Genomic DNA, 278,640 nt, shown 5'->3' with positions numbered 1-278,640 from the left:
ATATAACTTTTAGAATAAACTTGTCTATGTCTACAAAAATCCTTCCTGGGATTCTGATAGGAATTGCATTAAAACTATAGATGGATTTGCGGAGAACTGACATTTTTACTATGTGGAACATGAACATGTATGTCTCTCCTTTTATTTAGATCTTCTTTGATTTCTTTCATCAGCATTTTGTAATTTTAAGCATGCAGATCCTGTACATGTTTTGTGAAGTTTGCGCCTAAGTATTTCATTGTGTTTGGAGTGATTGTAAGTGGTATTCTGTCTTAAATGTTGGTTTCCACATATTCATTGCTAATATATGGAAATGTGATGAAATTCTGTGTGTTGTGCTTGTATCCTGAGACCTTGATGAATTCACTTATTAGTTCTAGGAACTTTTTTGTTGTAAATTCCTTGGAATTTTCTATGTAGACCATCGTGTCATCTGCAAGTGCAAAATTTAACTCAAAATAATTATGGATTTACATGTCAAAATATATGAATCAATAAAACTTTTACAAGAAAAATAGAAAATTTTAAGGTCTGAGGACTTGGCGAAGAGTTCTTAGACATGACATGAAAAGCACAATCCACAAAAGAAAGAGATAGATTGGATTTTATCAAAATTAAAAACGTTTGTTTTGAGAAAGACTCCATTAAAAGAATAAAAAGACAAACTACGGACTGAGAAAAATTTGCAAACCACAAATTTGATGGACTAGTACCTAGAATATATTAAGAACTCTCAAAACTAACAGTAAAAAAATACTGGGCCGGCGGGTGGCACAGCGGTTAAGCATTTATGTTCCACTTTGGTGGCCTGGGGTTTGCCAGTTCGGATCCCAGGTGTGGACATGGCACTGCTTGGCAAGCCATGCTGTGGCAGGCGTCCTACATATAAAGCGGAGGAAGATGGGCACGGATGCTAGCTCAGGGCCAGTCTTCCTCAGCAAAAAGAGGAGGATAGGCAGATGTTAGCTCAGGGCTGATCTTCCTCAAAAAAAAAATAAAGAAGAAAAGAAAAGAAAAATATGATTAGGGGGCCTGCCCGGTGGTGCAGTGGTTAAGTTCACATGTTCCACTTCAGCGGCTTGGGGTTCGCCAGTTCAGATCCCAGCTGTGCACATGGCATCACTTGTCAAGCCATACTGTGGTAGGCATCCCACATATAAACTAGAGGAAGATGGGCATGGATGTTAGCTCAGGGCCAGTCTTCCTCAGCAAAAAGAGGAGGATTAGCAGCAGATGTTGGCTCAGGGCTAATCTTCCTCCAAAAAAAAAATACAATTAGAAGATAAGCAAATATGTGAAGAGATGTTTCATTGAACAGGATATACGGATGGCAAATAAGCTTGTGAAATGTGTTCAACATCACTGGCCATTACAGAGATGCAAATTAAGACCATCAGGGAAGCTAAAATAAAATAGTGGCAATACCAAATGCTGGCAATGATGTGGAGAAACTAAAGCTCTCATACTTTGCTGGTGGGAATGTAAAATGGTGCAGCCACTCTGGAATATAGTTTGGCAATTTCTTTAAAAATTAAACATATGCTTAATTATATTACCCAGCAACTGCACTGCTGGACATTTAACTCAGAGAAATGAAACTTATGTCCAGACAAAGGCCTGTACACTATTGTTCACAGTAGCTTTATTTGTAATAGTTCAAAACTGGAAACAACCAAAATTTAACCAATCCTACGGTGGATGAATGGTTATACAAACCACGGTACATCCACACCGCGGAATTCTCCTAAGCGATGAGAAGAAATATTGATATGCACAACAACTTGGATGAATCTCAAGGGCATTAGGCTGAGGGGGAAAAATATCAAAAAGACTATACTGTTATGATTATGCTGATATGATGCCACGTATGTAACATTCCTGAAATAACAAAATTATAGATATGGGAAAAAATTAATGGTTGCCAAGGGTTATGAATGATGGGGGTGGCTATGACTGAAACAGGACAGGACGAAGCAGGTCTTTGTGGTGATGGGCAGTTCTGCATCTTGATTGCAGTGGTGGTTCCGTGAATCTGTACATGGGCTAAAATGACATGGAACTGTGCACACACTTCAGACCAATGTGAGTTTCCTGGTTTTGATATTGTACTGCAGCTATGTAAGATACAACTAATGGGGGAAACTGGGGAATAATTAAATTAGCAAGAAAAGTGTGACAAACACTAAATCTAAATACAAACAGAAGCAAATGAGCCTAATTATATATTAAATTGATGGCATATCCATGCAGAAGAAAAACACTACTCTAAGTAAAATTTTTAACAGTTTTATAAGGTATTATTTACATACAATATAATTTACCCATTTCATGTGTACAATTCAATGATTTTTAAAGTAAATTTACAGTTACATTTACTACATTTTAGTAAAAAAACTGGATTTACTATGTTTAGTAAATAAAACTGAATTTACTACAATTCAGTTTTGAACATTTCATAACCCCAAATGATCCCTCTTGTCTATATGCATACAGTCACTGCCCATTCCCCCTTCTCTCAGCTCCTACCAACCACTAATCTATTCTCTATCTCTATGGATTAATCTATTACGGACATTTTGTACGAATAGGATCACACAATATGTGGCCTTTTGTGATTGCCTTCTTATTTACTTAGCATAATGTTTTGAGATTCATCCATGTCTTAGCATGTATCAGAATGCAGTTCCTTTTTATGGCTGAATAATAGTCCACTGTCTGGATATACCACATTTTGTTATCCATTAATTTGTTGACGGACACAATCCAGTGCCTCGAATGGCCTGGGCAATGTTCTGTGTGTAGGGGGTTAGATGGAGGAAGAGGAGAGACGAGATCCCCCACTCCAGTCTAGCTTCGTTTGTGTGGGAAATACCAGACATTCAGAGCAATGACTTACGTGTGTTGGAGTCAGAGGGCTGCCAGTTTCATGGGGTCGTCATTCATTCAGTAAGTATTCATTGTGGGCAACTGTATACAAAGTGGTATTTTAGATACTGTACACAATCCCTGCTGTCGTGAGGTTACACTCTGTCAGAGAACTAGACGACAAACACAGACAGGCAAGACAGGAAGTGATGAGTGAAGAGAAGGACCGGGTAAGGAGGGGTGAGGAGGCATGCAGCTATTTCAGACGGATGGTATGGGGTGGCCCTCTGCCATGAGTGTGAGCAGACACATGAATAAAGTAAGAAAAGGAGTCATGGAGGGAACTGTGGGATCAGGGTTGCAGGATCGGGAACAGCAAGGGAAACCATGTATTCAAAGGTTTCTCGACGAAGTCATCCTTTAGCTGAACTCACATGGCGAGGAGGCATGTGAAGCTCTGAGAGAAGAGCTTTACAAGGAGAGGGACGTGCACGTCCAGAGGGTCTGCAACGAGGCTGAGGGGGCAAGCCGCTACGGTCCGTCAGAGCGCTGGGAAGCCGTCTGATGTGTTTGAAGAGATCACTCAGGTGCCTTCCAGATGTGAGTTGTGGGGCAGCTTGAGCCTTGGGCTCTGCTGGCCATGGGCCTGAGGCTAAGGGATGGAGCACAGCGGGAGGGCTGAGGCCGAGTTCTGGAAGTAGTGCTCAGTGGACTTGCTTATTGGGGGCGGGTGGCACTGAGGAAAAGAGAGACTGAGGACAACTCCTTGGGGATCCAAGCCACAGATGGGGGCTGAGCCATTTTCTGAGATGGGGGAGACTGCGAGGATAGGCATGGAGGGACAGGGCAGGGCTCTGTGCGGGAAACAGAGTTCTTTTTGCCAAGTGGAGTCTGCAGGCCGGCACCTAGAGATGAGTATTTGCAGTTCAAGGGATAGGCATCTCCTACATAGATCCAAAAGCCACAGGGTGGAGGAGCATCACTGGGGAGCAGGTGTTGCTGGAGCAGGAGGGCTGTCTCATTCATCAGAGTGACCCCAGCCCAGGGTACATACTCAGCCACATCCCATCAACAAGCTAAGGTGCCCACGGGAGCTCAGGTGAGCATAGAATTCTCTACCTCTTACTGCAAAGCCTCAGAAAACACTGGACCCCTCCTGAACACTGAAAACCAAAGGAGAAGCGTGTTGCGGGGGGGGTGGGGGGGGTGGCGTATTAGCTTCCTGCAGCCGTGTAACAAATCACCAGAAACTTAGTGGCTTAAAACACATGAATTCATTCTCTCACAGTTCTGGAGGTCAGACATCCAAAATCAGGGTGTCTCAGGGCCGTGTTCCTTCCGGAGGCTCTGGGGAGTGTTTGTTTCCTTTGCCTTTTCCAGTTTCTAGGGCATCTCTGGGCTACTGGCCCCTTCCTCCATCTTCCAGAGCCTCACTCCAACCTCTGCTCTGTCACTGCATCTCCCACCTCTGACTTTCTTGCCTGCTTTATCAGGAACTTGCAATTACATTGAGGACCCACAGGATAATGCAGCATGATCTCCTCATCTCAAGGCCCTTAATGTAGTCAGCAAGGTCCCTTTTACTAGATAAAGTGACATATTCACAGGTCCCAGGGATTAGGACGTGGGCGTCTTTGGTGGCAGAGAGCATTGTTCAACTTTCCATAAGGTGTTAATAGTATGTAGGTTTTGCCAAGAAAAACCATGTGATTTTTATAAAACCCTGTGGAGTTGCACGTTTGATGATAAGTGTTATGGGCTGAATTGTGTCCCCTAAATGTTGAATGCTCTAACCCCCAGGACCTTAGGATGTAACTGTATGTGGACACAGGGCCTTCAAGAGGTGATTAAGGCAAAATGAGGCCATATGGGTGGGCCCAATCCAGTGACTGGTGTCCTAATAAGGGGAGATCAGGACACAGACACGCACAGAGGGACGACCACATGAGGACACAGGGAGGAGACGGCGTCTACACGCCAAGGAGAGAGGCCTCAGGGGAACCAGCCTCCAGACTGTGAGGGATAATTGTCTGCTGTTTAACCCCCTGGCTGTGGCGTTTCTTATGGCGCCAAGGAAAACACACAGAACTACTACCGAGAGGAACACTGCTCACAAGCCCACGCTCGCACACATGGCAGATGGCCATAACTCCTGGTCTGATTGACTTCCAACATTTCATTCCCACACTCGTTCGAGAGACGTGGACTACTGCCAGTCTGCTGCTCTAAGACACAGTCCAGGCTCACTGTCTTTAGAAGGAGACAAAAACGTCAAACAAAAATGAGAGCACGCATTAGGTTTAGCAGAGGCAAAGGAAAGAGCCGCCACCTGTGCCTCGGGGAGGACTCCCACTCAGTGGCGTCTAAGCTGGCCTTCACTGGATCTGCTCACTTGACCATCCGCGATCATCATATGCTGGCCACATCAGGCGTTCTGGCCGAGTATACAACAATGAGCAAGAGAGGAAGTCCCTGCTCTGGAGTTTTGAAGGGGGAGAAAAACAGTAAGTAAATGTTTACTTTCCAAAAATGACAGGCATCAGGAAGAAAACCAAACAGGTTGACACTAGAGTGGCTGGGTGGGGACCCATGTGGTGGAGTGGCCAGGGGTCCCCTCTGAGGAGCACATCTGAGCTGACCCTGAGTGATGATCCGGTGTCACCATCTGGTGCTCTGTAGGAGGAGCAGTAAGGAGGAACCGGCACACGCCAGGGCCCAGAGGCAGAAACACAGTGGAAGACTCTGCAGGTGGGGTGGGTAGAAGGGGAGGTTTCCTGGGGGAGGGCAGGGGCGACCCCATGCTGGGCCTTCAGAGGCCATGATATTGTCATTGGTTGCTATGTAACAAGCCACCCCAAACGTAGTGGCTTCAAACAACTCTCTTATTTCTCATGATTATATTGGTTGAGTGCAGTGGTGTACTGGTGTTTAACAACCTTCTCGCCAGAAAAGACAAAAACAAAATGACCCTGATCTGTAGCATTTACCCATTTCTGTGGTGTGAACACTCCCAGCAGGGCCGGTTTCAAGCTCCCAACGTAAGGTCCACAAATGGGTGGGTGGGAAGGGCTGTGCACCATCGTAGAGAACCTACACCAGACAGATGCACAGACGCAAGTGCCCACGAGAGCACAGGTGATGGTCACATGGAGTCAGTTCATTAGGAAGGAAGGAGTCCTGAGGGCTTATTACCTTTGTTTTTAATATGAGTTATGAAATCCAACTGTATATGACTTTTTAAATGGCTGTGTTTAGGTCATCAGCTCATGACATTCCTGAGACCCTAACAATTATCTCCTGGGAGCTGGCAGGTGGCTCTTCTGCAGGTCACCAGGACTTGTGGTGCACTGGCCTCCTTCAGCTGGCAGCTTTGTGGACTGGCCTCCCTCCCACTTCTCTGTGCAGCTGAGACAGCAACGGAGAGCAGGAAGGAAGATGCATGGCCTAGCACTGCTCCATTCACTTTTGCTGACATCACAAGAGACAGGATAGAAAAGAGGACATTTGAAGCAAGGGGCACACTCGGAACAAAGACACGAACAGCATGTGGCATGCCCAAGGACATGCCGGAAGATTCTGCCAGGAGATAGGGTAATTGAGACGCAGGCTGAGAGTTGCCTCCGTGCCAGGCTAGTCTGAGCCCTTCACTTCTCAACACCACCTGCGGTAAAAACTGTATTGCTTCTGTCTCATAGAAGAGGACACAGGCTGAGAGAGGCTGAGAAGCAGTGGGAGTGAGGAGACGAGAGTGACAGAGGCCAGATGGGGCCACACTCCAAGGGCACCCAGGACTTTGGAGTTAACTCTGCAGGGAGCTCCGAATCCCACCCCGAAAGTGTCTGGCTTCCTCCACATCCCCACCTACAGGCGGCCTGGCGTTTCCAAGGGGAGTACCTGACCTGGCTGGTGCTCCCTCCAGACCACCACCTGCACAGTCCCCATTTGGGTCAGGCCTGGGCGGGCTCTCTGGCCTGCCGGGTGTAAGCCCCGGCCCTGCTGACCCAGAGCCAGTCTGCTTTCTTCATGGAGACATTGCCCCTTCCTCTTCCTCTTCCTGGGTTGCCCCTGCCGTGCCCCACCTCCCTGGGGGTGCTAGTGCCCAGGGATGCAGTGAGAGGCTCAGGTCTGGCCCATCAGTGATGGGGTCTGAGATGAACTTCCCTTGGAACCAGTGGGGAGGCTGCCAGCTAACCACTTCTGCCTGCTAACCGCTTCTGCCTGACGGAAGCTGAGGTCTGGGGAGCAGCCATTACAAACAGAGGGAGAGGGGGGTCCCAGGACAGCATCCAGCCCTCTTGGTCCAGTCACACTTGGTCAGGTCTGCCCTGGGCTTTTCGATTAATTCCCCCTTTTTGCTTTTTTCCTCCAGAGAAGAGGTTAGTTTGCTAGTGCGGGCTGCTGATGTCCACTGCAGTGACGAGCCCACCTGATTCAGAACCCAGCTACTCGGGGCCTCTGTGCTGCGTGAGGGCCTGTCTAGCTGCAGGGCCCCAGCTGGTAGAGGCCCGCCTCAGACTCCACCTCCTCTCCCAGTTTGGGTACTTCCTGATGGCAAAATCCACGATGCCCCCTGCTGCTCTCGGCTCTGGGCCTGCAACCTGATCCTGCTATCTCCGCAGCATTCAAGATGACTTGCTGGGTGCCAGGTTGCAGCTCTGACAGATGCTGGCCCAGTGAGGCTTCCATGGCATCAACCGTGCACCTCAGAGCTCGGACCCACATGCCAGGAAGGCCTAGTGTGCAGCCCTTTGGAGGGTACATGGCAAATGGGAAGTGTGGGTAGGGATGGCCCCTGTTCTGTCATGGGGCACCAGGAGCCCAAGAGGGATGAGGGCCTGGGGACGGGCTGAGCAAGGCTGTGGAAGGACATGGGGGGCAGGAACCAAGCAGTGGAGACCCAGCTGGGCCTGCTCTGGGGCTTGTCCCAAGAAGCCGGAGATAAGTAGGTGGGTGTCTCCCTCTGCACAAGCCAGCCACACACCCCAAGGGAGCCTGTGCCACCAGGAGAGACACACATCAGGGCTCCAACCCAACTGTGGGCTGGCTGTGGGGTGGGGTGGGAGGGTGCTGAGGAGCAGGAAGTACAGAAAGTCATAAAAGCATTGCGTGAGAGCACACTCATTCAGCTCTGTGGAACAGCTTGTCGTCATCAAGCCTGGAGATCAACCGCCCTAGTCTCAAGGCTCCTCAGCGTGGGTTAGAGCCAACCAGCTCTGTGCTGACCCCATGTGCTCATTAGAAATGGGGTCCCCAAGCTCTAGCAGAGTCAGCTCCACACCATGGACCCTGAGTCTGATGAGCCATGTGCCCTTCCCTGCAGGGACAGACCCAGCACAGCCTGAGGAGAGGCGCACGTTCTGTTTAAACCTAGGCAAAAAAAGGCGGGTCTATCCTCTAAGGGGCCAAGACTTGGTTCTTACTTTTCAGGAGGGGGAGGAGGAGGGAGTGAAAGGGGTGATGAGGAGCGGAGGGCAGGCCTCACTCTGCACAAGCTGAGCCTGGGGCTTAGACACAGAGCCAAGGCTTCGACTCGACCAAGAGGCTGTGGCTCCCTTGGTGTGGGCGGACCTGAGACCCCAGGCCTGTCCCCAGGGCTCAGACCTGGGCCCCGACCCCGAGGCATGCCTGCCTGCAGGGCCCACTCATTCAGTGTGGCGGCCCTGCCAAGTGGCCTCTGGTGGCAGTAAGTAACTAGCGCCATCTGCAGCCTGTCGCACGGTGATGGGAAGGGGCACACTGCAGCCCTCACACAAACACACACACATTCGGGGAGAGAGACAGACACAGCTTGTTTATTAGGACGCGGAAGGGGGCTTCTTCCACAAACAGCGCTGCTTCTCAGAGTCTGATCAAGAGCAAGTCAACAGTGGAAAATTGTATTCCTGAGGAGAAGCAAAAGTTACAATTTTGCAAACAAGCTTAACAGGTAATTTCAACAGAAGATAAAAAACTTTTTTCCTTTTTACAAAGAATAAAATTTCAAGTATTATTCCAGATGACACGGCAAACCCCACGCAGGAGGAAAAGGCAAGGACTAGCAGAAGCAAGGCCCCTGGCCGTCTGCATGGGAAGGGGCGCTGTGGGCAGGCGGTGCCGCCAGGGCTGGCCTGCGCATGGCCCACGGCTGCACAGGCCCAGAGGGAACGGAGAACACGGGCACCGCTCAGCGGCCTGCAGCAAGCACCAGCGCTTTGCTCCTCCGCAGGCTCAAGACGGTGGCGACCCACCTATGCCTGCCGGGAGGGGCCACACTCTTAACGTCGGAGGTCTAGCGTTAGCAGTTCTGGACATCTGATGATTTTTTTTTAACAAACGCAAACATACATTCTTTCAAAAACCATACGATCCCCAATTTTAGTCAATTTGAAAATTATAAATTACGTTATTTGTGCTACAGTTTGTGATATTTAAATCTTATTAGAAGATAAGCACCAAACCTATTAAAATAAAAAACTATGAGACGCTGTGGCTGTCCTGTGGCAGGGCACTCCGTACGGCCCGTGGGCTGTAAACTGCTGCTCCCTTTCCTTAAACGGCAGAATGCTTCTGACAAACTTTCCTTCTCCCAGGAAGCTTTTCTTGAAGAGAGACATCCGCTGTAACCACAGCTGTGGGGAAGGTACAAAGAGCACACCTGCATGTCGCCATCTTGACAGGAAGGGACGGCTGAGGGCTGCTCTTCCAGCCGAAGCGCCCTGAGTGGCCCAGGGCTCAGAGGAAGTTGTGCCGCCCAGGCTGCGGGGGGTCTCACTGAGAGGGTCTCACTCCACAAAAGAAAGTCACACCAGAGGGTAGGACACAGAGACCCCCAGTGTCCCCTGAGGGGGACTGTGAAATATAAACATTTTAGTTTATATTCGGTATTTTCTGAAACATGCCATCAGTGACCTCCGATGCTGCCAAGCCATCTCGATGCCTCCCTGGATGCTCAGTTCTTGAACCTGGTCTGTTCACAGATGTGATTGAATTTCCTGCAGGGAGAAAAGAGTCACATTATACAATGGGGCATCAGAGAAGCCTTCAAATAAACCAATTCTGAAATTGCATACTGAAAGAACTACACGGACAATCAACTATGCGCGCACATAGGGGCTGCAGAGGCCTATTTTTAATACCATCAAAGAAACTAACCCCCAAAGGCAGCCTTCCTCTTTCCTTTTTAAATTTAAAGTAAAAGTCCAACATCTTAGGTAATTTTCTAGAGAAGACTTGAAGCTGCACCTCCCCAGCACCTCACGGTGCCACGAACCACCCGCGAGGCTGACGGGCGTGCCCACTGGGTGACAGTACTGTCACCTTCCTGTCCATGAAGAGCAGGGCACCCCCATGGGAGACGGCACGCCTCTGCTGCCCCTGCCCGAGTTTTTATTGACAGAGGCTGGTGGGTCAGCAGTGAAGTCTCCTTTCTCACAATGAATGGCCTCTCCCACGCACTGTGCAGCTCAAACAGGAAGCAGAGCCATGCCTTGGAAGGAGCTGCCTCTCCAGTCCTCACTGTGTCTCCTGCACTAAGGGCACTCTGTCAGTTACTTTAATTAGACGACACATGACGGGGATTACAGTTGCTTCAAACAGCATCAACACACGACACTGACTGATATGATCACTTCTCCTACGGTTTAAAAGCGGAGGTGAGCTTACTCCAGCAGACGACCCATGGCTGTCACCAGGAAGAGGCCTTTTATTAAAGACTCCGTGGGAAACACCTGGTGAGAGTGACCCACTCAGAGCCATCACAGACACCCACTCGTAGCACCAAACACAGACAAACACATGTGCACAGCGACATGTGCACGGGGCCCATGGCTCCGGAAGGACGTTCTCATTGACCACAGTCACTGATTTGGAAAGTGCTAAATGTCAAATGTGTCAGCTGGGAATGACAGGCTGTACTCTGGAGACCTGGAGGTGGAAGACGCAGGTGAACGTTGGCATGCAAACATCTCATGAAGCAAGGTAACAGAAAAAGAGCAGAATTTCTAAATGATAATGCTATTCTATACACTACGTGACTTTACAGATGCACAACCACTAAATTAATATGTTTTTAAGCAGATCATTGAACAGTTCATGGACATTCCTAAAAACTGAGATATCAACTTGGTGAAAACACTTAAACAAAAAAAAATCACTTTCCTGTTGATAAAAATGGCAAGCAATAGGATATATTGGAGTATATGAGGAAGCCATTTGGTGTAAAGCTGATTTGGCCTAACTTTATTTTTTTTCCCAAAAGGGTGTTGAGCACACATTGTATATCTGCTTTAAGCCTTTGCTGTCTCCCAAAGGCAAGAACAAATGCCCTTAAGATAAAGTTGAACTTCCCCCACACTGGCATTTCCTTAAGGATAAGCATCTCTCTCTAGGCTAGGAACTGATTGCTGTGCTCACCTGTGACCACCCAGCTCGAGACAACAGACCTGCCACGCTGCTGTGCCCACCGAGACAGCAGACCTACTACCTGCTGTGTCCATCAACGGCTGTGCCAACAGGGCAATCTTGTGACTATTATAAAAGAATCGTTTCAATCATGTGTGACACGTGCTCTTGGACAGTACATAACCACTCCATACACCCCACTTCTTTGGAGTGCTTCGTTCCTTTTTGGAAGGATTCTCCCAGGCTATACGGTCCTCATGTCTGGCTCATAATAAACTCATGCCAATTTTGATGTATAGACTGGTTATGGATTATTTGCGTCGACACTGTTAGGAAAAGTAGGGATTGGGGCCAGCCTGGTGGTGCAGCAGTTAAGTGCGCACGTTTGGCTTCGGTGGCCCGGGGTTCACGGGTTCAGATCCCAGGTGTGGACATGGCACCACTTGGCAAGCCATACTGTGGTAGGTGTCCCACATATAAAGTAGAGGAAGATGGGCATGAATGTTAGCTCAGGGCCAGTCTTTCTCAGCAAAAAGAGGAGGATTGGCAGCAGATGTTAGCACAGGGCTAATCTTCCTCAAAAATAAATAAATAAATAAAAGGAGGGATTGATTCCTGCAGGACTGTTTCAGCTCCCCATCTAGCATGAGGACCCGTGCTGACACTCCTGTGCCCAGCCCAGCAGAGCACGTGTCTGACTCACATTGCATGGTGGGCCTTCACCTGGGTACGGCAGTTGCGGCCCCAGTAGCAATCAGGACGGGACGTTACAGCCACTAGGAAGAGAAAAAATTACATATGTGTAATAATACATTTCACACTTACACACTCAGCTAAGTGAATTTAAGTAGAGACCCGAAGAGAAACAGCAGCTGAAACGCACAGCATTTTGTCATGCTTTATATCTAGTTTCCTTGGACTGCTCCAAGATTTTAGGAAAGGAAAGAAATGTTTAAATAAAAACGAATTTCGGAGTAAGACTACTCCAGTAGTCTATAGGATGTTTTTGAGCATCTTGTTTTAGAAACTCATGTCACAGCAGACAGGCCCAGAGCCTGAGCTGACAGCAGGTAGAGGACGGAACCCACGTTACGGCAGATGGGCCCAAAGTTGAGCTAACATCAGACAGACCATGGTCCGGAAATAAGCGCAGCCCTCACGCAGCCTCTCTGCCCAGTTTCCTCCTCGCTGACGCAGACATCAACTAAGGACGCAGAGCAAAGGCCCACGTCAAGTATCCATCCAACATGAAGGAGAGCAGGAGCCAATCCCAACAGAACACAGTTGGGGGCAGGGGGGGTGCTGCTTACCTGGCAACTCAGATGGAGGAATGTTCTGCCGATACTGGTAGGTCAGCTCGCGGAAGCTTCGCAGTCCGCAGCAGTAGCACAGCACGGTGTTCCCGGTGACCCTGTAGTCTGGAAGGGACACCCACGGGTGCGGCCAGCCATCAGGCAGCGCCACACTTCCAGAACAGCAGAACACACATGGCCTTGCAAACTAGTGGGAAACTAACATACTGATTCATAAATGGGTGAGAGACAATGCACTAGAGGCTTGAAAAACAAGAAGAAAACCAATTGAGATCTCAATTTATTTCCTTACAACAAAATAACTCCACTTGGAGAAAAAATTCAAATATTTTTAAAAATCCAAAAAAGTACTAAGAAAGATGAGTATTACTCTTCTCTTCAGCTATTTCTAAGCATGTCACGAAAACCAAACGGCACATAGGAAAGGATCTGTAAAATTAACTGCCTACAGCTTAAGCATCACAACGGAAACACACACAGCAAAGGTGAACTACTGATGAAGTGGTGCAAAATGTATCTGCAACACAAATGACAAGTGTTGTACCCTTAATTAACAAACACACCACCAAATCCATCCTCCCAAATCCAAATGGTCTAATATAAACATGGGCCAAGGTCACACATAAGCAAATGACCCATAAGACAACATCTTCAATTTTGTTAATAATCAAACATGGGCAGATAAAACAATGCTTTAGCACTGTCTCCCTGTTTCATACAGACAAGGCCTGAAAGGCAAACGCAGGGCTGCTGGGCTCAGGGGGCCGGCCCTCACGCCCCGAGGCACATCCTTAGGGAGGACAGTTCACATGACAAAGTCTCAGCTGTGTGTACCACTCTCCAATAAACCTATTTATTCACCCTAAGGAGACAACTCTTCAAATCTCCAGTACTGCAAGCTCAGCAGCTACAGTGTTGTCTCATATAGTGAAAAGCTGGAAGGGACTTAAAGACCCTTAACTAATGAACTGGAGGAATAAACTACATTAGTGTACTGAACAACAATTAAAATCAAGGTATAGAGGGGGCTGGCCCCATGGCCGAGTGGTAAAGTTTGTGTGCTCCGCTGCAGGCGGCCCAGTGTTTCGTTGGTTCGAATCCTGGGTGCGGACATGGCACTGCTCATCAAACCACGCTGAGGCAGCATCCCACATGCCACAACTAGAAGGACCCACAACGAAGAATATACAACTATGTATTGGCGGGCTTTGGGGAGAAAAAGGAAAAAAACAAAATCTTCAAAAAAAAAAAATCAAGGTATAGACCTTTATTGACACAGAAAGGGTCCCAGATATACTGTTGAGTCAACAGTAGGTTATAAAACAGCACATACGGTAGGATTTCACTTATGAAAATTGTGTACACGCATGAGCGTATGTACTCAGAAGGGTCATCACAAAAACATAATCACTGGGTACATCTTTAGGTGGTGGGATTTCCGATGACTTTTACTTTATCCTTCATACTTCCCTGTACCACTCACATTTTCTTTGTGAGTCATGTCATTCTTATAAAAAGAATGAGCCATTAAAAAGCAAAAAGAGGGGCTGGCCCAGTGGTGCAGCAGTTAAGTGTGCACGTTTCGCTTCAGCAGCCCAAGGTTCACCAGTTTGGATCCTGGGTGCGGACCTATGCACCACTCATCAAGCCAAGCTGTCGCAGGCGTCCCACATATAAAGTGAAGGAAGATAGGCACGGATGTTAGCTCAGGGCCAGTCTTCCTCAGCAAGAAGAGGAGGGTTGGTGGCAGATGTTAGCTCAGGGCTAATCTTCCTCAAACAAATAAACGAAAAAAGCAAAAAGAGTTAAGACCCAGCTGATAGATTTAGGCAACCCCACAGAGCTGCCCCAGCATCCGAGATACTCACTAGAATGTGTCCATGAGACAGAAACACCTTAGAAGATTGTAAGTATTCCCAGGAAACCTCTCAAGTCTTTTGTAATAATTTATGTCTTTGAGAAAAAGTCACTTGCTGGCTTTTCTGCAGCTTCCATCAGTGACAAGAATCACATTTCACAACGCACTGGGTGTCCCTGGGAGAGGACGTGAGCCTTCACCAAGTCACCGACACAGAGCAACAGGCCAATGAGGACCCTAAGGGTGTGGGAACAGCTAGCCCCCAGATCTCGGCGCTGAGCAGCGGTGGAGCCAAGGTCTCTCCAGAGTGCCCTCTCCTCCCTCGTGGAGAAAAGATCCTAGAATGCATCATGTGGGCTCAAACCCAACTTTCAAAAAAATTCTGAAAGTATGAGGACCTTTCTGTCTGTCTCTGCCAGGGTAGACAGAAGCTAAAGTTGTGAATGTGGGAAAGCAGACAGCAGTACTACCAAGGTGTGGCCTGGCAGGTGTTCCTGTATTATAGGAGCAAAGGCACCCCGGAAGTGCACATCACCCCAGAGGGGGAGCAACCACGACGCAGCTCACCAGACAGTAAGAAGAGTCCCCTCTGCAGGGCCACGAGGCTTTCAGCTAGCACGTTCTTCCACGTCAAACCCCTGGTTGCCAGGTAATTCTGCGATAGGGAAACAAGGGTGACAGAAGAAATACTATCTCGGAGAAAGAAATACTCAAATGACAAGAGGGTGAACATTCCAGAAAAGGCCCTTGAGGTTGGGTGAAGCCAAAGCATAACCAGCCTAAATGTGGCAGGCATTTGCAGAGGGCGGCAAGGCCGTGTACCACGTGCAGCTATGGGGGCCTCCTTCCAAGACCATGGCTGAGGACACCCGGGACAGCCCAAGGACCAGGACGCTTGGAAGAGGCCCAGGATGCCCGGGACTGATGTGGTAGCACATTCACAAACTGGTGCACAAGGATTCCTGTCTGAGATGCTTCTTTGGAGCCTCAAAAGGCAGGCCAGCTTTAGAACCTTGAGCGTAGGAGTTACCACTCTCTCTAAAATTCTGCAAAGACATTCCTGCACAGGAGTGGTGAGATATCCAGCCTTGGCCGGAGTGGCCACAGTGCAGCAACAGGCCCATGACCACGTGACAAGGGAGCTGAGGGTCTAGATCTGTGCTCTGCCCTTCAGACACAGGGAGATGCCTGGCTCCTTTTGTGCAAACCTACAACAAGTGCCCCTTGGACACCTAGCCAGAGTGTGGTAGTGCTGAGGAGCATGCCACGCAGGTGAAGAGGCCCTCAGTCCTGTGTGTGATGCTGGATGTAAACGGGGGTAAGGAAGCTTCTCAGCAAGAGACTGACATGCACATTACACACTGACATTCTAGGAGCCAGGCTAGTTTCCTGAACATGGGAAGGAAAACGGTCAGAAAGGAAGAGTCAGAGAGAGGCCCTGGTTCCACCCAAGAGCCAGCCTGTCCCCTGCCCTGACCCCAGAAAACCTCTGCGTGGGGCAGGGCAGGAGTCGGAGCCATGGGAAGCAGTTCCTGTGGATTCATGATGTGATGGGCATAAAGCAAGTACTGATTTTTTGGAGTATGAGGAAAACAGACATACATCAACGGGGTGCAGAAACTCAGTGGCAGCACTAGCCAGAAAATGCAAAAAGAATCATTCACGGAACTGACGAGTTCTGAGGAGGCCTCTTCTTGGCCTTCGTCTAACACACATCTGCATGCAAAGCCTGGTACCTTCAGGATGTCCGACTCATAGTTGTTGTTGCTCAGCACCCCGTCCAGACACCTGTCGCCCAGGTTGAGTTCTGTCAGGATGGAGGAAGGAACATTATCTGTTTTATAGACACTTGACAAAAGCATGGTTCACCCAACAGTTAACTAAATTTCCTTCATTATAGAGTTCAGAAAGAATAAAAAGTTCCATGACAAAATACTACTTTAAAGAGAGAACAAGTAAAATGACTTCTGTTCCACTGCCTCCTGAAACAGACAGCTCTCCAAGTCTCCTTAGCGCCTGGTCTGTTGTCATGGAGTCTGAACACTGAGCCAGACTGTGTGTTTTCAGTGGTGGTGTTCCTTGTGCATAACCCTCCTGACTGTGAAGTCAGTGTCCCCCTAACTGTTCTGTTATTGCTTGGTTTTGAGCTAACATGGACTGACGCTTCTAAATGGCAAAACCTACGCAAAATGTCACGAAAAGCTAATTAATTTGTGGTGACCAACGGTGGTCTCCCCTTCCTCGGGCACACGGAAGACCACACCACCCTGTCACCGCCCTCAGGTGCACCAAGGAAATTCGCAAAAGCCAAAGTGACTCAGCTGAAGAGCCGACATTACCACAGAATGGTGCCAGGCAGCCAAGGCAGCCGGTCCGGGCGCAGCCCCAGTACAGGTGGCAGAAGGGCTGCAGGCAGACAGCACCTGTGGAAACAGAGCACAGCCACCAGGCGGGCATCTCAGGGAGGAAGAAATTCAAATAACAGGGGCCAGCCCAGTAGCACAGAGGTTAAGTTCTCACACTCCGCTTGGGTAGCCCAGGGTTTGTGGGTTTGGATCCCAGGCATGGACCTACACACCACTCATCAAGCCACACTGCAGCAGCGTCCCACATACAAAACAGAGAAAGATTGGCACAGATGTTAGCTGACACAGATGTTCCTCTTTTTGGTGAGGAAGATTGGCAACAGATGTTAGCTCAGGGCCAATCTTCCTCACCTAAATAAATAAATAAATAAATAAAAGTAGAATTAAAAAAGAAATTCAAATAACCATGAAGTAAACGACAGGCTCGCTCTCAGCACTAATCCAGGAACTGTAAACTACACCATCGTAGTCCACCTACTAGATTTAAAAGCGACACAGAGAACTACTGTGGCCCTGATATGGGGACAGATGTCAGAAGTGGACTCCTGAAGGAGAACCACCCATTATGGAAACTCGGTGTGTGATGGGGGCAGCGTTACCAATTGGTGGAAAAAGATGGATAAGATGGATTACTCAATACAGTCACGTGGGGAAAATTATTATGCAGATGAAAAAACAGAACTGCATCCGCACTTCAAACCATAGACAAAAGTGGACAGCACTGTGGAACCCGAGCCTGGAGGGACACGGGCGAGGCTCTGTGGTGCGGAGGTTGCTCAGGAAGGCAGCGTGCACCCACACCCTTACTCACACTGCTGGGGGGCGATGCGGGGGTCCTGCTCGCGCTCCGCCCTTCGGTCGGGCATGGGCTGGAAGCAGCAGGTACATATGGCGTGGCTTCCCTGCAGGGTGCACACGTAATCCTGGGCTGCGGAACAGACAGGATGTCCCGGAGGTGCAAGTCAGGACACAGGCAGAAAGAGAGCAGGTTAGGCCCATATCTAGAGGACACCCACAAAGTATACATGAGGAGAGACAGACCTACGAGAAAACCCAGAGAGAACTCAGTCCTATTCTCCTAAATGGCCAAATGACAGTCTACCATTTAAACTAAGGAGTTGCTTTTTTTTTTAAGATTTCATTTTTTTCCTTTTTCTCCCCAAAGCCCCCTGGTACATAGTCGCATATTTTTAGTTGTGGGTCCTTCATGTTGTGGCATGTGGGACGCCGCCTCAGCATGGCTTGATGAGCAGTGCCAGGTCCATGCTCAGGATCCAAACCGGCAAAACCCTGGGCCACCAAAGTAGAGTGTGCGAACTTAACCACTTGGCCATGGGGCTAGCCCCTAAACTAAGGAGTTTAAATAGACCGAAAAATAGCCAAAGATATCTTTTGGTATAGTGGTTGTATCAAGATTTCAAAGATTCCTTAAAGGTTTTCTACCATTTCCTATAAGGGAAGGGCAGGCCATAAAGCACATACCATAAAACAATAAAGCAAGTTCTATATTTAATCTCTGCATCCTCCAAATAAGTAAGTGACAGACCTGGAGGGCAAGACTGGTGGACCCCGCCCCGGGAGCCACGTCCAGGTGGTCCAGCCCCAAGACACTCGTCCACCACCAGGAGGCTCTATCTCTGCATGCACACTGGCTACAGGCCCCATCTCAAAGGGACTTTAGTCTGCACTCTGCAAGTAATAGAGCCCACCTGTGAGTGGCAGAGCCAGGAGCTGGCCAAGCACTGCACTGCCTGTCCCCATCCACTGGGCCTACAGGAAGCCACCGAGAAAACCACGGCACACTGTCATGGCAGATGGTTAAGAATGTGGCTCTGGGTCACAATCCTGGGTCGGTGGCCTTGTGACAGGCTCAGGCCAACAGTGGCTAAGAGACTGGGCCCTTGTGGGGCCACTAACCACAGAATGGCCAAGGCTGAAAGCACAGATTGCACATGCCCACTTTCCCTTTCTTGATGGCACCTGAGGACTCACCCATTGGAAACAGGCAGTGACAGAGCTCAGGGAGGCTCTGTTAACACCACAACCTGCTGCTGGAAAGTGGCCAGTCTCTCATTCGAGCAGCCCATGTGTGCTGGTCATTTGCTTCGGCAAGCACCACTGGTGATGCCATCACCAGTGATTTGGCATCACCAGTGGTGTTTGCCAAATGCCCTGAAGCAGAGGGCTGGGGGGGCCAAGTGACAGAATCAAGACTGAATCCCTAGGGGTGTCCAGGAGCGGAGGCCCACAAGTGAACAAGCTAATTATCTGGCTTAAGAGCCCAAAACAGATTATGAGAAGCAACGAGCTACAAGAGGTAGTGGGATTACTTGAGGCAGGACAGGAGAGCAGGGGGAAGCCAGAGAGAGGCCAGCAGAAATGCCAGCCAGCATCCCAAATGGCGACAGCAGAGCAACAGCACGGAAGGCGCGGCTGTCTCACCTGTTGTGACACTGGCAGATGTTGACGGTGCGTCCCCCGGGGCCTGGGGTGCCCCTGGCTCGCTGCCGGGTCCTGGGCAGGGAAGGGGCTGCCCCGCTTGCCTTCGGTACTCGGGGCACTGTCTGCACACAACGTATGGCTGGCTGCAGGGAAAGAAGAGGCAGACCTGGAGTGTGCAGGAGTGGCGTGACAGCCGCTCTTGTGGGTGTGGGTGGTGGCGACCATGCCCCAGCCCTTACAAGAGCAGACCCAGACCCCCAGGCCCACTGGCCCCTCCTCACGCCTCAGCTCTGCACCATCTGCTGCCACGCAGTGTGTGCAGAGGGAAGGACAGAGCGTCCCCGCCTGGCACCCCGTCAGCGCTCCCTCCGCAACAGCAGCTGAGGGCTCTGCTCTCTGCCACCTCCCGGCTCCCCTCCCCTGTGCTTTCCAGAGCCCTCACTCTCTTCAGCTATGCTGGGGTACTGAGACATCTCCTGCCTGCCCTCACTGCGGCACAGCATCTCCTGCGGCTGTGCACTCAGTCCCCACATGGGGCAGGATGCACTCTCACAGGTTCGATGCTGGGGGAGCTACGAACCATGTCCAGAGGTGCACTCAGCCTGCCCAGTGCACTCAGTACTTGTCACCCTGGGCACCGACAGAGTGTCTGCACATCCTTCCCTTTGTTAGAGTCAGAGCACAGTGAGCACAGTTGAATGCTGCTGTCCTCAGTGAGCCTGCCAGCCGGCGGCAGAAGCCCTGCACCACGCCGAGCTTTAGGCACTTCAGCTGAGCTATCACAGTCTGCAGACGGTAAAAAAGAGCCCACAGGGAGGACGAACACAGACGCCTCCCCTCATCTCAGCCAGGGAACACCTTCCTGGGCCTGCCACCAACAGCAGGACCCAGGGAGGGAAGAGTAGGGAAGACCTGACTAGAAAAAGCAAAAACAGTGAAAAGACGTTCGGCCTCATTTGTAAGAAAAACATTCTGTAAATGGGCACGAGGCCACCTTCCTCTCCTGCTACACCATGTCAGCAGGAATGACAGAAATCCCTCCACGCACCCCTCAGAGAGCCAGTGAGCGCCTTTTTGATGCGCATTTGATGACACAAGTGTCAGAAGTCCAGCAAGGCATTCTCCAGTCAGACTTCGACCTGAGGCTTCCACCGGCATCTACTCATCTCCACGAAATAACTGGCCACGTGCACGAAACTATAAACGAAGGCCATGCACTGCAGCCCTGCTTCTCAATTAAAATTATCGGAAATAGTACAAAATCTTATGTACGGTATAATCCCATCTTCATAAAAATATTTATATTACATTCTACCTTGTTTAAAAAAAGTATGTATGACTATGTATATGAATGGCCAGATTGATATAAAATAAGGTGTTCACATGATTTTCAGTTTCCTTCTTCGTTTTTTTTGGTGAGGAAGATTGTCCCTGAGCTAATATCTGTGCCAATGTTCCCCTATTTTATATGGGACACCACCACAGCATGGCTTGATGAGCGGTGTGTAGGTCCACACCTGGGGTCCAAGCCCACAAGTCCTAGGCCACCAAAGCAGAGAATGTGAACCCAACTACTATGCCACTGGGCTGGCCCCTTGGTTTCTGTTCTTTTTGCTTGACCATTACTTGCTAAATTTTGTGAAAAGAAACAAGGTTTTGTTTCTTTGTCTGTTTAAATATCATGGCCTCGACTCAAAATCCTTGATTTCTGAGTCAGGAAACATCAGCGTTCCACAGCAGATGAACCAAGGTCTCCTAGGATCACATCCTCTCAGCCAGGTGACGGTGGCTTTTCTGTAATGACATCCTGACAAATGATAAACATTGCAACTTAAATGGCAGAACCTGATGGCCACTAGATAAGCTACAGAGAGTAAGGGTGCTCATGTGGGACAAGAACATATTAAATCATAATCATGACATTTGTCATAGCCCGTGAGTCAGGGAGCTGGATGAAGAGTCCGCAAATAAAAGGGTATCAGCTATGTGGTCATCATTTCTTAACAGATGTAAGTCAACCCATTATGGTGTCCACCTAAAACCTACACAGTGCTATATTTCAATTATATCTCAATAAAACTGGGAGAAAAGTGCAGATAAGCAGCAAAAAAAAAGAATAAATGTTCCATGTATATCTGGGGAAAACAAGGGTATTGGAGGAGGCAGGGCAGCAAATATCTTCAGTCACCTGGTCAGTGGCTGTCCTCAGCACCTGCCCCACTCTTGCCACACTCAAGGCAGGTGACGTCACTACCCAACATCACACGTCAGAAGTGAGTCCAGACCACCAGCTGGGAGGCAGGTGGGCTGCTCAGTGCAGAACCCAGACTCAGACACCATGCTGCCTGCCCAGCTCCTGACTCCACTCGGAGCCAGGTGCAGGCTCACCTAACATCCGAGGATTCACTGTCCACATCCGACAGCTCCAGCAGGTCCTCTGAACTCCCCTCCTCATCAGAGAAAGACCTCCTGACTTTGGGCTGCAGCATGTCTTGAGTGATCTTGTTCCTGGCAGCCATGCTCCGCACATCTTCCTCACTGCGACTCTTGTCTGCAATTCAAAGAACACAGCTCTGCTGGCTGGGGGCTCCTGGGGAGAGACGCCTCGGGCTCCTGGAGCTGGGCAGGCTGCCCCACTTGCCTGGGTGCTGGAGAAGGTATGCCTCCACCAGGTTGTTGAGAATGTGGTTTTTACAGATCCGCTCAACCGGACAGCGGCAGGTGGGACACAGGGCAGAGCGCTCCATCCAGCCAGAGTAGCAGGCCGCGCAGAAGGTGTGCATGCAGGGCTGCAGGCTGAGGGCACAAGGACAGGTGTCAGACACCCCCTGGGGCACTCGAGGGTAGAGGATCGGGCCACCGGTTGCAGCATGCCGGGGCACAAGGGGCATGGCCTGCCTAGAGGTGAGAAGCAGGGACTCCAGGTCACGCTGCTTCTTTCCCCAGAGGAGGATGTGGCCTTGCTCAGGCTGAGGGTTGGTTACAAAACAGAAAAGAGATCGAACTCCCTGCCCAACAAGCCCTCTTGACTCAGCGGAACCTCAAGCCCGTGCTCCTCGTGCGGCGCCCACTGCAGGCAGCATGTGTGTCCTCAGCTAACAGATGGGAGACGCCACCTGCCTTTCACAACCCACCTGAGAAATGGTCCCCGCACAAAAACACCGCATTCCACCTAAACTGCTTTAACTCAGTCCTTGTTAATTTAAAGAAGCCAGAGGCACGAGGCAATCCGTATTCCAGGAGGGATAGGAGAGGAGACTGTGACTTAGGAATACGAGGCACAGAGACACTGAGTGTAGGAAAGATCTGAATCTCCGCTAAAATTCGGACAGGCACTAACTCTTAAGTTCCCACAGACAAGCACGGAGGGCTCTCCCCAGGCACTCCTAGGCTCTTCACTCTGGGACACTTGCTGTACACTGACTGTCACACTTCCTCTGCTCGGTTAGTTCACCTGATCCATGCCTGAGGTGGCTCAGGCCACACAGGTTAGACGTGACCCATGTCTACCACAGCCACCCCCACATCAGCCTTGGTCCCGGGGCTAGGTTTCTGGCTAGTTGGCCACCCAAGTCAAATGACAATGGTAACCTCAGCAGACTCAACCCCAAACATGACTCAGAATTTGCTTCACCCATGGCCTCTGCTCCAGAGCCCACAGCCCTCCCTGGACGAGGTCCTGCGGCCATGGTGCACTACCTCACACAGTCGTGCAGCAGGTCCTGGCAGATGATGCACGTGAGCGTCTCCTCCATCTTGTCCGGCTTCACGGCCACAGTGCTGACATCCTCGAGGGCTGTGTGGGTGTCTCTACTCTGGTCCGCGACCAACATCTGCAGCTCCAGGTTGGGCTTCCCGTCTGCAAGAGAAAGGGACACGTTCTGACCGTCATGACCAGGGAGGAAACAGACGCTTGGTCTTTTGTTTTACGAACATCTGAACCTGTGGGCAGAAGACAAAAGTTCTCACTGGTGCTCGCATTTTAAACGGCATTTTTAAGGCCCAAAATCAGCCTCATATTCCAATATGCTTAAATTCTGTTTTAGAATAGTTAACGACACAAAGGACATTTAGGACACATGGTTAAGAGACAAAGGCCAGCTGTCAAAGAGTATCTGTGTATAATGTCACTTTCGTTTAAACAAACAACATGATTCTCGATTCATGGACACGCAGGAAGGCACAGGCCACAGACTCACCAGGAGCTTTAACAACTTGCTTCTTTTCTTCTGCTAATGTGTTTTAATTTTCCTACAATGCTCATGTGTTGTTGATGACAGATTTTTATCTTTAATTAAAGAAATATTTGCACACAATTTAAAAAGTCAAATATTTAAAAGAAAACGGAAGCAGCAGTTGTCTGTCACAGCCTCTCCCCACCTCCAAGCTCCCTCTCAGGGAGCCACTCTCACACCTTTCCAGTTTCTCCTGCATGCACTGCCGTGCCCTGACCTCTAACGCTGCACCTAGGTTGACCGACATCATCTCCCAGCCTCTATTATGGTGGAGAAGGATTTTGCCCCCAGGCCCCCTTCCTAGTACTGCTGTAACACGACTGCTGGCTCAGGATATGGTACTGCTGTTTATCATGCTTAAGTATTCACTGCCGAGACAAATAGAACACTAGAGCTAAGTTTTCTTTCTTACACAATTTTTCATTTTTGCTGGAGTTAAAAATGGCTTCAATTTTATACTTGCTTACCTTTTTCTGTACCTGTTGATGAGTCTTCCCACACCCTCCCCAAGCTGATAATTCAATTTCCCACTCAACACATCAGATAATCTCATTTTTGTCCCCCAGGCCCCTCCTGGAGCCATCCTGTCACACCGCTCCAATCTGAGAGCTGCTCGCAGGCCTGTCAACCAGCTACTGTCCTACCACAACATTCCCAAATATTTTTTACAATCTTTTAACTTTAGCTTTTAAAGTGTAGGTTTTTCTCTAAATCACCTTTAATGTGAAAGTTCAAACTATCACTTAAAGATAACTTAGTGTTAAAAACTAGTTGTCAGGGGCTGGCCCTGTGGTGCACTGGTTAAGTATGGTGCATTCTGCTTTGGCGGCCAGGGTTTGCAGGTTCTGATCCTGGGCGCAGACCTATACCACTTGTCGGCGGCCATGCTGTGGCGGCAACACACATATAAAGTGGAGAAAGACTGGCAGTAGATGTTAGGTCAGGGCTAACCTTCCTCAGCAAAAAAGAAAAATTGGTTGTCTTATCAGGATAGAGTGGCATTGTTTCCAGACTAGGAGTTTATCCTGATAGTAGACAATTTGATCCCAATGATGCAAACAGGAAAGAAGAGGCCCAGATTTCCATTTGGAAAATGTTGAAGTACCAAAGATGTCAGCCTGAGACAACGTCCTCATGCTTTTGCAGAAGATGAGGCCCCATTGGGGATGGACCAGACAGTCCCATTGGGGCCCCAAGGCACTCACAAGAGGGTGAAGGATACACAGAAACACGAGACTCTGACCTCCTTTCATTCTCTTCTTAATGGGTTCCAAATCTTCCTGATCCTGGGGTTCCAACAGAGAAAAGGATGCTCCCTCTCTGTCTGGGAAAGCTGAAGGGAGGCTGGAGATCTCATCACTTGCCTTGGAGGGACCACACCCTTTTGGGGAGACATCTGCATCTCTGGAGCCTGAGAAAGGGAAGGGACAAACAAGAGAGGTTCTGATTTATCTGCCTTGGAAGGAGAGAGCGTTTGGGGTAACGCACCACTGATTCAAACCAGGTGCAGGTAATCCACAATGCCTTATTTTGAAAATAAATGCTTACTAAAAATACTTGTTTACTCAACTCACATTTCTTAAATGCATTTGTGCCCAACGTTGTGCTCGGTAGAGCTGGGGGCAGGTAGCATCTTCACAGTGAAAAAAATGCAGAGATGTTTGTGATGGGGATCAGCCCTTGCACAGTCTAACATGGGGCCAGTCCACATGCTGGTAATCACGTCACACACACTATGCTCTAGACAGTGTTAACACAGAGGTACAAGTGAAGTCGAGAGCTTCCAGAAGAGGGATGCAGCAGGCTGCAGACTGCAAGGAGATGAAGACCAGAGAGGAGATGGCAATGATGACTGCGAACTGTTTTCCAGACAGTGTGATAAAGGGAAGGAAGGGAGAGAGTGACTCGCAGGGAAAGTACTGATCTACATAAGCAAGAAACTCAAGTCACACTGAAATGAACTGGGCACAAAGCTATGGAAACTTTCCAATAACTTTTATCTTAGCAAAGACCTAGTTTATAATATGACAGTATAATACATATCTAGTCTATAATATTCATATGGTGTTACTATTTTGAAAAAGCTAGAAACTGGCCTACAGCAGCTGAAAAAAAAAAGTGAGAATTGTTTGGGGACAAATGAACTCGGACACTAAGGGAGGAAAACAGGCAGCTTCCTGGGCAGGTTCTTGGTGCTGGTTTTCACTCCCGCTGTGGTCTCGAGGGCCTTCTGCGCTCAGGAGGGCTTCTCACTCCAGAAGAAGATTATGATGATGGTACCTCCCTGACAGCACGTGGTGAGAAGTAACTTCACACTTATCAAAAGCCCTTGGTGCCCTACCTCACATTTAGCAGGTAAGTATTAGTAAGTATTAACTATGGTTGTTTTGTTAGTATGCATACACTTAGGCACTCAGATAGAAACATTTCCCCAAGTTGTCATAATTGGAGCTAACCTTTCCATTTGAACAATTTGCCTACAGCAGTATTTTTTTCTGATCATGCTTTTATTCTTTTAAATTACACAAGTAATATACGAATGCATTGCCCTTTTACGGCAGAATATTCCATCGTGTGTGTAGGTATATGCGTGTATATAATACATATACATACTATACAACATATATATAATATACACACACATTTTCTTCACCCATTCATTCATCCATGGACACTTACGTTGTCTCCATATCTTGACTATTGTGAACAATGTTGCAGTGAACATGGGAGTGCAGATTTCTTTCAAGACAGTGATTTCACTTCCTTTGGATATATGTCAAGAAGTGGGATTGCTAAATCACATGGCAGTTCTATTTTTAACTTTTTGAAGATCCTCCATACTATGTTCCATAGTGGTTGCCCCAATTTACATTGCCAGCAAGGGCACACAAAGGTTCCCTTTTCTCCACATCCTCACCAGCATTTCTTACCTTTTGACTTTTTGACAATAGTCATCTAGCAGGTGTGAGGTGGTACCTCACTGTGGTTTTGATTTGCATTTCCCTGATGATTAGTGGCATCTTTGCATTGATCATCTTTTCATGTACTCGTAGGCCATCTGTATGTCTTCTTTGGAAAAAGGTCTATTCAGCTCTTCTGCCCATTCTTTAATCAAACTGTGTTTTTTGCTATTCAGTTGTATGAGTTCTTCATAAAGTTTGGATATCAACCTTTTATCAGATACACGATTTGCAAATATTATCTCCCATTCCACAGGCTGCCTTTTCATGTTATTGATGGTTTTCTTTGCAGTGCAGAAGCCTTTAAGCTTGATGTAGTCCCATTTGTTTATTTTCAGTTTTGTTGCCTTTGCTTGTGGAGTCAAAGCACTGCCCTTTTTTTTTTTTGAGGAAGATTAGCCCTGAGCTAACTGCTGCCAATCCTCCTCTTTTTTCTGAGGAAGACTGGCCCTGAGCTAACATCCATGTCCATCTTCCTCTACTTTATATGTAGGACGCCTACCACAGCACGGCGTGCCAAACGGTGCCATGTCCACACCTGGGATCTGAACCGGTGAACCCTGGGCTGCCGAAGTGGAATGTGCAAACTTAACCGCTGTGCCACCAGGCCAGCCCCAAAGCACTGCCCTTTTAAAGAAATTAGAACATCATCAAAAAATTATCAAAAAAAAAATTATCAAAACCTGACCATTCACACTTACATTGTGCTATACATAAAAAGAGAATAGAAAAAACTCTACTGCTAAAATAGGTTTTCTTTATAGGCCAGAGCTGTTTTGTGCTTCACTTCTGAAGAGTTACAATAACCACAAAACGCTCAGCTTAGGACCAGAGACAAGGCACATTTGGTCTGGTTGGAGATTTGTACTCAATCCCAAATGCCCATAACCTTCCATCTTATCTGAGCTTGTATGTGACACGCTCTGGGGCCACACTCAGGTATGCTGAACACTTCTCTCGGGGCTGCCATTACGTGGGGGGAGACTTCAGGTGAGCGGAACCAGCAGTGGAGCAGCACCCACCCCAGCTGTGTGTGCCTCTGCAATTGAAGGATCCCGGACAATGCTGTGAACGGTGTGTGGGCCTCTAGAACCTGTAGAACTTCAGCCATCCATGTAGTTTTTCCATTTCTGGCATGTTTTCATCTTGAGAGTGTGATTGCCTTTTCTTTCACTCAAGACTTTGAGGTAATGATGCTAAAACAGAGGAAAATCAAAAGGCCTCTGAGAAACTGGGATTACAGTTTAGGAGTTACCAGGAGACAGGCCAGTGGGCCTCTTTTTGTCACTGGTTTGGTCTACATAGCCCCTCTTCTCTCTGAGGTGCTGGGTGAGACTCACAAGGCACTCACTGTCCACAGCCTTTCTTGCTACTAAGCATGGCTAATGAGCATCTAAGAAGCCCTGAAAAGTCACAACCACACACCACAATGGTGTTCCTCAGACAGCAGGGGTGTCACAGATCTGGGAAAAGAGTGAAGTATGCTTCTTGGAGCGTGTTGCTGCTGAGGATTTAGGCACAGGTGGGCACAGGGGCCTCTGAACAAAGAAGGTGGGGGGTGCTACAAAGCCATAAGGAGGATAACAAACAGGAAGTGGAGCTGCATGCCTCAAAAAAGAGGAACAGTATTGGCAAGTAAAAAGCCAAATTCACAAAAAATCGATACAGGTTCAAACGATGTGGGAGAAGACCTTCACTCAAGGAGGCATACTGAGTCCTGCGTTTCCTGCCTCTCCTTCCCCACGTCCCACCAGAACAGATGTAAAACTAAGGACTATTCTGCAGCAGAGCAGCCAGATTGGCCAATGGGATGGATTTCTCCAGAAATCTTCTGGGAGAGAGTTCTTTGCTGCTGCTGAGCAGTCGACAGAGCCACTTGAAACAAAAGCCCTTTTCACAGAGGCTCCCCTGTCCTGCTTTTGAATGTGGTTGTGATGGCTAGAGCCCTGGCAGCCATCTTGCAACCACAAGATGAAAAGTAAGAGGACAAAGAGGCAACATGCGATGGACAGAAAGTGTCTGGTGACATCCTGAGCTGATGAGCCAGGGCTAAGCTGTGTATCTCCAGACTGTGTCTGGGAGCCAGGTTTTCTGTTACTCACATCCAATCACACCCTCACTGAGATTTAAGAGGGTCTTCTCTCCATAAAAAGTCTGTAGACGGGCCAGCCCCGTGGCCTAGTGGTTAAGTTCAGCAGACTCTGCTTCGGCAGCCTGGGTTCAGATTCTGGGTGCAGACCTACACCACTCATTGGTGGCCATGCTATGGCAGTGACACACACATGAAATAGCGGAAGACTGGCACAGATGTTAGCTCAGGGCAAATCTTCCTCCAGCAAAAAGAGGAAGATTGGCAACAGATTTTAGCTCAGGGTAAATCTTCCTCAGCCAAAAAAAAATCTGTAGAGTGCTCCACAATGTAAAAATGAGAGAGCAAGCATTCTAGGGATAAATAAGAATTATCCCAAAACTAGCTGAAGAAGGCTATAAAACTTCACTGAAGAACATCAAAGAGCTCAATAAATAGGGAAAAATACCATTTTCCTGGGTATTGTAAAAATGTCCGTTCTCCCCAAATCAAAATCTCAACACTTTTTAAACTTGAAAAGTTAATTCTAAAGATAATCCAGAAGGAAAATAGCTAAGAGAGTAAACTAAAACAATTAATACATAGAGTGTGATCCAATTTAGGAAATATATGTATACATCTATTCTACATTCTAACCCTACAAGGAAACATTCGCGTCACGCTGTACCGAGATGGTCTGAACTTCTTCTAGTGACCAGAGAGGAAAGTAAAGAATTCATGCTGTAAGGACCAGTATATGTAAAACTGGTTAAATCATATGCTCCTCTGGGTGAGTCTTGAAAACATGGTGCCGAGTAAAAGCAGCCAGATATAAGAGGCCACATAGTGTGTGATTCCATTTATACGCAGTGTCCAGAACAGGCACAGCCAGAGGGACAGGACGCAGATTACTGGCTGCCAGGGGAGGATGAGGAGTGACTGCTGGTGGGTACAGGGTCTCCTTTCGGGATGATGAAAATGTTCTGGAATTAGATAGTGGTGATAGCTGCACAACACTGTGAAGACAGCAAAACCAACTGAAGTGTACTTTGGGTGATTTTTATGGTATGTGAATCACATCCCAATAAAACTGTAAAAAATACCACAGAACTATGGGCCCTCACCTTCAGCATTTCTCTTGGGGATGGAACATGAAGACAATATTTACTACCACTGAGAGCCCGACGCCACCTCTGAATTCCTTAGTGGCTTATCCATTTCTGCGACAACACGGCTCAGGATTAGTGAACGCAGCTCCCACCCAAGATCCCCATCTCACCAGAGCTGGAGGGAGGCACTCGCCCTGCAGAGGTGGGCTCTGTGGAAGAGGTAGAGGCCGTGGGGAAGAGGGCCGACATTGACGTTGATGGCTGTGGTTCCTCAAAGCACACCTGAGTGGTGGGCGACGATGGCAGGACCTGGGGCTCGTCACCTCGCCCGGCCCCTGAGGTATCTTTGGTGACGTGGAACACGTTTTCTTTATTAGCTTCTGTAAGCACAAAAGGAGTAGGAGGAGCGCACTGAAGGCTCAGGTGGAGCACCGCTGCTCCCGGGAGGGCACCCCAGCAGATCAAGAGGTGCCTCAAACAATCGACAGCCCTTCACACGCACCCACTGCTTGGCTACGATCTCACTTACCAAAGCAGTCCTGTGTCATGCTTTGCTTCTCATGCAAAGATTCGTAGAGGTATGCCACATCTAAAAGGAAATTGACCACCTCAGTGCAGGGTCAGCCCACGTACCAGCGAGAACTCATTTTTTTCTTCTGTTGCCTCCAGTTACTTCGCAGTCACTCTGTCCCTGTTGACTATTTTGACTTACCAGCTAGTAACATTCACCAGTTTAAGGGATTTTAAAACCAGTGATCCAGACGACTTAACCAACATTAAAATAATTAAGCCTCAGGAGAAAACGTCTGGAACCAGGAGGCAGACTGAGGGAAGGTGAAGCGACAGCTGGGTGATGAATCTCTGCCTTGCTCATCCTTTCGAACGACCAGAATGAGCAGACATAAGGCCCGTCCGTGTGGCCAGGGGCTGGCTTTGACTGTGCCTGCGACAACCTCAGGAATATTGGTGCCTTCTTCCTGTTTCGGGGGTGGCCTTCAAAAGACTCCCCTAACTCTCCTTCTTCCACAAACAGACACTCACAGCTGCAACAGCCCTAACGGAAGCCAGTCTAACCTCTGCAGTCTCCTTAACGTCTCCAAAAGCGGAATGTCAATGCCTTCAGAGCCTAGAATAGGTCTTATCCCCACAACACAGACTCCTCTATGTCACCAAACCATCCTCATTCACGGCCCCTTGGCTGCCATTCCAAGAGCACGGCTCCTGACCACGTGTCATTTCTGACTGCAAAGCCAATGCTCCCATTCCTCAGCAGACAACACTCACACCCAGAAGCTCTGCCAACAATAAAGGAACGTAGCTAACACTGACCTTCCTACAGGCACTCTCCTTCCACGAGGCCAGCCGGCTGTGGCAGGACTTCCCCACCATACACCACCCACATGTCCACCCCAGCAGGTTTCCCTCTTTCTTACTGTGTTCTGGCTCATTCTTCCTGTACACCAAGTAGATGACATCCCCGGTCTGTAAAGGGCAAATCTGCTTCTTAACAACCTTCAGCTTGTTAATTACCGTTCCGTTTGTGCTGGAAAGACAACAAAAATGCAATTTATCCTACTTAAAATAACTTGGAGTTAAAAATGTCTTTTTCTAACACCGCTAGTGAAGCAGTTCAATACCACCACTTTGAAAATGATAAACACTCACAGGAATGACGTCACTACTTAATGAGGCACACACACAAGTGCTGCCATACAATTCTCTTGAGAACAGCCTGCCTGTGGCCCTTACTGACAGCCTGACAGTCTCATCAAGTGTTGAACACCTCCATGCTCCGACGCCACACTCTCCGCCCTCCGCCTCCTGGGGTCGCGGCACTGCTAAGTGCCACGCTCTGATTGCCAGCTTCTCTCCTGCTCCTGCACTCAGCTCTGCGCACTGCTCTAGCCCTCCCTCCCGCAGTCAGACGTGGGTCAGTTTACTCCTCACACACTGATCATGCCTATGAGATGGCTCCAGCAGAAGCAAACAAATGCTGGGCTTCTGATGGGAAGATGGCATGGTCCCTGCAGTTGGAAGGTCGCTCCCGTCAGTCAGGGACCCACTGCGGGTGGGACAGGCGCAGGGTGTCGCGGGATAGACAGAAGCCTGAGTCAGCAGGGCTGGGAAGTACTTCCCTGGGGAGGGCCTCCTGAGTGGACACCCGACACAACTTCAGAGGTGGGTGAGCACAGCCTGGGCAAGGGGACAGCGGGCAGGACAAAAGCACAACTCGGCAAGTGGGCAAACTGACGCAGTATCAGGCACTCAAACCACCCCTGCCTGAACCCTACGGATTCTCTCCTGAGGCCTCTGTGCTGAAGAGGCTTCACTTCTATGTCTGAGCACATGTCACCGCTTTCATTTTCTGTAAAGGGCCAGACAGTAAACAGCTCAGGCTGGGCAGTCACACAAGCTCTGGCCCAACTACTCAGCTCTGCCACTGTCGCATGAAAGCAGCCAGACTACGAACTGCAGGGCCGTGGCCACATCCCAGTAAAACTGCACTTACAAAAGACACAGGGCTGCCACCATACTGCCTGGCTTCCCCTCACAAGCCATCCTCACCCTCTTTCAAACCAAAAGTCTGATTTCACCCTTCTGCTTAAACCCCTCTGATAACTTCTCACTCTCCCAGGTTGAAGTCCAGACTCCCTAGCGTGGACACTGGGGCCTTCCTGCTCGAGTCTACGGCCCAGCTTTGCAATCACCACTCACTCTGACCACGCAGGGCCTGCTCATGCCCCTGGGCCTCTGCACCTGCAGCTCCTTCTGTCTGGAACAGCCCCTTCCCTCCAGCCACCTCAGCCAAGGCATGCAGCAGCCTCCAGCAGCGGGAAAAGGCATGGAAGGGATTCTCTCCCAGAGCCCCCAGAAGGAGCTCACCCTGCCAACACCTTGAATTTAGGCCAATGAAACCTGGGTTGGATTTGGGACCTCCAGAACCATAAGATCATAGATTTGTATTGTTTTAAGCCACTAAATTTGTGGTAGTTTGTTACAACAGCCACAGGAAGCTAATACCGCTGTAGAGGCAGTGTGGGGAAAGCCAGGACCTGACACAGGAGGATGGCTCTAGAACCAGCAGTTACTGTCCATTGCGCTGAGAAATAAAGAACTCCATCTGCCATCTACTAGAAGAGGGGGAGGAGCATCTGTTCTTCCTAATAAAACCTAATTCCTAGTCTTCCAAGAGCGCCCGACCTCTACAGAAATAAAAAAATCATTTGGTGGGAAAGGCACACTCTCAACGTACTGCGGGAAGGGCACCTGCCACCTGTACCAGGTTTAACGCAGGCACATTTGGACCCAGCACTCCTTCCCACAAACATATTCCAAGAAAATGATCAGACATAAATGCAAAGAGCCTTGGAGGAGAGTCACTGCAGTGTCATTTATAACAAGAAAAAGCCAAAACAATAAATTTCCATCAGTAAGGGAGCTGACAAATAAGTTGCTATATAACAATAACGAAAAAGACACGAGAGATCTAGACGTACTGACATGTCAAGCACTCCATAAACATGAGTGACAAAAGCAGAAACGACAATATAAATAGCATAACCTCACTAATACAAAATAAACATGTATGTATTTTTAATGGGTGAGTGGGATTTTGGAAAGCTTTTCACTTTTGTGTATTACTTATGTTGTACAAGAACTAAGGAAAAAAAGAAAGATTTTTTTGATCAGGGGAAATAAGTCTAACTTGAATAGATATGAATGAACCAAAAGTTTATTACTGCCTTTTAAGTCGTATTTCTGAGATATTTTTGCTTAAATCTAAATACATTCAGGAAGTGTCACAGACACCGAAGCATCACTGAGCTTCCCATCCTGGAAACCAGAGAATCCATTTCCTCACACCTCGAGAGCCCAGCAAACCACGGTGGCACAGAAAACGAGCCCTCGCTTCTTCCCCACAGTTACCAGCTTCAAGTCAGCTTCCTGAAGCAACACGAGAAAGCAGAAAAGAACTTCAGAAAGAGCTTACCTGGTATCCTCCAGTGATACCTGACCAGATTTTTCATCCACTGTAATTTTACAGTGATCTCCAGAGACCAGCTTATTGCCGGGGAACGAAAGGTCACAACCTTAAACAGACAGGGGACAGGCTGGTTACGACCGTGAGGAACATGCACAACCCGGCCCCTTGCTTAACCAAAGCACATGACTGGAAACCAGGACCCACACTGCACACACACAAGGAGACAACACTTAATCAAATAAGGTACAAAGAAATTTTTTAAAAAGCATTTAAGTGTTAATCCAAAACAAAGGGATAGGGACTGCGTCTTGAACCTTCCTGACTCTCATTACCTAGAGGATACCCCATCAACACCTACAGCTACACATCAAGAGCTTCTTGGTGACAATTTTACAATATGCACACATATGCAGCTAGCCTGGTAAATATTACAGAACTTTAAAAAAACTAAGGGGCTTAATTAAATAATCCTTCAGTATCTTAACTCAATCCTTAATTTCTTCTCTGTGTAATCTAAGGTTTCATAAATCATCACAAAATTGAAGCAATGACAGAGAGTCATAGAAAATATGACTGAGCAAATTATCATAGGCATACTTATGTTTAATAAAATTTAAAACAGAAGGGGGATGCGCCTACAGCTGAATACAATCACTCCATCTGCCTTAAATGCAAGGGACAAATTCTCAAATACTTTGCTCTCTCCTTATAAAAAAAATAAAGCTTTCAGGAGCTTTTTAATATCCCATATACAATATACAATAGGTTTATACTATATCTGCTAAGATTTACAGTAGCTTTATTTTTAATAACCCACAGTGGGAAGCAATATAAGTGTCCATCAACTGGTCGTCAATTAACAAACTGTGACACATCCAAACAATAGACCACTACTGATACACACAACAGCAAGGATGAACCTCAAAAGCATTACGCCAAGGGAAGGAAGCCAGACACAAAAGCCTGGTGGAATACTGTGAGTCCACTTAGATGACATTCTGGAAAAGGCAGAACTATAGGGATAGAGATCAGATTGGTGGATGCCAGGAGCTAGGGGTGAGGCAAGGGGACTGACTCCAAAGGGCCAGCAGTGAACTTTCTGGAGTGATGAAATGTTCTACATCTTGACTGTAGTGGTGGTTTCATTTCTCAAAACTCACTGAACACCTAAAAGAGGAGAATTTTAGGGGTTGGCCTGGTGGCACAGTGGTGGTTAAGTTCACGCACCACGCTCCAGCAGCCCAGGTTTTGCAGGTTCGGATCCCAGGTGTGGACCTACACACCACTTATCAAGCCATGCTGTGGCGGCATCCCACATACAAAGTAGAGGAAGATTGGCACAGATGTTAGCTCAGGGCCAGTCTTCCTTACACACCAAAAAAGGGTGTGTGTGTGAATTTTACTATATGTGAACTATACTTCCACGGACCTTAAGTATTAGAAATCTTATTTGCACAAACACTTTAAATTATGAGAAGTACTTTGTTACGTTTATCTAAGGCGAATTTCATTTGTGCTCAACATCATCCCAGTACACTGAGCATAACCACCAGGATAGTCTCCTTGCAGCCCCAAACCCAAGACTAGTCACTGTGTCACTGGAGTGGGTTTTCAACAGGCTTCTTCACACTGGAACTAATTTGGATTAGAGATACTTTGTGCTAAAGCTCTATTCTTGGCATTTGCCCTGCTTGTCATTCAGTTGGTTCAATCTCTCACATGCTTAGTACACATTTCTGCCACTCCCCTAGAGTGGGGACCTCTTTGGGAAGGCGAAGCCCTCATTTCCCTTCCCACATATCAGTTCAGCTCTCTTTTTTCCTCAAAATAATACCCTGTATATAGCAAGAGTGTAATCATTTTAAAATAAATATAATCAAGTTCTACAACTCTTACAGAATGTTTGTGTGCCACCAAAATTTCTATGTTGGAGCCCCAACCCCCAATGTCACTGGATATAGAGATATGGCCTCTGACGAGGTGACAAAGGGTAAATGAGATCATTAAGATGGGGCCTTAATCTGACAGGGCTGGTGCCATTACAAGAGGAGGAGACACCAAGGCTCTCTCTCCCCACAGTAGACACAGCAAGAAGGCAGCCGGCTGCAATCCAGGAAGAGGCTCTCACCAGGAAACAAATCCACTGGCACCTTGATCTTGGACTTCCCAGACTCCAAAATTGTGAGAAATAAATTTCTGTTGTTTAAGCTTCCTGGTCTGTGGTATTTTGTTATGGCAGCCTGAGCAGACTAATAAAGCAACCTTTACATTTTGCTGGAAAGGTTAATACATTCACTGGAAGCACTTCTATTAAGAAATAGACTAACTCAACAACACAGTTTTGCTCCTTGTATCAATGCGTAAAATGATGTTATTACAATGTTGTGTTATAGCAACAATGGCTAACATTAAGTGCTAACTCTAAGCCAGGCTCCTTCTAAGCACTTCACATGTACAATCTCATTTAATCCTCAGTGATTCTATAAAGTAGGTAGAAAGACACAGAAAGGTAAGTTGTTAGCCCAAAGCAAGTTACGTGGTGGTGCCAGGTTGGAAACACAGGCAGTTTGTCTCCAGGGCTTCTGCTCTTCACCAAACTTCCTATTACATCAATGAAAGACAATTAATGCATTTTTCAAGAGTTTCTAATGATATGCAGATATATTTTCAAATTTGTAAAGAAAGATTTTTTTTAACTTGATATGGGGATTTAAGACTGCCAAAAAAACCCTCCCCAGACAAAAACAGGTGCAGGTACATGATAAGGGGTAAAATAGAACCAAAAAACATTTACTTTTAAACAGGAATCTTTCGAATTCTTTCTTCTTTAAAGTATAACGTCAGAGAGATAATTAATTTTCAGACAAACAATATTTTTCTTGGCCTGACCAGTGCACTTTTCTCCCTGCAGGAAGGCTCCAAGCGAGGCCAAAGTACCAGATGGCTGTTCAGGAATTTAGAGCAGTAAGTGTGAGAGTGAGGGCACGTTTCTCACTAGCTGTGTGACTTTGTTCCAGTCTTTAGTTTCCCAGATTCACTAAATCAACAAACATTTGAGCAGCTCTACTCTAAGAGCTGAGACTTGAGATGTTTTTAATGTAGCCATCTACAGCTATAAATTTCCATCCGAGCACTGCTTTAGCTGCATCCCATAAGTTTGGGTACATTATATTTTCATTTATCTGAAGGTATTTTCTAATTTCCCTTGTGACGTCTTCTTTGACCTATTGGTTGTTTAAGTGTGTTACTTAATTTCCACATATCTGTGAATTTTCCAGTGTTCCTTGTAACTGATTTCTAATTTCATTCCATCAAGATCAAAAAAGATGCTCTATGTAGTAATGAACTTAAAAAGATTGCATTCTGGGGAAAAAATGCACCTACTGCAGAAAGTTGTAATGAGGATTAAATAATTTGCACGAAGCACTCAGAACTGACCGGGCAAACCCATAAGTGAATAAATGGCAGCTCTTACAGGACAGCCCACTCCACTGGAAAAACTGGATAGCACAGCGCGCCCTGCCCAGGGGCCTCCCACAGCCTGGTGGGCCCTGTCTCGCCCAGCCCCCGTCCCCAGGGCCCAGGTCCCCGCCCCTCAGCCCCTGTCCCACGTCCTCCGCCCCCGGTCCCCGATCTCCGTCCTCCAGCCCCTGTCCCACGTGCCCCACCCCACGTCCCCCGATCCCCGCCCCCAGCCCTCGGCCCAGTCCCGCCCCGCACCTCTCCTCCGCCCGATGGTCCACTCGCGTTTCCTCAGGAGGACGTGCGGCTCGCCCTCCTCGGCGCCCAGGCGGAGGAGCCTTCCCCACGGCTGCTGCTGCGGCGGCTGCTCGCCCTCCGCCGGCCGCTCCATCAGATTCACATCTGACGAAACCCGGAAACATCTGTGAGACTCGGGACCGCAGAGGGAGACGCTGGGCCCGCCTCCCCCCGCCCCGCGGCCCTCCGGCCTCGGCGCCCACGCCACGCCGCCGCGGGCCGGGCCGCACGCCTCAGGCCTCCCGGGTCCCGCCCGCCGGCCCGCAGCCCGCGCCGTCCGCTTACCCCCCGCCCCGCGCCGAACCCGGAACCGGCTGCGTCGCCGCTGTCAACAGACATTGCGGATCCCTCAGCTGATCCGCGGGGCGGGGCCAGCGGCGTCCGCGCCCTGCGATTGGCTGGCGGTGGCGCCCACCGAGCGCGGCGGCTAGAGCGGAACCGGGAACGACCATGGAGAGGGGAATGTGGGGGCTAGCGGAGCGTGCGCAGAGGGGAGGATGCGGTCTAGACGCCATCTTTGGTGCTGGTCGGGAGACTTCGTCTTAGCGGATCTCGGAAGTAGCTGCTGGCGGCGCCACGTTAAGTCGGGGCAAAGGGGACCGAGTAATTGGGAGGTTGGGCACCGAGACAAATGCTCAAAGCCGCGTTGCAAGTGCAGATGGCGCTTCGTTTTGCGAAGCGAAGGTCTGCTTTACATAGACGAGATAAAATGCACATCGAAACATTCGGATTTCCACAGGTCGGGGGGCGAAGATCGGAAAGTTTGAGGAGGCCCTGCAGAGCTCTGGCGAGTGAGGACAGCCCGGCCGTCGGCGGCCGGAGCGCGAGGCGGACACCTCCGGGCGTGTGCCGTGCCTCCACGTGGAACGCACGCCTCCTTCGACTCGGCTGGAACCCAGCGGCATTCCCGCTGCGCTCCGGAGAGGGAGGCCCCGGGTGGTCCCTGCCGGCGTGGAGGCGAACGTGGCTGGACACGGGCGGCCAGCCCGCGGCGGCTGCGGTCAGAGGGCGGGCAGGCGTCGGCGCTGGCAGGGCTCCGGAAGGGGCTTCTGAAAATGGGAAGTGGACGCCCGTGGTGTAAAAAGAACAAGCATATTCAAACTTTCCTGAAAAGATAGGACCTGCCAGTGGGTGCCTTAGGAAGAGAGTCTAGAAGTCAAGGGAGGGAGGGAGACGTCTTTCACTATATTCTCCTTGTGTAGTTTAAATTTTACACCATTTGTTATTTTTACCTTCTTCACTTACTACTGTGTTTTTCTCTAAATAAAAAAAAATGTGAACCTTCTATCCCTGACTGTTACTCAGTATTATTTTGTGGGGGACTGAGGTCTCTGTGCTTGCTCTCTGAACCAGGGCCTGTCTCAGTCCGCACGAGGCACACCGTTCACTGAAGCTGACCCAAAGGAGCAGCCCCAGGCTTCTTGGGTGGGAGGCTTCTGTACCACCTGGACAGTGAGCGAGCTCAGGCCTAAGACGCCTGGCAACTTAGCCTTGGTAAAGTGCGTCTCTCCTGGCCGTCTCAGATTCAGGACATAGGAAAGACCAGAATTTAAGATTCCTCTGAAGAAGTTTGGTTTAGAGGGAAAAAAACCAAGTCATAGCACCTAGTTGGACTCTGGGTGTTGGAGACGATATGTGCCTGGCTAATCAGGCCTTTTTGGTCAGATGGAAATAGTATATTCAAGAACACAGCTGGTTCAGCCCCAGCAACATCTCAGATTTACATGAAGAATTGGCAACTACTCCCTGGTTGAAACCTTATCCTCTCTGTCCCTCCCCATCACCTGAAGCAAATTCACTGGCTCAACAGGGCCCTTGATTCACCTACATTCCCCTAAAGTCTGGGCTTGATTCACTCACGGTTTGGTTTTGGTGTCCAACCGGTTGCAGTGGTTCTCCAACTGTGCAGACATAAAAACAGACATAGTCGCTCTACTCTGGACAGAACTGATGGCCATTCTCACAGCTCTGGCCAATACCTTGATTTTTTGACCCTTGAATTGTTGCCAGTGGTCTAGCTGTCTGTTCTGTCACTTTGAAAAATACTCTGACAGATTAAAGACATTACTCTTTGGGGCTACAGAATATAAAAACAATTTGTGGCTGCCTGTCAGACTGTCCAGGTCAGTCATATAGATGCCGTGGTTCTTTGACGAAAGCAAATAGAACTAAGCTATCAAGCCTACCCCTCCCAGATCACCAACTGCCACCTGCAACAATCATCACACTGGAAATTCCACTGTATCCTCTGTCACAAACTGGCAAAAGTAAAGGATTCTATGTCCCTGACATAGAAGCTAGCAAGTACCTTGCCAGATGGCAAACCTTATACCTTGTTCCATTGGAGGAGACTTGTGACTCCTGCCAAAAGTTGGCTCATTGGTTTCGTATTAATGGATGACACATTTCTCGGGGCATTGACCTCCCTGCTGCTGGAAAACTGACTATATCAGCCCTTTGATGCCTTCTCAGGGCTACCAGTGATGCCTCACCACTCTTGACACTTTTTCAGGATAGAGTATTGTTATTTCATCTGATCAGCCAACTCTGCACACATTGATTTGGCCCTTGAAATTAAACTAAACTCTTTCACATTTTCGACTGTCTGGACCATCTGCCATCTCACAGGGGTGCATCTTTTGTTACCAAGTCCATTTAATAATGACTTATAGTCAGGGTATTCCAGGGATCTGCCAAGATCCCTCATCGTTTCCCGTTCTACTCACCTGAGTTGGGTTGTTTGGTTACTGTATTAATTTCCCATTACTGCTGTAACTAATTGCCACAAAGTTAGTGGCTTAACACAAACTTGTTATCGAATAGTTCTGGAGGTCAGAAGTTCAAAATGATTCTCACTGGGCTAAAATTCATGTGTTGGCAGAATGCGTTCCTTCTGAAGATTCTAGGGGAGAACCTGCTTCCTTGTCTTTTCCAGCATTGTTTAGCTCATGGCTTCTTCCTCTTTCTGCAAAGGCAGCAGTGGCGGGTTCAGTCTTTCTCACCATGCTATATCTCTGTTTCCAACTCTTGTGCCTACATCTTTCACTTATAAAGACCCTTGTAATTAAATTTTGCCCACCTGGATAATCCAGGGTAATTTTTCTATCTAAAGATTCATAATTTAGTAACATATGAAAAATCACTTTTGCCATATAAAGCAACATATTCATAGGTTCCAGAGAATAGGAAGTGGACATATTTGGAGGTCACTATTCTGCCTACCACACAGTTAGTAAACTCTGTTGTCCCCAAATAGGGATCATCTCTTGTATGTTTCCTGGACAATGTTCAAGAAAGAGTGGTAGGAAGATATGTGAGATTATATAGACATATTTTAACACTTTAGGTTTCCACTCTGACCATTCCTGGGCATGATGCTTCCGTGTTTCACCCACGAGCAACAACAGACCAGCCTGATTGTAATCTCCTCCAGGTGGCTGTCCAGATGGCTGTCCAAAAAGAATCCTAAGGGATGGAAATAAAGTCAATTCTGGTTCATTCACCTGAATTTTCTTGTTGGGGTGACACAGTCTTGAATCACAAGACTGATAATCACTTGGTTAAGTATACTGCTTGCTGATTTCCCCTACAGTGGCCCACACAGACCAAAGTGGGAGATATCGTGAGTCTCTGAAATTTTTGTAAAAACACTTTTGTCACAATCCACAACTTCCAGATGAAAAGTCTGGGTGTGAATTTGGATTAATTGTTGAAAAGATGAAGGTAAAACTCCTGAGATAAGACATACTGATTCTGTAGCAGTGAAGAGTAAGCAACAATTGTGGCAATTCAGAGCAGGGTGAGGTAAATGGGACAGCTAACACACTCTTTGCCCCCCTCTGTCCAGCACTGCACGCTGATTCAACAGCTGCAGCTGACAATCTGGCCTGCTGCCAAATTTGTCATGCCCACCCACAGCCTAGAAAAACCAAACCAAATCTGACTTCCAGATTCCAGTCCAACATGTAAGTAGCTTGGAAGTATCACTCCCAGCCTCACAACGAGAAAAAAGCTGAAGAAACTGGAAATCAACAACTCTTCTTAGATTCATCAGATAACTGAGGTCACAGGGCAAATACCAGCCCCCCAAATTGTAGAAACAGGCAAATAGAGGGAATCACAGCTTACTGGAGCAGAAGCCACTGCTGGAGCCAGTACCAGGACATTAAAATGTAAACTGGATTGGTAAATTGCTGGAGGCTCCATGTGGACAAACTTGAAAGCTAAAAACTTCAGGGGGGCCCAGCATTAGAGGACTTCCTACAATTTGTTGAGTTTCACCACCAGCAACAAGGCTAGGTTTTTAGGGTGTAGATCAAAGACAAATCACCCTGTACTTCTGGCAGGGAGTGGGGAAAAGTAACCATTCTGAAAACACCTGGAGCATTCTGCCCTCCAGGGAAACTCCCTACCAGAACCTAACCTACTGGCTTTTGTGGGAGCGTGATGCTGGGGAGAGATGAACCCAACTCCAGCCTCCTCCGCCTTCCTGTCTCACCCAAGGTGGGGCAGCAAAGAACCAAACAACCTGAGAAGCACCTGTGAAGGTCACAGCCCAGGGACACAAGCTCAGTGTATGCTGAGACCTAACCCTAAGTCTGTAGAATGCTTCCCCAGCCCCCCACACTAAGGACACACCAGTAGAGCCCTGTGTAAAAAGGGGCGGTGGCTGAAAGAACTGCACAGCTCAGACTTTACTCAAGAAGGGGTCTCCAGGGAAACCCAAGACAACGGGGGACAAAGACAAGGACACCAGAGAGGAAATCTTAGCCTCTATCACCTGCACCTACGGCAAACAATGAGCAGTGTGACTCTTGGCCAGATACACATAAAATCTCACTCTAAAGGCCTATTTACCTCAATTCCTTTTACCTAATACATCATGTTGCACTTTCAATAAAAAAACTACAAGGAAGGCCAGCCCTGGTTGCCTAGTGGTTAAGTTCAGCACACTCCACTTCAATCACCTGGGTTCAGTTCCCACGGGCAGATCTACACGACTCATCTGTCAGTGGCCATGCTGTGGCAGCAGCTCACATGCAAAAAAGAGGAGGATTGGCAGTGGATGTTAGCTCAGGGTAAATCTTCCTTAGGGGAAAAATAAAAACAACTACAAAGAGTACTACAAGACAAAAACACAGTTGGAAGAGACAGAGCAAGCATCAGAATCAGACTCAGATATGGCAGAGATTTGGGAATTATCAAGAATTTAAAATAACTATGATTAATATGTTAAGGGCTCTAATGGAAAAAGTGGACAACATGTAATAACAAATGGGTAATATGGACAGAGAAATGGAAATTCCAAGAAAAAATCAAAATGAAATTCTAGAGGTAAAAAACATTAACAGAAATGAAGAATGCTTTTGATAGGCTCATCAATAGACTGGACACGCCAAGGAGAGGACCAGTGAGCTGGAGGATGTGCCCACAGAAACTTCTAAACTGACCTGCAAAGAGAAATTTTTTTAAAATTACACAGAATATCAAAGAACTGAGGTACAATTACAAAACGTGTAACACACATGTAAAATGAATACCAACAGGAGGAGAAAGACAGAAAGGAAGGAGAGAAGAAATATTTGAAATAATAATGCCTGAGAATTTCCCAAAATAATGACACCAAATCACAGATGCAGGAATCTCAATACCAAGCAGGATAAGAACCACAAAAACCTACACCAAGGTATATCATCTACACAGAAGCTCAAAGACAAGAGATAATCCTGAAAGAAGTCACAGGAAAAAACACCTTACTTTTTGAGGATTAAGGATAAGAATTCCATTCGATTTCTCCTCTGAAACCATACAAAGAAGAAGAGAGTAGAATGTAATATTTAAAGTGTTGAAAGAAAACACCCACCAAACTAGAATTCTGTATCCTGCAAGATTATCCTTCAAAAGTGGAGGAGAAATAAAGACCTTTTCAGAAAAACAAAAATTGACTTTGTTGGCCTGCCTTGCAAGAAATGTTGAAAGAAGCTCTTCAGAGAGAAGGAAAATTATAAAGGTCACAATCTCAGATCTACATAAAGAGAGAAAGAGTGTCAGAGAAGCAAAAGATGAAGGTAAAACAAAAACTTTTATTCTTCTACCCTTAATTGATCTAAGAGATAACAGTTTGTTCAAAATAATAGGAACAATGTCATCAGCAATTATAGCTGTTAGAAGGGCCGGGGAGAAGGAACTGGGGATATACTCTGAGATTCTTGTGTCACCCATGAAGCAGTATAGTGTTATTTGACAATGAACTTAGGGAGGCCTGCCCGGTGGCGCAGCGGTTAAGTGCGCACATTCTGTTTTGGCGGCCTGGGGTGCAAGCCGTGCTGTGGTAGGCATCCCACATATAAAGTAGAGGAAGATGGGCATGAATGTTAGCTCAGGGCCAGTCTTCCTCAGCAAAAAGAGGAGGATTAGCAGCAGATGTTGGCTCAGGGCTAATCCTCCTCAAAAAAAAAAAAAACAAAAGAAAGAAAGAAAATGGGTTAGTTGTAAATGTATTTTGCAAACTCTATGCACCCACTGCAGAAAGTTAAAAAAAAAAAAAAGTATAATTGACATGCTAAGAAAGGAGAGAAAATACAATCATATAAAACGCTCTATTAAAACCAAAAAAAGGTAGAAAAAGAGAATAAGATTTTTAAAAAGAAACAACAAAATCAATGAATAGAAAGCAGGAACAAATATGGTCAATATTAATCTAACTCTATCAATAATCACTCTGAATGTCAATGGTCTACATATACCGATTATAAGACAGACTCTCCATGCAGGTAAAAAAAGCAAAAAACCAGACCTAACTATATGTTGTCCACAAGAAACCCTCTTTTAATATAAACACATAGATACAGTAAAACTAAATGAATGGAGAAAGCTATACTATGCTAACACTAATCAAAAGAAACTGGGAGCAGCTGTATTAATTTCAGACAAAGCAGACTTCAGAGCAAGGAAAATTATCAGGGATAATGAGAAGCACTGCATGATGATAAAAGGAAGATCCTCCAAGAAGGCATAAGACTCCTTAACGAATATGCACCAACAACACAGCATCAAACAGGTGAGGGAAAAATGGAGAGAACTTCAAGGAGAAATTGACTAATCCTCTATTATATTTGGAGATTTCAACACTCTGTATTGTAACTGACAGATCTAGTAAGGACATGGTTGAGCTTAATAGCACCACCAAGCAGCTGGATATAATAGACATTTATAAACCACTTCATCCAAAAAGAGCAGAAAACACATTCTTCTCCAGCTTATGTAGAACATTCACCAAGACAGACCACATTATGAACAAAACACACTCAAACACATTTTTTTTTAAGATTAGCACCTGAGCTAACAACTGTTGCCAATCTTCTCTTTTTTTTTTTGCTTTTTCTCCCCAAATCCCCCCAGTACATAGTTACATATTTTAGTTGTGGGTCCTTCTAGTTGTGTCATGTGGGACACCACCTCTACATGGCATAATGAGCTGTGCCATGTCCGTGCCCAGGATCCAAACTGGTGAGAACCTGGGCCACTGAAGTGGAGTGTGCAAACTTAACCACTCAGCCACAGAGCCAGCCCCTGAACACATTTTTTAAAGAAAATGATACAGAGTATGCTCTCAGACCACATTGGAATTAAACTAGAAATCAACAGATAGCTGGAAAATTCCCAAACACTTGGAAACTAAACAACACACTTCTAAATAACACGATGGTCAAAGAAGAACTCTCTCAAGAGAAATTTTAAAATATTTCAAACTAAATGAAATTGAAAACACAACTTATCAAATATGTGAGATGCAGCGAAAGCAGTGCTTAGAGGGAAATTATAGCATTGAATGAATATATTAGAAAAGAAGAAAGACCTAAAATCACTAATCTAAGATTTCACCTTAGGTAACTAGAAAATGAAAAGCACATTAAACACAAAGAAAGCAGAAGGAAAGAAATAATAAACATTAGAGCAGAAATCAGTGAAATTGAAAACAGGAAAACAATTGAGAAAATCAATGGAACCAACAACTCGTGCTTTGAAAAGACAAAAAAAAACCAGATAAATCTCTAAACAGGCTATCTAAGAAAAAAAAAGAGAGGGTGGAAATTGCTGATATCAGAAAAGAAAGAGGAGCCATCACTATTGATCCCATGGATACCACAAGGATAATAAAAGTATATCATGAACAACTCTATACCTACAAATTTGGTGACCCAGATGAAATAGACCAATTCCTTGAAAGACAAAATCTACCAAAACTCACACAGGGAGAAATAGATGACTTGAACAAGCTGTGTGTATTGAAGACTGAACTGGGAGAGCCCCTCGGGAGGGAAGTCTGTCTGCTGCTGGGGCGTGAGTTCTGTTCCGCAGGGGAGACTTCCAATCAGCCAGGTGAGTACCCGCAGGGAACACTCCATCAAACATCCTTCTTCCCCTGGACCTGGGGGGATATGAAGGCGCTGAGACAGGTCTGTGTGGGCCATAGTAATTACTAGATGACCTTAATAAATCCATTGTTATAACCAATAATAGCATTCATTGATTGGGACCTTGTTAATGGTGTTTTGATTTAGTTCAAGTGTTTACTACATGAGAAATGAAATTTGACCATCCTATGCTCATGACACCTCCATACTGTATGCTTCTTATAGAGGAGTCCATTTTATCTCAATCGTATGACTTCATGCAGTGGTACATCTAATGCATATAACAGTGCGTATAAAGTATATTTTGTGGGGTTTTTTGCAACCAACCTGGTGTAATCTTGAATGTGTTGTCACCAGTGGCAGAATTTCTTTCTTTTTAAAGGCTGAATAACATTCATTGTATGTATATACCACATTTTCTTTATCCATTCATCTGTCCATGGACACTTCCATGTCTTGGCTACTGTGAATAACACTTCAAGGAACGTGGAAGTGCTTTTGGAAGGAGCGTGGCCCTGCTGACACCTTGAATTTGGACTTCCAGCCACTGTGTCACACTGCATTGTATAGGGAATAAAAGTTCAGGAAAAATCATTTGGCTGGTGTCTCTCCCTTGAGGTTCTAAAAATTCTCTCTTTGTGATGCAAAAATAAAGGATGTGAGACAATCCTGGGAAGAGAGGAAGCACCTAATTTCATCAGTAAATGTACAGTAAAATAATTGAAATAGCATTTAAATATCATTTCCTGTTTAATAGAATGAGAAAAATCAACAAGGGAGATAATATCTAATAATGACAAGAATTGGGAGGAAAGGTCATTGCACACATTTAAATGACAATGTGAATTACACAGACCTGTGGAAAATAATCTGAATACTTCTACTCAAATTCCTTTTTTTTTTTAAAGAGTGGCACCTCAGCTAACAACTGTTGCCAATCTTCTTTCTTTTTTTTCTGCTTTTTTTCCCCAAATCCCTTCAGTACGTAGTTGTATATTTTAGCTGTGTGTCCTTCTAATTGTTGCTTGAATTCCTTTTGACAAACATATTCCACAACTGGAAATGCACCTCCTAGAAATAAGAGCACTATCAGGTACAGGTATATGAAGGAAATTACTCATTTTTATAGCAGCTGCTTGTAGTAGCAAAAACTGGAAAATCTACAAGTTTCTGAGAATATGGGAATGTGATTCATTCAGTTCTCAGAATATTATTGTTCTATTAAAAAGGATGAGAGAGCTAAACAAGATGACTTGGCAAGGGGCCACCCCGGTGGCGTAGGGGTTAAGCTCACACGCTCCACTTGGGTGGCTCAGGGTTCACCAGTTTGGATCCTGGCCGTGGACCTACACACCCCTGGTCAACTCATGCTGTGGCAGCGTCCCACATAGAAGAACTAGAATGACCTACAACTAGGATATACAACTACGTACTGGGGCTTTGAGGAGGTGGAAAAAAAAGAGGAAGATTGGCAACAATGTTACCTCAGAGCCAATCTTAAAAAAATAAAAAGATCACTGCAGGATTTTCATGAGTTCTCAGGTTAGAGAATCAACACACACAATATATATATATATATATCTATGCACCATCTTAGAATAAAAAATGAAAAAATTATATGTGTATATTTATTTATGTTTTATTGTATAAGGCCAGAAACTGATGTGGCAGAATAAGATCAGGCTGCTAAAAGTGACTACCAAGGATGAAAAGGGAAAAGGTGCACAGAGATGTAAGCAAAAAATTTTAAGAAGAAAATTAAATAGTTTATGATAAATACAACATGGGTAATATATCATATGAAATGCAATCAGATTAAATGAGTATCTACAGAATATCATCTGTGGTGCCCCCTTTGTGCAGGATGTTGGGAAGTTTTTTTGTTGTCTGACCAATACTTTTCTGTATTGTTTGAATTTTAAACTATTAGGACATATTCTTTTTTTAGGATACAAAACGATGATTTAATATACATATACAGTCACGCGCTGCATAATAACGTTTTGGTCATCAATGGAACACATATGCAATGGTGGTCCCATAAGATTAGTACCACACAGCCTTGGTGTGTAGTAGGCTATATCATCTAGGTTTGTGTAAGTGCACTCTATGATGTTCACACAACAACGAAATCACCCAAGGACACATTTCTAAGTACGCATCCCTGTTGTTATGTAATACATGACTGTACATTGTGAAATGATTACCACAGTCAAGTTAATTAACATATCCATCACTTCACATTTTTACCATTTTTGTGTGTGGTGAGAACACTTAAGATCTACTCTCTTAGCAGATTTCAAGTATGCAATACAGTATTATTAGCTGTCGTCACCATGCTGTACATTAGATCCCCAGAATTTATTCATTTTATAATTGAAAATTTGTACCCTTTGAACAACATCTCCTCTTTTCTTCCATCTCCCAGTCCCTGGCAACCACTACTCTACTCTCTGGTTCTATGAGTTCAACTTTTTTAGATTTCACATATAAGTGAGATCATGCAGTATTTGTCTTTCTCTATCTGACTTATTTCACTTAGCATAATGTCCTCAAGTTCCATCCATATTTTCACAAATAGCAAGATTTCATTCCTTTTTATGACTGAATAATATTCCATTGTATATATATATATTATATATATATACCACATTTATATACTGTTACTCTTAAAACTCTACTCACAAGTCATTCAAATAATAGCTCAGTGTATGTAACTGAATATTTAATTTAGGAATCCTGAGAGAGCACACTATAGGAGTCAATGAAAGCAAGGTCAGTGCCACACTAGATGACCTTAAAAGAGGCTTGCTCACCAGACACACACTGAGAAGAACTCAAAGGATCTGGCCATTATCCAAAGGCAAATATAATCAAATGATGGCACCCTCTTTGTGACGCTCAATTCTTTGAGATGTAGGTCTGTTACTGCACAAAAGGGCATGATCTACTCTCAGCAAGACAAAAGCCAATTGTCAAGAGGCAAGATGGCGGCAGAGAAAAGGCATTTTATTACAGCTTACTAGCAAGAGGGAAGATGGCTGACTAACATCCAAAAGAACCATCTTAAGGGGGCACAGAATCTTAAAGCAGTTATACAGGCCAGTGGGTTATAGGGGTGGGGGTAGGAACATTGACCCTGTGGTGCTACAGACTGGGAGTTGCCACACTAGATCTTTCAGTTGTCATTGATGACGGCTATCAGCATAGACTCTCTGTTTGGGGGTCATCACATTCCTAAGGAACTCAAAAGAATGAAGTTATCGTCTTATCGCAGCTGGGAGGTATATGCACTAGCAGGGGTCATAAATTCTAGAGCAGGTGGATCTCCTGGAGGGTGCAAATCCAGCCGGGTTAGTCAGTCAGAGGTCATTCAAAGCTACGACATGGTGTCTTTTCTGCAATATGGCTTCTCTTATGCCAACCTTGAGTTGAGCCGGTTTCAGGTCCTGATCAAGACCCTGCCCCACCTCCCTAAGCCAGGGAGACAGAGACCAGGATTAGGGGAGAGGGACTGAGGATAAGGCACAGGAGCAGTTTACAGCTTTGAATTAAATAAGCCAGTAGGAAATTAACAGGGAAAAGGAACAAATGTGGGGCATGTGAGGCCGTGAGGACCAGCACAGTTCAGGTTTCCCAAGTGTAAATTTCCACATGTCCCCTAAGCACCTTCCATCAACCAGTCTCCTGAAACTCCTTCATGCCCTGGGCTTTCCACCTGACACCTGTGTCCAGGTGAGAAAACAAAGCAAGTGAAGTAAGTTGGACTTCCCTTGTAGACCCCAAGACCTTCAGCATTCAGTCTGTTCTAAGAGGAGCAATTATCAGGAGCAGCCCCTCCGGATCCCAGATCTCCCAACCTGTGGCAAGAAGCCAGGAACAACCAAACACTGTGGTGTCAAAGGAGCCTGTGTGGGTGACGGTGAGGAAGCATCACTCCCGAGTCGGGGTTCAGCAGAGGGGCCCCAGCCCCATGCTGAGATGGGGAGCAGCCCTGTGGGCCCCCTCAGGGGTCCTCATCACACATGTCCCAGCATCTCCCACCAGGCCGGCTCGGGGAAGTGGCAGGCACAAACAATGAAGGATGCAGGCATTGAATAGCCCTTAAAAACCATACCCAAGTTCAAGTGGGAAGAGAAGTAAACAGTTCCTATCTAATCTGAGGACAGTGACCTCAACTCTTATCTGGTACACAGGATACAAGACTACAAGCCAGGTCCTTTTCTTGATGCTAGGGATAAAACCATTAGGAGCACACGGCATCCAGTTGGGAGGGGGTCATTTAGGTGGGCGCTTCTGTCTGCTCTGCCTCCTAATTTCTCTCCCACATTCCCCAGACTTGCAGCTCCCAGTGTCAGGCTCCTCGCTGCCACAGAGACCTGGGAGGTGAGAGCATTGTCAGGGACTCTTCCCCGTGATCCCATTTCAGTGATGTAACGTTCCCAGGTCCTTGAGAAACACGTTCCTGAGTCCTAAAGCTGGCAAGAGGCTTATTTAGCTTTTAAAAAAGACTTACATACATTTCAAAGAGACAAAGAATTTACAATTACAAATTTTCTAAAGTAAATACTCTGAAAGAAAAGGGAGTCTCTGCCTTTTTGCACCAAGGCAAGTCCCCCCTCCCACCTTGCGTTTACTCTGGGGCAGGATGCTCCCCCTTCGCTGCCTGCAGTGGGCTTTTCCCTTGTCATTGACTCCTAAAAGAACTGCAAACTCTCCGACAATAACAGTTGTTCCATGTTTCTTCTTGATCTCAAGCTAAGCATCTTCCTTCTACATCTGAGGTTCTGCTGGCCTCATCGTTGCTCCAGTAACTTGAGCTTCATTAAGGGCAATTGGAACCGAAAGCAAAACATTCCCATTAATTAACTAATTTCCAAAAAAAGGAAAAAAAAGGTTACACCATTGCAAGTAGACATCTATCATTTTAAACTTCTGAGGTATGAAATATTTACTCTTTAACAAAGCTAAGGTATATAATGAAAATCCTGCAACAAATGTAGGCAGCTTCACCTCAGAAATTTTTGAGGCATTCATTGAAATAACACATTTTAAGTTCTCTGTAGATTTTTCTTCTTCCAACATCTGCATGTAGGAAAAAAAAACATGTGTTTCAGTATTTCAACGGAAACCCTATGCAATACACAAAGAAAAAGAAAAAGTATCAACAAAACATATTCTATAGCTAGCCACAATATTCAGATAAAAAGAGTTGCTCCACTGGGGGCCTAGAAGAAAATTCAGGTGCATAATGAAATGAGGAATGGGGGGGCCAGCCCAGTGGCGCAGCAGTTAAGTTCGCACATTCCACTTCAGTGGCCTGGGGTTTACCAGTTCAGATCCTGGGTGCAGGACATACGCACCGCTCACCCAGCTGATGCGGGCTCAGTGAGCTGAGGAGTTGAAAGAAAGATTTCTTGGACTCTCAAGGTCTGGTGGTAGTGCTCCTTTATTCAGAGAATAGCATGGAGTAGCATGGGGACAGGACCCACGGAAGCATAGGGGCAGGAGTTGCGGGCAGTGAAGAGCTGCAGCACAGGGACAGGACCTGTGCGTGGTGAAGAGCTGCAAACATTGGGACAGGACCCATGGGTGGTGTAGAGCTGCCCTCAAACATGGGTTGAGGGTAGGGCTAAATTTACAAGACATAGGTATGTGAGTGATTTCTTTACAGGACAAAGGAAAGATCATGTAAAAAAGTTGTTAAAATGGTATCAGTACAGGTGGGGTCTGGTTCGCAGGTGGTCCTATAACTTTGGATACAAATCAGGTTTAACCAGGTCGAATCAGGTCAGGACATCCTATACTTCCCAGAGGATGATACAGATCAGTATGTAGGGCAGGACAGCTTGGGCCTCTCCCTGGGACAGGCTTGACCTGTATTAAAGTCATGCTGTGGCAGGTGTCCCACATATAAAGTAGAGGAAGATGAGCATGGATGTTAGCTCAGGGCCAGTCTTCCTCAGCAAAAAAGAGGAGGATTGGCAGCAGATGTTAGCTCAGGGCTAATCTTCCTCAAAAAAACAAAAACAAAAAAAGAAATGAAAAATGGGGCCAGCCCTGTGGCAAGCGGTTAAGCTCGCCTGCTCCACTTTGGTGGTCCAGGGTTTCGCTGGTGGGGATCCTGGACGCAGACCTAGCACCGTTCATCAGGCCATGCTGAGGCAGCGTCCCACATAGCACAACCAGAAGGACCTATAACTAGAATATACAACTATGTACTGGGGGGTTTTGGGGAGAAGAAAAAGAAAAACGAAAAAAAAATAAGATTGGCCACAGATGTTAACTCAGGGCCAATCTTTAAAAAAACAAAACAAAACAAATGAAGAATGAACAAAATCCTTGAAAGCATAAATATTTTGTGTCAACCACCTCTTTCCTGCTTACAAGAGAACGAGGTAGATACCGGATGACAAGGGGAAACCTCTCAGGTCAAAAAGCTCAAATCAATGGTTTTTCTTAATGATGGAGGAAAAAATCCAAAGTTCACTCTGAAAATTCTCTCTTCTCAAATCCCAGTTCTCCCACTTCCTACATGGGTAAACTGAGACCGGTTATTTAACCTGTTTCTCCGTAAAACAGTGACGAGAACCACAATGTGACTATGAGACTAGCCTCAGCCCAGCTCTGTGCCCCAGGAAGCTGATACAAAAAAGAAAGAAAGGAAGAAAAAAAGCAAAATTCTCCCTTCTCCCTTAAGAAGGTCAGGCTGCTCAACTTAGCTAGAAATTTCACCAGTCATCTCTGTTCCACATTTCTCCAAGCACAGTGCCATGTGATGTGAAAATTACCTACTGTTGTGGGGTAAAAAAATATTTTCTAGGCTCTTAAAAATAATAATCCATTGTGGTATTAACACCTGAAATTTCAGATAATTTTTCTGAAGAAAGTACAGATTCTTAGACTCCCACTCTTAACTGTTGTTGACAGCATGAAAAATTGTAGGGCTAAACTTACCCAATGTACAAAATTCCCCCAATGTATAAAAGAAGCTCAGAGGCAACTCTGGCAACAGTCAGTAGTGAACCTGAAACGAGTAAACAGCTGGCCATTGACGATTAGGTAGCTAGTGAGACAGGAACCAGCCTATGAGACAGGGCCATCTGTAAGGCCCCCAGCCTAACAAGATAAGGCCGCTAACCGATCAGCAAGCTAGGAGAATCAGATAGACGCCACCAAGATCCACATTCCACAGTTCAGGGCTTTCCCCCGCTCACGCATGCGCCCTAGTACCCAGGAGTCCCCTGAAGGTGACCCTAGCCCCATCAGCATAGTAAACATCCACCCAGGGGTGGGGAGCTAGCATGCTAATGATACATCCGTCACATGTACTAGCATGCTATGTGACAGTGCAGGTGCAGGCACAGCGCCACCTCTCCATGCTGTGACAAGGCCCTCCTCCCCAGCCCTTGCCTAACAAAAGCCCCACAACCCTGCTCCCTAACGAGCCGGTCACCTGCTCCTCTCCTTTCCACACTGGCTCCCTTGTCCCTGTGTTGTGCACAAGCTAATCAACTTTTACTTTTCTACTTCTGTTTGTTGTCTCTCTTGATTTCCATCCTGGGGGACAATAAGAAGCCAATGTGCCAGTAACAGTAGTGACTACAGTTTTTCTGCAATTACTGATTATAGCTTTTAGTTGTTCACCTGCCCGTTGTTGACTGTGCTGTGTAGGGGAAGAGGGAGAATTCCACACCCCCACCCCACCCTGGCCCACCCTTTTCCCTAACCTTCTTACGGCTGGTCAAATAATTCAAAAGGCAGGTTAGCGGGAGAAAATCAAACAGAGTTTAATAACATGTATACATGGGAGAAACCCAGGGAAGCTGAGTAACTCGCCAGAATGGCAGAAGCTGCCACCTTAAATACCATCTTCAGCTAAAGACAAAGGAGGATGTTGGGGGTAGTGGTTTGGGATTTCAGAGGGGAGGAAGACAATATACATGAAAATGAAAATGTTTGGGTTTTTTTGGTGAGGAAGATTGGCCCTGAGCAGACATCTGTGCCAATCTTCCTCTACTTTATATGTGAGTTGCCGCCACAGCACGGCTGGTGAGTGGTGTGGGTCCATGCCCAGGATCTGAACCCATGGACCCTTGGCTGCTGAAGTGGAGCATGTGAACTTAACCACTGTGCCACCTGGCTGGCCCCACAAATGTTTGTTAAACAAGTTTTTGCTGGGCGAAAAATGGGCTTCTTGGTGCCTTTCTATTCCACATACTTTACCTTATAGTATAGCACGTTATCTTGTGGCATTAGCTCCTTCCTGGAACAGGCCTTCTATGTTAAATTCTTTTAGGCAGTTTGGGGGAAGGTCAAATGTTCTTTCTTAGCCTTTATCGTCTTCAGCTGGAAATAATCTGCATGCCAGGATGGCACGTCTTGGGGTTGCCTGCCTTGAACCCCGTCAGGAGCTTGGGCAATATGCTATCTGACTCCCACTAGGTTCCTACAGATAACATCTCCCTGGCACCTGGGTCATCATGGTAATGGGGGTTTGAGCTGTTTTTCAGGAATTAGGACCCTTTGTCCAGTTCAGGCCGGTTGAAACCACCAACCTATCAACCAGCCCACGCAAATGCTTGAAAAGTGACCTTTTGATGTAAAGAGGGTAAAAACTCCACCCTCAGATCATGCTAATGCCCCATTTGTGAACATGGGTCCCATGAAGAGGTATGCAGTCTGACTACGCTTGCGCAAATCATCAATTACCTCATCTCTCCTCACCTCCAATCATCTGTCTCTGTTACCGGCTCTTGATTAACACCGGCTCTGATATCGGTTCCCCTACACTGAGCCCCAAAGCACTCACCCCTTCCCCTGCTGTTTTAGTTATGCTCACATGTAAATATCTGTTTCTTTAACCTTTGACTCCCTGAGCTTTACAAGTGAGTAGAAGTTACAAATTGTTAAGGCCCAGATGGCCTTGCACTCACACGAACGTTTTGGCTAATCACAGGTCCTTGAAGTTTATCACAGAGAAGCTGATGTCCAGAGAATATTAGGAAACTGAAGCTTCCCAGAGCCCAACTCCTTAGCTTCCTGGCACCAGAATCCACCACCCACCAGGCAGACAGGCAGCCAAGGCCAGCCACCTGCGGAATCCATCCTCTCCCTGCTCCCTGCAAGCAGCCGAAGGCTGGTGGGAAAATGCAGGCCAGCAAGGCCACAGGCTTTGCCCTGCCCACATTCCTTGCAAACCTTTAAAACCCTTCACCCATTTCTTAACCAGGAGCTAGCAATTCTTAAGGCAGTAGCCATTGCTTTTCTCCCTCTGCCTGGCAAGAAAGTAAAGTTGTTTTTCCTTTTTACCCAAGACTCTGTCCTTATTATTTGCATTGGCACCGGGTTCAGAGACGAACGTTACACCTCCACACTTTAGATCACCTTGTCCCCACCCCATAAATACCCCTGAGTCCCCATTTCTGGGAGACAGATCTGAGATTAAGCCTCCTGCCTCCTGGCTTTACTGCCTTGTGATTAAACCCTTTCTCTCTGCAAACTCCTCATCTTGGCGATGGGTTTAATTGTGCAGCAGCCAAAACGAACCTGGTTCAGTAATAAAACTCTTACCAAAGCCTAATTCTTGACATTCTAATCTCCTCAGTTCCAACAGACCACACACACTTTCAGTGCTGTCACCAGGACTTGGCTACCACCTTCAAGTGTTCTGACGTTATCTCACAGAAAGTATACGGAGGTCAGTAATGATTACTCAGTACTTTTACTTCTCTGGTGAGGATATAATCCAGGAAAATAAAGGAGCTTTTGTCTTAAATTTACTTGCTTCATCAAAGAAACTCTTATTGACTTATACAGCATGTTTATTTGCTTCATTGATATACACAAATGTGTAAAAAAGGATTCAGAGTTCAAAATTAAAAATTACAGTGGGCATCAAAACCTACCCAGGGGCCGGCCTGGTGGTGCAGCGGTTAAGTTCGTGGGTTCTGCTTTGGCGGCCTGGAGTTTGCTGGTTCGGATCCCGGGTGCGGACATGGCACCGCTTATCAAGCCATGCTGTGGTAGGTGTCCCACATATAAAGTGAAGGAAGATGGGCATAGATGTTAACTCAGGGCCAGTCTTCCTCAGCAAAAAGAGGAGGATTGGCAGATGTTACCTCAGGGCTAATCTTCCTAAAAAAAAAAAAAACCTACCCAAAGTGGGTGGATCCTTTCCAGACTAAAGCTTGTGGGTCTGCTACATAAAATGCACAGCAACAGCAGATGTGTCAGCTAACATCTTCTGGAGAGGGCGAAACCCCAGTCATCCCCAGAAGACATCCTTAATTACAGGATAACATCATTCAGGCAGAACCATATTTAAGCACCATGTACAGTAAAAGTTTCTTGCCACCTAGAACATATTTTTCCCTTCAAATACTATAAGTAATGTTGAGGTTACCTGAAAAATTTGTCATCACAATGGAATATAATTGTAGTGGGGAAACACCTCTTATAATGTTACAGGAAAATGCACCCAGAAAGGCCCAACCAGGAAAATCATGGATATTCCTCAAACTTTGCATCCTTGCTCATGAGACAGCGAGTTTCCTCTGCCCCATGGCATCCAACCCAAAAAGCAGGGGCGACCAGGGGGAGCGATGGGCAGGTGAGTGGAAGTAAGCACAGGTTCCGAGCGGAGTGCTGCGGCTGAGGGGCACATGCAGAGCCTGCAAAGCCAGAGCTGGGGCCAGACGCCTGAGACCAGTGAGCCAAGGTGGAAATGCTTCCCCTGCCTCATCTGCCTCCACACTTTGTGCTGACCCTTCATCGGCCGGAGTCTCCACGGGAGCTGTGGGGAGGTGAGGGCAGGCGCAAGATGCTGAGCAGAAGACACTGCCTTTGCCTGTGTTTGGGAGGAAGAACTATTCCTGTACCCTTCTAGGTTCTTCTGGCTGGTCTACGAATTAAATCGACTTGAGACAGGCTAACAGGAGAAAACAAAGTTTAACAACATGGATTCATGGAAGAGACCCAGGAAAACCAAGTTACTCCCCCAAATGGCTGAAGTCATCTCCTTAAATACCATCTTCAGCTAAAGACAGAAGAGGATGTTGGGGGTGGTGTTTGGGACTTCAAAGGGGAGGAAGGCAATGCCCATGGAGATGGAAAAGCAAATGTTTGGTAAACAAATGTTTGCATGCTTTGCAGAGACAATGGTTCACGGAGAGGACTCTGCTCTCCAGGCCCTGCGCAGTCTCCCGCACTACACTCAGCCCATATTCTGTGTAGGTATCTCTGGCGATAGCTGTTCCTACTACAGGCATTTATCTAAATTCTTTTACGCAGTTAAGGGGGAGGTAAAAGAAAAGCTTCCTGAGTCTTCTATTTCTTAAATATAATCAACCTAAAATAATCAATACCCCATAGAGGCATATTTTGGGGTGGCATACTCTTTCTTTTGGATTCAATTAATTGCTTCATGAACTACAAGCTTTTGTTGTCCTTTATTGGGGCTTTGAGGTAATGACCTATTTTGATCATTTTGTCTGAAGATGCCTTTATTTCACTCATTATTTGAAGAACTTTTACTGAAGTACACGTGCAGAAAAGTGCACATTGGGTACAGAGCATGGACGCCTACACTGAACACATCCATGTAACCAGCACCGCCACCACCCCTTGACCCCATTCCAGACTCAAGCTCCTCTCCTAACAGTAATCACTATCCTGAGCGGACTAGTTTGGCCTGTTTTCAAACTTGTTATGAGTGGAATTATACATGTGTCCTCTTTTGGGTACGGTCTCTTTCCTCAGCGTTACGTTTATTAGATTCATCCGTCTTGTGCACATAGTTGTATTTGCAGCTGTGAATTCTCATCTATTTATTCCTCCATTTTACTGCTGGTGGATATCTGAGTCATTGCAAGTTTTGGCTACCACTAACAGTGTTGCCATGAACATTTTTGTCTAAGTATTTTGGTCAGCACATGTATGCATTTCTGCTGGGAGTACGATTGCTGTCTCTTTGGAAAAGCATATGTTACATTTCACTAAATATTGCCAAATAATTTTCCAAACTGGTTGTACTAATTTATACTCCTCTGGAAAGGAGGATACACACACACACACACGCACATACACTACAGAGCAATAGACACAGGAGAGAGAAAGATGAAGAAGGCAACCGCCATTTTTTTCATTAGAAATCTTACTATATTTTATCCATTGGTTTAGGCTTGGTAGTATATACCAGGGGGAAAAAGGTGATCTAAACAATATGGAAATTTCTTTCTCATGAAAAGAAGTCCATAGGCAGGCTGGTGTGCCGGCCCCATGAAATCATTAGACATTCCCCTACATTTCCACCACCCTAGTTAGCGGCTTTCATCTCATGGTCAACTTATAGTTCAGGATGGCTCCTTGAGTGCCAGACACTAATTCCAAAGTGTAGGAAGAAAAGAAGGACAAACAGGTCCTCTTATTAGCTGAGTCAATCTTCAGACCATTTTTATTGGGCAATTCACTTTGTATTGATTTATAAGACACATACGCATATACACACATATAGTATTAACCCTGTCATATATGCATGAGAAACATATTTTATAACTAATCATTTGCCTTTTAACTTGTAATTCAGAAATCAGAAGTGTTTACAGTAAAATCTGATAGTATTTCATTTAGAATTTTTGCCTTTTGTGTCATTCTTAGGCCTTTCCACTCAAGATTGTAAAAATATTCATCTATATTTTTTGTGACTGGCTTTATAAGATTATATATATATTAAAATTCAAATCCTTTTGGAATCAGTTTGTTGTCATATGTGAGAAAGTACTCAAATAATTTCCTAATGGTTAACAATTTGGACTAATGTCACTGATCCACAAATTTATTCATTCCCCACCTTCAGCATAAGAAAAAATCATATAAATGTTTTATCTGCATGTATCTTTTAAAATATTATTGAGGTCATATTGGCTTATAACACTGTGTAAGTTTCAGATGTACATTATATTTCAGTTTCTGTATAGACTGCATCGTGTTCACCACCAATAGTCCAGTTTTTATCCATCACCAGACACATGTGCCCCTTTACCCCTTTCACCCTCCCCTGCCCCCTACTCCTCTGGTAACCACTAATCTGTTCTCCTTATCTATGTGTTTGTTTATCTTCCAAATGTGAGTGAAATCATATGGTATTTGTCTTTCTCTGTCTTATTCCACTTAGAATAATTCCCTCAAAATCCATCCATGTTGTCGAAAATGGCACAATTTTGTCTTTTTATGGCTGAGTAGTATTCCATTGTGTATATATACCATCTTCTTTATCCAATCATTAGTTGATGGGCACTTGAGTTGCTTCCATGTCTTGGCTACTGTGAATAATGCTGCAATGAACATAGGGCTGCATAAGTCTCTTTGTATTGTTGATTTCAAGTTCTTTGGATAAATACTCAGTAGTGGGACAGTTGGATCATATGGTATTTCTATTTTTAGTTTTTTGAGGAATCTCCATACTGTTTTCCACAGTGGCTGCACCTGTTTGCATTCCCACCAGCAGTGTATGAGGGTTCCCTTTTCTCCCCACCATCTCCAATATTTATTTCCTGCCTTGTTAATTACAGCCATTCTGATGGGTATGAGGTGATATTTCATTGTATTTGCATTTTGATTTGGATTTTCCTGATAATTAGTGATGCTGAACATCTTTTCATGTGCCTGACAGCCATCTGTATACCGTCTTTGGAAAAATGTCTGTTCATATCCTCTGCCCATTTTTTGATCGGGTTGTTCATTTTTTTTGTTGTTGAGTTGTACGAATTCTTCACATATTTTGGAAATTAGCCCCTTGTTGGATATATGATTTGCAAATATTTTCTCCCAGTCAGTGGGTTATCTTTTCGTTTTGTTGATGGCTTCCTTTGCTGTGCAGAAGCTGTTTAGTCTGATGTATCTGCATGTATTTCCTAGCGATGCTCACACTATCCATTCTTGCATCTTTATAACAAGTATAAGTGGCTCTCAGGAGCTTTTTCCTCAATTTACTGCTTTAAAAAACCTCCAGGCTTTTCTCACAGTTATCACGTAGTTGTTATTTTTACAGAAAAACTTTAGAAAATTTTGGACAAATAAAAATCATGTTCATGACAGTGGCTTATGGGAAATGAGTCTTGTGGTTGGCAGGAGGCTCCTCTGACACTGTGGAGCTGGGTAAAGCGCGAGCAGGTGGAAAAGGCACTTTCCCTACATAGAAATGACAGCAGGTTTGAGAACAGAACCTGGGCCTGGAGACACTGCTGAGGTAGAGGAGCTGAACCCCAGACCACACATCCGGCCAGGATGTGGAGACGGGCCAGAGGGCTCTCAGGGGGGCAGCCCCCCAGACTTCAGCAGAATCAACAAAAATTGTCTCTGGAGGAAAACGTCCTCCAATTGATTCACCCAAGATGCCTACAGATTAAAGTAAACAAATAATGGTTCACCAAGATCACCAAACCCACAAGGAAACAAGCCATTATGAGGGAAAAGGTCATCCAATGAAAAGCAACTGATTTAGGCCCAAAAGATATCAGACATTAGAATGATCAGATACAGGCTATAAAATGATGATTTAAATAAATCAATTAGGAAATCACAAAGATAAATAAGCAACAGGAGACTATAAAAATGACCAGGCAGATTTTTAAAAGTTTACTTTTATTTATCTTAAATATGCATATAGCAAATTCACTCCAGTTGACGTGAAGTGCTACGAGTATTGACAAATGCATAGTCATGTGATTGTCACCACAATCAAGATACAAACGCTTCCCTCATCCCCCCAAAATTCTCCCCAAACCCTCTCCTGCTGCCCCTTCGAAGCCACTTTCCTTCCTCACCTCCAACCCCTGGCTATCACTGATCTCCCTCTCTGTAATTAAAGCCGTTTCCAGGATGTCACATAAATGGAGCATTTTGAGCACAGCTTCTCTCACTTAGCACAATGCGTACGACCCAGCCATGCTGTGCATATACTGGTGGGCTGCTCCTTTCTATTGCTGAGCAGTGTTCCATGATACGTGGCACAGGACATTTACCTATTCTGTTGGTTACAGTATGTTTATCCATTCACCAGTTGGACATTTGGTTTGAATCCAGTTTTTGGTGAATATACAAAAATGGCTATAAACATCTCAATACAGCTTTTTATGTGAAAATAAGTTTTCCTTTCTTTTGGGCAAAAATCGGCAATATGGTAAATGTATACTTAACTTTATAAGGAACTGCCAAGTTGCTTTCCAGACTGTATTATCTTGCATTCCCACTGTTCCAGTGGCTCCACATCCTCACCAGCATTTAATATTCAGTTGTTTGTCCGTTGTGAGCCTAAAAGATGTGTAGTGACATCTCACTGTAATAGTAGTTTCCCTAATAATTAATGATGTTGATCATATTTTCATGTGCTTATTTAAAATCCACATATTTTCTTGGAAGTTTTCAAGTATTTTGCCCACTTAAAAAATTGAGTTGTGTCCTTATTTTGAGTTTTGAGAGTTCTTTGTATATTCTGGATAAAAGATCTTTCTTAGATAAGTAATTTGCAAATATTTTCTCCCACTCCTGACTTTACTTTTTTAACAGATATTTCAATCGAACTGACTTTAAATTCATTAATCCTGTCTTCTGCTATATCTTCTCTGCTGTCAATCCCACTCAATGAGCTCATAATCTCAGACATCATATTTTTAGTTTTAGAATATCCCTTTTTCTACACATTCAGTTTATTACAATTCTACATCTTTTCATTCACTATGTCTACCTCTTCCTGTCTCCTTCTACTTATTAATGATAGTTATCTCAAGGTCCTTTTCTGCCAGTTCCAATTTCTGAAGCAAGTGTGGATCTGCTTCTTTCTCTTTTTTTTTTAAAGATTGGCACCCAAGTTAACACCTGGTGCTAATCTTCTCTTTTTATTTCTTCTCCCCCAAATCCCCCAGTAGATAGTTGTATATTCTAATTGTAGCTCCTTCTAGTTGTGGCATGTGGGATGCCGCCTCAGCGTGGCTTGATGAGTGGTGTCACATCTGCACCCAGGATCCAAACCGGTGAAACCCTGGGCCACTGCAGTGGAGTATGCAAACTTAACCACTTGGCCATGGTACCGGCCTGTGTGGGTCTGTTTCTATTGACTGTTTTTTTCCTTTGATTATCAGTAACATTTTCTTGAGTTTTGGCATATTTAGCCATTTTAAATTTTATATTAAATATTCTATAAATAAGAAATGTAAAGGCTCTCCAGATGATACTCTCTTAGATCAAAGAGGATTACCCCTTTCCCAATTCAGGAAAGTAATATAGGTTCTGTGCACTTCGATCAGAGATTGAGCTGTGTGGGGGCTGAGTTGAGGGTTTATCATTGAGGCATAATTTACATACAACAAAATGCATGTATTTTAATTGTGTGGTTTAATGAGTTATGATAAATATAGACCTGTCTCCAACACCCCAAGAGACAAACTATTTCCAAATCCCTCAAAATGTTCCCATTTGAGTTTTGTCAAAAATTTTTTTGCATATACTGAGATGATTTTTCTTTAGTTAATGTTGTGAATTACATCAATTGGTTCTCAAATATTCATTAAAATTTGCACTCCTGGGTTAAATGCCACTTGGTCATGATGTAGTATCACTTTCCTATGTTGCTATTATTTGTTAATTATGATATGCTAATATTTTGTTCAGGATTTTTGCATCCGTATTCATGAATTGGTCTGTAATTTTACTTTTCTTATAGTATCTTTGGCAGGTTTTGGTATGAGGGCTATGCTGGCCTTACGAAATGAGTTGGGAAGTATTTCTTACTCCTCTTCGTTTGTGTAGGATTCATATTGTTTTAATAAATTATTTCATAGAATTCCCATCAGTGAATTTTCTTTTGTGCTGAGGTGAATTTAATACATGCAATAGATATAGAGCCATATATTTTACCTTGTGTCAGTTTCATCTAAGTGTCCATTTCATCTAAGTTGTAAAATACATTAGGAAAAAATCTGTTTGTAAATTCTCCTATTTTTCTTTTAACATCTACAGGATCTGTAATGACAACTCTTCTTTTGTCCCTCCCAGGAGTAATTTGACTCTTCTGTTCTCTTCATTGGTCTAGCTGGGGTTTATCCATTCTATATTTTCAAAGAATCAATTACATTTTTGTTAATTTTCTCAATTTTTTGTTTTCTAGGTTACTGATTTCCTGTTTTGTCTTTATTGTTTCCCACCTTCTACTTTGGATTTACTTTGCTCTTTTTCAATCTCTGGAAGGCTGAGGCTTAAATCACTGATATTAGACTTTTCTTCTTTTCTGACAGGTTAAAGCTGTAATTTCCTTTAATGCACAGCTTCAGCCGCAACTCTTTAAGTCTGGTGTGTTGTTTTCCCTATCATTTAATTCAAACTATGTTTTTAAGTTCTCCTTTGATTTCTTCCTTATTTTATGTGTTACTTAGGAGTGTATTGCCTAATTTTCAACTATATGGGCATTTTCTAGATGGCTTACTATTATATTTATTTTAATTCTATTGTTACTATGGAATATATCCTACGATTTTTATCTATGGAGACCTGATTTATGGCTTCACATATGGTCTATATTAGTCAATGTTCCATGTCCAATGTTCCTTGAAAAAAATGTACATTCTGCAGGTTTTATGTGCAGAGGTCTGTAAATGTCAAAAGGTCAGGTTCGTTCATAAAATTTCCCAAATACTTTATATCCTTCTAGATTTTTTGCGTGCACTTGTTCTATTAGTAAGAAGGAAGTAAAAAAATCTCCAATTACGATTGTGCATTTTTCTACTTTTACCTTTAGCTCTACCCATTTTTAAACACCTTTATTGAGGTGTAATTCACCCATTATAAGTGTCCAATTCAAAGGCTTTCAGTAAATAGGTAGAGTTATGCACCATCACCATAATCCAGTTTTATCACCCCTACAAGTACCCCCATTCCCATTTGCAGTTGACCCCCAGCCTAAGGCAATCACATATCTGCATCTCTTTTGATTTGCCTTTTCTGGATATTTTCACACAAACAGAATATCTAGTCTTTTGTGTCTGGTTCCTTTCTTGCTGCAACTATGTCATAACTTTTTATTGCTGAAAAGTATTTTACTGTATGGGTATACCACATTTCCTTTATCCACCCAAAAGCTGTTTTGAATTGTTTCCAGGATTTGGCTGTTATGAATAATTTTGCTAGGAACTCATATACTCTGCAAGGTTGAGGTGCTGGCTCTGAACCTGCAACCACTATCTACTGTTTCTCCCACAGCTGTAACGCACAGGGTCCAATCTTGAAAATAAGAACTAGTCTAAGTAAAACAGAGGGAATTCAAGATGAGAAGTTGGTTACACAGGGATAGTGTTACAGGCTCCTAATTAACACCAGCCCTGCTATTGGTGGTTCCCCTACACTGAGCCCAGCATATACCAGGTTAAAACCAAAAGCACTCACCCCTTCCCCTGCTGCTTTAGCTACACTCACATGTAACTATCTGTTTCTTTAACCTTGATTCCCTGAGCTTCACAACCAAATAGAAGTTACACAATGTTAAAGCCCACATGGCCTCATGCTGGGCTCCCACTAAAGTTGTGGCTCATCACAGGTCCTTGAAGTTTAGGACAAAGAAACTGATGTTCAGAGAAGATCAAGAAGCTGAAGCTTCCCAGGCCCCAGCTCCTTGGCTTCCTGGCACCGGAATCCACCATCCACCATGGAGGCAGACAGCAAAGGACATCCCTCTGCAGATTCCCTTCTCTCACCACCGCCTCCCTGCAAACAGCCTCCCAAGGCCAAATGCAGGAAAGTGCAGAACCGGCAGGGCCACAGGCTCCCCCTCCCTACAAGAAGCCACATTCCTTGCAAATCTTTAAAATTCTCACCCACTTCTTAAAAGAGAGCCAGCAGCTCCTAAGGCACCAGCTTGTTGTCAGCTCCCTTTACCTGGTAAAGAAAAAAAAAGCTGATTTTCCTATTCACCTAAAACTCTGTTCTCGTTATTTGGATTGGGACCCAGTTCAGAGACTGAACTCTTGGTAACAATAAGAGAGATGGGAAGCCAATGAGGGTGGCAAGACATCAGGAATTCAACAGAAGCAAGAATTCATTACCAAGACTAGGCTGGAGGGGTCAGAGGAGGTGGAGGTATTACCGGAGCCCAGAGGCCAGGGTCATCCAGCGGTGCTGTAACCATGGTAGGCCATTTAGGAGGAGCTGGGGCTAAAGAGGGGACACGGCCTTTGCTGGAGAGAATGCCTGGGGCACAGACGGGAAGAAATACCCTAGTTTTTACTAATCTCACACCCTCCAATCTCCCATTAATACCTTCCACTAACCAAACTCTTCTAGAAGCACCTGACACAGGAGACTGGAACACATCCCATGAGGCAGACTTGCCCTGCCTGAGAGCAGAGCAGGCTGGGGGAGGACAGGGGATGGATCTGAGGACCAAGCAGGCCCAGGATCAGCACAGCCCACCATTTTGTTATTCAGCATCCTTTCTTCTCACACTTCTGTGATACACATGTGACACTTCTGCCTATTGTGAATCAACAAATCACACAATGACACTCACTCTCTCCCCCAGCAAGAGGAATACAAAGTTCTATAAGTTACTGTTCACATCTCAAGTCTAGGATGTCTAGACACAACATAACTTTTCTTGATCTCATGATCTATGAACTAAATTATAAAACAAAATGTCACCAATGCTCCATATCAAAACAAAACATAGGAAAAATGTGTTGAAACATAAGAAAAATATGCATAGCAGGTACATTCATCTCTGTACTTATCATACAACTCTGGTTATTATTATGATTTTTTTTGGTGAGGAAGATTGGCTCTGAGCTAACATCTGTGCCAATCTTCCTCTGTTTTACATGTGGGATGCTGCCACAGCATGGCACGATGAGTGGTGTGTAAGTCCACACCTGGGATCTGAACCTGTGAATCCCAGGCCACCAAAGCGGAGCACGTGAACTTAACCACTACACGACTGTGCTGGCTCCTGGTTGATTTTTTTTTATATAACTTTCTTCTGCCACCTGTTCCATGTTATGCTTGCCATTAGCCAGCTATCAGCAAGTCAAGGTTCTTTACCTGGTGAGGAAACCCAAATCTTCATTACTGAAGAATCTGAATTCCTAGTAATCCTATCCTCACTGAGGGGCTTTAGATTCCCACTGAAACTTACTATCTTACACGGAAACAGTAAAAGGCTCAGCAGCGAATCTGTTGGTTCCATATATGGTCCACCTGGCCCCAGCTGTGCAGCAGCAATGCCTAAACTCCACGGATTAAAAACTTCAGCAGTAATAGTAACCTCCTCTTCTGACTGTTGATTCACTTGCACAAGAAGCTGAAAACTTTTAACTTCCAGTGTCACAGAACTATTTTTGTGCCATTTGGTAGAAGCCTTCTTTCCTTGAGAATTAAGACCTCTAACCCAGAGGAATCCAAGCTTGTAGGGATGGAGAGCAAAAACTGTGAACGAATAATTACTCATTTGTCCATCTCACCACCCTCTCTGGCTTCTCACTTCTCCCATCACCTGTGTCATCAACTTCCTGTTGTAAAGTCCTTCTGTTTTACTTAGAGTAGTTGTTATTTTCAAGGTTGGGCCCTGACTGGTAAACCAGCCACCAATGTTCTCATGACACTTCAGAGTAATGGAGACCTCCTCATACAGGCAGCGTAAGAAATCTGGGGTCAAACCATACCCTACAGCGATACTTTGCCAACCTAGATCCTAACTTTAACTTTGAATACAACCCCATATGCACTTAATGTCTGCTCTTGGATATACAATCTAAAGAGTATTCCTTTCTCTAATGAAAACAGTTGGTTTTCTGTAATTCTGAATGTTACAATCATTCAAGAAAGGATTTGGCCATTGTCAAGCGATACCAAGGAGAGGAATTACTAAGAATTCTAAACAGAGGTAGGCACAACTTGCATAATAGACAGTTTCAACAAAGACAAATTTTTGTGTTGGCAATACGAGAAAAATCACACGTTTAGGGAATAGTGCAAATCTCTAAATTTCACCAACCATCAAAAAGGTTTTTGGCATTTTCAAGGCACATTATTAATAATTTTAACTTAAATAAAAGTTGGTGCATTGAAAAGCAAGATAACATCTTGCACATTGCAAGGTTTCTTGTAATTAAATAATTAAACAAAGATCTTTTACAAATAAAATAACTCAATTTCTAAAGCCTCATCTGTATGAGATCTCTGAATCAACCTGTCAAAAATCCTAATTCTCCTAGCAAAGTCTCTGCATGTAACCTTAAAGAATTACATGGCCCTTTAAAAATAAAGTGGGTTTCTTTTTCTAATTATCTGCAAAGGACTTAAGGAAAACATTAAAAGATTGGCAGAGAACAGATAACATGATGTCTTATCATAGTAACATAAAATACAGATAGTTTCTTGGCCATATTATATTTGATCAATGTACAACTGAACTTGCACAGAAATCCCACTGGAAAAACAGAAGGATATGCTTTGTGGGCCTTTTGTTTTTACTGCCTCCATTTTTCACATATTTAGATTGATGAGCAATACAAATCAGAGCTTCTCTTTTGCTCAGTCAGCCATGTTAACTTGCATTCTTGCCTTTTACGTATCTAATATGAACAGCAATTCTGTATATAAACTGGTGACTCAGAGGAAGCTGGAGATTTTATTTAAAAAATCCCAGCTCCTGTTATTGAAGACAGAGCATGGTAGAAGTTCTCAAACTCATTTACCTGTGCCAAGAAAGTATCTGGTAATACAATTTAGACTATTTTTTAAATAATAAGTCAATAACTTGACCTAGTTTACCTTCTATTGTTGTAGGACAAGGTAAATGATATTCTGTGTAGAACTCTTGACAGATGCCATGCTATGTACATGACACATAGCATGTTCATGGTTATATTCATTTCACATATGCTCTGAAAATATATAAATTTCATATTATGTAGCCATAATCAGGAATATAAGCCCCATATACCTCTGAAAGAATATGCTTCTTGTTCTGCTGTCATGACTATCGAACATACATATATAGACAAATATATAAATATCTTTAAAGCTTCACACACTTATGAGTTAGAATTGAATATATAATCTTTTCTTTAAAGATGCAGTATCACAGTTGTAAACTGAATTTCCTTTGAACATTATTTCTATGGAAATATTTTTCCATATTCTTTTAAGTCATGATTTTTCTCCTCAGTATGAATAGCCTGATTTACAATGAGCAGCTCTCTGCTCTCCTGTCTCTGCCACATTCACTGTGCACAGGCTCACTCTCCCAGCTGGCACTCTGACGTTTAAGGAAGTATAACTTCCATCCAAAGACTGTACTCATGACATTCACAGAATTTCTATAAATGAGTTTTAGGGTACAGAAAGAAGTGTGATTATTTTCTTAAGTTTCTCACATTCCCTGTATTTCTAGGGTTTCTGTTCTGTGTGAGTTCTCTGATGTATCATGAGGTATGACTTCTGGGAGAAGGCCTTCCCACATTCGCTGCAGCCATGGGGCTTCTCTCCTGTGTGAGTTCTCTGATGTATAATGAGCTGTGACTTCCAAATAAATGCTTTTGTACAGTCATTACATCCATAGGGTTTTTCTCCTGAATGAGTTTTCTGATGTCTAATGAGGAGTGGCTTTCCACTGAAAGCTTTCCCACATTCACTGCATCCATATGGTTTCTCTCCTGCATGAATCCTCTGATGCTTATTGAGACTTGATTTCTCTCTGAAGGCTTTCCCACATTCACTGCACTTATTGGGTTTTTCATCTATGTGGGTTCTCTTATGAGTAATAAGCTGTGACTTCCCACTAAAGGCTCTCCCACATTCACCACAGCCATACGGTTTCTCTCCTGTATGACTTCGCTGATGAATAATGAGCTGTGATGTCTGAGAGAAGACTTTGTTACAGTCACTGCATTCATAGGGTTTCTCTCCTGTATGAGTTCTCTTATGTGTAATGAGATGTGACTTTCGAGAGAAAGCCTTCCCACATTCACATCCATAAAGCTTTTCTCCTGTGTGAACTGTGTGATGTGTAACAAGGTGTGACTTCTGGGAAAAGCCTTTGCCACGTTCACTGCATTTAAAGGGTTTCTCTCCTGTACGTGTTCTCTGATGTACAACGAATCGTGACTTCCTGCTGATGACTTTTCCACATTCATTACATTCATAGTATTTTAATCCAATGCAAGTTTTTTCATGTTTTTTATAGAGAAATGATTTTTCATATCCATTTAACTTACAAGACTTCTTTCTTCCACAATTTCCATTCTGAGTAAATAAATCTAATGAATATTTCAAATGTTTTCCATTTGGGACACACTTACTGGCTTTTTGCTTTAAAAGTGAAAGGTTCATGCCTGACTGAACTATTTTTCCACTTGCACGACCTTCGTGGGCTTGTTCCAAACTTTTAAGCCTGTCTTGGATTTCTTGGTGCCAAGCTTTGTAATCATCCACTTTCCAGTATTCTAAAGAGTAGAACAATAAACATATTTTGTGAACCCTTCAATAACTGTGAACCCGATGAACTAGAACTTATGAGCTAGAAATGCAGAAATACTCACGCACAACTATATGCTTTTGTTTGGGAACTAAAATTAAGTAAAGTGCTCTCATGGAAACTGAGGTAGAAAACCAATAATAGGCAAGGAAAAGGAAAAAAATCTTTGACTAAATAGGCTGTTAGAGGCCAAGATATAATAATTCTTTCTAGGCAAAGGTACAATCAACTCTGAGATAAGGCAACAAAAAGTTGCACTAGACGGTAGGGAACGATGACACCAAAGCTATTCCTTTGGTTACAGGCATAGAAGGGGTAAACTATCATCAAAGAAATCCAGGAAAAATAACCGAGGACATCCAGTAGTAATCTGAGGGGTTCAACAATAGAAGGGAAAGGAAATAGGAGGGAATTAGAAAAGTGAGAGGAAAAAGTCACAATGAATCCATATACATGAGAAAAGAAAAGGAATCTATTGGCAGGTGAGAGTTTGGGGTGTGGAGAGGGAACATGAATGTACAAGATCCTACATGAGAACGACAACGCTAAGCTCCTCAGTACAGATAAGAGGAACATCTCTCACTCTAAAATCAAAGCAAAGAAGGACAGATTATCCTAATACGGATATGTGATATATATGATATGATATTTGGGTATCCGAGAAACTCACATCAATGGTCCTGAGTCACTTCCAAAGGCTGAGGACTTCAAGATTCTCTAAAGAACATTTCAAAGGTACCCACCCTTCACTATCTTCACTGTCCACTGCAAACTGGCATTTAAATTCCAGTCTCACATATGACAGGTTACCAATCACTCACCTGAAAATCTCTGACCTGTGATATCTTCATCTATTATCCATTGCTGCTCTTCCTCCAATTTGAAGATCACATCTGGTTTGATAACTTGAAACCCTGTACATGGTAAATCAGAGGACTTGAGCCCAGTTTCTTGGGCTTCAGCCTTCTAAAGAATAAATGAATGTTTCAGAGGCTTCACAATGAGGCCTTTCGTATGGGGTGTGAGTATGCAAAACTCTGAAGACAAAAAAGGACTAAGAAATTTTGAATTCTTAAACTAAAGCCCTAAATCTTTAAACACTTGAAGGCCTCAGTTTTTAGAAAGTGAATAGGAAAAGACAATTGGCGGGACAGAGTCTGAGTCCACACAGGAGCGTGTCCTTACCCAGCGACACAAGGCTGCTCCAGTTCTCCAACACCACACTTCTGTCCACACTCTTCTGAGCAGAGTCCAGCAGCTGCCACTCCTCCCAGGTGAAGACCACAGCCACATCCTCAAATGACAAGGATCCCTAAAAGAGCAGGTGCGTATTAAATAGGAAGAAATACTTACTGGAGCAAAAGATGTAAACAAACACTGTAGCAGGAGCTGGTTGCCTTCGAAGTAGCCATTTCCTCCTCCTTTCTTGCAAACCCCACTTATATTAGGGGTGAAAATGTGACCAGTTCGAAGTAACAAGTCATAACGGTTCTAAGCGAGTCTTGACAGTCCTATTTCCCTTTGTGCTTCTGTCTCTTACATCTAGATTTAGCCACATGATTCTGTTCTGGCAATGGGAGGGAAGAAGTGTGAGAAGGGAATTTTGGGGAAGCTTTTGCTTTTCTGATACAAGAGACAGATACTGATAGTGCCCTCTGCCCCCATCTACCATGCTTCCTGTTGTAATACAGACGGTATACTTGGAGCTGCAGCAGCCATCTTGCGCTGCGAGGCAATACGTGTATACAGAAAACCAACTTGTGTACAAGTACAATAGAGGTCGACACTAGAAATATCCTTAATCTTTTATGACACCAGTGAAGTGCTGTGCCAGGTATCTTATAGGAGACAATTAAATGGCCTTATTATTAAACTATTATTATTTAGGTTTTCTGTTACTTGTAAATGAAAGCATTCCTAACTGATACATTTATTCTGACCATTCTTATCAGGATTCCTTATATAGGCGCTCTATCATATACCTAGTCTTGCATTACACTTTACTTGAGAAACAAAAATCTGTTAAAATTCCTATTATTTTATTTTATGTGCTTTAAATAAGATAAAATGATCCAGAATATGTGTACTGATCAACAAATGTGTTAGGTACCACTGTAGGTGTCAGTTTAGACGAATAAAACACATCGTTTCCTGAGAGAGCTTTCAATCTTGGATAGCAAGTCCAATTTATACAAAGCTAGAATGGAAGAGCATGAGTGGAATAATTAAAACTACAATGAGTTATCATTTACACCCACTAGATTGGCAAAAATTAAAAACTTGACAATATCAAGAGTTGGTAAGGATGTGGATAAACAGAAACAAGCACACTGCTGGTGGAAGAGTGGATTGACGCAGTCTTTGTAAAACCATTTGGCATCATCTTATAAAGTGAAACACTCACAGTTCCTATGACCCAGCAGCTACATTCCCTAAGTTTATACCTTAGAGCAGGGTCTGCAGACTACAGACCACGGCCAAGTCTAGCCTAGCACTTATTCTTTAAGATAAAGTTGATTGAAAGACAGCCTCCACCTCTGCTCATGCACCGTCTGGGACTGCTCTCGCACTGCAGCAGCAGAGCTGACGAGGAGCCACGGCGAACTCAGAGCCTGAAAAGTCTAATGCATTTACCATCTGGTCCTTACAGAGAAAGTTTGGTGCCCATGCCTCAGAGATTTTCTTGCACATGTGTACCAGGCGACAAATATCAGCCTTTATAGAGCATCAATGTTTAAAACAGCTCAAACATCTACTGACAAGAAAAACAGATCATTATGGAGTCAAAAAATGGATTAGACAGCAGTGAAAACACGTGAATTCCAGCTCCACACAAGAACATGGACAAAAGTTAACAGCACATTTGCAAAAGCTTTTCCAACTCTGAGAATTTACAATCATGGATCTTTCTTCACACAGATATGTGGTTCCAATGTCTCCTACCTGCAAGATCTTGGAACTTCCAAGCTACGTAATTAACAAAAAAGTGGTCCCTGACCAGCAATTCCCCTGTTGGGTTACTTAGTAGAAGCAAAACAATTATTGATGAAGGGACACTCTCAGCCCAGGCTGCACAAGACTGACAGACAAACACGAAACCTTACTCTAAAATTTAAATGTGAGCACAAGCAAGAGTCAGCAGAAATAATAAAAAGTAGAATCTAACTTCTAAAAACATGAGAAAAAGGAATATTGGACATAAATGTAAAACAGGGATGTTAAAACTCTCAAAGTCACAATAAAAGGAGTGAAAACATGAGAAAGAAACATAGCAATGTTTAAAAGGCCAGCACATTTAAAAAACAGCAGCAACAACAATAAAACAGAAATAGCATAAGTGAGAACTATATCAACTAAAACTAAAAAATCTATGGAGGGATTAAAGGGCCAGTCACAGACAGATGAGTGAGACAGACCTGAGAGTGTAGGGAGAATGCTGCAGCCAGACTGAAACATGAACCAGAAGGTTTCCCCAGTTCGGATCCTGGGCGTGGACATGGCACCGCTCATTAGGCCATGCTGAGGTGGCGTCCCACATGACACAACTAGAAGGACCCACAACTAGAATATACAACTATGTTCCGGGGGGCTTTGGGGAGAAGGAGGAAAAAAAAAAAGGAAGACTGGCAAGAGATGCTGGCTCAGGTGCCAATCTTTAAATAAAATAAATAAATAAATACAAATATATTAAAGAATTTAGAGAAAACATGGATATTACGGGTGAAGGGATGGAATATTTCAGGAGAGAAAAGGAAATTAATTTTTTTTAAAAGACCCAAATGGAAACTCTAGACTGAGAAACATAACAGCTGATATAAAATACTTACTGAACAGACTTTGCAGATTTGACATTATAAAGGAAAAGGTTCATGAACTTGAAAATTGGTTAATAGAAACTATACGAACCAAAGCACAAAAAATTGGAAAAAAATTTATAGAGTATCTGTGACCTGTAGGATTATATAAAAGTGTTATACACTTGTAATTGGAGGGTCAACAGAAGAAAGCAAATAGGACAGAAAAAGAATTTGAGCAAATAACAGCTGAAAATGTTCCAAATTTGATGAAAAACACCATCCCACAGACCCAAGAAGCTCAGGGTATCCCAAGCAGGATACATGTAAAGAAAACCACAGCAGGCGCCAGCCCGGTGGCGCAGCGGTTGAGTGCGCACGTTCTGGTTTGTCGGCCTGGGGTTCGCCGGTTTGCATCCCAGGTGTGGACATGGCACCGCTTGGCACGTCATGCTGTGGTGGCATCCCACATATAAAGTAGAGGAAGATGGGCACGGATATTAGCTCAGGGCCAGTCTTCCTCAGCAAAAAGAGGAGGACTGGCAGCAGATGTTAGCTCAGGGCTAATCTTCCTCAACAAAAAAGAAAACCACAGCACGGCCCAGCAGCCAAACTGCTGAAAACCATAGAGAAAGAGAAAATCTTAAATCTGCCAAAGAATAAAAGACACATTACATTCCAGGGATCAAGAGTGAGAACTGACCTCTCACCGCTTCACAATGCAAGGCAACATATAATGGAATGAGATGTCTAAAGTGCTCAAACAAACAAAAAGTCCTAGAATTTTATTTCAGGAAAAATCCCCTTCAAAGGGCAGCTGCATGGAGATATGTCAGCATGTGTCCACCAACACTGAAGGACTCACCAAGGAGGGCGGGCCCCCCGCAGTGGGGGGAGCAGGGAGGGGGAAGCCCAGCAGAAGGGCTTCACTTTTGTGCCTGAGTGCTCGGGTGTGGAAAGCAGGAGGGGAAAGCCTCATGGAAATTCACGGGCGCATGTCCTCCGATGCCCAAGCACCGGGATCACCATGCAACCAATCCAAAAGATGAAAGGAAAGAGAGACAAGGGACAAATGGGACAAATGGCAAGATGGCAGACTTGAACCCAAACGTACCAATACTTACTTAAAATGTTAATGGATTAAAGAAACATTCCAAATAAAAGACAGAGATTATTAGACTGGAAAAAAGTAAGACCTAACTATAGGCTACTTACAGGAGACACACTTAATTATAAAGGTACAAATAGGGGCCGGCCTCATGGCCGAGTGGTTAAGTTCACGTGCTCCGTTTTGGTGGCCCAGGGTTTCACTGGTTCGGATCCTGGGCGCAGACAGGGCACCACTTGTCAGGCCATGCTGAGGCGGCTTCCCGCATGCCACAACTAGAAGGACCCACAACTAAAAATACACAACTATGTACTGGGGGATTTGGGGAGAGAAAGCAGGAAAAAAAAATAGGTACAAATACATTAAAAGTAAAGTAAAGGAAAAGATAATATCACACAGACATTTACCACAAGGAGACCAGAACAGCTATATTAGTGTTAAACAAAGTAGGTTTCAAGACAAGGAGCATTGCCAGAGATAAAAGAGGACATGTCATAATCACAAAAGGGTCAATTCATCAAGAAAACATAATAATCCTAAATGTGCATACATTTAATAATAAAGTTCAAAATACATGAAGCAAAAACTGACAAAAATAAACGGGTATAGAGTTTCAGTTTTACAAGATGAAAAAAGTTATGGAGAGAGATGGTCATGACGGTTGCACATTATCAAAGTATTTAATATCACTCAACTGTTCACTTAAAAATAGTTAACATGGTAAATTTTAGGTTATATGTGTTTTATTACAATAAAAAAACAGAAAAAAGATGATCACTAATAATTTAAAAATGTAAATTAAAACAACAAAGATGCCATTTTTCATCGATCAGACTGGCAAGGATAAACATTGCTAAGACGCAGTGCTGGTGAGGCTGTGGGGAAGAGTCAGCAAAACACTGTCGATAGGATGTAAATTCGAACAAGCTTTTTGGAGAGCAATTTCGTCATCTCTATTAAATGTACACTTGCATGGCCTTTGACCCAGCAATTCCACTTCTAGGAATTTATTGTACATAAACTCTTGAACAAATCCTCAAAAAAAAAATGGAATTAATAAAAGGCGAAATAGACAAACCTATAATTAGAGCTGGAGGTTTTCACATGCCTCTCTCAATGACTGATTGAGCAAGTAGAAAAAATCAGTAAAGATATAAAAGAAGTGAACATACTATCAACTGATTTAACCTGACTGACATCAATCGAACATTCCACCCAGCAACACATTCTTTTTGATGCACACGGATTATTCCCTGAGATGCTGGACCATAAGACAAGTCCCAAAGGACTGATGCCATAAGGAGATGTTCTCTGACCACAATGGAATAAAATTAGAACTTAATAACAAAAAGATATCTAGAGGGGGCTGGCCCCGTGGTCGAGTGGTTAAGTTCGCGCGCTCCGCTGCAGGCGGCCCAGTGTTTTGTTGGTTCGAATCCTGGGCACGGACATGGCACTGCTCATCAAACCACGCTGAGGCAGCGTCCCACATGCCACAACTAGAAGGACCCACAACTAAGAATATACAACTATGTACCGGGGGCTTTGGGGAGAATAAATAAATAAATAAATAAATACAATATTAAAAAAAAAAAGATATCTAGAAAAGTCCTCACCTCAAGTATCTAGAAATTAAGCAACACACTTCTACATAATACAGGGGTCAAAAAAGAAATTACAATGAAAATATTTTGGACTTAACTATAATGAAAGCAAAATAGACCAAAGAAACCACAGTCCTGGGGCACAGCAGCGAAGAGGAAAACCAACAGCTTCAGAGAGCTCTCAGGTGGTCCATTTCAGACACGCCCCAGCCATGTACCCATGGCTCCTTGCATACAAGACATGCACTGAACACATGTTCAGTTCACTGCTTTAACGGTTATCTGTATCATGTTGCTCATCTAACTGTAAGAGGAGACTCCAGTCAGATCAATTTGATACGTGAAGTAGCTAAACTCACGCATGACTTTTGAGAATGATTAGATAAGTAATGTGATCCAGAGTTACAATTAGTGGTGTGCTGATAAATCAATTTTTTTTTGAAAAACAGAGCCCTAATTTGTAGCATTTGCTAATATCTGTGTTGTAAATATTCCCACCATGGCTGATTTCAAGCTACACAAGTTTAATAACTGGTTTGCACATTCCTCAGTGTTTAACTACTGGCTCTTGCAAGCAGGTATGAGCTGGCTGGAACATACTACTGGTAATTTTTTAAAAAATGGTTTCAAGCTAAACAGAAGACCTGCATTTTACATCCAACATAGGTTATCACCCCTAGAAAAATCAGTATATTGATTTTGAGACAAATATCCTTTTTTTTTTTTTTTGCTGAGGAAGATTCACCCTGAGCTAACATCTGTGCTAATCTTCCTCTAATTTGTATGCGGGTCCTGCCACAGCATGGCTGCCAAGGAGTGGTGTAGGTCTGCGCCTGGGAACTGAACCCAGGCCACTGAAGTGGAGCCTATCAAACTTAACCACCAGGCCATAGGACCGGCCCCTGAAACAAATATCTTAATGCAAACAACACAAAAGTCCCACGTCTCTTTTCTTCAACCATTATATTGATCCATTAAAAGGAAACAACTAGAGTTAATATTAATACTTGAATGGAAAAAAAACCAATACATTGGCCACACAGCAGAATGAATCTGGGAGAAGAGGACATTTGTAGTCTGAATTACCAAACTGAGGAACTGCAAGAATGAAGATGAAAAGAAAAAGAAGTCAAATATATTAAAGTTTTTAAACTTGGAGGATAAATCTAGAAGAAAATATACATCAAGGAAGTATCCCAGAACTAGAGAAAATGAAGAATAAAGCGGAGGAAACAGTCAGTGAAATAAAAGAAGAAAGTTCCCAGAAGTTGCAGGCAGACAAGAGCCTTCCAGCTGAACTCAGTCAAGACTGTGAACAAAAATTTTACATGCAGACACATTGGTGTGAGATTACAGAGCATCAAGGATACAGAGAGCAGTACAAATCAAACCCACAATGGGTACCATTCACACACACTAGCACGGCTACAACCAGACAACAAGCGCTGGTAAGGAGGCGGAGACGCTGGAACCCTTGTACGTCGCTGGTGGGACTGTAAATCGAACAGCCACTTCAGAAAAACAGGTCATCAGTTCATCAAAATGTTAAATATAGTTACCACATGAAGCAGCAATTCCATTCCTAGGTGTACGCCCAAGAGAACAGGAAACAAAACATATACACAAATATTCATAGCAGCATTATCCAGAATAGCCAAAACACGGAAATAACTCAAACGTCTAGCGATTGATGAACTGATAAAATGTGGTATAGTCATACAAGGGAGTACTATTCCACAATAAAAAAGAATAAAGTATTGACACACGTCCCAACTTGAAATTAAGCTACATGAAAGAAACCAGTCACAAAAGACCACATATTGTATGATTCCATTTATATGAAACGGGTAGAATGGGCAAATCCACAGGAAACAAAAGCACATTTGCGGTTGCCTAGAGCTTGGGCATGGGGAGTGGAGGGACAAATGGGGAGTACCTGCTAATGAGCACAGGGTTTCTTTTTAGGAGGATGAAAATATTCTAAAATTAGATTGTAGCTGCACAATTAAATGGGTGCAGAACCCTCAAAATATACTAAAAAACATTAAATTGTTCATTTTACTTGGGTGAATGGTATGGAATCACAATTTAGGAATAAATAAGTAAATTACTCACCTGGGACCTGGTCATTTTCTGCTACTCGTGGGAAATGGCCCTGCTCTATCCTGTGAATCTTCTGGAGTGTCTTAATGCGCAGGTTAGAGGTCTCTGGTCAGAACTGTCTTTGCCAAGGTGAATCCCTGGTCCCGGGACCTTCTCCTCTTTATCTCAAGCCAGTTAGTTCATGGAAACTGGAATCTGTTGAATCAGTGGCAGATTCTCTTTGGTTGAGGCAGACTCTTTGGCATCTAAATCTCTCTCTTGCTGAAAACTCACCTTCATTTAAAGCCCAAATTGAGTTTTCTATCGACTCTAAACAGAGTTAACAAGTACCCCAAATACTGGAGTATGCAAAAAGAACCCCACGGCATTAACAGCAGTGTTTAACACAAGCACTCTGCAAAAACACCAAAAGCCCCTGTTAACTCCATGATCATCTGTGAGACTCACTCAATAGCTCCTCCATAAATACCTCCTGAAGATGCCTGGTATAAACTATTACACGCTGGGGATTAACTGTGTTTCAGGGAAAGAACCCGAGATATGGCATAAAACAAAGAAAGTTCAATCCGAGCTTTTTCTCTTGCTGGCCACGTGCTTCTAAGCAAGGCACTTCACTCTACAGAGGCCGCGGGTTTGGTTTTGTTTTCTTTTCAAGTGGTGATGGAACCACAGACCACGTGGGATGCTTGTAAGGATTAAAGGAGATATGGAGACGAAAGTGCCTACTAAAGACTTAAAATAAGAGGTGGAAGTAGAATGATTAACACAAGGGGTTTCTGGAGCCTCAAGGTGTATATGGGAATCCTGCCTTTGCCACTGGAGTCCCCGTCAACTCTTTAACTTGAAGGGACCAGCATCCCCTTCTTTCCGTGCTTGGATTGCAGTAGGGCCTCTGGCCTGGCCTGGCACCACACGGGAACAAGAGAAACAGCGCAAAAGCCAAAACCAGAAGCGCATGTGAGGGGATGGAGGGGATGAGTCAGGTGGGATGGTCTGAGAAAGGCCTGCCGCTGAATTCCAGAACTCTCGTCTCACACGAGCGTCCACAGCACAGCACAGCACTCCGGAAGGCCTGAAGACTCTACCTGATTTTCTTGGTGACAAGGGTGGGTGACCCAGAAAATTGGGTATTACTCTATCATCCTCTCTGAAAGTGAGTGAGGAAGACAGACTGTGTGTTTGTGAGACACAGAGCAAACAGGAAATGAGGACATCACTTTCACTGTCAAATAAAGGCAAGTAAAAGAGGAGAGTGAATCCATCAGTTCATTAAATGAACAATTCAACAGTTTCTCCTTAAAATACAACAAAAGTTCACTTTAACCTCATAATGTTCTCGAGAGTTCTAAATTAGTTAATACATGTGAAGAGTTTAGAACTGTGTACGGCACATAAACATTTAGTAAATGCTAGTTAGCGCTATTATATGATATGATTATAGAGAAATCAGAAAACACATATATGCTAAATAAAGAGACGGTTGTTATCCATAATCCCATTACTTCAAAGGTACCTCTCTCGTAAGGTGGCAGAAACCATGCTGACAGGGAGCTAGCCTCATGGTCGAGTGGTTAAGTTCGCACACTCTGCTTTGGAGGCCCAGGGTCTCCCCAGGTCGGATCCTGGGTGCCGACCTGCACACTGCTCATCAGGCCATGCCAAGGTGGCGTCCCACAGAGAAGAACTAGAAGGACCTACAACTAGAATATGCAACTGTGTGCTGGGGGGCTTTGGGGAGAAGAACAAGAAGAAAAAAAAGAAGATTGGCAACAGGTGTTAGCTCAGGTGCCAATCTTAAAAAAAAGAAACCATGCTGACATTATTACAAAAGTGTGATCTTATAGTCTTTTTAAATTTTTGAACCGGCTTGTGTGCTATACAGTGAATACATTTTCGGACCAAAAAATATATCCATAGACCTGTTATTATACCATATCATAGGCCACTCAATCGTTCTCAATTACTAACCTCTAAATAACTCCTAATTCCTCACTCCATACTCCGCCATGCATTATCTCTATGGGTCCCCCAACCATCAACTCCCATGGGTCTCCCTGGACATGAACTGCACAGGCCTTCAAAGACTCATGCCCAGAGGTCTCCCCAGCTGCTCCCTCCACAGTCAGCTCACTGACTCCCAGACCAACCAACACCTGGTATCCAGGCGTGCCTCGTCTCCAACCGCTGACCCCGACGCCACTCAATTATTATCCTCAAAGATGTCCCAATCACTTCCCCTAATCAACCACCTGCAAAGACGCTTTCATCACTTACTCCACCAGTCACATCCCCAGCAAGCCCTGCAATTCCCCATCACTCAGACCCAGTGTGCCCATCACTAACTCTCACACGATCCCACTACTTATTAACCCCACAGGCTTCCTAATGACTCATCCTATTGTCCCCACAAACTGTCTCCTCAACTGTCCATATCTACTATGTCCCCAAGCAGTCATTCCCATAGCCCCCAATTACTCACGGCCAAATGTCTGACAATCTGTGACCTCCATCCACAGGCTACCAAATCATTCAGCCCACCGTTCCCCAATCACTTACTCTTCCAATGCCTGATACCCAGGCCTCCTCAATCACTCAGCCTGATAAAGCTCCCCAATCAATTATCCCTAATAGTCCTCAATTCCTCACCCTTCAGGCATCCTAATCACTGGTCTCTCAATTCCCCAGCCACTACATAGGCTGACATCCAGCACTCACTTCCTCCATGAGCCTATAATTACTGATACACACAGCCCTCTCCCATCCCCTACCCCCACAGTCCTCCAAAGCCACTCAGCCCTGAGGCACAATAATAAGTTAATGAGAGAAAACCTCCCTCCAATAATGAAATCCATAGTCTCTCCATTCACAGAACTCTCACAAGACCCGGCAATCCCCAAACCATACAAAACCCCAGTCACTCACCCCACAAGGATTAAACTTCACGGTCCTTCCAAACAGCAAATTCCAGTTGCCCTTCACTGACCCCATGAGGCACTCCCCAGATGCCCCAACCACTGACACCCTGAAGGCATCGAAGTCCAGACCTCTCACCTCTAAATCACCGACGCCCTTAAACCAACTCAGACCCCTAGGCCCCAGTAATTCACTCCCCTCAGGCACCTGTAAAGCACCAATGCTCTGCGTCCCCCATCATCTATCCCGGGAGCTGTCCAATCACTGTCTACAGACGCCTGATTACAGACCCACAGACCCCGAACACCGGCCCTAACAAGTCCACATGCACGCATCCCTCACCACCTGCAGTCACCGAGAGCCACTCCCCAGTCTCCCCAGCTCCCCCAGTCATTCATCCCCACAGGCCCCCAACTGCGCACCTCACCCCATCCCGACCCCACAGACCCTTTCCGCACTCGGCCCGACCCAGCTGTCCCGCTCCAATTCATAACATCCGCAGTCCGACACTCAATGACCCTGCAAAGGCCGAATCACCCAACCCCCGGGGTCCTCGGCCAAGGTCTCCACGCTCTCACCCCCACTGCCCGCCGCCCCGGACCCCACTGACCCCAACGCCGCCCCACCAGCCGCCCGCAGGCCTTCCTCGGACTGGCTTGGGCGCGCCGGGGACACCGCGGGACCCTGGCGGACACGGAGGCTGCCCCCGCCCCGCACACCCTTACCCTGCGGCCCGCAGGCCGAGATTGACGCGGTCCCGCCGCGAAGGTGTCTGCGCAGAACTACATCTCCCAGAGTCCCGCTCGCTCGGGGACTGCATCTCCCAGAGGGCTCTGCGGCGCGCCTCGCCGTAAACCGCGGGCGCGTCTTGGCGCGGTGGGCCGGCCGCGGGCCGGGCGTCTGCCGTCCCTGCCCTGGGAAGTCCCGCGGCGGAGCTGACCTGCCGCCCAGAGACGGACGGTGGTGAGAGGTAGCGCAGGGAAAACGCTGCCTCTCCAGTGTGATTATTGATGTAAGAAATTTAGGTCCCGTACTGCGAAACGGAGTCCCCCACTACCTTAACAAAAAAGAGTAGAAGTAAATGAATTAGGCATTAAATTGAGCAAATTGGGAGAAAACAAAAGTCACCTCTGGGAAGCAGGAGGAATTCAGTTCATGAAAGCAGAAGTTAAAAATGAAAATGACTAGAGCTGATACATAAATCTAGCTCTTTGAAAGTTTATGTAGTTAAATCATTACAAATCCAAGTCAAGGAAAACGTGAAGAGCGCACAGATTCGCAAAATTGGGAATGAGAAAATGGACGTAACCACATAAAAATAAGATGCGGAGCACCTTTGCCTGGCTCAATACTATGCTGGAAATCAGTGTGAAATGAATTCTTTCCAAGGAATATTTAGATAACCATAGTTAAGTTAAAAGAGAAAATCTTACAGAACAGTAACTTGATAAAACGGAAAACGTTTTCAGACATACCCACCCAAAAACACCAGGGTCAAACATTTTAACTGCTGAATTTTTAAAAATCTTTAAATAGTAGGTAATTCTAACAATAAATTGTCGCAGTGAATGTAGAAAGAAGGAAAGCCTCCGTCCTCATGTTACAAAGCCAGGGTCAGCCGCGTCCACCTGACAAAGGCCCCAGCAACAAAGCCCAAACCAAAACCCACACCTACAGACACCTATAGACATTTATGCAGAAATAAGAGAAAATACTGACAAATTGAATAGGCGTATCTATTTAAAATACACCGTGACTAAATGGGGTCCACTCCAGGGATTCAAGAATTCTTCAGAACTAAGAAAACTATTGGGGCCCATTGATGGCATAGTGGTTAAGTTCACACCTCCCACTTAGGCTTCTGGATTTGCAGTCCATCCAGGTGGGGACCTTCACCACTGGTCAGCCTGCTGTGGCAGCGACCCACATATAAAATAGAGGAAGACTGACACAGCTGTTAGCTCAGGGCTAATCTTCCTCAGCAAATAAAATAAATAAAACTATTAATAAATCCACCATATTAACATATCAAGGGGGGAACCATATGATCACTTCCATAGATGGTTAAATAGGCATTTGATAAATTTTAATGTCCATCTAGATTTTTAAGCCCTTAAAATTGGAATGATTATATATTAGCTTAACATGATAAAAATAAATAAATGGAGCATTCCCATTAAATCACAAGCATTCCTATTAAAATCAGGAACCAGACACTATTGTCACTATTTTTCTATTTAATTTGTAAACATTTTTTTAACATAATTTTTTTTTTTTTGAGGAAGATTAGCCCTGAGCTAACATCTGCTGTCAATCCTCCTCTTTTTGCTGAGGAAGAGTGGCTCTGAGCTAACATCCATGCCCATCTTCCTCTACTTTATGTGTGGGACGCCTGCCACAGCATGGCTTGCCAAGCAGTGCCATGTCCACACCCGGGATCCGAACAGGTGAACCCCGGGCCACCAAAGCAGAACGTGTGCACCTAACTGCTGCACCACTGGGCCGGCCCTGTAAACATTTTTAAATCCACAGAAGTACTGAGAATAATGTACAGACACAAAAGTATCTATCACCCCCAAATTATTAAAAATATTTGTTCATATTTGCTTTTAAATATTTTAATAAAAGAAATGAAACATTATGTAATCAGCTGTTTATTAGCCCCAGACATCTGTCCCACTTATCAGTCCCATTCCCTTTAGCCGTCCCTCCCCAGCCCTTCCGTTCAGTGTATCTATAGCTACACTACATGTAGACTATATGTGATGATGTTGTCTCAGTCCATTCGGGCTGCTATAACAAAACACCACAGACTAGGTGGCGTATAAACAACAGAATTGATTTCTCACAGTTCTGGAGGCTGGAAGTCCAAGATCAAGGCGCCAGGAGATTCGGTGTCTGGCGAGGGCCCTGCTCCAGTTCGTAGATGCTGGGTCCTCACATGGCAGGAGGAGCAGGGAGCTCTCAGCCCTCTTTTCTAAGGGCGGGAATCCCGCTCACAAGCCTCCATCCTCAGGACCTGGTCACCTCCCAAAGGCCCCTCCAAGAACCATCACACTGGTGCTTAGGTTTCGATATATGAATTTTGAGAGGGCACCATGTTCAGTCTATAGCAGATGTTTTCTGTTTTAATTTACATGAATGATAGGTGAGCTGTAGCATTGTTTTGATCACTTTTCAAAACTCAACATTAGGTTTTGAGAATTGTCTATATGGATGATTATACATACAGTTCATGCCTTTTAACTACAGTATAGTGTTTCATTTTATGAGTACACCATAATTTATGATCTGATTGTTGGATATTTAGTGCTTTTTGTTTGTTTGTAGTTTTCAGTTTTGGTTTGTTTTTACTATGTCCTGGCCCAATCAGCCTACTTGTCCCTCACCAGTGACAAATCTGTAATTCAACAAACTTCTTTCATGAACTCATTGCAATGAGAGAAGCTAAACACCTGGGAAAATGTCGGTCATCTCTCGAAACAAAGGAAGAGATTAATATTTACAGGATTTAGGCAAAAGGTGAAATGAACTCAAGCAGTGTTTTTTTTTCCAAGCAAATTCTTTTTTTTTTTTTTGGTCAAGATTGGCCCTAAGCTAACATCTGTTGCCAATCTTTTTTCTTCTTCTTCTCGTCAAAGCCCCCCAGTACCTAGTTGTATATTCTAGTTGTAGGTCCTTCTGGTTGTGCTATGTGGGACGCTGCCTCAGCATGGCCTGATGAGTGGTGCCATGTCCGCACTGAGGATCCGAACCAGCGAAACCCCGGGCCGCCGTGGTGGAGCACGCGAACTCAACCACTTGGCCACAGGGCGGCCCCGAAGCAGTGTTTTGATAATAAAACAAGGCTCTGTGTAAAGGGTACAACATCGGGCCTGGAATGTCTGGTTTCCTAGGAGACTACAAAGTTAAGGTGACAATGGGTGGCTGTGTCCAGACCACACTTTACCTGAAGCTCTGCCCCTGGGCTGGGAATGAGGTTGCTTCTCTGGGTCAAAGTGATTTAGATCCTCCAGGCAAGAGCGGGACATTTTATTTTTACTGACACACTTACAAACAGCAAAGTTTATGATTTTAGAGAGAAAGTTTTCTCAGTGAGGAAGAAAGCAGCAGCTACTCAAAGTGGGCTCCTTATGAACATTTCCAGCTTGTCTGTGGGAGAAACACTGTTTCTTGCTAACTTTGCAGCTGGCTGAATGTATGTCTGCCCTGCCAGCCCAATGACTGGCAATCGTTTACTTTCTCGATCCAAACTAAATTTTATTTTTGCAACTTATTCAAACATTGCTTCAGGGAACATTCTTATACATATTTCCTTGTATTCACGTGGAAGTGTTTCTTTGGGGCACAAGTAAACTCCCGGCTGTATCATGTGAATATCCCCCGTTTCACCACATATTGCCAATTCCTCTGCAAAGTGCACTATGACCAGCAATGGACGAGAGCTCTTGTTAGGCCACTTTCCACATGTTCTGTGAAGAGCTTTGCCTATTTTTGTATTGGGTTATTTGACTTTTGCTTATAGATTTACAGGAAGTCTTTATTTAATATATTCTAGATACTAATTCTGTGTAATTATTCCAAGTTCCTTCTGATTGGCTGCTAGTCTTTCCATTTTGTTTGTGGTGGTTTTTTGTTGTACAGAAGATTTGAATTTGATACAGTGAAATTTATCAGTCACTTTTTTTTTTAAGATTTAATTTTTTTTCTTTTTTTCTCCAAACCCCCCTGGTACATAGTTGTGTATGTTTAATTGTGAGTCCTTCCACTTGTGGCATGTGGGACGCCGCCTCAGCATGGTTTGCTGAGTGGTGCCACGTTGGTGCCCAGGATCTGAACCGGTGAAACCCTGGGCCTTGAAGCAGAGCACGTGAACTTAAGCACTTGGCCACAGGGCCGGCCCCCTATCAACCAGTTTTTATTGTGAATTGTACTTTTTCTGACTTGCGTGGGAAATCCTTCTCAAGAGAGTTAGACAGCAGCATGCTAAAGGCAGATCTGACCCCTTCCTGTCTGGAAAGGCGGTATCTGAGAATGACATGTATTGTCAGCTTTCAGTACAAATACTTTGTCAGATTAAGGGAGTTTCCTTCTACTCCTAGTTTGAAAAGAATTTTCTTTCCTTTCATTTTTTGACATTGAATATTAAAATTTTCAGACTGCTATTTTCTGCATGTATTGAGAGGATCTATGAGGTACTTAGTGTAGTTAAATTCAGAGACAGAAAATAGAAGGGTGGGAGCCAGGGGAGGGAGATGGAGAGTTAGCCATCAATGTGGACAGAGCTTCAGTTTCACAAGATGAAGAGTTGTGGAGATGAATGGTGGTGATGGCTGCACAACATTATGAATGTATTTAATACCACTGACCTGTTAACTTAAAAATGGTTAAGATGATAAATTTTATGTCATATGTATGTTGGCACAATAAAAAAATGAAGAAAAAGAGGTCTATATACTATTTTTTACTTTGGTCTCATGAAGAACCTTGGAAACAGCTAAGGCAGGTGTCATTCCTACTTTAGTCAAAACTCTTGACTGCGGGGCCGGCCTGGTTCACACATTCTGCTTCGGCAGCCTGGGGTTCGCTGGTTCAGATCCCAGGTGCAGACATGGCACTGCGTGGCAAGCCATGCTGTGGTAGGCGTCCCTCATATAAAGTAGAGGAAGATGGGCATGGATGTTAGCTCAGGGCCAGTCTTCCTCAGCAAAAAGAGGAGGATTGGCAGATGTTAGCTCAGGGCTAATCTTCCTAAAAAAAACCCCCAAAAAACCCTCTTGATTGCAAGACACAGAAGGCAACTAAAGCCGAAAAGAATTAATTAGGAAACAAACAGAAAATTTGACGGTGGAGACAACCTGAGGGACAATGATCCGTACCTCAAGTGCCATCATCAGGACTTTTTCCTACCCACTCATTCATTCCTCTGCTTCCTTCTAAGGTTTGGAATCCCTCATCCTAGCTGAAGACACGGTTCTCCCTGCACGTAGTAAGGACGAACAGGAGCAGCTCCACCTTCTGGTTTTCAAACCCAAAGGGAGGCCACTTCTCCCCAGCATCCATTTACACGATCCGGGTAAATACACTTCCTGAGTCACACACAGAAAACCTGGGCAGTCACTGTGGCCAAAAGGAGAGGACACGCCTTCGACCAAGTGGGTCAGAGTCATACTTGCCATAAGGAGGGGGGCCATGATCAAGATAAATGGACTGGACAGACACTGTAAGACTACCATAACTCCATTTAAATTTTACCGATTGGGAAATTGGAGCTCAAAAAAGCTTAATTTGTCAAAAACCACACAGTAGTAAAATGGCTAACACTGCACATAAGGTATGCCTTCTGGGTTCCCGGTCTGTCCAGACCCTCAGTCCTTCTGGCTTTGGTTGGAGCTACTTGAAGAAACAGCTGTTTTAAACAGGGATGAATACAGGGTAGCAGTTGTATGATAAAGAGGTTCGTTTCTAGGGAGACAGAAGGGTTCCAACCCACTCTGCCACCTGGTAGCGGTGTGACCTTGAGTTACGACAGTAGCTTAGTGAGTGATAAATGAGGTGACAGTAAAAAATACATAAAGCACTAAGCAGAGAGCCGACCAGCACAGGCACCAAGGAGCCACTGCGTCAACAAGTGCGTCAGGGATCTCTCCTTCCTTTCACGAGAAAGCTTCTCCACAAGGCCGGAGGTGTGCCATGACACCCATTCAGGCATAACCAGAGCAGGCCTGCTTGCACGGGAACTGCGGTGTGGGAGGAAGGACGCCCAGGCACTTGGTCCCCTAGGCAGCGTCCTGGACACGCAGATGTGGAGTCCAGGCCTGGCACCGCCAGCGACTGTGATCTGTGGCAGGACACTGCCCCTCTGTTAAGTGGGGATTTGGATTAGGTGGAATCTCATGGAGTTTCCAACCTCAATGTCTACGGTCCTGCCCAGCCCCTCCTGTCCCGAGGGCACGGGGCAGACGTGGACCAGCCTGCACACTGTGCCTCATCACTGCGTTCCTTGAGGTTATGTGCTTGGTACAGCTAGGCTGTGAGACTCCTGCTCATAGAAGCTTCAGAGCGTTAGGGCAGTCCCGGTTTGGTTTGCAAACAAGCAGGCCCCTGGCCCTCTGCGCAGCCCCAGCCCCCAGGCCGGTGAGCGCAGGGCCGGGCAGAGTGTTGACGGAGCACCACCAGCCGCAGCTGAGCGGAGAGGTGCTCTTCTCTTTACGTTCATGACGTGCGGAAACTGGTGAGAGTTCAGATTCAGTTTGGATATCGAGGTGGAATGGAAACTAGAGTTCACTGTGCCAATGATCACACGCACACAGATTACCTCCAACAGTTTACTCAGTAACCACGTGGGTACAGGAATGTTCCTGTCAAATAGAGCACAGGGGGAAGTGTCAGCAAAAGCTTGAGCTAACAGCTGCCCACACGCCCCTGATCTCCAGAAGCAGCACGCAGTGGAGACAGACGTGAGCAGCTCACAGAGGTCGCTCCGTAGAGAACAGCAGCCTGACGTTTCTCCTCAGCCAGGTGCCCTATCCTCATACGAGAACCACAGCTGGTCCCAGATCTCAGACATCATCACTTGACACGTTCTTCTTATACAGACACATCATACACAGTAGGAGACATGTGCGCACCTCACTGAGACCCACAGAGCTGCCCTGTGGCCACCACGGTTGGGGATAAACCCACACTCCTGTTTGGATGGCTGCAGTGGGAGCAGTCCATGGTTTAATGCTCCCTGCACAGGATCACTCTCTAACAAACACGAAAAAGCTAACCCATAGGGCCAGCCCCGTGGCATAGTGCTTAAGTTTGTGTGCTCTGCTTCGGCGGCCAGGGGTTCGCAGTTTTGGATCCCAGGCGTGGACGTACACAGCGCTCATCAAGCTGTGCTGTGGTGGGCGTCCCAGATATAAAGTAGAGGAAGATGGGCACGGATGTTAGCTCAGGGCCAGTCTTCCTCAGCAAAAAGAAGAGGACTGGCAGTAGTTAGCTCAGGGCTAATCTTCCTCAAAAAAAAAAAAAAAAGAATTGCAAAAAAAAAAAGAGAGGCAACAGATGTTAGCCCAATGCCAATATTCCTCACCATAAAAAAAAAATTAACCCATTTCCTTATCTTTTCGTGAATCTGAGCTTGATGCGTTTTTTTATAAATAATTTTAATGAGAGGAATGCTTTAAATGAGAATCTCAAGTTACAGATGTCCCTCTTTGTTTCTTTGTTTCGTCTTACCAGTGACTGCGTCCATAGCAGTTCTCTGTCGGCATCTTTGATCACTTAGGTGCTCACGTATTAGATAAATGTGGTGTTCCTTGGTTTATTTAATCTTAACATTCTGAAACAAAGTCTCAATGACAAGATGTCAAGACTACCTGGATACAATAAATAATAATTGTGATCCAAGTTGTAAAACCCCACAAAGAAAATATAGAATTATCAGAGAGCATCACCAAGTCTACAGATTTAGCCTCAAAACAAATTGACCACCTATCAAGGGATGTGAGTTCACTGAGCGGGAGGGTGCTGGGAGCACACTGCGCAGTGCGGAGGAAAGTGTACTTTGGAAATAGCTTAGTCACATTTCATTCTTTTGAGCTGTCATGAGATGCTACATTGCCTGCTTCAAAGTTGCAGACAGACATCATGAGATAAATAAAATTTTCTAAGATAATGAGAGTGAGAATGGCCTTTCCCTTCACTCTGGCAAATAAAGGGGACCAGCGTGAACCCTGATGGTGGAAACCATTTTACTCTCCTGTATAGGTCACATGGTACCATTACAGAGAAACCACTGCAGGTAACTGTCACATGCTGTATTCCAATCGTGATCAGGTCTCAAACTACTGACTGCATTTGCCGGCTAATGCCCTAACGGCAGGAGCAGAGTGGTACTCAAGTTTATTAACACGGACGGCACTGTGAATGCTGCCTCCCAGGTTATACAAAACGGAAAACCTGCATGAAGAGCTCCTTCAAAATGCAGATTGAAATGCAAATCCAACTGGAAGAGAAAATACCGCTGTGTAGCCCAATGGCAACTATTTCCTTCAGCAGAGGTTCATATGCCAGCAGGAGAGAATGACTGGGGGACAGAGGAAGAGAAAGGTGACATTCGTAAGAGTGTTAGACAAATGACAGGGATGGTGCTGTCGACACTGGCCTCTTTGGCAGTCCATTTCAACCTAACATTATGCTTCCTGAGATTCTAAGTGAAGCGACTCTGGTTTAATCTTAGAAAAGCAGATTGTCTTCTTGGCCTAGTGTCAGTGATGGAACCGGTGTGAAGCCTGTGAAAGGTTCTCTGTGGTAATTTTGACAACTGAAATGGAAAACCTTGTCTGTCGGTCACCGACTACATGAACTATACATAATAAAAACAGCAGAATATGGAATGAGGATATTTTAATTGCACAGCACAATTTTTAAAATGAGAGTACTGGAAGATATGATACATTATTCTTTTCTTCACTCAGTAACTGGTTATCTTTTTTCTTGTCTGTACATATTTAACATAAATAACAATGCTTTCTTGTCAGTTGTTTGGCTAACCCAGAGGTAGCATAAGACTCCATCAATATTTCAGTTTCTATTACTGAAGACGGGTTTAGTAATAACCACAAGACCACCTGCATATGGAGCAGATGGTAACAATCTCCAGAGCCATGTACACATGCAGCAAAACGAAACAAAAAACACAAAGAACTTTGTTATACTTTCTACTGAATTGTTAAAATACAAAGAGAAAATATTAATATACTGTGGGAAATCTTGACAGATGTCAATCTATGCCCTATGAGGCACACATACCAGTAACTGATGCTCAAAATTTTGTTAAACGCTCATCATTTAAATACATGGCACAGAAGACAAATGGTAAACTCAAAATATTAACTCAAGAACATTTAATAAAGGGACTATTTAAAGACATGTGTTCAGAATTAAGGAAACCAACCAGGGATGGTGAGGCACCCAAAGCAGTTACCGCTCTTAACTATGAAGAGCAGGGAGACAGAATTTCGTTACTGAAAGCCGAGGGATTGAGGGCCATGGAAGAGGGCGGCCCAGTGGAAGCTGCAGTCACACAAGAGCAAGATGTTGCCAACACCATGGCCCGGAGGAGGAAGGGAGAGGTGATCAACATGCTAACCTCTCCACCGGCCACACACCTCTCGTCCCAGCCCCCCCACATTCAAGCCCACGCAGGACCCTCAAGACGCTGTCCCGGAGGACAGCCTCGAGGAGCAGAGACGGGGGGAATTGGGCCTGGAGAAGCAGAGGACGGTCAGCACATACACAGATCCACGATACGTACAATCCAATTGTGCAGCTGCTACGAGGACAAGTCATCCGGAGCCCCGAGGACACAGGTTCTGACTCAGATGATGCAGTCTAGCCAGCTCTTTTTCAAGATTAATGCTTAAGTGCTACTGATGGCAAACGCCCTACTTCTAAACAGATCATAACCAAAATACATTCTCATCCCTAGGCTTGAAGGAGTCAATCGCTTTTTTGAAAGATTCTAAAATGAGGAAAAAACCTTTTCTATTTACCCACGTACTCGCCATTTTCAGAACTCCTCATTTCCTCATTTAGATCCAAATTCCACTTAGTATTATTTTCCTGCTGCCCAAAAACTTCCTTTAATGTTTCCTGAAGGGAGGTCTACAGGTGATAAATTATCCTTGATTTTATTTTTCTGAGAAAGTCTTTTTGGCTTTCATTTTTGAAAGGTGTTTTTGATGAGTAATGGAACTCTGGGTTGCAGGGGTCCTGTTTTTCTTTCAGGAATTTAGAGGCGTGGCTTGGCTGGCTTCCAGGCTGCACGGTCCCGGCCAGAGGCCTCCCGCCATCCTTGTGCTGAGTCTGTTCTCTTCTCTAGGTGCTTTATTCGTGGTTTTCATCGATTTGACTATGATGTCCACCGGCATGATTTTCTTTATATTTTTTCTGTTTTGGGTTCTGAGCTTCTTGAATATGTAGAGTTATACTTTTCAGCATATGTGGAAAATTTTCAGCCATTATTTATTCAAATTCTTTCTTCTGCCCTTTGTCTCTCTCCTCTCCTTCTGGAACTCCAGTTATACGTGGATGACACCACTGTATTCTCCTGGCTCTTTTTTTCCCCAGTCTTTTTTTCTCTGTGTACATCACTTGTGTAGTTTTTATTCCTACTCTTCAAGTTCAATGACATTTTTTCTTCTTCTATGTCTAACCTGTTAATTCTATCTAGCAGGGTTTTTTTTCCTAATTTTCGGAGATTGTGTTTTTCATTGTGTGAAGTTCCATTCGGGCTTTTTAAAATATACCTTCCAGTCAGGTTTCATCAAATTCATGTTTTCCTCTACTTTCTATTTATAATAGCTATGTGAACATCCTTGTCCACTAATTCCAACCATTTCAATCTCATCTAGGCCTCTTTCTATTGATGGATTTTTCTCCTGGTTACAAGTCATATTTTCCTGCTTCTTTGCATGCCAGGTAAGTTTTTGGATGTCAGACACAGTGGGTCCAAAGTAGCTTTTAATCCAGAGTTAATTACCCTCACTGGCAATATACTCTTCCGGGAATTCTACCTGATGCCCCACGTGCTAAGCTGTTTCCACTCTGGCTGGTGGGAACATGAACTGTCCCCAGCCTGCTCCGAGTTCCAGGAACTTTGGGCCTGCTGCTCCCCAGCACTACTTCTCCTGGTCTCAGGAAGTTTCCTTCACACACATCCAAATCAGTACTAAGCTGAGAGACTCAAGAGGACTCCTTGCAGATTTCTGCAGCCCTCTCTCTTGGAAACTCCCTCCTCTCCAGTACTTCCCTGCAGATTCTAGCTACTGTGGCCTCCCCAAATGCCAATGCAGCAAGTCTATTCAATGCAGCAGATCACGGTTGTTCTCTTCCCTGCAGTGCAGCCTGGGAACGGCTCCAGGCAGCAGGTGGGCAATCGTAGGTCCCGCCTCAACCTGTCCACCTTCTGCCAGGGAGTAAAACCTGTGCTTGTTATCTGTCTAAAAACCATTATTTCATAAATTGTACAGTTTCTAGTCGATTAAGGTAGGAGAGTTACCCACCACAGCAGAAAGCAGAAGTCTTCACACTTCAAACACATCTACCATTTAAAAACCTTTACAATAATTTATATACAGTAAACACAACTTCTTTATAGACTTATTTCAATAGGATCATGCTTATGAAATTCTTGAAGTTACTGGGCCTACTCCTCAGTGTGAAATCTCCAATATACAGCATTTAGTGTTTTCTCCGCACACGTGCTCTTGAGTGCACTGTCGTCATCCTTCCTCTATGAAATCTTTCACTCACTTTTTATAACAACAGAGTTTTCCTCCTGTTTAGGTCTTCTAAATGTTTAATGAGCTGTCACTTCTGACTAAAAGGTTCTGTGCTATCACAATATTGATAAGACTTCCACAGTGTGGGGCCATCTGTGTGTAATAAATGGCGTCTTCTGGGAGAAGGCTTTCCTATACGGTCTACTGTTCTAAAAGCTCTTTCCTTCCTGAATTCTGTTTAGTGAGACTTACCTTTGCAATGACAGTTTTGTCAACAGTCAGCGCAGTGACAGGGTTTCTCTCCTGCATGTGTCCTCAGAAGGGCCGGGAGGCGCGACAGCTGCCAGTAGGCTTCCCATGCTCGCTGGACTCACGTGGCTTCTCCAGGACATGAGTCCTCTGATGTGTCATGAGCTGTGACTTCCTGCTGAAGGTAGTCCCACATTCAGTGCACCCATAGTATTTATCTCCTGTGTGAATTCTCTGATGCCGCATGAGGTGGGACTTCCTAGTGAAAGACTTCCCACACTCACCACATTCATAGGGTCTCTCTCCTGTATGAATCCTCTGATGTATAATGAGCTGTGCCTTCTCAAAGAAAGCTTTGGCACAATCACTGCATCCATAGGTTTTCTCTCCTGTATGATTTCTCTGATGCTTAATGAGCTGCACTTTCTGAACAAATGCTTTCCCGCATTCACTGCATTCATAGGGCTTCTCCCCTGTATGAATTCTCTGATGCCTCAGAAGTTGTGGCTTCCAGGCAAAAGCTTTCCTACATTCACCACACTCAAAGGGTTTTTCTCCAGTGTGGGTTCTCTGATGGTGGATGAGGCTTGACTTCTCGCTGAAGGCTTTCCCACACTCACTGCACTCATAGGGCTTCTCCCCTGTGTGTGTCCTCTGATGGGACATCAGGCTTGACCGCTGCGTGAAGGCCTTCCCACACTCACTGCATTCATAAGGCTTCTCTCCAGTGTGAGTTCTTTGATGTGTTAGGAGCTGTGACTTCCCAAAGAAAGTTTTCCCACACTCAACACATCCATAGGGTTTCTCTCCCAGATGGGTTTTCTGATGTCTGATCAGCTCCGACTTCTTGAAGAAGGCCTCGTCGCAATCGCCGCAGTGATGGTTCCTCTCTCCTGTGTGAGTTATTTGGTGTTTAATGAGCTGTGGTTTTCTGATGAAGGCTTCTCCACACTCCCTGCACTCATAGGGCTTCTCTCCTGTGTGGATCCTCTGATGCCTAATGAGGAGCGAGTTCCTGCTGAAGGCTTTTTCACACTCACTACATGCATAGGGTTTCTTCCCCGTGTGAGTCCTCTGATGAGTAATAAGCTGCGACTTCCAAAAGAAGGCTTTCCCACAATCACCACACTTATAGGGTTTCTCTCCCGTGTGCATTCTCTGATGGGAGATGAGCTTTAGCTTCTGAGAGAAGGCTTTCCCACAGTCACTGCAGCCGTAGGGCTTCTCTACTGTGTGAGTTCTCTGATGTCTTTTAAGCTGGGACTTCCTGCTGAAGGCCTTCCCACATTCGCGGCAGCTGTAGGGCTTCTCTCCCGTGTGAGTCCTCTGATGTAAAACGAGCAGTGACTTCCTACTGAAAGCTTTTTGACACTCACCACACCCATACGGTTTTTCTCCTGAATGAGTCCTTTGGTGAATAGTGAGCAATGACTTCTGGGAGAAGGCCTTCCCACACTGGCCGCAGCCGTAGGGCTTCTCCCCCGTGTGAGTTCTCTGATGCACAATGAGCTGTGACTTCTTGCTAAAAGTTTTGCCACATTCCATGCATAGACAGACTCCTGACTGCGTTATCTGGCTTGTAATGAGCCACGACTCCTTCCTGCTGGCTTTTCTACATTTACTGTAACCACGGTATTTTATTCCACTGTGGGGTCTATCAGGTTTGATATAGACTAACGATTTCTTATTGAGCTCATCAAGTTTCTTTCTTCCACAGTTATTTTTTGGAATAAGAAAATCAAAAGGACGTTTCAAACTTTTTTCACCTGTGTCACATTTATGAGGCCTCATTCCTAAATGAACAAAGTTAATGCTGGAATGAAATATTTTCCCAAAAACATCATATTCATGGCCTCTCTCCATACCTTTGTCTTGATTATCCTGGTGCCACATTTTGAGATTATCATCTAGCCAGACTTCTTCTAAAAAGGAAAAAAATGAACCCATACTGTGTGAATCCCTCAATGATTATGCTTATTGAAGAAAACTTCTGAAATGGAGCCTAGGATCCTAGTCACACACACACACACAAATCTCTCAAATACAATGTCTACTTATTGGGCATTGAAAATTTTAACAGAAAACAGAATTTAAATTTACAAATTTATAAAAACATGAACTTTTAAATATGGAAATATGAAATATACCCAAGGAAGAGTGATCACAACCAAAAGAGACTGGAGCAATTTTCAATCAAATACTGGAGAGCTCAATTTACTTATTCAAAACGATCTACTGATTATCTACTATGTGTCCAGAACTTGATCTAGCAGAAGGTCAGAGAAGACAGGGAGGTGCCCCCATCAGAGGGCTTACAACACAGGAAGACAGAGACCAGTGATACACGAAAGGAAAAGATGAGCACACACTGTTGAGCACTATAAGGGAAGAAGCATTGACTAGGATGCAGGTCAACGTGGGATATCAACCTGCCCTCTGAAAGATGAGCAACGTTAGTTTTCAGTACTATCATTACATTTAAAAAACATTCTCATTCAAGATCATTGCCTGAATCACTGAAATCAGTAGCTTCCCCATCATTAGAGCTACTTTTGGGAAAGTTCTCCAGATCTCAGCACCAACTTTTTAATCAGATTTTTTGACCTTTTAACTGAATTCACAATCTATATATGATGCTATCAGTGGAAATTATTCCAAACTACAAGAATTCTTTGCATAACATTAGGATTTTTTTTTAACCCATACGTATATTTGTCTGTGATTTCCACAATACGACCATTTATGGATATTTTACACTGACCTTTTAGAGGTTGTTCACTTTATGATGATACTCTTTACTAGCTCTTATGGGGCAATATTCCCAGGAAGTACTCTGCAAGATGAAAGATTTGGCAAGATCTCAAATTTAAGGGACCTATTCTTTTTCTGCAGGATAATATTTTTTTGGGGGGATAAAAAAGCCTCATCTAATTCTCAGATATATCAGAATTTCAGAGGAAGAACCAACTGGAGCTGGTGATATGGAGGAAAATGAAAGGATTAATGTGTTGAGCTACAGGAGTGGAGAGGATCATACTAGCCACTGAGATGAAAAAGACTGTGGGAAGAAGTTTGGAGATTAAATGCCACAGTCGTATGTAGACATAAAACGTGTCAGACCCACATGAAGAGTAAAAAAAATTGTTTCCTGAAATGTAAAAGTAAATAAAATAAATATTTTAAATTAAAATCAAATCAAGAATTAAGATTAAGATATATATCCAAATTAATATATTAAATGATATAAAACTGGGTAGATAAGATATTGCCATACCATGAGGTTCTTCAACATAAATGGAGTTAAAATATCACACAGCAGGTGGTGGGAGTCGTACACCCAGCAGACTACCTGAGGGGATGCATGAGAAGCCTGAGAGAAGCTGAACACCAGATGCACCACAAGGATGCACTGGAAGCTGAATGCAAGTCCTTGGTCTGCACAGAGGCAGGGAAGAGGCAGAACTCCACACTTGCAAGGTATTCGATTTTTATTCTCTATCCATGGATTCACCTTCCACTCTCTACAGGTTTAAAACAGAAATCTGACAAATTAGAGGGAGGAAAAAAATAAATTAAAGGAAACTCAAAAGTAATCAGTGGTACCCAAAACAAGAACACTTTATGAATTCTTAAAGAGGAGGAAAGAAGCCTGCCTCTGTGGGTTGGACGGGGGCGGGAGACAAGGAAACAGAGATTGAGGAAGCTAAGAACCCCCTGATCCAAGAAAGCAAGGTCCTAAAGGACTGCCATCAACCTGTGCCACCGTGGAGGTGAGAGGGGGTCTATTTCATCATCAACTCCACACACAGGGGACTCACCCTGACGTGGGGACCAGGATACAGAGTACAGCAAAATTCATGGAGAGCTCATGTCACCAATCTTGAGTCAACTCTGACGATTTAGGAACTATAAACACAGTTTTATAAATAACATTTCAAAAGTGCCAGCCTATCATTAGAAACCTGAGGTTCAACTTCCCCTGTGGGCCATACACCTGACTGTTGCTCACCTGGACAGCTCTGGTTTAGGATCTCTTCATCTGTTATCCACGGCTCTTCTTGCTCCAGCTGGAAAACGGCATCAGGTTTGATAATTTGATAACCTGTTAATTGAAAACACAGAGGACGTGGACCCAGTTGCTTGAGCTAAGGGACTGTTAAACATGAAGCCTATTTTACTACAAGGGCTATAAAATAAAGCAAGTGAGGGGCCAGCCCGGTGGTGCAGCGGTTAAGTGCACACATTTTGCTTCAGTGGCCTGGGGTTTGCCAGTTCGGATCCTGGGTGCAGACATGGCACTGCTTGGCAAGCCATGCTGTGGCAGGCGTCTCATATATAAAGTAGAGGAAGATGGGCACAGATGTTAGCTCAGGGCCAGTCTTCCTCAGCAAAAAAGAGGAGGATTGGCAGCAGATGTTAGTTCAGGGCTAATCTTCCTCAAAAAAGCAAAAAAGAATATGCTTACCCAAGAAAGCTAGATTGCTATAGTTCTCCAACATCACGTCTCTGTACAAGTTCTTCTGAGTAGGGTTTAGTAGCTGCCACTCCTCCAAGGTGAAGTCCACAGCCACGTCCTCAAACGATATCTAGAAAAACACAATCTCTGGTAAATTTGAGGTGGTTCTCACTGTGGAATACAGACTTTCTTCTCTGTAGTGGTGGGCAGCCTCCGAGTTGGCCCGCTGATCTCTAACTCCTGGTATTCAGGCTTTTGTGTAGTCCTCCCCTCTTGAATTGGGGTGGACTTACTGACTCACTTCCCCTGAACAGAAGAGGGCAGAAGTGAGGGGTGTCACACACAAGAGCAGGTTAAAAAGACTGCGACTTCCCTCTTGGGAACGCTCTCTCGCTCTCTCTGGGGGAACCCGGCTGCTGTGCTGGGAGGCAGCCCTGGGGAGAAACCCATGTGGCAAGGCACTGACGCCTGCCAACACCCACATGAGTGAACGTGGAAGGGGACCATCTCCCTGTTGCACTGGAGGTGGCCACAGCCTTCTCAACTTCTCCATTACGGGGTCGTGAAAGACCCTGAACCAGACCCACATGGTAAGCAGTTGGCAGATTCCTAACCCACAGAAACTATGAGATAAATGTCTGTGTTTTCAGCCACCGACATTTGGGGTAATTTGTTACACAGCAATGGATAACTAATATCATATCCTAATCTTGCATTACACTTTGAGAGAGAAACAAAAATGTTATTAAAATATTTACCATTATGAATTCATTCATCTATCCACCCATCTATCTGCTGAATAAGAAATTGGAATAGGTTTTTTTCTAAACAAGCACAGTGTTCCTCAAAGGAAGTGCCACTGGTATTGGGAACAATTTTAGCTGAGCAAGATCTCCCCAAGCAGGGTGAGACCTCAGCCTGCCTGGCCCCCACCAGCCAAATGACAGTAACTTCTCAGTCACTGTCAAACCAAAACCACATCCACATATCTAAAACTCTCCTCCCTCGGGGGTGGTTTTGCTCCCAGGTTGGAACAATAGCTAGCTCCTGTAGACGTCTTCTAGAACACCGACACTGAGCAATTAAGGTTCTCAGCACTGTAACAGGTCCTAGAAATACAAAGATGAGTAGAAAAATCATGTTCTTAAATATTTTTCAGTCTCCTCAGGCCAGTGGCAAGAAGGTGTTACAGGGACCACGAAACCAGTGTATACAGGGTATGGGGGCCAAAGGCCAAGGAGGCGGAACAGCAAAAATGACTTGGAGAAAGACGACATGTTGCAGGATGCACGTCACCTGATTTCAGGTACGACAAGGTGGTATTAGTGAAAGGACAGATGCACAGGTGAACGGAACAGAACAGAGAGCCTAGAAACAGACTCCTACAAACACGCTCAGTTGATTTTGACAAAGGTACAAAAGCAATTCCATGGAGAAAGACGTCTTTTCAACAAATGGCGCTGGAACGACTGTATACCCATAAGCAAAAGATAAACCTCAACACATGCCTCACACAAAAATTAACTTGAGGGGCTGGCCCCATGGCCGAGTGGTTAAGTTCGCGTGCTCCACTTCGGCGGCCCAGGGCTTTGCTGGTTCGGATCCTGGGCAAGGACATGGCACCACTCATCAAGCTATGCTGAGGCGGTGTCCCACATGCCACAACATGAAGGACCCACAACTAAAAATATACAACTATGTACTGGGGGGTTTTGGGGAGAAAAAGGAAAAATAAAATCTTTTTTAAAAAAAATTAACTTGAGGGGCTGGCCCTGTGGCCGAGTGGTTAAGTTCGCGCGCTCCGCTGCAGGTGGCCCAGTGTTTCGTTGGTTCGAATCCTGGGCACGGACATGGCACTGCTCATCAAACCACGCTGAGGCAGCGTCCCACATGCCACAACTAGAAGGACTCACAACGAAGAATATACAACTATGTACCAGGGGGGTTTTGGGGAGAAAAAGGAAAAAAAAATAAAATCTAAAAAAAAAATTAACTTGAAATGGATCACAGACCTAAATGTAAAATATAAAACTATAAGGCTTCTAGCAGAAAATATGGATGACCTTGGGTTTGGCAATGAGTTTTCAGATAAAACCAAACACATGGTGAATTTAAGAAAAAAATTAATAAATTGGACTTTTTCAAAATTAAAATTTTTTCTTTGTGAAAGACATTGAGAGAAAGAAAAGACAAGGCACAGACTATAAGAAAATATTTGCACATGACTTATCTGAGAAAACACTTGCATCCAGAATAAAGAACTTTTAAAACTCAATAATAAGAAAACAAACACCACCATTAAAAAAACGGGCAAAAGACCTTAATACCTATTTCACTAAAGAAGATGTACAGATGGAAAATGAACGTATGAAAAGATGTTCAGCAGCATTTGTCATCAGGGAAACGCAAATTAAAAACTATAATAAGATACCATTACATACTATAAGAATGGCTAAAATTTTAAAAAACCCTGACAAATGAGGATGCAGAGCAACAGCAACTCTCATTCACTGATGGTGGGAATGCAAAATGGTCCACGACTCTGGAGGACCAATTTGGCAGCTTCTCATAAAGTGGAACACAGACCTACCAGATGACCCAGCAGTCCCACTCCTGGGATTCATCCAAGTGTACGGAAAACTTACGCTCACCTGAGAAGCTGTGCTCCAATCTGTACGCAGAGGAACACAACTGCTGAACACTGGAAGCAACCAAGGTGTCCTTCGAGAGTGAATGTGTAAGGACACGGGTGTCCACACGGGACACCACCCTGCGCTAACCACTCAGCAACAAAACAACAAACTGATACAGACAACATGGACGGCCTCGAGGATGAGTGAGAGGAGCCAGCATTGAAAGGATAGACACTTATAATTCCTTTATATGACATTCTGGAGAGGGCAGCTGCAGTGACAGAGAACATGCCAGCTGCTGTCAGGGTTAGGGATGTGGGAAGGCGAGACTCAGGGAGCTTGTTTGCAGAGGGAACTGTTCCGAGTCCTGGCTGTGATGTTGATTACGTGAATCTGCACACATTTTAAAACTCATAGGAGGTGTCCAGCTCCTGGCTCAAAACAAGGATTTTCAGACCGAACCACAGGCAATTACAAAGGCTGTGCCGGGAGGCCTCACAGGGGAAGCTGCCCTCCCCACACCCCGGATCACAGCCAGTGCACTAGGGGCTCCCCAGGACTGTTATTCTGGTCCCCGTTACTGAACGTGCTGTGGTTTATGTACACCCGGGTGAGCCTTTGCCCCTAGCCCTGACGGGAACTGCCATAGTCAGGGCCGTTACAGAGGGGCACGTGGGAGACTGTGAACCTGTGCCTCACGGGCCATAACTAACACCACGGACGAGCCTCAGACCAGCACACAAGACGAGCCCTTCTGTGGGGATGAGACATTTGGATAAAAATAAGTTCTGCTCCTAATAAGCTTGTTGTTACCCAGGTGGATGCTCACCACAAAGGCCCCTAGGAAACATAACCGACCGCACCTGTCAGCTACGCACGGGGACTAAAACCGCCTCCACCCCGGAGCAGGCAGTGACGAGACTGGTCGCCTCTTGGGTCCCTGAGAGGAGGGCCTGTGGAGATCAGACACTGTCCTGGACTGGGCCTATGCGTGTGTGCTGCCACTGTCATCAGAAGATGCTGAACCAGCACCAGAGAGCTGTCTGGCCTTCCAGACACTGGCCAAGGCTAAAATCACTGCCAGGGACAGGTTCCCCTGCCAGCAGGCCAGGATGTTCTTGACAGGTGGATTTCCCTGGGCCTCCGGTCCTGTCCCGAGGGTTTTGCTGGACCCTGACTGCAGCTGACACTTTCCTGGGATTGGGATAGCCATCCCTAGGGTTCCACCCGCATGGGCCACATGGTCTAGGCCCTCCAAGACCACCCCTGTTTCCTGTCCAGCTTTCCTGAATTCACTGCAGCTAGAATAAGCCCAGATTTCCCACACAGCTGAGCAAGTGTTTTAATGGGCAGTGAAGGCCAGACTTCAGCGGCTGACGGGAGGGGTCAAGATAACCCAGCCTGGATCACACAGCTCGGAAGAGCAGCCTGGAGCCCCAGGCAGCAGTTACCCAAAAGGGCCCTTCTCACTGGGGCCCGAGGGAGAAGACATCCGGTCTTCAATTACCTGCCCTCCTTTTACAGTCACTGAGCTCAGCTCCCCGGGGACACTGTGAACACCTTCCATCTCCCAGCATCTTCCTGAAGCCTCAGTGAACGGCAGGTCATATGAAACCATTTTAAAATCTTTTGAAAATTCAGGAGTTTTGGCTAACCAGTTCTTAAACGTGATGTACTTTTCTGGTTCAGTTACATAAAAATATCTGTTCCTCCTGCATAGTCTTTCCAGACAAAAGGTATGAATGGAAACAGGTAATTTTTTAAAAAAAGTTTTGATTACCAAATGGGACACACTGATAATAACAGAAAAAACAAAACCCAGCACCCTAGGAGGACGGGGGAGAGGGAGACATTAATGATCTCTGTTCTTCAGACCTGCTCCTGAAAGCTTTCCCCTCCCCCTGGAGAAAAACAAAAAACAGAAGACACAGCTCCCCTGCTGCCTTTCCAGGCTCCTGTGGATGCTCTGGATTTAGACTGACTGCTGAGCCGACAATGCAGCTTCCCGACGGGCCAACTCTGGGACGGCAGAGGATGGCCTCAGCTCCTGAACTTTCCAGGAGGAACATTTCAGATGTGGTCCACATCTAATAAAGTATGAACTAATAAGCTGAGGTCATGGACAAACAAAATGGTTTGGAACTGCCCAGGCAGCCCCTCTAAAACCAAGGAACAAACTATATTACTCAGACTAGACTAAAACCCCCGGGGCAGGAGGGCCACAATGGAAAGCCACACTGCAGCCCTGTTAACCCTTCTGATTAAAGTCTGCTTGGGTGCCCTTACTCTGTAAACTCTTTGTTTCCAGGAGGACCGCATGTGCCTTCTGGGACTGCACTTCTGAGGTGTGTACCCCAACCATCGTGACACTGTCTCACCCTGGAAGGCCTGGAGGCCAGCTTCCACTTACTGGCCAGAGGCGTGCTGTGCCTAATTGATGCCTTGTGCCAGGCCAAAAAGATTCATAGAGAAACCTGAGAAGCCTCCTAAGGGGCTGAGGGCCCTTCTCCTGACTTGGAAACTGTCACAACCACATTCAGTCCTGAGGCAGGCCTGACCACCCTGCCTCGAGTGGCCTCTTTGTGGCACTGGCCCTTGCTGCCTCAGGTTAACCAGCTGGTTCCTGTCATAGCTCCTCAAGTCTGACCTGTTCGAGTCCATGACGGGGTAGCCTGCTTCCCGTGCAGGTCTGGAAAGATCCAGTGGTGGAGTTGAGGAGTCTGGCTCTTGGTTAAAAACCTCTGTGTGAATCTTCAGGTGCGACCACCTGGCAGGCCTCATGGGGAAGCTGCTCTCCCCACACCAGACCTGCACACCTTGCCCACAGGCTCTGAAGGAGCTGCAGTTGAGGACTCAGGTCCCCTGGCCGGTCATGATCTTATGCACCACACGTCTCTTTATCCGAGGCCTTCGGCAGAGGGCTTTCTCAGGTGCCTCTGCCAAGACCTCCTAATGGCGGGCAGAGGAGAACCCTGAAGACACTTCCCCCACTCCGACTCAGAACCCACTACTCTTCCACTCCTGGCCCTTCCCCCACTCCTGACCCCAGGGACCAAAGAAATGCCAGAGCCTCCTGTTCCTCTTGCTCCCTGGGCAGTGAACGACCCCCACATCTGTGCTGATCCACCTGACCCTGGACCAGTGCACTGCTCCCTGGGGAACTGGAACATGGTTGTGCTCTTGAAGGCACCATCGCAGTAAGTGATTCAGGCTCCACTGTGACTTTCATTCTGGCTGTTGCTTTAATCAGCTGCTCTGACACCTGGCCACTCAGCTCGCTCTCAGCTCAGCTGAGCTGCCAGAGAATTGGACGTCAGAAAAGGGGAAGTCAGTGTTGCCATATGTCAGTTCAAACAATAGAATTTTTAAAAGAAAGGAAAGGACGGAGGGAGAGAAGAGCGAGGGGAGGTTAGCTAGGTGGACAAGAATTGCTCTGAAAGGTGAAGGGACACTGCAGTCCGTTTCTGGAATTGAGACAGTCAGGAAACAGAGCTTAGGACTAGAAGGAATAGGAACAAAAGGCAGATACCCTCATGTCCCGCTTTTGCCAACAGAAGCAAATACATTTCCACCTAAAATGTACCAAAATTCCAACTGAGAGGAGGCTTATGGGGGCCATTTGACGGTTTTGTAATAATCAGTCCAGGCCCACTGTTCCCATCTCCCCTAACTGTGTGTTCGGAGTTCCCCCTGAGCTTACACCGAGGAACTTGGTGAGAAACAGCCCTAGGAAATATGCTCATTTGTCGCAGGATTTACATATTACAAGGCTGCTATTTAGGACTTTGCCCACTATATCATCTACATACATAGCTGTCAAAATGTTTTCTTTATGTGCAACTGTTAGGAAATGTTTGCTTCGGCTGAGTAACTGGTCTGCTTTTTGACAGAGGGACCCATGTGACTATTCCTGTTTCCCTTTTTGACAAGGCTTCTGGAACAGCTGGGGAGGCCTGCAGCTCCACCCGAGTAGTGAAGGGCCTCATTCCTTACCTGTCTGGGCTCCACTTTAAGGCTCTTGCATGATTCTGCAGTCCACTCTGTGCTTCTTTTGGCATCTTCTTTCCCAAGTTTGTATTTTCTGATTATGTCGTAAATGTGTTTAGACCTTTCCTGTTGGTTGTAGAGGCTCCTTACGCCTCGTCACATGCACAGAGGAAAACTGCTGGAGGATAAGCAAGTAACTCACCTGTGACTCGATCATGTTCTGCTGCTCCTGGGAAATCTGCTCTGTTCTGTGACTTCGCTGTGTCCTGACGCTCCGGAGAAAGGCCTCTGGCCGAAGGTCTGTAAACTGACAATGTACCCCCAGGCCTGAGCCTCTTCTTCCTTATCTGGCGTGAGTTATCTTGTTCCTGAGAGCCACAGCCTGAACATGCAGTGGGAATTTTATTTTAGATGATATAATTAATTTGGGGACTTAAATCTTGGTTCTCTTCTGGGAACTAGACGCGTTGTTTGCTAGACTCAAATCAGGGCTGGTGGGTATAAAACAGGATACAATGTCAGCTTCTGGCACGTCTCATTGAGCCTGACACCATCTGGGCCAGGTCTGCTCCACACAGTGCACTTTGCAGCACTGGCCCCATCTGTAGATGCTGGACTGAAGCCACCGCCTCGCTGGTTCAACCAAACACGCCCAGGGAGCATCAGCACACCAAACCGCTCTGCAGACACCTCACCACAGTCTGCAAATACAGTCCTGGCTCACTCCTCCTGTAATATTTCCTGGGGTCACTTAAATGAAATTGCCTGCACAGGTGCTAGATAACAAAAGGCAACTCATTTCCAGGCAGGACGGTTAATAGAAAATGTCTTTTAGATCAAGACAGTAAAGGAGCCTGGGGTGCTGACTCTCCACTCCAAAACCTGCCGCACAGCAAGAGGCAGGCACAGATGCGAGGACCTCACAGAAACGCACACAGACGGGAGGAGACCCCGGGGGCGCAGGCTGCGGGAGGCGGACTACTGCAGGAGGACCAAAGTGAGCAGAGCGGCCGGCAGGAGAGAGGCCTGAGGAAACTCTCACAGTGCTTCCTCCTCAGCTCAGGTTGGGACAAACACTGCCTCCCTTTCCCTCAGAATCAGCAGGAACAGCCCAGGCCACAGGTTCCCAAGGGGAAATCGAGGCAAGTCTAAATCCCTGCTGAGTTACGGAATCACGGACATGGCAAGGGCTGCCTTCGGGCTCTACTCATCGCCCACGCCCTCCGCACCAGGGACCTGCTCCTCAGCCTGCTCCTTTCTGAGGCTCTCTGATCCCCGACTGAGGAGCTCCTGGGAGGGGTGGTGGGACACGGGGCTGTCCCAGTGAGTCTACAGGGGCCACACTGTTGGCTCTGGGGCCCCTTCCCTCCCTTTTGCTTCAAAGGCCTCGCCTCAGCCCTTCCCTAAGGCAAATTCGCTGTGCAGAGCAGCCAACACCTCTGGGGGAGTAGGAGCGCAGAGGCCTGGAAAGGCAAATGCAGATTAAAAACGAGAAAAACATCAATTCTCCCTCGGGCAGAAAAGGGAGAGCGACTCCCCTGATCCCTATTCAAAGAGCATTTACTGTAGAAAACCTGTAATTATAAATTCTTTCTTTGTCCCGTTGAGGTGTACATAAATCCTTTCTAAAGCTAAATAAGGCTTGTCCAGTTTAACAACCCAAGAATATCTTTCTTAAGGACCTGGGAGCTCTCAGAAATCACCAGAAGACACACTCCCATCTCCCAGCCTCTGGGAGGGCAGAGCCCAACGAGCCTGACATTGGCACCTGGCTTCAAGTTGTAAAACTATCTCCATCATACAGATGGGAGGAGTCCATTTTTCCTCTGGATAAAGGCAATTAGCTACCACAGATGGCCACCCCAATCCCCAGGGAAATTCAGCATGAACTGAGTGTGACCCACGATCATTTGTCTTGAGATCGTGTGTAATGGGTTGTGTCTGCCTGGCTGTAGAGCAGGGTGAGGCTTCTCCCCGTCTCTACAATCTCTTTAGCGGATTGCCTACGATACTCATCGCATTCTGGCTTAGTTTTTAATAAATAATAAAACTATTTTTCTTTCTCTTCTACTTTTGTGGAAAGGTTTTCTGGGTTGGCAGATTTTAGTTTTAATTATTTCCCCAACAGGCCATATAACCAGATAACTGAGTACAACCACTATTTTAAAAACTTCTTCAATGATCACAAACTGTATAGCAGATACAATCTTAGGCAGAATTATTGGAAGAGACAGAGCAAGATTTAAGATAAGCATAAAAAAGAAAAAATACTATGTTCTGATGCAAAGTGATACAAATACACCTTAAATTTCTTCACAGCTCATGGATCAGGTCACTTACATTCAGCCGGATATGAGATCAGAGCCAAGGACTCCACGGGCACAGGGTCGCACAGGGGTGTTAGTTGCTTCATAAGAATGCACCTGAAAAGAAATGTCTAAAAAACACAGTAGCCATTAAATTTGGGGACAAGAGGGACACATTCCACCTTTCATAGCAACCCCACCAATCGAGATTTGTCTATTGCTTGTGGTCTCCACCTGTGGTCCAGGAACGGTTGCTGAGCACCTCCTAAGCTCCTGGTGCTCCCGACTCAGTTTCCACGTACTGACAGGCCACGAGGAAGACAGAGTGTGGTGGACAGGTCAGTGGATACCGCTCCAGAAAACAGTGAGCAAGGAGAGAACGTGGTACCTGCAGAAGACTGAGAGCAAGAATGCGCTGTTTGGAGGCTCTGTTCTACCAAACAACGGGAAAGGCACCTTCAATGTCGATGGACACAGAGAAAGATGGACAGAAGTGTCCACTCATCTGCTGCAAATGAGGGGAGAAAGTTATGCCAGGGTGTCACCCAACTGCCAGGTTTTGCCCCAGGGCAGCTAACAAGAGTGCAGCCAAAATAGCAGCTCCTTCAAGGCAGTTACTACCCACCCCGAGTTGGGTCTAGTCTGGACACAGACTAGACAAGCCTGCTCTGATCGCCACCCGCTCAGGAGCCCTGCACTGCATAGTCAGCAAAGCCTGCGCATTGTGCAGAGGGTGAGCAGGAGGCAGGAAGGAAACACCTGAACGCTGCTTAGCGTTGACCTGGCCATATGGACCACCTCCTGTCATCATCCCCTTGAGGGCCTTAAACGTCTCCCTCTCTGTCAAAAAGAGAATCAAGGGGAGACTAGTCCCAAAGTGAGGGTCTTGTGGGGCAGTCAAGAACCACAGTCAGTCTGAAAAATAGGCTGGGCTTTGAGTTTTGACCCAAAGTAGTGGTAGAGGGCAGAGCAAGGGCGTCCAGGGCAGGAAGGGTTCCTAGGAGTGGGAAGCGAGAAGAGTGACGTGGTTCTGCTACTCAGGGGTGCAGACATAAAAGGTCGGATTCCCCGAGTGAAAGTGGACACTTTCTAGTCCAATGTGAAGAGTTCCTGGGGAGGCAAAATTTCTCCTCTACCCTTCTAGGTTCTTCTGACTGGTCTAAGAAGGAAATTGACATGAGACAGAATAACAGGAGAAAAACTGACAGAAGTTTAATATCATGTATACCTCCCACATACATGGGAGAGATCCAAGAAAACTGAGTAACTCCTCTAAATGGCCCAAACCACCACCTTAAATATCATCTTCAGCTAAAGACAAAAGATGTTGGGGGTGGGAGGAGTCAGTTATGGGAGGGTGTTCAGTAAACAACGGTACGGTTGTAATGCAGACTTAAGTCTCTGCCTTCTCCGTTGACAAGTTTCTAGAGACTGAGTTGTCCCCCTCTTCCCGGTACAGTGAGGGAGACATCCTTCCACGTGGAGACTTCCCTTATAAATGTAAATATCTCTTACAAAAGGGTAACTTCTCAGTTTTCAGAGCTCCTACCATGTCTGCTGTTTCTTAAGATAACCAGCTAAAAGAATCCTTATGCCAAAGAGACATACTTTGGGGTGACAAATTCTGTTCCCCTACGGAGTGCAGGGCTTCAGGACAGATCTCTCAGGAAAAAATGTCCTGAGAGAGTAGAGAACAACATCCAAAGGAAAAGCACCTCTTTCCGAAATGCCCGGGGAGCTGCTCCAGGCTCCAGGGCATGGAAGGGGGTCTCAGAGTCCAGGAAGCCCTGAGAGGGCTCTGAGTGAAAGAGAGCCCACGGTTATGGCTCTCCAGACCTGGGGTCCCTGAGACAAGGCCCACCTGCCCTGGAAGCTTCTATTTAGTTTGGACCCCTTCTGGGTTGATGCACAGAGCTTCTCTAGCTGTCCCCCTGGAAAAGGCAACATGCTGATTGTCCTAACATCCACAACAGTCACCTTCAGGATTCTGACATACTCCCGCACTCTGCTCTCACGTTGACATCAAGTCTCTCACACACAGACGCACGTATACATCCATGCCCTTACACTGCTGTGCATTGGTTTAATATGATTTCAAATCCACTCGTTTATGATTTGTTTTAATCCATTCGTTTATGACAAAGACAAAAAAAAGTTGTTTCGATATAAGAACGAAGTAAGTTGTGTCAGGATGTCATCACCTCATCTGTTGTCTGTAATAAGAACTCAGCAGCCCAGTTGCTGAGGGGTCCCGCTGGGGGTGATGAGTAAGAACATGTGGAGAAGCAATAGGACAAACGGACATTTAGACTATGAATACTGAGAGTTAGGATTATTCAGGAGTTTTGGTCTGGGCAAGGCTCTCCTTGCTGACCTAAATCAACTCTCCGAAGACCTTGGGGCATTAGCTCCCGCCATGGTAGGGGCGGGCGACCCCCCTGCTGGTAGTGGTGACAAACCTCTCAGGGTCCCCATGAAGACTGGCCTGCCCACCAACACTGGCGCTGTTGTTCCCTAAAAACAAGGACTTTTCATTTTCGTTTTGTGCTGGCAGCTGGATGTCAGTTCTCCGTTGGTCAAGTCAACTCTCCCAAGGGCCTAATCGTATAAAAAAAAAAAGGCATACTCGAACTACACTTGGACTTTATTTTTCATCTCCCCTTGCCTGGAACAACAGCGTGACTAACCTATCGCTGGTTTGGTCTATGTTGTTTCTTTATTGGCTTATTGAGAGACGTTATCCTCTATGCTATTGGCTTGTGAAACTATTATAAATCCCAGAGGGAACCTGTGTTAGATAAACTATTGGCAAAGAGTTTCAGTTTCTGAGCATAACTTTTCCCAAACAAAACACACACATACATACACACACAAATACTCACACATACACACACAGACGTTCACACATACACACACACACTCTCACTCTCATTTACTGGCCGGAAAGCAGCAATTTGCTGAAAGCACTACTACAGGCCCTGTTCTGGGCACACGGGTCTGTGCCCTCCAGGAAACACCTTCTAGGATGGCAAACAGGTAAACAAGTAAATAAAATAACTTCAGACTGTGAGAACGCTCAGAATAAGTTTTAAATGTGACAGAGGAAGGGGTGAATGAAAGATGCTCCTTCGGCACAGCCAGAGGCGCCCTCTTGGAGATGACTTTTAGCTGAGGTGAAGAGGAGAAGGAGCCCGCTGTGGAACTGCAGGAAGACCACGCCTGCCAAGGAGCCTCAGCCACAACCGGCTGGAGCTGGAGGTGGTGCAGGGAGAGACAGGCGATGAGGTTCAACAAGCCAGGCGGAGGACCTTACAGCCAATGGGGCTGCTGAGAACTCCTAAACAAGGAAAGATTCAAGTACAAGGAGCCATCACTGACCAACAAAGCACATGCTGGGTGAGAGTGGCCGAAGAACGTGGCTGTGTCACAGAAGTCACTACTTGAGAGTCCTGCCTGAGCTAACACACGACGAACACTCACTCACAGCCACCCAAACCTGCAAACACCACCCTCATAGGTCCCGCAATCACCAACAGAGGTCCCAAAGACGGCCTCAGCACACACAAACCCCCACGGACCTTGAAATGACCAAACCACACTGTGCCAATCCATATACCATCCCAGCCCATGCACCAACCCTCAAAGCCCCCAGTCACCCACAATGACCACCTGAGAAGTCTCTAGCCCCTAGATCACTGAACACAACAAGCCCTGCACAAACTCCAGACAACAAACCACCGAGCCCCACAAACCCCATTATCACTTACCCTACATGCCTATCACCTTCCCAGAACCCTGATTATTGATTTCACAGGCCATCCCTCCAGGACCTTCAATCGCACATGCTGTGGATCCCCAATAATTCCTCTAGCAAAGCCTCCAAGAGGCAGCCCCCAAGTGACAAAACCAATCTACAGGAGCACACGAGTCAACGAAACCCAAAGTCTCTCCACAGTCCTGCCCTGATCACCCACAGGACCCTTTATTTACGGTCACACGATGCTCTCCCTCACTCAGTCCCATGCACGAGCCACAGTCATCCCTACAGGCCCCTTGATTGATTATCACTAATCACTGATTCCCACGGGTTCCTAAACTCTGACACCAAGAAACCTCATCACTGGTTCCACCAAACCCCCATTTGTTAATCTCCACAGCGTCTATTCATTGACTAGAAACCAAACGTGTGAAGCTCCAAACACTGAATCCCAAAGGGCTTCCACAGACCTCTCTGATCACTCCCTCCTACAGGCACCCATTCACTCATCTTAACAGGTGCCCTAATCACTGTTCCCAGAGCCCCCTCAGGCTTGCTATCTCCCATCATCACCAGCCCCCTCAATTAACCCCCATCACTAACCTCAAGGGATCCCCAATCCTTTATCACACAGGGCCCCCCACCATTCACCTCCATGACATCCCACCCAGTGCTGACCCACCATTCACTGACCACCACACAGGGCCTCCAGCTCTGCACAAACTCTGACACCCTCAACCCCTCCAATGACTCCAATTACTACCCCCAGTGTCCACCTACTCACAACCCCCAACAGGCCACCCATCAATTTGTATCCTGACCCCTTGTTACTGACATACAGTGCCCCAATCCCCGATGCCTCAGTTACAAGAACCCCAACACAGGCCTAAACCACTCACCAGCCATGGTCACCCCAGTCATTCCCCTCCACCGAAAAAGCTACCATTGGACTGTCAAATAGAAAACGAATGCAGGGCCAGCCCTGATGCCCTAGTGGTTAAGTTTGGTGCACTCCACTTCGGCGGCTGGGTTCCACTCCTGGGAGTGGACCTACACCACTCGTTTGTCAGTGGCCTTGCTGTCGTGGTGGCTCACATACAACCAGAGAATGATTGGCAACAGATGTTAGTTCAAGGTGAATCCTCCTCAGCAAACCGCCCCCCCACCCCGAAAACAAGTGCAGTCTTAGTAAGGAAATATTTTATTCCAAAGGGTTATTATTGCAGGGTGTGCCTGTGCTGCAATGGGGAGAACACTGTGGCCCGAGGAGGTGCTAAGCATCTTTGCAAGACAAAGAGTTTTTTTGTTTCTTCTACAGAAGGGGGTAACCAAGGTCAGAAGAACCAGGTGTGGGGCAGCCCATGAAAAGGTGGAGACCAGACAGTAAACCGGAGAACATTCTGCCCGCACATTCCCAGGAAGGGCTGATGCCACTCAAGCGGTGGGTAGACCAAACCTCAGGGAACTGGGGAAGGAGAGAAGCTTGACCAAAATCTACTTAACAAGCATTTTGTTCCGACTGATCAGTGGGGAGGAACATTTCAGCTAATCACTGAAGAGACAATGAGAATTCAGAGGGTTGGGGTCTGCCCTTGTCACAGGCCAGCCAGGGTCCAGGCGTGAGTCTTATCTACTCACATCGGGAAGGGGATTCTTTGCAGCAGGCTGCTTCCCAGGAGCACAGCGCTCAGGTGAAATCCAACGCTATCACAACCAACAGGCCTTCTAGGCAACAAAACCCTCAGTCCGACAATTCTGAGGCCTCTAAACACCCCCAAAATGTTCATTCTTTCTCACTGGCCTCAATCGCTGAGCCAAAAGCATCCACATCATTGATCACCAAAGTCCTAATTATTCCTACCAACTCTCAACCTGTACCCCCAACGGCACACTCCCCCCACCGCTCTCCCGTCACTCCAGACAGCAGCCTCAGGGGCTCCCTCACTCCCAATTCCGGCTGCCTGGCCCCCAGAACTGCCAACCCCTCAAGTCTAGACTCCCCCCAAAGCCCCTTCCAACGATTCACCCCAGAGGGCCCCATCAATCAATTAATTCCCTCCACTGGCTTCACCACTCGTCCCCTCCCAAGTCCCAAGTTATCGATCTTCACAGACACTCCAATAGCTTGACCCTCAGTGTCCCCAAATCAATCAGCTCCACATTTTCCTTCACACTCCCCTCATCCTCCCCCACCACGGGTGCCCCCGCCTGACCCCCAAATCTCTCTCCTGACGCCCACACTCACTGCCCCCCACACCCACCCCTACAGACCCCCACTTCCCTAAACGCTGCCCTAACGATCTCGCTCTCTCCCTCCTCTACGCCGCCTCCCGCGCCCCCACCCCCGCGGGCCCGTCCACTGCCTCCACCCCAGGCCCTCCTTCCCACAGCCTCCCGCCCCCACGACCCCACCCCAAGGCTCCCCCCGCAACCCCCTACTTCCCCCCCAAGCCCCCTCCACCGCAGCAACCCCACGGCCAGACCCCCACCCCCACCCCCACCCCCACCCCCACCCCCAGGGCCCCTTCCTCGCAGCCCCTCATCCCCACAAGCCTCTCGCCAGCACCGCCCCCACGGCCCCACCCGACCTGGACCGGAAGCGGCGCATGCGCCGCGGGACGTCCTCCGGGGCCTTCCTCGCACTGGCCTACAGAGCCGGTTCGTGCACGCGCCGCCGTCACCGCAGGACCCAGCCGGACACAAAGGCCGCCCCCGCCGCGCAGCCTCCCCACCCCGCCCCCGCCCTGCACAACCTTACCCCGAGGCCTGCAGCACCGAGGTTGGTGCGGTCCCCCCGCGGAAGCGTCCGCCCAGAACTACATCTCCCAGAGCCCCGCTCGCTCGGGAACTACATCTCCCAAAAGGCTCTGCGGCGCGCCTCCGGAGATTGACAGTTTTGAGGTTGCCGGTTATAAAGGCGCTGTGTGGCTGCCTGGGGTGCTTGGTTCAGAGATTTTGGGTGCAGCCGGCGCTGCCCGCCGTGTGTTTTTGAGCGCCTATAGATATGTCACCAGGAGGAAGCTTATGTATCCTTTCCATTTTTGATTATAGATCAGAGTAATACCCCCATAGCTGGTTCTTCAGACCCTTCAGATTGGGGATGGGACCTGTTCTCTTGGTTTAATTTGGGTAAAAGTTGGCTCTTGGCTTGGAAGTCTCTGGTGCGTATGAAGTCTTAATGGTGTCTGAGGGCTTTATTACACTCATGAGATTCAGAGGGTCTTTCTTCAGTATGAATTCTCTGATATTTAACTTGAGAAATAACTAAAATCTTCCCTTATTACTAATAGTTAGAAGCTTTATATCTAGTGTAAATATCCGATATTTATTAAGAGGTGACAATTAAAAGCCTTTCCACATTCATTGCATTCAGAGAGATTTTCTACAGTGAGTTATCTGTTGTTGAGTAACGTTTCTGCTATACATGAGGGAATTATCTTCATAAGGTTTGATTCCAGCATGAATTTTCTGATGTTGATTTAGATTTGTATTGTGGCTAAATTATTTTTCACATTTAGATGTTCATAAGGTTTCTCTCCAGTGAGAATTCTCAGATATAATCTGAAACATGAAAGAACAAAAATTCCTGCTTTGATTTCCTATTTTGTAAGAAAGAAGACTTCTATACTAAAAGTGGGGTGTTTAAACTTCAGATGATGTCGATTGGACATGAATGGCACAGGCAGCTCTCAGCTATGGATTTGCAATCCAAAAATTGGACAATAACAATGAAAATTAGATTTTTTCTAGGAAACTGAGAAAGAATAGAGAAGGTAAATCAATGATTCTCACACTTTGGCAAGCGTCATGTTCACCTAACAAGTTTATTAAAAATACAAAGGTCCAAGGGGCTGGCCCCGTGGCCGAGTGGTTAAGTTCGCGCGCTCCGCTGCAGGCGGCCCAGTGTTTCGTCGGTTCGAATCCTGGGCGCGGACATGGCACTGCTCATCAGACCACGCTGAGGCAGCATCCCACATGCCACAGCTAGAGGAACCCACAACGAAGAATACACAACTATGTACCGGAGAGAAAAAGGAAAAAATAAAATCTTTAAAAAAAAAACAAAAACAAAAACAAAAAAAAACACATGCCTCGTTCATTTAAAAAAAAAAAAAATACAAAGGTCCAAATCTTGTCCTCTGAGTAAAGAACAAATGTTTTAACAACCTGGTTAGGTGATTCCAATGAATCCTAAACTTTGAAAACCACTAGATAAGATAAAGGGAAATACATATCTTCCTCAACTTATGATGGGGTTATTTCCCGATACCTATCATAAGTTGAAAATATGTCAAAAATGCATTTAACGCATCTGATCTACCAAAAATGACAGCTTAGCCTCCCTACCTTCACCAAGCTCAGAACTCTTACATTAGCCTACAGTTGGGCAAAATCATCTAACACATAGTCTATTTTATAATAAAGTGTTGCATATCTCATGTAATTTACTGAATAATGTACTGAAAGTGAGAAACAGAATGGTTGGATTGGTACAGAATGATTGTAAGTGTTTGTGATTGTAAATTGTTTCCCCTTGTGATGACGTGGCTGACTGGGAGCTGTGGCTCAATGCTGCTGCCCAGCATCACAAGAGGGTATCGTACCACGTATCACTAGCCTGGGAAAAGACCAAAATTCAAAGTACAGTTTCTACTGAAAGCATGTCACTTTGACACCATCATAAAGTCAAAAAATCGTTGTGGAACCATCGTAAGTCAGGGACCATCTGTAATAATATAGGAAGATATTATGAAGTTAAGGAATTGGAGAGTCGATTTGGAATCATATTCTTCACTGTACATCTCCAGTCATGTGGTTAAGTGGTGAACTCTCTCCCACAGGTCTCCAGTCCCTCCGACCTCCAAAACATTCTGTATCTGTTTTAATCCTTATCTTAATATTGATTTATATCCCTGGTGCTAACCAAAAACCTTCAAGGCCTTCCCAGACCTCTCCCCTGCAACCATACACACTTCATAATGACAAGAATAACAGGGGCTGGCCCTGTGGCTGAGTGGTTAAGTTCACACGCTCTACTTCCGTGGCCGGGGGTTTCGCCAATTCAGATCCTGGGCGTGGACATGGCACCACTCACTGGGCCTTGTTGCAGTGGTGTCCCACATAGCACAACTAGAAGGGCCTACAACTAGAATGTACAACTATGTACTGCGGGGCTTCAGGGAGAAAGAAAAGAAAAAAAAGCAAAGATTGGCAATAGATGTTAGCTCAGGTGCCAATCTTTAAAAAAAAGAAAAATCTTTAAAAAAATAAACAATAAATGTAATAATATGTTAACTGAAAAAACTCAAAACGAGTGTATTCAGGAATAGCCAAAACAACTGCAACTCAAGCTTTCCATGCGATGGCAAACCAGAGGCAAATCCAGAAAACAAAGAAAGGGAGCTGCTTTTCTAGAGAAAAAGGGCGAGTCGGCAGGGGCTGTTCCAAACGAAAGGCCACTGGGGAAAAGCAGCAGGTCAGGGTGGCAACACCTTCTCTTGGGCTGAGCTTCGGCGCTTCCCGTTGGCTGGGCAGTTGCAGGCGGGGAGAGACCTTCCTTCCGAAAGGAAGCAGCAGCAGAGCGGTTTCACTTCCTGTCGGAGCTGCAAGCGTCTCTTCCCGGCTGGTGTCACTGACGGTGTGGGATGGGGCTGAGAGCGCCCCCTGCAGGCCTTCCCGGCTCCAGTTTACTTAAGGTTTCTTTCAATTTCCACTATAGATAACATTTACCAAGCACTTTTATTTAAACCAGTTCCACAAAGCTATTTAGCGGTATATCAAAAATTCAAACCTAGATGGTTTTAATACAAAATTGTGACTCAAAAAAGAAATACAATATAGGCCTCTTCACTTAGAGTCTGTGTGAAATTTCAAGCTCAACTTTTTATAATGAAAAATAAGGAAAAATGATTCTAGCTGAAAAAAAAAAGCAGGCCACTCTAACTCTATATAGCTGATTGAACTCTGAAAATCATTATTGGTATAAATACTACTTTTCATCAAGTCGAATACATTTCCATATTAAGTATAGGTACTGACTCTACCCAAGGTATGTTTTACAGTAGTTTTGTCTAGTTCTGTTTAAAAGCTGGCTTTATAACAATAGGCTTATTTTTCTTCAAATCTTTAAACCTTTAAGACGCTCTTAGACAAAGTCTTATCTAAGTGGTTTTGCCTCCTTATGTGTTGTAGTGGGTGTTCTGGTATATGGCACAGAACCTCCTTTGGGATTGAGGCACTCATTTCTCCAGATGCCAGTTGTGGTGCTTTCTAAGAGGCATAAATGAGTGCCTCTCAAGAAATTGCCCTCAGAAGAGGGGAGCTAACTCACCAAGATTAGCCTTCTCTTTGCCGTCAACAACTGGTCAAGATAGTCCCCACTCCTTTGCCTCAGTTCTGGACACCTCTGAAGGGCCAGCTTCAGAGATCCTTGTGGAATTAGTAGAGGCCTTCATTGTAAATGCATCACTGCTCAACTTTTCCCTCTGTCCAGTTCTGCTTCCCTCATTCCTTTATAGCGGTCGTTACTGAGAACATTACCTAATAAACCGCCTGCTCACAAATCTCTATTACAAAGTCTGTTTCCGCCAAAATTCAATCTGCTACATGTGTATACTTCTTGTCCCAGCTAGTTTATAAGTCTTTGTTAAGAAATAAATGTCTCAGGCTTTGCCAAGTCCCTTAGTATTAATGTCCTAGACTTGTATGGTAGACAGTCCACAAAAACACAGGAAGAGAATGGAAAATCAAGGAAGCCGACTGAGAAGAAACTATTATGAAAAAGACAATTTCAAAAACGGAGGAATAATTTTTCTAGGCATATTCCATGTAAATTAACCAACCAATCAAATATCTAATGAAAACCCACTATTTCCAAAGTTAGGAACAAAAATAAATAAGAGCACTTTCTTACCGGAAGCTTAGAATTTAAGTAGAAAAAAAGTAAAGACAGGCAAACAGGAAACAAGGAATGATATGTGATATGAAGGCCACAGAGATAATTTACATGATTCAAACTACAAGTCATACCACAGTTCACAAATACAGTGAGATCAAAATTCACTGCAGTGGACAAGAACGAACTTTGGAGGTTTTGAGATGTGACCTAACATTGAAAATGTGTCACAGCGCTTCCTTGTGCTTTGACCGTCCCATTGAACAGGATTAATTCATGTACCAGGGGAGTCAGTAATTCTAGAACTACGCCTGAGAAATTTTATGTTTGCCTTCCCTACATGCATTCTCTTTCTTCTGATAATTTATCTCAATTTTATTTAGGAAACAACCCTTCTCCTATGCTTAGTCTCTGTGGTTTCAGTGAAGCTTCAGCCAATGAGTTTATTGGTTTTGTGCAATGGACCAAGGCCTGGACAATCAGTCATTGTGACTCTGGTTCAAGGATGGGCATCTGACCCTACAAAAGTCAGTCTCCACATATTTGCCACAACTGTTATGAAAGAAGTGTGAGTTTTCCATTGCTACGTCATGAGGAAAGCGTGACTGAAAATGAGGCCCGCTGGAAACAGTCGACAAAAGGAGAGTGTAGTCTCGTGCTACCTGAAGCCCTGGGTCCAGTCCTCGCTGAAGGCTACGGCTTGAACTCTTCAGTTATAAAAGGCAGTAAATTTCCTCTATTAGTTTAAGCTAGTTTGAGCTATATTTCTGGCATTTGCCTCCAAAGAGTCTTAATACAAATTCACTGCATTAATTACATATGGTGTTTCCAGCATCAATTTCCATGCCAATATTTAAGGAAAAAAATGTTAAACTAAATCAATCAAAAATACAGAAACAAAAAGGTAATCATATATATTTATTCATTGTTGCAACTCTTCTTCCTTTAATGCATGCAGATGTCCCCAGCACTGCCTCTAATTTTCTATGAACAGAATGGTTATCTTTGTATTATAGTCTGTCATATCTTACAAATTAAAACATCCTCATTGGCCTCCACTTGTCTATATATTGTCCCTAATCATTCTTACAGGTGTCTATTTCTCTCGTGCACTTTTCCAGAACCTCCTTCCATTCCCTTATACCCAATACCTTTCTAGATCCTCTTCCCTAAAAATAGTTCTGCATTGTTTTAGGCCCATAGCAGCTTTACACCATAACGAAAGAGTCATAATTATGCGTAAGGAGAGTTGGATTAGCAGGAGACTAATGTCCCTGTCTAATATGGAAAGATCTGGGAAGACTGTAGGATTGGGAACTATGCATTTAAATTTATTTAAATGACACAAGATGGCAGTCTAGATGGGAGGATAGCCTAAGAAAGGTCTGAAGTGGTGAGGGAGTTTACTTCAGTCAGAGGACTGGGCACAGAATGTGTGTTTCGGACTTGCTGAAAACACAATTTGCTTGGGAATTTTATGAGGCTATACTGTGACTGAGTAGCTCTGGGTTCAAAAAGAAATCAGAGGTAAGCAGAATAAGGAAAAGAGCTCAGGATTTTGATTTCTAGCGATTCAGTTTTTTTGATATATTGCATTTTCATTTTAAATCAGTTAAAAGAATTTTCTGATTTTCCCTGTGATTTCTTCTTTGAGTTAAAAAATGTGTTTTTTAATTTCCAAAAATCTGGGTGTTTCCTACATTTTTTCTAGGGTTGATTTCTAATTTAATTTCACTCTCATCAGAAAACATACTTTGTATGATTTTAATCCTTTTAAATTTATTGTGACTGATTTTGTGGTCCAACATAGGACCTATTCTGGAGACTGCTCCATGTGCACATAAAAACCATGCATAATTAACAGTCTTTAGGTATGGTGTTCTACATATGTCAGTTACTTTGAGTGGGTTCATAGTATTGAGTCTTTTCTATTTTTACTAATTTTGTCTAGTTGTTTGCTTTTATCTTTAATATTTCCTTTCCTTTGCTTTCTTTTGGCTTACTTTATTCTACTAGCTTTTTTCGAATTTAATTCACTTTTTTTCTTCTGTTTTTACTGCTATAATTACTTGGGATTATGAAATTTCCTGTCATCACTGCTTAAAGTTTCTCCTATAAATTCTTATATAGTGTCATCTACAGTTTTGGCTGTATTTCTCTACTTCATTCACTATTTGTGGAACAGAAAGCTTTTTTAAAAAAAGCCTTTCAGGCAGAAAGGCCTGTTTATGCTATTGATTTATAGCTTGGTATTTATTTCTAAGATTTTATTTTTCCTTTTTCTCCCCAAAGCCTCCCCCCCACCAGTTGTGTATTTTTGGTTGTGGGTCCTTCTAGCTGTGGCATGTGGGACACCGCCTCAGCATGACCTGATGAGCCGTGCCACGTCTGCGCCCAGGATCCGAACCAGTGAAACTCTGGGCCACCAAAGCCGAGCGCACAAACTTAACCACTCGGCCATGGGGCCGGCCCCTAATTTACAGTTTTATTGAAGTTATGAGAGAGGATTGTTTGATCTTTTTTGGACTGGGAGTAGTATATTCATGTCTGTTATCGCTGTGCTTCTATTAATTTCTCTTTTCATTCACTGTAGGTTCTCCTTTATGAAGTCGGTAACTGTATTATTTGGTGCACTGATGTTCCAAACTATTTTATAACCCTGTGAAACGCAGCTCGTAGCCTCACAAAGTGTCCTTCGCTGCCACGCCTTTCGGTCTCAACCCTAGCTCGTTTGACATCAAGACCTGCGGGCGCCCGACGCTCCAACTCCTTCCCCGGGCTCTTGCCCCGACCGCGTGGGCTCCGGGGAAGCCGGGGCGGTGCGGGACCGTCCAGATCCGCCTCCTGCTGGAAGCTGGGCCAGTAAGCAGGGACCCTCCGAGAGGTTCCTGGGAGATGTAGTTTTCTTTCCGTGCCGTCTCGTCCGGCGCATCGATGCATGACGTACTTCCTCGTGCGCCGCCGCCGCAGCAGCCGTAGTAGGGTACGCGCCTGCGGGGCTGTTTCCGGCGCGACGTCAGTGGACGGGAGCGGCCCGGCGACATCCTGAGTTTCTGTGGCCGCCAAGCGGGCGGAGGCGCGGAGCTAACACGGCGCGGAGCGTCCAGTGCAGACCAGGATCCTGGCCGGCTGAGCCCCCCACGGTCGGTCCGCGGCGTGGACGGAGCCAGCCCGGCCTCGGTCCCTCCCGCGTCAGGGCTACGAAACGGTACAAACTCATGGCTCCGGCTCCCGTGCGAGGACTCAGCCCCGGACGGGCGGTGCCTGCCGCCCGCGACCCTCCCTCCTGGTGCGCGGGGTCTCTCGGGTGGCGGGTGGGAGCAGCGGGGAGACCCTCATGGTGCGGTTCTCTCCTCCGCAGGCTGCACGGAGCAGCGCGGGATGGCCGCCGGGCCCCGGACAGCTTCGTGCTGGGTGAGTGGGAGCGTCCCTTTCAAAGCGGACTCGGCGCTTGGGGTGGCACCGAGGGACGGCGACATCCAGGGCCTGGACTCGCGTGTTCCTGCCCCCTCCCCGTCTCTGGATCTCCAGAAAGCTTCCAGTCTTCCGGCATGTGTCCAGGGCCCTCTCCTTCGGCACTTATGATTTATTGCCGCTGCGGACTCTGAGCTCCGAGAGAAATGAGGGCCCTTGTTAGGGAACTGACGCTCTCTCATCTCGGATTTTTTGCACACGAGTACTGACTTGTCTTCATATCCAGACCTTTAGAACCTCGTTAGGGAAAGTAACCTCCTCTTTCTTCATTCGTTTGTCTAAAGCTCATTTGCTGAGTGTCTTTGTGTGCTGGACGGTGGAACTGGTGCTGGCAGTGCAAAGATAAATATGCTTCTTGTTTTAGAGGACCTGTGGCCTGGCGGTGAATGGATAGGGAGAGGAGGCTGGGAGAGGAGGTCGAGGGTGCAAAGCAGGAAGGAGCAGTTTTGGAGGAAAGGAGGGCCAGTGGACCACGTGGACTCTGCACCTGATTAATAGAGTGAGCGAGAGGGGAGACCTTACAGCGATTGCTGACCTGCACGTGGTGGTGATATTTCCGGTCTTGGGAACACTATGAGAAGAGGAACCAGGAAAGAGTGCGGCTTTGTAGGTGTTGTATATGCAGTGCCTGTAGCTGAGTCTGGGACTCAGGTGGGAGTTCTCAACTGGAAACATACAGATTAAAGGCACCTATGTTAGTGGAAGGTCAGGGTATGACCAAATAGAGCCCCAAAGGGACCAGTAGAGGACTCTGTGCAGTGACAAGGAGAGGGCTGCAGTGAAGAGGGGCTGGGTTGCAGGAGAGGTGAGAGAAAGTTTGGAGAGTGGCTTATTCCCCTGCAAGTTTGAGAAAAGAAAACTTCATAAAAGCCATGACATGAAGTACCTTGTGGGACGAAAAAGTATCCCTTGGATTTGGAAATTTAAAGTCTTAAGCAATTTTTCCAGAGCAGAGAGAATGTTGGGGGTGGTGCAGATGGTCACTTCCTGAGAGGTGAAGGGAGTGTTGTAAAGTGGGTTGCATGAGACTGTGGACAGCAGGATGTGAAGGAATAGTGTGTAATAGTGGAGACCTTTTTTAGGTGGTCAAGTGTGACAGGAAGAGATGGGATGCAGGGGAGAAGGGAATTCACTGAGGCGGCCTGAGTGATAGAATTAACTTCAGAATCAATCAGCTTTTGTTTTTAAACAATAACTATAGGGAAAATGCAATGAGAGGAAGCACTACATTTACAACAGCATTAAAAAAAGATAAAAATAAGTGAATATAAGTATACAGGACCTAAATAAAGAAGACTTTAAAACTATTGAATAGTATTAATAGGTACCACTCTTGGCTTGGCACCTTGTGTGCATGAAGCCATTCAAGTCTCAGGACCCTGTGAGGAAATTGGGGAGCGTGCCCATGTGTCCAAACTAGTAAGGGATGCAAGGAGACTGGGGTGGCAGAGCTGGGATTCGAACCTAGGCAGAGCATCTTCAGAGTTTGTGCTCTTTTTTTTTTTTTTTTTTTTTTAAGATTGGCACCTGAGGTAACATCTGTTGCTAATCTTTTTTTTTTTCTTTCCTCCTTCTCTTTTCCAAAGCCCCCCAGTTCATAGTTGTATATTGTAGTTGCTGTCCTGCTGGTTGTGCTATGTGGGATGCCGCCTCAACATGGCCCAGTGAGCGGTGCTATGTCCATACCCAGGATCTGAACTGGCTAAACACAGGCCACCGAAGTGGTGGGTGTGAATCCAACCACTCGGCCAGCCCAGAGTTGGTGTTCTTATTGCCTCTTAGGACCTAAAGACATCCTAAGAAATGTAAACATTATTTCCTTGTTTTTGAGTGCATGTATTAACTTAACAAACATTTATTGACTAGTATGCCAGGTAATTTTCTGGGGCATGAGGGTTGAACAAGATTGTCAGGGTCCATGACCCCACGGAGGGTATGGGAGACAGTCAGACATATCAGAGGAACATCATAAACAGACAACAAAGGTGTGAATGTTTTGCATGTGAAAGAGAGTAGCTGGGTGGCTGCTTTAGATTGGCAACCCTCTCTTGAGGCAACATGTAAGCAGGTCTGAATGACAGCTTGACAGTCATAGGAAGATGGGGCCAGGGGAGAGGAAGCATTCCAGGCTTTGGAAGCAGCTAGTCAGTGACCTCAGGGCGGGAACCAGCAGGGGCCTTGTCTAGTAGAAAGAAGGTGTGTGTCTGGAGCGGGGAGGGGCGTGCGGCAGCCAGGGCCAGCTTGCGTCGGCTCCTTAAGGGAGGTGGAGGATCGTGCTGGAAAGCCCTCTGGGTTTGTTTTATATTTTATTTTGAAATAATTTTAAAACAATAGAGATGTTTCAAGAATAGCATAAAAAGCTGTATTGCGTTAAAAAAACACCCTTCACTTAGATTCCCCAATTGTTACTCTTTCGCCACATTAGCTCTGTCATCCTCCCTCTTAATTTCTCTGTGTGCACGTCTGTACACACACACACACAGGCCCTCCTTTTCCTCCCTCCCCCTTCATCGTTCCAGTCCCTGCTTTCAAAGCCAGCTCTTGCCTGCACGCTTCACCTTTCCTCCCTCGTTTCCTTTCCTTCTCTCCTATTTTTATTGAGACAAATACTGCAGGAGTACATTCACAGTATGAAAGGTTACTTCACCCCTCCCGTTCTACTTCCCAGAAAAAACTGCAGTCCACTTTTTGTTAGGCAACTTTCCTACCATTTTTCTCTGCATTTTACATGTGTGATCATGTGCACATGTAAGCAGTGTCTGTTTGTATTTTGGTGTGAAAATAGCTTTATAGCTTTTCTTCTTTAATATAGGATAATTTTTAATTGCATCCACCTTTTAGAAAAGGTGACTGTAAGTAGCATAGCCAGAGCCCCTTTGGCTGTTTTTCCTTCCTCTTCTGTCCAGAGGTGGTCAGCAGCCTGAGGGAGTCCCATCCAGACCTTTTCTACAGGAAACATAAGATTTTTATGTTTTTTCTCTCTGATAAATTGTGCAGTGTGCTGTTTCCCCTTAAATTTATTTTTTATTTTTTGTATTTTTATATTTTTTTATTTGTTTTTTTGCTGAGGAAGATTTGTTCTGAGCTAACATCTGTTGCCAGTCTTCCTCTTTTCGTATGTGAGCCACTGCAGCAGCATGGCCACTGACGAGTGGTGTAGGTCTGCGCCCTGGAACCAAACCTGGGCCACCAAAGTGGAGGGTGCCGAACTTAACCACCAGGCCGCTGGAGCTGGCCTTTAAATTTATTTTAGATTTCTTCATGGTAATACTGTACATAGAGGTCGGGAGCATTCCTTATAATAGCTCCATTTTATGTCCTGCAATGTGAGTGGGCCACATTTTGTTGAGCTGTTTCTCCACTGATGGGGATTCATCTCTGCAAACTAATGGCCCTGTGTCCTGGTGGTGAGCACCCCACAGCTGCTAATCACCGGGCTCCCTACCTTTCCTGCTCTCAGATATGCCTCAGCCTTTGATCTGCTGAGATTTTATGTTCTTTTCAGACACAAATATCTTTAAATTTTTTAAAACAGTTGATTAAAATTATTTATGGATTTTAGAGGTGATGGGGTGGAATTTCAGGTGTGCTTAAGTCAACATTTAAAAAGTTTTGTTTTTATCTGAATGGCATCATACTGTGTATAATTGTTCTGCAGTTTGCAAAAATGTCTTCGGGATTAATCCATCATATTCCTATGTAGCTATTCCGTTATTCATGGAAATTTAGCTTGTCTGTCTTGTCACTATGACAGACCTTGAAATGGTGAACAGCTCTACTGAATATTTCCTATTTCATTAATTTTTGATGACATATTTGTTACTTTTCTGTGTTCTCTTAGAACACAATTTAGCCTCTTATATCCCATCCCAATCTCCTTTCTCACTTCAAAGGTAATCAGTTTGGTGTATATTCTTCTAGGTCTTTCTCCGTACATTTATCTACAATTTTTATATCCTTAAAAAGTGTGTGTATTTTGGTTTATTTGTCTAGGTTTTTACATAAATGTGTTTCATACTACATAACATATTACTTCTGTTTTTTCCGTGTAAAAAATATATTTGTAGGTGTATCTGTGACTTTTTTTAATAGTTATCCGTTTGTGGCTTATTTTGACTTTTTTCTTTTTAATTGAGTTCTAACTTAAATACAGTAAAATGTATAAATCTTAATTGGAATATTTATGTACGCTGAGAAAAATGCTATCCAAATCAGAATAAAGAGTTCTGGCACCCCAGCAATTTCCCTCGTGCCCCAAATCACTACAGCCCCGTTCCCCAAGGTCACTGCTTTATTTATTTATTTTATTTCTGTTACATCCAACACCATAGATTTTGCCTGTTTCTTAACTTCATGTAATTGGAGTTGTACACTAATGTGTCTGGCTTCTTTCAGTGAACATCATTTGTGAGCTTTATCCAAGTTGTATGATACTCTCCTGTGTGAATTTCTCATACTTTATCTGTGTATCCATCTGTTATCATGGACATCTCTGCCAGTCTTCCTCTATTTTGTATGTGGGATGTCACCACAGCATGGCTGATGGGTGGTGTAGGTCTGTGCCCAGGATCCGAACCCACGAACCCAGGCTGCTGAAGTGGAGTGCACTGAACTTAACCACTAGGCCACAGGCCAACCCCTGAATTCTGTTTTTTAAGAATATGGAATTTTATCATATTACTTTGTTTCATCTATTGAGATGATTGTTTTGCTGTTGTCTGTTAATGTACTCACGTGACTTATTATATTGATAGAGTTTTGTTTTTTTAAATTTTGGACTGTCCTTTAATTTTTTGGATAAAGTTTCTTTTACTTCCTTCCTTCCTGATTGGCCCTGACCTAACATCTGCTGCCAATCCTCTTTTTGCTGAGGAAGATTGGCCCTGAGCTAACATCCGTGCCCATTCTCTTCTACTCTATATGTGGGACGCCTGCCACAGTGTGGCTTGACAAGTAGTGCGTGGGTCCGCACCCGGGATCCGAACCAGCGAACCCTGGGCTGCCAAAGTGGAACATGTGAACTAACCCCTGCGCCACTGGGCTGGCCCCTGGGTAAACTTTCTTGTCATAGTTTGCTATGTACATAGGTACAGGATTTGTTTACTAGTATTTTTATCAGAGTTAATAATAAGGGAGGTTAGGCTACAGTGGGTGCTGCCCTTGCCTGGTTTTGTCTGTGGGGTGATGCAGGTTTGTTGGTGCACTGTATGAGCATCCCATCGCTTCCTGGATCTACATCTGATTAGATACGAAGGGATTTTCTGTTCCTTGGATGTTGATAGGACTTACTCTTAAATATAGTGTGGGACCATTGTGTTTCCGGAGAGGGTGTATCTTTGAATACTACTTTGGTATATTTTATGATCATTGACTAGTCAATCTGGCTTCCCTAATTCTTTCTAGGCCAATTTTCATTACTTTTATTTTCCTAGAAAGTTTTTCATTACTTCTAAGTTTTCAAGTTTATTGGAACAAATTCTCAAATACAGTCAGTTCTGCTGTCATGTTTGCTTTAAAAACGTGCATTTGTTTTGATGTGATTGATATCTTAGGGAACAGTGTGAGCTTTTTGTCTGATTTCAGACACCCTCTTTCCAGCACTTCATAATAAGGTGCAGCCCTTCTGACACCCCAGCATCAGGTCTTTTTCAAGGTAAAGTGCAAACTTATGGTAGTATTTATGTATTTCTTAACCATCAAATGTGTAAACTGGTGCTGTTTTTCTTAGGTTCCTGCCTTGCTCTGTGTGTGGCTGACGGGTTACGTCCCAACCCCATTCTTGTGTAAGCCCAGTGGTTTTCCCCATGCGACTGCGTAGTGGTGATTTTTTGCAGCATACATGTTGCATGACAGCAGAACTGCCTGTGTATCACAATTTCTTATAAATTTCAAAACTATTCTCTATCTTAGAGTTATAGACTCTGTCTTGGTCAGTTTTCTTTTTTTAATTCCCTTGGTGGTTGATCATACTTGGCCAATAAAATTTTTTTAAATTGTTTCTTTGTATTTTATTTTTATTCTTATCAAACTTAAAAAATCAGTAAAAGGCTTAAAATAAAATAAGCCTCCCGGTTTACCCCCCCTCTCTGCTCTGTACCTGTCCTCTTCCATGCTGTCCCCAGAATCAGGCGCCTTGGTCTGCATTCACTCTTGTGGCATGTGCTGCACTTTTATAGTCGTGTTGGTTCACCGTGCTTTGTGTTTCGCCTCCCTCCATTGTGAGGTAGCCAGCTTGATGAAAGGCCCGGACTTGATTAGGATACAGACGAGTCACAGCTTCATTTTTCTCCGTCACAGCCTCAGACGCGTCCTGTCATTCTCCCTCCCCTGGCCCTGGTGGTCCTCTCAGCGAGAGCCCGTGATGTTCGGGTCACTATCTGATTGGGCTGTCATTACTTTCAGGCAGTGGAAAGTCCAATCCACACTCTAATTCCACTCCCACTTCTTTCCCTACTCAGCTGCAGGGGTGAGGGGGGAGGCTTGTCTCTTTATTCCCACTTCCTTTTCTTGTTGCCCTCCTGGGGGGTTCCTCCTGGGTGCTGATGGGAAGACCACTGTGGTTAGAGGACAGAAGCTCCTGTTGTCTGGTGCTCAGAACCTGGCCCCTTGAGGTTGCTTGGAGCCTGTGACAAAGCTCGACTCTCTATTTCCATGATGTGAGCAACTCTCTCTCTCACTTACCTCTGCAGGCTCCCCAGAATTGGACTCATTGTCTCTTCCCTCCAGGGTCCCCCTCCCTGCAGGTAGTGCTGTTGGGTAGGAGCCTGTCAAGGGGCATCAAGTCCGGGAATCTTCTGGGCATCACTTCTCACCTGCCTTTGCAGAGCGCTCCAGCGGTCCCCGTCTTCAGGATTTCCCAGAGGGAAACAGATAGCAGATTCCTTGTTTACTGAGATCCCTAAACACAGGTCAGTTCCTCCTGACTGTGGGCTCAGTGGACTGCCAGGCTGCAGAGACATTGTCTCCTCCTTCCCCTTCTTCCCACAGGTGCTCTCCTTAGTCGGGACACTTCTCCTGCAATGACTCGCTTCTGGCACTCTCTAGCTCCTGCTTCACTGTCTTCGGCCCCTCGTTCCCTCTGTTTCTCATCCCTCAGGCTTCCCCACCTTGTTCAAGGGCAGCGTCCTCAGCTTGCCTGGCCAGGATCTGTGCCGTCGTTCTCAACATCCTTCGCTCTTTCTACCTGCCGCATCATCTCTGTCAGGACGCCTTCTGGCTCTGTCTTTACGCGATGCCCAAAACGCAGCCACTGCTTACTACCCTGTTGCTCTCGCTTCAGCCCCAGCTGCCTTCCTCTTCCCCTGGAACCAGGAGCCCTCTTCTCCACAGCATGCAGAATCATCTCAGATGTGAGTCAGAGTGTGCCACTCTTGTTCAGGGCCTTCTGGTGACTTGGCCTCACTTGGAGTAAAACCCCAAGTCCTTGCCGTGTCCTCTGAGCCCTGCAGGCCTATGCCTGGTTGTTTTCACAGCACCTAGAAGGCTCTTACTACAGAAATCTCAGAGCTCGTTCTCACATCGCTAGGGTTTCTGCCCAAATGTCCCCTCACCAGAGGGCTCCCTGATCCCCCCATCCGAACCAGTGCCTGTGCTTGCCGCCCTGGACTCTGTCCCTTTTCCCTGCGGAGTGTTGTTGGAGCCCCATCACCACCTGCGTGTGAGGTAGCTCTGTGTTTGCTGGCACCTCCCCCTGCAGGAACAGAAACCCACTGATTCCAGAGACCGTGTCCATAGCTGGGCTCTCGGCACTTCGAGCAATCCTGACACATGGTTGGTGCCTAACAATGCTTGTTCACTGATCCCGTGATCTGTGGCTTGTTACTACTTTTTTGGTCTCACGAAAGGAATTTCTTCATTACACTGGGTGGTTCACAGAGACGTCAAGAAGCACTCTTACAGGCCACATATCCGAAACTGTCACCAGCTGCCTGGTGAGGGCCCCTGTGGCTCCTCTGGGTGCATACTGCCACCATCCCACGCCCACCATGGTGGCTCCCCATCAGCTGTGGCTCCATGACACTAGCTCCAGAGTCACAGTCTGTGCTGGGCCTCAGTCATAGGCTCCTTATTTTCTTGAAAGAAGGCTAGGAATTCACCTGTTTGGCATATTTTTTTCATGGTGTAAGTCTCTCTGTCCCACTGAGACTGAAGATGGGCTGAGCAGCCGGCGAGATGACAGACGCTTCTGGAGGGTCAGACCTTCCCATGAGTCTGGCACCTTTATTTAGAACTGTTCTCTCCATCTCTCTGCAGAATATACCCTGGATATGTTTTTATCAGAGTCAAAACACCTTATTTCATTTGCATATATTAATGTTTGTTTCCCACTACAAGACTGAAAGGTTCTCAAGGGCAGAAGTGAGTTTTATTCATCTTGAAATCTTCAGGACCCAAAATAATATCTGTCACAGAGAAGCACAATTATTTTATTTTAATCTTTTAAAACATTTATTTATGTATGTATTTATTTTTAGTTCTCTCATCAAAGTAGATGCTGGCACAGGAGACAGTCTGTGGAGGAAGGCTTCTCCTCTCTCAGTGACTCTGCATCTTTTCCACGTCGCCTAGTGTACTTGCATCGACTGAATGGGGTGTGTATTATTACAGGGATTACTGTCGTTCAAGGATATATCTATGGAGTTCACCTGGGAAGAATGGCAGTTGCTGGATCCTGCAGAGAAGCACCTGTACAGGGATGTGATACTGGAAAACTACCGCAACCTGCTGTCCGTGGGTAAGGACAGTGTCTCTCTGTAGCTCAGATGGTGAATTTTAAATTGCCGTCCACTTTCATTTTGTTGATTTGCCCTGGGTCCTCTGAAGGACTTGATGATTGTGGACTTGAACATTAGTCCCTGTTTGGCCCTCACCTCCTGATTGTCATCTTTCCCCAAGTGCAGAGGAGCAGCTCCTCATGCTGCTCACGAGCAGCTTGGCTGAGCCTTTGTGATTTTCCATCAACAGGGTATCATGGTACAAAGCCTGATTTAATCTTCAAGTTGGAGCAAGGAGAAGAGCCGTGGATAGTGAATGCCAGAGCTTCCCGTCAGAGCTGTCCAGTGGGTGAGTAGCAACTGGGAAAGGGAGGTGTGGGAGTAAGCGGGCTGGCTCTGCGGCAGTATTTTCCTAGCCGTCCTTGAATCCTTGGGGCAACTTGGGATGAGCCCTCGTGCTGCTCAGATAAGGAAATGGCTGTCACTCTTCCCAGGCCTGGGCTCTGAGAGGCAGGTGTGCCCTTTTCTGCACTCTGCTCAGGTGTTGCTTTCTGGGTTAGTTTCCTTCCTTGTAGCAACTTCTTCCTCTGTCTGCCCTCCCATGGGCGTGCACTGCATCAGGCTCTGGGTCTTCAGAGAGTTTCTCCTTCCTCTCACTCGGTGTGATTCATGGCCTCTGCATCCCTTACATTTACTTTCTCTTTTGCCTTCCTCAGGCAGATCCCTCAGAATTTACCCACAGTCTTTACTTCCTGCTCTCGTCTTGAGTATCTTACGAGATTTCATTGCTTCCTTCTCTCTTCTTATGCTGATCACTGTTACTTTCTTGGGCACTTTTTTTTTTTTTTTGCTGAGGAAGATTCACCCTGAGCTAACATCTGTGCCACTTTTCCTCTATTTTGTATGTGAGTTGCCACCTCAACATGGGTGCCAATGAGTGGTGTGGGTTCGTGCCCTGGAACGGAACCTGGGCTGCCAAAGTGGAGCACACTGAACATAACCACTAGGCAATGGGGCTGGTCCAGTCTCGGGCACTTTTCTTAAAAGAATCCTGAACCCTGGCCTGGTCTCATCTGTATCATTAAATGATTTTATCGCCTAACATTTCCTGGTTCCTCTTACTCTTCCCTTTCAATTTGTCCTAAGGGCTTTGTTTCCCAAATTCAGCTGTTCTCTCCCATGTTGTAAGTACTGAAAGGCTCTTCCATTCTGAAATTTCAGCTTTTTTTCTCCCCATGTTGTAACGTCAAATTTGACATCCTCATCCCCTTTTTCTTCTGCCTTCTGGTCCTGGGTTTTACCTTCTTGCAGGACAGCCCCCATGCTTTCCCACTCTTCATTCTCCGTTTCAGAAATGGGAAGGAACTCCTTCCAAAATCACTCTTCTTCCTCAGTTTTCCCATTTTTATTACTGCTGTTGTTGCACGTCCAGTTCTCTGTCCTGGCCTCTGGGGCATCACCTTGTGTATCCTGTCTCCTTCCTCTCTTGCTACTGCTTCTATGTCTGTTAGTATTTTATTCTTTGAAAATATCTTCATAGCTCCTGTCTCTTCGACTGTCACCCAGACTATGTCAGTATTCTCTCGTACTCAGATAGCTCACATTCTGAGCCATATTTGAGAACTCTCATCTTCTTAGCTATTGGGAAGACAGTGTTTAACAAGAAGTCCCGAGGAGGTAGGAAAGCTCCAGAAGGTCCCGCTGTGGTAATCCTGTGATCGGATGGTTACGGCTGTGCCTGACGAGTGCTGCCCCAGCCTCGAGCACTGCTGCTCATTCCTTTAACCTCTGTCTGTCTGTCACTCTCACCATCATGTTACTGTTTGGGCCTCAGGTTGGCTTTCCACTTCTCTCTGCATCTCCTGTCCAACCTTAAATGTCGTCTGCTCCAGGACTTTTTTGGCATCCCTTTGAATTTTCACGTGTTCCCTAGAAGATCTCATCGATCACCTCACTGAATACCTTTTCTATGTGGTTGACTCATACTTTTGACCGAGCTCTCAACTTATGTCTCACTGCCTATTTGCTGTCTCCATTAGGTATTTAACTGCAATCTCAAATGTAATAAGGTCCAAAGCAAAGTCCTTCATTTTTTCTCCAAATGTGTTTCTCTCCCAGTGTTTTCCATCTCAAAGAGCAGCACCACCTGTTTGTCAAGTCTGAAATCTCAGAGTTGTTAAATCTCCCATCAGCTCCACATCCAATCCCTTAGGAAACTTTCTCAGTTGTCTCTCCAAGCATGTTCTGCATTGTCTCAGCTCCGGACGTCTAGTCCAGACCACTGTCCTGTCACCCTGGACTGCTCTGGTGGCTTTCTCATGGTCTCTGCCCATGTCTTGTTCAGTTGTTGCGTGACAGCCAAACTGATCTTTTAAAAGCACAAGATGGATCGAGGTATTCTCTAGTTAAAATCCTTCGGGTGAGAGAGCTTTTCCCATGGTCTTGCTTCATTTGGCTCCTGCCTTCTCTCTGTTCACTCAGTGGGTGTGAGCTGTCCTGGCCGTTTTTCTCATTCCTAACCATGACAAGCAGGCTCCTGCTCCTCCTCCTGCTTGGAAGGCTCTTATCCGTAACTTTCCTGTGGCTCACTGAGTCTTGTCAGCATCTCATTGTATACCCTAGTTATTCTCTATCCTGTGAGTTCACTTTTTGAGTAAACTCCTGCAGTGATGAAATTCAGACATAAAATAATTGGCATTGGCTCCTCAGTGCAGGCTAAATTTTTTAAACCTCTCTTTTAAAAATCATTTTTGATCGCTGCCAACTCGCTTCCCATCTCCATCATGGGCCTTGGTCTAGTTGGAGTCACTTCTCTCCCCCGTGCTTAGGTATGTGGCGTGTGTACACTTGGCCAGGATTCCTTTTGAGCTAGCGCCAGAGGCCTGTTACCAAAATAAAAAGACTCATTATGTGGCAATTCTAAAGCTGTTTAATTCCATATCAGGTTCATACTGTGATTTTAAAAATGCCGTGTTTTTTTCCCTAGAAGGTTGGAAAGAATGGTACCAGAAAAATCAGGATGAGCTTGAACGTGTTGAGAGAAGTCATGCTTGTAATGCATTTGGGAAACTTCATCTGAGCAAAACCCATGTTTCTTCAAGACCAAGACTCCATAAGTATAACACACATGGAAGAAGTTTCACACAGAACTCAGGTTCAATCAGAAGCTATCTAAGAAAGAATCCTAATGAGTTTCATGGATATGAAGCATCATATTTTCTTAAGCATCAAAGAGCTCATAGTATAGAAAAAAACTGTGTATGTAGTGAATGTGGGAAAGCTTTTCGTTGTAAATCACAGCTCATCGTGCATCTCAGAATTCATACAGGAGAGAGACCTTATGAATGTACTAAATGTGAAAGAGCCTTCAGTGCCAAGTCAAACCTTAATGCTCATCAGAGAGTTCATACAGGAGAAAAGCCCTACTCATGTAGCGAATGTGGGAAAGTCTTCTCTTTCAGGTCACAGCTCATTGTCCATCAGGAAGTTCACACGGGAGGGAAACCTTATGGTTGCAGTGAATGTGGGAAAGCCTACAGCTGGAAATCACAGCTTATTTTACACCAGAGAAGTCATACAGGAGTGAAACCCTACGAATGTAGCGAATGTGGGAAAGCCTTTAGTTTGAAGTCACCATTCATCGTACACCAGAGAACTCATACAGGAGTAAAACCCCATAAATGCAGTGAATGTGGGAAAGCCTTTAGGAGTAAGTCGTACCTCCTTGTTCATATCAGAATGCACACAGGAGAGAAACCCTATCAGTGCAGTGATTGTGGGAAAGCCTTCAATATGAAGACACAACTTGTTGTACATCAGGGAATTCACACAGGAAATAATCCTTACCAATGCAGTGAATGCGGGAAAGCCTTTGGTAGGAAGGAACAGCTCACTGCGCATCTGAGAGCTCACGCGGGAGAGAAGCCCTATGGGTGCAGTGAATGTGGCAAGGCCTTCAGCAGCAAGTCCTACCTCGTGATACACAGGAGAACGCACACAGGAGAGAGACCCTACGAATGTAGCTTCTGTGAGAGAGCCTTTTGTGGGAAGTCACAGCTAATTATACATCAGAGAACCCACTCGACAGAGAAGCCCTATGAGTGCAGTGAGTGCGAGAAAGCATATCCCAGGAAGGCGTCGCTTCAGATACACCAGAAGACTCATTCCGGAGAGAAACCTTTCAAATGCAGCGAGTGCGGGAAAGCCTTCACCCAGAAGTCATCTCTCAGTGAACACCAGAGAGTTCACACGGGAGAGAAGCCGTGGAAGTGCTCTGAGTGTGGGAAATCCTTCTGTTGGAATTCAGGGCTTCGTATACATCGAAAAACTCACCAGTGAGAAATGAGAATGAAGTAGATGCCAGAAACATTCTCACAGAGGTTGATCCTCAGGAGACTTGCGATGATAGCGTAGACAGGATGTGTAAGCAGGAAGTCCTAGGAATACACTCATGTCAAATAAGTCATAGAGGAGAGAGACCAGTCACTTGGAATGAATGGGCAAAAGCTTTCAGAAGGAAGTCACACAAATCTTTATAGACAAGAGAATAATTGAAGGAATGAGGAGCAATGACTATCAAATGTAGTAGCATTACTATGAAGATTTAATTTGGAGAATTCATACAGAGAACACCTTATAAATTTAATAAATCGGGAAAGCATTTTCCCATAGAAAATGTGTTATGTGGAGAGTCACATTCCAGATTTGAAGCTGTTCTAGAGTGAAGAAAATCTTAGTTACAAATGGTAGACTTTTTCATGGTAGAGTATAAAGTTGCTTTTTATTTTAATATGTAAATAAAGTAATGGTCAGGAAAACAGCAAGGAACATATCCTGAAGGTTAAGGGATATTTAGTATGACTTTCCTGAGTAATACTGGATAGCATTTTTTAAAATTTTGGTATTTTATTTTTTAATATAACTTGTTATACATATATTTGATAGTTTGTGGAATAACATCCCCTAATATTCTCCATATTAAATGCTAAATATCAGTATTGTCTCTTCATTTCTTAGCAATGTAAGTAAAATGTGGCTTTTAGTAAATGAAAGGATACGGTTCTCACTCCAAGTGAGTTTATCTATCTAGTCATCTATGTAAGTGGGTCAGCACTTATTGCAGAACTGCCACTTAAGAGAAAGTGCAATGTATGTTTGTCTCCTAGCAGTTCAGGGTCTGTTCTCCATAGATTGATAGGAGCACCCTAGTCTTCCTGGAGAAGCACCTCCACTCTGGTGTGCGTCCTTTGGCAGTGTCTTTCAGGGTGCTCTCCACTAGCCACAGGTGAGCATCGTGCCCGTTGTTGGGTAGTGGCAGCCTCTTTTCCAGGACTTGGAGTCTCTAATTCATTTCACATGAAGCAGAAGGGAAGTTGGAAACTCATGTATTCTTGTCCCAGAATTCGACTGAGACCAGCAATTAGTTCCTGCTGTGTTGACTTTCCAGAATAACTCTGGATACTGTCCATTTTTTAACCTGGTTTTCTGGCCTTCTGTGTGCTTCCTCATACCTTTTCAATAAAAATTTTTTTTCCTGTTGAAGTTAAGAAGAATGAGTTTCTATTTCTTGTAACTGAAGGGCTTTAATTGATAATTATTGCTCTGGAGTAGTGTGTAGGTGACAAACTGTTAGAGAAAATCTATGTGGTCTATGTTTTTTCCTGAGACGAGGAAATGTTTCAGAGTCTTTCATTTGTTTATTTTTGTGTGTTTTTGCAGGGGAAGATTTGCCCTAAGCTAACAGCTGTTGCCAACCAACCCCCCCCCCCCCCCCCCCGCAAAGACTCAGTACATAGTTGTGTATAGTTGTAAACTCTTCTAGTTCTCTGTGTGAGCTGCTGCCACAACGTGGCTACTGACAGACAAGTGGTGTGGTTCCACGTCTGGGAAGCAAACCCAGGCTGCTGAAGCAGTGTGCCAAACTTTAACTGCTAGGCCATCAGGGCTGGCTCTCAGATTCTTGTTTATATTCCAAGACGGGAACTTTTTAGCCCATAGTATGAAATAGTATTATTGTCTGTGTACACCAAGAACCTTGTGGCCCCTGATGATCAGATTCTGGGAACACTGAAGAATTGTTACCATAGAAGAGTTTTAAATTTATGAGGAAATCTGGGACAGGAAATGAGATGGCTCCTTCTGGTCACATTAGCTCTTAAACACAACAATGACAGACCTGAAGCCCTGAGGTCTCATCTCAAGGCAGAGTATTAAACATTGCTGAAATAATTGCTCACTCATAGCTGCAGGGTTGAGATGGTGGAAATCAAATACATACATGGCTTGCCAAATTAAAAAGTCGTCCACTTTGAATGCTCACTATCCCTTATGTAAACATGCTTTGGTTTAGAAAATCTCTCAATAATTCAAGTAGAGATATCTGAGAGGTATCGGAGAACTCAGCCTGGCAAACTCCTGATACACTATGCACTGTATGCTCTTCACTTACTGATATAGACTAGATGTTGGCAAACTACAGCCCTCAGACCAAATACAGCTTGCTGCCTATATTTGTATGGATGGCAAGCTAAGAAACTTTTACATTTTTAAATGGTTGAAAAAAGATGAAAACTGTTTCATGAAATGAGAAAATTATTTGAAATGCAAATTTCAGTGCCCATAAATCAAGTTTTACTGGGACACAGCCCGATGCATCATTTCTGTGTTGTGTGGCTGCTTTTGCACTGTCCTGGCAGCGTTGAATTGTTGTGGCAGACACTATTACCCACAAAACCTGCCGACTCCTGAGGTAGGGCCCCTTCCCTTCTCCGAGACAGCAGGGAGCTTATTCTAGCTCTACCCCATGCCTCATTGTCACCAGCTCTCTGTCCAGATTGCCTCTTTTTGTAAGGGCACCAGTCATACTGGCCTAGTTCTCACCCTAATGATCTAATGTCAACTTCATTATCTCTGTAAAGACCCTGTGTCTAATTAACTTCACATTCTGAGGTGCTGGGGGTTAGGAATCCAATGTACCTTTTTTGAAAGGACAGAATTCAACCCATCACGGTCTGCCCTCTTCCCCCCCGCCCCCTATTTATGTTCTTTCCACCTGCAAATTATTCACCTCAGCCCACATCCCCCAAAAGTTCAATCTATTCCAGCATGAACTCTGTCCAAGATATCATGTAAGTCAGCTTATGGGTGAGACTTGGGTATGGTTCAGCCTGGGGCAATATTCCTTTCATCTGTGAACCCGTGAAGCTAGACAGCAAATTACCTGCTTCCAAAATACAATGAGCAGACAGGCATAGGATAGATATTCCCATTCCAGAGGGAAAAGTCGTCAGGAAAAAGGATGTGGAGTCCCAAGCAAGTACAAAACCAAGCAGGGCAAATTCCATGAGATTTTAAGGCTTGAGAATAATACTCTTTGGCTAAATGCTCTGTCCTTTGAGCCCACTGGGCTGGTGGCCCTGCCCCCTCATCCCTGAGTGGTGGACAAGGCCTCTGGAATTGAAAAGGTGGCTTCACCCTCTGGAACCAAAGAAGTGTTCCTACCATCAGGGTCATTCTTCCCTTTTCTTACGGACAACCCATGTTCACAGCTAGCTAGCTCTATCAGCCCATTTCCTGCCTATAGAATCCAAGAAGTCCGACAACATTCCTTCATTTCAGCCCTTCTCTGTCCCCTTCAGTCCAAGTTGGTGGCATTTCTGCTGAGATAGTTGGATTCACAAGTCACACACCTCAGCTCTTTAGCAAACATTGTCCGGCCACACTCTAGGTATTCTCTCCACAGCATGCTTTTTCATTTTTGGCAATATGAATAGGCTGAGAGTCTTCCAAATCTTCAAGAACTGCTTCCTTTATGTTTAACACTCATTCTTCAATTTATCTCTCTCCTCTTGCGTTTTACTATTAGCAGAATGGAGAGGTCAGGCCATGCCTTCAGTACTTTGCTTAGAAATCCCCTCAGCTAAGTTCCCAGTTCCTTATTACTAAGTTCTACTTTCTGCAAAACACTAGAATGCAATTCAGCCAAGATGTCTGCCACTTTATTACAAAGACCCCCTTTCCTCCAGTTTCCAGTAATATGTTCCTCGTTTTTATCTGACACCTCACCAGAAGTATTTTTAACATTCGTATTTCCACCGACAGTTTTCTTCTAGGTAATCTGGTCTTTTTCTATAAAGCTCCTCAATACTCTTCTATATTCTACAAATTCCAAAGCCACGTCCACATTTTTAGGTATTTGCTACAGCAGCACCCTATTTTCCAGTACCAAAGTCTTTATTCATTTGCTAGGGCTGCCATTACAAAGTACCACAAAATGAATGGCTTAAACGACAGGAATTTATTGTCTCATGGTTCTAGAGGCTACAACTTTGAGATCAGGGTGCCAGCAGGGTTGATTCCTTCTGAGAACTGTGAGGGAAGAATCTGTTCTGGACCTCTCTCTTTGGCTTGTAGATAGCCATCTTTTCCCTTTGTCTTTTCACATCATTCCTTCCCTATATGTGTCTATTTTTGCATCCAAATTTCTCCTTTTTTATAAGGATACTGGTCATTGGCTTAAGGCCCACACTAAGGACCTCCTTTGAACATGATTATCTCTGTAAAGACCCTACCTCTAAATAAGGTCACATTCTGAAGTGGGGGTTAGGACTTCAACATATCTCTTTTGGGGGGATACAGTTCAACCTATAAAAATTAATAAGGAGGGGCCAGCCCCATGGCCGAGTGGTTAAGTTCCTGCACTCCACTTCCGCGGCCCAGGGTTTCACCGGTTCGGATCCTGGGTGCGGACATGGCACCGTGAGGCGGCAACCCACATGCCACAACTGGAAGGACCCACAACTGAAAATACACAACTATGTACGGGGGGCTTTGGGGAGAAAAAGGAAAAATAAAATCTTAAAAAAAATAAGGAAATAGACAACTTGAACAACAGTGTAGACCAAGTGAACCTGACAGACATGTATGGAGCACTCCCACCAGTTACAGTGGAATGTACATTCTTCTCAAGTGCACATGGAATACTATACACATAGACCAAATGCTAGGCCATAGAACAAGCCTCAAAAATTTAATGATGGGGTCTTGTCAAAAGGACACCACAGCCAGCTTGAAGACGCTGGCCAAACCTGGGACAGTTTGAGCATCCAAATAATGACAACAGGTTATAACCCAAAGAACAAAATAAGAATCCATGTATCCATATTGAGATAAATATTTAAATGTATAAACAAGTAGGAAAGAAAGGAAAACTCTAAAGTAGAATATCACTTAGTAAATACCACAGGAAATGACAGAAAATCACCAGTTGGTACCAGCACAGTAATACTTGTTTTAGGCAAGAATCATCTATGAATGCTAAAATTAGGTGGGTGAAAGTTTTATGAGAGAATACTTCCTTAGTGTCAAAACATCTGCCCACAAGATACTTATTAATACAGTTGGAAAAATAATAACTTTACAAAAGAGAAATCTGGCATTTACCTCCTCAGTTAAGCAATCAAAATTAATGTTGCCTTTATTGGTAGAAACAAATATGAGACTCTTGATCTGATTCTCTGAGAAGGACACAACATCACTCCTGTGGTATTCCTGCCAAAAATGCATAACCTGAATCTAACTCATGAGGAAACATCTAACGAGCACACTTGAGGGGCATTCGGCATGGAAATGGCACTTTTTAAAATGAGGTCACGAAAGACAAAGACTGAAAGAGTGTTTCAGTTTAAAGGTAGCTAAAGATATACAATATTGGATACTGAACCCAAAGTTTGTTTCTTGGATGTTAACAGGACAACTGATGGAATGTGAATCAGTTCTCCTGCATTTATGTTAATTTCCTCAATTTGATCACTTGACTGTGTTTACAGAATAGAATGACCTCGTAGAGATACTTGCTGAAGTGTCTGGGAGCGCAGAGGAGTTACGTCTGCAACTCATGCTCCTACCTTTCAAGAAAAATAAGTTCTCGTATCGAGAAAGCAGACATGGTACCATGTTAACATTTGGGGAAGGTAGGTAAAAGATATTAGGAATTCTTTACTATTCTATAAATTCTGTATTTCTGTACTATTTTTTCAACTTTTCAGTAGTATGAAATCATTTCTAAATAAAATAGTTAAAAAGAAAAAATGGAGGCTGGCCCTGCGGCATAGTGGTTAGGTTGGGCACTCCCTCTCCGGGGCCCAGGGTTTGTGGGTTTGGGTCCTGGGCGCAGACCTATGCACTGCTCATCAAGCCATGCTGTGGTCGCATCCCACGTGCAAAGTGGAGGAAGATTGGCAACAGATGTTAGCTCAGGGCCAATCTTCCTCACCCAAAAAAAAAAGGAAAAGAGAAAAAAAATGAATTTAGCAAGGTCATTGGATGTCAGGTCAATATATCCAAGTCAATTCTATATCTAAACACCTCAGAAAAACTTTATAAATTGGGATTTAGTAAAATGAATCCATTTTCAAAAGTATCAAAGTGCAAAATATAAAAAAAATAAGTCGTCTTGTAGTGTTGGAACTGTTCAGTATGTTTACTGTGGTTGTTGATACATGAACCTCTACATAGATAACATTGAATAGAACTTAATACACACACAAACACACAGGTGAGTGTAAGTAAAACTGGGGAAATCTTAATAAATATTGTGAATTGTATCAATGTCAATATTCTGCCTGTGATATTATACTATGGTTTTGCAAAATGTTAAACATTGGGGTAAACTGGGCAAAGTGTATAAGGAATTTCTTTCTATTACTTTTTACACTGCAGGTGAATTTGTAATTATTGCAAAAAAAAACAAAACAAAATAAATCTAATAAAGATGTAAAAGGAGAATGAATAAACTATAATATAGAGTCAATGGAATATTATGCATCTATGAAATAAACTACAATTGAATAAACAACAACATGTCTAGGTCCTAGATACCTAACACTGAGTGATAAGTCATTTTCAGAAGGCTGCCTATAATATAATACCATTGTTAAAGGCCACAATAAAATGGGATTACATATTAATTAGGCATACATGTGTATGTGATAAAACAATGAAGCAAAAAACCAGAGGATGATCAACATACTCAGGAGAACGTCTCTGCGGAGGAGGCGAGGGGTTGGATAGGAGGAGCAGTGGACACGCGGCAAGTTATTTGTAGTCTTCTCGTGACAGACTCGTGAACACTCATGAGAAAGTACTTGTTACTAATGTTAGATGAAAGGGGGACATAAATGCAGATAATTAGATTTTTTTCGAGGAAGATTAGCCCTGAGCTAACATTTGCTGCCAATCCTCCTCTTTTTGCTGAGGAAGACTGACCCTGAGCTAACATCTGTGCTCATCTTCCTCTACTTTATATGTGGGATGCCTGCCACAGCATGGCTTGACAAGTGGTGCGTAGGTTTGTGCCCGGGATCCAAACCAGTGAACCTCGGGCTGCTGAAGCAGAATGTGTGAACTTAACCACTGTGCCACCGGGCCAGCCCCAGATTTTTTTAATTATAGGAGAATACTACGGATAACCATGTACCACTACATATGAAAATTTAGATAAAATTTTGCAATTTCCTTGCAATTTATACATTACCAAAATTGAGCAAGCAGAAAAAGCAAGACTGAATAAATCAGTAACAAACAAGGAAATTGAACTGGAGTCAAAAACTTACCTTCATGAAATGTAGCAAGCCTAGATTATTGAGCAGTAAAATTTCACCAAACATGGAAGGACTTGATCATCACTATGTTATACAAACAGTATTACAATAATTTTGAAAGGATAGATTACTCCAAAATTCATTTTACAATCCTGGTATAATCTTCGCAAGCAAATCTGGAGACAGTAGGGGAAAAAATAATTATAGGTCAATCTAATAGATGAAAATTTTCTGAATAAAATGGAATCCAGGTTTCTTTCTCCACCCATTCATACATGTCTGTATTAGGCTGAACTATATGAAATTACCAATAAGGGACCATTTTTGACATGTGGCAAGTTTTCTTTTCCATCTCACATCCTCTTCTACAGCGTGGCTGTGCCACTCCTCCCATTGTGAGTCTTGTTGGCCGCAGACTCGCCTGTAGCGGAAGACAATGATGGAAGTGCTGCCTCGTGGCTTCCCACACCGCGAAAGGCAATGCCGCTTCCGCTTTCCTCGCTGGAGTACTTGTTCTTGAAGCTTTTGGCTACCATGTGAGCAGTCCCCTCGGGCTGTGGTGCTAGGAGGAAACCTCAGAGTCCATCTAAACACCTAGCGAGGCTCTGAGGCTACCTGCAGAGAAAGAGAGACCATCCGCCCCATATGCCCCAATGCCACGCTCTCTAGCTCCAGCAGCTGACGGACAGCAATGGCATGAGAGCTCCTGCACCAGCACTGCCAGCCAGACCTTCCCTGAATTCCTGACCAACAGAAACCATGAGAGACAGTAACATCTTTGTTCCATACACTATAGAGTTTTGGGGTGATATTATAGGCAGCAATAGTAATTGTAACAGAAATCTGGTATTGGAAGTGGAGTGCTACTGTAACAAAGTCTTAAAACATGTGCCACTGGCTTTGGCACTGGCTCGTCTCTTGAGGAAAACATGAGTGAAAGCCTGCAGGGCCCTTAGGGAGGGTATTAGTAGACCCTAAGGTCATCAAGGAAGTTGCTGTTGAGGGCTTGAAGGAACATGAGGATAGTGTTATGGGAACATGGAGAGAAGGGGACTTTGTTATGTGGTGGCAGAAAGTTGCTCAATACTGTCACCTAATGTAAATGGAAAATAGAAAATGTACCTAATGCCCTCCAATAGTCCAGCTAAGAGTTTCCTAGGCACAGTGTCCAGGTGCTACCTGGCCTCTTCTCACTAATTACAATAAAACGAGAGAGGGAGAGAAGAACTGAAAAATGAACCATTCCCTGGAGGAAATGTGAAATGGCCCAGAACAGTCTTTTCAGCTAGTAAAAGTTCTCAAAGTAAGAAGTTCCTCAGGGACTATAATGTCCTGAGGTAAGATTTCAGAAGGATCTAAGGGGGTGCCTCATGAACCCCTTCAGACCCCCCAAAAAAGCCTCCTAAGGATCTCAGGGGAATACCTCTGTGGACCCTCTCTCCTAATAGAGCTGCTAAGAGTCTTCAGGCTGTGCTCTCACGGAAAGCCCAGAGAGAGCCCAAGGCAGACAGAGTCTTAATCTCCAAGAGATTTCGGGGGGATGTGGCTTTTGCCTAATTGATACATAAAAACCCACAAGGTTTTTTTTTCTCATTTCCTATGTATCCCCCAACAACACATATGTACAACTACCAAACTCCTTCTCTACCAAAATACTCTCAGAACAGAAAATTGGGAGCTTACCTCTTTAAGAATAGAGGTCAATCAACAAGCCCTCAGTGAGGTGGGCCATGGAGTCAGTCGGTAAGTTCCAAGAACTCAATTGCAGACCTGGGGGGAGAATCATTTTGAAGAAAACTTCATGACAACCTCAATTCCCAAGAATATTTTCCATTTCTTGAGGTTGCAGAGATGCTAACAAAGGGGCTAACATGAGTGGCTAATAAAGAAAAATGGTGAAATTGGAAAGTGAGTAGAAAGAAAAATACTGGACAAAATTATGGTAGAAGTATGGGTTAATTGGAGGACTCACGGCAAAAAGTGGAAAAAACAAAAGCTAATTATAAACGGAAAGATAGTATAAATCCATACACAGATGCCACAAAGTTTTTAAAACAGCCCTATCAACCTGTCCAAAATAAAAAGAGATCTTTGGACTCACAGCCTTTTTGGGGCAGGAAGGGGGCTGAGAAGGATACTCACTTGCAAACATGGGTCATTTTTACGCATAAGGAAGGAAAGCAGGCTTAGACACAGAGGGTGCAGCCAAGAGCTCTGAACTCCAAGTGAGCAGGAGTGAACCCTACATGGACCCAGCAGGACTTAGGAATTTCTATGGGCCCGTGGCTGCCTTGTGGGGACTCCTGTTGTCCCCGGTTTTGAATGGGAGCAGATTTCCTATGTCTGCCCCACTATTATATTTTGGGTGTGTAAGATGACAATAACTTGTCCTTTAGTTCGCAGGTCTTCAGACTGAGAGGAGTAGCACCTAAGGAGCTGCACCCTAGGGAGCAGTCCCAAAGAGCCTCTGGTGTGGCAGTAGCTGATTTAGGTGATGAGGTCCTGGACTTCAACCTGCTGCCATGATTGGTGAGACATTGGGGTCTTGGAGGAGATGAGTATAGCATACAGATGTGAACTGTTAAAGCCAGAGAGGCAGGCTGTGGTAAGCTGTTTCCCAAAGATGGCTGCAACAATATTTCCTACGCAGCATCCTCTTCGACAATGTGACACTGTGACTGTGCCATTCCGCCCACTGGGAAGGGAGGTCTATGCCCCCTGCTCCTTGAATCCAGATGGGCTGGAGAATTGCTCATAGCTGGCGGGATGCAGCAGAAATGAAGCTGTGTGGTTCCCAAGGCACGGTCATCTAAGGAGCTGCAGCTTCCACCTCGCTCAAACGAATGCTCAGCAGTGAAGACTCAGCTGCCAGGTCAGCTGTCCAACTGCCCTGAGGCTGGCCTGCTGTGACGAAGTCCAGACAGCTCACACGAAGAGGCCTGAGACATGGAATACCGAGAGATGCCCCCACCAGCCACGTGTCCCAGCCCCACCCCGCTGTTCCAAATCCAGCCGCCAGCTGATTGCAGCTGCCTGAGAGACACGACTGCTTAGCTGAACCAGGAAACTGAGATCTAAATAGCCATGAAATGTTGAAGTGATCTACTATGTAGAAGAGCAAGTGGACCAACCCGCAAAAGGATAATTTCATACTGTTCAACCCTATAAGTAAATAATATGTCCAAGATAATTCAACATTAGAGTTCATTAAAAAATATTCATCATATTAATTAATTAATTAATTAAGCAATTCCTCGTGATAAAATCCTTAATGAACTCAGAATGGAAGCTGATTTCCTTTTAAGGTAATAAAGGATAGCTACCAACCCCCACAGCAGACATCATACTTCCAGTAAGACTTTAGAAACATCATAGCTAAAGTCAGGAACTACTGAGGTGACCCCTCTAGTTCTCATACTACTAAGCATGGAACTGACACCCTAATCAATGCAGTAAGATAAGAAATGAAGAGCAAGTGTTACATGGACTGGAAGTAAAGAAGGATAATTGTGGTTGTTAGAGGCAAGATCTGGAAAGGATTTTAGCACTGTTGCTAGACACAAATCAATGCTGTTCCTAGACCCCATCTGTCTTAGTCTGCTCTGGCTGCAGTAACAAAATACCACAGACTGGATGCCTTAAACAACAGAAATTTATTTTCCCACAGTTCTGGAGGCTGGAAGTCCAAGATCAAAGAGCCAGCATGGTCAGTTTCTGGCGAGAGCTCTCTTCCTGGCTTGTAGATAGCCACCATACTGCTATGTCCTCACACGGCCTTTCCTTGTGTGCCCCTGGAGGGAGTGATTGAGTTCCCTGGTGTCTCTTCTTATAAGGACACAGATCCTACCGGATTAGGGCCTCCACATGATGACCTCATTTAACCTTAATTTCCTTAGACACCCCACTTCCAAATATAGCCACACTGGGCGTTAGGATTTCAACATATGAATTTTGGAGGGACACAAACATTCAGTCCATAGCACAATTAACAGTCAGCAAGAAAATATACTAGGAAAAAAAACCTCTTCTTCATAATATCAATAAAAATGATAAGCTACTAAGGAATACATATTATACTGTACAATATGGAATTTAAAATGAGAGCTAGCTAGGAATAAATCTTTTAAAAAGTTATATAAACAGAATTTAGGAATAAAATAAAATGCTATCAAAGTTCATAAAAGAACTGAAAAATTGAAAGATATACAATATTGATGGAGTAGTCAATATACTAAAAATGATTCTTACAAAATATAAATTTAATATGGTTCTGATCAAAACAATAAAAGAATTTTTTCTTGAAATGTGACATACAGATTCTAACATTTACATGAAAGTTTACAGGTCTCAAACTATCCAAGACAATAATGAACAAACACAACAATTAGGGGAGGTTTCCCTTCTAGATACAAGAGGGGTTTTTTTGAAGAAGATTAGCCCTGAGCTAATTGCTGCCAATCCTCCTCTTTTTGCTGAGGAAGACTGGCCCTGAGCTAACGATCTGTGCCTATCCTCCTCTACTTTATATGTGGGACGCCTGCCACAGCATGGCTTGACAAGTGGTGCCGTGTCCGCACCTGGGATCCAAACCGGCGAATCCCGGGCCGCAAAAGGGGAACGTGCAAACTTAACTGCTGCGCCACCTGGCGGGCCCCACAAGAGGTTTTTATTAAGCTAGAATAATAAAGCAATGTGGTATTCATACAGCGATAGACTAATAGGTCAATGGAACAGAAAAGATTCCAGAAAGGGACCCTTGCACATAGAGGAACTTCAGATATAAAAGAAGTTAATTTACAAACATTGGGCCATTTGATACTTGGTGGCTGACTTGTGTCCCCCTCCAAATTCACATGTTGGAAGTCCTAACCTCTAGCACCTCAGGATGTGACTGTATTTGGAGATAGGGACTTTAAAGAGGTAATTAAAGTAAAATAAGGTCACATGGATAGCCCCAATTCAAAATGACTGGTGTCCTTATAAGAAGAGGAGATGAGGACACAGACATACACAGAAGGATGGCCATGTGAGGACACAAGGAGAAGACGGCATCTACATTCCAAGGAGAGAGGCCTCAGAAGAAACCAACTCTGCCAACACCCTGATCTTGGACTTCCAGTCTCCAGAATTATGACAAATTTCTATTGTTTACCCTACCCAGTCTGTGGCATTTTGTTATGGCAGCCCTAGCAAACTAATATACTTGAGATTAGGAAATTGGCTTCCCATATGGAAACAAAAGGAAATTAGATCAATGTCTCACACTACCTGCATACACACAACTCCAGATAGATTAAAACTTAAATGTTGAAGCAAAATGCCTAAACTATTAGAAGATGATACAAGGAAATATTGTATAATATCAGGATGGAGAAAGATTTCTTAAGACACATAAGGAAGCCATAAAGGAAAAGCTAGATAGATTTTATAATGTCAAAACTAAAATCTAAGGGACCAACAATTTTATAAACAAAGTTCAAAGACAAGGAGCAGACAGAAAAAAATTAAAACATGTATTGCATATTGAGGATTCGTACACAATTGCATTCAACTCCATGAATGTAGTAGAAAAAGATAACCCAATAGAAAAATAGGCAGGCAATAACTGACAATTTATGGAATAAAACCCCCAAATGGTGTAGAAATGTGTATACTTCTGCAGTGATCAATGAAACACATTATTTGTATGTTCTGCAGTTCAAATATTAGTCCAAGTTTTAAAATCTTAGCTTGGGTATCTATATCTTGCTCCTAAGTCCTCATAATGTTCCACCATTAAGCAGCATACTAACTTTCCGGTTCAAGTCTATATTTTCATCACGTTAAAGTAGCATACAAAGTTTTCTAATTTATTATTATTTTTTAAAATCTAGGATGTATTTTTAAGTTTAAAATTTTCTTTTCATCTTATTGACTATATTTTTCCCTTAGACTTATTGATATGGTAATATTAACGGATATCCTGATCATCCTTATATTTCTAGAATAGAATCCACTTGGTTATAGTATATTTCTGTAAGGTATCGCCAGCTTCTCTCTGTTAGTTTCTCAGTATTTTTGCATGTGTAGTCACAATCAAGTTTTGTCTGAGCATCCTTTTCAAATCACACATTTGTCGATTTTGGTGTCTTTATGATGGCAACTTAATAAATAGAAAGTTTCCTTCTTCCAATTCCTCTGGAACTATTTAAACATAAGAATTCTCTGTTTGAAAATTTTTTCATCCTACCCTACTCTCTTTTTTTTTTTCTTTAAGGATAGTGACTTATTTACAACTTTACCCCGCAGCAGTTGAATTCCGGATCAGTTTTACTTTTTGCTGTTGATTAATTCCTATCTGCTTTCGATAACGTATTAAAAATTTTTTTGTGGTTTCCTCAATTGGATTCTTAAGCCAATTGTCTTTTTTTTTTTTTTTTAACGTACTGATGGATTTGGATTCCTAGTCTTTAAAAACCAGAATCCTCTACCTTTCTCCCAAAGGCGCGTACCTGTAAATCGCCCCTGGGCTGGCAGCCATCCTCGCGTCTCTAGGCAACCAGCGTTCCTAGGACACCGGGAGGCCGACATGCCGCGGAGCCTCCTGGGAAATGTAGTTCGGCGGCGCCCTCCTCTCGCGCAAGCGCACTCACACAGCCACCGACGCTTTCGGGATGCGCCCTGCTCTTTGTCCCTCGCCGCCACGCGAGAGGCGAGTGTGCGCGTGCCCGTGTGTGCGCGCGGACCCCCGCCCCGCTCCGGCGGCGGTGGGGGCACGTGGTTCCCTGTGCGGCGCGTCCCACGGCGGAGGCCTGGGGTCTGTGTGGGCGCCTTTGCGGGCTGGGGGTTCCTGGCGGCCGGCGGCTGGGGGCGTGTGGGTCCCCGGGGCACGCGGGGTCCTGCGGGGCTGTGGGCGTCAGCGGCCGGGGCGGGGGTCGGGGCGGCGCGGCGCTCACCGCGGGTGCTCCCTTCCAGGTCGGAGCGCAGGCGCTGCCCCGCCCGGCGCCGCTGGATGTCGTCGGCCGGGAGCCCCGCGCGCGCCCGGGCGCCACGGCTGCGCGGAAGGAGCCGCCGCGAGCGGCCGCGGGGCCCCAGGCGGAGCGGCGGGGAGGCTGCGGCGGGCGCGGCGCCCGGCTCGGCTGTTGCTCGCGGCGGCTCCCAGCGGCTTCTTGGCTAAACCCGGCCCCAGAAGCTCCGGACGGGACGGGCGGCCGGGCCCGCGCCGGTGAGCCGCCCCCGCCGCCCCGCACAGCTGGCTCGCGGTGCCTGGGCCTCACGGTTTATCTGAAAATGAGGCAGCGGCAAGGAGTGGTATTTTTTCCCTAGGTTTGTGTTTTTTTGTATAATTAACAACCTACTTTAATTATTACTTATTGTTTACTTTGAGCCGTGTGGTGCTGGGATGAAACTGCTCTGCTTGTCTGTTGTTTCCCTGAGTTAAGGACTTTAACATTTTAAAGAATATTTGTATGTTTTTCTATCAACTTAAAATGTGTTTACTGTAGTCAGTTTGGAGCATCTCGATAAACACATCCAAATGGAACTCATTCGTGATCCTGTCAACAAGAGAGTCACTGCCAGCATTTTGGGGCATTTCTTTAAGTCAACAGATGTGTTTTTGGTCCATCTTATTTATATTTCCTTTAAGAAAAGAAAATTGGGACTATGCTGCATATGGTGCTTAAGCCGTTACAGCGTGTCATGAGTCTCCTTCCTTGAAATGCGTCGTCCCGCGTGGGGAGCCGAAGCTTAACCTGGGGAGTTTCGTCACCTGGCCCCTGAGAGCTTCCCGCTCCCGCTCTGATCCTCCGTCCGCCGGGCCGCCGTCTGCGCGCGGGCACCGTGTGGCTCTGATCCTCCGTCCGCCGGGCCGCCGTCTGCGCGCGGGCACCGTGTGGCTCTGATCCTCCGTCCGCCGGGCCGCCGTCTGCGCGCGGGCACCGTGTGGCTCTGATCCTCCGTCCGCCGGGCCGCCGTCTGCGCGCGGGCACCGTGTGGCTCTGATCCTCCGTCCGCCGGGCCGCCGTCTGCGCGCGGGCACCGTGTGGCGCCTGTGCTGGGAACGGAAGCCGGGCCCTGCGGGGCTGTGGTCACCGGCTCCGGGGCGCCCTGCGTGGGACTTTCTGGGTGTGTCGTCGGTGTTGGGCACGTTGCTGAACCTCGGTGCTCGGTGCTGCCGCTGTAGTGGGTGCTGAGTGCGTCAGAGACAGCATGGTGTGTAAACCCTCTGGCACAGAGTAAGTGTGGATGATCCCTTATTCTCTGCCTGTCCGCCGACATTTCCATTTCCGCAGGACTTGACGCTGAGTGGACCTCCTGAGGGCGGGGAGGGCCGCGGTGTCGCCGGGGCAGAGCGGGGGGCGGCCGGGCCGTCGGGGAAGGGCTGGGGCGCAGGGCCGCACGCCCGGGGTTTAGGGGAGCCCTCTCCCTCCGGGGCCGGCTTTCAGAAACATTTGTGCAAATTAAAGCGGGAAAAGGTCGAGTCTGCGTGGTTCTAAGTAACACATTTAAACATCGTGAGACAGATTTTAAAATTGCCCGGATGGCTGTGACACCCCGCGATACCCGTTCCCCCGAAACTCTCGTCTCTGCCCTCGCTGCGGCAAATGGACCTCGTTTCACACAGGGGTCTCTGCTCTCGAAAAGTGCTCTGTGAAACCCAACCGAGTTCACCGCGTCGTCTGACAGAATTAGGAAGGAAATAGTGATTTTACAATCTCCTTAAGGAAATGGTTTGAATGATAAACGTAGTTTTATTCGTCACAATGCCAGAATTTTTATTACCTGAAATGAAAGCAAATAATGCAAAGAAAATGACGTATTTGTGGTAGTTATATTTTCCTCATTTGTAGTGTGTGTATGTGTGATGATTTTTTTTTAACCACACAGAGGTTTTTAGATTTTCTAGTGGTTAAGTTTATTGACTGTTTCTTAAAACAAATACGGCTTTTGCCTTTGTATCCCATGTAGGGAAAGTCTTTCCAAAATTGTACAAATACTCACCTGTGTTTTCTTCAGGGATTGTCTTGGTCTCCATTATTTTAAATTCCAGTCCATCTGAAAGTAGTTTGTTGTAATGTATGAGATAGACAGCTGGCTCTGTTTTCTTTCAGGTGTTAACCACTTCTATTTATTATCAAGTAGTCCCGTTTTACTCATGGCGTTGAATTGCCACATATATTGCACGCTAAATTCTTATGTTTTTGCACCTTTATGCTTTATTCATCTGTAGCTCTTTTCTGCTTTTTTTTTGGTGGGGAAGATTAGCCCTGAGCTAACATCTGTGCCAGTCTTTCTCTATTTTGTATGTGGGACGCCACCACAGCATGGCTTGATGAGTGGTGTAGGTCTGTGCCTGGGATCTGAACCTATGAACCTGGGCTGCTAAAGCGGAGCATGCTGGACTTAAGTACTGTGCCACAGGGCTGGCCCCTCTTTTCTGCTTTTTTTTCTTTTTTTTAAAGATTGGCACCTGGGCTAACAACTGTTGCCAATCTTTTAATCTTTTTTTTTTTCTGCTTTATCTCCCCAAACCCCTCGTACACAGCTGTATATCTTAGTTGCATGTCCTTCTAGTTGTGGGATGTGGGACGCCGCCTCAACATGGCCTGATGAGCGGTGCCATGTCCACACCCAGGATCCAAACCCTGGGCCGCTGCAGCGGAACATGCGAACTTAACCACTCAGCCACGGAGCCGGCCCCTGCTTTTTTGATTATTATAATTTTATAATATATGTTAATATTATGTGGATTTGTTTATACTCATTTTGTATTTCCAAAAGTGTCCAAGCTGTTTCTGAAACTTTTTCCTTCTAGGTAAACTTTAGAATTGCTTGTTAAAAACTTTTTGACATTGTAATTGGAGTTGACTGAAGATATGAATCATTTGGGGCTAAATTATCTTTACTATGTGAAGTCTTCCTATGCCAGAACAAGACCAGACTGTACATGTGTGAAGTCTATTTTCATAGTTCCCATTGGCTTTCTTTGTAAGATTGGCCCTGAGCTAACATCTGTTGCCAATCATCTTCTTTTTTTTTCCTTCTTCTCCCCAAATCCCCCCAGTACATAGTTGCATATTTTAGTTGGGGTCCTAGCTGTGGCATGTGGGACGCTGCCTCACTGTGGCCTGATGAGCGGTGCCACGTCCATGCCCAGGATCTGAACTGGCGAAACCCTGGGCCGCCGAAGTGGAGTGCGAGAACTTAACCACTTGGCCAGGGGTCCGACCCCCACGTTGGTATTTTTAGTTTGTTTCATGTGGATCTTTCATATTTCTTGTCAAGTATATTCCTGCATATTTTATGTTTTTTTCTGTTATGAGAAGACTTTATTTTCTACCCTTTTATCATTTTATATAAGAAAGATGTTGATATTATAGAACTATGTTTATTAACCTGGAAAGATGGTCTTTGCATAGTTAGGAAAAAAAACAAAAGCGTTTGTTAAATGTGACCATATCCTTATATTTTTGTTAAAAATATCCATGTAGGGGCTGGCTAGGTGGTGCAGCGGTTAAGTTCGCACGTTCCACTTCTCGGTGGCCCCGGGTTCACCAGTTTGGATCCTGAGTGCGGACATGGCACCACTTGGCAAAAGCCGTGCTGTGGTAGGTGTCCCACGTATAGAGTAGAGGAAGGTGGGCACGGATGTTAGCTCAGGGCCAGTCTTCCTCAGCAAAAAGAGGAAGATTGGCAGTAGTTAGCTCAGGGCTAATCTTCCTCAAAAAAAAAATATATATCCATGTAGTTTCCATCATCTCTTAAGAATGGTTATCTGTGGTGTGGTGATAATCATAGATAACAGTTGTTTCTTATTTAGCATGTATACATTTCTAAATTTTGCTGTCAGATTTTACTTTTGTAATGATAATTATGGCTAATATTTCTTTAGTGCTGCTGTGTGCCAGCTCCTATCCTAAGATGCATATGTTTTCGTATTTTGATATATAGAGGAATCATCTCTTGTGTAACTGGGAGAAACCTCAGTGTGTCTTTCTGAGTTGGCACTGAAGTTTGAATCACAGAAAAGCATGAAAGGGCAGAACTTGGCTTTTTAAGTGCTGCTTTTTAGTATGATATGGGCGTGAGCAGGCTGTTGATGTATGTGTCTGTGGGAATAAGGTGACTGAAGGTGTACATAGAAATGACAGCTAATTGCAGGCTGTGTGGTCAGTGTGTGTGTACGTACATAGATGCACACAAATGATGTTATGATTTTGGTGGCAAATGCCCTGAACATAGCAAGAAAAAAATAACCTTCCAGTTCTGCTCTTTAATAGCTGTGCAGTCATGGGCACAGCTATGTCACTTTGCCTCAGTTTTTCTGTAAAACAGATTATCAGAGAGATCAGAGCCCTGCTGGGTCATGTGTAAGGGTTACGTTACAGGGTGTGTGGCATTTTGTATGACGTGTAGAAGGCACTCAGGTGTCAGGTCTTGTCATCACGAGGAAGTAGTCTCGTTTATTCCTCAGAATCCGACTGTTCAGTTGGACCCACAGGTCCACTTTATCTTCACCGTTTTGGCAGGTAAAAAAATGGAAGATTAGTAGGCAAGAAAGGAGTGTTATTTGAGATGTGGAATGTTGTTATCTAATGGTTAAAGAATAATTCTCCAGAAATATGTAAGCTCTGTACATTTCACAAATATATAATCCAGGCATCAGCAGGATTACGAGGAAAAATTGACCAATCTGTATCATCTTGGGAGATTTTAACACACTTCCCTCAGAAATTGCTAGAACTGGCAGGCATAAGTTAGGAAGGTTATAGAAGATTTTAATAGGAAAAGAAGGCTCAGAGAGATGAAGTTAGTTAGTTTGTTTTTGCCCAGACACACAGCCAGTAAAGGGAAAAGGTTGAGTGAAACTCAGATCCGTCTTGATACAAATCACGTAAGTTTTCCAAAATTCTATCTGCCTGAAGTAGAATTGTCTAGTGCTTCACAGCATCTGTTAAAGAGGTTTGTACTTCAGTGTCCACAGTGAGCGTGGAATGATCTCACAGTTCCTTTGTTTCTGATGTTTCTGTATCTGTCTGCAGAGATGCAGACTTCTGCTCCTTTATGCTGTGGCCTGTTGCCACCCTACTTGCCCTGTTTCGGTTATCTAGAAAACACACTCTGGCCTTAGATGATCAGGAATTCCTAGTCCCTGTCAAGAGAGGAAAAGGTTTTAGGTGCAGTGTGAGTATTCCAGTTAAAGTGCATTTGTCCCTGAGTCCACAGATCCTGGTTCCCTGCAAATAAGCCTGCTCATGTGAGATAAGAAAGGAGCTCCTGGAACCAGGACTTCGCTCTCAGTGTGAGAGACCCAGCCAGGACCTCAGACCAGAAGCACATCAGGAGAGGACCCGTCTCGGACTTGCGAGTCGTCTCGTGTAGGCAGCAGAACGTGACCATGTTGCAGGTGAGTCGATTGTTTGTTCCTCATTATTTTTCCTGGGGATTGAAGGTGGTCTGTGTCTTCCAGTGAAACAAAGTAAGAAAAGTTAAGAAATCAGGGGAAAATAGCCTCAGAATGGAAGATCCAGATTGGGATAAAATTGGAGCAGTGATATATTAACTATAGGGCCTTGAAAGTTCTAAAGCTTTGAATTTTTGTAAGCCATAGTGTCCATAATTACTGAATTTGAGCTGCAAACTGGTTCTCAAATTTTTGGCAGTTGTAATAAACGCGAACATTTATATGAGTTGCGTTATCCAAACGAAAAAGCAAACTGATTCTTCGTAGAAAGTTAATATTTCTTGGTCATTCCATGATGAAGTCTTTGAATAAATGATATAGTAGGTAATGAGAAATGTAATAAATACCTGGGTCTTATGGCCATTTTTCACCATTTTCCACAGTGTGACCAAGGGGAGAATGCCAGAGCAGAACTTAGTGACCATCAGTATTTATTTATTTATCTCTTTAATTGTGAAGCAGAATTCACATGCAGAAAAATACAGAAAATGTAAAAGTACAGCTTAATGAATTATCATCAACTGAATACCCGTGAAACCTCCCTTCACGTTAGGAACTAGAACCTTCTGGCTGAAACTCAGCTCTTCCTGTTCTCCCCTGCACACGGGACCAGGACCCTGGCTGGTGCCTGTTTTCTTGTCTGTCTTCCTCGTTTGCTCCTGAATCTGATTCCTTAAACTCGGCACGTGGTTTGTCTGCTCTGGTAGATGCTCATTTGTGGTTTGCTTCTTTCACTTGACGTTTTGTTTGTGAGATTCATTGCAGTTGCACCTTTCTCTCCAATTAAGGTAGCTTCTTAATGTCACCAAATCCAGTCTGTTCAGATATCCAGTTGTCTCATAAAATTCATAAATTGTTTGCATCTGATTTAGAATCCAAGTAAAGTTCATACAATGTATCGGTTGATCTGTCTCTAAAGTCTCTTTTAATCTATTCGCTCTTCTCCTTTTTTCTAGCCAAATTATTTGTTGAAGAAGCCAGGTCATTTATTCTGTAGAGTTTCCCAATGTCTGGATTTTTCTAATTGCTTCCCTACAGCGTTGTTAATCTATTCTGTCACGGTGATTCCTATGAATAGGTACATTTAGAGCTGTGCTGTCCAGTACAGAAGCCACTGGCCACAAACGACTGTTTAAATTTAAATTAATTAAATTAAATTCGTCATTCACACTAGCCACATTTCCAGTGCTCAGTAGCCACAAACTGGACAGCCGTGAATTGGATAGCACAGATAAGAATGTTTCCATCGTCACGGAAAGTTGTTTGGACAGATCTGATCTAGAGGCCTGATCAGCTTCAAGTTTGACTTCTTGGCAAGAATGCTTCAGAGTCTGTGGTGTGTCCTTCTTTCAGGAGGTGCACAATGTCTGCTTGTGTCTTTGTCATGCAGGCAGCTTTCTGTGATCATTGACTAGATGGGTTATTTCCTTAGGGGCTGCAAAATAATAACGTCCTACTTCTGTTATTTCTTATTAACTAGAATACTACATGGCAAGATATATCAAGGCTCAGTTTGTACATTTTTTGCCCCAGACCTGCAATTAGCCATTTCTACAGTAAATGGTATCTTAAAATGTATTTATTAATTTTTAAAATTTTTTGTTGTCAAAACATAAAAATATACTAGATTTCTGCATATTAACTTTGTATCCAGGAACTTCTTAAGCCCACTTATTAATTCTAATAATTTTTCTTTAGATCTGATTAGATTTTCCATGTTCACAAAAAGATCAGCAATACTATTCTTTTTAGTAAAAAGAAATTCCACTGAATTCCTAGTTAGGCAAGACTTTTTATAACAAATAAATGTTGATTGCTTTTCAGTTTTTAGTGTTAGTTTTTTTAATTTGCTTATTCGTTTTCATACTTACATATTCCTTCCTTACGAAATCTAGTCCTTCTGTTTGAAAATTTTAAACATGCTTTTTAAAAGCTCTGTGTTAGACTTTTTTCTTATTTGTAGTTCTTGCTATGTTTGTTCTTCCATTTGCAGATATGTTGTATCTGCATCTATTGAGGTGATTATGTATTTTTTCTTAATCTGTTAAGGTAGTGAATATCATTGATTTTTTTTTTTAATGTTCAACCAACCTTGACTTTCGGAATAAGCTCCGATTTAGTCTTGATGTTTTCTTCTTCCTGCATTGCTCAGTGGAGTGTGGTAGCATTGTTTAGGATTTTCATGTTAACACTCATATGTCAGTTGGCCTTGGCCTTGCCTTTCTTGCAGTATCCTTACGGGGTTTTGTTATCAAGGTTATGCTGGTATCAGAAAGTTTAGGGTTATGTTCTTGCTCTGTATTCTAAAGTTTAGTAAAATTGGCATTATTTCTACATTAAATATTTACAGAATTAACTGGTAAAGCTGTCTTTTGTGAGATTTTAACTCAGGGGACCAGTATTTTCCACATGACCAATATGTGATGTTATGAAAGCATTAATGGGTAAATGATCCATTCAAAGAACAAGATAAAACAGTAGATTTTAATGTAACAGAATATGAGAAGTTCATTAATAAAGTTGAAGATTCCACATTGCAACTCATCTTTAAGAGACTACCAGTTGATTAGTTTTGGTGTGGTGTCAAAGGAGAACATCCATAATTAACTAATTCTATTTGTTTGTAGAGTCCTTTGGATTTTCTTCGTTTGCCATCGTACCGTGCATGAGGGTTTTGCATCTCCTTTCCAGTATTCATGCTTTCTCCTTGCATTATTGTGCTGGCCAGGACTTCCATATGGTGTGGACTGGAATGCATTAGGGAGCATCCCTGCTCTACCTGCTCTGTCTACTGTTAGCACATTACAGCAATTCAATTCTGACCCTACCTATCTGGTCCAGCAAGACTGCCCTCACTTCAGTTGCTAGCTGTAAGTTTGGGAGTCCCCAGGCCACTTGCACTTCTGACAGACTGACAAATTTGAGGGGGTTCCACTGGAACAACTCAGAACTTAGGAAAGTGCTGTACTTACGATTACAGTGTTGTTATAAAGGACACAAATTGGGAGCAGCCAAATGAAGACACACATAGGGTGAGGTCTGGGAGAGTCCCCAGCATGGAGCTTCTGTGCCCTCTCCGCATGGAGTCAGGACACATCACCCTCCTGGACACGTCTGTGTGTTCACCAGCCAGGAAGCTCACCTGCGGCTCCAGTGTCCTGAGTTTTTGTTGGGTGTTCATGATGCAGGTCTGATTGATCGAAACGTTGACCATGTGATTGAACTCAGTGTCCAGTCCTCCTCCCCTCCCTGGAGGTCGGGCTGATATCTGGCTCAAAGCCCCCACCCTCGAATCATCTCTTTCCAGCATGGCCAGTGCCCATCTGGAAACTATCTAGGAGCCACCATGAGTCACCTTGTTAGCATAAACTCAGGAGGAGCCTGCCGTGGGTATCAGACTCTCCTGTCACTGGGGAAATTCCAAGGCTTTAGACGCTCCATCCCAGAAAGCTGGGACAAAAACCAGACAGATTCTTCATTATACAACAGGTGGCCATTAGCTACATGTGCTATTTAAATTTAAATTAGTTAAATTAAAAAGTTCTTAGTAACTTTTAAAGTGTTCAGTAGACACTTGTGGCTCGTGGCTGTTAGACTGGATGGTGCAGATATAGATCATTTCAATCATCACAAAAAAATTCTGTTGGACAGTGCCTTTCCAGTCCCAAGGGGGCAGGTGTTCAGTGTTTTACCATTAAGTATGATGCTGGCTGTAGATATTTTGTAGATCTTGATTATCAGATTAATTTTCCTTCTGTGCCTAGTTTCTTGATCATATTTACAATTAACAGATTTTCATCCCATGCCTTTTCTGCATCTGTTGAGTGATAATGGTTTTCCTCCTTTATTAATAACGTTTATTTATTTCTGCATGTTCAGGCTGTCTTGCACTACTGCGGGAAACCTCATTCGATCAGGCCATGTTATGCTTTTTATGCATGGTTGACTCAATTTGTTAATATTTTGTTAGGGATTTTGATTCTTTAAGAGTTAATTGTTGTGTTGTCTGGTTTGAGATTAGAGGTCTGCTGCCTTCATAAAATGAGTTGAGAAGTTAGCTGTCTTTCTCTGTTCTCTGAAAGAATTTATGTGAGATCATTTTATTTATTCCTTAAATATTGGGAAGAATTCCTCTCTGAAGCCATCTGGACCTTGAGTTTTTTGAAGGAAGGTTTTAAATTGTGGGGGTGAATTTCTTTAACAGTTTCAGGACTAATTCAGATGTTCTATTTCTTCCTGTGTCACTTTTGAGGACATTGTTTTTCAAGAAATATATCTATTTCATCTAAGTTGTCCAATATGTTGGCATAAATTTATTAGTATTCTATTATCTTTTTTAATAGCTTTATTGAACTATGACCTCAGTAAAATCCACCCATTTTAAGTGTATAATTCAGTGATTTTTTTTTTGTAACATGATGTTGTAACCATCCTCACAATCCAGCTTTAGAAGGCTTCAATCACCCCAAGAGAATCTGTGACGTTTGCACTCAGTCCCTGTTCCCGTCCTCAGCCCGAGGCAGCCTTTGCTTTGCTTACTCTCTGTGTAGATTTTCCTTTTGGATATTTTGTGTAAATGGATTTGTATTTTGTATGATCTTCTGTGTCTAGCTTCTTTGAATCAGCAGATTTTTTTGAGGTCCAGCCATGTTTTAACATACGTCAGAAATGCGTTCTTTTTCTTGTTGGCTAGTATTCCATGTATAGATACGCCACGTTTTGTTTATCCATTCCCCACTTGATGGACATGTGGGTTACTTAACACCTTTTGGTGGTTACATGCAGTGCTGATTCGAGCAGTCATGTCCAGGGCTTTGTGTGTGTGTGTTTTCACTCCTCTTGGGCGCATACCTAAGAGTATAATTGCTGGGTTGTATGGTAAAATTATATTACCTTTTTAAGAAACTGCCTCCGTTCGTAGTGTCTGAACCATTTTGTATTCCTACCAGTATGAAGTTCCACTTTCTCCATGTCCTTTCCAGCATTTGTTATTGTCTGTCGGATGATAGTCATTCTAGTGAATGTCAAGTGGTATGTCAGTATGGTTTTAATTTGCTTTCCTTAATAACTACTGATGTTGGTCATTGTTTCATGTGCTTATTAACCATTTCTGTATCTTCTTTAATAAAATGTATTCAAATATTCTGCCTGTTTTTTAATTGTTGTTTGTGTTTTTATTATTGAGTTCTAGGAGTCTTTTTTGTAAGTTCTGGGTCAAGTTCTTAATCAGAAATATGATTTGCAAATAATTTTTTCCAGTCCATGGCTTATCATTTCATTTTTCGGTCATGTCATTAAGTGCAAAAGTTTGAAGTTTTGTTTGCCACTTCAATAGGAGTGTAGAAACCTTCCCACTGTTACATCCCTTTATCCTTTCTCCCGTGCGTTACAGCAGTCGGATACGTCACACCTACATGTACTGAAAGCTTCTCCAGAAAGTCTTAGGATTTTTGCTTTCAACCATCAAACATACTTTAAAGAACTTAAGAGGAGAAGTGTGTCCTGTTTGCTCAGATATTTGCCATTTCTGTTCTTTCTTCATTCTTGATTTTCTGACTGACCTTCTGGAATCACTTCCATTAGAACATCTTCCACTGGTAACTCTTTCAGAGCAGGTCTGCTGCCCTTGAATTCTCCTGGTTTTGCTTCATGAGAAAGTGTCTTTATTTCACAATTATTCCTGGCTACAAATTTCTGGGTCAACAGGGCTTGCAGCACTTTTTAAGTCCCAACTCCTCCTGGCCTCTTGCTTTACAGTAAGAAGTTTGCACTCGTTTGCATCGCTGTCCCTGTAAGTGACACCACGTTTTCTTTGTTTTGTGGTGGTCTGATCATGACATGCCAGGTCATGGATTTCTTTTATTCCCATTGGGGATTCACTGAGCTGCTTGAATCTGTAGACTCAGATCTTCTGCCACATCTGGAGAGCATTCAGCCATCATTTCTTGAAACTTCTTTCTTCGCCATGCTCTTTCTTCTCTCCCACAACTTACATCTGGTATTGTCTGGCAGTGTCCTGAGCTCTGTCCGTTTTGAGGTCTTTTTCTCTCAGTTGCTCAAAATGGATGCTTTCCCCTGACTATCTTCAGGTTCACCAGCTCTCTCAGAGTATGTGGTGTGCTGTTTATGGTCAGGTTTCTTATTTTCCGACAGTATTCTGGATTTTTTAGAGTGTGTTTGCATTTTCTTGTAATCTCAGGAGACTTTGGGTCAGAAATCCATCTTGATGTGAAATCCAGAAACCTTTCTTAAGCCTAAATTTGGTTATGTCACTCCCGTGCTGTAAAATCTTCCCTGGCGGACTGTCGGCAGCAAGTGTCCAGCCGTGTTGGCTACCCGCAGCGTCCCATGCTGGCCTCTGGTCTGATCACTGCTCCACACCCTGTGGTCCTGTCTCATTCACCTGTTTGCACCTCCTCACCCCTAGCCATTTTTGGATCCCGTAGTGGAGCTGTCATCTTCCAGAATGCCTTTGTACCCCTTTTTTTGTGGAAAACACTGCTAATTTCCTAGAACTCACCTCAAACTTTACCTCTTGCATAGAGCCCAATTTGACCTCCGAAGCAGGGCAGTGCCCTCCCTGCTTAGGCCCACACTGTGCCCCTTCATTTCTTTTTTCTCCTTTTTTTTTTTTTGGTGAGGTAGATTCACCCTGAACTAACATCCGTTGCCAGTCTTCCTCTTTTTTTTTTGGCTCGAGGAAGATTAGTGCTGAGCTAACATCTGTGCCACTGTTCGTCTGTTTTGTATGTGGGATGCCTCCACAGCACGGCTGATGAGTGGAGTATGTCCACACCAGGGATCTGAACCCACAAACCTGGGCCACCGAAGCAGAGTGCATGGAACTTTAGCCTCTCAGCTGCAGGGCCAGCCCCTTCATTTCTTGTTGTAACAGCTTCTTTTATTTATAGGTGTGCATATTTACTGCCCTCTACAAGACCAAGCAGGTTTTTAGGATATTGTTTTATTATCTTTCTTTTGCTACTGCCTCTTCTGGTGCCAAGTCTGAGGTTCAGTAAATATTTTGGTCATGATTCGTAAGTGAATGTATTCCAGTTCTCATGTATTGTATAGATGGAGGGATGGAAGGACACATCATGGCGTTTCACCCCGCAAACTGTGATGCAGAGGTGGACTCGGGGTTCTTCGTGCCTTGTTCTGATGAGAGTGGTGTGCCCCAGCCCCAGTACCCCTGTCGCACGTCACACAGTGACGATGCTTCAGAGTCCTGGATTGCTCTTACAGGAGTCATTCTCATTTGAAGATTTGTCCGTGGACTTCACCCAGAAGGAGTGGCAGCTGCTGGGCCCCCACCAGAAGGACTTATACAGGGACGTCATGTTGGAGAACTACAGCAGCCTCGTGTCACTGGGTAAGGACAGCTTCCCAGGGGACGTCAGATTGGGCTCAGTGCCTTGCTGTTTCTTTTTTAGTCGCTGAGAGTGTTGGGGCTTCTGAAATTTTTAATGATTTTAGACCTGAATTTAGGAGAGCAGAGTTCCTTGGACTTTGACCCCAGGGAAGGGATTTGGCTCTCCCCTTCCAGTAATGAAGTCTTAATTTTGTTGTGCAGCCTCTGAAACTAATAGTCCTGGGGGTGTGGGGGGTAGCAGGTAGTGCGTGTAACTTCCTCTGTCCACGTCCTGTTCATACGTTGACACCTTTCATCGTCAGAGCCATCCTGCGTGGCAGGTGCATTTACTCGCCTTTTTTCTCTAGTGAGTAAATTGAGGCAAAGAGAGGTGAAGTGACTCCCAGGAACTGACAGCTAGTTAGTGAAAGAGCCTGTTGACCCAGGAGGACTGGCTCCAGAGCCTCTGGAGAGTCCTATGGTTTGGACTTGAATTAGAGTCCGAGATTCTTGGACCCTGTTAGGACCAGGGAGGCCATTGCTGTTTCTTTGAGGAGTATTTACTCTTGATACACAGACGGGTAGCTTCACTGGGCCAGCTCCGAGTCCAGCCCCTCCTCATTCTTCAGAGGCTCTAGAGCCCAAGCAGTCAGCCAAGGCCTTTGTGGTTTCCCTGGACAGGGTATGAAGTTACGAAACCTGACGTCATCTTCAAGTTGGAGCAAGGAGAGGAGCCCTGGGTAGGCGATGGAGAAGTCCCTAGTTCCGATTCTCCAGGTGAGTGTGTGAGAGCCAGGTGGACGGGAGAGGGTGGACGTTCACTCTCAGCTGTCAGTGTGTTGCGGTCTTTGAAATGTGCTTTAGCGAGCTCTTCTCAAAATCTCTAAAGCTTTGGTGGTGATTCAGAACAACTGACGTGAGCTCCTCAGGTAAATCGCACTCAGATGTGGCCTCTTGTTTGTAGCTTAAGCAGACATTTCCAGCTTGTCTGGGCCGCGGTGTTCTTCCCCGCCTGCAGCATCTGGGCCTGGACTTCTCGCGGGGTGCCCTGTCCCTCACGTGCTTCATCTCCCTCTGGCCTCCCCTCCCCTGTGGTCAGAGACACTGCTGCTGGTACATTCAAGAATTCTTAAAAGAAAGAAAAGAGACATTTGCATCCAGCTCTTTTTTTTAATTCAGCATTTAAACAGTGTTTATGTCTCATTGCAGCGCAAAGTCAGTCCCCAAGACCACCCCATGTTCAGAGTCGCTAGAAGGACTCAGAGTATAGTTGTACTTGATGTTCAGATTTATTACAGTGACCTAATCAGGACACACAGCTTCACCCCAAGGGAAAAGTCACAGCAGACTCGAAGAATCCACTGCAGACTTCTTGGGCTCTCTCCCTCTACAAGGGCCACAGAGAGCTCACTCATCCCCCGGTGACGAAACTGCAGTGACAGGTGTGATATGTCTGCCCAGGGAAGCCAATGAGACTCACACCAGCCTTTCAGACCCTGGAAGGAGAGCATGGACTGTGTTTTTTGTACTCGGTCTGGGGCAGGGAGCCACTTTTATCAGGGAATGGTGGGGACACTCCCGAAACGCAAGTTCCCAAATGCCAGCCAAGGGCCACCAGCCTCACGGGCAGGCCTGTCTCTGCAGAGTAGTCTCAGGCCCAGTGCTAATTCTTTCTGCACAGGCTGCTGTGGCAGTTCATGGAACACCAAATATATGTAGATTTCTTCCATTTCTCCGGTGCTGTGCTGGGTGCGGTGGATACAGTAGTGAGCATTGGAGACATTCCCTGCCCGTGCAGTGCTTACTTTCTGGTGAGAGGATAAAAATGAACAAGTTAGCACATGACCTAGATAAAATGCAGACTCTGAAAGTGTGACTGTAGAAATAAATTAGGTGATATCAGAGAGAGTGTATTAGTCTGCTCAGGCTGCCGTAATGAAATAGTACAGACTGGTGGTTAAACAACAGAAAGTGACCCTCCCTGTTCTGGAGGCTGGAAGTCCAACATCAAGGCAGCAGATCAGATTCTGCTGAGGTCTGTCTTCCTGGATTGTAGACCCACCTTGTAGCCTTGTAACTCTGTCCTCACATGGCCTTTCCTCATTCATGCATGTTGGCGGAGTGGGGTGCTCTCTGGTGTCTCTTCTAAGGACACTAATCCTGTCAGATCAGGGCCCCACCCTTATGACCTCATTTAACCTTAATTACTTCCTTCAAGACCACATCTCCAAACACAGCCAAATTGAGGTAGGGCTTCAGCAAAGGAATTTTGAGGGGGGGCACAAACGTTTAGTCCATGACAGAGTAACATGGAGAAGCCAGTTCTGGACATGAAGACTGAAGTGAGCAGGCTATGTGAAGAACTGGGGGGAGGTGTCCCCAAAAGGAATGAGAGATAGGAATGCATTAGGAAGGGGCTCAGTGCCTGAGAAATGGAAAGGAGGGCTGTGAGTCACGGTCAGTGTGCCCGGGAGATAGAGGTGGAGAGAGTGCAGGGGCTGCATCGATCGTACATCAGCTTCTCAGCAATAGAAAGGAATCTGGATTGGCTTAAATCATTTTAAGTAAAAGTAAAGTTATCTGATTTGCATTTTTAAAAGTCAGTCTGACCACAGAATGGAAAATGTCCTTGGAGGCAGGGAAACCAATTAGAAGGATGTTTCATTGAGACAATGCGATGGATTAAACTACAGCAGAGAAAATGATGGTGAGAGTCGGAGTATTTGGGACATACCACAAAGGACCGAATACAAAGAATCTCATTTTTCTCATGGGAAAAATTAAAAATTTGGAAGAAGGTAGACATTTCCAAATGTGTACTTAGTTTAGTAATGTTTAAAGTAACATAAAATTATAACTTTAATTTACAAATCTTCCATTTTCTACGCTCACATTTCCTGATAGACTTTATTCAGAGTTGTAATGTACATCTCAAAATTAACATAGCTGCATAGACTCTTGATGTTAGTCTCCAGACCTCTTTTTCCCTCAGTCTTTCCAACTCAGTAATTAACACCGTAATCCTCAAACCCCAAATCTAGGCATCTTTCTTTATTCCTTGCTTTCCCTTATCCCTTCATGTCAAATCCATCAGCAAATGTTGATTCTACCTCCAAAATATATATGGCCGATAGGCACTTGTGGGTTTCCTGCAAATTTATTGCCCTTGATTAACATTGAAGTCCTTAAAAGTTTTTCGCATTACTGATTGCCTTTCATACCTGTGTGTATGACCTCAGAAAAAATTTCAAGTATAGATTGTTAGTGAAAAATAAGCCTTTTGAAGAACACTTAACAGTGCATTGGTGGCTGTGTTGTAAGGATATTGGAAATAGAGCTATGTAATAAATGACACTCCAGCTGTTGGCATATTTTAAGAATGAGAACTGTGTCTTGGGATAGTTTCAGTGAAAGAATACATGGATTTTAGAGTTTTGTACCTGAACATTTTAAATGAAAGATGATGTGTTTTGAATGTGTTACATGAAGTGGCTTTCTTGGTAATAATGTTGAAAATGTATATGGTAAGTTTAAGTAAAACTTTTCAGAAAATTTGAGAATAGGTAAAAGTGCACAAAATATTTCTCATTCTTCAAGGTTGAAATGACTTTAGCCACTTAACTCTGTAAAACCTGTTAATTTTTTTCATAGTACTTTCCATAGTGTACAGTTGTGGTGTTTCTTAATATTATCTTTTTACTATCTTTTCCATTGGGATGTAAGTTTCATAATGGCAGGGGCTTGTTCTCTTGTGTCTCCAGCACCCCACACACTGCCTGGAACATGGTGTGTACTCAGTAGGTATTGAGTAAATAACTCCTCAGGACATTGGCTCAAAGCTTCTTCCAACCTCCTTTCATTGTTCTTGTATTTTTTTACATTCTCTCCCCATTTTATAAACTTCAGTTTGACAGCAACCAAAGGTAACTTAATCTACTGTCTGTTTCCTGTTTCTGTTTACATCATTTCTTTTATTTTTTGATACCTAGAAGATAGACATTATATTTGGGACTTATGTCAGACTAAGAAACAAAGCCTTAAGAAGTATTCATCCTCAAATAGCATTTCTCATTTTTTATTCAGTGACCACAATGATAGAGGGATTCACAGGGTTTTTTTTCTTTATAGAACAACTCTTACAAGTAAGCAGTCACATGACATGGCACCAAGATAACCAAGAGAAGCTTAAAAACAGGAAACGAGATCATGAATGTGATGCATTTGGAAAAAATTTCAATCTGAGCATGAACTTTGTTCCTTTAAGGAAATCAAACAATGAAGCTGATGTAGATGGATTAATTTTAAAACATCATTTAGATTTACTTATTCCAAAAGCAGATTATGGAAAAACAGAACCAGGTGACCTCAATGTTTTTGATGAGTTGTTTCTCCATACCAGACCTGAGGAAACTGATGCTTGGTTAAAATACTATGAATGTGATAAATATGATAAAGCTAGCTGTAAGAAGTCACAGATTATCATATATCACAGAACTCGTTTAGGGGAGAAGCTCTATGAGTGCAGTGAATGTAGGAAGCGCTTCACTAAGAAATCTAGTCTCATTAAACATCAGAGCAGACATGTAAGAGAGATAGCCTATGGCTGTGGGAAATGTGGCAAAACCTTTCCCCAGAAGTCGCAGTTTATTACACATCACAGAACTCATACAGGAGAGAAGCCTTATGATTGTGGCCAGTGTGGGAAGGCCTTCTCCCAGAAGTCACAGCTCACATCCCATCAGAGGACACACACAGGAGAGAAACCATACGAATGTGGTGAGTGTGGGAAAGCCTTCTCCCGGAAATCCCATCTTATATCACATTGGAGGACTCACACAGGAGAAAAACCCTATGAGTGCAGTGAATGTGGGAGGGCCTTTAGTGAAAAGTCAAATCTCATTAATCATCAGAGAATTCACACAGGAGAGAAACCTTTTGAGTGCAGAGAATGTGGGAAAGCCTTCAGCAGGAAGTCACAGCTTGTTACCCATCACAGGACTCACACAGGAACAAAACCCTATGGATGTAGTGATTGTAGAAAGGCCTTCTTTGAGAAGTCAGAGCTCATTAGACATCAGACCATTCACACTGGAGAGAAGCCCTATGAATGCAGTGAATGTCGGAAAGCCTTCAGAGAGAGGTCAAGTCTCATTAACCATCAAAGAACCCACACAGGAGAGAAACCTCACGGATGCATTCAATGTGGGAAAGCCTTTTCCCAAAAATCACATCTTATATCGCATCAGATGACACACACGGGAGAGAAACCCTTTGTGTGCAGTAAATGTGGGAAGGCCTTCAGCAGGAAATCCCAGCTCGTTAGACACCAGAGAACTCACACAGGAGAAAAGCCCTACGAATGTGGTGAATGTGGGAAAGCCTTCAGTGAGAAATTAAGCCTCACCAACCATCACAGAATTCATACAGGAGAAAAACCCTATGTGTGCAGTGAATGTGGGAAAGCCTTTTGTCAGAAGTCACATCTCATATCCCATCAGAGGACACATACAGGAGAGAAACCCTATGAATGCCCTGAATGTGGAAAAGCCTTTGGGGAGAAGTCAAGTCTTGCAACTCATCAGAGGACTCATACAGGAGAAAAACCCTACGAGTGCAGAGATTGTGAAAAAGCCTTCTCCCAGAAGTCACAGCTCAATACCCACCAGAGAATCCACACCGGAGAGAAACCCTATGAGTGCAGTCTTTGTGGGAAAGCTTTCTTTGAGAAGTCCGAGCTAATTAGACATCAGAGAACTCACACAGGAGAAAAACCTTACGAATGCCCTGAATGTAGGAAAGCCTTCAGGGAGAAGTCAAGTCTCATCAATCATCAGAGAACACACACAGGAGAGAAGCCCTTCGAATGCAGGGAGTGTGGCAAGGCATTCTCTCGGAAATCACACCTCATCCCACATCAGAGGACACACACAGGAGAGAAGCCCTACGGGTGCAGCGAGTGTAGGAAGGCCTTCTCTCAGAAGTCACAGCTTGTTAATCATCAGAGAATTCACACCGGAGAGAAGCCTTATCAATGCTCCGAATGTGGGAAGGCCTTTTCCCAGAAGTCACAGCTCATTAACCATCAGAGAACTCACACAGGAAAGAAGTCCTAGGCATGGAGTTAACATGAGTCTCTGAGGGAGATCTTGCCTCATTGTGCCTGAGAAAAGGCAGTTGTGCTAAGTCAGATGACAGTCATATCTCCCTGTCTGTCTGGGGACGTTATGGTAGGAACTCTGAGTGAGGTTCTGTAGGGAATGCTTACAGCAGATGTTTGTACCTGTTTGTATCAGAATTCATAGAGTAGAATGAGCCTATGAAATGCAGTGGATTTCAGAAACCTCTCCAACCTTATACAGTAGAAAATGAACAGCAAAGAGGCACTGTGGACTATGGACATCAGAAAGCCTTCCAGCAGTCAGGGCTCATTAGCTTTTGGAGATATTCCCACTGGAGGTAAACCCTAGTCCAGTGAGGGAAGAAAACCCATGAATGCAGCAAGTGACATGTTTTCATCCAGAAATGACAGTTCATTGTACGTAAGAAAATGCCCTCAGGAATGAAACGCTATGAACATACTAAATATGGGACAATCTTTAGCAAGTAATTCAACTGTATTAGATTTTGGAGAATTCGTATTGTGGGTAAACCTAATTTAATGTCATTGGAAATACGTGTCCCTAGAAATAATGCTACAAAGGGAAGGCATACAGTTTTTATAAACATGGGTACCAAAATATCCTATTTAAATGGTTGATGGATGTTCACTTTGAAGTATGAAGTTTTTAAAATATGTGAATAAATTGAATCATTGAAACATCTAAATAAGAAATTTCTCAGTGGTATTTATGGCTTGTTTTCCTGTGTCACATAATGTGTATTTTGGAATTGTATATGATGATGTAATTGGGAGCATGAAATGTATGTGGCCTTGTAGTGCCCCTGATGTCTGTGAAGACACAACACATGCAGCCGGTTTTTCTATTATAATGATACTATAAAAATGGCAACTGATATAACATGTCTTATTGCTAAATGAGTAGCTTAAGTAATAACACCACATCTCTTTTTTCCTTACGGTTTGTTGGCATATAAAAGGGGTCTGTTGTTACTTTCTCTTCAGTAACAAAAGCCAAGCTTGTGTAAAGTCTTGTGCATCCTCAGAGTCTGAGAAACAGTTTCTATAAAACCCAGTTAACAAGTATTCAAAGCAGGAGCCACACAACAGCACTCTGCCCTGACACACTGAGTGAGCCGAAGGAGGCGGGCGAGAACTGTGACTTGGCACTCAGGCCACACCGAGGCAGCGCCGGGCGCAGCCTGTCCCCCAAGAAGGCCTCCATGCTGCACGCCAGGTGCAGTGCTGTGTAACGCGAGTGCAGCTTAGACTGCAGTGCACTGTGACAGAATGTCGTGCGTGCTGAGTGCTGCTGCTGCATGTTTGATATTTCATAAAATACCTTGTAAAAAATTAGATGGAGAAACCAATTATTTAACAGTCACTCTTCAGAAAGTGTAAAATATAGAGAATTTTGTGGTGAGGAATATATTTTTGATGTATTCAAGGAAGCCTGTTTTGCCTTCCAGCAAATTTCTGTGACTACTGGACGAGTATTAGGAAACGGGAGTTTCATTATTTCATCATTTGAAATATTTGTGTCTCCTTCCTTCACAGTTGCATCATCCACACGAGAGACAAACAAACAGTTACAGGGTGATATTTTACTTTGTGTTTTTTCCCCTTTTTTTCTTGCCATCTATCATGATTCTCTTCCCTAGTCCCAGAGATTGATTAATTAGGTCTTGGACTGAGCTCAGGAGTCTGGTCTAAAAGTTTCCTAATTTTGTTCACTCCAGTTCTAGATTATTCCATTAACCAGTTAAACCTAGTATTTTCTTCACTGGATAATGGAACTTCGGCACTAGCCTATTGATTGAATACCCTAGAGCAGGATCTTTTTCTAAGGGTCGGCTGTTAGTCATGGGGAGGGCTGACACTCCAGCTGAGGTCCAGTTTATCAGAAGGCCTGACGAGGAGACCCAGGCATGTGTAGGACTCACTGGGAGCATTCTGTTCTGAAGTGTCATGAGAGGACTCTGATTCTGAAATTAGAGATTTTTAGTGTCCGTTTTTTAAATTACCTTGGTAAATCCCCCAAAATGTGTCCCCACATTTCCCCTCTTGATTCCTACCACAAACCCCACATCAAGAAGAAAACTAGTTTTAAAGTTAGGCCGGATTTACATACGGTTTCCTGGAGCCCGTGGGGTGCGCTGAGGGAGAGCACTCAAGGAGACAGAGACGAGTCCCCACCTTTGCTTTCCTCTCAGTACTCAGGGCCTTCCACTCTCCCGGAGACAGTTCAACAGGGACAGTTTCTGCTGTGTTCTTTGACTAAGCAGTGGGTTTTTTGGAGGTGCAGTCTGAATTTTGGGGCCTGTCCCAGGAGTGCCTTCCGTTCAGCTTTTCTCTGTGGGCTTTGATATCTTCTGACATAGTTATGTCTGTATGGATCCATGTGTTCCTGGTATTTTGGTTTCGGGAACATCACTTGTCAATGCTGAGATGAAGTGAACCCAGAGAATACCAGATTTATCTCACAATGTCTGCGTTAAATAGCAAAATGTGGATCAATAGGCATTTGGAATCTACACTTGAGACCTCAGCCATCTGGTCATTCATTCCAGCAGTCGGTGCCAGGGTGTCAGTTTCAGGGGGCTTGTTAGTCCTCAAGTACGGCCCCAATCAGCCTTCAGACACTCAGCACCTTGTCCAGCCTGAGAGCTGGCGACCGAGCTCAGCCGTGACCCTGCAGCTGTGTGCACACTTTTTGCACCTTGCCTTCATTCTTTCTTAGTCCATTTTTCACACTTACACATAGTAGTTATTTTAAGATGCAATTCTGATTCCAAACCTGTGTGTTGAAATAATTGTGGACTTAAGAAAGTGTGGTATCATGGTATTGAGGACTTTCATACAAATCCATGCCTCTCCATCATTTCTGAATACTTTAACTTTCCTCCCACACATTTTTTTGGCCTTCTTGAACTACTCACAGTTCTTTGAGATTTCTACAATCTCTCATCTTATGCTTTTTGCAAATCTATGGAAATGCCCTTTTTCCTTGTTAATGCCTACCCAACCTGTATGAACCTGTACATGTGTTTGTGACTGTGATAATATAATCATTGCATGTTTTATCTTTTCCACTAGAAAGCTTCTGGGAAGCTGGGACTGTCTTGTTTGTCTATATAATTTTAACAATTGAAGCTGAAATATATACATGTGGGGGCTATCAGTGGCTGTGTTTTCTACCACTTGGAGAAGCAGAGTCTGCACTGGGAGAGAAGAATGAAGCCTTCACAGAAGCAAAGTCAAAGGACAGTCCTGACTGAGTCCCAGTTTCTGGTTTTTCTTGTCTTGCTGTCCAGATTCATCTCTGCCCTCTCCATGCCTTGATTGTTGGGTTCTTCTGTGAGATATCGCACATATCCTAATAAAGTTCCATGTTTGCTCCGTCTGGTTCAAGTTGTGTTTGTTACTTACAACCTGATACCCCTCACTAACAGAGCAAGTCCGGCTGTGTCGTAAATTGGGTTCTCTGGAAGCAGATACTGAGATGAAGTTTGGGGTGCAGGAGGTTTATTGAGGATCAGTGGCTGTGATGTGATGGGAGAAAAATTAGGAAAGGGTTGCTCAGAGGAAGAAGTCAGACTCCGTTGTGGGTTGTTGAGACCTTAGCCACACCGTGAGGAGCTCTGCAGCAAGGATTGCTCGTGGAGCGTCTCCTGTCAGGCCCAGCCGGTCAGGCCTCCACAGCCGTGAGTTGCTCCGTCAACAGAGGCGGGCGAGCGGCCTTGGGAGGGGAGTGAGCGCAGGTGCAGCAGCTCTTCAGCTGGAAAGGCTGACACTGGAGGTGGTCTGCTGACCCTCTGCCTGCAAAGTGTGTCCTTGAAGAGGGCCTGGGTGACACATGGAGACTACACAGTCCATCCCTTCCACTGTTTAGATCCATTTTCCCAATATTAGGTCTCTCTGAGGACAGACTACAGCCCCTACTGTTGGACTTGTTTTCCCTCACCTAATATCCATTCCAGGTTTTCCTCACACAGTTACCCCCTCTGCTGGCATCCATGGCTCTCTTTTTTCATTTTGTTTTGTTTCTTTCTTTTTTTTTTAATTTTTACTGGGTTAATGATAGGTTACAATCTTGTGAAATTTCGGTTGTACATTAATGTTTGTCAGTCGTGTTGTAGGTGCACCACTTCACCCTTTGTGCCCACCCCCCACCCCACCTTTCCCCTGGTAGCCACTAATCTCTTCTATTTGTCTACATTTTTAAATTCCTCATATGAGTGGAGTCATACAGAGATTGTCCCTCTCTATCTGGCTTATTTCACTTAACATAATTCCCTCAAGCTCCATCCATGTTGTTGCAAATGGGACGATTTTGGTTTTTTTTACTGCTGAGTAGTAGTCTATTGTATATATATATATATATATATATACCACATCTTCTTTATCCAATCATCTGCTGATGGGCATTTAGGTTGCTTCCACGTCTTGGCTGTTGTAAATATGCTGCAGTGAACATTGGGGTGCATAGGACTTTTCATTGTGGCTCTCTTGATGGCATTATGCAGACTCTCATTCCTGAGGACATCAGCCCTGGTCACCATACCCTTCAGACTTGAGTTGATGTAATTCCATTACCATCACAGCTGGTCAAGGACGTCCCAAGGAGCACCTCAGTGGATCACCCGAATCCACTCCTGTGCCTCCCCCACCCTGTTGTGTAACAGCTGCCCTGCTTGCTCCTCCTCATGTGTCAAATGCCCTGCAAGGACAGTGACACCTCCCCTGACCTGCTGGCCCCTAGACACGGGGAGCACAGTTCCCATGTCCTATCTGTAGCTTACAATTAAGTCCCTTGGTGAAAAGTGTGTCCCCTTTGGGGATGAAGACCTCTAACTCCACTGAGCCCACAGTTGTGGATACAGGAAGCACACAATGCCATGGAGGGTCATTGGTAATGGCGGTTGGTGACGCCATTCCTGCTTCCACACAGTGGTCCCTAGACCCGTGTATCCTTCCATCTTGGGGACACAGCACCATGTAAAGGTCTTTCATCTAGTACATATGCTGCATCTGAAAGATGGCACCCTTTTCTGAGGACGTTGCTTCTGAGCTGGGGCTTCAGCTGTGCCGTCACTAGGCCATTCCAATGCTCTCTTGCACCAGCAGCTGCTGTAAGGTGAGGCGTGTGAAATTCCCAGTGCGCCCTTTTGTACTGGGCGTATTCCTGCATCCGCTTTGCTGCAAAGACCCCCTCTGGTCTGATGCAGTATGTGTGGGCTCCCATACCGGTTGATGAGACATTTTTAAGCCTTTGGATAGTGGTGCTTGCTGAGGCCCTGTGGACAGGAGAGAAAACCCATACCTGGAATACGTGTTTGTTGTTTCCTGTGAGAGCAAACACTAGCCTTTTCAAGGCCAAAATAGTCAAATTGACACCAAGTGCCAGTTGGTCTTCTCAAGGAATGATGCCATGTTGGGGCTCAGCCTCCATCTCTTGTTATGGACATTTGGTGGTGGCAGTAGCCAGATCAGCCCTGGAGAGAGATTGTGCTGCTGGACGGGATCGACGTTCTGGGCAGTCAGTCACCTCTGCGTCAGATCACTGGTCTTTGGTTAAGGGCCACCATAGTGGGGAAGGCTAGATGGAAGGCTCTGCAACTTACCCCCCAGGTAAGATAGTAAATAAAAGACAATACTCCATTCAGGGGAGGGGAGTGAGGGAGGGAGGCGGAGATTCGTGCTATTCCTACAAGATGCAGTGGTGGTGGTCCTACCACAGCCCTGTTTCATTCAGGAGTAAAGACCTTGTAGAAGCCCAACGACTCCTGGTGAATGATTCTAGACCAGACACAAGCTCAGCCAATAGTAGCTTCACTTGCAGACATAGCATTGTTTCTAAAGCAGATTTATATGCCCTCGGGTACATGGTATGCAGCATTCCTTTTGACAAATGCATTCTTTTTATCCGACTCAGGAAAAAAGATCAGAGAAGGTTTGCATTAACACGGAGCAGACATTATACTCTCACAGTTTTACCCCAGGGCTGTCGTGATACAGTCTGAAGAGATACAGACTATCGGACCTTCCACCGAACATCACAGTGACCCATCACAGCAGTGAAATCACTCTGGTCAAGCAGGATGAGCAAGAGGTGGCTGGCATGTTGGAGACCCTGACACCCTACATGTGTTCCAGGGGATGGGCAACAAGCCCTGTCAAGGTTTAGCAACTTACCACAAGAGGTAGCACATGGTTCCGATTTTTGCATTATATATTTCCTTTATATATTATTTAGGAAGTTTTGGTAGGCTGTTTCTCTAGTTATTTATATATTTATTGACTTCAAATTATACATGTTTTCTTATTAATTTTGGAATATTTTCTGTATCTAGTTATGTTGAATTTTTCATTATAATATTTATTGGTACATTCTGTTTTATTCTTTCATCTTGGCAGAAGTTTGTCTATTAGCTTTTACAGTGAACAAGATGATGATTTTGTTGATCTGTCAGTATCATTGTTTGTTTAGTTGATTAGCTGAAAGCTGGACTTGACAGAAGCCAATACTAAGATGTCAGAAATTCCTTGGTATAATATAGAAATTTAAGGAAATATGATTGTTGATATAGATTTGTCATGAGTAATCCACTCACCAATTCCCTCAATTTTGACCTCCAATGGGGGCCAGAAGACACTTCTTTTACCAGGGCATTGAGAAATTCCTGGGTGAGGGGATCACCAGCATCCTGTAAAAATGTGCTTATGGGGGCTGGCCCTGTGGTACGGTGGTTAAGTTCCGTGCACTCTGCTTCGGAGGCGTGGGTTCACAGGTTCAGATCCCAGATGCAGACCTACACCACTCGTCAGCCATGCTGTGGAGGTGTCCCACGTACAAAGTCAAGGAAGACTGGCACAGATGTTAGCTCAGGGCAAATCTTCCTCACACATGTACAAAAAATACAGGAACTGGATCTTCTTGAGGATAGACCCTGTAATTGGCTCACTACTGTAAAACTTAGGAACCACCCACAGGCCATTTTACCACTCTGTCAGGCTGACTGCTTCTGAGTAAGCAAATAAATGTTAATACCAGTGGTCTTAACCACGATCACGATCCCATTGTTACGCTTTCTTTGCCTTAAAATGGGTCATTGGACCTGAAGCTAGCTGACACGCATGGGATGACTCGCACTGTCCTCTGTGTGCTTTCCCTCCTCTTCTCGGTGTTACTGTGAGACGTGAGAGTCCACGCACTTTATGTCCACCACCAACATACAGAGTTCAACCACATCACCTTCTCCTCAAACTTCCTTGTCCCTGATGTTCCAGTTTTGTTCCCATCAGGAGCCTAACAAGCAGCCAAGTCAGTTACCTATGTCAAGTTAGTGTCTATTCACATTTCCAGCCATCCCAGCTTCCATATGAAGTAAATTTCCAAGGGTACCTAGCTGTGACCACTGGGAAAGTTTCCCTCTGACTGTCCTTTAGGGTCTTCACAAAATGAGGGGCTAACATGTATCAGCGGTCCTTTCCGGATGGCTCTGATGCCTCTGTGAACTGGGCCTGAGTTGTTTCCTGTGCTGCCGGGTGGTTGTAGGGAAGCCCAGGAGGCCTAACTGCCTGCTGAAGGGAAGGCTGCACGCATCTGGACTCCCGTTCACGCCTTCACTCAGGCTCTCTGGGCTTTCCAAGGCCTGATCCCAGAACAGGGAGTCGCAGCAGCAGTCAGTGAGCCTGATGATGTCTCGTGACGGCTCACAGCAGCCACGTGCCACGTGGTGGGCCAGTGTTCCGTGTCTGAGGGGCCTGCAGTGTGCCAGAATCCATTTTTCAAATGTGTCCTCTGCCACAGAAGCCAGGGCCTCACTACAGAATCCCAGAACCCTCTAGCTCTCCCAGAGGTTGAAGTGGACTCCACGTGGCATCCTTACCTGCCTCAGAGGCGTCTCCCTCAGCCGTCTGCTGCACCGTGTGGCCTTGCGTGTGGGATATCCTGCACGCGCCCTGAGCCTGCTGCAGAGCCCAAAACTGGAAGCCTTCCAAGCTACCCAAGAAATTGGTCAGAGAGGAATTTCCATACTGTGTGTTCCATACTGCCTTCCAAATGCAGAGAGGTCCACCAAGCCGTGTACCTCTTTCTGGTGTGGGGTGTGAATTTTAATAACTTGTCCCTTACCTTGGAGGGATGTCCTAGCATTCCTCAGTTCACTAAACTTCTAAAAACGTCACTGTTACGAGGCCCCTAAATTTTTGCGGGGTTCACCTCGCACCTTCTGGCACATGCGTGTGTTATCCTGGTGCTTGCTGCTGCTTGCACAGAAGTTACAGACCCGCCCTCCACAGGGCCCAGGCCCCAGGCCAGCATCTCTGACCAATTTCTGCCTGCTATGGGGTTATGCCTGCTGGTGACAGATTCTTACTTTTCCTTCATCTGAAGGTCATCATCGGGACGTCTCTGTTTCTCCTTCATTTCTGAAGAGTATTTTTGCTAGATAGAGAATTAAGCATTTACAGGTTTTTTTTCAGCACTTGGAAAATGTGTCACCTCATTCTGGCCTCCATGGTTTCAGATGAGAAATCCACTGTCACTTAATTGTTCCCCTATAGGGAATGTATTGTTTCTCTCTTCAAATCGAACAGTCACAATTGAATTTCTAATGAATTTTGTATAGGGAATTTGACAGTATTATTCTAAAATTTATCTAGAAAGGCAAACTCATAAGAATAACCTAGAAAAATTAGAGAAGAAAGAATAAGAGGGGTCATGCCCTACCAGAAAGCTATAGTAATTAAAACAGTGTGATACTGGTACATGGATAGATCAGATTAGTGGGACAAAACAGAGGACACTGAAAGAGACCCCAATCTAAGGGAATTTAGTATTAGAAAAGTATAGGATACATTTTAAAACTTGGTATGTGGATACCCTCTCTAAACAAGAGAAGTTCAAAAGCCAAATGGGAAAAGACTGATAGATTTGACCGAATAAAAATTTCAAAGCACACACCTGCACCACTGCACTGCATACAAAAGGAAAATACATTCCGAGGGAAAAAATGACTTGTGAGAATATGCTGTATCTGCAACAGTTATATTTATAGAGACAGAAAATCCCACCACACAAAGAGCCCCTTCAAATCACTCATAAAGATACAGGGATCCTAATAGGAAAATGAGCAAAGGGTATGAACAGGTATTTCACAGAAGATAAATAAGAACTAGTCAATAAGCAAAGTTACTTATTCTCACACAAAGTAAGTTGAAACAAGTTTTTTAACTCACCATATGACAAAAATTAAATTTTGATACTATCCATTGGTCATTCAGTGAATAAATTCGTTGAACCCTTGCTCTGTGTCAAGCATATGCTAGTTAAGGGCATAATGACAAGCAGAACAGTCAGTCTCTGGACTCAGTGCTTTTAGTCTAGTGAGGGTGACAATTACTAACAAAATACACAGATGCCCATATATAATTACAAACATAATTGCAAATTATGTAAACACTAGAGAGAATTAAGCATAGAAATCAGTGAGAGTGCACAATCAAATGGACCTTACTCAGAGATCGCAATGGGATCAGCGAACACTGCTCTGAGGAAGAGTTGTCTGAGATGAAATATAAAGGATGAAATCAAATGAACGAATGAAATTATGGTGTGAAGGGACCGATAGCCTTTTCAGGTAGAGCAAATTAACATGCTCAAAGGTCCTGAGATGTGTGGCTTTTGGGGAAAGGAGGTTAGCACAGTCAGAGGAGGAGAGTAATGTAAGAGCTTGAACAGACAGATGCAGCGTTGTGGACCATGTTAAGGACTTTGCCTTTACTTCAGGGCAATCAAAGGCCATCAAATTGTGTTAAGCAGAGGAATATGTTTGTAAGTGGTTTTATAAACATCAGGCTGAATTGCGTGTGAATAAAAGATTTGGGGAAATGGATGTGGTGAAGTTATAGCAAGATTCCAAGTGAGAAAAAAATAGTTTGAACAAGATTAGTAGTTGAGATTAAACAGGATACATGTCAATCTCATCATGTCCCAAAATAAACTCGTTTCTTCTCTCCTAAATTTTTTTGTGTTTCCCTGTCTTCATCATCTTAGTGATTTTTTAAAGTGATGTTCCAAAAGATATGGGCAAGTTGTCTGTGGTATAAGTGGAAGTTGAAGTCATGAGAGTGGCTAATATAGTGCTCCAAGAGGTTTTAAAGAATGAACCTCTAGAAACATTTCACCCAAGCAAGAAACCTAGCTCCTCCTTCTCTCCCATCTACCATATCCATGTCATTACTTAGATTCTTCCTTTAAATTGTTTCTTGAATCGGTCTCCCCTAACCCCCATGCACTAGTTCTGATCAGTCTCCAGAAGACAGAGCTACTATTTCACCTTCATTGGCCTTCCTGGCTCAAGTCCTCCTTCTCTTCAATTTACCCTTAACACCGGGCACTAGAACGCAAATATGACTATATCTTACCCCTCCTTACGACTTCAATGTCTTTTCATTGCACAACATGCCAAGTCTTTCACAAGGCCTTGCTTGCTTTTTCAGTTTTATCTCTTTTTGCACTAATACCAGCTCAGCACCAGGTTGACATAAGGGAAACCATATTGTAGAAAAGAAACCATATTGTAAGTGTGAATGACTGCTGATTGACTAACCCAGCTGGATACCACCCTCCCCTCCGGGAGATCCACCTGCTCTGTAGATTTTATGGCCCCTCCCAGCTGTGATGAGTTGGTAACTTTGTTCTGAGTTCCTTAGGAATGTGATGACCCCAGGCAGAGTCTATGCTGACAGCCATCATCAATGACAACTGAAAGATCTGGTGTGGTGACTCTGGCAATTCTTTATAATTAAATTGGGGATCAAGAGTGTCTAAACTGTATGCATCAGTGACTCAACAGCCCCCTCTCCAGAGTCATGGGGGCAAAACAGAAGTGACTCTGATTCATTCCATGGTCCCCCTCCGTGAACCCCATTCAGCAGGAAGTAGCCAGACAAGACGACCCTATTCTCCTTAACAGCAGATGATTATGCTAGGTTACAACTGACAGTGGGGAGTCATTGGTGCCACTCACGTAGACAGTAATCTTTACTATACATATTAAAGATTTTATTATTATCTTTAAATCAGGGTATAGGGCATTGCTCTGATCTTTGATGCATATCCAGTGAAACAAAAGATTATCAGGAACTAAGAACGGATGTTTGCCCCATCCGGAGACCTGCCCCTATCTAAGTGGCCCGTAGTCTTTGTCGTGTAAGACATTCTTGCAGACATCAGCTATCTTCTCGCTTGCTAGCATCTGTAATCAAGCCCTTACTACCACCTGGCCTCTCCACTGCTGCGTCTTGAGGCGGGCATACGACTCCCCTTGGGCGGTGACACCATCTCTTCCTTGCCTTCTTTCCACCAGGCCAGTGAATTTCTTTCTTTTTACCGTCTTCCAGTTTTTACAATGGGCCATTTTTCTTTCCTGCCTCCAAGTCTTGTTCTCGCAAACTGTTCCCTCCACCTGGAGTAATCTTCCCTGATTGAGTGGGCCGACTCTTTCCTAACCGCTTCGTTTCAGTACAAGCTTTGTCGCCCCGCCTCCCGCCCACTCAGACTCCGAGCTCTCCGCCGGCAGGGAGGGGTCCTACTCGCTCCCCAGACCCCCGCCGTGTCCCGGGACAGCGTCCCGCGCACCAAGGCGAAAGGCGCCCTCGGGTCACTCGTCGCGCAGCCGTTCTAGCTGCTCTTTCCGCAGGGCTTCAGGGCGGGTCAGAGCCCGGGAGCGTGAGGAGCCGGGGCTGCCCTCGGGGCTGTGTTCCCTCAGCCCGAGGGTCTGCGACAACTGCATCTCGTTAGGACAATTGTCGGAGGCTGCGGGTGTCCGATGGAAGTGCCACGGCCGCAGTCGGTCCTGGGAATTGTAGTTGTTTGAGGGTGGACCTCTTGGTCTCAGGCTGAGGGGCGTTCTGGGAGTTGTAGTTACCTGAGGTCAATGGCCTTTGTCTCAAGGCGTCATGAGCTCCGGCGCGGGGCATTTTGGGAGTTGTAGTGTGTGGGGGGCGCGGGGGGGGGGTGGGGGGGGTGGGGGTTGGGGGCGGGAAGCACTTCCTTCCCGCGCAAGCCGCAGGGGATCCGGCAAGTGCAGCGTCTGAGCCCGGCGGTCGCTGTCTCGCGCCGTGGCACGGCGTGGGCGCGGGGCGTTCTGGGAATTGCAGTGTCTACGTGGGGAGCCCTTCCTTCCCTGCGGAGGCCGCAGTGGGTCCTGGGAAGTGCAGCGTCTGAGCCCGGCGGTCGCTGTCTCGGGCACCGTGGGCGTGGGCGTGGGGCGTTCTGGGAATTGTAGTGTGTGTGAGGGGAGTCTTTCCTTCCCCGCGGAGGCCGCGGTGGGTCCGGGAAGTGTAGGCTCTGAGGCCTGCGGCCGGGTACACGGGTCGGTCCTTGCGGCTCCGGAAGGCGCGGTTTGCGCGACGCGAGCGGCAGATCCGCAGACGCAGAGCCGAGTCGGGTTAGGGAGCGCCGAGGGCCGGAGGCGGCGGGCCCGGCGCCCGGAGCGCTCGGCGGGCGTTCTGCGGGGAGGGAGCCCCTGCGCCGAGGCCGTCTCCCCCACCGCCCTCCGGGCGCCATGTCTCAGGTAAGCGGCCCGGCCCGCTTTCTCGCGCGCCGCCGCGTCTGCGGACGTGGGGACGCCGGCCGTCCGCCCGCAGGCTCGCGGGGGCCGAGGCTGACCGACGACCAGGGAGGCCGGGGCGCCCTCGTGGAGGACGGGACTCGCTGGGCCTGCCCGGCCGCGCCTGTTGTTTTCCCGGCGTCCGCGTGCGGCGCCTCCGTCGTGGCCTCAGGCGCGACCCGAGACCAGCGGCCCAGGCGTCGCCTGAGGACCTGCCGGCAGGGGGCTCCCGGCCCGCGGTGTCCGCCCGCGGCCCTCCGGGTGGCTCGCGCCCACACAGGACGGCGCCCTCGGCGGGGAGGCTCGGGCTCGGCGCAGTCGTGGGCCCGGCGGCGGCGCGAGGCCGGCCGCCCGCCAGTGCCTGCGGTTAGGTCCGCGTCTCGCTCCCGCGCTTGCCCTGCTGGTCTTGAAGCTCCGAGGCTCTCCGGCTCTTGCTGGGGCGTCTGTTCCACCTGTGCTGCAGATCCCACTGTTTACGAGACAGCTTCCTTTATTAGCCAATAGTCTTTATTAAAAAAATTTAAACTGTAAAATAAGACTCTGCCCTACGTGTGGTCTGGGACCTTCTAAAATTCATGGCCATGCCTAGCGTGCTGTGGATCATTCAAGTGGTGCAAAACCCGGCTGCAGAGCAGCGGCTTATTATCCGCGTAACCTTGCGGGGAAAGCTTAGGCTCCGTCCCGGGGGGCGCTCGCCCCTTTTGGAGAGCGCCTGGGACTGCGCTGTTGCTGCGGTTGCCGCTAAGTGTCCCAGTTCTGCCTACAGCAATGGGGACGGGGGCGATCAACTCGAGCGCGGAGCTGCCGTTATCTGCTACAGCCAGTTGTTACCGTGAAAAATTCTTGCCAAGTCGTATTAAAACAGGCTAGTATTCAGAAAAATATACATCGTCTGTTAAACATGAATGGTCTTTACTATTCATAAAGTATTCTAATATCTTAAGAATTTTTACAACCAAAGCCAGAAATCCATGTTGTTCACATGTATGATCCTTTATCTTTCACAAAATTGTAAGTTATCTCAGGACAAATCACGTGTTTTCTCCTTTTCTCCAGCTGTACAACAAAACCAAACAGCTAGGCTCTTAGTAATACTCTCAATAATTACTCAGAATTCTGAAAACTCCCATTGCCACTGCTGACATACCACTGTCCACCCTCCACAGTGGGCCTCGTCTCACCCCTTGGTCAGGGCCTTTGGGAGCACGGGTGCTGGTTGTGCAGATGTCTGCATGTTCTCCCAGGGGTCGGTGACATTCGGAGATGTGGCCATAGACTTCTCCCGGGAGGAGTGGGAGTGGCTTCAGCCTGCTCAGAGAGATCTGTACAGGATTGTCATGCTGGAGAACTACGGCCACCTGGTCTCCCTGGGTAAGTACTCATCTCCCCTCAGTCAGAATCTGACCCTTAGGGTGGCTGTTGTGAATCTTGATTATCAGGCTGAATATTCCCAAGGGAGGTGTGTTTTTGTTTTTTTAGTTTTTAAGATGGAGATTACAACTTCACCTGATCTTTAGACATCTTTCATACTTGCATCTGGCATTTCTTTTAATGGCCCCCTTTTCTGAGGATTTAAGGACTGATTTTGAATTTATTTCATTTTCTGTAAGCAGGTCTTAACATTTCTAAGCCAGATGTGGTTTCCTTATTGGAGCAAGGGAAAGAGCCTTGGTTGGGGAATGGAGATGTGAGAAGAGATCTCTTTTCAGGTGAGTGAGTTAGATGCTGGTGGGGAAGATTTTTAAAATAACAACTAGTCAATGAGAAAGCAATATTTTTTTATATGTTGGTTGGAAAGTTTTCCCTTAAAGATACTAGAGATATAGGGACTGTGAAGTCTTGCCCACAGCTCCTAAGAGACCACTTCACACCCACTTGCCAGTCTGCCTTCAGTTCTCATCTTATCCTTTCCCCACTTTCTCACAGACAGATGTGTCCTTTCTTTGCATTGTTAGCTCTGTCTGGGTGCTGAACTTCATTTCTTTTTGATTTCTCCTTTCTTAAAATTGATGTATGTTTCTATTGCCTAAATTAAAAGGTATATTGTTTTTTTATATTGCTGTTCTATTTAATCATCTTGGAAAGGTTAATCCAATACCCTTTGATTAACCGATGGCTTCATTCATTCATTCATATATTCACTTAACAATACTTATTGAAATTTTAATCTCGTCAAGACTTTTTCTTAGGTGCTGCAGAGACTATAAGTCATACAAAAGTGTAATAACTGTCAAGGAAGTTATGGCCTAGTGAGATAAAATGGGTCTGTAAATGACTTTGTTAGAGTTGGCAGTTCAGCAGTGAGAAAAAAAGAATTTCCAAGTGGTGTTTTAGGCCTGGATAATTTGGATAGGGATTATAGTAACAGAAACACAAGAGATGGGAACAGGGTTGGTTTTGTAGAAAAGGTGATGAATTAGTTTGAGATATGCTTGATGTGAGTAGAGGATGATATTCCCAAGTTAAGATGTGCAACACACTGTTGGAATATATCTTAGAAAAAATGCAAATTAAAGATGTAGGTGTGGGAATCTTATATTAAGAAGCAAAAATTGAAGCCATGAGGTTGAGAAGTGCTCTGAAAGCCTTTTTCACCTTAGGTGGACAATAGAATTGCTGGTGAAGCTCTTTAAAAATAAATATGGCCACCCCCCACCCTTGCAGATTTTGACATGGAAGATCTCTGGAATTTATATGTATTTATGAAAAGTTCCAAAAGTTCTATAGTTGCTTCTGAAGCAAACTTCCAGCGGAGGCATCCTGGCCTCTAGTGGTCCTGTTGAAACAGCAGGAGGAAAGCTTACAGGGAAGCAGCAGCCTGGAAGGCCTGCTGAGGGACCAGGAGAAGGTGCCACGAAAACTGAGCGCTGGCTTTAAGGGGAGACCTGCAGGAGGACACAGCAGAGGACGTGGAAGGAAAGGACTGATGGGGGCTGAAGTCACGAGGGGGAACGAGGGCAGGGAGACTTCATTTAATGTTTGAGTGGAAGAAAAATGTCCTTTTCTCAATGTTTTTAAAATAATAAAACCAATAAAACTATGTACAGAGGAAGTGAGGTAAAGGACAAATGGAAAAATTGTTTCTAATTCTATGACTGTAATACAGCTCTCGCAGTCTGTATTCCTTCCAGTACTGTTTTTGGAAGGTGAAATGTCATACAAATATTGCATAAAACATAAATGTGCAGCTTTCAAAATTATTAACAGACACCTATGTAACTGCCACTCAGGTCAGTAAACAGAACACTGCCAGGTCCCTAAGAGCTTTCTGTGTGTCCTCGCCAGTCATCACTCCCCTCCGGCCCAAAGGGCATGGTCTCCTTACTTTAATGCTAGTAACTTCCTTGGTTTTCTTTAGAGCTTTATCAGCTGTTTGTATATCTGATCACTACAGTTTGGATTTGTATGTTTGTGAACTTTGTATAGAGGGGCTTATAATGTATCTATTGTGATTTGCTTCTCAAGATTATTTTAAGATTTATGCATTTTGCATATTGCTGTAGCAGTTTGGTTCATTGTACAAGTACACCCCAATTTACCCATTCTATTATTGAAGGCTTTCTTGGTTTGTTTGCAATTTCGGGCTGTTTGCAAGCAGTGTTGCTGTTGTCCCTGTATCCTGGCACATACCGGCACAGGTTTCTAGGACTGGAATTGCTGGGTCAGAGGCTCATGCACCTCTTCCCCATCATTAGGATAATGCTGAAATGTTTCCAAAGTGCTTTTACTGACTTACACTCCCACAAGCACAGGAAGTGCGCTCCCCACACTCACACTGTGCAGTACTGTCAGGCACTGTTTATTCACCTCTCAGAAGAGTGTGCAGTGCCGGCTTATTGTGGTTTTAACTTGAATTTTTCTGACTACTGATGAGGTTGAGCACCTCTTCATGTGTTTATTGGACATTGAGACACCCTCATTTGTGTAGCACCTCTTGAAGGTTTTGCTCATTTATCTACTGGATTCTCTTGTCTTCTCTTATTTGTAGGAGTTACATATTTTGGATACAAATCCTTTGTTGATTATATTCATTGAAAATATCTTCTCTCATATGTGGCTTACTTTTCCCCTTAATACTGACGTTTGATGAACCAAAATTCTTTAGTATAGTCAGATTTATGAGTCTTTCTCTTTATGATTAGTATTTTTTGACCTGTTTAAGAAATTTTTCCCTACCGTGAAGTCATGATGAAAACATTTTCCTAGATTTTCTCTTTAAAAAGCCTAGTCATTTTGCCATTCACATTTAGACCCATGGTCCACTTGCAATTTATTTTTGTTTGTCATGTGAGTTAGTGGTCAATTTTGATCTCTTCTGTGTAGAGATCCAGTTATCATGGCACCATTTATTGACATGCCTGTCCTTTCCCTCACTGTTTTAAGTTTGTTTTATGAGTTAAACGTCAATTTTTGTGTCTTTCTGGGTTCTGTATTCATTTTTGTCTGTTTTTCTATCTTTGCATAAATTTGCACAGTCTTAGCTATGGATTTAATAATGGATAATATTTTACAGTATTTGCCTCACCCCACTCCTTTTTTTGCTGAGTAATTTAAAGTGAATTACAGATATCTTGATATTTCACTGCACAGTGCTTCACTATCATGTATAAAGTGTAGGGTCATTTTCTACCTATCGAAATACCATTTTCATACTAAAAGAACAGTTTTGCGTAGTATTTTTTTAATGCACTGTCCATATATACACGCTTCATAAATCTGTTTTATATAGCTGGATAGTCTTTTTCCTGTGGGGTGATGAAATTTTCCTGTTTCTCTGTATGTCCTATAACTTTGGACTGTAATCTATTCATTTTGATACTTTAAGACTTTGCTTCTTGTTTAAATCCTGTTGAGATGTTAACTTTATTTAAGCAGGCTGTTGATATGGACAAGTTGAGGCCACAAGTTCTAACCTGTCTTTTACCAAAGCCTTTGTATGCCGGAGTCCTGCTCCAGCCGAGTCCAGGTTCCTGAGGGAGGGACGGAGTCGGCGCAGTGAAGGAAGAGACGTGAGACTTGAGTCGGTGTAATCAAGTCTGTCTTTACTGTGCACAAGTGTCGTTTTTATATTTTTCAGGATTAGTACAGAAATAGCTCTACAAATATTCTCAGAGAGATAAGGAGATACAAAGCGAGCACAAGAATATTTATTAGCATTCCATTCTATAGAGCGTAAGGTTAATGATCGTCTTCTCTGCGATTAACTATTGTTTATTTTCTCTAAACGAAAAGAGATAGGTACCTTGACATCTGTTGTAATTCATGGTAAAGTTAAAGAGAGACGGTCCAGACCTGTGGTCAGGACAGCATTCCGTCTGTTCACGTCCTGGGGGAGCTACCCCTGCCTCCATCAATCGTCCACGCCATTAGTCTAGATGGTTAATGGGAACAAAAGGCAATTCCCAGGGCTACATGCGTTCTCAGCGGGTAGTTAAAAATTCTTTACATTACCCTTATTTACCCTTTATTATTACCCCATTATTTACCCTTAGGGGGTGAAAGCATTCCTTTGTCTTTCAAGGGGTAGGGCTAATTGTCCTTTGAGCACACTGCCCAGAGAAAATATCATTTTGCTAGTAAGGCTGAAAAGCTAAGTTAAACTATATATATATCTTCAAGAATAAAAAGCAGAAACAAGTATAGTCATAACCTTGATAGAAAGCATGTATACATTTCAGAAAATATCAGGGGTGTTGGCCGGCCATTCTTCACCGAGGGGCGTCCCTGCGCCCCTCGGCCCTTCTCAGCCCGGGCCCTGTCAGACTGCTGTATAGGCGTTGGTAACACGGCTCCCGGCATTTGTAGGTCTACTGTATTTGTCCCACACATGCACCTCCTAGTGGTCTTCCTGGAACTTGGGCAGTGGGTCCCCCTGTGATTCAGTTCTCACAGCTTTTATTATGTTATTTAGGGTCAGATCCATGCATGCTCAACTCAGGGATGAGCTCAGGATTTCATACACAACTTTATGGGATCACCTTCTTGAGCGCCTTTCTTCACAATCTCCCCTACCCTTTTTGGCTCCCAGGGTCCCTTTTTCTTCAAGTCGTCTGGATAGAAAGCCAGACCTTTAGTTTCTCCTCTGCTTTGTACTTCTGCAACTGTGTCTCCCTCTGCAGCCAAGCAACAAGCAACAAGGGGATAGGGGGAAAGAAAAAAAAAAAAGGTTATTACCCCTGTGCTCTTGGGACCCTAGATTTTTCTGCTAAGAGAAAGGTTACTCTGCCTTAGAGTTTTAATTGTCTGTGTGGCCACGACTGCTGCAGGATGCCTTGGGGTTGGGCAGGAGAGAATGGGAAATGAACAAACAAAAAATAAGGTTTCTCTGACCAGTATAGACCCTCTTCCCCATTCCTCAGACCAGAAAAAGAGGCTTCTCTTGGAGCTCTTTCTCCTCACACCTGCTGCACAGTTCTTGCTTTCAGGCTGCCTTTGGATTTAGGCCTGGAGAGACTGGAGGGGGCAAAAAACCCAAGAAAATCACCACCAGTCAGTGTTAGAGTTCTGGTTTCCTTCCCCAGTCAGCTTGCTACCACTGTTCAGTCCTCAGATAGCTGCTCTACGCGTTCTGTCCACGGTTTTTACTTGCATTCAGTGGGACAGAGCGGTAGGTGTGTACTTACTCCATCTTTGTAGGACTAGAACAACTCATCCTGTATTCTATAAGTGAAAAACACAAAATTACAGCATGTAGAAAGATCACGCTGATAAAATGAAAATATAAGGTTCAGTATAGAGTGAGCAAAAGTATAACATGTAAGGAGGAGATGGTGGGAATTCAAGACAGTTATGGAAAGCACTGGCAGATCATGCAAGCACTTTACAAGTCACGCTAATGAACTCAGAGTTCATCCCTAGGCTAATAGGGAGTCATTAAAAGATTTTAGGCAGGTGAGCATTTTGTAAGGTCATTCTGGCTTCTAGGAGTTTTATAGTTTTGTGTTTTACATTTAGGTCTATGATCCATTTTGAATTAATTTTTGTGAAGAGTGTAAAGTCTGTGTCTAGATTCGTTTTTATGCATGTGGATGTCCAGTTGTTCCAGTACCATTTGTTGAAAAGACTATCTTTGCTCCCTTTTGTTGTCTGCTCCTTTGTCAAAGATCACTTGCCTTTAATTATGCAGGTGTATTTCTGAGTTCTCTACTCTGTTCCATTGATCTACTGTCTAGTCTTTCAACAATACCACACTGTCTTGATTAATGTAGCTTTACAGTATAGTCTTGAAGTCAGGTATCAATCCCCTGACTTTGTTCATCTCCTTTAGTATTGTGTTAGATAATCTAGGTCTTTTGCTTCTCCATATAAACCTTAGAATCAGTTTGTTGAGATGTATAAAATAACGTGCTGGGATTTTGATTGGAAATTTGTTGAATCTATAGATCAAGTTGGGAAGAATTGACATCTTGACAATGTTGAGTCTTGCTAACCATGAACATGGCATATCTCTCCATTTAGTTCTTCCTTGATATCTTTCATCAGAGTTTTGTAGTTTTCCTCATATAAATCTTGTATGTTTTGTTAGGTATATACCTAAGTATTTCATTTTTGGGGGGTGCTAATGTAAATGGTAATGTGTGTTTAATTTCAACATCCATTTATATAGGAAAGTGATTGACTTTTTGTACATTAACTGTGTATCCTGCAGTCTTGCTATAATCACTTATTAGTTCTAGGAATTCTGTAAATTTTTTTGGATTCTCTGCATAGACAATCTGTCATCTGCAAACAGAAAGTTTTATTTCTTCCTTGCAAGTCTGTATACCTTTTACTTCCTTTTCTTGTCTTATTGCATTAGCTAAGAATTACAGTAGGATAGTGAAAAGCATTGGTGAGAAGGGACATCCTTCCCTTGTTCTCAGTCTTAGTGGGAGAGCTTCAAATCTCTCACCATTAAGTATGATGTTAGTTGTAGGTTTTTTGTAGATGTTCTTTACAAGTTGAGGGAGTTTCACTCTATTCCTTGTTTGTTGAGTTTTTTTCATGAATGGCTGTTGGATCTTGCAAGGCAGATATACTGGTAACAAGTTTCCTCAATTTTTGTTAGAGAAAACCTTTATTTCTCCTTTACTTTTGAAGGATAATTTCTCAGGGTAGAGAATTCTAGGTTGGTGGTTTTTTTCTCTCAATATTTTAAGTTTTTCACTTCACTCTCTTGTGTGGTTTCGGAGAAGTCAAATTGAATTCTTTGCTCACATATAGGTAAAGTGTTTTTTTCCTCTGGCTTCTTTCAGGATTTTTTCTTTACCTTTGGTTTTCTGAAATTTGATTATGATATGTCTAGTTGTAGTTTTTTTTTGGTATTTGTCTTACTTGGTATGCTGTGAGCTTCCTGGATCTGTGGTTTGGTGTCTGATATTAATTTGGGGAAATTCTCAGTCATTATTGCTTCAAATACTGCTTCTGTTTCTTTCTCTCTTCTCCTGGTATTCCCATTATGTGTATGTTACACCTTTTGTAGTTACCTCACAGTTTTTGGATATTTGTTCTGCTTTTTTTTTAGTCTTTTTTCCTTTGCTTTCTAGTTTTGCAAGTTTTCATTGACATATTGTCTGCCTCAGAGATTCCTTCCTTAGATGAGTCCAGACTACTGAGCCCATCAAAGACATTCTTCACTTCTGTTACAGAGTTTTTGGTCTCTAGCATTTTTTTTAATTGTGACATTATTTTTTAGAGCAGGTTCATTGCAAAATTGAATGGTACAAAGATTTCCCATATATCCCCGACCCCTACACATGCACAGCCTCTCCCATTATCAACATCCCCCACCAGAGTGGTACATTCATTACAACTGATGAACTACATTGACATCATAAACAAAGTCCATAGTTTACATTAGCATTTCTTTGACTCTTTCTTAGAATTTTCTTCTCTCTGCTCATATTATTCATTTATTCTTGCATGTTATCGACTTTTTCCATTAAAGCCCTTAGCATATTAATCATAGCTTTTAAAAATTCCTGATCTGATAATCCCAACATTCCTGCCATATCTAACTCTGGTTCTGATACTTGTTCAGTCTCTTCAGACTTTTTTTTCTTTTAATATGCTTTGTAATTTTTGTTTAAAGGTGGACGTGAGGTACTGGGTAAACAGGCCTTTAGCAATGTAGTGGTGAGTTGTGGGGGGCGGGGAAGCGATCTGTAGCTCTCTGATTAAGTCTCAGTTTGTGGTGAGCCTATGCACTGTGACCTTCACTAGTGCTTCTCAGTTTTTCCCACGTAGGTGGGGCAGGATGACTAGCAGGAGCCAGAGCTGAGTTCTTCTCTTCTCCCAGGCTCTGGTAAAGTAGTTTCTCCTGAGAGCACCTCGTTAATGAGAACAGAGTGCTCTGGCATACCTCAGGATGGCTCCTTTTCTCCTCCTCTGCTGGAAGCATGAGGGGCTTTTTCTTCAACATTCACTATGAAGACCTGGTAGAACTACTGAAGGTAAAACAAAAGTGTGATGGGGGCCTCTGTGACTGGGTCCCCCTGGAGTTTTTAACTCACAGACTTATCAGTAGTGAGCCTCTAGCTGTGCGTCAGTAACAGTTCTGGTTTTCCTGTCCTGGCACTGGTTCCTCCAGGGGCTTCTGCTCTAGTAAGTTGTGACTCTGTATCCTCCTATCTGTTTCTCCAATCTTGGGGGCAGCAGTTTGCCCTGTGACCTCACTTGTCTGACGGATCTAAGGAGGGTTGTTGGTCTCTCAGTTCAGCTTTTTCCTTGTTGTTAGGACAGAGTGGAGTGGCGACTTACAAGCTTCTTACACACAGGACCAGAAACCAGAAGTCTCTCTGTAAGGATTTCTAAAATCTTGTTTTCCAAAATTTGTTTTCTTCTTGTATTTCTACTATAGTAAGTACTTCTCACTGACCTTAATACTGGTGATAGAGGATATTTTTGTTTTTTCATAAGAGTGTAAACATCTAAAAATTTTGCTTTGCGTATATTAGTTGGTGATTTATCGTAGGAATCCTTTGTTACATAAGAATGAGTCCTTGTATCCCTGTAGGCTTTTGATAAGGATAAGTGCCAAGTTTTCTCAAATCCATTTGGCATCTACCAAAAAGAGTATCAGCATAGTAGGCGATGGGAGGAGGTGAGGTGACTTTGAGGGAGGGAAGAGGGGTTTTGGATTTATAATTAGCATTCTACTCATATCTTGAACCTGGTTTTCTTGGTTGTGCTTTTTACTCTCACTGGTTTGGGAAATCATACGGCAAATAGTATAGTAATCTAGGCAGCTAACTCCAGCAGCTCTTTCTAATAGCAGTAAATGTCCAGAACCACCTGGTGTATGCCATACTGTGTTTCAGTTCCCAACTACTTTCCTCAGTGAGGCCTTTCTAGATGAAGCCTTTCTTTATCTGTTGTAGTGAATTTTTATGTCTTGTCTCTGAGCCTTTATACAATTTTTACTCTAAGTATAATGAACTTACTCTCATTTCTTATATCATTGTTTTTTCCTGTGTCCTCTTTATCTCCCTATTTATATTCTCAGCTCCTGAAGAGAATTATTGAGTTTATCCCCAGGGCTCTTACTGAGGTGCTCAGTAGGTATGGAACTGGTTTATAGAAGAGTCAGGAGAGTAATTTAATGTTTTCTCTTTACTGAGATCATCATTTTCTTAACAGCTATTTCACTGCCTCCCCATCCTAATCTTTCATTTTTATTTGCCTATCTCTCGATTCATTCCTTAGATATGTGTTAAAGAAATATGAGGTCTATTTACTTTTCCCTAGAAGCTTACAGTCAGTGGTAATAAAAGATAGCATTTCCCCCAAACAAAATAAATGTCAGTGTGTTTTATGAAAAATGCATTTTTTAATGTATTTGGAAGGAATTTTAAACTTCCAAAAAAGTTGCAGGAATCGTACAAAGAATACCCATATGCCCTTTACTCACATCTACCTATTGCTAACATTTTGCCCCATTTGCTTTATCATTTGCTATGTAGTTTTTTTCCTGAAACATGTGAGAATGAGTCTTATACATCATGGCCTTTTACCCCTATTTCCTAAGAACAAGGATATAAGAATATGTTTTTAAAAAACCTTCATATTATCATAAAATTCTGTTCCCCAATACATGATAAAGTCCCTTCCTAAAATTTAGCCTAGAGAAAAATCAGGGCCTGTGTTTATCTATCAAAAGCCTTTGATGGAAAGAGGCTGTATACCAAAGTTGAGCTTCAGATACCAGTTTGGAAAGTAGAGTTAGAGTGAGGAGCTTAGAAGACAGCTTTCAGACAAGCCTTTATTTATTTATTTAGAATAAGTTACTGTAAGATGTTCCAAAGGCATAAGTGAATAGAGTCTGGTGTCTTTGCAGGACCTTGAGGAACACTTGTAGTTTATTAGCAGCATTATGAAATTGCCATTTTCAAGTCATTCTGGCAGTAAATAAAGTTTAAATGGAGGTGAGGAAGACTGGCAACCTATGCTGCTCAAATATGTATCTTGGTTATAGTTCAATTTTACCCTCACCTTCAGTTACTTATATTTAGTCTTTCTCCCTATCCACTTACATCTCTCCTCTGTCTGATGTCTTCTGAATTTCTGGGCATACTGCTCAGATTTTAGAGTCATATATGACAACAATGAAAGCCATGCAATACTAAGATTTTTTTTTTCCCATTCAGTTCTCTCATTTATAAAAGGAGGAGTGGCTTATATTTTACTCAATACATAAAAAAAGTAACATTTGCCTTGTCTTTTCAGTTTCAGAGTCAAATGGTGAGATCAAAGTGTTGTCTCCAAAAAAAGTCATATACGAAGATGACTCATCTCAGTATTTGATAATGGAAAGAATTCTAAGCCAAGGCCCTGAGTCTTCTCGTTTTAAAGGGGGCTGGAAATATGAGGATGCTACTGAGATGCTGCAAGGAAATCAAGGATGTATTAGGCGAGTGACAGTCTCTCATCAAGAAGCCCTGTCTCAACACATGAGTATCAATACTGTGGAGAGGCCCCATGGATGCCATGAATGTGGAAAAACTTTCAGTCGGCGCTTTTCCCTTGTGTTACATCAGAGAACTCATACTGGAGAGAAACCATATGTGTGTAAGGAATGTGGCAAAACCTTTAGCCAGATCTCAAACCTTGTGAAACATCAAATGATACATACTGGAAAGAAACCCCATGAGTGTAAGGACTGTAATAAAACATTTAGTTACCTTTCATTTCTCATTGAACACCAGAGGACACATACTGGGGAGAAACCATATGAATGCACTGAATGTGGAAAGGCCTTTAGCCGTGCCTCAAACCTTACTCGACATCAGAGAATTCACATAGGAAAGAAACAATATATATGTAGGAAATGTGGGAAGGCCTTTAGCAGTGGCTCAGAACTCATTCGTCATCAGATTACACACACTGGAGAGAAGCCTTATGAATGCATTGAATGTGGGAAGGCATTTCGCCGTTCTTCACATCTTACTCGACATCAGACCATCCATACTACCAAAACCCCCTATGAATGCAATGAATGTAGGAAAGCCTTCCGCTGCCACTCATTCCTGATTAAACACCAGAGAATTCATGCTGGAGAAAAGCTCTATGAATGTGAGGAATGTGGTAAAGTTTTCACATGGCATGCATCCCTTACGCAACATATGAAAATTCATACTGGAGAAAAACCCTATGCATGTACTGAATGTGACAAAACCTTTAGTCGGAGCTTTTCCCTCATTCTACATCAGATAACTCATACTGGGGAGAAACCCTATGTATGTAAGGTATGTAATAAATCCTTCAGCTGGAGCTCAAACCTTGCTAAACATCAGAGAACACACACTCTGGAGAACCCCTATGAATATGAAAATTCATTTAATTACCACTCATTCCTTACTGAACACCAGGGAATTCACACTGTCGAGGAAACCTAAGAATGTATAGATTAAAAAAAAAAAAAGTAGCTAATGCCTTACTTTGACTTCAGATAACTCTTAGTATGTAGAATGTGAAGAAATGTGATCCGTGCTTTATTCAACATCCTGGAGAAAAATCCAGGAATTTGTGGGAAAGCCATTACTAGCTGCTTGTTCTTTTTGTAATATCAGAAGATAACATCAATCAATATTGAGAAGGCTCTTCATCTGGTGGGATTCCTTTACCCTGCATTTGTAAATTCCTCCTGGGAAAGGACACATGTCCAATAAATGTGAGAAAGCTGTTAATTAGATACTGGCGCTCATTCTGCATCTGTCAGCTCAAGCAGGACAGAATACATGATGGGTAAAGGGTGCATTTTTTCATGGACATCAGAAAATTCCTAATGAAGCAAAGGCATAAAAACAGTGATTTGAGAATGGCTTTGTGTACCACCCAATACTTAGTAAATTTTAAAATACTCTTCTAAAGAGAAAAAGCAGCTCTGTAAATGAACTGAATATAGGGTGACTGTGCAGTATTTCAAACCAACAGAATTAAATGGGAAAAAACTACCATTGTAATTAAATGAGTGTGCCAAAATCTTAGAGTTCTGAGAAGTCATACTGGAGGGAATCAGTTTGGGGAATTTTTTTTTTTTTTTTTTTTTAAAGATTGGCACCTGAACTAACAACTCTTGCCAATCTTTTTTTTTCTTTTCTGCTTTTTCTCCCCAAGTACCCCCAGTACATAGTTGTATATTTTAGTTGTGGGTCCTTCTGGTTGTGCCATGTTGGACACTGCCTCAGTGTGGCCTGATGAGCAGTGCCATGTCCACGCCCAGGATCCAAACCAGTTAAACCCTGGGCCACCGAAGTGAAGTGTGTGAACTTAACCACTCGGCCACGGGGCCAGCCCCCTGGGGAAGTTTTCTTTTCGGGGGGGGGCGGGTTTAGCAAATTCAGAAAAGAAAGCTATGAATAAATCTTTTGATTTATAGTAAATTAACCTGTTACTTGCTGAGTTTATTTCCACAGTGTATGTGATTCTGAAAATCCAACCACCACAGTATTTTCAATAATGAAGAGGAGTGTGCTTTTGTAGAAATATCATACAAATGTAACTATAGAAACATTTTTACGTATCTTAGGGTTTTAACTTTGAGATAGAGTTTGGGTTTAAGGTTATACTAACTCATGTTTATCCTTGAATCTGACTAGACATGTCTTAGTCTGACATACTTGTACATAAGGTACACCACAGGAAAATGCCAAGGCAGTCTTTCTCTTTTCCATTTACAGTGAGAACCCTGCTTTTGTAAGCACATATTTGTCAAAATAAATCAGATTATGTTTTGCCTTGTACACCTTGCCCATTTTTTAATGTCCCAGTTAAAGGTTTATCTTTGAAGCATCTACCTACCTCCTTTTAAGAACTTCCTTTGCATTTAGTGTATGTAATATGCATTTTAGCACTTGAATAAGTGCCTCATTGAAGTATATTTTTTCATGTATATATAGATTTTCGTTCACAAAATGAAAGGCTGGCATTTTTATTTCCCACTCAATGTGACATCAGAACACATAGCTCCTGCCTAACAATTACTTTCTAGAATTACTCAAAGCCTCAAACTCCACCAGCACCTCTCCGGTGCACAAATCCTCCCTTTCCCAGAGTGTGGCCAGCATCCTTACTTTCCCCAGCACGTGGGGGCCTTTGGTGAACAAGAGTGTATCTGTCATTTCAGAGGTTTGTATCACTCAGGGATGTGGCCATACACTTCTCTGAGGAGGAATGGGGCTGACTGGACCCTGCCCCCCAAATTTACATGGAAGTGTAATGATGGAGAACTATGGGAAGCTGGTCTGAGCAGGTCACTGAATTTAGGTATCTGCTTTCTCCATAGGAGATACTGGGGTGGGCTTCAAACTGCCTGGCTGAATTCCTACTCCATATTCTTGAGGAAATGATTTAAAATCAGTGGAAGTGGGAAGTGCCTTGCAGTCTTTCTCCTGCTATTGTTCTTGTAATAGTTTCTTTTCCCTTTACTAAGAGATTGGGTCTGGATCTAGGAAAAACCATAATATTTTGAAGTATTTTGTCACTCTTGTAAGCAGGACTCTATTTCTAAACCAAATGTGACTTTCTTTTTGGAGCAAGGGAGAGTCAACGATGATGGAGAAAAAAGCAACAAGAGGCGTATGATCAGGTAAGTGAGGGGCAGTCAGGCAGGGAGTCCCTTTGCAGGTAGTAGTCCACCCCACCAGATATATTACCTGAATCATGTTATCAAAACAAGAACTTTCCCCTAAAATCCCCTTCATGCAACGTCACTCTGAATTATGTAACTCATCGAACAGTCCTCTCATTAACTTGTGGTAAAATATTTCAGAAAATAAGAACTATGCTATTATTTTCAACCAAATTAAAATTCCTAGAGTATATAGTAAAGGAGATGTCAAAACACTCATGAATAGTTTGGATATTTTTGTTTATTCAGTATGCTTTGTTACAGCAAGAAGGTGCTGGCAAGGTTCATGGTTGCTTTCTTCCACTCAATTTTAGCACATAAATCTGTTACATCTTTCCATATTTAACATAATAATCATTTTTTGTAAGCTGTGGTGCTTTCTAGAGGTAGCTGACTAAAAAAATGTTGCCTGTTTTTCAAGAGGAAATTCGGTTACAATAGCCAGACATATTAAGATCTAAAAGCAAACAGGAGAAAAGTATATAATACCACACTTTAAATTACTTGTATAGCAAAACATTATTGCAGTCTTAATTGGTACTGTTGAGACAGAGAAACAATGGTGATATACATGTAACCATCTCAATTATGTGAAGGGGTAAACAGCCAGTTTGAATATTTTGATCTATGTAGTGTAAGAATTTGTATTTCAGATACAATTTTCTTAGGTTTGTATTTAAGATGTGTGAAATTTATGGGAAGCACTCAGGAATGCAACCATTATTTATACCTCTGTGACAGTTAAAATATTTTTATTACTCTGTTGTCATGATTATTCAATTATCCATACATTATAAAAGCATCATACTCCCAATGAACATGTCTATCCTTTATGGAAGAGCACTCTTCACATAACATGTGCAATCTTTTCTGGAATATGACTCCCTATATAATACTGTCTGTGTGAAACCTTTTCTGAATTAATTTGAGCTTACCTTCTGAATAATTCTCTTGCTTACAATCAAGTGTACAGCTGAGGGACTATCAACCTCTGGCCACTCCTAGATGCACTGTCTTGCAGTTGTGCATGTCAGATATGGTTATATCTCTTTTAACTGTTATCCCTTCAACTGAATGCAATGTTGTTACTATGCAATAGAGTTTAACTGCTATTTACATCTTCAAAAGGCTGCTTCTAGATAGGATGCAGTATGGTAGCAACAACCAGATAAAGAAGATTAATTATAAAAATCATATTTTTAAAGGCATCCTAGAGCTGTGGAAGCAATAAGGACTAGATGAATCAAAATTCCAAAGAGAGGACAACCCTTCTGTGGGGATCTGAGAATCACAGGCAATTTTTTTCCCCTTGTAAACATTTACTGATTTTGGACGTGGGCTGAAGATTGGGCTTGGCCCAGGCAAAGGGCCTTTGCTGGGGGAAGGAGAATCACAAAAGTTATAGTGGTCACTTGAGGTTGAGCTGGCAGATTAGAAACTTGAGAAGCTTCAATTGCACAGCTGGTTCTCCCCCGTGGGATGCTTGCTGGGCTTTAGGGCTGTGCAGGAGGTAGGGAGCTAGACTTACAGGTTCTAAAAGGCAGAGTCAAGTGTCTGCAGTGTCTGTGGTACTTGGGAATGAAAAACCCACCAGTGAAGGGTAACTACTTAAATACATGGCCAGTCTCTTTCTCAAGCCATTTGTCAAATTTTGAAGCTGCATGGGGCAGGAGGTTAAGGAGGCTAGGACCTACTAAGCCCTCAGATTTAAAGTTTATGAGAGGCATATCCAAAGTACAAAGGCTAAATAGAGGTAAACTGAGTCTTACTAAAAATTCAAACTAGCTCTGACCCAGCTCAATCTGTGGTTGTACAGGCATGATGAGCGCCTCAAACCGTAAGACAGGAAAAGAGAAACTCTCTGGTAGAAGGTAACGTCACCTGGGGCCCCTAGGGTTCTTTTAAACATGTCTAGCATACAATAAAAATTACTAAGCGTGTGAAGAACAGGATTATACAATCAATAACTAAGAGAGAGAAAGACAAGGTTTTAAATATAAGTATGGTTAATATACTAAAGAAAATACAGAAAAGGATGGAAGAAAAAGGCAAAAATACTGAAGAATTTCCACTGGTAAGTAGAATCTATAAAAAATAAGCACTTAACTCCTCAAATATTTCTCATATGTCATCCTCTTCGCTCAGACTCTAATTACACATGTTAGAACGTTTGAGTATGTCCTAAATGTCTATGTCTCTTACGCTTTCATCCTCTCTCATTCCCCTCACCCCCACTCTCTGTTTCAGTATTTTTTTATTCACTTGCCTTCCAGTTCACTGATCTTTTGTTACGCTGTGTTCAGTTTGCTGTTAAGTCCATCTATTAAACGCTTAATTTCAGATGTGTTTTCAATTTCAGTTTGAAGAGTTAATCAAGAACCTTACAAAATGATGAAAGATATCAACCTACAGATCCAAGCTCAGCAAATTCCAAGCAGGCTCAATAGAAAGATCACAACTCTGCACACCACAATAAAAGAGAAAACCTGGTTACTAGAAGCCAAAGGGGGAAACACACGACCTCACAGGAGCAACACTGAGACTGAGAGCTTCCTTCTCATATGAAATGATGGAAGTCAGAAGATGATGAAATGGCACCTTTAAAGTGCTGAAAGGAAAAAAACACCTCCACCAATCTAGATTTCTATACCAAGCTAAAAATCCTCTGGAAATAAAGATGTTTCAGATAAAAATGGAGAGAATTTGTGGTAGCATGCCTATGCCAGAAAAAATATTAAGATGAGTTCTTTAGGCAGTATGAAATGATCCAAGATGGACACTTTGCAGTGCAGGAGTAATGAAGAACGCTGGAGGTAAATATGTTGGTAAATATAAGTATTGGGAAACCATGGCCTATTGGCCAGATCAGGGCCTCTGAGCTAAGAATGGTTTTCACATTTTTAAATAATTGTTCGAAAAACGAAGAATATGTAACTATATATGGCCTGCAAAGCCTAAAATATTCCTATCTGAGCCTTTACAGAGGAAGTTTGCAAGCCTTGACATAAATGAATATTAACACAGTAATGGTACCTGGTGGAGTTTAAAATATACATGAAGTTTTAAAAGGTATGACGGGCCAGCCTGGTGGTGTAGCAGTTAAGTTCACGCACTTGGGCTTTGGTGGCCAGGTTTCACCAGTTCAGATCCTGGGCACAAACCTACACACTGTTCATCAAGCCATGCTGTAGTGGCATCCCACATACAAAATAGAGGAAGCTGGGCACAGATGTTAGTTCAGGGCCAGTTTTTCTCAGCAAAAAGAGGACTGGCAGCAGATGTTAGCTCAGGGCTAATCTTTCCTCAAAAAAATAAATAAATAAAAACATATAAAAGCTTGACTGTAACAGATAACCTGACAGGATAAAAAGAGTAGAACAAGTGTAAGATCCCAGCAACACTGGGGAAGTGGTGAAAGCACTAATTTGGCTCTCTCTTGCTCTACAAGCTGGCTAAAGAAGTGTATTCTATTTGGGGGAACCCACTAAGCGGTACACATTTCTCTATGTATTGTCATGCTTTGATAAAAAAAAGTTTTTAGAAGTCTCTCAAAAGATTATTACACTAAGCTTCAGCATTAAAACAAGAAGTTACCATGAATGTAGAGCAACAGGTACATTCAATATTAGTAAAGTAAATAGTTGTTGCAACAATCACCAAAATTCCATACTTTTTGGAAAACAAAACCCAAATGCTTTAGAGGATTTAAAATAAGACACCACAAATAGCTGGGTCAGGTAATGTTACTGAGAAATGCCATCAAAGAATTTCCTATCATATATGAAACAATGAACTAAGGACAGGAAACGTGTGAAATCCCTCTGAAGAGATGGAAGGAATCTCAGAGCAGAGAGGCAGCAAAACTTGCAGATGTGACTTGGAAGAAAGAGTCCAAATCTTCAGCAACACTTTCAGTCTTTAAAGAGTAGGAGAGAAAAAGGTAGTAAAGAAAAGGTAAACAAATTATTCATCTGGTGTCTAAAAAATTCCTTTAAGAAATGAATTTTAAGAAAAGAATTCTTTTAAGAAATTCTGCGGGGCTGGCCCCATGGCAGAGTGGTTAAGTTTGTGCGCTCCGCTGCAGGTGGCCCAGTGTTTCGTTGGTTTGAAGCCTGGGTGAGGACATGGCACTGCTCATCAAACCACGCTGAGGCAGCGTCCCCCATGCCACAACTAGAAGGACCCACAACGAAGAATATACAACTATGTACTGGGGGGCTTTGGGGAGAAAAAGGAAAAACATAAAATCTTAAAAAAAAAAAAAGACAAAATTCTGCATCACCAATACCCTCAATATCATGGAGGACAACATATTATGTAGAAAAATGCAAAGTGATCAGAAAATATTTTAGAAATGTCAGACTCAAGGTGAAGTTTTGCCAATACATGAAAAGTATTTTATCTGATATGCATTTCTTAAATTACAGGTGAGTTTAAGTCATGAAATATAATAGTCTGAATTTCCTGTTTATGTTAAACAAATGTCTTATTTTATTGTCTTAAAAGAACTCTGTATGCTAAGGAAATGACACCATTTTCAGTCATTCAAATTTCATATATGAACTACTAAAGTAGCCTCCTAGTCTCCCAAGACTTCATACAACAGCCAGTGTGATCTTTTTAAAACAAATAATTTCAATCTCTTATCAAAGATCCCGAAAGAGTTTCTCATAGCTCTTCAAATAAAAATATAAACTCCTGCCATAGGTGGTCTTTTGTGATCTGGCCTACTTTCCCACCTGGTTTCACATACTCTTTTCCTTACCCCCTTGCCTAACAGTGTTCCTGCTACTGCCTATAATTTTTTTTCCCCACAAATACACCAAGGTCTAAATGAGGACTTTCACTCTTGCTGTCCTACTTAGAAAGCTCTTCTGTTCCTCCACTCCCCCATGCCCCATGGATGACTCCTTAATTTCCCTCAGATTTCAGCTTAAATGTGCCCTCATGCAGGCCTTTCCTGATGGCCTTGTCTAACATAGGTCCCCCTATACTTATAGCACCTTATTTGTTTCCCTCAGATTTTGAAAGTTGCCTAGAGGTAATTTATACATCAAGTTTAAAAAGAGCCCATGCCCTATAGCAACACTCAAAAAGTTGCCTTTAAAAAGTTGGAGACAGAAAAGGTGGTTTTAAAAATGTTAAAAAAATTATGACATTTAAAAAAATGGGTAGAATCTATATATCCAAGAACAAGGCTAAGCAAATCTATTTACAACTTTGAAGATATTAAAATCATTGTTTTGGAAATTATTTATTAAGAAGTTCATATGGAAATGCTTACTTAAAAAAATAGACAACTTAGGTTTGTTTCCTATGTAAACTAGAAAACTTAACACACAAGTAAAAGAAGAAAATTATGACTCAGAAATAACCACTGGTGACATTTTGGTTTATATGCTTCCAGGATATTTTCAGTGCACACATATATATATATATTTACAATATATTTTTTAATAAAAACATGTTCACACTCTGATATTGTGTAATTGTATTTAAAAATCACACTATATTACATACATCCACATCAATAAATATATAATTACATTTTAATGACTGCATTATATTCTATTTTATGGACATACATAATTTTTAAAACCAATTAGCTATTATTATGAATTTAGGAATTTTCCAGTTTTTCATTACAGCATAAAACTGAGAAGACTATGTTACTCATACATGCTTGAATGCAGTTCTTTTATAAAAGCTCAGAAAAAATTGTTAGGTTAAAGGTTATGAATAGTCTCACTTCGGACACACATTGCTTACATGTCCCCCAGACAGGCTGTATTAATTTACGCTTCCATCAGAAGCCTAAAAGAACACTGCACCCTCACCAACACTGGGTCATTCCACTCCTTTTAATATAATATACAATGTAGCAACAAATGAACACTGACCACACAAAAGAAACTAACGGGCTTGTGCTGGGGAGTGGGAGAGGGAATGAGAGAGGGAGGGAATGTGAACAAACCTTAAGCTGCAGTTCTCTCAACAGTGTTAGTCTCTGCATGCCTGTCCTGGTAGAACACCTGCAATACTGAGCGTGACTCTAGTGCTTACAAAAAAATACTGACTCCATGCAATTTTTGCCTTATACAATCATTTAAAACCCAGCCCTTATTTTAAGTTAAGCCTACAATGAAATGCCAAGCAAAAAAGAAAAGGCACAAAATTTATTGAAAAACCTTAAACATTTAAATGAATACCTACTATGGGTCAAGTACTAGGAGTAAAACACTCAACAACTTAAAGTTCCCACCTTACAGTTTAGAAGATACATAATTAAACAGGCAATACTGTGAAAGTGTGAAAAGCGTTGTTAAAGCAGATATGGGATACAATACCTAAAGGATGCATACGCCAGGTTAAGGTCCAGAGAGTGAAGAGTAGCAGCAAGAGGTGTGGCCTGAAAGACAGTTAAGAGTTTGAACATGAAAGGTCTTGTAAAAAGATTTTATCTTAAAGGAGGAAAAAGGCAATGGAGAATTTAAAAGTCAAATGTAATATAATCAGCTTAGTACTCTCAATGGATCACCCTGGGAGCACTGTGGAGAACAGAGGAAAGGAAAGCAAGCTATATAAACAGTATCGTTCACTGCGTTATTGCTGCTTGTTACAAAACACCTGGAGAGGAAAATGGATGAAACAGGTTATGGTACATCCATATGATCAAACACTAAGCAGCTATTAAGAATGAAATAGAACTACATATGCTGACATAGAAAGATATGTTTAAAAAAAGATATGGAATGAAAGGTATGACAACTTTTATGAAAAGAAAACAGTATATTTGTATGTACACAGAACAAAGTCTGACAGAAGGTTCACTTGTCCAGTGTTAAATTTCTACGGCAGCAGAATCTGGGAATGAGGAAAGGCTTTCCCTTCTCTTGTGTAGGACAGAGGTTTACAGTTTTTTTCTCGCATGCGTTAGTTTTATAATTAAAAGCTACCAACAAGACGAATAAAAAATAATAGGAGGGTACTGTGGTAGCTGCATACAAAACATTGGAACAAAGTAAGATTTGAGTCAGGGAAACGAGTCATGAGGCCATTGCAGTAAAATCCAGGTGCAGTCCTCTGGGTGAGACTGAGAGTCCACAGCTGCTGGTGTGCCAAAATTAGTACATAAATTCCAATCCCCAACCAAGCAGAGCACAACCCCCCTTTCTGAGTACCACTTAAGATGATCCCCTCATGCAAGGACCACGTGCACTTGGGATCACTTTCCAGCTGGTGCCTGCTACTGCTATACCCTTGAGGGCTGCTAATCCTAACAGACCAAAGGAATACTTGCATCCACAGCATGACTGCAGGCTCTCCTTTCCAAGCCATACATGAATCGTATTAGACCCAAGTGTCCATCGTCTTCTTAGAACCTGCTGGGATTTCATCCATCCTCCCTCCAAATTGTTTTGACTGGTCACAGGCGAAAGTCTCAGCCAACCCCCAGCTCTGATCTTAGTTTCTCTCTCAGTACTGTCATCATGACAATCTTCTGTATTCCTCATGCCCCATCCAGACACCCCAAATTCCTGCCCTTCTGTAAACCGTTACCATGGTGCACTCTGAGATTCCCCTGAGTGACAAGCTCTTTGATGTCCTCGACAACTTCCCTAAACTTTCCCTTCATTGCCTCGCATTAACTTAAACTTGGCTATGCCCTGGAAAAAACCTACTTGACAACAATCATCAAAGAAGGGCTGTTTATTTCCACTCACACTGTGGCCCCCATGCTCTCCAGTATTGCTTCTAACAACCGCAGCCTCTCATAAAACCCCTGCTTTGAGGCTCCTTATCCCAGCTGGCATCCCACTCTCCGTCTTTCTTCCTTGTTGCGGTCTCTATTCCACTGGACCCTCCTTCCTACACTGTGCTGTTTGCTTTGCTTCCTCCCCACTAGAGGCCCACTGCTAACCAGACAGGACTTTCACATGCATGAGCATCTTCTTCACTAAAACCTCTGAGAGGTCGTTCATCCATTTTACTCTCAGCAGACAATCTTACCACAAAACTTCCAATCTCATGTCTATATTTTACTAGCTAGCAACAGGGGGAAGGGCTACTCTTGGCCAGGGAGGCTTGGGGGAGGAGTTGTCTAAGTGGACATGCTGCTACTCTAAGCAAAACTGGGGTTCTATTAGTTAAGGAGGAGGAGGAAATGTGTATCAGGTTAGCAACCAGCAGTGTCTGATCACTCGGCCAGAAAGCAGCTCTTAAGAAACCAAACAAACAGCACTGTATGGATCAGATGCTCTGGGGACAGCTCGATTAACTTACATATAAGGAAACAGGTAATTAAAACTAACCCATCCATTCCTCCTTTTCTTCTGAATGGTGGAAGCAGCCCTTCTTATAGCAAACATCAACCCTTCTATCTGTGTTCCAGGTACCTCTACCCCCTCCTCAAGAACATTATGGTATCGCCTGTACCTCTTCTAGGCCTGCATATTTAGCCTCTCCATACCGCATACATCACATTAGAATTTAAACATGTTCTAGTTCCTCATCGTTTTAAATATATTTTCCCTTGACCAAATCACTCTCCAGCTACTACGCTATCTTTCTCCTACTATTCAGACTTATCTATATTCAGTCTTTACTTCTTTGTGGTTTACTGATTCCTAAACTCATACCAACCTACCACCCATCCTCAACATGTCATTATCACCAACTAGGGTCAACAATAATCTTCACATTGCTAAATGATGTGTTCACTTTCCAAGACTTCATCTAATTTGACCTCACACAGCATTTAAAACAACTGACTTTACCTTCCTTCTCAAAACACGTTTGTCTCGGTTTGGTAAAACTCCAGTCTTTCTGGTTTTCCTCTTATCCACTAAGGTTCCTTGTTTTATCCTACTGTTAAATATAGGTGGTCTTCATGGTCAGTGGTAGACATTCTCTTTTCACACCATCCATTTTCCCTATGAAATCTCAGTCACCTCCACAAAGCCTATCTTACTGGTGTTGCTGAAATATGTATCTTTATCCCAGACACCTCCTCAGGTCCAGAACTGCATTATCGGCCTGTTCGTCTGGATGTCTCAGAATTCTGTATAAAGTTAACATTGCTAAAACTGCAACTACTACCTTCTTCTTCCATCATAGGCTCCTCCTTCCATATTTTGCTTTTTAACAAAACTAACCTGGTCAGCATCTGTAAGAGCAAGTAGCAAAATCTCAAGGGCTTCATTCAGCATTTAAAATTGGTAACTTCCCCTCTATCTGAAAACTCTCTCGGTTTCTAATACTGAAATGTTGGGATTTCCTTCTTGCTTCTCTGATCACCTGTTTTCAGTGACCTCAGCTCCATCATCTCCAACCTAAGCAAAAAAGTTCTGTCAACATTCCTCCCTATTCTATGTTCCTATCCAAATTTGTACATCCAACATAAAACATTTAACTCTACATACCTCTGTGGTCTTCTCCTTTTTCTTAGACAAGGTTACTAGATTGACTGTATTCATACACTGCTTTTAAAGAGGTCAATAAGCTTATTTTTCTCACATAAAAAGATATCCAGATGTAAGCAGTACAGTGCTGGTACAGCCATTTAAAGATGTCTCTGGGGAACCAGGATCTATTTTTTCTATAACATGCTAAGGCCACGGTTATCATTCTCCTGGTCACAAAATGGGTCCTTCAGTTTTAGAAATGGAAAATTCAGAGAGAGAATAGGGAAGGCAGAAAGGCAAAGTGCAAAACAGACAGAGAAAAAACCAGCTGAGTCACTTCCCAGTGATCTACTTTTGATTACTGGAGAATGAGATGTATGACTACACTGGGCTGCAAGGAGGCTGACAAGAGTTACATAACTAGACACATTGGTGCTGTGAGCTAAAAGACGGTTGTCAGTAGGGAAGCATGAGCTGGTTGTTCGATTGGCTACTAGCAATATCTGCCACACCAGGCCTGAAAGTAACTCTCAAGACAATACCAATAAAGTACTACTGTATAGTCCAGATACTCTGGACATAATGCAATTAACTTAGAAATCAATAATAAGAAGGTAACTGAAAATCTTACCCCACACATTAAAAACTGACAATTCTAAATAGCGATGGATGAAAAACATCAATAATTAGACAACATTTAGAATTAAACAAGATAAATTAACAGAGCTGACTGTGTTATGTAGCTATAAGAGACTATTTAGAAGACTATTTATAGCTTTAATGCTTATTTTAAAGAACAAAGACTAATACGATAAGCTTGGAGCCCACCTTAAGACAATGCAAAAAGCAATTCTACTTTCCCAACTCTTACAGGGTTTGTCTCTCAGTCAGAATTCTCTTGTGTGTAGTAAGTGAGGAATTCTGACGAAGGTTTTTCTGCATCGGTTACATTCATAGGATTTCTCTCCCATATGAGGGATGAGCAACCACTAAAAACTTTCCCAGAGTCACTGCCTTCATAGGGACTCTCTGATGTGTATTTTCTTGTGAGCTTTAAGTTGAGAGCTTGTGTTGAAGGCTTTTCCACAGTCACCGCACTCATGGAGTTTCTTCCCAGTGTGTATTCTCTTGTGCACTATAAGGTAAGAACTTGTGCCAAAGGATTTCCCACAGTGATTACACTCATAAGGTTTCTCTCCAGTGTGAGTTCTCACATGAGCCTTAAGAGACGTTTTTTGACTAAAAGCTTTTCCACATTGGTTACATTCATAGGGTTTCTCACCAGTGTGAGTTCTTACATGTCTCCTTAGGGTTGAGGAATCATGGACGACCTTCCCACATTCTTTGCATTCATATTGTTTCTCACCCTTGTGACTTCTCTTGTGCAAAGTAAGATAAGAAATCCTTTTAAAGGCTTTTCCACACTGATTGCACTCATAATGTTTCTCTGCAGAAAGAGTTCGCACATGCATTCTAAGGGATGAGCGACCACTAAAACCTTTCCCATAGTCACTGCATTTATAAAGATTCTCCCCAGTGTGTATTTTCCTGTGGACCTTAAGATGAGAGCTTGTGTAGAAGGCTTTTCCACAGTCACTGCACTCATGGAGTTTCTCCCCAGTGTGTATTCTCTTGTGCACTATAAGGTAAGAACTTGTGCCAAAGGATTTCCCACAATGATTACATTCATAAGGTTTCTCTCCAGTGTGAGTTCTCACATGAGCCTTAAGAGACGTTTTTTGACTAAAAGCTTTTCCACATTGGTTACATTCATAGGGTTTCTCACCAGTGTGAGTTCTTGCATGTCTCCTTAGGGTTGAGGAATCATGGAAGACTTTCCCACATTCTTTACATTCATATTGTTTCTCACTCTTGTGATTTCTCTTGTGCAAAATAAGATTAGAAATCCTTTTGAAGGCTTTTCCACACTGATTACATTCATGTTTCTCTCTAGTAGAAGTCTGCTCCTGTTGCTTACAGGATGAACGATGACAAAAGGTTTTGTTTTTATTACATTTGTAGGAATCCTCCACCACATGAAAATTGTTACATAGAGGAGGCAAATTATGTTTGAAGTGTATACCATGTTTGGAGCACGTGGACTCTTTTTGTGCTGTTCGAGTTCTTTCAAGATGCCACAGGGCACCATCATATTCATAACTTTCACAGAGCTTCTCACTTACAGAGTTTTTCTTATAATTGTTTAGCATCAAATTATGTTTTAAACACTCAATATCTAAGTAACATTTATGGCAATGTTTACTGGTGGAAACTCTCTTTGAAAAAACAAGTTTTGATCTAAGTTTAGAGTTTTCCTCTAATTCATGACAGTCACAGAGTCTCTCCTGAGATGCTGTTTTCTTTTGGCTAAATGTCACTTGCCTCAAACGTCCCTCTGGAATCTTGTGCTGTTTTCTGATCTTACAGCATTGCCAGTCTTCTCTGAATGTAGAGGACCAATCATCCACTGTGAATCTTATCATTTTCAATCCATTGGACAATTTGTCCCCCAAAATATTCTGCTTAGGAGTTGATTCTTTGGCTTTAAGTTGAATCTCCCAGTCTGAATAGGTGCCTTGGGGAATTCTCCTTTTTATAATTCTTATCTCTTCTTGACCCAACAGGGAGATCACAGTAGGCTTGCATAATTGATATTCCACTGAAATGAGATTTATATAGTTTTCCAACATCACATCTCTGTACATACTTCTCTGAGCAGAGTCGAGCATCAGCCACTCCTCCTGGGTGAACTCCACAGCCACATCTTTAAAGGTCACTGGTCCCTGTAACCACGTTGCCGGAAATCCAGCCCCCATCCTTTCCTCCTCAGATTTTCTCACACAGAAACAGGCAGAGTCCGGTGCAGGCAGAGACCATATGGGGGATAGGTCAGTGGCCATCATCTTGAGAGTCTGAAAGTAACAGCTGCCCACACAATAGGGTAGAGAGATCAGGATGTTTCTTTTCTTGCTTCTCTGATCCAATCAGGGCTGGGATGCATTTCACTGGGTGTCCTCCCTGCAGCCAAAGAGGCAGGTTCAGGTAAAAGAAGAAAGGTGGAAACAGGGCCCCACTGGATGCAAGGTAAAAAAAATTGTAGGCCCTCTCACTTACCTCCCAGAAACATCTGATCAGTATAAACTCTTTACTGGGATTTGTACTAACATGCAATATAGTCACCCTTGGCCCCCTTCTAGACTGTCAACTTGGTTATTTATATTGGCTTCTCCTGCAGACTGCTTCTCAGCCCTCGGTGGAAAGAGCATGCGTTATTAAAAAAATAAAAATTAAAAGCTAATGAGAACCAGTCAAAAAAGGCATGGTTGTTTAATTAAATTTCATGAATATTTTTCAACTTTTAAAGTTAATTTTTTGGAATGGAAAAGTAATTTTCCTGCTAAACACAAACGTTTTAAGAAAATTTATTTGTCCTATATGTAACTTCATGTTTACCTGAATAACATCACATATGATTACTAGGGCTGATAATTTGGCTGCTACCCTACTGAGGAATTTTATTGGAGTTATTAAAAGTAGATATGAGACTTTGAAACAAATGTTCATTTGATTACCTCCAATTTAATCTCTCTCCCCAAAGTCTATATTTCCTTATGATAACTTATTCCATCTAAACCTGGACAGGAATCAACAAAGAAGCATGAACAACGTTCCAAGCTTTGGGAGTGAGGCTTTAGCCATATTAACAATATTAGACGTCAATTTTTTTTTTTGCTTTTTCTCCCCAAACCCCCCCAGTACATAGTTGTGTATTTTTAGTTGTGGGTCCCTCTAGTTGTGGCATGTGGGATGCCGCCTCAACATGACCTAATGAGTGGTGCCATGTCCACGCCCAAGATCTGAACTAGTGAAACCCTGGGCCGCCAAAGCAGAGCGTGCAAATGTAACCACTAGGCCACAGGGCCGGCCCCAAATGTCAATTTTTTTATGGCTGAATAATTTTTACAATGGCTTTAATATAAATAGCTAAACAACTCAGTGTAGATACAAAAGGTGAATACCTGCATACTTTAAAGATTACAACAAATCATAGCATAATTTATTATGCTAATATTTTTACAAGTCTCACTTTTTGAAAATTAAATAACCTTCAAATGCAAGCATTCTACCTCAGTATTATACTTCAGTAGAGTTCAGTTTTGATGGACAAAATTATACAATTTTTATTTATTTATTTATTTCCAAGGAAGATTAGTCCTGAGTTAACATCTGCCAATCTTCCTCTTTTTTTCTGAGGAAGACTGGCCCTGAGCTAACATCCGTGCCCATCCTCCTCTACGTTATACGTGGGACGCCTACCACACATGGCTTGCCACGCGCTGCCATGTCCGCACCTGGGATCTGAACCAGCGAACCCCGGGCCACTGAAGCGGAACGTTCAAACTTAACCACTGTGCCACCGGGCTGGCCCCTACGATTTTTATTTAGACAAAGATCTTTGACAGGCGGATTGTATTCTGCCACTTTAGTATAAATCATATAGAAACAGATTTCTGTCTGATTTGCTCATTGCTGTATTCTGAGTACCTAGAACATTCCTCAGCACATGGCAGACACTCGACAAATATTTACTGAATAAACTGAATGAATCTATGGCAATTAAGGTTTTGTGGAGGAGCTACTTTTTCACATCCCTACGCTTCTTTCAGAAGGAAAACAAAATCAGAAAGTTAGACTTCCTCTTCAAAAGAAGGAAATGAGTTTGCTTTCTGGTTAGAGTTGTTAAGCTACGAACTGTATTATAGCATCATTCCTTCATTCCCCATAGGTTTTCTTTCTAGTTACAGAACTAATTACAAAAACTAAAAGACTTTACCAGACAACAGGAAAAGATATCTGAATAAATGGAGAGATCCACCATGCTCATGGATGGGAAGACTCAACATAATAAAGATTTCAAATTTTCTCGAATTAGAATTGCATTGGCAATTTCATTAATTTACACATCCAATAGAGATTTCTTGAAACATGACAATGTGATTTTAAAAGTTTTATAGAAAAATGAAGGCATATGAACAAGGCAGTTATTAAAACAATGATTTGCCCTATTATATTTCAAAACCCATTATAAATCTCTGGCAACTTAGAATGATAGTGGGGCAATAATAGAAAACAAAACAGACTAACTTCAGAAACAGATTCATGTGTAGCTAGACATTTAGCACATGATAAAGGCAGCATTTAAAATCAGTGGGAAAAGGATGAACTAGTCGTTAAACGGTATCAGGACAAACAGCTGTCTGTGAAAAACATAAACCCTACTTCACACATTCCCTTTCCCAGATGGATCAAAGACATAAATATCTAATAGGAATTTCAGAGGAGGATAGAAGGAATAGAAAAAAAGCAATATTAGAGATAATAGTTGTTTTTACCCCAAGCTGAAAGAAAGCTGTAAGTCCTTGATCTTCAAATGTATATACCACAAACCATGCTGATTTTTTTTTTTTGCTGAGGAACATTCGCCCTGAATTAATATCTGTGCCCATCTACCTCTATTTGTATGTGGACTGCTGCCACAGCATGGCTGCTGATGAGTGGTATAGGTCCATGCCCGGGAACTGAGCCCGGGCCAATGAATTGGAGTGTGCTGAACTTAACCACTAGGCCACGGGGCCGGCCCTGAATAGATTTTTAAAATCCACTGAACATAAACTGTAGAATGTCACAGATAATGAGTAAAATTTTAAAGTTACTGGGAAAAAAAAAAGCAAATTACCTACAAAGGAATACCAATCATACTGACTACAGACTTCTCAGCTGCAAAAGTAGACATCAAAAGACCACACAATATTTTTAAAGTATTAAAGGAAAACAATATCAACGTAGAATTTAATAGTGTGCTAAAGAGTGAGAGCAATATAAAAGACACTGATGTATTTCAAACCAACAACAGCATCCTGAAAGATGCTCATAATAAGACAAACACACTTGAAACAACATTGAGATATAATTTCTCTAAGGCACACTTTAAATTAAAAGAGAATTAAAATTGCATGAACCTTATTTGGACCATGAGTCAAAGAAATTGTTAAAAAAAAATAAGCATTTAGGAAATGGAAACTTTGAATACTGCCTAGATATTTGATATTAAGAAATTATTGCTAATTTTGTAGGTGTGATAATAATGTCCTGGTTATGATTTTTAAAGGAGTCCTTATCATTCAGAGACAAATTATGAAACATTTACAAGTAATACATCATGTCCAAGATCTGCTTCAAAATACAGTGATGAACACTATTTCGCTTTTCTATGTTATGAAATTTCATGATAAAAATTTAAAAATCATCAGAGAAGTATTTCATTTGCAAAACATAAGTAGGATGTTATAGGATTTTTTTAAGTCAAATCACACTATAAGAGGCCTCATGAAATTTAACATTAATATAACAAAAAGCTAAAATAGGTAAAAAGGCTTACAGTTGAGGAACTCTTCCAGAAAGCAGACCCCCTCCATCCAAATAAAGGAATGAGAGCTCAAAGGTAAGAAAGTTATATGATCAATTTCAAAGGTCCCACACTAGATTATTCAGAGTTCCAGAAAGAAAGAGAAAACGGGAAGAAGCAAGAATCAAATAAATACGGGAAAAATTCCTAAAAATAACAGAGTATCTAAGGACTGATCTATCAAAATGGGTAATTTCTTTAAAAGATTGGAACTAAATATATCACCATAAAATTTTTGAATACCGAAGATAAACTGATAAACCTAAATGTTCCAAGAGATGATAAATTGTTTATATACAAAAGAATAGTAACAGGCACAGAATAGGACTTATCAACAGTAACACTGCTCCAATTTCTATCTAGCTTTGCCAGCTTTCTGAGGGAAAATAATTTCCTATCCAGGACTTCTATACTAGGCCAAAATACCAGTCAAATATGAAGACAAAATAATTTCTACTCATACACAACCTTAATCTATGTAACTCATACAGACCCTTTTTCAGGAAAGTAATAAGATTATAATCCACTAAAAAGGGAACAAAAACAAATTTCCAGAGGCCAGCTCAGTGGCATAGTGGTTAAGTTCACATGCTCTGCTTTGGGGACCTGGGGTTCACAGGTTTGGATCCCAGGCGCAGACTTACACCACTCAAGCCCTGCTGTGCCAGCACCCCACGTACAAAATAGAGGAAGACTGGCCCAGATGTTAGCTCAGGGACCATCTTCCTCACAAGAAAACAAAAAAGAAGTTTCCAGGAAACAGGAGATCCAACACAGAGATGAGGTGAGGATAAAAGGAAGACTTAGTAGACCAGTGTGTGGCGCACCTAGAGAACGTCTAGACTGTAGGAAGATGGAAGGCTCCTGGAGACAGGTGTTCAAAAAAAAGAGAGAAATGGTAAGATTATATGACAGCTTTGACCTTGAAGAAAATGGAAGAAAGGCATCTTACATAGGTTTAAGGAAGACAAAGCAAATGAATAAAAAAAGGCATTAAAAACAAGAAAAGTAAAATTTGTACAAGAAAGAAACTTCTTATGGCTCAGCAGTAAACACTATTTATATAGTCATCACAATAAAAACACTAAACATGCATTTAACCAAAATTTGTGAGAAAACATTACAATACTTGCAATATAATTACATTTTGATTTAAGGATGTAGGAAGGAAGGCAAAGTGTAAGAGTCAAAATTCTTGTTTAACACAATAAGAAATTGAAAAATGTCTCAAATTAAACAATTAAATTAAAAGACTGAAGACAATTCAAAGCTAGAACTGCTTAAAAATTTGAAAGTGGATGCCACTGAGAAGAAACGGGGGCCTCCTGTTTTATTATGAGCCTTTTAACATATTAGACTTTCAAAAATGTATATACCATCTCTTGGAAAGTAAGTGTAACTATAGGACCAGGAACAGAATTTGCCTCCCCAAAATGTGTCTCTTTGGCTTGATTATTCTGAATGAGTTATCACCACAGATAATGCTAACTGTAGTAGACAGGATGGCATCTAGCAAGGGCCATTTTATCAAAAGATCTCTTTCGGGTCTCATTGTCTATACATGGCCCAGCAAACATTTGCTTTTCTCCATGTGAACTGTCTTCCTCCCCGTTGAAGACCTAAACCACAACGACCAACAGCCTCTTGTCTTTAGCTGAAGATGGTGTTTAAGGTGATGGCTTTGGCCACTCTGGCAAGTTACTCAGTTTTCCCGGGTCTCTCCCATGTATACATGTTATTAAACTTTGTTTTATTTTCTACTGTTATTCTGTCTCATGTCGATTTAATTCTTAGACCAGGAAGAAGGACTTAGAGGATAGAAGAATTGTCTTCCTCCCCTATAGCTGATAAATAAATGAAAAACAATAGGATACATTGGAGTATATGAGGAAGCCATCTGGTTTAAAACTAATTCAGCCTGACCATGTTTTTTCAGAACAGCTGACATGACCTGTGGAGCACACACTGTACATCTGCTTTAAACATTCAGGATGTCCCAAAGACAAGAATGATGCCCTTAAAGATAAAGATGTACCTTAGCCCATATCGGCATTCCTTAAGGACGAGCATCTCTTCCTAAAAACTAAAGATTAATTACTGACCTGCTGTGCTCACCTTGTGACCTCTGACCTGCTGTGCCAGCAAAGCAGTCTCATGACTACTGTGAAAGGGACATTCCTATTGTACATGATGTACGCTCTTTATTGCCAGATAGTACACAACCACTCTGTACACCTTACTTCTTTGGTGCCCCTCCTTCCTGGGGAAGGAAGGCCCTGGGCTACAGTCCTCAAACCTGGTTCATAATAAACTCACCCCAATTTTGATTTATAGATTGATTATGGATTATTTGTGGGACATGGCTATTTTCAACTGATGATTATTAAAAAACAACAGACACAGGAAAAGCTCTGAACACCTAGTAGAACTTACCCTTTCGTAAGGGAAACCTACATCTACATAAGAGAAATCGCCATTTGTAAGTGCCTTCCTCTCTGTGCCAGGAAGAGAAGGATGACTATAAATCTCCAGAAACTTTTATCAATGGAGAAAGCAATGACTTAAATCTGCATTAACAACTTCATCCTTGCTTACTGTGCTTTTCCTGGTAAGCTCCCATAACTGACTCCATTTTAACGACAGGATGTTAAGGCTATTTTTCAGGGCCAGCGAGCCAGCCAGGAGCGTGCACAGAAGAGAAAATTTTGATCTGCCAATCGAGCCTCACCCTGCCAGTGCTTCCGCATGCCAGCCTGCCCTCCCTGCTCCCTTCAGCCTCACCCCTTACCTTGGACGGGTGAAGCAGATTTGAGAGCCTGGACTGTGCAATAAAGTCCTTCTTCTTTCAAAGACTGGTGTCAGCTTCTGTGCACATCAGGAGGCGAGCCCTTGCTCGGTGACATGAATAAACTACAGGAAAAACAAATGAACTAAGCAATCAAATCAAGAAATAGAAAAACAGCAACAAAGTAAAAGAAAATTTAAAAATAGAGAGCAAAAGTTACTCTAACAGAAAACCAAAATACAAAGAGATAAGACAAAACCAAAATACAGATCACAAAAACAATCCAAACCTGCTTCTTTGAAAAGATTACTGTAGATGCATATATAGTAAGACTAATAAAGAAACAAGAGATGGTGGCCTAGATAAAAGACCCAAAAAAGGAAAAATAGCTACAATCATGACAGCAATTTTAAAACATCACGAAAAAGCAGTTATTTAAAAAGTCAGCAAAAAATTACTATACCAGAATAGTGTGAACAATTTTATGCCAACAAACTTGAAAATTCAGATAAGATTAACAATTTTCTAGAAAAATGTGTCCACAATTGACTCAGTAAAAGCTACAAAACCTAAATCAATCAACTACCACTAAAAAAGTTGAATCAGAAGTCAAATATCTACTCCTAAAGATTTTAAGGCCAAAACATTCAAGTGAAAAACTATTTTGCAGAATAGGATATAGAAAAAAAGCTGTGCCTCCCATATTATTTGTGACACTTGTAAAATCTTCTAAGTATATCACAAAGAATGGTGCTGCAAGGAGAGTACAAAGGAAAAAGATTAAAGTGCAATCTTAATTCAGAACACTGAAAAATCCCTAAGGAAAAAGCTAGTAAATTGAATACAGCAGTACATTAAAGTAATAATATCACATTCAAGCAAGGTTTAACCAGGAATGCAAGAATGGCTGAAAGCAGAAAAACTATTACTGTTATTCTGACGTTAATAGTGTAATGAACACTCTTGTACCTATCACTATTCTGAAACATATCTAGGAATGATATTGTAAATATTTCAAAATTTACATGTGAATAAGAACTCTTCAAAAATCATAACCAGAATATTATCACACCAACAAAATTAGCAGTAATTCCTTAATATCAAATATTCAGGCAGTGTCCAAATTTTTCTATCTCATTTTTCTTTTGGCTGAAGAAGACTGGCCCTGAGCCAACACTTGTGCCAATCTCCCTCGCTTTACACGTGGGACGCCGCCAGGGTACGGCAGCCGAGCGCCGCAGGTCCGCGCCCGGGATCCGAACCGGCGAGCCCCCGCCCCCGAAGTGGAGCGAGCGGCACTGTAACCACTGGGCCGCGGGGCCAGCCCCTCCTAAGTGTTTTGTTTCATTAAAAAAAAAAAAAAACAGCAGTTTCTCTAACTCGTGATCCAAAGAAGGTGCATACAAGTCTCTAAACTTCGGTTGCCTCAGCAAGGCGGCGCCTCAGCCCGCGGCGCAGCCCCCGCCCCAGCCCTCCAGACAGGCGCAGGCCACAGCGGAGGGCTCGTCCGGGCGCCTGCTCCCTGCCCCGCTGCGGCCGCTCCCGCGGGGCAGAGGGCACTCGCCGGGCTCCGCGGAGCCGCAGCCTCCGGGACCCGCCGCCTCCGGGACCCGCCTCGGCCTTCGGGCCTGTCCCGGGCCGCCGCCGCTCGCACGGCCGCCCCTCTGCCCGCCATCACCGCCGGTCGGCGTGAGGGCTGGGCCGCCCACCGCCCTCCCCGCCACGTGTCCTCCCCCGCCACGCGCCCCACGCGCCGCCCTGTCCTCGGGTACCTGCTTCTCGCCCTCGAAGCTCCCGGGCCGCCGCGAGAAGAGAAAAGAGCGCGCCGGGGCGGGCGGCGGTGCCCAAGGCCCCGAAGCCGCGAGCTCTGTAGCCACTCCGACTCGAGCGGCGGGACTACATTTCCCAGCAGCACCTGCGCCGCCCCGCTTCGCCCCGCGGAGGGATTCTGGATTTCGCGTCCCTGCCGCGATTCTCAGCGGAGGGGCTCGAGCGGTGCGTGCGGCGTCCGAGACGTGCGTGCGCGTGTCGGGGCCGGTGCGCGTGCGTGAGGGGGCGGGGACGCGGAGGACGCGCGAGCGCGTGGGGTCGGACGCGGCGCGTGCGAGGGGGTGGCGGCGGGCAGGGCCGGGAGTGGGCTCCGAGCGGTCCGGGCCGCCCAGCCTGTGTGCCCAGCCACCTGTCCCGGAGGCACGGCTCGTCATTGATTTGCGGTTGGTGCTGCCATTGTGAGGGACTGCTTCCCCCATCGAACCTTCTAGGTGCTTACTGCAGGTACAGACGAAGGTGCTGGGTGTTGTGTCTTTGCTTCGTAGTGAGACGCGTCTTGATCCTGTTAGTAATGTTGCGGTTGTTTAGCCTCGTCGTTCTAGGTAGACGGTGATTTCATCAGCAAATAATTTTTGTTCCTAACTGTGATTTTTAGCCCTTGCGCGGTACTTCTTGAATTCAGGTCGCAGCGTTCCTAGCGGACGGAGAAAGATGACAATGCCCTAGTGTCTGAAGGTGCGGGGGAGATTTTGAACCAGATATTTTCGGTGATGCAAAATAAGATTTCTTCTATTCTTTTGGTAAGAGAAAGAGATAACGAGGCCATAGTCCACGCGACGGTTACCATGACCCCCTCAGGGCTGAGCTTTGGACGGAAATAAGGAAACTGCGTTTGACCTTGACCCCTGCCGGAGCGCAGCACGGCCTCGGGGTGGCGGGGTGAGGAAGGGCTGCCGGGGAGACCTGGCCTCGGGCCGCGGCGCTCCGTGCCCTTCAGCCCCGCCACCCCCGACGGAGGCGGCCTCACCGTCAGGTTGCGAGGGGAGATGTCCCTCCCCGGCTTGCAAACCTTTTTAATAAAGTCTCTCTTTTCTTTAAAACTTTACCTTTGCCTCGTGAAGCTGCACGTTTTGGTTGACACCTGCTTACTTTATCCCCTCCCCCCCAACTGGGACTAGATGTTTAAAATTTTGCATATGGCTTCTCTGCTGAAGTGATCATGCTCTTTTTTATTAGAGTAGGAAATTTCTTAGCAGTAGAAGTCTGACGTTCCTAGGAGAAATCCAACGTGGTTATTATACTGTTTTTAAAAAATATATACTACTGGATTCTGTTCGTGGATACTGTAGAGGTTGTATGCTAGAACCAGTGATGAGCTAGGTCTACTTTAATAAGTTCGATGGCCAAAAGGGCTGGATGGATTTCCAGTTCTTGGCGTAGTCTCAAGATACTCATTTTTTAAAAAAGCTTTTTACTTCCTATTAAAGTTATTTTGGCGGTTTTCCTCAAAATTGCATCTTATCAGTATTTTCAGTGTTTAAGATCAAACAGGTTTGTGTGTGGTCTTTTAAAAAAGCTATACATCTCGGGCTGGCCCCGTGGCCGAGTGGTTAAGTTCGCGCGCTCCACTGCAGGCGGCCCAGTGTTTCGTTAGTTCGAATCCTGGGCGCGGACATGGCACTGCTCGTCAGACCACGCTGAGGCAGCGTCCCACATGCCACAACTAGAAGGACCCACAACGAAGAATACACAACTATGTACCGGGGGGCTTTGGGGAGAAAAAGGAAAAAATAAAATCTTTAAAAAAAAAAAAAAAAAAAAAAGCTATACATCTCTAGCTCCTAGCTTCCTGATCTTCAGTGTTGTGTGTGTGTGTGTGTTTTTTATCAAATAGATTAAGTGGAGATGTGTATACGTTTAATCTAGTTTTATTTTTCAGAGACAGCTCAAAAATTTAATTAATTTATTTTTATTTTTCCTTGACATTAATCAAAATGATGTGTATCATGTAACATGTAGTATCAATGTCAAAGATAAGGTTAACATAAAAACTGTAGTTCCCATCTAAAGTGTATGGAGAAAGTGAAGAATTTCAGTTCTATGTATAGCTTAATAGAATATACTGTTAAAAAAAAAAAATAGAAAGTAAAAGGGAACACAGGATGTCATCCAGAATGCTAGCTAACAAATGTTAGTCTGGTTAGAAATGTTGATTGCGGTTAACTGTCTGTCTGGGAGATAGATAACGCAACTCTTCTACCCCTTTTTAAACCACCTCAACACTACTCTGACTTTTCTCTATAGCCTAACTAATCTACTCCTCTCTTGTTTCATTAAAATTGTCCCTCTGTCTTGCAGACTTCATCAGTCCATCTTTTTTCATTGCATTTCAAAGTTAATTGCAGACATCAGTATACTTTTTCTAGATACTGCAGAATCCATATGCATTACTAAGTAGAATTCAATGCTTATTTAGCTTTTTCTTTTGATGTAGAATTTTACATTAAATGAAATGCACAAAATTAAAGCATACATTTGCTGAGTTTTCACAGATGCGTGATCTTTGCCTTTTGCGTCTTTAAATATGTCTCTGCTATCTCTGCTAGCCCCAGAGTTCTCACCCTTTGGCTGCTGGGTCCTTTTGCTGATCATTCCTTGCCCTTTGCAGATGCCAAATACTGATGAATTGATTCAGAAACCGAAGAGATCCTGTTCTCTTATATTAAGAAGTGTATATTCCGTATGCTCGAGTGAAACGCCGTCCCTGACAAGGTCTTGCATATCTCTGAGCGCTGGCCCTCAGGGACTGGGTATTCAAACAGACCTGAGGGCAGACACCTGGGGAAACAGACAAGTTATTGTGGTTGCTCATCAAATATTTGACAAATGCCAGTGTAAACGAATATGAAGTACAAGGCACTATGCTGGCCTTTTTCTGGGATTTAAATTGAGACTATCCCATTTCTCAAGTGTTTCATTATCTCTAAGGGAAGTGGACAGCTAAGTAGTGGTGGGGTAGGGCAGTGTGTTGAAACACTAGAGCATGGGCAAATGCTCCATGATTACTGGCCAGGGAGCCACTGATTCTCTGGGACAGGAAGGCTTCTCAGAAAAGGTGGCATTTAAGTGAAGCTTAGAGAACATGGGGCAAGTACAGTAGGAATTCAGATTGAAAGTTGTCGGGGCCCAGAATGTAGACGGTCATGAGCCTGTATACTCAGTACCTAATCAGAGCTGTGCTGTGGAAGCTTTCGTGCCTCAGATAGTGAATTTCGTAGCCTCCTTGTTGTTACTTGAAGCTGCTTCCAGCCCATCTCTGCCCTGGTGGTCGGCAGAACGGTGGCTCCCCAAAGAGAACTGTGTGCTAATCCCCAGAACCTGGGGTCTATCTCCTTTATCAGCCAGCTTTATTAAATCTTACCGTTTCTTAATGGGCTTTACAGGAACCGTGTCCTAGGATTGTTGGCAGGAATCTGTGGTCTCCCTTAGACTACTCTATCCATCTGCGTATGTCACCTGTATCTCATAGTCACACTCAAATCTGTGACAAAAGACCATTTCCTGCCTCTCAGGAAGTCCTGTTTGAGAATATAGCCAAGCAGTTTGGGGAGATACAGATAAAACAGAAATATAGAGGGCAGATGATACAGCTGGATAACCCTCACATCTAAATATGTGCTTCCAAATGTCCCTTCTCTGACCCTCTCATGTTCAAAACTAACCACATCACCCCTCTAGTACCTGCTCCAACTGATACATTATTGTCTATTCAGTCATCCAGAAACTTGGGAGTCATCTTTACCCCTCATGCCGTCTTCACACCACATCCAGTCGAGTTCTAGGACATAGCAATCTCTCCAGAAGGTACCTGCTCTCCATTCCTACCCTCACTGATTCTGTTTTGTGTGCCGTCTTCTGGATTACAGTGTTAGCCTCCTGCCTGGTCTCTTTGCTGCTGTTATGTCTTCCCCTGGTCCATCACACAACTACCCCAAATGCAGAGAAGGCATTTTTAAGATGCAAATCTAGGATCGTTCCCTGGCTTAGATGTAGGAAAAAGTCAGCATTTCTGAGAATGGCATTCTGGGCCCTCTGTGACCTAGGCATGCCTCTGGCCTCCTTTCTGGCTGCTGCCTGCCGTTGACCATATGCACCAGCTGCACTGAGCTTTCTCTCCCTACACACCGTTGTCTTGGGGTTGGCCTTTGTTCACACGGTTGCCCACCCTCCATAGCTGCCTAACCAGCTCTGGACTGGACTAGCCTTGAAACCACCAGGTTGGGGTGCGGGCCGTCTTCTGTGCTCCACGACCCCTTGGGCATGCTGTTATCATAGCAGCAATCATCCTGCACAGTAGGTGTCCATTTTCAGTTTCTCCAACTAGACTCAGCTGCTTGAGGACAGGGAGAAATACTCTGTTCACGTTTTTACCCCCTGGGCCTAGTACAGAGCCAGGCACACAGTAAGTGTTCAGTAATGATTTATTAAAACAACAGAAGATCCAGATCTATAACATCAAGATAGTTACCATCAAGTTACAACTTACCAGCTGTTTCCTTAAGAAGAAATAAAACTCATCTCAGGATCCCTGCCCTGGAAATGACTGCTTTTGCTTTAGAGAAGTCACTTTTGGCCAGTTGCATAAAAAGATCCTGTGTGTATCTGGTGACTGATTAAAAGATCTGATTACCCCCAGAAATTGTAGAAATTGACAATTAAATAGATTAAATAATGGCTTAGATCAGTGGTTCTCAACCTTGGCTGCACATTAGAATCACCTACGGAGCTATTTAAAAAAAAGCCTGGCCCCGGCCCAGACAGTTAAACCAGAATCTCCTAGTGGGGAAGGGTGGCATGGGACCCAGGTCTCAATAATTTATAAATCTACCTGGCAATTCCAGTATGCAGTCAGGTTTGAAAACCACTGGTTTAGATAAAGGTTTGAGTAAGTTACCTAGAAGTGGAGGTTAAGGGAAGTTAGGATGAAGTGAGACTAATTGCAAGCTATTTGTATTTTAAATCATGAAACAGGAAAGTCGTTGGAACGGACCTTAGATATCCGTGTAAACTGGCAACTGTACTATAGTTTTTTTTTTTTTTAATAAGATCCTATTGAAAATTTATTAGTGATCAGAAATTGCCTGCCTCCTTAGGCAGCCTGTTCTATGTGCGGATGTCATTTGATTAACATTGTCTTATTATATTGACTTGTAATTAATTTCTTTGTGACTCTACCATTTCTCCTAATTCTGCCCTCTGGAACAACTCAGAATAAATATTATCCCTGTTCTACAGGACTTGTACATGTGTGAAGACCATTCTCTTGTTTCTCTCAAGTAATTTTTTTTTTTTAAAGATTGGCACCTGAGCTAACAACTGTTGCCAATCTTCTTTTTTTTTTTTTTTGCTTTTTCTCCCCAAACCCCCCAGTACATAGTTGTATGTTTTACTTGTGAGTCCTTCTAGTTGTGGCATGTAGGACGCTACCTCAATATGACCTGACAAGCAGTGCCATGTCCGTGCCCAGGATCCAAACTGGCGAAGCCCTGGGCCACCAAAGCAGAGTGCATGAACTTAACCACTTGGCCATGGGGCTGGCCCTTAAGTAATTTCTTGCACAGGCTAAACATCCCTGGTTATTTCAACCTTTACTCATCTGACATTGAAAAGTAAGCTCCGTGAGGGCAGGGCCTATCTGAACAGCCACTGCTGTATTCTCGGCCCCTAGAATAAGACTTGGAATATTGTAAACACTCAGTTAATGTCTGGTGCAAAAAACAATGAATACAGGAACCATGTGCACTCATTCCACCTTTCTATCCTGCTAACTATGGCATCCTTACTCTTTAAAATAAATCTCGTGTTTTTCTAATAATATCCATACAAAGTACATATAGCATCCACATCTGTATCTTAATTCCCATATCTAGTATGTTCACTGCCTTTGTCAGGTACAGTTTATAACTGATCCTTACTCATGTTGCTGGGGAAAGGGTTGCAAAGCGCTAAGGAAGTGCCTGGTATTGGAGACCTCACTCCGTGTGGACATGACCCCTTGGTCAGCTAGCGGTGAGTCTCTCGCTGCACTTTTGTTTAGTCCGTGTTGCTTGCATTAGGGACTGTGGGAGTAAACAGGAAGAAACACTAAAACTTCCTGGGGAATTTGTCCCGGGAATTACACCAAAAGGGATGATGTTTGATCTTGAGGGTGGATAGAGTTTTGCTAAGAGGCAAGAAAGGGAAGAGCATTCCTGGCATAGGAATAGCATATGGAAACATGTTAGGGCAGTTCAAGTGGTTTAGCCTGGTTCTAGGGAAAAGTGTGGTTGTTTGATGGAACATTTAGGACGAGTGAGGTAGAAAAGGATCCTAAATCCATGCTGAGGACTTGGTCCATGTTCCTGTAAGTACTGTGAGACCAACAGAATTTTAATCAAGGAGTGAAACTTTTGTGTTTTATAGAAATGACACTGATGTGGCCACTCACTGGAGTAGGAGAGATCAAAGGCAGTGAGGGCCAAAACCGAGGCCATGGCAGTAGGAATCTAGAGGAAGAGATGGATGGGAGAGACATTTCCAGGTTGTGGTAAATGATTAGATGTTAAGAGGACATGTTACTGGGTCCCTAGATGTCATTTATTTTTTAAATTAACAAATAATCCTTACCATGTGTCAGGCACTGTTGCGTGTGCTTTACAAATATTGACTCATTTAATTCTTGTGATAACCCTATGAGGTGGGCGCTGTTTTATCCCCATTGTAAAGAAGAAGAGACTGAGATACTGAGAGGCTAGGAAACCGCCTAGGAAGTAACGGAGCAGGGGCTTGAACCCAGGCAGTCTGGCGGCAGAATCCGTCCTGTTAACCACGGGTGGAAATATGCACTTGAATTTAGGGAAAGAGAGGGGGATAGAGGACAGTGGTCTATTAATTCTAGCCAAAACACTTAGCCCTGTTGTGTCATGCCATGGTGCCATGGGATAGGCAGACGGTGGGGATAAAGTAAATAGATATGCTCTGTGTCCTGGAAGTGCCCGGGGGCCACTGAAAATGGAGACTGAGACTGAGGATGCAACAAAGGGAAACCTACATTTAAACTAATCTAATTTTTTAAATCATTAGAGAAAGCTAAGAAGTACCAAGATATACAGAGGAAAACCAGGTAAGGATGGAAGCAAAGTAAATAAAGAGCATCCGAGAGCAGTTGAGAGGCCAGCAATGCCCTCTCTAATAGATGTGGCTGGTGAGAACCGTTTCAGTGTGGTAGCCAGAAGCTACGGTACTTTTATTTATGTAAGCGTGCCTAGAATTGAAGTGGAAATCCTTAAGATCTCCAGAAGACAAAAGGGGCAAACAATATGAAAGAAAACAAAACAAAATACAAAAGAACTATAAATATAAACATGGAAAATATTCAAACCCAGTATTTAAAAAGTGGAAATTAAAAATACTATCTATATTTAAAACAAATTAAAAGTGCAATGCTTATAGACTTCTGCTTCTGGCCAAAATGCAGTAATAGGGAGTGGATTTAGCCTCTTGCCCAAACAACATCAACAACAAAAAGACAGACAAAATACATGAACCAATCATTTCAAGACGCTGCATGTCAGACCACAAAGGCCAGTCATCCCTGAGAGATGGAGAACCAACGAGGTAAGCCCTGTGGTTGCCCCAGGTTATTGCTTCGAGAGAGTTTCCAGGTTAGGAAACAGCAGAGGGGACACTGAGGTGAAGTCCAGCAGACTGCTTGAGTCAAGGATCTGCAGCTGAGACTCTGGGAGGGCAGAGCAGCTGCACTTCACGGGACAGAGCACCAAGAGGAGAGGTCTGCAGAGGGTCTCCCTCCAGTCATCAGTGTAGCTCAGCACGTGTGTGACGGAACCACCCAAGGCCAGGGAAAGAATCGTCTAAGGATGGAGGGAATTGTATTTGACGTTCACATGGGGAATATTCCTTGTTACTGCTAGCCAGACTGGAAAACGCTTCTAATTCCCAGATCATTGGGAGGGGAGCTAAATCTATATATAAAACACTAAAAGGAAAAATGTCTACTTAGAATTCTATAGTCAGCAAAAATATCTTTCAACAACAAAGGTAAGACAACCTACGGAATGGGGGAAATATTAGGAAATCGTATAGCTGATAAGGGTTTAATATCCAGAATATGTAAAGAACTACAGCTCAACAACAAAAAGACAAATGACCCAATTTAAAAATCGGCAAAGGGGGGCTGGCCCTTTGGCCGAGTGGTTAAGTTCGTGCGCTCCGCTGCAGGCGGCCCAGTGTTTCGTTGGTTCGAATCCTGGGCGCGGACATGGCACTGTTCATCAAACCATGCTGAGGCAGCGTCCCACATACCACAACTAGAAGGACCCACAATGAAGAATATACAACTATGTACCCGGGGCCTTTGGGGAGAAAAAGGAAAAAAATAAAATCTTAAAAAAAAAAAATCGGCAAAGGACTTGAACAGACATTTCTCCAAAGACATACAAATGTCCAATAAGTGCATGAAAATAATGCATATTAAAACCATAATCAAATATCACTTCACACCTACTAGGATTGCTGTAATAATTTAAAAAATGGAATAACCAGTGTTGGCAAGCACAAGGGGAAACTGCAACCCTTGTATATTGCTGGTGTGAATGTAAAATGAGGCAGCTGCTGTGGAAAACAGTTTAGTGGGTCCTCAAAACGCTAAACATAAACTTGTCATATGACTCGGCAATTTCCTTGGTGGGTACCCAAGGGAATTGAACACAGGGACTAGAGCAGATATTTGTGTGCCAGTGTTCATTGCAGCATTATTCACAACAGCCAATAGGTGGAAACAGCCCACATGTTCATCAACAGATGAATGGTTAAACAAGATGTGGTCTAGCTGTACAATGGAATATTATTCAGCCATTAAAAGTAATGAAGTTCTGATACACACTACAACGTGGATGAACCTTGAAAACATGCTAAATGGAATAAGCTAGACAGAAAAGAACAAATATTATATGATTCCACTTATATGAAATATCTAGCACAGTCAAATTTGTAGAGATAGAAATTAAATTACAGGTTATCAGAGTTTGAGGGGAGGGAGGAATAGGAAGTTAGTGCTTATTTGAGTGTTTCTGTTTAGGGTGATGAAAAAGTTTTGAAGTTAGTATTGATGGTTGCACAACATTTTGAATGTAATTAATGCCATGGAAATGTACACTTAGCATTGGTTAAAATGGTAAATTTTCTTACATATATTTTTACCGAAATTTAAAGATTAATAATGTAATATACCAAAAACCATTGAATTGTACACTTTAGGTTAATTGTATGGTGAGTTATATCTCAATAAAACTTAAACAAACAAAGGCAAAATAAAGACACTGTCTGACATAAAAAAGCTGAAAGAATCTGTTACCAGCAGAATTATTACCATAGTACAAGAAATGTTAGAAGATATCCTTCAGGGGGAAGGGAAATGAAACCAAAAGGAAATTTGAATCTACCAAAAGCATTGGCAACGGTAACTACATAGGTAAATATAGAGCATTTGTCCTTAACATTTAAATATCTTTAAAAGATAATTGCCCATGTGTTAGTTTTCTGTTACTGAGTAGCAAGTTACCACAAACTTAGCAGCTTCAAACAGCACCACTTGTTAGCTGCCAGTTCTGAGGGTGGAAGTCTGACACAGTGTGGCTGGGTTTTCTGCTCAGATACCCAGCAGCTGATGGCAAGGTGTTGGCTGGCCCAACTTCTCACCTGGAGGTTCCAGGGAGAGTCCACTTCCAAGCTCACTCTAACTGTTGGCAGAAGTCGGTTCCTGTGGCCATAGGCCCCTGGGCCCCGTCTCCTTGCTGGCTGTCGGCTGGGTTCTGCTCTTAGCTCTCACCGACTGCCCATGTGCCTTGCCACATGGCACCTTCCACCTTCAGGCCAGTAGTGGCACATCACATTTTTCTTGTGCTTCAAATTTCTGACTTCCCTTCTGTGATTAGCTGGAGAAAACACTTGTTTTCTTATTTGTAAATTGAGACTGTTATATTGGGTCAGGTTTTGTGGTTTTTGTTTTCCTCAGAAAAGGATTTGTATTCATTTTGATTCCAAATGAAATTTAGCATGAAACTCTAGAGATTAAGGGGGAAATGCAGTCTATGTAGCTCTTGTCTTCCTACTGCTGGGAATTTCAGGCACTGTAGATGTGTTTTTGGAACATCTGATACTCCTCTCTGTGCTGTGGGTGTTCGTGTCATACCCCGCTGGTGCGAGGCGGTCTAAGCTCATGATTTATGGCACCTCTGAGTTGCAGCAAACTGTCCTCACATTTCTTTCTTCTCCTCAGCTTGCCTTCCCAGGATCTTGCATTAACAAGAAAGTGTTACTGAGAGCAAGGAGGGCATGGAAGCCGAGTTACCCACTGCCCAGTCCCACGTAAGTTGGGCTGCCTTCTTTTTTCTTTGTTTTCCAACTGAGAATCCCTTATTGCTTAAGCTCTGAAGTTCCTTTGTGTAGGAACTTCAGAAATTGTAACTCAGGATACACTTCTCCAGGAGACCAGCACTGTCCTGTTTCTTTATTTGTAGTTGTAGGTTTATTTCCTTTCATATAAAAGAAACACAAGTTTAACAGTAACATGGGTAGGAGTCAAGTCAGGCGCTAGAAGGACTCTGATGGAACACTCTTGCATCCACGCTACGGAATTGAGCTCACAGCGGGCTTCCTCCCCCAAGGATGGTGTGAGAACTGGGAGTGCTGGTGCCCCTGGAGGGTTTCTCTGGTCCCAGTTGTCCTGGCTGTGGTGCAGGCTGTGTTAATTCCTCCATGAGGCGTGCTCTTTGAAGGAGCTCAGGGACAACTTACGTCATTATCGAGGGGCAGCTGCAGCCACAGCAGGAAGGTCTCGGCTGAGAAGGGAACCTCTGGGACCAGCATGACCTGGGAGCGTCCAGGTGGAGACTGGGCTCCTCACACCTCCTTCAGCTGCTTCCCCTGGAGGGTCCCTCGCATGTCACCTCTGCTTGTACTGAAAACCCCACCAGAACGTGTTGTAGTTTGTGCTTTCAATTGTCCTACATATTTTGGAGGATTTAATAGAAGAAAATTGGTCTATTTACCCAAATATTACTGTTTTTGTTGCTCATCCTTCACTCCAGAGATTTAAAGTTTCTCTCTGGCATCATTTCCCGTCTACCTCAAGAGCTACCTTTAGCACGTCTTCTAGAACGGCTCTGCTAGTAACCAGTTCTGTTAACTTTACTTCATTTAAGAATGTATTTTGTATAATTCCTCAAAGGTATTTTCACTTTATATAGAAATTCTGGCTTGACAGTTCTTTTCTTTCAGTTCTTTTTGTTTTCTTAAAAAACATTCGCTGTGTTTTGACCTTCATGGTCTTTGTTCAAGTTTTTTTTTTTTCTATGTGTAATTAATATTTCTTTTTGATATGGCTAAAGGCCTTGCTTCTGTATCTATTCTTTGTGAAATTGTTTTGCTGTTATTAAAATAAAATCTCTTCTCCGTTTTCTTGATGCCTACCAATGTTTAGGAAGAATGTTTTGGATAATTATTTTGGCCACAAACATGGCTAGCTTGGTCTCTTAAGTATTAGGTTGTTCTTGAACTCAAGACTGTTTTCTCCTCTTTTCATGCGTTGAATTAGGTTTTTTATTTCACATAATAGAAATGTAGATTGACTTTTGGTGTCTGATTTTCCTTGCTATAACTGTTTATAACAAACTTGAGTTAAATAAAAGTGCTTGTAGGGCTGGCCCTGTGGACAAGTGGTTAAAATTCCATGCGTTCCGCTTCAGTGGCCCAGGTTCACAGGTTTGGATCTGAGGCGCAGACCTTCTCCACTCAGCAACCATGCTGTGGAGGCATCCCACATACAAAAAATAGAGGAAGATTGGCACAGATGTTAGCTCAGGGCTAATCTTCCTTAGGGGGGAAAAAGTGCTTCTGACAGTTTCTAAACCTAAAGCATAACATGGAACTGGTTTTTGTACAGTAGGTACCTGTACCTGATAGCCATTCCTTTTAGGAATTAACCCAAATCCAAAATAAATGCTAAATGCTCCTAGCATGATTCTGCTTCATCCTCTTTCCCTACTCCAGTGCTATCCACCTAATCTCTCTCTCTGTCAGTGTTTAGGAAAGGGAGGGCAAGGAGATACATCTGGCTTAATATAGGTTTTTTTCATGTTGTAGACACTGGTGACCTTCAAGGATATACTTGTGAACTTCAACAGGGAGGAGTGGAAGCTACTGAACGCTGCTCAGCAGATCATGTACAAAGATGTGATGCTGGAGAACTATGAGAACCTGGTTTCCTTGGGTAAGACTAACCTCTGTGTGTGGAGATGTACTCCCTGGGACGATTTTGGTTCTTCGTTGATTGAAAGGTATGGAAACCCTGAAGCATATATCAGAGTGTGACCTTGGGGTCAGGGACCCAATTTCTTTAAGGCATAGATCAGTGTTTTTGTACTCCTTCTGCTTTAGTGCAAAAAATTATTTTGATTGGTCAGATTTTTAAAAATGCATATTTTGCTGCCTCTGGAGCCTCACCTTGTCTACTGTGCAGAGTGCCCCCAGGACTATGAAGGGTTCAACTGGGGTGTTTTTTTGTGTCCAGCCCAGATTCCCCAACCTTTGCCGAATTCTTGATCTCTCCCTGTGAACAGGGCATCAGCTTCCCAAGCCAGATGTGATCCTCCGGTTGGAGAAAGGGCAAGAGCCGTGGCTGGCAGAGAGAGGGATCCACCAGGAGACCCATCCAGGTGAGGATCAGACAGGAGGTGTTGCAGGCAGTTTCCAGATGACCTGTCAGGGGCTAGAATCCTGGCAGATGGTGGTCACTAGTCCTCATTTCCAAGAAGACTGAGTTTATTTACCTGCTGTTTCCCCCTTGTGAATCTTCTTTCTCCGATCTGCTCACACTTCATCTGCATTCAGAGACAAGGCTGTTTTTCTGCTTCGTTGAAATTATCTTTCTCTTGATGTGCTTGGGTTCAGCCCTGTCCATATTGCTGTCCTGGTTGTTAGCTCTAACTCTAGCATCCCCGTTCTCTCATTTTTCATAGAATCGTTTCTTTGGTCTTTGCCTGTCTTTTTGCTTTCACGTGGCGCCTTCCCACAGCCTCAGTTCTGCCTGTTTGGTAAGCTCTGCGGTGAGTCCCCATGCTACCCCTCTCCGGTGTTTTCGGCCAGTTGGAAAACTGCCCCAGAGGGCTCACCAGCTCCTGTTGGCTTAACCCTTCTTCCCTTCCAGAATTGCTGCTCAAAAACGCCTGTTTTCTAACCATACATAGCTCTTTATTTCATGTTTTTTCAATTTATACCTATTTCACTTTAATCTTAATATCTCTAAAATGTCCTAACATCATTCCTTTCCCAACTTCCCTGTGTATAAAAAAACCCAGCCTTCTAGGTTAAGAAGTAGAAAGTAGTCTTTCATGTTTCTCCTCCTTTAGTCTCTCTAAGACATCTTTTCCCTGACCTTTGTTTCCAAGCTCAATTCTTGACTTCTCTCTCCTCAGCCATCTTGAGCTTGCTGTCTGAGGCATACTGCAGTAGCCTCCTTGGCATGGTGCAGCACAGCGGGGCGCTGGCCAGTGACTGACTCCGGGTGGGCTCGGCCAGACACATGGCTTCCCAAGTCCAGTGTACTCTAGGCAGGTTGTAGCAACCTACAGTTGTTTCTGTCTGGGGCCCAAAGTCCATGTGCATCAGGCATTTCCCTGCATCTCAGGCTTTGAGTATGATGTAAATAAGATCTGTCAGAGTCTTAGTTGTCTGGTAATTGGCACCTCAAGACCTTTCTCTGTGAAACCTTTTATGATTTTCAATTCTCTGTAAAGAGCTTGATCAGTCAGTGCTTTGGGGCCATGGGAGGGAAGATTGTTCTCTCTTTTCTTTCATTTTTTTATTACTTGCTTTATTTTTTCCATTCATGTGTTTGTTCATTTAGCAAGCTTTCCTGGATGTTTGTTGGAAAGTATCCAAAAGTAACTGACTAGATGCAGCAGTTTAGATTTTTATTAAGACTTTGTTGTCAAAAGAAATACTGAAACTTCCTGTGCTTAAACACATGAAATTTAAGGGAAGCTACACAGGTATGTGAACTTCATTATCAAAGTGAAAAGTATAATGAGTGATGGCTTTAAAAATTCATGGATGCTACAGATTTTGAAGATAATTTGCTTGAGTGGGTATGTTACATAATACATGGGAGATTTTTAGGATTTTGATAAAGAGAAGCACCCCATTCATGTATTCAAACACTCTGCTCCGAGTTTTTCTCTGTCAGTGCTCAGCCTCCAGTTCTCATCACGCATGTTCATTTTAGAAGTTTTCAGTTGGCATTTGTAGTTTGAAAATCTTCTACGATGGGATTCTGATGGGAGACGATGGTGTATTTCCTATAAAAAATCATCAAGGTGGCAGTATATACATACAGTGGCATATTATTCAGCCTTAAAAAGGAAGGAAATTCTACAATATGCTACAACATGGATGAACTTTGAAGATATGCTAAGTGAAATAAGGCAGTCACAAAAGGACAAATAGTGCATGATTCCAATTATATGAGGTACTTAAAGTTGTCAGAATCATAAAGACAGAAAGTAGAATGGTGGTTGCCAGGGGCTAAGTTGAAGGGAGAATGGGGAATTACTGTTGACTAGGTATAGGGTTTCAGTTTTACAAGATGAAAAGGCTTCTGGAGATGGATGGTGGTGATGGCTGCATGATAATGTCAATGTACTTAATGCCACTGAACCAAACACTTAAAAATGGATAACATGGTAAACTTTATGTTATGTGTATTTTACTACAATAAAAAGAAAAATAAATAAGGCTGGGGAAGAAATGAGTATCTAACAAAGTTGTAAATGAAGATAGGACTGGTAGGGGTTGGGTTGTACAAAGAAAGCAGTTAGAAGCCTGGCAGGGGCTGTTCACCCTGTGTGTTAGTTTCTTGGGCCAAAACAAAGGTCCTCGGGCTCGGTGGCTTAAAACAACAGAACCTCTCGTCTCGCAGTTGTAGAGGCCAGATTCTGAATGGAGGTGTCGCGTGGCCGTGCTCCCTCTGGAGTCTGGCAGAGGATCCTTCCTGCCTCCTCCAGCTTTGGTGGCCCCAGCTGTTCTAGCTTGTAAATGCGTCACTCCAGTCAGCCTTCATCTTCACGAGGCATTTTCCTGTGTGTCTTTCTGTGTGTCTCCTCTCCTCTTCCTACGAGAACACCAGTTGTATTGTATTGGGGCCCACCCTTCATCTGATTATATCTGCAATGATCCCATTTCCAAATACAGTCACATTCTGAAATATTGGGGGTTAGGACTTCAACATACTTTCTTTGGGAGACAAAATGCAACCCATACACCAGGTAAGAGTAGACTATCACCCCACTTACGTAGGGAGAGGTGGTAAACAGTGGAGTTTTTCCTTGGTTCAGAACTAAACATTCTACCTGAAAGGCATTGAAAAACAAACGTCGACTCTTAGAAGGGAGACTAATTTGCAGTAATATCTGTGGGTATAAGCAGAAGGGCAAAAAGTTCAGGAGAATATAAGTTAGCATGCATGTTCTGAGTTAGTGTCTTGTGGTGCTAGCCCTGTCAGTTGTTAAGTCTTGATGTCTCAGAACAAAGTACTCACAATAGGAGATAGGAATAGTAATTACTATAAATGGTATCACTTTGACCATACATGTGTCAGAGACTGTGATGAGCTCACACCTTATGTAATACTTACAATAATCTTACATGACAAATACTGTCATCCTTAGATTACAGATAAGCAAAATGATTTTTGAAAAGTCTAACAGCTTGTTCGAGTTAACCAGTAGTGGTGGTACAGCTTACATTAGAACCTGTATCTGGGTGACTTCCGTGCTCCTGCTCTTCCAGCCCGTCACATGGCCATTCTGAGAGGTTTGTTGTGTCCGTCATCTGGGCATGACTCTGTAGTGCTTTGATGATGTAGATAAAAGGCATTGCCTGACATGTGGCTGCATTCATGGTTTAGGAATATTGCCTTGGCAGTAGTGTGAAGAATGCATATCAGGGGAAGGGCCTGGCAACAAGTAGACACTTTAGGTTCTTGTCTGAGTAGTGCTGGGATTAGATAAGGGGGTGAAGTCCTTTCTATGGGCTTCCCTTATTGCCACACTACCCTGCATATCCTGATCCCATGCGTCATGCCCAGTCTGTGGCTTTACTCTCTTTGCTCCTTTTATGTCTTTTATGTACCACATACCTGATGCATTTCCTGCTTACTGCTCTGTTCCTCCGTTTCTCTTTCTCCACTGAGGTTACAAAACTATACTGGAAAGCAACGCTGCACAGCTTACATGCTTTGTCTCCACGTACATCCCACCATTCTGACCTTAATACTTTTTTTAGTTATGCAAAGCTTTTTCTTTTCTTTCAGATTTGGAGACTGCAGGTGAAATTAAATCATCAGTTTCCAGTAAGAGCATTTCTAAAGATAAACAGTCCTGTGACATTAAAATGGAAGGAATGGCAAAGAATGATCTCTGGTGTTTGTCATTAGAAGAAGTCTGGAGATGTGAAGACCAATTGGACAAGTATCAAGAAAGCCAGGAGAGACATTTGAGGCAAGTGGCATTCACCCAAAAGAAAGTACTTACTCAGGAGAGAGTCTGTGAAAATGGTAAATATGGGGGGAACTGTCTTCTTCCTGCTCAGCTAATCCTGAGAGAGTATTTCCATAAACATGACTCATGTACTAAAAGTTTAAAACATGATTTAGTTTTTAGTGGTCATGAGGAGAGCTATTCAAATAATAGTAAGGACTGTGGTCAAACCTTCTGTCAAAACATTCACCTTATTCAATTTTCAAGAACTCAAACGGTAGATAAATCCTACAAATGCCCCGATAATGATAGCTCTCTTACTCACGGTACATCCCTTGGTATATCAAAGGGTATACACAGAGAGAAACCCTATGAATGTAAGGAATGTGGAAAGTTCTTCAGCTGGCGCTCTAATCTTACCAGGCACCGGCTTATTCATACCGGAGAAAAGCCCTATGAATGTAAAGAATGTGGAAAATCTTTCAGCCGGAGTTCTCATCTCATTGGACATCAAAAGACTCATACTGGTGAAGAACCCTATGAATGTAAAGAATGTGGAAAATCCTTCAGCTGGTTCTCTCACCTTGTTACCCATCAGAGAACTCATACGGGAGACAAACTGTACACATGTAATCAGTGCGGGAAATCTTTTGTTCATAGCTCCAGGCTTATTAGGCATCAGAGAACCCATACTGGAGAGAAACCTTATGAATGTCCTGAATGTGGGAAATCTTTCAGACAGAACACACATCTCATTCTGCATCAAAGAACTCATGTCAGAGTGAGGCCCTATGAATGTAATGAATGTGGGAAGTCTTACAGCCAAAGATCTCACCTCGTTGTACATCACAGAACCCACACTGGACTAAAACCCTTCGAATGTAAAGACTGTGGAAAATGCTTTAGTCGAAGCTCTCACCTTTATTCACATCAGAGAACCCATACCAGAGAGAAGCCATATGAATGCCGTGCTTGTGGAAAATCCTTCAGCCAGAGTTCTGCCCTCATTGTGCATCAGAGAATTCATACTGGGGAGAAACCATATGAATGTTGTCAGTGTGGAAAAGCCTTCATTCGGAAGAATGACCTTATTAAGCACCAGAGGATTCATACTGGAGAAGAGACCTATAAATGTAATCAGTGTGGAGTTGTCTTCAGCCAGAACTCTCCATTTATAGTACATCAAATAGCTCACACTGGAGAGCAAATCTTAACGTGTCATCAGTGTGGGACAGCACTTGTCAGTAGCTCTAACCTTATTAGATACCAGACAAACCATCTTACAGAAAATACTTACTAACATAGTGAATATGGAAAATTCTTCACAAAGAGCAATAGCTTTATTTTGCATTGGAGGACTCCTGGAGAGAAGCTGTACAGATGTAATCTATGTGGAAAAGCTTTCAATCCTGTTACCACCCTTTTGTGCCCTAGAGAAACGGTCCTAAAGGGGGAAAAAAAACCCACAAATTTTATTTTAGTACACAAATATGTCAGATTTTCTCCTTTCCACAAATTCCTACAAAAGTTAGTTGACCTGGGAGCATTCTTGACCAAGCCTTAAATGCTAAAATCTGAAAAGGAAACATTAAGTAGGTGAGTTGTTGAGAGATGATCCAGCTGTGTTACCTCCTTCAAAAAAGAAATAAATGAACATGCTACTTCAATAGGATAAATAGAGGAGAGTTGTTGCTGAGAAGAATAAAAAATTGGTATTGTAACAAAAGATGCAAAATAATATTCCAGGGAATTAATAAGCCATTTTTTACTTGATTGTCCCTGTTTTCTGGGACGCTTAGTCTGCTTTATGTGTCTGATATGAACTGTGTTTTGGTTAGCAGCGGGGAAGATGCTTATAATGTAAAGCAGGAAAAGAACAATACATTTACTTGTGGTACCCATTTTAAAATATATTTGCATGTGGACAAGAATTGAAAAAGTATGGATAAATGGGCAGAACTGATTTGTGAGATAGTGGGGTAATGAGTTCGTTTTATAGTCTAATCGTTGTTACTGTAATAATTATTTGAAGATGTTTTTAAATATTAAAAAAGGATATCTAGTTTCTCTATTCTACCATCAAGGAAGCTTGAGAACCACCTGCCAGCACACTTCCCATTAATTCCTAAGTTGTTTGGGTCACAGTTAGAGGTGTATCTTTGAGACATGGTGCTAAAGGTTCCTAGGAATTTAAAAACACAGTGATTCTCTGGACATTGGGACTTAGAGGAACACTGGGTATTTGAACACGTCAGGGAGGGTCTTCATTTGAGTGGGAGCAGGTACCTGGGCAAGACTTAGAGCAAGTATGCTCATGAAATAAACAGCACTGGCCAAAGCCACCCTCTTTGCAAGGCAGTCTTTTGTCTTTATAAAGAGACTTAGGAGCATAACTCTTAGCTAGCCTTCCCAAATTGAAATCCCACCTCTGTCCTTAGCTTGCTGGTGAACTTGGGCATGCTGCCTAGCTGTTCTGTGCCTGATTTACAGGTATCCTCTGTAAATTAGGGATAAGATCACTTACCTCTTCAGATTGTGATATTAAATGAGTAAATGTATAAACAGTTTAGAATAGTGCCTGACCTATGTTAAGTACTTTATCATTATTAGCTGTGATTATTAATATTACTGCTATTGCGTCACCCTGGTGTCTGTCATTTAATTTACACCAGCTTGAGTGCTAGTAAAAGCACACTGAGTTCTCACTTCCCTTTCAGTCATACGTGTTTCTCTTTTTACCTACATCAGAACTTGGCAGCCTGAGGGAATTAGCCAGAGTAGGTTTATGGACTCATTTGCGAGGATCAGTAAACAACTGTTAATATTGTATGCAAATTTATTTTCTTTGTACAAAGGTTTTTCCTTCTAGGGGGAGGATCCTAATCTTGAGAGTCACTGGTAAGTCCATGACCCAAAAAAGATTGATAAAGAGAATCTGTTTTAATTCTCCTTCATTCTATAAATGGATCTGTGTGTAGGGACTGATCATTATTTGCCATTTTCTGGCAAACAAGATATATATTAGGTGCTCAGTGGTTGATTTTTGAATGATAAATAAATATTGCTGAGACCAGCAGGACAAAGCTCTTGGTGTCTCTCCGGGAAAATCTAGAAATGATTGTTTAAATTGTGAGACTTGAGACTACAGGGAGCATGAGACCGTATCACTTGTACTCTTCACTTGCAGTTGAGATGAGGGGAGCTGGCACAGGTCTCACGTCTTGAATGAAGTCCAACCCAGAACTGGATCCCAGTTGCTGCTCTTCTCGGTGCTTACATGCCATTCATATGCATGACATACTCCTGTCAGAAATGGTTTTCTTCATAAGCAGTGGTTCTTTATGGGAGTAGAAGAGCAGCCCCTCAGTTGAGCCTCTTAGCATTTCTCATAACTTATGACTTAATTTTCCTCAACTGTGTAATGGGGATGCTGCTAGTATCTCCCTCGGAGGGCTGTTGTGGGGACGAAGTGAGATAGTGTGTATAGAGTACTTAAAACAGTGCCTGGCACATAGTAAGTACTATATGTGTTAGCTGTTAGTAATTATATTACTATTATTCGTACCCTAAGGAATGTGAGAAGAGATAGATGTCTACGGATGATCACGGAAACATTACTTATAATAGTGCAAAATTTTCGATATGTAAAAATGTATAATAGCAAAATGATTGTAGCATATCAGTGTAATAGAATAGTATGCAAACATTAAAATTATGCAAACAAAGTTTGATAATAAAAAATTTTGATGCTGTCAAGTGTTATAAAAAAAGCATGATAAATAGTAGTCAATATAGAGTAAGGTCAAATATGTAAAAATAAATGAATTTTTTAAAAAATGAATCTTTCTCAAAACTGTAAGGAAATTTCTCAAAAGATTAATAGCAGTTAACCTACATATTGGGAGAATTGGTATTTGCTTTTATATTTTTTTGTACTTTTCTGTTCTTTGCACTCTCTTCAAAGAATATATATTACTTTTAGGATCAGGAAAACAGTCTCTGCAGTGATGGAATATATTCTCTTCAAAAGTTCTTATCTACAAAAAGCTACTAGAACTTTAAGGGAATTTGTGAAAGTCACAGGATACAAGATCAATATACAAAAATTGATTTCATTACTATGTAGTAGCAGGGAACAATTTGGAAATGAAATCAGAAATACAGTCCCATTTAGAATGATACAAAAATATGAAATGCTTGGATAAGTTTGATGAAATGAGCAAGATCTGTACAGTGAAAAGTATAAAATATTGCTGAAAGAATTTCAAGAACACGTAAAAAATACATAATGAACAGAGAAATGTATCATGATCAGGAGTGGGAAAACTCAATATTGGTTAATTGACAGTCCTCCCCAAATTAATCTTTAGGTTCAGAGGTATTCATGTGGAAATTGACAAACTAATCAAAGATGTAGATGGAAATGCAAAAGTCATAAAATATCCAAAGCAATTTTTTTAGAAGAACAATGTTAGAGGGCTTATACTACCTAATTTCAAAGTTTACTATAGAACTACATTAATAAAATGTTGGCATGAGGATAAATATAGAGCAGTAAAAGAGGACAGAGTCCAGAAATTGACCTACACATGTTGTCAATTAGATTTTTGATAGAAGTGCCAAAATAATTCAATGTGGAAAAGAGTCTTTTAAACAAATGATGGTGTAACAACTGGATATTTGTATGGAAAAAAACAACCCTCCCCTTACCTCATTGCATACAAAAAATAACTCAAAATGCATCGTAAACCTAAATGGAAAAGCTGAAACTTTTAAATATCTAGAAGAAAACAGAAAAAATGTTCATGGCCCTGAGCTAGGCAGAGATTTCTTATAGCACAAAAAGCATGAGTCATAAAAGAAAAATGATAAATTGGACTTAATAAAAATTAAAAACTCCAGCTCTTTTGAAAACACTATTAATAACATAAAAAGGCAAGCCATGGACTAGTATACATTCACAGCGTGTGCATCTGACAAAGACTTGTATCCAGAATACGAAGAACCCTTGTAAATTGTAAATAAGACCAACCAATAAAAAGAAAAATGTGCAAAGTATTTTACCAGATGCTTCACAAAAGAATACATATGAATGGCCAGGAAACCTATGTCAAGATGCTCAACATCTTTAGTCGTTAGGGAAATGCAAGTCAAAACCATGAGGAGATAGCACTTCACATCCAGTAGCATGACTAAGACAAAAAAGATAGTAACAAATGTTAATGAGGATTGGAGAGATTAGAACCCTCTTACATCACTGGTGGGTATAAAATATTACAGCCACTTTGGAAAACAGTTTACCATGTCTTCACAATGCTAAACAGGGCTGGCCCCGTGGCCAAGCGGTTAAGTTCATGCACTCCGCTTCAGCGGCCCAGGGTTTCGCTGTTTTGGATCCTGGGCACAGACGTGGCACTGCTCATCAAGCCATGCTGAGGTGGCGTCCCACATGCCACAACTCGAAGGACCCACAACTAAAATATACGACTGTGTACCAGGGGGCTTTGGGGAGAAAGAGGAAAAATAAAATCTTTAAAAAAAAATGCTAAACATACGGTTACCATGTGAGCCATCAGTTCCATTCCTAGGTATATACCCAAGAGAATTGAAAACATGTCCATACAAAAACATGCCCACGAATGTTCAGCATTATTCATAGTAGCCTGAGACTGGAACAAACACAAATATAATCAACACAACAGATACCATGTATAATAATTCACAAAATGTGAATGGATAGACAAATTGTAGTATTTCCATATAATGGAGCAATAAAAGGTAATAAACTAATGATATACCCAACAGCTTGGTTAAATCTCAAAAACATTCTAAGTAAAAGAAGTCAGACACAAAAGAGTACACACTGTGTGACTCCCATTTATAAAACTTTAGAAAACGTAATCTATAATGACCACTGATGAATCTGTGGTTGCCTGTGGCTAAGGGTTGGAGAGCAACTGACTGAAAATAGGGCCATAGGGAACTATTGGAATGATCTGTATTGTGTTTGTGGTGATGGTTCCATGACTATTCTTTTGTTAAAGTCATCAAACTATACAGTTGAAATGGATCCAGTTTGTTGTATGTAAATTTTGCTTCAATAAAGTTGATTTTTTTAAAATAAATTTATTTTTTTGTTGAGGAAGATTTGCCCTGAGCTAATATCTGTTCACAATCTTCCTCTTTTTTTTGCTTGAGGAAGATTAGCCCTGAGCTAACATCTGTGCCAATCTTCCCCCTACTTTTTTGTATGTGGGATGCTGCCACAGCATGGCTGATAAGTGAAGTGGGTCTGAGCCTGGGATTCGAACTCATGAACCTGGGATGCCAAACCACTTGGCCATGGGGCCAGCCCTCTAAAGTTGATTTTTTAAAAATATTTGGAAAACCAGGTATTTCTGGGAAATGAGAAAATTTCCAGCTCCAAGTGAATGCTAATAACAATAGTAGTAGTAATTGGTGCTTTTTGTAACTTATCTTCATTTATAGACGTGTTAATAGGAAGTAGCCAATCTGCTAAGCCCTTTAATGCATTATTTCTATCTATAACTCTATGTAGAATATAATATTATCCCCCCCAATAGTTAACAGAACTAGAGTTTGGAAATTTTAAGTAATTTTCCCAAATTCACATGGCTAGTAAATTTTGAAGCTTTATTTGAAAGATAACTAGCGAGTGTGGCAGATCTCAAATGGGATAATGTCTGGCATATAGTAGAGGGTCTTATAAAATTAGCTATTCTAATATTAAAAAATAAATACAAACCACAATTGTTATTCTCTTCAGAGACAAATTCACTCAGACCTCCCTCAAACAATGTCCTCTCCCTCTTTATATTGTCATTGTTGTCATGTCATATCTTAAAATGAAGCAGCTACTAAGTGGAAATTAGGATCTACGGGGAAGAAAGGAAACTAGTTACGTTAAAACGAGTTAGGTGGCATGTGAGCTACATGCACCGTCTCATTTAGTTTTCACACTAATTCTGTTAATGAGTATTACTTCTTCCATTTTCTGAGTTCAAAGTGACTTGTCCCAGGTTGCACAGTAAGAAGTGGAGGAGCCAGGCTTCACACCCAGGTCACTTTGGCTCCCGCATCTGCAGATGTTCTGCTACTCCTTGCTGCCTGTGCATCTGTCTAAGCATCTTGGCACTATCCTAAGGGTAGTGGGAAACACTGAAGACTTTTAAGAAAGGCCCCAGCATCTCCATGACCAACGCTATAGGCACATGGGGAATCAGAAAGTGTTGTCTTAGCATTCATCCATGAATTAAGCACAGATTGATTAAATCTGTGGAGTTGGCTTTCCTGTTACATGGCAAGAAGTGAAAAAAAATTGGCTTAGTTACAAGCTGACCATGTGCCCAGTGTCTCATCAGCTGTAGAGGAATTGGTGGAAGAGGATCAAAGTGGGGGTGGTTGTAAACAGCTGTTGGTTGAGGTTGGCAAGATGGATGAGATGAATTTAGGAGATAGATGGTAAGGGAGTAGCAGTTCCACAGATTTGGGCTTCAAAGGGCTGGAAAAGCCAACTGCTTTTTGGCTCAATGCATTCGGAACTAAGTTTTAGATATTTTAGTCAACAAAGTTCTCTTATTGCAGAGCCCTATGGAAAAAGATTAGAGTTAGGGTGTGTTACCTTACAAATGAATTCTGCCCTCACTGCCTATTAGGGATTGAATTGTGTCTTCCCAAAATTCATGTGTTGAAGTTGGATCATCCGGTACCAGAATGTGACCTTATTTGGGAGGAAAGGGGCTCCGTACAGGATCACCTGTATGGAGCTGATGAAGTTAGAGTGAAGTCGTTAGAGTGAGCTCTAATGCAATACCACTGGTGTCCTTATATCAAAAAGGAGGGGGATTTGGACACAGATACATATAGAGGGAAGGTGATGTGAAGAGACACAGAAGACAGGTCTGTGAGTCCAGAAGGGAGGCCTATTACATCCTGCCCTCACAGCCCTCAGAAGGAGCCAGTCCTACCAACACCTTGATTTTGGACTTCTGCCGCCAGAACTCTTGAGACAGTAAATTTCTGTTGTTTAAGCCCACACTCCATGGTACTTTGTTACCTCAACCTTAGGAAACTGAGACACTGCTTGATTTTAAATGGCAGCCACCTCACTGGCACTGCTGATGCCCTTTACACCATCCTTTTTATTTTTTCCATAGTATTGTCACCTTTTAATCAACATCTATCTGTCTGTCTACCTACCTACCTATGTATCTATCTACCCACCTACGTGTGTATGTACGTACATATGTATCTATCATCTATCTGATGTTTGTTAACTGTCTTTCCCTGCTGAATTGAATGCTTCACAATGGATCTTAATTTTAATTATTGAGGTATCCTCTGCACCTAATACAGTGGCTGGCTCATAGTAGGCATTTGACAAATATTTGTGTGAATCGATGAAGAAATCAATATTCATCCACTGAATCTAGATAGGAAGATGCCATAAACTTATGGCCAACCAATACCTATATATATATATATATAGCGTTCTTTTAGCAAAGAAGGAGAGAGAATAGTTACTGGATAATGAAGTGGCAGTCCTTGCCACCTGGAGATACCCCCTAACAGGTATCACAATTTATAAAGGGTTTTACGTGGAACTTGGGAATCAAAGCCTAAAATGTGTATGCAAGACCAAAGGAATAAAAATAATCAGGACTATTTTGAAGAACAACAAAAAGACCTTTGATCTACTGCTCATCAGGTCTTACTGTAGTGATATAATAACAAGATGATGTGCTGGGCTCTTGTAGACCGGGAAGTGGAAAACAATGGACCAGAGGCCAAATCTGGCCTGCTGCCTGCTTTCGTGATAAAAGTTTTACTGGAACACAACCATGTTCCTTCATTTATGTATAACGTATGGCTGCTTTTGTGCTACAATGGCTGAGTCCAGCAGCTGTGACAGACTGTGGCCCACAGAACCTAAAATATTTACTTACTGATTGTTAGGGGCTGAATTGTGTCCCCCAAAATTTCTGTGTTGAAGTCCCAATCCCCAGTAACTTAGAATGTGACTGTTTAAGGTCTTTAAACATTTTAAGTTAAAGTGAAGATATTAGCATGGGCCCTAATCCAGTATGACTAATGTCCTTGTTATAAGAAGAGGAGATTAGGACACAGACACATGGAGGGAAGACGATGCGAGGACACCGGGAGAAGACGACGTCTACAAGCCAAGGAGAGAGGCCTCAGAGGAAACCAATTCTGTTGATGTCGGACTTCCAGCCTCCAGGACTGTGAGAAAATTATGTTGCTCAAGTCACTCAGTCTGTGGTACTTTATTATGGCAGCCCTTGCAAACTAGTACAATGGCCTTTTACGAAAAAAAGTTTGCACACCCCCATTGTAGGCAAATATCAATGGAACAAAATAAAGAGACCAGAAACAGTCTCACATGTGTATGTGGTAGACAAAATACTTTTGTGGTAGACAAAATATATGTGGTAGACAAAAGACTCCTGAAAGATGTCCACATCCTAATCCTGGAACCTATGAATATATTATCTCACACGGCAGAGGGGAATTTAGTTTGCTAATCAGCTGACCTTAAAGTAGAAAGATTTTCCTGGATTATCCAAGTATTCCCAATATGATCACACTAGTCTTTAAAAGTGGAAGAGGAGAGGCTGGCCCAGTGGCGCAGCAGTTAAGTGCACACGTTCTGCTTTGGTGGCCCGGGGTTCGCCGGTTCGGATCCCGGGTGCAGACATGGCACCGCTTGGCAAGCCATGCTGTGCTAGGCGTCCCACATATAAAGTAGAGGAAGATGGGCACGGATGTTACCTCAGGGCCAGTCTTCCTCAGCAAAAAGAGGAGGATTGGCAGCAGTTAGCTCAGGGCTGATCTTCCTAAAAAAAGTGGAAGAGGAGGCCAGAGGGATGCAATGTGAGTAGGACTCAACCATCTGTTGCTGATTTTGAACTTGGAGGAAAGGGGCCATGAGCCAATGAACGCAGGTGACCTCTAGAATCTGGAAAAGTTAAGGAAAATGTTTCTTCCCACAAGCCTCCAGAAAGGACTGCAGCCCTGCCAACATCTGGATTTAGCTCAGCCAAGACCTGTGTCGAACTTCTGACCTACAGAACTGTAAGATAAATTTGTGTTGTTTTAAGCCACTCAGTTTGTGGTAATTTGTTATAGCAGCATAGAAAACTAACAATATGAGAAGTTAGTATATAACAGAGATTGTCTAACAAATCAGTGGGCAAAGGATGCTAACTCTGCCTTTCAGTCTAAAACTTTTAGAGCCTTCCTTTCCGCATTTAGTAGTTTATCTAAGATTTATTTTAAATATATTGTGAGACAACAATCTTTTTTCTATTATTGTATAGCTATCTCATTGTTCCTGCACAGTTTATTAGAAAGTTTGTCTTTTCTACAATATTTTCCCCCGATATTTTATTATGAAAATTTTCAAACATAGAGAAAAGCTGAAAGACTTTTGCTATGAACACTGATGTCCCCAAATTTAAGATGTTATTTACTGTGTTGAATTTGCACTGATGGTGCCAAAGCAATAGTAGGTAAATATCGGCATTCAGCGTGCATCACAGAAATGGCTCTGAAGTGAAATTATTAGTAGCCATTGTAGTCTTCATTATGATATTCACAGTTTTAAAAAAATGGGACCAGTTTTACTTCAGGATGTCCTTGATGGAGCAGTAAAAAATAATTTGATTAAATCTCAACTCTTGAGTACATATCTTTTTAAGATCTGTGCAACAAATAATCTGTGCTACATACTGAAGTTCCGGAATTGTCTTCAGTAAAAGCACTTGTGTGATTGGTTGAACTTTGGATGAAAGAAGGCCTGAGAAACAAGGCAGACTTGGGGTTGTGGCAGACGTTTTCTCAAAAATAAACCAAGTGAGGGGCCGGCTCCATGGCCGAGTGGTTAAGTTCACGTGCTCCACTGCGGCAGCCCAGGGTTCGGATCCTGGGCACGGACATGGCACCACTCGTCAGGCCACGATGAGGTGGCGTCCCACATTCCACAACTAGAAGGACCTGCAACTGAGATATACAGCTGTGTACAGTGGGGGTTTGGGGAGATAAAGCAGGGGGAAAAAAAAAAAGATTGGCAATAGTTGTTAGCCCAGGTGCCCATCTTTAAAAAAGTAAAAAAATTAAAAAAAAAAGGAAGATTGGCAACAGTTGTTAGCTCGGGTGCCAATCTTTAAAAAATAAATAAATAAATAAACCAAGTGGGCTTGTCACTTCAAGGGAAGCAAATAAGAGTATATTTTTGCCAATATGAAATTAGAGTTTTCAAATGAAAAATAGAGTGTTAGGAAACTTGTATCTGCCACTGTGAACTTCACAGCTTCCCAGTACTTAAGATCAATGATGATATTAATTGTAGGGGCACAAGCCTGCATGCCCTTTAAGAGCTGTGCATCCTTGAAGCCCCTTGTCTGCGCTACATGCCAGCAGTCGTGATGATAACAGGCCTGGGTTTGGCCAATTCAGCTGTTTTCTTGTGGGAGAGTTAGCACAAAGACCATCATGGTCTGAGGGAACACGGAGGCCCCCCCCAGGGCGTGGGGCTCTGGTCCTTGGAATGCAGCTTGTACAGGGACAGTGCCCCTGGGCAAGCATGCAGCCTTTGTTCCTCTGCCTGCTTAAGCCAGCTTCTCTCAGGGGGCGGTATTGGGTGCACACTGTGTCCAGCAACTGCCTCTGGACCTTCCCTGTAAGTGACTCCCAATAAACCTGTATGTCTCATTCGCTGTCTCTGGGTCTTTTCTTCAGTCTCTCCATGACGAGTCCTGCACTACTCACCCAACCGGACGTGCGGCCCAACACCTGGCAAGCCACCAGATCAAAGAAACCCCCGTGAGCACCGAGACTGAGGGATAGGAAGGGGTAATCCTGGGTTGGCTGGTGTCCTTGATATGGGGGCAGTTGTCACCATCCTTGATGGTTGGGGCAGGGCTCACCATGCAAGTATAGGGATGCACTGAAAATGCCAAAGGGCCTGGGGGAAGTCCTGGGCATGAGAGAAGCCAGGCCATTGCTATAGCCATGAGATGGCCCTTCCTCACTGTGGGATGGCTTGCAATGAATGCAGGGGAAGTCCTGGGTGTGATAAATGACTAGAGAAAGAAATCAAAAGCCTGGGCTGTGAGGTTGCCCCTCCCCACCATGGGACAGCTTACAACAGAAGTGGAGATGGAAACAAAAGCAAAAAGTAAAGTACAGAAGAGTTGCTGGCTCTGACCTCGCTCCGGCTCCAGGGTGCGTGCAGGAGTGAAGGCAGGCCTGGAACACGCAGGAACTGCCTTTGGGCGCAGGGAGAGCGTGGCGATCGTGTGGTCCAGCAGCCACGGCACCCAGCATGAAGGCAGAGCGAAGCAGGACACCAAGTCAGAAAACGCTCCTTAGGAAAAATTTAATAAGTAACTAAACGCTCTGGTGGCTTTAACAGCGCCTCCAGTGAGCCTGGGAACACCCTTGACTAGGGGGAGTGCCAAGGGACCTCGACCCATCCCTGCAGCACTGTGCAGGTGGCTTGGGTCCTGGGGGACTGGAGGCCACATGTGGAAATGACAATAGTCTTAGCAATCGTGGACACTGGAGCAGAAGGAATTTTGTTGTCAGGGATGGAAGTGAGCAAAATGGCTCCCTCACATCTCACCCTACCCTGTGGCCACGCGTCTGCAGCACCACCGGGTGGACAAAAGCCCTGATGTCGCCTTACCCTCCAAGTCTTTCCAGACCTCCAGGGAGCCTCCCGCTCCCTTGTTGCTCACATTCGCCAGCGAGGACGGTGGTGAACCGACGACAAAGCACAAGGGCTGGGTTTGTCTGTCAGATACCTGGGTGCTGTCTGGTCGGGGAGACACCGTGGTTCCTGCTGCTGTTACAGGCAGGATAAAGGGTGCCATCTGGGACTGGGGGACCACCGAGCAGGAGCCCTGACCCAGGCCAAAATAGCAGTGAAACAAATCCAGTCCTTGGGTGTGTTAACTCAAGGACAGCTGTGTGAACTGGACGTTCCAGTCACCCAGAGGGGTTTGGATGGGGTCTTTGGCAGAGGCAAGGCAACAAACGAGGGCCCCTCGGCTTCTGGCCCCAGCTGTGGAAAGGGGCTAAAAACCGGTATAGCACCTGGAACAGCTGTGTGTTGCTGACCAGGCCCTGCAGCAGGTGGAGCCCACAACCCGTCCCCTGCCTGTCACCGTCCGCACTCATCTGCCCTCTCGGGGTGGCTGTGGGAGGCTTTCCAGAAAGCCCCACTTGGAGCAGCCAAAACACAGACACTGGTGAAGTGACATGCACACTTACACAACGAGGGACCCTGGCCAGTAGTCCCCTCAGCGCAGAACTGCATGCCATCCTGGGGTCAGTGAGAAACACCACAGAAGAAACAACCCCGTTAGACCAGGTGCCCATGCCTGAAACCCTGCCAAATGTAGGAGAAGGAGTAGGGCCAATCAGAGGCCTGGTCAGGTGGCTGCACGAGGGACAACCGCCCCAGTGGACGGCACTGGCCATCCAGCCTTCGACCGACGGCATGCGGTTAGACTCTGGCTCTGGGAACGGTGGTCAGTGGGCTGAGCTGCGGGCCGCCTGGACAGTGCTGACTCGTGAGCCTGATCCAATATGTCTGTGCGTGGATGGGTGGGCAGTCTGTAAGGGCTCACCCTTCGGAGGGCCCAGTGGGCATGACATGTTAATGGTTGCCCGCTGTAGGGGGCAGAGCTCTGGGGTGACATCTGGCAGTGGGTCTGGGGAATGACCTTAACAGTGCACCACATGTCTGCACATCAGGTGAGAACGCTGTCAGGAAACCAGCAGGCGGATGAGTTAGCTCAGATCCCTCTCCTGGAAGAAGTGCCAATTGAGAGAGCGGCAGAGTGGCTACATGAGAAGACTGGACATAAAGGACGAAGGATCCTATGGGCTGTTGCCAAGGCCTGGGCCTCCCCCTGCGCTATGCGGACGTGGTGCAGGTCTGTCAGGAGTGCCCTTCTTGTTCCTTGCAGAAACCCAGGCCATTCCCCGGGACACAGGCCAAATCACCAGAGGCAACCGGCCTGCTCAGCGCTGGCAGGTGGACTGTATTGGGCCCTTCCTCTTTCTGGTGGCTGCCGGTATGCGCTTCCATGCGTGGACACGTACACAGGACTGCTGCAGGCATACCCCAGCAAGAGGCCCACACAGAAGGCCACCATGAGAGGCCTGGGACACCTCTGCAGTGTGTATGGCGTTCCCACAGACATCAACAGTGACCCAGGTACACGTTTTACTGGCCACCAGGTACAGACGTGGGCTGATCAAATGGACGTACCTTGGCATTTTCACCACTCATACAGCCCCACAGCTGCGGGGCTGGTGGAACAAATGAGTGGCTTGCTGAAACAACTGAGGACAGAAGACAGGACCCTGGCCCATTGGATGAGACGCCTGACAACGGCAATACGTCAGCTGAATGAACGTGAGAGCCGTGCCCGACCCAGTGCCTCTCAGAAGTTGACATGAGGACCTGACCCGACAGCACGTCTACAGACAAGAGCTCATCGAGGAGAGAAACTACAACCACAGATGGGCACTTGGAAACTTACTATGGCCTCTGCCACAAGAACTCCCACCCAGGACCCACGTGGTCATTTGGCCCTGGGATTGGTAGGTGGGGCCAGCTGATCTGGTCTCTTAGCCCCTTGGGGGACAGGCTTAGAACAGGATATCACAGTGACACCCTTCATTGTGGGGAGGCCACCCAAAACCTCCAAACTTACTAACCCAGGGCCTCTAATTCCGCAAGGTACATTCATCCTCTCCCTCTGGTGTGTTGTTGTCCCTCCCTTATCTTATACCATGGGTCCCTGCGGTGCCCACACCACTGGACAAACAGTGTGGCATTGCCAGCCTGGTCTGAAACCACAGGCCAGTACCATACTGACTCAAGACACTGCACCTGCGTGTTTCTTGCTAGATGGTCATGACCTCCCTGTTCTAGTCCCCTCTGAACATCTTACTTTTCATCCTTAGGACAATGTCTGCCAACCTCTTCGCTGTGTGGGCACACACTGTTGCTGACATACAAAATTGCTCCAACTGTATGCAGCGAGCTGCCTCTCTCCTCAGCCACAGGGTCACCATGGCATCTCCAAGCCGCCCATGCCTCCGACTGGAGCGCCCTCCGAGAGTGGAGGAACTCTGCCCACTTTCCCATTTCTCCTCCCCTCCCACCAAGTGACCTGGTCCTTGCCCTCTTATGCTGCCTCTTGAAAGTATATCTTCCAGCTGTGCGTGAGCAGGTTAATATAGCCCCAAGGGTGGGTACTCTGTTTTTGATGGCATATGATGGTTAACTGCTGTACAAACAGAATTGAGGTTCCCTTCCCTGCTGCACAGAACATCACAATAACTCCACACCACCAAATGAAAGCATCTCAAAAACTGTGGGGTGGACACCTAAAGCAATGTGCAACCAAACAATACTCATCACTGCTGATATGTGGTTGGGAGACAAAATAACACCATCAAAGGAGCCTGTGCCTCTCCTCGGGGGTGGTTGTGGGCTTGTGGCACCCACAGCTGGCCCTGTCTGCCTTATAATTGGACCAGCAGATGCACATGGGGGCCCCTACATCCCTGCACGAATCCCGTCTTCCCTTCAACAGCTTCTTTCTATTTGGGAGGCAGTCCATACGCGCCATCGTGTGCAACACACCGCAGGGTGGTTTTACCCCCTCACTATCTTTTCCCCACTGGCTGCAGCCATTGATGCAGAATGGGAAGTGTTTGCCCCAGCCCAACGTGTGGCAACCGCTCTGATCACACCAGACACGCAAAACTCTACTAAATGAAGAAACTTCCCAAATGAGGCAGGTAGTGTTGCAAAATAGGATGGATTTGGACATGCCTACCACAGCCTAAGGGGGAACCTGTGCCCTGACCAAAGTGGAATGCCATTGACAACCTGTGCACTGACCCGGTATCCGCTTGGATACAATCCCTCCCCTCCTCCTGGAGACGTGTTTTCTTTGGTGTCCTTGCTTTTTTACTACTTCTTTTATTTTCACGTTGTGCTCTCTATTGCCATTGTGGTCTCTGGCTACAGTGCTCCCCTCTGTGTCTGGCTTGAGGGAAACCGCAGGAGACTGGCATGATGACATTGTAAGGGCCATTCGGACACCTGGCGGGTGGAGCGTAGGGGCACCAGCCTGCATGCCCTTTAGGAGCTATGCTCCTTTGAAGCCCCTTGTCTGGGCTACATGCCAGCACTCACGATGATAACAGTCCTGGCCTTGGCCAACCCAGTTGCTGTCTCATGGGAGAGTTAGCACAAAGACCATCTCAGTCTGAGGGAACACAGAAGCCCTCCGGGGGGGCTCTGGTCCTTGGAATGCAGGTTGTACAGGGACAGTGCCCCTGGGCAAGCACGCAGCCTTGGTTCCTCTGCCTACTTAAGCCAGCTTCTCTCAGGGGGCGGTAGCAAGTGCACACTTCCATCCAGCAGCCGCCACTGGACATTCCCTGTAACTCCCAATAAACTATATGTCTCATTCGCTGTCTCTGGGTCTTTTCTTCAGTCTCTCCACAACCTGTCCCACTGCTCACTCAACTGGTGTGCAGCCCAACAATAAATACAGTTTTTCATATTGTATAGTGAAACATGTCCACATTTGGAAGATCATAAGTTAGTGAACCATTATTTTCCAAATGACCAGTGCATGATGTAACAAAATCACGCATGATAAAACTATCCATTCAAAGTGCAAGACAGACCAATGGATTTTACTGTAATAGAGTAGAAAAAGTTCACCTGTATGGTTTTAGATTGTGTACTGCAACTAAACTATCCCGTGTTCAGCTTGTACTATCTAAGAAGAATATACACAATTATCTGATAAGTATATTAAAATACCCTGTCCTTTTCCAACTATACATACACCTGTGTGAGGCCGGCTTTTCTTTATATGCTTCCACAAAAACAACACATCCAACAGATTGAATGCAGAAGCAAATATGACAATCCAGCTGTTTCCTGTTAAACCAGACATTTGAAATATTGTCCCCACCCCACCTCAAAAGTAAAACAATGCCACTCCTTGCTATTTGTTTTGGAAAGTAAATTTAATTTTCATAAAAATGTTACCGAACACACACACAGCTTCATTTACCCGCTGCACAGGAGGGCCAATAACTGGGAAGCCAGGCTTGTGGCAAGGAAAGAGGTTTACTATTGAAAGGCAGCCAGACGAGGAGATGGGAATTAGAACTCAGATCCATCTCCTGGAAGGGAAAAAGGTAGGGGTTTTTATCTGGGATTTTAGGGGAGGGGGAGCATGTGGCCGTGCTGGTTGGCGCCTTCCCACCAGCCTGCATTTGGCCTTGACGACCAAATTTCTTTTCCCTTGCCTCTCTGGACTTTTCTGGTTAGTTCTCATCTTCAGCCTGCGTTTGGCCTTGTGAGGCTGAATCTTGACGTTTGGACCTTGAATTCCCGGGAAAGACAGCTAGCTCACTCACATACCGGGGAGGGACAGACTTGCTTAGTTTTGAACGACGGCTGATTATGCTGAGTATGCACAGCTGCAGCTAGCAAAGATTATCTCAAAGCTTTTTTCCTCTTCTTCTACCCCAGGGAAGATTTTTTAACCTCTCTGTCCTCAGTTTCAAAAATGTTATTTATGTTAACATGTTATCGTGAATCTTTGAGTTACTGAAGTGTAAATTAGGACTTTCACCATTTCAGAAAAGCAAGGACCTTAGAATACTTTTAACTCAATTTATACCACTCCAGCCTTTGTGCTATTGCTGTCAATTATTTTAATTCCCAGATCATTTAAAGCCGGCAGCGTGCGCGCCCAAGGGCTGGAGAGCTTGAGCATCCCAGACGCAGCACAACCCCTCCCAGCGGCCCTCGGCTGCAGCCCGCCCAGCGCGGGAGGAACTCCCGCAGAGCCTTCTGGGAGTTGTAGTTCATTCTGCCTTCGGGTGGCACAGACGCATTTCCTGTGCGCCCCTAATGGCCGCCATCGGCTCGGCTCCGGCTGGGCGAGCCTTGTTCCGCGGTCGGCGTCTATCAGGCCCCGCGGTGACCCGAGCTGCAGTGCGCTGACCTCGTCTGCCTCGAGAGCTGTGGCCGAAGCACGCGGTGCTGGCGCCGCAAAGTCAGGAGCGAGGACGGAGGCGATGTGGCTGCAGATCCGGGAGATGGAGGCAGCCAGTCTCCCCCGAGTCCCCGCGCCGCCCATTCATGGGCTGGAGCAGCCGGACGCGCCGAATCCGTCCAGTTTGAAGAAAGCGGGACGGTACAGACTAGTCCGGCCTCACTCCCTCCTACCCGCCCCGAGCAGCGTCCTCACCGGACCGCGTGTGTTGGGAGCTGGGGTCCGCCGGGGCTGCGGAGGTTCGGCGTCTCCGCTGGGGGAGGGCGGGCGCCGGTCCTTGGACCCTCCCCCTGCGGGGTCGGACGGGTCCCTGCGTGGGGGTGAGGCGGCGGGGAGACCGTTTCCCTCGCGTTCTCTCTTCTCCCGCAGCCCTCCGGTCCTGCCACCGCCCGCGGGGCGCACACAACCGACCGTGGGGACGGCCGCCAGGGTCCGGACGGCTGCCGTCTGGGTGAGTAGGGGTTTCGCCGTTGTCTCTGAAAAGCTGTCCTCGAACATCGGCGCGTGCACTTTCCCTCTCTTCCAGGGCGGAGCTTGTCGTGAACTCCCTCTTCCCACCGCTCGTCGAAGCCCCTGGGCCTCTTTTAGGGAATATTAGGCCGTCCTTAAATGCTTCTTGTCATCAGACTTTTAATTTACTCTTTCTCTCAGTGCCTTTTCTGTCAGTCTTGTACCCCGAATTCTTGAGTTAAAGCAAGGGGTAATCATCCATGTTTCACTTTTTTCAACTCATGTTTACTCTTTGTCTTCTGTGTCTGAGATCTTGGGGCCTCATTTGGGAAATTATGCACTTGTTTATTCAGTTATTCAACAGTTTTGTTTATTGTCTTTTGTTTGCTGGACTCTGGGGCAGATGCTAAGAGTGCAAACATAAGTTGTTCATGGTTCCTGCTTTGGAAGAGCAGTGGTCTGATGGGGATGCTGGACAAGAAGACGTATAGGGACAGTGACAAGTTAGGTTCTCTGAGAGCAGGCAGTGGAAGTGCATGGGGGACACACAGTAGAGGGTCCGTTTTGGAAGTAGGGACACTGCAAGAAATGCTTCAGAGATTAATCAGAGATTCTTAAACTGAGGTTTGAAAGTGAGTGAGGTGAACGAGGGACTGAAAGTCAGCCTAGGGAGAGGAATCCTGTGCACATTTAAGAGGCTTGAAATGACCCAGTGTGTTGGTGAACTGTGAACACTTTACGATTGCTGAAATGTAGAGTTTGGAGGTTTGTAGGTGTGGTGATGAAGAGTGTATATTAAGAAGTGAGGCCAGAGCCATAGGTAGAGACCAGATAGATCATAGAGAGCTTTGAGGATCACATTAAAAACTTGGAGTTTTAGGGGCTGGCCAATGGCATAATGGTTAAGTTTATGTGCTCTGCTTTGGTGACCCGGGGTTCACGGGTTTGGATCCTGGACATGGACCTACACAGTGCTCATTAAGCCATGATGTGGCAGCATCCCACATACAAAAAATAGAGGAAGATTGGCACAGGTGTTGGCTCAGGGCCGATCTTCCTCACCAAAGAAAGAAAAAGAAAAAAATGTGGATTTTTATCCTGTAGAGGAGACAGACTTATTGAAGTGTTTTCCCAAAGGATTTTTGGTTGGAACAGTCAGCAGCAGACAAGAGAAGACAAAGGTTTAAGTAAACTAGTGGTTTTGAGAAAAGAGAGGTGATAAAGAGGCAGAAGCAACTGGATTTAGTAACTAGTTGGGTGTGGGTAGTGAGGACGCTGGAAGAGCCAGAGTGACTGCCAGAGTTCTGCTCTGGGCCAGGTTGGGAGTGGTCCATTCCCTGAGTCGGGAGAGACCATCTAAGTCGTTACTGGGTGTGGGTGGAGATTTCAGCTTTATGTGGATTGGACCCTCCAGGTGCCGGTGGTTGGGTGAGTAGGCATGTGTCTCAAGAGAGAAGTCTGGACAGATTACACTGATTAGGTATCATTGGTTCGCAAACTGGTCCCGTCACAGGAGGGCAAGGAGAGACTGAAGAAAGAGGCAGACCACTCCAGGTTGACAGGTGGAAGTTTTAATAAACAAGGAAACTTCCGAGGCTTGTCTTGGGCAGCCGAAAGACAAGCAGATCTCCCCACATCCTTGCCAAATCTTAAAAGTTTATGTACAGATTTTAACTGGGTTCAGTCATGCCTACCATCCAGGTGGTCTCAACAATACCTTACTCTATGGAGGCTGTGTCCTTGGAACGGCTCCCACTGTGGGAACAGTAGGCAGAGCGACATTCCAAGGACAGGGGAGGGTAAGGAGCCTCTGATTGCCCACGTCAACTGGCAGTCACATCCTCTCCATCTCCTCCAACAGGCATGGCCAAATTAGCTCAAGGAGAGTGTGTGCCGTGAGAAGAGGACTGAGGGCCATGCTCAGGGAACTGACAAAGGAAGGCAGTGGAGGAGGAGCTGGACATTGAGATGGAGCTCAATAGAGATGAGAGAAGAGGAGAGACTTGTGTTTCAGAGTTAAAGAAAAAGAAACCTCAAAATTGCTTGCCATGTGAGATGCTCCAGGAAGGTCAAGTAATATTAGATTATAAAAGTGTAAACTGGATTTAGTGGTGATGGTAGTCATGGGTGTTGCTGGTAATATTTCCAGAGCAGAATGTGAGAGAGTGTGTGTGTGTGTGTGGGGCAGGGGAGGAAGGTGAAGGAGTTGGGTAGTGGGGACAGCAGTTGGCTGCAGAAATGTGAATGAGGCAGGAGGACAGTGATAGAGACAATCAAGGTGCTCTGTTGTGAGGGGAAGATAATGGTAGCTTGAGGAGAATCCACTGAGGTACCTTGGTACAGTCTAAAAATTAATAGGTTTCTTATTTGTAAATAGTATCTACTTATAAAATATAATGCAAGAAATTGTCCTATTTACACTGGCAATAAAAAAGGTAAAATAACTAACAAACCTAAGAAATGCAGAGGACTTATATAAGGAAGGCTTTACAACTTCAATAATGCCAGTTGTTAATGTTTATATAGCGTTTACTATGCCCCAGCCACGGCTCTAAGCACGTTACAGATGCAAACTTTAACCCTCACAGCGGCCTCATGAGGAAGGTACCATGGTAGCTCCGTTTTAAAGATGAGGAAAGTATGACAGAAATCTGTCATAGATCACACAGCATGTAAGTGTACATTTAAAAACTGCATTGTATATTATATCCTTTCAGCTTTCAGCCCATCCCTGAGTGAAGTCACCTACAGTTAGGAAAAAACTCAGTTTCTGTCATTCCTGGAGACTCGGCCACATCCACCCATTCTGCCCAGGGCACAGGAAGGTACCTAACTGGTGATCTGTCAAGATCATCCAGCATGTAAGTAGCAGAAGTCAGAATTCAAACCCAGGAGTCAGGCTCCTGGCTCTGAGTTCTTAACACGACGATATATACTCTCACAAGATAAAGAGTATCCTAATAGATGATTTTTGAAACATTCGTTCATTTTTTCATTCTCCAGATATTTATTGAGCACCCACTGTGTGCCAGGCCCCCTTCAGGTCCGGCCTGTGGTGGTAAACAAGACCAACAGAATCCACGCCCTTGGGGAGTTTGCATTCTGGTGAAGGGAGACAGATGACAAATAAACGATGAAGAAACTACTCACAAGTGAAAAGAAAATGTCAGAGTTGTGCTATACATAGCATTAAAATTGATTACTGTGAAAGATTGGGTGCTTGGGGAAAGCCCCACTAAGGAAGTGACATTTAAGCCAAGGTCTGAGTTATGAGAGTGGGCCAGCCTTGGGAAGAGCAGGTGGAAGAACATCCACCATGGGAGTAGCCGTTGCCGGGGGCGTGGGGTGGGAGAGCGCCTTTGTGACAGGGGAGGGACGCCTGTGGCTGGGGTGTCGGGGGCGAGGGAGCAGAGACAGAGGTGGCCACAGGCCAGATGAGGCTGGGAAGCTATTGTTTTAAGAAACTTGAACAAGACCTGCTTAGGGCTTTCAAAGACCCTTCTGGCTGCTGAGTAAAGAATGGGCTGTTTTTAGATGGATAAGACTAGACACAGGAGAGGGTAGGACACAGGTGGCCGGCCAACTGATGGCTACAATGGTTCAGACAAGAAGTGGTGGAGGTTCCGTCTAGGGCAATAGAAATGGAGAAACTGGACAGAATTGGGGGATGTTTGAAAGTAGAGTGCTCTTTTCTGAGAACCAGCTTATGCTTTTCATCTAGTTGATTGTCTTTTTAAAAATTTATTTTATTTTTTAAATTTTTTTTTTTTTGAGGAAGATTAGCCCTGAGCTAACATCTGCTGCCAATCCTCCTCTTTTTGCTGAGGAAGTCTGGCCCTGAGCTAACATCCATGCCCATCTTCCTCTACTTTATATGTGGGACGCCTACCACAGCACGGCTTGCCAAGCGGTGCCATGTCTGCACCCAGGATCTGAACCGGCGAACCCTGGGCCGCCAAAGCAGAACGTGCGAACTTAACTGCTGCACCACCGGGTCGGCCCCTGATTGTCTTTTTTTAGAGTGGTTTATTTTCTTTAAGTAGTCCTGTATTTTTTATCATTCCAACCAAATGTTAATGCTCAGTGTTTACTCTGTGTGAGGATCTGTTCTAGATCTGTCTAGGTATTGATTAATGCCTTCTGTTGGGAGTCTGGTCACACCACTAGTCAGTGCAGAGCCAGGGTTTGAACCCAGCTTGTGTGGCTCTACACCCTTTTCCCTGGCCAGTGTACTCAGCTACCTCAGGATGTAGGTTGAGAATTTTTCAAGAGACAGAGATTCCAGCGTCCTGGGCCCTAATAGTGGTTAGTGTTTACCCACGGAGGACAGCTTGTCAGCTCCTTGGACCCAGGTGAAAGGGACAAAAGCAGGACCAGTTAGATACCTTGCTGTGCCCTGGGCAGAGTGGGTGGATGTGGCCTGGTCTCTGGGGAATGATAGAAACTGGGTTTTTTCCTAAATGTAGATGACCCCACTCAGGGATGGGCTGAAAGCTGAAAGGATATAATACACAAAGCAGTTTTTAAATGTACAACTGAGGGGCCTGTTTCCCATGACAAATATACTCGGCCCGTATTCTGGGTGTCCCCCCCTAGGTATTAAGGGTGATACCTAGTGATTAGAAGGCTCTACGGTGAGTGTGAATTCAGAGCAGAGGGAGGCAAGCCCTGGAAGGGGTACTTCACTGAGGCCTGTGAGCCCCTCAGTCTCTGGCTCTTTCTTCTGAGGATGCTGAGCACTTACTGGCAGGTTTTGCTTTTCACTTGCTTTTGTCATTTGACTACTTTCTGCCATTGACACTTGCCCCCCAAGTGTGTTATCACAAATTCATTTACAGTGAAGCTGCATGCCTAGGGGCTTGGGAGGATTTTCCGTCTCCTCTCATGTAGGGGTTGACTGATTTGTATCAGCAAACCTTATTCCCTCTGTCTCCAGCACATGGGCAGGCCTCTGCTCCCATGGACCGCTGTCAAACACTGTCACCGTCAAGGCATGCTAGTAGCAGTTTGTGGTGGAGTGAGTTGGGGTTCAAGTCTGATGTGAGATGCTGCCTTGGGGAGGGAAGGGAATCGTGCTAGAAAGGGGCTTTTCTGAGAAAGGTCGGCCAGTGTTCCTGTGCCTACCACAGTGTATGTCTTCAGCTTTCCCCAAATTGACCCTCTTGGGGAATTACAGGTTAAAATGATAATTCTCTGTTAAAATTTAACTGGTGTTCATTCACCAGTTACTTGTTCAGAACTAACAACCCCTATTAAACGCTTGTTCATGTATTCCGGGTATTGGTTAGGCACTGAGGATGCGACGTCAAAGATGGCCCTGGCCCCAGAGAGTGCACGTCTTCAGGAAGTTCAGAGAAGGAGCAGAAGGGCGGTGCAGGTGGCCATGGGATTAGAACTGGGGCACAGGAAGCCCAGGAAATGATATTGGCGGTGTCTGCTCTCCAGGGGTCTACAGAATTCGCCTGTGAAGGGGAGGAGAAGACTGCGGCAGAGGGAGCAGCTTGTGCCTGCAGGTGCAGCGGGGAGGAGGGGAGTGGCAGGGATGGTCCGGGGAGCATAGGCAAGCCCCCAGTGCTCTTGGGCCAGGCTTTGCCCTCAGCCGGAGCAGCTTGGGGAGGGAGCTGAGGCCACCTGGGGCCAGTTGGGATCTCAGCCCAGCCCTCGTTGGCTGACCTTGGGCAGGCTACTTATCCTCTCCGAACAAGCTTAGATTACATTTTTCTGATGAGTTGAGCCTTTAATGATTGTGAAGCCACCTTTATTTCCAGACATTCTTTTTAGCTTTAAAGTCTGTTTTATGTTCATATAGCTATAGGAGCTTCCTTCTGGTTAATTGCTTTTTATATCTTTAGCTTTTAACCTTTTTGTATCTTTATATTTTAGATGCGTCTTTTTTAAAGAACATCATTTTCTTTAATGTCTGTCAATCTTTGTATTTTAACTGGAATACTTTATGATTAATATTTATGATTAACATAATTACTGATGTGTTTGGGTTTTAAATCTACCATATTACTGTGTACTTTCTATTTGATGTACCTGATCTGTTTTTTTTTCTTCTTCTCTCTTGACTTCTTTTTGATAATTTTTTTTTTTGAGGAAGATTAGCCCTGAGCTAACTGCTGCCAATCCTCCTCTTTTTGCTGAGGATGACTGGCCCTGAGCTAACACCCATGCCCATCTTCCTCTACTTTATACGTGGGATGCCTCCCACAGCATGGCTTTTGCCAAGCGGTGCCATGTCTGCACCCGGGATCCGAACCGGCAAACCCCGGGCCGCCAAGAATCGGAACTTAACTTAATCAGAACGTGCGAACTTAACTGCAGCGCCACTGGGCCGGCCCCTTGACTGATAATTTTTTATTCTTTTCCTCTCTCTACAGAGGTTTGGGAGTTATACCCACTATTTATTGCTTAAAATTTTTTTTAATTAAACTTTTTATTTAGACATAATTTTAGACCTTAGAAAAGTTACAAGAATAATACAAAAAATCTTTCTATACCTTTTACCCAGATTCCCCAAATATTAATAGTTGACTACATTTGCTTTATCATTTTCTCTTTCGCTTTCCATTCCCTGCTCCCTGCCTTTTTCACTTGACACACACATATGCATGCGTGTGCAGACACACACATTTTTTTCTTGACCGTTTGAAACTGATTTGCAGACATCATGTTCCTTTACCCCTAAATACTGCAGTAAATCTTAAAAACAAGAACAGTCTTTTACATAACTGCTGAATCAGGAAATCAGCATCAGTACAATGCTGTTATTTCATCTACAGTTCTTATTTAGGTTTTGCCAATTGCTCCTTTATAGGAATTTAGGGAGTATTACCCTTTACAGGAAAAGAATAGCTTGAATCATGCATTGTAGTGGGTTGTCCTGGCTCGTACAGTTCCTCAGTCTTTTAGTCTTTCGTGACATGATGTTTTGGAGAGCACAAGCCATTTTGTGGGTTGTTCCCCAGTTGGGTTGTGTGGTGTTCCTTCTGATCAGTTTCGGAAGTGATGCCTTCTTTGCGTTGCATCAAGGGGCACGTGATGTCATTTGTCTCATGGCTGCTGAGGTGGACTTGATTCTCTTGGTGATGGTGGTGTCTGCACTGTCACCACTGTGAAGTGACTCTGTCTTCTCTTGTAAGTAAGTATCTGAGGGGAGATACCTTGAGCCTAAATACAGAAATACTTCTTACTCTTCTTACTCCTCAAACTTTCACCCACTCGTTTAGCACCACATGGATGATTCTCGTCTGAATCACTTTTTATTATGCTGGTTGACAGATGAGCTTTATCTAATTCTCTTATTCCGTCTGCATTTATTAGACAGCTGTCTGCTGTAAGAAAGCTGTTCCTTTCCCCCTCATTTTTTTATTTGCTTTCTTGTTTCTTCTCAGACTCCAGTGAAGCTTATGATAGACCTTCTCAGTCTGTCTTTACGTTATCTACTCTCTTCTGTATTTGCCATCTTTTTATCTCTCCATGCTACTTTCTAGATAATTTTTTCTACTTTGTCTTTAAATTTACTCATTCTAACCTGCTGTTAAACATATTTTTGTTAGTCATTTTTTTCATTTCTAAAATTCATTTCTAAAATTCTTTTTAGTTCTTTTTAAAATATGCTTGCTAAGTCATTTGTCCAAATTCCTTGCCTTTTTCTCCTTGAATGTAGTAAGATATTTGCGTTATAATCAGTGTCCATTCGTTCCAGCGTCTGTTGTCTTTGAGGTTTTCTTTCTGTTGCTTGTTCTTTCATTAGTTCTTGTTCATGTCATCTTGTTTTCTGAAACCTTTCTTATCTTGTGGGCCACTTACTGTACTTGAAAAATTCTTCAAAGGAAAAATTTAAGGCATAGGATGAAGGTACCTTATTCCAAATGTGCATGTAGTTTTGAATTTTTTTCTGTCTATTTTTGAGTACTATCAGTCCAGGACGAATTTCTTCCCATTTTAGGGGTTGGATATGAGCCCAGGCTGCAGGACTGCATGGGGTTGGCTGACATTTGCTTCACTCTGAGCCTGAACTTGAAGTGTGCTGGCGTCCTGGCTTTTTGGAGAAAGAGTGTTATGTTAGATGTAGCATTCTTGCCTGGCATTGGATTTTGATTTTGTTTTTTCCATGCTACAAGGTGATCAGAATAGAAGTTCATATTTTGTAAAATGAACATTAACTGCAGGACAAAAGTAGCTCCCGTGCTTTCTTGCTTCTCTGAGGGTCCAGTCTTTCTTAGGTTTTGACTTGATTATTTTATTACTGAATTGTCAACTCTGTTACCTTTTAGAAGATTTTTTAAATTCTATCACCAGGATCTTTAGTTGTTTTCAACAGGAGGCTTGGTTTGAACGGCCCAGCCAGCCATTTCTGGACATGCAGTCTGCGTCAGTGTTCAGAGGTGTGCTCAGACTTCAGCTCCGTTGGTTATAGAGCAAATTTCCTTTTTATTTTTGAGGAAGGTTAGCCCCAAGCTAGCATCTGCCGCCAATCCTCCTCTTTTTGCTGAGGAAGACTGGCCCTGAGCTAACATCTGTACCCATCCTCCTCTACTTTATATGTGGGACGCCTGCCACAGTGTGGCTTGACAAGCCACACCCGGAATCCCAACCAGTGAACCCCAGGCCACTGAAGCAGAATGTGCAAACTTAACTGCTGCGCCACCAGGCTGGCCCTATAGAGCAAGTTTCTTAATTTGTCCAAATCTTGACTTCCCCTCTCCCCTGGAAACCATTAACCTACTCTGTGTTTTAATAAATTTACCTGTTCTGACATTTCATATAAATAGAATCATACTATATGTAGCCTTTTGTATCTGGCTCCTTTCATTTAGCATAGTGTTTTCAGCGTTGCTTTGTGTTGGTCTCAGGTTATCAGTAACGATGCTCTCAACTGGGGATACCTGGGTCACTCACCTGGGCCCTAATACTTCTGAGCCCCCACAGACATTTCCCTGCCTGGAGCCAGTGTTGTGGCCGGACTGGCCCTAGTGTTCTTAGTATGATTGCAAGATGCACCTCAGCAGCAGCCATCAGAGAACTTTGAAAAAAACAAGGTTTATTCCTCACAGGTCCTGGAGGGTACGCGGCACACCCTGTGCCACACAGCGAGGTCATAGGGAGAGAGAGCGAGCACGCATGTGCATGCGCGGACCTGGGGTTCTGCCTTCAGTGGGGTCGAGGGTGGGGTGCCTTGGGTTTCTCAGGTTCACTTTTATTGGTGAATTTAAAATATACAGGCAGTAATTAAGGCACAGGAAGGGAAAAGCAGGTCACTCAGGCGAGCAGTTATCCAGGCCATCCAGGGCTTTCTCCAAGGGGAACTTCCTGGGTGGGCAGCTTGGCACTTTACCTAGTTGTGTAGCTGGCAATATATTTATGTGGAATGGATGTCTTTGAAATGGATGCCTTGTCAATCAAAAGCTGAATGTCAGGCGCTTACATTAAATAAAGAAACTAATAGTCAGGTACTTTTACCACAAAAAGTTCACCCGTATGGTAGCATTTATGAGTACTTCATTCCTTTTTATGGCTGAATAACATGGCTTTGTGTAGATATCCCACATTTTGCTTATCCATTCATCCATTGATAGACACTTGGGTTGTTTCCATTTTTTGGCTCTTATGAATAATGCTGTTAGGCACATTTGTGTCCAAGTGTTTGTATGGACATGTATATGCTTTTGATTCTCTTTGGCAAATACCTGAGAATGGAATTGCCAGGCAATAACAGCAGTTCTGTGTTTAGCTTTATGAGGAACTGCCAAACTGGTTCCAGAGTGGTTGCTCCATTTTACATTCCTCACAGCAGTGTATGAAGCTTAAAAACGTTACTCTTGCATCTTTTTGTCATATGCTGGATATCTTGGTTCTTAACAACAGTAATATAACTGTCGTGTCCTACAGTATCCATGAAATGGTTTTAAAATAACAATTTATTGCTAACAAGGATACTAAATGATGTTCAATATGTCTTTATAGCTCATTTTATCCAAAGAATACACCAATAACACGTTAAGGTCAGTTAGAAAAATTATTGTCTCTTGTAGTTTTGTTCCCAATTTGATAAATGTATTCGTTGACATATATTTTCAACTTTAGAGACTGCCCTCCCTGCTTTTTTTCATCGTGTGGAATATTTACATGATTCAAAAGTAGAACCTGGGTAATGGTGCATTCAGACAAGCCTTCCTTCCATCCGTTCTGCCCTGTCCTTCCCTCCTCCAGAGGTAACTGTTTTTACAGTTTCTAGTTCATCTTCTCAGTGATTCTTTTGGACGTATAAGGGAACACACTCACACCTGACCTGACTCAGCACTAAACCTGGTCAGGAAGTCTTGTGTTTCCCAGAGTTCAACACACCTTGTCTTCTCATGTGTTTCACGTTTACATCTTGTATTTTCTTGTGAAAATAATTTCTGGAAGAAGGTTCCTCTGGACCTTCCCTCTTACTGTCTAATAGCCTCTCTCTCCTCCCTCTCATTCTCTGAATCTGCTCTCTCTCCCATCCCTCTCAGTGGCTGAGTCTTTTTTCCTTCTTTCTGTGCTGAACAGTTGGGTCTCTGTTTCCAGCAGCTTTCCCTCACAGTGAACGTCTGTGCTTCTGGAAGTGGGTCTTTACCAATTATTTCTCAGATCCTCATGTTCTTAAGTGGCCACAGCACGTTAGGTCTCTTGGTGACTTTGGGAATATATTTTATAGTCCCCTGCAACTCTGAGCCTCAGAGGCATTGCTCAGATTCCACTCGGGGGGAGGTGCTCCCCTGCTGGGGGTGCACATTGCTTGGTGACTTTGGAGACACGCAGCTTGTGGCCCACCAGAATCTTCCCCTACTTCCTACACATCCTCTGATGGGAACTACCCTAGGCAGTTGGGTCACATCTGCCTGGATCATGAGGTTTCTGAGGAGACCCTACCATGTAGGTTTTGTGTGCTTGTTGTAGATGTCTATGGCCTTGTTCTTTTCCTATTCTGGTAGATCTGTTGGTTTCATTGGGAGTTTTTGGGAGGTTAAAAAACTACACTACTGCCCTGATCTCATCCTATGCCCAATGTTTGACAACAACAAAAAGTAAGACCCAGTGAGAGAGATTTAGCGACTTGTTCACGGACATCTAAGTAGTGAGAGAAGAAGCTCTAACAGAAATGGAGACAGTTGGATTCAAACTCTGTTACTCGTGTTCACCCCGCCTAAAACAGTTGTTTCCTCCTTAGTATCTGGCACTATATGTTCTTCTTTAAGTGTCGGCCTGAAGCTGTTTAAATCTCAGGGTAGTTGCTGCACTTTTGGGGTTCCTGGGGGCCGATGCAGGGTCTGGAGAGGGGGGACTGTCGTCAGTGTGCTGGGCTCCCCATTGGTATTTCGTTGTGCTTCTCCCCTGCAGTGGCACTGACCACAGTCTGCAGAGCACGCAGCCTGGCCTTGTGTGAGTATGTTTACTAGCAGAAGAAACCAAGGTTGGGGCCCAGAGGAAATGTGCTCACTAAAGTGAGTTTGCTCTTGAGTCTACAGGTCCCACCTCTCCAGGAACAAGACAGTTCATGCAATAGCATCAGAAAACTCCAAGGTCAGGAATCCATCCCGGGTCAAGGGACTGCTGACCAGAGGCCTCTCCCTGGAGGACCCTGGCAGACGCACAAGAGACACAGGACAGAGCAGGTTCTAGAGTGGCTGCTTATTTCCCAGGAGCAGCCCCAAACCACCAAGTCCTGGGTAAGCTGCTTATTTATTTATTCCCACTTCTTTCTTTATTACTTTTTTTTTTTTTTTTTGGCAAGGAGAGGGATGGGGGATCCTCAGGCCTCACCTCAATCCTGTTATATCAGACTCTTCATTTTAACAAGATTCAGGGATTCATGCACATTAAAGTTTAAAACAAACCTGATACCAAATCCATATTCAGATTTTTGCCTGGGGTGTTTCTTTTACTTCTGATATTTTGTTATGAAAATTTTCAAGCACAGGGCAACATTAGAATTATTTTACAGTGAACATCTGTATACCCATCGCCTAGAATTTACTGTTAACATTTAACCACACTTTTTATAGCATTATCCATCTTTCCATCCCTCTATGCATCCATTAACCCATCTTATTTTTGGTACATTTCTTGATCTATTCCAGACATCAGCATGCCTCCCTCTAAATATTTCAGTATGCATCGCATTAACTTACTGTTCACTGTTTGTTTACTTTTTTTTAATTGCAGTAACCTTGGTTTATAACATTTTATAAATTTCAGGTGTACATCGTTATTTATTTCCACTTCAGTGTAGATTACATCATGTTCACCACCCAACACCACACACGTGCCGAATCACCCTTTCACCCTCCTCCCTCCCCCTTCCCCTCTGGTAACCACCATCCAATCTCTGTTTCTATGTTTGTTTGTTGTCGCTTTTATCTTCTACTTATGAGTGAGATCATACGGTATTTGACTTTCTCCTTCTGACTTATTTCACTTAGCATAATACTCTCAAGGTCCATCCTTACATTTTTTTTTTGACTTGCCTTTTCATTCCATTAATGCTGTCTTTTGATAACAGATATTTATAGTTTTGACTTATTCTGGTTTATAATTTTTCCTCTTTTACTGCTGGTGCTTTTTGTGTCTAATTTAAGAACTTTTGTTTTCTTAACCTGAAGCTCGTGAATTAATTTTTCTTTGTTATTATTTTACCTCTTGCATTTAGATTTAGAGTACATCTAGAATTAATTTTTATGTTTGGTGTAGTAGGAGTCAAGATTTATTTTTTTTCATAGCGTTATCTGATTGTCCCAGTCCCACTGAAGTGATTGACCTCTACCTATAACTCTGCAGTGCCCCCTTTGCCATATATTGAAGATCCATATATATGGTTTGGTTTTATAACTCTTTATTCTGTTCTCTTGGCATACTTTTCTCTCTTTATGCCAGTACCACACTGTATTTATAATAAGTCTTGATATCCAGATGCTTCCAGTTTTTGGTGAGTATGAATGCTATCAACATTCATGTATGGGTTTTTGTGTGGAAATGAGTTTTCAGATCAGTTGGGTAAACCTAGGAGCATTGTTACTGGATTGTATGGTAAGAGTATGTTTAGCTTTGTGAAAAACTGTCTCCCAAAGTGTGTATGCAATTTTGCATTCCCACCAGCAGTGAATGAGGGTCCCTGCTGCTCCTCATCCTGGGCAGGGCTTGGTATTGTTAGGTTTTTAAAATTTTTGCCATCCTCATAGATGTGAGGTGGTATTTCATTGTGGTTTTAAGTTGGATTTCTCTAATGGCTTGTATTATTGAGTATCTTTTCATATGTGATTTACTCTCTGTTTATCTTTGGTGATGCATCTATTCAGATCTTTTCCCCATTTTTTAATTGGGTGGTTTTCTTGTCATTGATTTTTAAGAGTCCTTTACATATTCTCGATTCTAGTCCTTCAACAGAAAAGTGATTTGTAAATATTTTCTCCCAGTCTCTGGCTTGTCTATCCATTTCATAACATAGTTTTCACAGAGCAAACTGTTTTATTTTACTTTTTATTTTTTGTTTGTTTTTTTTTTTGCTGGGGAGGATTCACCCTAAGCTAACAACTGTTGCCAGTCTTTTTATTTTTTCCTGCTTTATCTCCCCAAATCCCCCCTGTACATAGTTGTATATCTTAGTTGCAGGTCCTTCTAGTTGTGCCATGTGGGACACCGCCTCAACGTGGCCTGACGAGTGGTGCCGTGTCCATGCCCAGGATCTGAACCAGTGAAACCCTGGGCCGCTGCAGTGGACCGCACGAGCTTAACCACTCGGCCACGGGGCCGGCCCCAGTTTCGTTCTTTTTAAAGATTGTTTTGGTTATTTGGAGTCCCTTCAGACTCCATATGAATTTTAGGATGGGTTTTTCTATTTCTGCAAAACGTGTCATTGGGGTTTTTACAGGGATTGCACTGAAAATGTGGGTCACTTTGGTGGCATTCACATCTTGTGGTTAAGTCTTCCAATCCATGAACGTGGGCTAGGTTTCCATTTATTTACATCTTCTTCAGTTTTTCTCAGCAAGCTTTTCCAGTTTTCATGCTACAAGTCATTTACCTCCTTGGTTAAGCTATTAATTCTTTAGTATTTTATTCTTTTTGATTCTGTCATAACTGGAATTGTTTTCATAGTTTGCTTTCCAGATTGATCATTGTTACTGTATAGAAATGCAACTGAGTTTTGTGTCTTGACTTGTATCCTGCTGCTTGGCTTAGTTATTTGTTAGTTCTAACTGGCTTTTGTGTGTATGGAATCCTTAAGGTTTTCTACGTAGAGGATCGTGTCCTCTGTGAGCAGAGGTAATTTTACTTCTTCCTTCCCAGTTTGGATGCCTTCTTTTTTCTTGCCTAATTGCTCTGACTAGAACTTCCTTTGTTGAATAAAAGTGGTGAAAGCAGACATCCTTGCCTTGTTTCTGATCTTAGAGGCAAAGGTTTCAGTCTTTCACCATTGAGAATGATGTTCTTTGTGGGTTTTTAGTATGTGGCTTTTATTATCTCAAGGTACTTTCCTTCTATTCCTGGTTTGAGTGTTTTTTATCATGAAAGGGTGTTGAATTTTGTCAAACGCTTTTTCTGTATCAACTGACATAATCATTTTTTTTTTAAACTTCATTCTATTAGTGTGATGTATTCACTGATTGATTTTTTAATGTTGAACCATCCTTGCATTCCAGGAATAAATCCCATTTAGTCATAGTGTATGATCTTTTTAGTATGCTGCTGAATTTGATTTGCTAGTATTTTTTTGAGGATTTTTGAATCTATATTCATAAGGGATATTCGTCTGTAGTTTTCTTATAGTGTCTTTGGCTTTAGTATCAGGGTAATGCTGGCTTCGTAGAATGACTTCAGAAGTGTTCTCCCCTCTTCAGCTTTTTGGAAAAGTTTGAGAAAGATTGATGTTAATACTTCCTTAAATATTTGGTAAAATTCACCAGTGAAGCCATCAGGTTCTGGGCTTTTCTTTTGGGGACTTTTTTTTGGGGGATGGGGGGAGATTTTTGATTACCTATTCAATCTCCTTATTAGTTATAGGTCTGTTCAGATTTTCTATTTCTTTGTGATTTAGTCTTGATAGGTTTTGTGTTTCTAGGAATTTATCCATTTCAACTAGGGTATCCAATTTGTTGGTGGACAGTTGTTCATACTACTCTCCAGTAATCCTTTTTATTTCTGTAGAATCAGTAGTACAATTGTCCCCCCTTCTCCGCAGTTTTGCTTTCCATGGTTTCAGTTACCCACAGTCAACTGAAGTCCGAAAATATTAAATGGAAAATTCCAGAAATAAACAATTCTTAAGTTTTAAATTGTGTGCCATTCTGAGTAGTGTGATGAAATCTTGCACCATCCTGCCCTGTCCCATCCAGAACATGAATCATCCCTTTGTCCAGCATATCCATGCTGTATACACTACCCACCTGGTAGTCGCTTAGTAGCTGTCTCAGTTATCAGATCAACTGTTGCGATAGCACAGTGCTTGTGTTCAAATAACCCTTATTTTACTTCTAATGGCCCCAAAGTGCAAGAGTAGTGATGCTGGCAATTCAGATATACCAAAGAGAAGCTGTAAAGTGCTTCCTTTAAGTGAAATGGTGAAAGTTCTCAATAATGAAAGAAAAAATATGATATGCTGAGGTTGCTAAGATCTATGGTAACTTTTATTACAGTATTTTGTTATAATGTTCTATTTTATTATTAGTTGTTGTTAATCTCTTACTGTGCCTAATTTATAAATTAAGTTTTATCATAGGTATGTACGTATAGGAAAAAACATAGTATATGTGAAGTTAGGTGCTATACACAGTTTCAGGCATCCACTGGGGGTCTTGGAATGTATCCCCCACAGATAAGGGGGCACGACTGTAATGTCCCACTTTCATTTCTGATTTTAGTAATTTGAGTCTTTCTTTTTTTCTTAGTCCATACCTGAAGGTTTAGCAATTTTTTTGATATTTTCAAAGAACCAACCTTTGGTTTTACTGATTTTTCTCTGTTGTTTTTCTAGTTTACATTTTGTTTATTTCTATTCTGATTTTTATTATTTCCTTCTTTCTCTAGCTTTGAGTTTAGTTTGTTCTTTTCCTGATTTCTTAAGTTAGATTGTTAATTTGAGTTGTTTCTTGGTTTTTAATATAAATGTTTATAGCTATAAATTTTTCCCTCAACACTACTTTTGCTGCCTCCCATAAATTTTGGTATGTTGTGTTTTGTTTTCATTCATTTCTAAGTATTACTAATTTCCCTTTTGATTTTCTACTTTCTCCTTTGTGCCCATGTTGTACTCTCTGTGTTCTTTCATCTTGGCTTCTTTGACTGCCTATTACATTTGCATGTCTTTAATTTTGCTTTCCTCTGCAATGCTAAACGCTTCTTGTGGGCAGGAGTGTGTTTCATCCATTTTTAATCACCTGCACCTAGCTGAATACCTGGCACCTGGTATTCTCATATGTTGAGTGAAAGACTGACTGATTTAATGCACATTGATGGGATATTTTCAATAAGTTTTTACTTTTCTCACAAAGTAGAATGTAAATAATGGACGCCTTATGCAGCCTGTTGTTTCCTACAAACTTAGTAAAATAACTTGAGATCGAGTGGGAATATGCTATTTCAGGGACCATTCTCATTCACGGATGTGTTTGTGGACTTTACCTGGGAAGAGTGGCGGCTGCTGGATGTAGCTCAGAAGCACCTGTACAGGAGAGTGATGCTGGAGAACTATAGCAACCTGGTGTCCCTGGGTGAGTGCTGCCTTCCTGAGAGGAATGTGCATAATTTCCAGGCTTCCCCTTCTTGGTTGCTGAAAGCTGGGGTCTTTTGTAAACTACTTAGAGATTTTGGACTTAGATTTAGAGGTCAGATTTTCTTAGTCTCCCTTTGGCATCAGAATATGCTAGTTGAATGGTCTTTACTTTGCCAAAGTGCAGAAGGGCAGCTTCATCATGCCGCCTCTAAACTGAATCTCTCCCATTCTTTTTTTTTTTTTTTTTAAGATTTTCTTTTTTCTTTTTTTTCCCCAAAGCACCCTGGTACACAGTTGCATATTTTTAGTTGTGGGTCCTTCTAGTTGTGGCATGTGGGATGCCGCCTCAGCATGGCCTGATGAGCGGTGCCATGTCTGCGCCCAGGATCCGAACCAGTGAAACCCTGGGCTGCCGAAGCTGAGCACACGAACTTAACCACTTGGCCACGGGGCAGGCCTCTCTCCCATTCTTTAGAATCTCTGAATCTAGGCAGTTTTGGGTCAGGTTGTCTGTGATTTTTCCATTCACAGGGCATCAGCACACCAAACCTGATATCATCCTCAAGTTGGAACGAGGAGAAGAGCTGTGGATGATGCAGGCCCAAAGCCCAAGTCAGGGCCGTCCAGGTGAGGGACAGGACATTAGATCTTTTCCTCCTCATTCAGAACTGGTGTGAGTTCTGATGTGATGCGCACCTCATGTTTGTACTTTTATCTCATCATAACCGTTCTCTGTTAGTTGATCTCCTTCTCTTTGGCATTCTCAGTTTCCTCCTTACTTTCCCATGGTAATAGACTCATCCCAATATGCATTTCAGCATGCTTTTCCTCTTTACCTCATTTGATGTGACTTTCACACCTCTTCTACTTCCTATTTTTTTATTTGTATTTTTAAGTCCCTTACACTTGTACTCAACAACCGCACTCCCAAATTCCTTCCTTCCCCTTGAAACCCACTAGTAGATTCTACCCTTCCATGTTTCTGCATGCTAATCAGTTTAATGTCATTACTGTCCTTTCTCAGTGCATTCCTGCGTCACTTGGTAATACCAGTTATCCTGCCTGAAGCCTTCCTTCCTCCCCCTTATTCAAGTGACAACCTGTTGACCCCACTCGCCCTGCATGATGAAGTGATCATTCTCCTCATGCTTCACTGGCTTGTCTTGCTCTTCCCTCTGAATCAAAGGGATCTTTTTTATATTCTGCACTCTCCTTGTATATTGTAACTTTTAAGACTTCCGTTCTGAAGATTTAATCTCATTCTTTCTCTATTGATAATTCACAACCCCATCCTTCTTTTGTCTGCCCTTTGGGTACTGGGTTTGATTGCTCCACAGGGCATCTTCACTGCATGTGCCACTCCCTTGTCTCATTTTTAGAACCTGGAATTGTCTCTCCCCCTGCTCCGTAGCCACATCATACCTTCTTCTCACTTTTCTGATTGTTCGTTTTGCTGTGCTTCTAGTTCTTTTTTCTGGTACTGGGGAGTCAGCCTAAATCTCCTTTATATGCAGTTCTCCTCACTAGTGTTGCTATAGTGTTAGTATTTTGGTCCTTTAAAAAGAAGTCTTTTAAGGCCCCTATCTTCTCCATTCCCACCCAAAACCAAGCCAATATTATCTCATTTCTCTTTTTTTCTTTTTTTTTTTCCTGCTTTTTCTCCTCAAATCCCCCCAGTACATAGTTGTATATTTTAGTTGTGGGTCCTTCTAGTTGTGACATGTGGGACAGACACCTCCTCAGCGTGGCCTGATGAGCGGTGCCTTGTCCACGCCCAGGATTTGAACCAGTGAAACCCTGGGCCACCAAAGCAGGGTGTGTTAACTTAACCACTTGGCCACAGGGCTGGCCCCTATCTCATTTCTTGATTGTTCTAGTCATTAGCCAAGTTTATTCATTTTTCTCTTTTTGTATTAGTTCATCTTGATATTAGTGTCAGGTATGTTTCCTTAAGCACCTGTTTATTTTATTTATTTATTTATTTATTTTAAGATTTTATTTTTTTCCTTTTTCTCCCCAAAGCCCCCTGGTACATAGTTGTATATATTCTTTGTTGTGGGTCCTTCTAGTTGTGGCATGTGGGATGCTCCCTCAGCATGGTTTGATGAGCAGTGCCATGTCCACACCCAGGATTTGAACCAACGAAACACTGGGCTGCCTGCAGCGAAGTGCGCAAACTTAACCACTCGGCCATGGGGCCAGCCCCAAGCACCTGTTTATTTTGTCACAAGCATGGAAAGATAAATCAAGTTGGTCTTTGTATCATTAAGATTCTTTCAGCTGTAAGTTTATATTAATCCTGAATCTGCCTATTTAAGCGGAAGTGATTTAGTGCCACATCTCACCAAAAGTCCTGAAGTGGAGCAGCTCTGGGGTTGACTGAGTGATTGGTTTAGTACATCACCAAAGGCCCATCTCTACCCTGCCATTCTAAGTACGTCAGCATTTTCCTCAGGGTACCGCCCCTCATGGTCATCAGATGGCAATGACAGTTCCTGCCGACACCTACTGATATATCAGTGGCTGGTGGAATAAGAAAGACTGTCTCTTCCCACATGACTCTCTTTATCAGCAGTAAAACCTATCACAGGAGCCCCCAGCAGGCTTACTACGTTCAGCTGGCTAGATTTCATCACATAACTCTGCCTGAGGAAGACTCTGGTAAGGGAAATGGGACCATCATTGTTGGCTCAAATAAATCGTGCTTCCTTCTCTTGGGATGAGGATGGGGGTAGGGATGGAGATGGGTCTCCTTTTTCCCTGTCTGAAGCACATCAACTTAAGGATGGGAGTGGGGAAAAGACAGGATTTTGCCAGCCAGGAAAAGAGCAGCAGAATTGTTGGGTAGGCAGCACTGTCCACCTTCATCTGCCTTTTTGGGTAGGTAGCATCCAGTCACATCCTTCTTCCCATTCATGCATCTTCAAAAATATTCCACTACTTCTGTTTTAATTCTCTCTTTTTTAAGGAAGATTAGCCCTGAGCTAACATCCGCTGCTAGTCCTCCTCTTTTTGCTGAGGAAGGCTGGCCCTGAGCTAACATCCATGCCCATCTTCCTCTACTTTATATGTGGGACACCTACCACAGCGTGGCCTGACAAGCAGTGTGTAGGTCTGCACCTAGGATCCGGGAAACCCTGGGCTGCTGAAGCAGAAAATGCAAACTTAACCACTGCACCACCGGGCCAGCCCCTGTTTTAATTCTTGTACTGCATTAATGCAAGTCTAAGATCCTTGGTCCCACTCAGACCTGGTGGTAGTTCTTTATGGTCTGGTGATCTATAATTAAAGATAAGTTACCCACAAACAACCAGCCAGACACATGCAGAGTGGCAGAGAGAAGTGCAGGGTAGGTACAGCAGGAATCCCCCTTCTGGGAGAGCAGTCGCAGTGAACACCATGTGGAAGTCATTGGTTTGCAGTGCACTGGGGTCCTGGTTGGGCAGTCTGTGCCAGGACTTCCTGCTGCGGCAGTGGCCCACTGAGCCCCTGGTTCTTCTCTCTGAGTATAGTTTCATTTTTCATTGTCTTCTGTGGCTAAACTCACTATAGTCACTGGGGAGAATGCTTTTCTGTAGCTTCAGAATCACAATTCTGTTGGTGCGAGTTGGCGTCCCAGGGATTGCCTTCAGACCACAGCCAGTAGTCGTATTTAATGTAGTCTTGAGTCATCTTTAAATGATTTTTAAACTTAATAATTTCTGTCTGGAAAAACAAAAGACCCCAAATAGCCAAAGGATTCCTGAGAAAAAAGAACAAAGCTGGAGGTATCACACTCCCTGATTTCAAATTATACTACAAAGCCATAGTAACCAAAACAGCATGGTACTGGCACAAAAACAGACACACAGATCAATAGAACAAAATTGAGAGCCCAGAAGTAAACCCACACGTTTATGGACAGCTAATATTCGACAAGGGAGCCAAGAGCATACGATGGAGAACAGAGAGTCTCTTCAATAAATGGTGTTGGGAAAACTGGACAGCCACATGCAAAAGAATGAAAGTAGACCATTCCCTTACACCATGCACAAAAATCAGCTCAAAATGGATTAAAGACTTGAATGTAAGACCGGAAACCATGAGACTTCTAGAAGAAAACGTAGGCAGTACGCTCTATGACATTGGTCTGAGCAGCATATTTTCAAGTCCCATGTCTGACCGGGCAAGGGAAACAAAAGAAAAAATGAACAAATGGGACTACATCAAACTAAAAATCTTCTGCACAGCAAAGGAAACCATCAACAAAATGAAAAGACAACCTAACAATTGGGAGAAGATATTTGCAAACCACATATCAGATAAGGGGTTAATATCCAAAATATACAAAGAACTAATACAGCTCAAGAAAAAAACCAACAATCCAATTAGAAAATGGGCAAAAGATCTGAACAGAGATTTCTCCAAAGAAGATATACAGATGGCCAACAGGCATATGAAAAGATGCTCAACATCATTAGCTATGAGGGAAATGCAAATCAAAACTACAGTGAGGTATCACCTCCGGTCAGAATGGCTATAATTAACAAGACAGGAAACAACAAATGTTGGAGAGGGTATGGAGAGAAGGGAATCCTTGTTCACTGCTGGTGGCAGTGCAAACTGGTGCAGCCACTATGGAAAGCAGTTTGGAGTGTCCTCAGAAAATTAAGGATAGATCTACCATATGATCCAGCTATTCCACTGCTGGGTATTTATCCAAAGAACTTGAAAACACAAAGGCATAAAGATACTTGCACCCCTATGTTCATTGCAGCATTATACACAATAGCCAAGACTTGGAAGCAGCTTAGGTGCCCATCAAGGGACGAATGGATAAAGAAGATGTGCTATTTATACATGATGGACTACTACTCAGCCATAAGAAATGATGAAATCTGGCCATTTGTGACAACATGGATGGACCTTGAGGGTATTATGCTGAGTGAAATAAGTCAGAGGGAGAAAGTCAAATACCATATGATCTCACTCATAATTAGAAGATAAAAACGACAAAAAAAATCACATAGCATTGGAGATTGGACTGGTGGTTACCATTGGGGAAGGGGGGTGGGGGAGGGCAAAAGGGGTGATTAGGATCACATGTGAGGGGATGCACTATAATTAGTGTTCGGGTGGTGAACGTGATGTATACAGAATTTGAAATATGATGTACCTCCGAAAAAAAGAATTAAAAACAAACAAATGAAAAATATAAAGAATTTCTGTCTTCTTGTCTCTGGCCTTGGTATTCTTTACTGATTTCTTTGAACTTTACCTTGAGATACCAACCATAATCTTATTTTTTGCCATTATTGTTGCAAAGAGAATGCTCAACAGAAAACACAGTAGATTTCCTGGGAAATCAAATGAAGGAAGTCTGAGAGGTGGGAACCAAGGAAAACTAAGGATGGTAGAGTACAGTACCAGCAACAGAAACATCGGAAGGGTGAAGTATAGGAATTGATAGTAAGGACAGATTCAGTATCCGTGAACTCTGAAAGTCTGCAGGGACAATGCTGATGGCCAAACACGCGAGCAAATCTGATTCTAGGGCAAAGATTAATTACTGACTGGCCTATTTTCTTCTTGATGGACACGTTTCTGACTTTAGGACCATATAATAGCCAGTAACACCCCCTCCCAAACCATTGTGGTAATCAGAAGTGCCCATATTTATTTCTCAGTGCATCCTGGGGAAGGTACTGACCCAGTTGGGAATTGACATTTGGGAAAATAAAATTTTAAGGTTGTGTACAAAATGAATAAGGTTGTGTACAAAATGTGTACAAAATGAATCAGATTTAGGAGGTAGGGAAACCTGGAATGAGGTATTGAGGCACTCTGGTCTGCCATCTGCAAACTGGACTTGCTGCTGTGTTCTCTTAATACCCCTTTCTGTTCACTGCCTTGGTCAGCATGTGACTTTGGGACATCCTGATCAGCTCTACACATTCTCTCTTGAATCCAGCCTTCAAATGTTTGTCATTGTGCCTGAATACTTAGTCCTGCGTCGTCTTCGCTGTCTACTTTGTATCTTTGGCTTTAGGGGTTTTATTATGTTTAAACAGCCTTCTGTCCACCCTGCCCCCTCCTTGTTTTCCATTCTCCCCTAAGAAAACCACTTCCATCTCTTTTAGCTCTTGCTTATGGCATTTACCTCCCTATTTCTAAGTAAACAGCTTCTTCTACTGCACCTTGATTCCCCCACTCCCAATGATGATGACTCAGTATGGAAGGGTGGGAATTTAATTCTCTTTCACCCTCCTCCCTTCATACTCCCCAAGAAATACACACTGTCTCTTCCCATACCCCACCATCCTAATAAAGTTATTTCATACTTTTGGTTAAATCAGTCTTCGGTCTTTACATCTTTATGACTGTAATTTCCATTCATAGGTAAATCATGCAAGTATACACAGTTAATTTTTGTTCATAAATCATTTTTTCTCTTCAGTTGTTTTATTTGCCTGCCCATTTTCTCTGTCCTTATCTTTAATGTATTTATCATCAATTTAACCCCAGACTCTTCTTCACATGTCTAAATATTCTTTTGGTACATTCAACCAAATGAGTTATGCTGTCAGTTTCATCTTCCATGCCTTTGACTTGCTGCAGCGTAACCTAGTTTTTCACAAGACCTGGTTATACAGTCTTTATCCTGGAATTTAATTTCAGATTTTATTTTTTATACCTATTCTGTGTCATCTTTTTTCTTGGTTTGTTTTGTTGGAGCACTTCTTCCATTAGCTTCCTGTGAAGAGGTGCATGTGATATAAGTTTTGATACTTTTACTCCTGCATGCTCTGTTTTCTATTCTCTAGTCATACTAATGAGAGGTCAGATGCCATTTCTAAACTTTGATCCATTATATGAAACTTTGTGTTTTTGGTATTTCTGGAGGCTTTTACTGGGTGCTTCTTTTCCTCAGTGTTCTGAAACATTGTGATGATGTTTCTTGTGAGTTTGTTTTCCTCTGTTTGTCTTGGTATTCAATGGAACTTTATTCTCAAGGGGACTGTTAACTAAGTTTTTAGTTTTCTGCTATTTCTTCTGATCTTAGCACAGTGTTTGGCACATAATAGTCATTCAACAATTATTTGTTGAATGAATTTAATGCTGCACTCCCCTCCAACCTCTTTATATTTTGTTCATTTTTCCTTGTACCTATTTTGCCTTCTTTACCCATTATATAAAAATTTTAAATTCAAAACCATCTGTATTCATTGTCAGTGTCCTATGCCTGTCTTCATTTTTTTAGTTTTGCTTTGTTTTCCCCAGTGTCCAGAAGTATGTACATTTACTCTTGAGATTTTATTTAATTCAGATCTTATATGTGAAAATAAATGAATAACTTCATGACATGGTATTTTTAAGGCGATTTTATGCTATTCCAGGATCATGTTGTTATTTATAACATATGTTTATTTTCATTTCTAGGCAAAGTCTGGGAAATTGATGATCATATGAAAGGGCATCAAGAAAATGAAGGCAAGCTGGAAAGGATGGCAGAAGGCTATGAATGTACTGCATTTGGAAAACTGTGTTTTGTTGGTACAAATCATGTTTCTTCAAGACAAAAGCTTCATAACTGTGGTACACATGGAAAGAGTTTGAAATATAATATAGATTTCAATGTTAATTATGTTGGAAAGACTCCTAATGAGTTTCATCCACGTAGGGAATCATTCCTCCGTTCTGAACATGAGCAAACTGTTATTGGAATAAAATACTGTGAAAGTAAAGAATCTAGGGAAACTGTCAACAGGAAGTCACCACTCATATGCCAACAGATATGTATGGGAGGAAAACCCTTCAAATGCAGTTATTGTCGGAAGGCTTTCAGCAGCAACTCATACCTTGTAGTGCATCAGCGAACTCACGTGGAGGAGAAACCCCACGAATGTAATGGATGTGGGGAAGACTGCAGCAGCAAGTCCTACCTCATGCTACATCAGAGATCTCATACAGGAGAGAAATGCCATGAGGGCAGTGAATGTGGGAAAACTTTTAGTTTCAATTCACAACTTGTTATACATCAGAGAATTCACACAGGTGAGAATCCCTATGAATGCTGTGAATGTGGAAAAGTCTTTAGCAGGAAGGACCAGCTTGTTTCACACCAGAGAACTCATTCAGGACAGAAACCCTATGGGTGTAGTGAATGTGGGAAAGCTTTTGGTTTGAAATCACAGCTCATTATACATCAAAGAATTCATACAGGAGAGAAACCCTATGAATGTGGTGAATGTCAGAAAGCCTTTAATACAAAGTCAAACCTTATGGTACATCAAAGAACCCACACAGGGGAGAAACCGTATGGTTGTAGTGAGTGTGGGAAAGCCTTCACTTTCAAGTCACAGCTCACTGTACATCAGGGAGTTCACACAGGAGTAAAGCCCTATGGGTGCATTCAGTGTGGGAAAGCCTTCAGTCTGAAGTCCCAGCTTATTGTACATCAGAGAAGTCACACAGGAATGAAACCTTATGTATGCAGTGAATGTGGCAAAGCTTTCAGGAGCAAGTCCTACCTCATTATACATGTGAGGACTCATACAGGAGAGAAACTCCATGAATGCAGTGAATGTGGGAAAGCCTTCAGTTTCAATTCGCAACTCATTATACATCAGAGGATTCACACAGGAGAGAGCCCGTATGAATGCCATGAATGTGGGAAAGCCTTCAGTCGGAAATATCAGCTCATTTCACACCAGAGAACTCATGCAGGGGAGAAGCCCTATGAATGCAGTGACTGTGGAAAAACTTTTGGTTTGAAGTCACAGCTTGTTATACATCAGAGAACTCATACAGGAGAGAAACCCTTTGAATGCAGTGAATGTAGCAAAGCATTTAATACAAAGTCAAATCTTATTGTACACCAGAGGACACACACAGGAGAGAAACCTTATGGTTGTAGTGAGTGTGGGAAAGCCTTCACTTTCAAGTCACAGCTCACTGTACATCAGGGGGTTCACACAGGAGTAAAGCCCTATGGATGTAATCAGTGTGGGAAAGCCTTCAGTCTGAAGTCCCAGCTCATTGTACATCAGAGAAGTCACACAGGAGTGAAGCCCTATGGGTGCAGTGAATGTGGGAAAGCCTTCAGGAGCAAGTCCTATCTCCTTATACACATGAGAACTCATACAGGAGAGAAGCCACATGAATGCAATGAATGTGGGAAATCCTTCAGTTTCAATTCACAACTCATCGTACATCAGAGAATTCACACAGGAGAAAATCCGTATGACTGCAGTGAATGTGGGAAAGCCTTTAATAGGAAAGATCAGCTCATTTCACATCAGAGAACTCATGCAGGGGAAAAACCTTATGGGTGCAGTGACTGCGGGAAAGCCTTTAGTAGCAAGTCATACCTCATTATACACATGAGAACTCATTCAGGAGCGAAGCCATATGAATGTAACAAATGTGGGAAAGCCTTCATTTGGAAGTCTCTACTCATTGTACATGAACGAACTCATGCAGGGGAAAACCCTTATAAGTGCAGTCAATGTGAGAAATCCTTCAGTGGAAAATTACGGCTGATTGTACATCAGAGAATGCACACAAGAGAGAAACCGTATGAATGCAGTGAATGTGATAAAGCCTTCATCAGGAAATCTCAGCTCATTGTACATCAGAGAACTCATTCAGGGGAGAAACCCTATGGATGTAATGAGTGTGGGAAAACCTTCTCTCAGAAATCAATTCTGAGTGCACATCAGAGGACTCATACAGGAGAGAAACCTTGTAAATGCACTGAGTGTGGGAAAGCCTTTTGTTGGAAGTCACAGCTCATTATGCATCAGAGAACTCATGCAGATGAGAAACATATTGATGATTTAAATGTAAGAAACTTTCTCTCAAAAGTCAGTTCGCAGGAAATACCAGCTAACTCCTATAGAAGAGAAATTCTATAAATGGAATCATCTCTTACCCCAGAAAACTCACGCTGAATGGAACTAACCTTATGAACATATAGCATGTAGAAGAGCATTTGCAGAAAGCTGTATTTTATACATTAAAAAAACATCAGTCAATGCACACAGGAACCTTGTGAATTCAGTGTACTCTATGAAAATTTTCAGCACATCATACCGTTTTAGGTTTATAAGGTGAAGAACCATATGAATGAAATTAATGTTAGTCCTTTTTAATTATAAAACTCACAAAGAGGAAATTCCATAAAGCTAATGAATATAGAGTACAGTCATTTGAAGTTCATAGTTTTTTAAACATTAGGATTTTAATGAGAAAATATAAGACCAATGAATGGCAGAATTATCAGAATTACAAACACTTGAGGTATCAGAAGCTCATACTTTGGAGAAATGATGCTATAAGTTAGGGAAATTCTTCATCTAGAAATGACAAAGTTCTAGCAAAAAAAATATGATGATCTTCAAATGTGTCAAATGGGATAAAGCCTCACTAGGAGGGTTCCCTTTGTTATTATTTTGATTAATTTGGAAAAATAATGTCCTTTACAAATTGTTTAAGGGTTGCAGATGTTCCAAACTTTTAGGAAAAGATTGGAGAAAATATTCAACTAAAAATGATAGGCATGTTATAATAGAATATAAAGATTTTTTTAGCATGTAAGTAAGTGTAATAGTCATGTGTCACTTAAGGACAGGGACATGTTCTGAGGAATGCGTTGTTAGACAATGTCGTGTGAACATCACAGAGTGTAGTTACTAGATGGTAGTTATGGTACTAATCTTATGGGACCACTGTCATATATGTGGTCCATCATTGACTGAAACATTGTTATGCAGTTCATGATGGTAATCAGGATAACAATAAGAAATACATCATAAGATCTTCAGGGATATTTAGATGTTACCCTCCTCTCTGTACTATATGAGTCTTGTATAGTTTGGCATTTTGCTTGTGAATGCCACATATGATAGGTTAGATAGTACATAAGCATTTCCCAGGCATTTCTACTCTGCATAGCAGCATTCTTCTTAACAAATGCAACTTGTTACTAGAATAATATGACTTATTAAAAATATATTTTGATAGTACAGACCTTTCCTATTATTTTGTACCCTTTTTTAAGGCCTGGCAGGTACCTCTTTAGTTATATATGTCAATATAGTGCACATTTCATGTGTTTGTGTAGCTGGAATCTTCTGCCCTCACTGGTTAGAACATCCTGATATCCTTTAAGAGAAATAATCCTTCCCCATGTATGCAGTCAAGTAGTCTGAGATACTGTGCACTTTAAATTGTTAATGGACTCTTTATGTACAGAAAAGCAAAATGAGCCTTTGTTCTCTGGTACCATCTTGCTTCAATTATTAATTCATTCCTTGTACATAGGTTACCCAGAATAGTCTTATGGTTATCTTTTTTTTTTTTTTTTTTTTTTGAGGACGATTAGCCCTGAGCTAACTGCTGCCAATCCTCCCCTTTTTGCCAAGGAAGACTGGCCCTGAGCTAACATACGTGTGCATCTTCCTCTGTTTTATACGTGGGACGCCTACCACAGCATGGCTTGCCAAGCCGTG

At 43.8% G+C, this 278,640-nt stretch overlaps 7 protein-coding genes and 2 long non-coding RNA genes across 46 annotated transcripts; 5 read left to right on the top strand and 4 right to left on the bottom strand.

The window, feature by feature from the left end:
* Window positions 1-8,629: 8,629 nt before the first annotated feature.
* On the bottom strand, window positions 8,630-38,082 carry CHFR (checkpoint with forkhead and ring finger domains). Of its 12 annotated transcripts, XM_044776143.2 has the most exons (19): window positions 37,625-38,082; window positions 37,301-37,444; window positions 36,117-36,181; window positions 33,587-33,686; window positions 31,029-31,138; window positions 30,125-30,184; window positions 29,766-29,975; window positions 24,702-24,869; window positions 22,923-23,082; window positions 21,865-22,019; window positions 21,612-21,774; window positions 19,224-19,366; window positions 17,593-17,709; window positions 16,755-16,838; window positions 16,152-16,222; window positions 14,983-15,070; window positions 12,555-12,662; window positions 11,948-12,020; window positions 8,630-9,836 (listed from the first exon to the last, which is right to left on the bottom strand). In XM_044776143.2, the coding sequence occupies exons 1-19, from the start codon at window positions 37,852-37,854 to the stop codon at window positions 9,794-9,796; spliced, it is 2,292 nt and encodes a 763-aa protein (XP_044632078.1). In that variant the 5' UTR covers window positions 37,855-38,082; the 3' UTR covers window positions 8,630-9,793. The 12 variants fall into 12 exon arrangements, with proteins under 12 accessions (XP_044632078.1, XP_044632079.1, XP_044632080.1 ...); XM_044776144.2 differs by lacking the exon at window positions 17,593-17,709; XM_044776145.2 differs by lacking the exon at window positions 24,702-24,869.
* Window positions 37,779-38,626, top strand: LOC123288182 (uncharacterized). The gene is made up of 2 exons (XR_011505279.1): window positions 37,779-37,917; window positions 38,079-38,626. It is a non-coding gene; the product is annotated as an uncharacterized lncRNA (long non-coding RNA).
* A 24,847-nt stretch (window positions 38,627-63,473) lies between these two features.
* ZNF605 (zinc finger protein 605) lies at window positions 63,474-113,298 on the bottom strand. 6 transcript variants are annotated; one of them, XM_070515777.1, is made up of 7 exons: window positions 113,221-113,298; window positions 106,740-106,836; window positions 104,602-104,781; window positions 97,789-97,909; window positions 97,333-97,425; window positions 93,464-95,245; window positions 63,474-68,957 (listed from the first exon to the last, which is right to left on the bottom strand). In XM_070515777.1, the coding sequence occupies exons 3-7, from the start codon at window positions 104,614-104,616 to the stop codon at window positions 68,188-68,190; spliced, it is 2,781 nt and encodes a 926-aa protein (XP_070371878.1). In that variant the 5' UTR covers window positions 104,617-104,781; window positions 106,740-106,836; window positions 113,221-113,298; the 3' UTR covers window positions 63,474-68,187. The 6 variants fall into 6 exon arrangements, with proteins under 6 accessions (XP_070371878.1, XP_070371876.1, XP_044632084.1 ...); XM_070515775.1 differs by lacking the exon at window positions 63,474-68,957 and adding an exon at window positions 106,940-107,103 and having other exon boundaries at window positions 90,181-95,245; window positions 104,602-104,706; window positions 113,221-113,282; XM_044776149.2 differs by lacking the exon at window positions 63,474-68,957 and adding an exon at window positions 106,940-107,103 and having other exon boundaries at window positions 90,181-95,245; window positions 113,221-113,280.
* A 7,075-nt stretch (window positions 113,299-120,373) lies between these two features.
* On the top strand, window positions 120,374-167,214 carry LOC106843863 (zinc finger protein 84). The gene is given in 10 exon segments (XM_070516803.1): window positions 120,374-120,565; window positions 120,719-120,771; window positions 129,439-129,565; window positions 129,796-129,894; window positions 132,532-133,897; window positions 153,398-153,533; window positions 160,836-160,962; window positions 161,623-161,718; window positions 165,070-166,913; window positions 166,915-167,214. Coding segments are annotated over 9 exon segments (3,993 nt in total). The 5' UTR covers window positions 120,374-120,565; window positions 120,719-120,738; the 3' UTR covers window positions 167,080-167,214.
* Window positions 141,626-147,770, bottom strand: LOC123288183 (uncharacterized). Its single transcript, XR_006531783.2, has 3 exons — window positions 147,637-147,770; window positions 142,829-142,915; window positions 141,626-141,760 (listed from the first exon to the last, which is right to left on the bottom strand). It is a non-coding gene; the product is annotated as an uncharacterized lncRNA (long non-coding RNA).
* On the bottom strand, window positions 162,095-215,689 carry ZNF891 (zinc finger protein 891). Of its 6 annotated transcripts, XM_070515778.1 has the most exons (5): window positions 215,213-215,353; window positions 213,444-213,565; window positions 205,018-207,207; window positions 201,133-201,194; window positions 196,116-198,701 (listed from the first exon to the last, which is right to left on the bottom strand). In XM_070515778.1, the coding sequence occupies exon 3, from the start codon at window positions 207,090-207,092 to the stop codon at window positions 205,206-205,208; it is 1,887 nt and encodes a 628-aa protein (XP_070371879.1). In that variant the 5' UTR covers window positions 207,093-207,207; window positions 213,444-213,565; window positions 215,213-215,353; the 3' UTR covers window positions 196,116-198,701; window positions 201,133-201,194; window positions 205,018-205,205. The 6 variants fall into 6 exon arrangements, with proteins under 6 accessions (XP_044632094.1, XP_070371882.1, XP_044632092.1 ...); XM_070515781.1 differs by lacking the exons at window positions 196,116-198,701; window positions 201,133-201,194 and adding an exon at window positions 184,701-185,792 and having other exon boundaries at window positions 206,897-207,207; window positions 215,213-215,689; XM_044776157.1 differs by lacking the exons at window positions 196,116-198,701; window positions 205,018-207,207 and adding an exon at window positions 184,701-185,792 and having other exon boundaries at window positions 215,213-215,689.
* ZNF140 (zinc finger protein 140) lies at window positions 179,147-194,066 on the top strand. Of its 4 annotated transcripts, none has more exons than XM_070515782.1 (4): window positions 179,147-179,643; window positions 180,924-181,050; window positions 181,293-181,388; window positions 191,383-193,897. In XM_070515782.1, the coding sequence occupies exons 1-4, from the start codon at window positions 179,635-179,637 to the stop codon at window positions 192,549-192,551; spliced, it is 1,401 nt and encodes a 466-aa protein (XP_070371883.1). In that variant the 5' UTR covers window positions 179,147-179,634; the 3' UTR covers window positions 192,552-193,897. The 4 variants fall into 4 exon arrangements, with proteins under 4 accessions (XP_070371883.1, XP_044632099.1, XP_044632098.1 ...); XM_044776164.2 differs by having other exon boundaries at window positions 179,258-179,643; window positions 181,290-181,388; window positions 191,383-194,066; XM_044776163.2 differs by having other exon boundaries at window positions 179,270-179,643; window positions 180,846-181,050; window positions 191,383-193,891.
* ZNF10 (zinc finger protein 10) lies at window positions 215,576-236,114 on the top strand. 2 transcript variants are annotated; one of them, XM_014861124.3, is made up of 5 exons: window positions 215,576-215,714; window positions 225,547-225,635; window positions 227,412-227,538; window positions 227,888-227,983; window positions 231,637-236,114. In XM_014861124.3, the coding sequence occupies exons 2-5, from the start codon at window positions 225,603-225,605 to the stop codon at window positions 233,100-233,102; spliced, it is 1,722 nt and encodes a 573-aa protein (XP_014716610.1). In that variant the 5' UTR covers window positions 215,576-215,714; window positions 225,547-225,602; the 3' UTR covers window positions 233,103-236,114. The 2 variants fall into 2 exon arrangements, with proteins under 2 accessions (XP_014716610.1, XP_044632095.1); XM_044776160.2 differs by lacking the exons at window positions 215,576-215,714; window positions 225,547-225,635 and having other exon boundaries at window positions 227,468-227,605.
* A 13,648-nt stretch (window positions 236,115-249,762) lies between these two features.
* ZNF268 (zinc finger protein 268) lies at window positions 249,763-277,164 on the top strand. 13 transcript variants are annotated; one of them, XM_070515759.1, is made up of 7 exons: window positions 250,069-250,095; window positions 250,324-250,405; window positions 252,266-253,265; window positions 261,909-262,109; window positions 267,020-267,146; window positions 267,680-267,775; window positions 274,568-277,164. In XM_070515759.1, the coding sequence occupies exons 5-7, from the start codon at window positions 267,113-267,115 to the stop codon at window positions 277,042-277,044; spliced, it is 2,607 nt and encodes an 868-aa protein (XP_070371860.1). In that variant the 5' UTR covers window positions 250,069-250,095; window positions 250,324-250,405; window positions 252,266-253,265; window positions 261,909-262,109; window positions 267,020-267,112; the 3' UTR covers window positions 277,045-277,164. The 13 variants fall into 13 exon arrangements, with proteins under 13 accessions (XP_070371865.1, XP_014716615.2, XP_044632073.1 ...); XM_014861130.3 differs by lacking the exon at window positions 252,266-253,265 and having other exon boundaries at window positions 249,780-250,095; XM_070515758.1 differs by lacking the exon at window positions 252,266-253,265 and having other exon boundaries at window positions 249,889-250,193.
* The last annotated feature ends 1,476 nt before the right edge of the window (window positions 277,165-278,640 follow it).

This window comes from Equus asinus, chromosome 8 (assembly GCF_041296235.1).
Source record: "Equus asinus isolate D_3611 breed Donkey chromosome 8, EquAss-T2T_v2, whole genome shotgun sequence".
NCBI lineage: Eukaryota > Metazoa > Chordata > Mammalia > Perissodactyla > Equidae > Equus > Equus asinus.
Note: the sequence above shows the minus strand (reverse complement) of the source record. Positions and strands in the feature narration are given on the sequence as shown.

What these genes read in the sequence shown, in the direction of transcription:
- CHFR (XM_044776143.2), bottom strand. Translation starts at nt 37,854, where the DNA reads ATGGCGTCTAGACCGCATCCTCCCCTCTGCGCACGCTCCGCTAGCCCC. An exon ending in ATACCTTCTCCAGCACCCAG is followed by an intron (nt 21,775 to 21,864) that starts GCAAGTGGGGCA and finishes TTTGAATTGCAG; the next exon opens with ACAAGAGTCGCAGTGAGGAA. An exon ending in ATGAGTCGGACATCCTGAAG is followed by an intron (nt 15,071 to 16,151) that starts GTACCAGGCTTT and finishes TCCCTATCGCAG; the next exon opens with AATTACCTGGCAACCAGGGG.
- ZNF605 (XM_070515777.1), bottom strand. An exon ending in TAGCAATCTAGCTTTCTTGG is followed by an intron (nt 97,426 to 97,788) that starts GTAAGCATATTC and finishes TTCAATTAACAG; the next exon opens with GTTATCAAATTATCAAACCT. An exon ending in CCTAAACCAGAGCTGTCCAG is followed by an intron (nt 95,246 to 97,332) that starts GTGAGCAACAGT and finishes TTTCCTTTTTAG; the next exon opens with AAGAAGTCTGGCTAGATGAT.
- ZNF140 (XM_044776162.2), top strand. An exon ending in CGGCCACCTGGTCTCCCTGG is followed by an intron (nt 181,051 to 181,289) that starts GTAAGTACTCAT and finishes ATTTTCTGTAAG; the next exon opens with CAGGTCTTAACATTTCTAAG. An exon ending in GAGAAGAGATCTCTTTTCAG is followed by an intron (nt 181,389 to 191,382) that starts GTGAGTGAGTTA and finishes TTGTCTTTTCAG; the next exon opens with TTTCAGAGTCAAATGGTGAG.
- ZNF891 (XM_070515778.1), bottom strand. Translation starts at nt 207,092, where the DNA reads ATGATGGCCACTGACCTATCCCCCATATGGTCTCTGCCTGCACCGGAC.
- ZNF10 (XM_014861124.3), top strand. Translation starts at nt 225,603, where the DNA reads ATGGAAGCCGAGTTACCCACTGCCCAGTCCCAC. An exon ending in TACCCACTGCCCAGTCCCAC is followed by an intron (nt 225,636 to 227,411) that starts GTAAGTTGGGCT and finishes TTCATGTTGTAG; the next exon opens with ACACTGGTGACCTTCAAGGA. An exon ending in CCACCAGGAGACCCATCCAG is followed by an intron (nt 227,984 to 231,636) that starts GTGAGGATCAGA and finishes CTTTTCTTTCAG; the next exon opens with ATTTGGAGACTGCAGGTGAA.
- ZNF268 (XM_014861129.3), top strand. Translation starts at nt 249,977, where the DNA reads ATGTGGCTGCAGATCCGGGAGATGGAGGCAGCCAGTCTCCCCCGAGTC. An exon ending in CCCAAACCACCAAGTCCTGG is followed by an intron (nt 262,110 to 267,019) that starts GTAAGCTGCTTA and finishes ATGCTATTTCAG; the next exon opens with GGACCATTCTCATTCACGGA. An exon ending in CCCAAGTCAGGGCCGTCCAG is followed by an intron (nt 267,776 to 274,567) that starts GTGAGGGACAGG and finishes TTTCATTTCTAG; the next exon opens with GCAAAGTCTGGGAAATTGAT.